The sequence below is a fragment of the Bufo bufo genome, chromosome 1, assembly GCF_905171765.1.
Source record: "Bufo bufo chromosome 1, aBufBuf1.1, whole genome shotgun sequence".
NCBI classification, from domain to species: domain Eukaryota; kingdom Metazoa; phylum Chordata; class Amphibia; order Anura; family Bufonidae; genus Bufo; species Bufo bufo.
Genome location: NC_053389.1, coordinates 686696271 through 686984628, shown reverse-complemented (window position 1 = coordinate 686984628; position 288358 = coordinate 686696271). Strand labels below are relative to the sequence as shown.

The following is a 288358-nucleotide window of genomic DNA, read 5'->3' as shown; positions in this document are numbered from 1 at the left end:
ATCAAGAACACTCTCCAGGAGGTAGGTGTATGTGTGTATGCTGGTGAGCCTCAAAAACAGGAAGGCCAGATTAGAGTTTGCCAAACAACATCTAAAAAAGCCTTCACAGTTCTGGAACAACATCCTTTGGACAGATGAGACCAAGATCAACTTGTACCAGAGTGATGGGAAGAGAAGAGTATGGAGCAGAAAAGGAACTGCTCATGATCCTAAGCATACCACCTCATCAGTGAAGCATGGTGGTGGTAGTGTCATGGCGTGGGCATGTATGGCTGCCAATGGAACTGGTTCTCTTGTATTTATTGATGATGTGACTGCTGAAAAAAGCAGCAGGATAAATTCAGATGGACAATGACCCAAGTGCAGATGGACAATGACCCAAAGCATACTGCAAAAGCAACCAAAGATATTTTTAAGTGAAAGAAATGGAATGTTATGCAATGGCCTAGTCAATCACCTGACCTGAATCCGATTGAGCATGCATTTGACTTGCTGAAGACAAAACTGAAGGGAAAATGCCCCAAGAACAAGCAGGAACTAAAGACAGTTGCAGTAGAGGCCTGGCAGAGCATCACCAGGGATGAAACCCAGTGTCTGGTGATGTCTATGCGTTCCAGACTTCAGGCTGTAATTGACTGCAAAGAATTTGCAACCAAGTGTTAAAAAGTGAAAGTTTGATTTATGATTATTATTGTGTCCCATTACTTTTGGTTCCTTAACAAGTGGGAGGCACATATGCAATCTGTTGTAATTCCTACACCGTTCACCTGATTTGGATGTAAATACCCTCAAATTAAAGCTGACAGTCTGCAGTTAAAGCACATCTTATTCGTTTCATTTCAAATTCATTGTGGTGGTGTATAGAGCCAAAAATGTTAGAATTGTGTCGATATATATATATATATATAACAAAGAAAGTCCGCAGCACTCCTTGAAGTAAAAAATGTGCAGTTTATTCACACATGTCAGAAAATTGACAACGTTTCGGTTCTCTCACAGAACCTTTCTCAAGTCAGGTGAACATAAAGTGCATACGTGCATGTTTAAATACATTTTCACATTGTGACCAATTGATTCATTAACCAATACCACAACAGTGCACTCCCCTCATAGGATAAGCTACAATCCACATAATTGGCTCCACATGTTACCATAGGTCCCAATAGACCTAGGTATGTTTGCTGATACATTCAATAGTGATTATTCATTGTTATGATAAGTGTATAAAAGTGCAAATAATAAAGTGCAAAGTGCGCAGAAAAACTTAACTTAACTATTATAATACCTTGCTGGGGTTTTTTGGACAGAGATATAAGGAGAAAGCGTCTTTGCTTCTGTAGAGGCACGCCACTCTTCCGTGTCACTTTCTTCTCAATGCGCATGTGTCAGTCCTTCCCCCCTTGTGACGCAGTACATATCCATCCTGCGTCACCAATAGGCGGAGACCCAGCATAGTGTCGCTCGATCGACCGTGTCAGCACCCAACACGCACGTCATACATGCGCCAGTGCGCTACACCAGTCGTCCGCGCCACATCACCAGTCTACTCGGCCATTTTACATTCGGGCAATCATTAGGGCAATACCTTGCGACTCTGTTTCTCCCTATAATCCCTGTTGCAAAACCCCGTCAACCAGCTCAGGTAAAAATCTGTAATACAATTCAAACAATACATATATGTAAACACATCACATTTTAACGTGGACACATCCCTGCAACTTTCATTGGATCCACCTCATACAGAATGCTAAAATACATCAGAACACAGTCATTACGGACGGATATTAGCTGACCATTCCTCCTGTCACCCTGAATTCGACATTTAACCCTTTAGGTTTCAGAGTATCCAGCCGGAAAATCCATCTAAGCTCAGTTTTCTTTAAAATATTGAGTCGATCCCCTCCTCTATCTAATGGTTTAACATGATCTAAGATCATAAATCTCAGGTCATTTTCTTTGTTTTTTTTCCACAAAATGTTTTGACACAGGCAAATCCCTTCAATAGTGATTATTCATTGTTATGATAAGTGTATAAAAGTACAAATAATAAAGTGCAAAGTGCGCTGAAAAACTTAACTTAACTATTATAATACCTTGCTGAAGCACCACAATACATATATCACCCATGACGAATCACAAGTGAGATCATGCCTTATATTAAAGATCTCACCCATGTCTGGATGTGCGAACACCGGTCCTTTATCCATCAGTTTACAGTTCACACATCCCAGGCAGGAATTCGATTTTTTCGAATATTAATGTTTTCCTGGATAAAATTTTGAGGGAGTATGCTATGAGTGCTAAATCATATGTTAGGGACACCGGAGATTTCATCACCAAGATTAAAGGGATGCGGGTTCCAAAGGGGGCGATCCTGGCATCTTTTGACATTGTGTCATTGTACACCTCTATTAACCATGGAAAGGGCTTGTCGGCTGTAGCGGAGATGCTGCAACATTCAAATTACTCTGCTCCAGTACGTCAGTTTGTATTAACATTGATGGAGCTATCCTTGAGGAACAATTACTTTGTGTTCCAGGGACAGTTCTATTTGCAGGCGATGGGCGCGGCAATGGGCTCCAACGCCGGGCCCACTTATGCAAATATATTTGTGCGGTCATTTGAGGAACGTCTTGTCTATGTATCTCAGAGCAGAGTAATCTGAATGTGAGAACCGAAACGTTGTCAATTTTCTGACGTGTGAATAAACTGCACATTTTTTACTTCAAGGAGTGCTGCGGACTTTCTTTGTTGTTTACCCGTCCTGTATCGAGGGACCACCGCGGGCACCGTACAACTATTTACTGCATGTGAAGGAGTGCTGCCTGACCTTTTCTATGGATATATATATATATGTATATATATATATATATATATATATATATATATATATATATATATATATATATATATATATATATATATATATATAATCGATAATTAGTTAATTGAATGAATAAATAAATAAGCGGTTTAATAAATTAATGAATAAATAGATAAATAAACTCATCGATTGGTAAAAAAATATATATATATTTGCCAAATAAATACATAAAGAAATTCATCAATAGAGAAATATATAAATAAAGTCATCAATAAATAAATACATAAATAAATTCATCAATAATTACATAAATACATTCACCAATGCAGAAATATATAAATAAAGTCATCAATAAATAAATACCGGTAAATAAATTCATCAATAAATATATAAATAAATAAATTCATCCAGAAATATACTTATACAGAAGTTAAAAAATAACGATGTTTTGGAGGGAGAGCCAAGGAGAGGGATTGACATAGGACCCTTCAGCGCCCTGAACCGACAGCGGGGGCCAAGAAGTCACTGCCCATCCAGGACTCATTCATTTTTATAAATGTCAGTCTATCCATGGAGTCGGTGGACAGACGGGTCCGCTTGTCTGTGACCACCCCACCTGCCTCGCTGAATGTCCGCTCAAACAGTACGCTGGAAAGGGGGCAAGACATAACTTCCATCGCATAGTGAGCAAGCTCACAGCAGGTGTCCAGCCTTGCAACCCAGTACTCCATGGGGTCTTCGGTGCTCATGCTGTCAGAAGCACCGACGAACTCCATGTAGTCTGCCACCATGCGGGCCAGCCACTGATAGAACAACCTCATCTCACCCATAAGATTTCCTACTCGGCTGGAGCTGCTAGGGTCAGCCACCTGATGGGTGAGATGAGTGGGAAGAACTGGAGCGTGATGTAGAGGGTTTGCCTGCTCCAGCCGGAGGAGCAGACAGACCCGCAGGTTTTGCATACGGGCAGCCCTCCGGCTGGCTGGGATGAACTGCTCCAGTTTCCCCTTGCAGCGAGGGTCTAAAAGGGTGGCCAACCAAAAATCTTCCCTCTCCTTAATTTTCCTGATTCGGGTTCCCTCCGGAGGCAGTGCAGCATGTGGGCAGCCATGGGGAAGAGAATAGCCCGCTGTGACTCTTCTTGGCTGCCCGGGACCATGATATCTTGGTCCTCCTCCTGCTGCTGCTCCCTGTAGGAGTCACCCCACCCCCGGACTAACGATGCCCCCAGAACAGGCTCTCCCTTCTGACCAGGCCCAGACTTCTGGATGTCAACAAATCCTCAACAAATTCTGCCTCCTCCTCCTCGTCCTGGTGTTGGTGGAGCAGTGTTGCCTCTTCTTGCTCCACAAAGGCACTCTCCCCAGCATCGAGCATGCATTCTAGTGTCCTGTGCAGCATGAACACTATGGGGAACACGTCATTGAGGCTGGCATGCTTCCCACTTACCATCTTGTTTGCCTGCTCGAATGGGGCCAACAGGTGGCAGACCTGGTGTATCTGCCCCCACTCCGCATTGATGATGTAGGGGAGTGGGTGTGATGGCCCGGAAGTACCTTGGTCCAGCAGATACACTCTCACCACCCATCGCTGCTCCCACAACCTGTCTAGCATGTGGAGGGTGGAGTTCCAGCGCGTCACACTGTCCACAATCAGCCTGTGAGGTGGCAGGCTGTTGTACTGCTGCATTTTGGACAGGGATGCGGTGGCGGTTGGGGAGTATCGGAAGTGGCAGGCAATCCTCCGTACCCTTTGCACAATGTCGCGCAACCTTAGGTATCTGTGTAGGAACTTCTGTACCACAAGGTTGAGGACATGTGCCATGCATGGCACATGTGTTAGACTGCCAGCATGGAGGGCGAGGAGGAGGTTACTGCCGTTGACACAAACAATCATACCTGCCTGGAGTCTTCGGGGTGTCAGCCACTTTTGGAAATGAGCCTGGAGGGTGGCCAGAACATAAGGTCCAGTGTGTCTCTGTTCCCCTAAGCTCACAAGCTGGAGCACGGCCTGGCAGCGGATGTGCCCCACACTTGTGCAGCTATGGTAATGCTTGCTAGGGGGCTCAGCAGCGATGGGGACAGTGGCATGAGGGAGAGCAGCAGTTCCACAAACTGAGATGCCGCCACATCTGATGATCCCTCCCTAGCGCCTCAGAGGGACACCCAATGGGCTGTGAAGCTGATGTATCGTCCCTGCCCATGTCTGCTGGTCCAGGCATCCATTGTCAGATACACCCTGTCACTGACAGCATGATCCAGCGACAGGGATACATTCTGCACAATGTGTTGGTGTAGGGCAGGTACGCCGGTCCTAGCAAAGAAATGGCGGCTGGGGATATGCCGTCTGGGTTGGGCCTGCTCCAACATCTGCCGGAATGGATCGCAGTCCACAATATTGAAGGGCAGCAGATGTTGGGTGATAACCCATGCCAGGAGCCCATTGAGTGATCCACCCGTCGGTCCCTGGGGGCGTAGGCCGCCGTATGGTTAAATGCCTGAGCGACTGACGGCTGGCGCCGGACGGCAGTGGAGGCGATAGAGGAGGGTGCAGAGGAGGCAGAGGTATGGCTGCCGATACCAATACCTCTAGGAGAGGGAGTGGGGGAGTGGGAATTCATTGTTGGAAAGGGGTGGGGTGGCTGCAGGACAGTGGCAGGAGCTGCTGTCCCCTGCGCACTGCTGCTGGCGCTGCTGCGACCACCCTGCATCTGGGCCCACTCCCACCAGTGGTTGACTCTCAGGTGTTGGGTAAGGGCAGTGGTACCAAACCGAGCAATAGACCTCCCTCTCCTCACCCTGGCATGGCACAGCTGACAGATGTCAATTGTCTGATTGTCTTCTGCCAGGGTAAAGTAAGCCCAAACAGGCAACTTACACACCGACCTCCTGTCAGATGGGGTGGTGCTGGTTTGTGCCTGTTCGGGCTTGGTGCGCACAGGTGGAGACGGCACCTGCTACTGCTGCTGCTGCCGCCTCCTCCTGCTACCATTACCAGTGGAGCCCTGCCACTGGGCTCCCTGGTTACCTGGCACACCGTTTGCCTTGGGTGCCTACCTTCCTCTTCAGTTCTGCTGTCACCTGACAAGTGAGGTGGCACCGATTCTAGGTCACCCTCGTCTTCATCCCCTGTAATGTCAGACCCAAGGTCGACCAGTGGTTGACTGAGGGGAACAGGAGACGTGGAGCTCCTGACCTGGCTCTGCTGTCCCCTCGCTGACGCCTGGGTCTGACTAGGTGCGGGGGTTCCGTGGCTGAAACCACTCACCCCAGTTGGAAGGGATGTCACTGGGGTACTGACGGGCGGTACCCCTCCTCCTCCGCCACCCCAAAAGGTCCTGAGCACCCATACCAAGCTCTAGCTCACTCTACTGGATTACCTCCCCCAAGATGTCCCTCTCGCTGTCACTGTCAAACAGCATCAGGGATAGGTCTTGTGCGCTAGGGGCTGGTCCTGCAGGAGGCGCAGAGCTGCTGCTGCTCATAGCTGGGGCAGAGGACTCCGTGCCACTGGCTTGTGTCACGAATGACACAACTGCCTCGGTGTCCTGAGATGAAATGTGGTGGCTTCCACGCCCAAAAAAATCAACAATGAGGTGGACGCCCCTGCCACCTACGCTCACCCCTCCGTGGGTAGAGGAGCAGCCCACATCCACTTATGATTTGCCCACAATGTTTTTAAAAAAAATATAGAAAGAAAATAATGAGGGAGTTTGGGCTGTAGACAATGGGGCAAAAATGAAATAAAATAGACATGAAACCCTTAGACAATGACACAAAAACAGACAGGAAAAGCCTTTTTTTCACAGACAAAAGACGCTGACAATAATCCCTCCCTAGCATACGAAACCCTAAAACAGTAACACTAAAACACAGCCCAAGACTTTTTTTTTGTTTTTTTTTCTCTTTTTTTTACAGACAAAAGACGCTGACAATAATCCCTCCCTAGCACACGAGACCCTAATACATTAACACTAAAACACAGCCAAATACTTTTTTTGGGTTTTTTGTTTTTTTCACAGACAAAAGATGCTGACAATAGTCCCTCCCTAGCACACGAAACCCTAAAACAGTAACACTAAAACACAACACAGCCAAATACTTTTTTCTTTATTTTTTGTTTTTTCACAGACAAAAGACGCTGACAATAATCCTAGCATATGAAACCCTAAAACCCAGCAAAAGACTTTTTTTTTTTTTTCACAGACTAAACAGACAGCAAAAGGCTACACTATCTCTATCTAACCTACACTACACCCTGCACTGGAACCTATCAGCTACACTATTTACTAACTAACCTACACTATCTCCCACTAACTATCTGGATTATATATTTGAGCTAACTAACTAATGTACCTAACACCCTGCACTGGAACCTATCAGCTACACTATTCACTAACTAACCTACACTATCTACCACTAACTATCTGGATTATATATATGAGGTATCAAAAGTAATATGACACATTAATTCAGCAAAGCACAGAAATCACACTCATCTCTCTCATAACTGCATGAAACAGCACAAAATGGCTGCTGGGCACGTTCTTATATAGTAAGGGGTAGGCAACTTTCCTATTGGTTGCTAGGGATGTTGCTGAGCTCTGACAAAGATATTGCAGCCTTCTCATTGGCCCACAAGCTAGAAGCAGGGAGGGATCATGTGTACTGTTTAAAAAATAAAATGAATATTCGAGATTACGAATATATAGTGCTATATTCTAAATATTCACGAATTCTCAAAGTGCCGATATTCGCGATTAAAATTCGCGTTTTTAATATTCGCGCCCAACACTACTCACTGCGACTACTGCTGCCACGTCCCCTTACTCTTCTGCGATCTCTGCCTATGCCAGAAACATTTATGACTCTGCCACTCCTCTGTGCATGACCTGTCACTTCTTTGTCTGACATACTTTTAGCTGAACTAAATAAATTAAAAGCAAATTAACCCCTTAAGGACACAGCCTTATTTTACCTTAAGGACCAGGCCATTTTTTGCAAACCTGACCAGTGTCACTTTAAGTGGTGATCACTTTAAAACGCTTTGACTTATCTAGGCTATTCTGAGATAGTTTTTTGTCACATATTGTACTTCATGACACTGGTAAAATGAAGTCAAAATTTTATTTTATTTTTGCATAAAAAAAACCTAATTTACCAAATATTTACCAAATATTTGGAAAACAATTTAAATTTCAAAGTTTCAGTTTCTCTACTTCTGTAATACATAGTAATACCCCCAAAAATTGTGATGACTTTACATTCCCGATATGTCTACTTCATGTTTGAATTATTTTGGGAATGATATTTTATTTTTTGGGGATGTTACATGGCTTAGAAGTTTAGAAGCAAATCTTGAAATTTTTCAGAAATTTACAAAAACCCTATTTTTAGGGACCACTACAGCTCTGAAGTCACATTGCGAGGCTTACATAATAGAAACCACCCAAAAATGACCCAATTCTATAAACGACACCCCTCAAGGTATTCAAAACTGATTTTACAAACTTCGTTAACCCTTTAGGTGTTGCACAAGAGTTATTGGCAAATGGGGATTTTTTTGCCTAATTTTACATTTTAACCCATTTTTTCCATTAACAAAGCAAGGGTTAACAGCCAAACAAGACTGTATCTTTATTGCCCTGACTCTGCCGTTTACAGAAACACCCCATATGTGGCCGTAAACTACTGTACGGCCACACAGCGGGGCGTAGAGTGAAAGGTGCGCCGTTTGGATTTTGGAAGGCAGATTTTGCTGGACTGGTTTAGTTACACCATATCCCATTTGAAGTCACCCTGATGCACCCCTAGAGTAGAAACTCCATAAAAGTGACCCCATCTAAGAAACTACACCCCTCAAGGTATTCAAAACTGATTTTACAAACTTTGTTAACCCTTTAGATGTTGCACAAGATTTAATGGAAAATAGAGATACAATTTAAAAATTTCACTTTTTTGGCAGATTTTCCATTTTAATATTTTTTTTCCAGTTACAAAGCAAGGGTTAACAGCCAAACCAAACTCATTATTTATGGGTCTGATTCTGTAGTTTACAGAAACACCCCATATGTGGTCGTAAACTGCTGTACGGGCACACGGCAGGGGGCAGAAGGAAAGGAATGCCATACGGTTTTTGGAAGGCAGATTTTGCTGGACTGTTTTTTTTTACACCATGTCCCATTTTAAGCCCCCCTGATGCACTCCTAGAGTAGAAACTCCAAAAAAGTGACCCCATTTTAGAAACTACGGGATAGGTTGCCGTTTTGTTGGTACTAGTTTAGGGTACATATGATTTTTGGTTGCTCTATATTATACTTTTTGTGCGGCAAGGTAACAAGAAATAACTTTTTTGGCACTGTTTTTTTTTTTGTTATTTACAACATTCATCTGACAGGTTAGATCATGTGGTAATTTTATAGAGCAGGTTGTCACGGACACGGCGATACCTAATATGTATACAATTTTTTTTATTTATGTAAGTTTTACACAATGATTTCATTTTTAAAACAAAAAAAAGTTTTAGTGTCTCCATAGTCATATTACACTTTTTGTGACGTAAGATGACAAAAAATGGCTTTTTTTACACCGTTTTTATTTTTATTTTTTTACGGTGGTCCCCTGAGGGGTTAGGTCATGTGATATTTTTATAGAGCCGGTCGATACGGACGCGGCGATACCTAATATGTATACCTTTTTTTTTATTTATGTAAGTTTTACACAATGATTTCATAAAAGCATATTTTAGTGTTTCCATAGTCTAAGAGCCACAGTTTTTTCAGTTTTTGGGAGATTATCTTAAGTAGGGTCTCATTTTTTGCGGGATGAGATGACGGTTTGATTTTTACAATTTTGGCGTGCATGCGACTTTTTTGATCACTTTTATTACCTTTTTTGGAATGTAAGGTGGGCAAAATTTCAATTTCATCATATTTTTTTATTTTTTTTTATGGCGTTCACCGTTCGGGTAAAGTAATATGACCGTTTTATAGATCAGGTCGTTACGGACACGGCAATACCAAACATGTGTAGGGAATTTTATTTTTTTCATTTTTAATCAGTGATAAATGTGTTTTTTACTTTTTTTTCACTTTTTTTTACTTTTATTTTTTACCCAGACCCACTTGGTTCTTGAAGATCCAGTGGGTCTGATGTCTGTATAATACAGTACAGTACACCATATAGTGTTTTGTACTGTATTTTACTTACACTTTGTCTGAACAGATCTATGCCTTTAGCACAGATCTGTTCAGCACCATGGACAGCAGGATGGCTGAGAAGGCGTCCTATTGCCATGGGAACCTTCCCCATCTGCTCGGTTGTAGCCACAACTGCGCAGACGGGGAAGGATAAGGAGGGGGGCTGTCTGGGGGCTCTCTCCCTCTCCCATCGGGGTCTGCAAAGGCACAGCAGCCCCCCGATAGGAGAGGGAGGGAGCTTCCTGAGCTGTTAACCTTTTCCATACAGCGGTCCGTACGGACCGCGGTATGGAAAGGGTTAAACGGCTGACATCGCATCACAGATGTCAGCCGTTTATACCAGGGTGTCAGCAATGTGCTGACACCCTGGTATACCCACTAGCCACCAACGATTATTCAAGGGGAGGCGGGCGGGGGATCGCGATCCCGCCTGCCGCACCGCCTGCCTCCCGCACCGACCACACCACCCGCAACCCCCCCTGCACCTCCCACCGGGATAAAATCATTCAGGGGGGCAGGGGGGGGCAAAACATATATATTTTAGGAATACTAAAGTTTCTGATCCACGCGGTCAGGGACCGCGGGGATCAGAAACTGCTGAAAGTGCAACAAACCGCAGGTCTGAATTGACCTGCGGTTTGTTGCCATCGCCGACATGGGGTGGTCATGGGACCCCCCTCGCATTTAGCCGAGGTGCCTGCTCAATGATTTGAGCAGGCACCTTGTTCCAATCACAGCCGGCCGGGCGGAAGTGATCGGAACAACCCATGACGTACCGGTACGTCATGTGTCCTTAAGAACTCGGGAAACATGCCGTACCGATACATCATGTGTCCTCAAGGGGTTAAAACACCCCTAAAAGCGACGAAAATATTTTTCTTTCTGTACTGAAATAGGCCACTAAACGCTTTCAACAAATATAACTGCCAAAGTGAACTGAGAATATATTTTGTTTTTGTACTTAAATAGACCACTAAACGCTTTTACCAGAAATAACTTCACCAGTGAAGTCTGTATATATTTTTCTTTCTGTACTGAATTAGGCCAATAAATGCTTTTACCACAAATAACTGCACCAGTGTAGTGCGTATATATTTTTCTTTCTGTACTGAAATAGGCCACTAAACGCTTTTGCCACAAATAATTGTACCAGTGAAGTATGTATATATTTTTCTTTCTGTACTAAAATAGGTCACTAAATGCTTTCAACACATATAACTGCAGAAGTGAACTGAGAATATATTTTTCTTTTTGTACGAAATAGGCCACTAAACGCTTTTATCAGAAATAACTGCACCAGTGAAGTGCGTATATATTTTTCTTTCTATACAGAAATTGGCCACTAAATGCTTTCAAAACATATAACTGCAGAAGTAAACTGAGAATATATTTTTCTTTCTGTACTTACATAGGCCACTAAATGCTTTCAACACAAATAACTGCAGAAGGGAACTGAGAATATATTTTTCTTTTTATACTGAAATAGGCCACTAAACGATTTTACCACAAGTAACTGTACCAGCGAAATGCGTATATATTTTTCTTTCTGTTACTGAAATAGGTCACTAAACGCTTGCAACACATATAACTGCAGAAGTAAACTGAGAATATATTTTTCTTTCTGTACTGAAATAGGCCACTAAACGCTTTTACCAGAAATAACTGCACCAGTGAAGTCTGTTTATATCATTATATACATATATATATATATATACAGTACAGACCAAAAGTTTGGACACACCTTCTCATTCAAAGAGTTTTCTTTATTTTCATGACTATGAAAATTGTAGATTCACACTGAAGGCATCAAAACTATGAATTAACACATGTGGAATTATATACATAACAAACAAGTGTGAAACAACTGGAAATATGTCATATTCTAGGTTCTTCAAAGTAGCCACCTTTTGCTTTCATTACTGCTTTGCACACTCTTGGCATTCTCTTGATGAGCTTCAAGAGGTAGTCCCCTGAAATGGTTTTCACTTCACAGGTGTGCCCTGTCAGGTTTAATAAGTGGGATTTCTTGCCTTATAAATGGGGTTGGGACCATCAGTTGCGTTGAGGAGAAGTCAGGTGGATACACAGCTGATAGTCCTACTGAGTAGACTGTTAGAATTTGTATTATGGCAAGAAAAAAGCAGCTAAGTAAAGAAAAACGAGTGGCCATCATTACTTTAAGAAATGAAGATCAGTCAGTCAGCCGAAAAATTGGGAAAACTTTGAAAGTAAGGGCTATTTGACCATGAAGGAGAGTGATGGGGTGCTGCGCCAGATGACATGGCCTCCACAGTCACCGGACCTGAACCCAGTCGAGATGGTTTGGGGTAAGCTGGACTGCAGAGTTAAGGCAAAAGGGCCAACAAGTGCTAAGCATCTCTGGGAACTCCTTCAAGACTGTTGGAAGACCATTTCAGGGGACTACCTCTTGAAGCTCATCAAGAGAATGCCAAGAGTGTGCAAAGCAGTAATCAAAGCAAAAGGTGTCTACTTTGAAGAACCTAGAATATGACATATTTTCAGTTGTTTCACACTTGTTTGTTATGTATATAATTCCACATGGGTTAATTCATAGTTTTGATGCCTTCATAGTCATGAAAATAAAGAAAACTCTTTGAATGAGAAGTTGTGTCCAAACTTTTGGTCTGTACTGTATATATATACACAGTATAAATTCCCCCAGATCTTTTCCTCTTTTCTCTGTAGAGATATGTTTTACAATGAAGGTTTATTTATCTATCTATCTAGTCATCCTGTATGTGTGTATATACAGTATACAGTCAGGTCCATAAATATTGGGACATCGACACAATTTTAAGATTTTTGGCTCTATACATCACCACAATGGATTTGAAATAAAAAGGAATGTGCTTCAACTGCCAGCTTTAATTTGAGGGTATTTACATCCAAATCAGGTGAATGGTGTAGGAATTACAACGGTTTGCATATGTGCCTCCCACTTGTTAAGGGACCAAAAGTAATGGGACAAAATAATAATCATACATCAAACGTTCACTTTTTAATTCTTGGTTGAAAATCCTTTGCATTCAATTACAGCCTGAAGTCTGGAATGCATAGACATCACCAGACGCTGGGTTCCATCCCTGGTGATGCTCTGCCATGACTCTACTGAAACTGTCTTCAGTTCCTGCATGTTCTTGGGGCATTTTCCCTTCAGTTTTGTCTTCAGCAAGTCAAATGCATGCTCAATCGGATTCAGGTCAGGTGATTGACTTGGCCATTGCATAACATTCCACTTCTTTCCCTTAAAAAACTCTTTAGTTGCTTTTGCAGTATGCTTTGGGTCATTGTCCATCTGTACTGTGAAGCACCGTCCAATGAGTTCTGAAGCATTTGGCTGAATATGAGCAGATAATATTGCCCAAAACACTTCAGAATTCATCCTGCTGCTTTTGTCAGCAGTCATATCATCAATAAATACAAGATAACCAGTTCCATTGGCAGCCATACATGCCCACGCCATGACACTACCACCACCATGCTTCACTGATGAGGTGGTAAGCTTAGGTTCATCATGAGCAGTTTCTTTCCTTCTCCATACTCTTCTCTTCCCATCACTCTGGTACAAGTTGATCTTGGTCTCATCTGTCCATAGGATGTTGTTCCAGAACTGTGAAAGCTTTTTTAGATGTCGTTTGGTAAACTCTAATCTGGCCTTCCTGTTTTTGAGGCTCACCAATGTTTTACATCTTGTGGTGAACCCTCTGTATTCACTCTGGTGAAGTCTTCTCTTGATTGTTGACTTTGACACACATACAGTACAGACCAAAAGTTTGGACACACCTTCTCATTCAAAGAGTTTTCTTTATTTTCATGACTATGAAAATTGTAGATTCACACTATGGCATCAAAACTATGAATTAACACATGTGGAATTATATACATAACAAACAAGTGTGAAACAACTGAAAATATGTCATATTCTAGGTTCTTCAAAGTAGCCACCTTTTGCTTTGATTACTGCTTTGCACACTCTTGGCATTCTCTTGATGAGCTTCAAGAGGTAGTCCCCTGAAATGGTTTTCACTTCACAGGTGTGCCCTGTCAGGTTTAATAAGTGGGATTTCTTGCCTTATAAATGGGGTTGGGACCATCAGTTGCGTTGAGGAGAAGTCAGGTGGATACACAGCTGATAGTCCTACTGAATAGACTGTTAGAATTTGTATTATGGCAAGAAAAAAGCAGCTAAGTAAAGAAAAACGAGTGGCCATTCTTACTTTAAGAAATGAAGGTCAGTCAGTCAGCCGAAAAATTGGGAAAACTTTGAAAGTAAGGGCTATTTGACCATGAAGGAGAGTGATGGGGTGCTGCGCCAGATGACCTGGCCTCCACAGTCACCGGACCTGAACCCAATTGAGATGGTTTGGGGTGAGCTGGACCGCAGAGTGAAGGCAAAAGGGCCAACAAGTGCTAAGCATCTCTGGGAACTCCTTCAAGACTGTTGGAAGACCATTTCAGGGGACTACCTCTTGAAGCTCATCAAGAGAATGCCAAGAGTGTGAAAGCAGTAGTCAAAGCAAAAGGTGGCTACTTTGAAAAACCTAGAATATGACATATTTTCAGTTGTTTCACACTTGTTTGTTATGTATATAATTCCACATGTGTTAATTCATAGTTATGATGCCTTCATAGTCATGAAAATAAAGAAAACTCTTTGAATGAGAAGGTGTGTCCAAACTTTTGGTCTGTACTGTACACCTACCTCCTGGAGAGTGTTCTTGATCTGGCCAACTGTTGTGAAGGGGAAGAATTCTTCGGTCATCCACCACAGTTGTTTTCCGTAGTCTTCCGGGTCTTTTGGTGTTGCTGAGCTCACCGATGCGTTCCTTCTTTTTAAGAATGTTCCAAACAGTTGTTTTGGCCAATCCTAATGTTTTTGCTATCTCTCTGATGGGTTTGTTTTGTTTTTTCAGCATAATGATGGCTTGCTTTGTATCTCATCATGAGAGTTGACAGCAACAGATTCCAAATGCAAATAGCACACTTGAATTGAACTCTGGACCTTTTATCTGCTCATTGTAATTGGGATAATGACGGAATAACACACATCTGGCCATGGAATAGCTGAGAAGCCAATTGTCCCATTACTTCTGGTCCCTTAACAAGTAGGAGGCACATATGCAAACTGTTGTAATTCCTACACCGTTCACCTGATTTGGATGTAAATACCCTCTAATTAAAGCTGACAGACTGCAGTTAAAGCAAATCTTGTTTGTTTCATTTCAAATCCATTGTGGTGGTGTATAGAGCCAAAAATCTTAGAATTGTGTTGATGTCCCAATATTTATGGACCTGACTGTATATCCCTGGACCATATTTTTCCTTTTTTCTCTATAGAGATATGCTTTATGATAAAGGTTAAGCCTTGGCAGTTTATATGAATACAGTGGTCTTGTCTACAGATTAATCTGGTGAGCAGATAATGTACAACATGCTGCATTGGACAATATGCCATTGTATGATATTCTAAAATGTCACTGCATGCTAATAATGCCACACAAAGTATCTAGCTAGGTAAGCTTGCCCTTGCAAGGCCGAGTGAAACACAATTATTATGCTATTAAATGAGCTCTGGAACCCGCACTGCCGTGAAAGGAAGGAGAGAACACTGCACTGATTCACACTCAGTAAGAGTGTGTCGCTGCTTGGTCTACAGAGGGTTAATTGCCAAGCCCCTCAATAATACTTCAGGTCAGGAAAAGGTAAGTGATTAGACCCGCGCTGATGGTGCAGTATTAAGTGATGAAGCCTATATATATATGTAATTCGCTATTTAAGAGCCGGTTATAGTTATTGTTAACTTAATGCAGTAGCCAAACAGGTTTGGAGCGCTCGTACCATGGAGATATACTACTTGCCTGTCTCTGTTGCGGGCGGTATTCCTCCTGGATAAGGATGTTGGCGCTGTTTGGCTTAGGAGTGCTTGAGTCTTCAGCTTCCACTACCAGCGCGCGTGGTCCCAGCCGGTGACACTTGCGCGTGAGGGAAGCCGCGATAGAAATCCAATAGAAAAAAAGTCTTCTGTGTGATGTCACTCTGGATACAGATGCCTGCTTGGACCAAAACACCAAGCAGGCATCCGTATCCAGGCTCTTAAATAGGGAATTACATATATACAGTACAGACCAAAAGTTTGGACACACCTTCTCATTCAAATAGTTTTCTTTATTTTCATGACTATGAAGGCATCAAAACTATGAATTAACCCATGTGGAATTATATACATAACAAACAAGTGTGAAACAACTGAAAATATGTCATGTTCTAGGTTCTTCAAAGTAGCCACCTTTTGCTTTGATTACTGCTTTGCACACTATTGGCATTCTTTTGATGAGCTTCAAGAGGTAGTCCCCTGAAATGATCTTCCAACAGTCTTGAAGGAGTTCCCAGAGATGCTTAGCACTTGTTGGCCCTTTTGCCTTCACTCTGCGGTCCAGCTCACCCCAAACCATCTCGATTGGGTTCAGGTCCGGTGACTGTGGAGGCCAGGTCATCTGGCGCAGCACCCCATCACTCTCCTTCATGGTCAAATAGCCCTTACTTTCAAAGTTTATCAATTTTTCAGCTGACTGACTGACCTTCATTTCTTAAAGTAATGATGGCCACTCGTTTTTCTTTACTTAGCTGCTTTTTTCTTGCCATAATACAAATTCTAACAGTCTATTCAGTAGGACTATAAGCTGTGTATCCACCTGACTTCTCCTCAACGCAACTGATGGTCCCAACCCCATTTATAAGGCAAGAAATCCCACTTATTAAACCTGACAGGGCACACCTGTGAAGTGAAAACCATTTCAGGGGACTACCTCTTGAAGCTCATCAAGAGAATGCCAAGAGTGTGCATAGCAGTAATCAAAGCAAAAGGTGGCTACTTTGAAGAACCTAGAATATGACATATTTTCAGTTGTTTCACACTTGTTTATTATGTATATAATTCCACATGTGTTCATTCATAGTTTTGATTCCTTCAGTGTGAATCTACAATTTTCATAGTCATGAAAATAAAGAAAATTCTTTAAATAAGAAGGTGTGTCCAAACTTTTGGTCTGTACTGTATATACATATATATATATATATATATATATATATATATATATATATATATATACACTCACCTAAAGAATTATTAGGAACACCATACTAATACGGTGTTGGACCCCCTTTTGCCTTCAGAACTGCCTTAATTCTATGTGGCATTGATTCAACAAGGTGCTGATAGCATTCTTTAGAAATGTTGGCCCATATTGATAGGATAGCATCTTGCAGTTGATGGAGATTTGAGGGATACACATCCAGGGCACGAAGCTCCCATTCCACCACATCCCAAAGATGCTCTATTGGGTTGAGATCTGGTGACTGTGGGGGCCATTTTAGTACAGTGAACTCATTGTCATGTTCAAGAAACCAATTTGAAATGATTCGATCTTTGTGACATGGTGCATTATCCTGCTGGAAGTAGCCATCAGAGGATGGATACATGTTCTCATTCTGTTTACGCCAAATTCGGACGCTACCATTTGAATGTCTCAACAGAAATCGAGATTCATCAGACCAGGCAACATTTTTCCAGTCTTCAACAGTCCAATTTTGGTGAGCTCGTGCAAATTGTAGCCTCTTTTTCCTATTTGTAGTGGAGATGAGTGGTACCCGGTGGGGTCTTCTGCTGTTGTAGCCCATCCGCCTCAAGGTTGTGCGTGTTGTGGCTTCACAAATGCTTTGCTGCATACCTCGGTTGTAGTGAGTGGTTATTTCAGTCAACGTTGCTCTTCTATCAGCTTGAAGCAGTCGACCCATTCTTCTCTGACCTCTAGCATCGACAAGGCATTTTTGCCCACGGGACTGCCGCATACTGGATGTTTTTCTCTTTTCACACCATTCTTTGTAAACCCTAGAAATGGTTGTGTGTGAAAATCCCAGTAACTGAGCAGATTGTGAAATACTCAGACTAGCCCGTCTGGCACCAACAACCATGCCACGCTCAAAATTGCTTAAATCACCTTTCTTTCCCATTCTGACATTCAGTTTGGAGTTCAGGAGATTGTCTTGACCAGGACCACACCCCTAAATGCATTGAAGCAACTGCCATGTGATTGGTTGACTAGATAATTGCATTAATGAGAAATAGAACAGGTGTTCCTAATAATTCTTTAGGTGAGTGTATAGGCTTCATCACTTAATACTGCACCATCAGCGCGGGTCTAATCACTTACCTTTTTTCTGACCACAATTATTATGCATTGGTATTAGGTCCTTTAACCCTTTGAAATAACTGATGGAAGGTTGAAAAAGTCATAAAAATTTACAAATAGTGTAAGTGTACTATTGTGCTGCAGCTTTAAGGCATCTTATAGGTGGCACTTGCACGACATACACAATCATTCTAAAATGCTATGTATATTTTCGACATGCGATAACAATGATGAAACATGTCACAATCCGCTGGAGTCCAATTCTGATTCAACTGGGTTTTACTGATTGTATAGTACGATAATGTGACATCTAATGATTCACTTGAAGATCAAGCGCTGTCATTTCAGCAGCCTCTAGTGGCAGGAAGCCAAAAGTGCATCTTGATTGTTTTGTAGGAGATCAACTGTGAACACAATTAGCATACAAATAATTCTTTGAAAATAGTAAATTGAATTAGGACAATGGGAATCTAATTTATTGTAGTTAAGACTTTGAATTGGATTAGAGAATTGCAAGAAAACAAAATATAAAATTCTACAATAGTGAACAATGCTTTATTTTTATGTAAATTGGTAAATTATGTAAAGGTTATTTGCAGTTCTGCAAAATGGAGAACATTCACTCTTGACAATACTGAATGTGCAATGAAAAAACACTTATCTGCTGCATGTAATGAATGGACAATGAGAATGAGCTCATCAAATTACAAGGAATTTCATTATCCAATTTCATGAACACAGGTTCATAAAGTAGATTGGTCCTCTGTACAAGGGCGAGGAGAGGACTTTAACATGGCATGATTTAAACTGATAATATAGCTACAGTACAGACCAAAAGTTTGGACACACCTTCTCATTCAAAGAGTTTTCTTTATTTTCATGACTATGAAGGCATCAAAACTATGAATTAACACATGTGGAATTATATACATAACAAACAAGTGTGAAACAACTGAAAATATGTCATATTCTAGGTTCTTCAAAGTAGCCACCTTTTGCTTTGATTACTGCTTTGCACACTCTTGGCATTCTCTTGATGAGCTTCAAGAGGTAGTCCCATGAAATGGTCTTACAACAGTCATGAAGGAGTTCCCAGAGATGCTTAGCACTTGTTGGCCCTTTTGCCTTCACTCTGCGGTCCAGCTCACCCCAAACCATCTCGATTGGTCCGGTGACTGTGGAGACCAGGTCATCTGGCGCAGCACCCCATCACTCTCCTTCATGGTCAAATAGCCCTTACTTTCAAAGTTTTCCCAATTTTTCGGCTGACTGACTGACCTTCATTTCTTAAAGTAATGATGGCCACTCGTTTTTTCTTTACTTAGCTGCTTTTTTTCTTGCCATAATACAAATTCTAACAGTCTATTCAGTAGGACTATCAGCTGTGTATCCACCTGACTTCTCCTCAATGCAACCGATGGTCCCAACCTCATTTATAAGGCAAGAAATCCCACTTATTAAACCTGACAGGGCACACCTGTGAAGTGAAAACCATTTCAGGGGACTACCTCTTGAAGCTCATCAAGAGAATGCCAAGAGTGTGCAAAGCAGTAATCAAAGCAAAAGGTGGCTACTTTGAAGAACCTAGAATATGACATATTTTCAGTTGTTTCACACTTGTTTGTTATGCATATAATGCCACATGTGTTAATTCATAGTTTTGATGCCTTCATAGTCATGAAAATAAAGAAAACTCTTTGAATGAGGTGTGTCCAAACTTTTGGTCTGTACTGTATGTGGGACACAAGTGCATAACACTGATGGTACCTAGGTTTCGTTTTTTAGTGTCTCCAAAGCACCAAAAACAAATTGCCCAGGAGCGGCGAGTGTGCTGCAATCTCCCAGTCTTACTCCTCCCCTCTGTATCGTCCGGCCAGCCCTGTATCCTTGTGTCGTTATTCTCCTCTCCATTTGTAATACAGCGCCTGCCCGCTTCACCTACCCGGGGTATATGCAGTGCGCATGTGCTGGTTACTTAACTGTGCATGCACACTGCATATCACTATGCCTCTGCCCACAGTGGGCAATGTACTGCGCAAGACCGGGCCCGGCAGTGAAGCGGGCAGGCGCTGGATTACAAATGGAGATGAGAATGATGACACAGGATACAGGGCTGGCCTGACGATACAGAGCGGAGGAGTCAGGCGCAAGTAAGGTGGGGAGCACTGGGAGATTGCAGCACACTCGCCGCCCCTGAGCACTTGCTATAGCTAATTTGCATATCTTTAAAACTTTGTTTTTGGTACTTTGGAGACTCTGAAAAACAAAACCCAGGTACCATCAGTGTTATGTATTTCCAAAGAGCTATATTATCAGTTTAAATCTTATCATGTAGTTGGCAGACTCCCTTTAATGCATTCCTCACATAGAAAGAAAAGAGAGAAAACAAGTAGAACTTACATATGTCCCATTCACACTTACAGGTTAAGGGCTCGTGCACACGGCCGTAGTCATTTTCGCGCAAATTGTGTAAGCACGGACACTGGCCGTGTGCATTCTGCATTTTGCAGAACAGAATATCTGGCCCATAATATGTCTATCCCATAATAACTGTCCTATCCTTGTGTGTAATATGAACAAGAATAGGACATGTTCTATTTTTTTTTTTGCGGGGTCGCAGACAGCAAATGGTGTGCTATATGAAAAAATTACACAAATATATATATGTTACTGCAGCTCATCAACCATTGAAATGAATGGTAGCTGAGCTGCAGTAACCCGACACGGCACTACACTTTGAAGAGCTAGTCCCAGCGCCGGAAGCTTCAGGGAACAGTTGATTGTTGGGGGGGAGGTGTGTCTGACGCTCATTAATGGCCTATCCTCAGAATAGGTCATCAGTATCAGGAGCTTGGAAAACATCTTTAACGTTCCTGACAATTGGCTGAAAGATTGGTCCATGTTAAAGAATCCTTACCCTACTGCATCATACTGTTTTAAATTAACATGCAGGCCAAGGTGTCCCTCAATAAATGTCCACATCAGAAAATAGTGTACAGACAAATACAAAATGTATAATTTAAAATTTCAGACTAGAATGCTCATTATTGCCTCTCATATCCTTTATGTGATGCCTCTGTTGCATGAAAGGCCTCCACTGTAGGATATACAGTCAGGTCCATAAATATTGGGACATCGACACAATTCTAACATTTTTGGCTCTATACACCACCACAATGGATTTGAAATGAAACGAACAAGATGTGCTTTAACTGCAGACTGTCAGCTTTAATTTGAGGGTATTTACATCCAAATCAGGTGAACGGTGCAGGAATTACAACAGTTCGCATATGTGCCTCCCACTTGTTAAGGGACCAAAAGTAATGGGACAACTGGCTTCTCAGCTGTTCCATGGCCAGGTGTGTGTTTTTCTCTCATTAGCCCAATTACAATGAACAGATAAAAGGTCTAGAGTTAATTTCAAGTGTGCTATTTGCATTTGGAATCTGTTGCTGTCAACTTTTAAGATGAGATCCAAAGAGCTGTCACTATCAGTGAAGCAAGACATCATTAGGCTGAAAAAAACAAAACAAACCCATCAGAGAGATAGCAAAAACATTAGGCGTGGCCAAAACAACTGTTTGGAACATTCTTAAAAAGAAGGAACGCACTGGTGAGCTCAGCAACACCAAAAGACCCGGAGGACCACGGAAAACAACTGTGGTGGATGACCGAAGAATTATTACCCTGGTGAAGAAAACACCCTTCACAACAGTTGGCCACATCAAGAACACTCTCCAGGAGGTAGGTGTATGTGTGTCAAAGTCAACAATCAAGAGAAGACTTCACCAGAGTGAATACAGCAGGTTCACCACAAGATGTAAACCATTGGTGAGCCTCAAAAACAGGAAGGCCAGATTAGAGTTTGCCAAATGACATCTAAAAAATCCTTCACATTTCTGGAACAACATCCTATGGACAGATGAGGCCAAGATCAACTTGTACCAGAGTGATGGGAAGAGAAGAGTATGGAGAAGGAAAGAAACTGCTCATGATCCTAAGAATAACACCTCATCAGTGAAGCATGGTGGTGGTAGTGTCATGGCATGGGCATGTATGGCTGCCAATGGAACTGGTTCTCTTGTATTTATTGATGATGTGACTGCTGACAAAAGCAGCAAGATGAATTCTGAAGTGTTTCGGGCAATATTATCTGCTCATATTCAGCCAAATTCTTCAGAACTCATTGGACGGCGCTTAACAGTGCAGATGGACAATAACCCAAAGCATACTGCAAAAGCAACCAAAGAGTTTTTAAGGGAAAGAAGTGGAATGTTATGCAATGGCCAAGTCAATCACCTGACCTGAATCCGATTGAGCATGCATTTGACTTGCTGAAGACAAAACTGAAGGGAAAATGCCCCAAGAACAACGAGGAACTGAAGACAGTTGCAGTAGAGGCCTGGCAGAGCATCACCAGAGATGAAACCCAGCGTCTGGTGATGTCTATGCGTTGCAGACTTCAGGCTGTAATTGACTGCAAAGGATTTGCAACCAAGTATTAAAAAGTTTGATTTATGATTATTATTCTGTCCCATTACTTTTGGTCCCTTAACAAGTGTGAGGCACATATGCAAACTGTTGTAATTCCTACACCGTTCACCTGATTTGGGTGTAAATACCCTCAAATTGAAGCTGACAGTCTGCAGTTAAAGCACATCTTGTTCGTTTCATTTCAAATCCATTGTGGTGGTGTATAGAGCTAAAAATGTTAGAATTGTGTTGATGTCCCAATATTTATGGACCTGACTGTAAGTGGTAGCATTAATGTTCCACTCAGCCAAAAACTCCTCCCAAAAACCCCTCCCAGTTAATCTCACAAATATTATGCAGTATGCAGCAAACAGCAACAATGTCAGGCATGATAGAAATGTCCACATCATTGCGCTTCACAAGGCACCTCCAACGTCCCTTAATAAGTTCAGATGTATTTTCAACCACGATATGAGCAGAGCTTAACTTAAAGGGAGTCTTTCACCTAAAATGACCATTATACACCACAAACATCATGATATCCATTACATTCCTCATATTATAATCTTATCTTACATATTGCTGTCCATGTCTAATTTCTCTTAAAAACACTTTTATTCCATATGCTAATTAGCTTCTGAAGGTGCCCAGGGGCGGCATTTATGCGGCCGATGCCCAGGCCCCACAGCGCTGTTCAAATCAAACCCCTCCCCTTTCACCCCTCTGGCCCGCCCTAGGTTCTTCAGATTACATCCTCCCGTCATTGACAAATCCGGCGCCTGCGCCATTCAACATAATCCTCGCGCCTGCGCACTCCATTACCCACTATGGGCAGAGGCAGCAGAGCGTTTAATGCGCATGCGCCGGCCCGTACATCCCCATCTTGCGGCAGTTTACTTCCGCCGGCTAGAATCTATTTCCCTGATTCTGCAGTTTACAGTAACACCCCATATGTATTAGTCGATAGTGTTGGGCGAGCATGCTCGGCAGAACACTTTTTTACTCGAGCATCGCTCAAGACTCCTCCCCGCACGTTTGTTGGCTGCAACGGATCCGCAAGAAGTATGGATGACATCCGTGTGCATTCCGTTTTTGCTGAACGGAACTGGCCCCTGATAGAACAGTATTAGGCCCCATTCACACGTCTGTAATGTGTTTAGCGGACCAACGGATCTGCGGATCCACAAAACGCGGACACGGCAATGTGCTTTGCGGACCGCACATCGCCGTCACTAATAGAATATGCCTATTCTTGTCCACAATTGCGGATAAGAATAGGACATGTTCTATTTTTTTGGGGAACGGAAATGCGGACCCGGAAGAAATCCATAGAAATGAATGGGTCCGCAATTCCGTTCCGCAAAATGCGGAATGAAATTGGGGACGTGTGAATGGGGCCTTAGGGTCCATTCACACGTCCGCAAAATGGGTCCGCATCCGTTCCTCAATTTTGCGGAATGGGTGCAGACCCATTCATTTTCAATGGGGCCGGAATGTGCTGTCCGCCTTCCACATTTGCGGATCCGCATCCACATTTGCGGATCCGCACTTGCGCATTCGTGCTTCCGTTTCCGCAAAAAAAATAGAACTATTCTTGTCCGCAATTGGCACAATTAAGCATTTTCTATTATAGTGCCAGAGATGTACGGTCCACAAATTGCGGAATGCACATTGCCGGTGTCAGTGTTTTGCGTATCCGCAATTTGCAGATCCGCAAAACACTTACGGACGTGTGAATGGACCATTATCCTTGTCCGTTATGCGGACAATAATAGGACATGTTCTATCTTTGAACGGAATGGAAAAACGGAAATACGGAAAAGGAAGGCATACGGAGTACCTTCCATTTTTTTGTGGATCCATTGAAATGAATGGTTCCGTATGAAGGGACAGATAGTGTAGGGACAGGAATTTTTTTTTTTTTTTTTAAGCAGGGTTTACTGGTGAAAGGTGTTAGAGACCCAAAAGTCCTTTAAAGGACTATTGTTTTATCTGGCTGCCATATATATTATTAGCTCAACCTGCTCTAAATTTCATGCAATTGTTTGGCCGCTACTGACATTGACACAACCTCTACTACATCTGTTGTGTTACATTTGCGCTGTGAAATTCAGCACAATTGTTTGGCAGCTGGTGACAGCGACATTACCTGCGCTACATCTCCTGTATAATGTTTGCACATCCTAAATATCTGTGACATTCAGTTTAATTTATTTGCTAATACATTTACAAAACCTGCACTACTGTACGTGTGACATACATGCAAGCATATATATCATTTAATATGCTCAAGGCGAGCAGTAAGGGACAGGAAAGTGGCCGTGCTGCTGATGGTGCATGCAGAGGCCGTGGCCCTGGGCGCGGTGAAACTGTGCCTGCTGCCAGAGCACAAGAAACACACTCATCCACGATACTTAGCTTCATGTTCCAGTTTGCAGGGCAGCGCAGGCCACCACTCTCGAAGTCACACCAGTGCGACTAGGTGGTCGGTTGGATTGCTGCAGATAATGCTTCCAGTCAGTTAAGCACCACCCTGTCCTCCCCAAAGTCCAGTCTCAGTAGCCAAGAGTCTGGTCAACAGAATCCTCACCATGATCCTCCTTCCTCAAATCATGGAGAGTCTTGGCAAACAAGTGATCCCACACTCGGATATTCAGAGGAGCTCTTTTCATCGCCATTCCTTGATTTGGGCCTCTTGCCAAGCACACGTAAAGAGGGACATGAGGAGATAGTGTGCACTGATGCCCAAACTCTTGAGCATCCACAGTCACATGTAGATGACGGTGGGGAACGGCAATTAGTGTTTCATGAGGTGGATGATGATGATGAGACACAGTTGCCAATAAGTCAACGACAATTAGTGTCTCAAGAGGTTGATGATGAGGATGAGACACAGTTGTCAATAAGTGAGGTTGTTGTTAGGTCAACAAGTCAGGAGGATGACCAGAGTGAGCAAGTGGAAGAGGAGGTGGTGGACGATGAAATCACTGACCCAACCTGGGAAGGGGGCAAGCCGAGTGAGCACAGCAGTACAGAGGGGGAGCGATCCGCAGCACCGCAACAGGCTGGAAGAGGCAGTGGGGTGGCAAAAGGGAAAAGGCGGGCCACTCCAAACAGGCCCACAACTGTTCCCCGGAGCACTCCCTTGCGACAATCTCCCTTGCCAAGGGGTAGGTGTTCCGCAGTCTGGCGCTTTTTTGATGAAAGTGTGGACGATTAAAGAATTGTTATTTGCAACCTGTGCCGTACCAAAATGAGCAGGGGCGTGAACACTAGCAACCTCACCACCACCAGCATGATCCGCCACATGGCATCAAAGCACCCTAATAGGTGGGCCGAACGCCTGGGTCCACAATCAGTGTCTGCGGGTCACACCACTGCCTCCTCTTCCCCTATGTTACGTGCTGGCCAATCCCCTGTTCAAGACGCAGACCAGGAAGCCTCCTGCCCTGCATCTGGACCTTCGCAAGCACCATCAGCTAGCACATCCACTTCTGTGTCCCAGCACAGCGTACAGATGTCCATACCCCAGGCCTTTGAACGAAAGCCAAATACCCAGCCAGCCACCCACAGGCCATAGCACTAAATGCGCATCTTTCCAAATTGCTGGCCCTGGAAATGTTGCCATTTAGGCTTGTGGACACTGAGGCTTTTCACAGCCTGTTGGAAGCGGCGGTCCCTTGTTACTCAGTCCCCAGCTGCCACTATTTTTCCCAGTATGCTTTACCCGCCTTACACCAGCATGTGTCCAGTAAAATCACCCGTGCCCTGACCAACGCAGTTATTGGGAAGGTCCACTTAACGACTGACACGTGGACAAGTGCTTTTGTCCAGGGATGCTACATTTCCCTGACGGGACACTGGGTGAACGTTGTGGAGGCCGGGAGCGAGTCGTACCCTGGGATGGCACAGGTGCTACCGTTGCCAAGGATTGCGGGCCCTACTTCCATCAGGATTTCCGCAGCCACCTACATTAGTGGCTGCAACCCCGCCTTCTCCTCCTCCACTTCCATCTCTGAATTCTCATCTTTCAGCACGAGTCAGCCATTATGCAGTAGCTGGAAGCAGTGTAGCACAGCAGTGGGGAAGGCCGGGCTGAAACTAATTTGCTTAGGTGACAAACCACACTCCGCCGCAGAGCTGTGGAAGGGTATAAGGGACCAGACTGAGCTGTGGCTCTCGCCACCCAACCTAGAACCAGGCATGGTCGTGTCTAATAATGGCCGTAACTTGGTGGCGGCTTTGGAGCTCGGCAAGCTCACACACATACCATGCTTAGCTCACGTGTTCAACTTAGTGGTTCAGCAGTTTCTCAAAACCTACCCCAATTTGCCTGAGCTACCGGTGAAGGTGCGCCGCGTGTGTGCCCATTTCCAAAAGTCATATACAGCTGCCACTGGTCTGGCAACGCTGCAGCAGCGCTTGCAATTGCCAGCTCACCGACTGTTGTGCGACGTGAACACACGCTGGAACTCCACGTTCCACATGTTGGCCAAGCTTTGTGAGCAGCAGAGGGCAGTAGTGAAATACCAACTGCAACATTGTCGTCACCTTTCCAGTCAGCTTCCGCTCTTCACAAACGACGAGTGGGCATGGATGTTGTGGTTTTGCGCAACTTTGAGGAATCAACAAGGATGGTGAGCGGCGATGCCGCTATTATCAGCGTAACTATCCCACTTTTGTGTCTACTGAAACGCTCACTGCTCACAATGAAGGTGGACGCTTTGCATGTGGAAGAGGTGGAAATGGGGGAAGACAGTACACAGGGTGATAGCCAGACCACCCTCCGTTCGTTTTCTTAGCACGAATTGGATGATGATGAGGAGGAGCAGGAGACAGTTGCCTCCGCTACAGAGGATAGTACCCATAGCAGATTTATTCCATCTGTTCAGCGTGGATGGGCCGAAGAGGAGGAAGAGGATGAGGAGATTCATCCTCCTGATGAGGACAGCGAAGTCTTGTCTGTTGGGACTGGCACACATGCCTTTGCGTAATACGCATTTTGGCCAACACCGATTACTGGTTGATTACCCTTTCCGCTACAAAGAGAACTTCTCATCTCTCATTCCTGTGGTGGAGAGGACTAGCAAAGTGGTGCAATAATAGAAGGTCCTTGTGGAAAAATTTCTCCCAAAATTTCCAGCTGACAACGCTGGCGGCAGAGTACGTAGTTCCTTGGGCAACCGAGGAGGGGAGACGAGGGGAACACACAGCAGTTCCAACAGAGGCAGGGCAACACTCTCCAAGGCCCGAGACAGTTTCATGACACCCCGCCAGCACCCTCACCCTGATGTGCAGCCTACTGTCACAAGGAGGGAAAAGTTTTGGAAGATGGTGAAGGAGTACGTAGCAGACCGTGTCAGCGTCCTCAGTGATCCCTCTCTGCCTTACAACTATTGGGTGTCCAAGCTGGACACATGGCATGAACTGGCGCTCTACGCCTTGTAGGTGCTGGCCTGCCCTGCAGCCAGCGTTTTGTCAGAGCAGGTATTTAGTGCTGCTGGGGGCATAATAACTGATAAGCGCATCCGCCTGCCAACTAAAAATGCTGACAGGTTGACTCTTATCAAAATGAACAAGGACTGGATTTCACCTGACTTCTCTACTCCACCAGAGGAAAGCGGCTGAACATAAAGGCACTTTAAATGTGGCTTTTATGGTGTATTGAATACACTGTATTCCCATGCACCCCTTCCACCACAAAAGGGTATATGGTTCAATTTTCCTTTCCTTGTCCTCCTCCATCATATCAACATGTTATTAGGCTGCCCTCGCCCACAATGTTTTAGATCGTTAGATCAGCAGCAGGCCCTCGCCCAAAATGTTTTAGAGGGTCAGCTCAGCAGCAGACCCTCACCCCTAATTTTTCAGATGATCAGCTCAGCAGCAGACCCTCACCCCTAATTTTTTAGATGGTCAGATCAGCAGCAGGCTCTAACCCCTAATGTTTTAAAGGGTCAGCTCAGCAGCGGACCCTCACCCCTAATGTTTTAGAGGGTCACCAGTAGGCCCTTGCTCCTAATGTTTTTGAGGGTCACCAGCAGGCCATCCATCATAATATTTCAAGGGTGTGTATGATGCCCTCCTTTATGTGTAATAAAGGGTGTATTGAAGTACCGGTTCCTTGTAATTGTTGGTAGCCCTTTCACTTAGTGCATAGGCTTTATGAGTGCAGGAGACCCACTACCTGAACAATTGTACCACAATGTGAATGAGGCCCTCCTTTATTTTATATACAGGTTGTATCGGAGTGCTTCTTCCCTGTAATTTTTGGCAGCACTTGCACTTTATATACAAGTGTCGTATTTTTCGCCCTATAAGACGCACTTTAACCCCCCCCCCCCCAAAAAAAGTGGGGGGGAAATAGCAGTGCGTCTTATGGGGCGAATGCTGCGACCGTCCGGTGAATATGCTGAGAGGGAGGCGGGGATGTGGGCCGGCATCTGTTTCTGTAATGGCAGCGGGGCCCGGTGCAGTCACTGTATTCTACTACACCGGGCCCCGCTCTCTGTAGTATACGGTAATCATATCTAACTTGTGGCTATTGTTTAAGGATTCCAATCATCTTAAATCTAGCACTGTAATACTTACAACTAACTTCTTGGCAGTCAGGAGGCCGGGCGGGCGCTCATAGCATAGCTCACACGCCTGCGCCGCCCACTTTATAAATGAAGCAGGCGGCGCAGTGAGCATAGTGAGCTACGCTATGAGCGCCCGCCTGCCCGGCCTCCTGACTGCCAAGAAGTTAGTTGTAAATATTACAGCGCTAGATTTAAGATGATTGTAATACTTTAAACATACAGTGACTGCACTGGGCCCCGCTCCCATTACAGAAACAGATGCCGGCCCCTATTCACTACACAGATGCCCCCATAACAGTGCCATCCACAGATGCCCACACAATGATCCCCCATAACAGTGCCATCCACATTTGCCCCCATAACAGTGCCATTCACAGATGCCCCCATAACAGTGCCATCCACAGATCCCCCATAATAGTGTCATCCACAGACCACCATTACGGTAGTTCAAAACCCACCAAAAGCACACCTTTTGGTTTAAAATATTTTTTCGCTTATTTTCCTCCTCAAAAACCCAGGTGCGTCTTATGGGCAGGTGCGTCTTATAGGGGGCGAAAAATACGGTGAATATACAGGAAAAAATGTTTCCTAACAATTTTCCTCTAAAATATTGTCAGTCTTTAAAAGTGGCGTACTACTCGGACAACATCCCTCCCACCAGCGACCTGGGAGTCCAAGATGCATCCAGACATCCTCCCCATGCTGTTCCTGAACCATTTCAGTGGTGTTTCCATCAATTTCTGACCTTTTCCTATCAATCAGACACTCTCCCCTCTTCAGAGCAGGGGTGCCAGGTTTAATGCTCGGGTTCTCCCATTGACTTCCATTGTGCTTGGGTGGTCTGTAGAGCACCCGAGCATCCCAAAGTGTTCTACTTGAGCACCTAAACACTTTGTTGCTCGATCAACACTAGTTGTCGACTGTTTTATGGGCGCACAGCAGCGCTTAGAACAGATGGAGCACAATATGGCTTTTGGAGGGTAGATTTCACTGGAATAATTTTCAGGCGCTGTGTCGCATTTAAAGGTACCCTGAGATACCCCACAATATGACTACTTTTTTTGGTTATTTGTTTCAGTTTTACATAACAAAGCATTTTTTTTTTTTTATTATTCTTTAGTGTCTCCACATTCTGAAAGCCATAGTTTTATTTATTTTTTGGGCGACTTTCTTGTGTAGGGGCTCATTTTTTTCGGGATGAGATGACTGTTTGGCATTATTTTGGGGTGCGTATGACTTTTTGATCGCTTGCTATTACACTTTTTGTGTAAGGTGCTGGTAGTGGGAGACTCAATTATTAGGGGAACAGATAGGGAAATCTGTCACAAAGACCGTGATCGCCGAACAGTGTGCTGTCTTCCTGGCGCTAGAGTTCGACATATCGCGGATCGGGTTGACAGATTACTGGGAGGGGCTGGAGAAGATCCAGCGGTCATGGTCCATATCGGAACCAATGACAAAGTTAGGGGTAGGTGGAGAGTCCTTAAAAATGATTTCAGGGATTTAGGTCAAAAGCTTAGGGCAAGGACCTCAAAGGTAGTATTTTCCGAAATACTACCTGTACCACGGGCCACACAAGAAAGGCAGCGGGAGATTAGGGAGATTAACAAGTGGCTCAAGAACTGGTGTAGGATGGAGGGGTTTGGGTTCCTGGAGAACTGGGCCGACTTCTCTGTCGGCTACAGGCTCTATCGTAGGGACGGGCTGCACCTCAATGGGGAAGGGGCATCTGCGTTGGGGAAGAAGATGGCTAGAAGGTTGGAGGAGTGTTTAAACTAGGGACTGGGGGGGAGGGTAATTACACTATAGAAGGGGAAGATAGTGCAGATAGAGACCGGGGGCAAGGTAGTGGGACTGGGGGAGGAATGGAAGGAGGGACTAGAACAGTTCAGAAGGAAAGGTGTAGGGTAAAAAATATACATAAACCTCTCAAATGTATGTATACTAATGCCAGAAGCCTGACTAATAAAACTGGTGAACTGGAATTAGTGATGTGTGAGGAGGACTATGACATAGTGGGAATAACTGAGACATGGCTGGATAATAGCTATGACTGGGCAGTTAATGTACAAGGTTACAGTCTGTTTAGAAAGGATCGTCAAAACCGGAGAGGTGGAGGGGTCTGCCTTTATGTAAAGTCTTGTCTAAAGCCCACACTCCGTGAAGATATAAGTGAGGGACATGAACATGTGGAGTCACTGTGGGTAGAGATAGATGGAGCTAAAAACAACAATAAATTACTAATAGGAGTCTACTATAAACCACCTAATATACCAGAGTCCACAGAAAATGTACTATTAAACGAGATAGACAAGGCGGCAAATCATAATGAGGTGGTTATTATTATGGGGGACTTCAACTACCCAGATATAGACTGGGAAACTGAAACTTGTATATCTCATAAAGGAAACAGATTCTTGGCAATAACCAAAGACAATTATCTCTCCCAACTGGTTCAGGACCCGACTAGAGGGACGGCCATACTGGACTTAATATTAACCAATAGACCTGACAGAACAACAGACGTGCAGGTTGGGGGACACCTGGGAAATAGTGACCATAAAGTAATAACCTTCCAATTATCATTCAAAAGAGCGTTTCTACAGGGAGGAACAAAAATACCAAACTTCAAAAAAGCTAAATTTAGCCAACTAAGAGAGGCCATAGGCCTAACTAACTGGGACAAAGTCCTCAAAAATAAAAATACATCCAAAAAATGGGATATCTTTAAAAACATCCTAAAATCTCATTGTGAGAGGTACATACCGTATGGGAATAAAAGGTTAAGGAACAAAAAGAAACCAATGTGGATAAACAGAACTGTAAAGAAAGCAATAAATGACAAAAAGAAAGCATATAAAACACTAAAACAGGAGGGTAGCACGGAAGCACTGAAAAACTATAAGGAAAAAAACAGAACATGTAAAAAACAAATAAAAGCGGCCAAACTAGAGACCGAGAGATTAATTGCCAAAGAGAGTAAAACTAACCCTAAAATGTTCTTCAATTATATAAATGTTAAAAAGTATAAATCTGAAGGTGTCGGCCCTTTAAAGAGTAATGAGGGGGGAGTCGCAGAGAGCGACGATGAGAAAGCAAAGCTGTTAAATATTTTTTTCTCCAATGTATTCACTGAGGAAAATAAACTGTCAGATGAAATGCTGAATGTTGAAATAAATTCGCCATTAAAAGTGTCCTGTCTGACCCAGGAAGAAGTACAACAGCGACTTAAAAAGATCAAAATAGACAAATTGCCAGGACCGGATGGCATACACCCCCGTATCCTAAGGGAATTAAGTAATGTCATAGCCAGACCCTTATTTCTGATATTTGCGGACTCTGTACTGACAGGGAATGTCCCACAGGATTGGCGCATGGCAAATGTGGTGCCAATATTCAAAAAGGGTCCAAAAACAGAGCCTGGAAACTATAGGCCGGTAAGTTTAACATCTGTTGTGGGTAAACTGTTTGAAGGTTTTCTGAGAGATGCTATCTTAGAGCATCTTAACGGAAATAAGCAAATAACGCCATATCAGCATGGCTTCGTGAGGGATCGGTCATGTCAAACTAATTTAATCAGTTTCTATGAGGAGGTAAGTTCTAGACTTGACAGAGGCGAATCAATGGATGTCGTGTATCTGGACTTCTCCAAAGCATTTGACACTGTACCGCATAAAAGGTTAGTATATAAAATGAGAATGCTCGGACTCGGAGAAAACGTCTGTAAGTGGGTAAGTAACTGGCTCAATGATAGAAAACAGAGGGTGGTTATTAACGGTACATACTCAGATTGGGTCACTGTCACTAGTGGAGTACCTCAGGGGTCAGTATTGGGCCCTATTCTCTTCAATATATTTATTAATGATCTTGTAGAAGGCTTGCATAGTAAAGTATCAATTTTCGCAGATGACACTAAACTGTGTAAAGTAATTAACACTGAAGAGGACAGTATACTACTACAGAGGGATCTGGATAGATTGGAGGCTTGGGCAGAGAAGTGGCAGATGAGGTTTAACACTGACAAATGTAAAGTTATGCACATGGGAAGGAATAATGCAAGTCACCCATACATACTAAATGGTAAAACACTCGGTAACACTGACATGGAAAAGGATCTAGGAATTTTAATAAACAGCAAACTAAGCTGCAAAAAACAGTGTCAGGCAGCTGCTGCCAAGGCCAATAAGATAATGGGTTGCATCAAAAGGGGCATAGATGCCCGTGATGAGAACATATTCCTACTACTTTACAAATCACTGGTCAGACCACACATGGAGTACTGTGTACAGTTCTGGGCTCCTGTGAACAAGGCAGACATAGCAGAGCTGGAGAGGGTCCAGAGGAGGGCAACTAAAGTAATAACTGGAATGGGGCAACTACAGTACCCTGAAAGATTATCAAAATTAGGGTTATTCACGTTAGAAAAAAGACGACTGAGGGGAGATCTAATTACTATGTATAAATATATCAGGGGGCAGTACAGAGATCTATCCCATCATCTATTTATCCCCAGGACTGTGACTGTGACGAGGGGACATCCTCTGCGTTTGGAGGAAAGAAGGTTTGTACACAAACATAGAAAAGGGTTCTTTACGGTAAGAGCAGTGAGACTATGGAACTCTCTGCCTGAGGAGGTGGTGATGGTGAGTACAATAAAGGAATTCAAGAGGGGCCTGGATGTATTTCTGGAGTGTAATAATATTACAGGCTATAGCTACTAGAGAGGGGTCGTTGATCCAGGGAGTTATTCTGATTGCCTGATTGGAGTCGGGAAGGAATTTTTTGTTCCCCTAAAGTGAGGAAAATTGGCTTCTACCTCACAGGTTTTTTTTGCCTTCCTCTGGATCAACTTGCAGGATGACAGGCCGAACTGGATGGACAAATGTCTTTTTTTGGCCTTATGTACTATGTTACTATGTTACTATGTAAGGTGACAAAAAATGCCCTTTTTTACACTTTTTTTTTTTTTTGGTATTCCCCTGAGGGGTTAGGTCATGTGATATTTTTATAGAGCAGGTTATTATGGATGCGGCGATACCTAATATGTATATTTTTTTTTATTTATGTAAGTTTTACACAATGATTTCATTTTTGAAACAAAAAAAGTCATGTTTTAGTGTCTCCATAGTCTGAGAGCCATAGTTTTTTCAGTTTTTAGGCGATTATCTTGGGTAGGGTATGATTTTTGCGGGGTGAGATATTGGTTTGATTGGCACTATTTTGGGGTGCGTATAACTTTTTGATCGCTTGCTATTACACTTTTTGTGATGTAAGGTGACAAAAAATGCCTTTTTTTACACCTTTATTTTTTTTTTACGGTATTCATCTGAGGGGTTAGGTCATGTGATATTTTTATAGAGCAGGTTATTATTGATGCGGCGATACCTAATATGTATACTTTTTTTATTTACTTAAGTCTTATACAATACCAGCATTTTTTAAACAAAAAAAAATGATGTTTTAGTGTCTCCATATTCTGAGACATAGTTTTTTTTATTTTTTGGGCGATTGGCTTAGGTAGGGGCTCATTTTTTGAGGGATGAGGTGACGGTTAGATTGGTACTATTTTGGGGGGCAAACACCTTTTTGATCACTTGGTGTTGCACTTTTTGTGATGTAAGGTGACAAAAATGGCTTTTTTTTACACTGTTTTTATTTTAATTTTTTTATGGTATTTATCGGACAGGGTGGATCATGTGATATATTTATAGAGCAGCTCATTACGGATGCGGTGATACCTAATATGTGTGTTTTTTCAGTTTTTTATTATAAAAAAAGAGGAAAGGGGTGTGTTTTTTTTTTCTTTTTTTACTTTATAAATTTTATTACTTTATTCATTTTATTAAAAACATTTTTTTCTTTACTTTATTTCTGTTGTTCACTTTTGGGGGTCTGATATCCTCTACAATGCATTACAATACATTTGTATTGTAATGCATTGCCTGTTTGTGTACTACAGTGAGTAGTACACAAACAGGTTGCCTAGGAGACCCAGCCTGAGGCCTGATCTCCTCGGCTCCCATAGAAGGCAGTTCCTGATGCCGTGCAAGGCATTAGGAAGCCTCTGCACGGCATCGGGCTGCCTTCTGAAACGAGTTCCCGCCACAGCAGCGCGGGGACTCGATGGGCTCCCTCAAACACAAACCCCTTCTATGCCGCGGTAGTGGCATACCCTGTTTCCCCGAAAATAAGACAGTGTCTTATATTAATTTTTTCTCCCAAAGATGCGCTAGGTCTTATTTTCAGGGGATGTCTTATTTTTCCATGACACAGGGGGATCAGAGGGGAGAATCAAAATGACACAGGAGAATCTGGGGGAAGATTACAATTTTAGTACCCTTTCTTATCCTCCTGTGTCATTTTGATTCCCCCCTCTGATCCCCCTGTGTCATTTTAAGTGATCCCCCTCCCCTGTGCCAGCGGACAGTGGATTATTTAGTCTCTCCCCCCTCCCACCTTCACCAGACATCCCCCACCACTTTATCAGACATTCCCCCCCCCCCCCCATACCTCAGTCACCCCTGTATGTCCGTGCCGGCCAGATTCCACACAATGTGCCCGATTCCTGCCCTGCGCAACTCACTCACATTTAGACAGTGAGTCAGCCAGACTCCGTCAGTGCAGACCGAGCAGCAGGCGGCAGCTTGTCCTGGCAGTGGCGCGGGCTCTCTGATTTAAAGAGACCTCGCACCGCCTGAACAGCTCTGGCTGTGCTGCGGCCAATCAGTGAGCTGCGCGGCGGCGCCCGCCGCTACGATCGGGAGGAGTCAGATGCCTTGCAGTAACTTCTGGGACCTTATATTCCGGGGGGCCTTATTATCGGGGAGGCCTTATTTTCGGGGGGATGCCTTATATTTCAGCAAGAGGCAAAACTAGAGGTAGGTCTTATTTTTGGGGGATGTCTTATTTTCGGGGAAAGACGGTAGAAGGGGGTTAATCTGCAGCGATCGCCGATACGGGGGTCACAGGACCCCCCTCGGCATTGACCCAGGGTGCCTGCTGATTGATTTCAGCAGGCACCCAGTTCCGATCACCGCCCTGTGTCCGTAAGAGGTTAAAAAAATTAAAATAATATTCGAATTAGCGAATATATAGCACTATATTCGAAATATTCACGAATTAGCGAAGTGCTGATATTCGAGATATCAGTGTCACATTGATATATGGTATCCCGCCGTATCCCATTCTTGTAACAGACCCTACATCTCTTTTGGGCTGAAATGTTGCCCTGGGATAATTCTGCTGGCATGACTAGATGACGCTCTCCCACTGCTTTCCTGGCACTGCTCTCCAAATATTAAATTTTTAATGATTTGTTCTTGAAAATCAAGATATATTCCATGGTTCCCTGCTTTTTGGAACATGACAAAAGAATTATACAGGGCTACTTGCATGGTGGTCTGCAAGTTTCTTATACCAAATGCGGGATTTCCTGACTGCTCGATAGGGCTGCAGCATTTGGTCTGCAAAGTCCACCCCACCCATATATTTATTGTAATCCTGTATGCAGACAGGCTTACAGACGGTGGTATTTGTGCCGTGCAGAGGAACAGGGCTGTTACTGTCTGGATGTATAGATGTCATTATGAGGACATCTTTTTTTGTCTCGATATTTTACAAGTAAGATGTCCCCATTGCAAAGGCCCTTTATTTCCCCAGACTTCAATTTCTGGTTGACTAAAGGCTTGGGCAGGCCTCTTTCATTGCGGCGTATGGTGTCACATGCCACTGTCTTTCCAAATGAAAGGCACCTGAAAAGGGATACGCTGGTGTAATAATTGTCGACGTACAAGTAGTACCCCTTTTCTAAAAGAGGGCGCAAAAGATCCCACACTATTTTACCTACCACATTGAGGGAAGGGGGGCATTCAGGAGGGCAAAACTGGGTATCTTTTCTTCATATACTCTAAATTTCTAGGTGTAGCCAGATCCGCTCTTACAGAGCTTATAAATTTTTAGTCCAAATCATGCCCTCTCCCTTGGCAAATATTGGTGAAATTGAAGCCTGCCTTTAAAAAGGACAAGTGACTCTTTCACGGCAATATTTTTTTCTGGGGTGCAGGCATCTTTACATTTTTCATTTAAATAATTTAGAAGGGGCCTAATTTTATAAAGCCTGTCATGGCTGGGGTCATCACGTGGGGGGCACTGTGTGTTGTCAGCGAAATGAAGAAATCGCAGAATTGTCTCAAATCGCTGTCTTGTCATTACTTCCCTGTACATGGGGGTATCGTACAACTCATCAGATGACCAATAAGATCTCAGAGTGGGTTTTCTATGAGACCGATATTTAGAAGGAGGCCCAAAAATTTTTAAATGTCCGCCTCAACAACAGGGCACCATACGCCATTATTGGCGTAATATGAGGTGGAGTGACTAGCGATGAATTGAGCAGTTTATAAATTGGTCTTCTCAACCATCAAATTTAGCACATTCTTCTAATAGGAAGATTTAAAAAATGTTCACCCCCCTAACATAGTAACATAGTAACATAGTACATAAGGCCGAAAAAAGACATTTGTCCATCCAGTTCGGCCTGTTATCCTGCAAGTTGATCCAGAGGAAGGCAAAAAAAAACTGTGAGGTAGAAGCCAATTTTCCTCACTTTAGGGGAATAAAAAATTCCTTCCCGACTCCAATCAGGCAATCAGAATATCTCCCTGGATCAACGACCCCTCTCTAGTAGCTATAGCCTGTAATATTATTACACTACAGAAATACATCCAGGCCCCTCTTGAATTCCTTTATTGTACTCACCATCACCACCTCCTCGGGCAGAGAGTTCCATAGTCTCACTGCTCTTACCGTAAAGAATCCTCTTCTATGTTTGTGTACAAACCTTCTTTCCTCCAAACGCAGAGGATATCCCCTCGTCACAGTCCTGGGGATAAATAGATGATGGGATAGATCTCTGTACTGACCCCTAATATATTTATACATAGTAATTAGATCTCCCCTCAGTCGTCTTTTTTCTAATAACCCTAATTTTGATAATCTTTCAGGGTACTGTAGTTGCCCCATTCCAGTTATTACTTTAGTTGCCCTTCTCTGGACCCTCTCCAGCTCTGCTATGTCTGCCTTGTTCACTGGAGCCCAGAACTGTACACAGTATTCCATGTGTGGTCTGACTAATGATTTGTAAAGTAGTAGGAATATGTTCTCATCACGGGCATCTATGCCCCTTTTGATGCAACCCATTATCTTATTGGCCTTGTCAGCAGCTGCCTGACACTGTTTTTTGCAGCTTAGTTTGCTGTTTATTAAAATTCCTAGATCCTTTTCCATGTCAGTGTTACCGAGTGTTTTACCATTTAGTATGTACGGGTGACTTGCATTATTCCTTCCCATGTGCATAACTTTACATTTGTCAGTATTAAACCTCATCTGCCACTTATCTGCCCAAGCCTCCAATCTATCCAGATCCCTCTGTAGCAGTATACTGTCCTCTTCAGTGTTAATTACTTTACACAGTTTAGTGTCATCTGCGAAAATTGATATTTTACTATGCAAGCCTTCTACAAGATCATTAATAAATATATTGAAGAGAATAGGGCCCAATACTGACCCCTGAGGTACCCCACTAGTGACAGTGACCCAATCTGAGTGTGTACCGTTAATAACCACCATCTGTTTTCTATCATTGAGCCAGTTACTTACCCACTTACAGACGTTTTCTCCGAGTCCGAGCATTCTCATTTTATATACTAACCTTTTATGCGGTACAGTGTCAAATGCTTTGGAGAAGTCCAGATACACGACATCCATTGATTCGCCGCTGTCAAGTCTAAAACTTACCTCCTCATAGAAACTGATTAAATTAGTTTGACATGACCGATCCCTCACGAAGCCATGCTGATATGGCGTTATTTGCTTATTTCCGTTAAGATGCTCTAAGATAGCATCTCTCAGAAAACCTTCAAACAGTTTACCCACAACAGATGTTAAACTTACCGGCCTATAGTTTCCAGGCTCTGTTTTTGGACCCTTTTTGAATATTGGCACCACATTTGCCATGAGCCAATCCTGTGGGACATTCCCTGTCAGTAGACCCTAAACCTCATAACATCATAACGGATGCCTGTGACAGAATTAAATTCTGGAACAGACGGAGTATATGACTCTGTGGGCATCCATTCGGGGTCAATGGCGCTAGTGCCAGGCAAAGAGTCTCGTCTGCGACTTTGTTATGGCTCGTCATCACTAGTGTTAGGGGACGATGACGAAATTTGAAACTGTCTCGCTTGCACTTTCTGTATCAGAACAGATAAATGCGTATGCCTCCTCTGCCGTATACATATGCTCAGCCATTTTATATGATGCAAACTACAACTTTTTTTATATATACTGTATATACTGTATATTTAAAAAAATAATAATTTCAAACCGCTAATCTTAACACTAGTCCAAACAATTTATATATATATATTTTCTGTATATATATGTTTTGAGATTTAAAAAATTCTTTTCAAACCTCTTACCCTAACACTACTCCGAACTATATCTAACTGCCCGTACTCATGCTAACTAACTACGGCTAATTACCAGTAATTTTATATATATTATTTTTGTATATTTTTCTTTTTTTTCAAATGCCTAAACTATTTCGAGCTAACTGCCAGTACTCTGGCGAACTAACTAAAACTATCTATTTGTGGCACAAAGAAGGAGGGAAAGGAAAATTGCAGCGGCACTACGCAAATACACCTCTGTATATGTAAGTCCGTGTCAAACCTAGGAACGGCAGCCGTCTGTAAAGACCATATAGGAGGTGGTGCTCAGCGTGGCAAAGTGGTATAACGATGAACAATAGAGAGAGACGCGGCACTCACCGATATTCTTTTGCTGGTTGCTTTTTATTGCAGATAAGACAGCATGCTGCGCAGGCAGGGGGGCGGGATGGCCACAGTGTGCGTCGGCGGCGACGGCCGCAAAGATAGCGCTTCTTCTGGCCGGCGACGCACACTGTGGCCATCCCGCCCCCCTGCCTGCGCAGCATGCTGTCTTATCTGCAATAAAAAGCAACCAGCAAAAGAATATCGGTGAGTGCCGCGTCTCTCTCTATTGTTCATCGTAAAACTATCTATTTACCAGTTATTTTTTTATATATATATTTTTTTATTATATACATTTTCTTATATAGAATTTATTCCTTCTTTTTTTTTTTGACAAACGCCTAACTCTAACACTAACCTCAACTATTCCAAGCTACCTACTGACCTACAGTTGCAAGAAAAAGTATGTGAACCCTTTGGAATTATATGGATTTCTGCACAAATTGGTCATAAAATGTGATCTGATCTTCATCTAAGTCACAACAATAGACAATCACAGTCTGCTTAAACTAATAACACACAAAGAATTAAATGTTACCATGTTTTTATTGAACACACCATGTAAACATTCACAGTGCAGGTGGAAAAAGTATGTGAACCCTTGGATTTAATAACTGGTTGAACCTCCTTTGGCAGCAATAACTTCAACCAAACGTTTCCTGTAGTAGCAGATCAGACGTGCACAACGGTCAGGAGTAATTCTTGACCATTCCTCTTTACAGAACTGTTTCAGTTTAGCAATATTCTTGGGATGTCTGGTGTGAATCGCTATCTTGAGGTCATGCCACAGGATCTCAATCGAGTTGAGGTCAGGACTCTGACTGGGCCACTCCAGAAGGCGTATTTTCTTCTGTTTAAGCCATTCTGTTGTTGATTTACTTCTATGCTTTGGGTCATTGTCTTGTTGCAACACCCATCTTCTGTTGAGCTTCAGCTGTTGGACAGATGGCCTCAAGTTCTCCTGCAAAATGTCTTGATAAGCTTGGGAATTCATTTTTCCTTCGATGATAGCAATCCGTTGAGGCGCTGACGCAGCAAAGCAGCCCCAAACCATGATGCCCCCACCACCATACTTCACAGTTGGGATGAAGTTTTGATGTTGGTGTGCTGTGCCTAGACTGATAAATAGCAAGGCTTTTGGAGATACTTTTATAACCCTTTCCAGCTTTATGCAAGTCAACAATTCTTAATCGTAGGTCTTCTGAGAGCTCTTTTGTGCGAGGCATCATTCACATCAGGCAATGCTTCTTGTGAAAAGCAAACCCAACTGGTTGGAAATTTCTATAGGGCAGGGCAGCTGTAATCAACACCTCCAATCTCATCTCATTGATTGGACTCCAGTTCGCTGACACCTCACTCCAATTAGCTCTTGGAGATGTCATTAGTCTAGGGGTTCACATACTTTTTCCACCTGCACTGTGAATGTCTACATGGTGTGTTCAAAAAAACATGGTAACATTTAATTCTTTGTGTGTTATTAGGTTAAGCAGACTGTGATTGTCTATTGTTGTGACTTAGATGAAGATCAGATCACATTTTTTGACCAATTTGTGCAGAAATCCATATCATTCCAAAGGGTTCACATACTTTTTCTTGCAACTGTATATATATATATATATACACAGTGGATATAAAAAGTCTACACACCCCTGTTAAAATGTCAGGTTTCTGTGCTGTAAAAATGAGACAAAGATAAATCATTTCAGAACTTTCAGAACTTTTTCCACCTTTAATGTGACCTATAAACTGTACCACTCAATTGAAAAACAAACTAAAATCTTTTAGGTGGAGGGAAGAAAACAAAATAAACTAAAATAATGTGGTTGCATAAGTGTGCACTGAACTGTATATACTACACTATTTTATAAAAAATAAAAAAAAACACTGAATTTCTATGGGGAGGAAGGGTGGTTGGAGGATGGGGTGTCAGGAGAACAGTGTGCTTGGGTCACTGTGGGGTGTTTATTCACTTGGGGGCACTCTGACAGGAGACCAAGGCAGCGCAGCTCCGATCTCCTGAAGTGTAACTGTCACAATGAGGAGATCGGAGCTGCGCTGTGTGATTTTTCCTTGCCAGCTAGCAGGACTCGCTGCGATTGGTCACTCAGATCTTAGTGACCAATCACAGTGATCAGGAAACAGGGGCCACTGTGATTGGTCCCCTGATGGGTGCCCGGACAGCTCTGCTGTCTGTGACACCCGTCAAGATGCAGGTGTCGCTGAAAGCATACTTGCGGTGACACTTTCATTTCATGACGTACTGTGCACGTCATGATGCGGTAACTAACACCACATCATGACGTACATAGTACGTCATTCGTCACTAAGGCGTTAAACTTTCTGCTAGATCCACATCTGACATTTGCTTCAAAACTTGAAGGGAAATCTTCACCAAAACATACTCTAAAAACACGATGTGATCCTTCCCTTATGGTAGATCCAAACCTCATGTGGAAACAAGTAAACTTCTTTTCCTTCTGCCGTCTGGAAGATTGGAAAGTTAGAAAGCACTCTTGAATCATGTGTGTGACCAGGCCACCCCACATAAATATCTGTGAAGATAAAAAACAAAAAATACTTGAGCAAAATATAGCACTTTCTTTCTCCTGTTAATATTTAACTATTCTAAGCGCAATGCCTCATAAGATCGTGAGATCAATATCCCAGGTTCTGTTGACTATGTCAACATTCATTCTAAGCTGAATGTGCCTGCACTCCTCATATTACAGATTACCAGTTTGGGAGACTGGCTGGGAATCCCTGGTTCCATTCACTATATCAACAACCAGTATGGGTATGGTTGTTTCCTCATGCAAGATCAGTAAATAGTCTTGTTTAAAATGACTGTTATAAGCAACAGGGATTCATACCAAAAATGGCGTTTTTGTTTCCTCATGTGAGACCATTAAACTGCCTTATTTAAGTTATGTCTGTGTATGACTTGCTTACAAGCAATAGCAATTCATGTGAAAAATTGTGGTCCTCAACCCCTTGAAGTATGATGGAATACCATCTCTTCCAATTGTGATAAGAAGTTGGATCATCCCTCGGAGCAATAATGGGAATGTGGTGACCGTCTGTGGCCCCTGCAAACATATGATAACCTTGCTCTGCAAATCCATCTAAGGTCTTCTAAAGTTGTTCCCCTTTTGGCTGGCAAATGAAATGCTTGAGTTGGTTGTTCTTTAGAGGCAAATGAAACTCTGCGTACTGGCTTATTGTTCTATACTCAATCAGTGTGTCATACCACCAAGAGACAATGGCCAGTCTCTGAGATGGTTCTATAAGTTTTCTCCATCATGTTGTCTTTCATGTTAAAGTGGGTTTCACCAGACATAACACATACTCAAACATACCCTGGAACATGATATCTCCACTGCATATCGGCAAAGTTCCCAAGCACATTGGCCCAGTATAAATCCCCGCTCAGTTTCCATGCTTCCATAAGGCCTTCTCACACTGCTGCTGGGCCAAGATCCAAAATGCTGCAGCTTTTTTTCCTCGAGTGTCATCTTCTTGCTTTTACCGTAGCTTGATTGTATTCTTTCCTGCTTATCTGTATAGTTCTTTCCACTTCTGTAGTTGCTATTGCACATACATTCCAGTACATGTAATATGAATACTGACAAAAGAAACTGCCATCATTAAATATGAGTTTGGTAGCCCCATTTGCCATCCTCCATATGCAGTAAACACGGCACGGCTTCACATGCAGCCACTCAAAATTCCATAGACCGCAATAGTTTTTTTATTCCGGTCTACAGGACAAGCGACCAGAAGATCACATATTCAAGTCCCCTAAGAGGACTAAAAATTACAGTCAAAAGGTAGAATAAAAGGTGTTTAAAAATAATAAAAATTCTAATCACCTCCCTTCCCAATTTTTCATAAACAAATAAATAAACAATAAAAAAGTAAACATAACAGGTATCACCATGTCAAAACTTTTAAAATGTAAAAATACTTTCCCTGTGAGGAGTGCACAAAAAATGTAATAAAAATATCAAAAATTCACATGTACACCAAAATAGTACCATTAAAAACTACAGTTGCCCCACAAAAAACAATCCCCTATATAGCTCTGTAGACAGAAATATAAAAAAAAAGTTATGACTGTCAGAATATGGCAATGTGAAGAAAAACATTTTTAAAGGTTTCTAGTTTTAAAAGCGTATTAAAACATAATAAAAGCTATATGAATTTGGTATTGTTGTAATCATACTGACCTGCAGAATAAGATTGTCATGAATTTTTTTTTGAGCATAGTGAACGTCATAAAGATAAAACCCAAAAAACCTTGGCAGAATTGCAATTTTTTTCAAATTTCACCACACAAAGATTATTTTCCTGTTTGCCAATACAAGCTATATCAAAATAAACATTGCCATTAAATGCCAAATTTGCAATGGCAGGGCTGTCGTTTCACAGCAGACACCCTGGGCTAATGTCTACGATTGGTGATAACACTGATTGCAGACATTCAACTTCTCATCTGAGGCGACTTGCTACTGGGGCCCAAACAGCTTCCCTGCACTAAGATTGGGGAAGCCATTTGTGGCCTACAACAGCCTATGTCTCTCTAAAAAAACATGTTATTATAGCTTTAGTCCTTATGTAGGCCTGCAGGTGGCAGGGCTCCATAGGAACATAGTGAATTTGCCATTCATTGCAATGATAATCCATTGCAATGTGAGGCAGAAGCAATATAAAGATCACATATTTATGTCCCCTTGGGAGTGGGCTTTAAAAAAAAAATTTTTAATGATTAAAAGTTCTACACACTTTAAAATGTTATCAATAAAAGCTACAGATCACGCAGCAAAAAAATATAAAAAAGTTAGGGGGTGATGCAAAGAAAAAAAGTTTTTCCAAAGTTTTAATATTTTTTTAGAAGTTTAACACAAGAAAAACTATATAAATATGGTATTTCTGTAACCTTTCCGACACAGAAAATAAAAGCAAAAGGTCAGTTTTACTACATAGAAACATAGAAACATAGAATGTGTCGGCAGATAAGAACCATTTGGCCCATCTAGTCTGCCCAATATACTGAATACTATGGATAGCCCCTGGCCCTATCTTATATGGAAATACTGGCCCTATCTACATAGGAAATACTATAAAAACGAAACCCATGAAACTATGGCACAATTGCAGGAGTATTTTTTCCAATTTCACCACATTTGCCATTTTCTCCAGCTTCATATTACATCGTATGCAATATTAAATGCTGACATTAGAAGGTGCAATTTGTCCCACAAAAAACAAGCCTTCATACGCTTATCTGAATAAAAAGTTTATGGCTTAGGGAATACAGGGAGTAAAGAACGAAGACACAAAAACGGAAAAACTCCTTGTCCTCTAAGAGTTAACTTGCAAGATTGTACAGCATTGTATAAATACATCCTAATGTTATACTTTATGCTAATGTAGGTTCATAGCATATAACCCACTTTATTTTTTATTTGTCTTACCACAGCTCAGCATTACCCTGTTTTATAGGAAGTAACATCAAGACCAGGACTTGACATCAACCAGCACTGTAATTGCAGGTGTGATCTTTTTACATTAGTTTGATAGTAGTAGACAAACTTTTTGAGATTTTTCTTTCATTTGCATTTTTCTGTCAAATTGTGTTTTTCCTGTCAGTGCTCAATTTTTAATGACTTCATGAAAGAGAGAATATATTTCTTCCTGCGCAGTTTTTTGTCCTGGAAAGTGCTTAAAAGGAATCTGTCAGTAGAGATGGCCTTGCGGTTTGCGATTCAACGAAAATGTGAAAATTGTGCCGAACTTTGACCCATGACACATCCATCAGGTGGGACAGAACAGCCAATTGAGACGTTTCAGCACATGGACACACCCCTCACCCTATAAATAAACCTGATTTGGAAGCCATTTTACATTCTGTTTTTTGACAGTCTAGGGAGAGGTTGCTGTGTGGAGCAGGGACAGACTGTTAGGGACACCAAACGCTAGCTAATAGGTCCACAAAAGTCCTTTTAAGGACTGGTATAGGTGTGTTATCGATAGGTGTGATACACTAAGGGGTGTGATATACTTATAATGTACTTTCCAACATAGAAAGTATATTATAGTGCATTTGTATTGTGCAGCATTTGTGTGCGGTTCTGCTGCGATACCACAGGTATAGGGGGACAAGCGTCATTGGAACAACTATTTGCAACAGGTGTGATATACCTGTTGCCCCCAAAAATACTGATTGAGGGATGCGATATACCTGCTTCCACTAAATATTGATTCAGGGGTTCTATATACCTGTTTCCACAAAATACTGATTGAGGGGTGCGATATACCTGCTTCTACAAAATATTGATTATGGGGTTCTATATACCTGCTTCCACAAAATACTGATTATGGGGTGCGATATACCTGCTTCCACAAAATACTGATTAAGGGGTTTGATATACCTGCTTCCACAAAATACAGATTGAGGGGTGCGAAATACCTGCTTCCACCAAATATTGATTCAGGTGTTCTAAATACCTGTTTCCACAAAATACTGATTGAGGGGTGGGATATACCTGCTTCTACAAAATACTGATTAAAGTGTTCTATATACCTGCTTCCACAAAATACTGATTAAGGGTGCGATATACCTGCTTCCACAAAATATTGATTGAGGCCTGCGATACACCGGCTTCCACAAAATAATGAATGAGGGATGTGATATACCTGCTTCTACAAAATACTGATTAAGGGGTTCTATATACCTGCTTCCACAAAATACTGATTGAGGGATGCAATGTACCTGCTTCCACAAAATACAGATTAAGGGGTTTGATATACCTGATTCCACCAAATAATGATTCAGGTGTTCTATATACCTGTTTCCACAAAATACTGATTGAGGGGTGCTATATACCTGCTTCCACAAAATACTGATTGAGGGGTTTGATATACCTGTTTCCACAAAATAGTGATTGAGGGGTGCGATCTACCTTCTTCCACAAAATACTGATTGAGGGGTGCGATATACCTGATTCCACAAAATACTGATTGAGGGGTTTGATATACCTGTTTCCACAAAATGCTGATTGAGGGGTGCGATATACCTGCTTCAACAAAATAGTGATGAAGGGGTGCAATATACCTGCTTCCACAAAATACTGATTAAGGAGTTTGATATACCTGCTACTACAAAATACAGATTGAAGGGTGCGATATACCTGCTTCCACCAAATATTGATTCAGGTGTTCTATATACCTGTTTCCACAAAATACTGATTGAGGGGTGCGATATACCTGCTTCCACAAAATACTGATTGAGGGGTTTGATATACCTGTTTCCCCAAAATACTGATTGAGGTGTGCGATGGCTCGGCTATTTCTGTATTGCCCATAGAAGTGAATAGGAGTGGTGTCCAGTCATGCGCAGTGATCTCCCATTCACTTCTATAGGGAGAGTGCTTGGTGGTGGCCGGACCGGAGGGTCCTCCAGCCACAACTTTGCGGGGCTCCATTTAGGACCCGCACCTATAAGACAATGGGGTCATATCCTACAGATATGCCCCCATTGTCTGAGATGAGACAACCTCTTTAACAGTGCCACAAGGGGACTATAATAGGTGATCTTTTGATTGCTTCTAAAATACATTACACTGTTCCTAGTGCAATGTTTTTTATTGCTAGTGCTTAACTTATATTCATCAGCAGGCTGCGCCAAAGAGGCACAGCCTTCTGGGACATACTAGAGGCAGGCCTGGGGCCTTCACTAGTCCCAGACCTTCGTGCATACAGATTAGCATGCTGTAATCTCATTCTTCAGGGGTGCCAAAGAGAGACAGCTGGTTTGGATCATTAGAACATTAGAGCCAAGCCACCACACTCCGCTGCATGGGAGATCCCTGCAGCAATTAGACTGGGCTGCCATAAAAAGGTGGCGGCCCAGCCTAAGGCCCCTTTGTGACTGTTGTTAAAAGGGGTATTGGTGGTCACTTAGGGGTTAAAGTAATACATTATGCTGTAGAAGAGAAGCTTTCTTATAACTGGCAAATCTCAGCATATGCTGGTTGCTCATGTTATCCACCACTCTCCAGCACAATAGTCTATTATTTTCATTCCTTGAGATTTCCAGGAAGATACTTTTAATGAAGTTACTTTAACAGAAATATCACACTAAGATGTTTTTTTCTTCCATGGCTGGTATATGGAGAATTTATTACCATTATTTTTGTAACTAAACCCTGTTAGTGTCATGCCACATGTTTTCTGCTGCGCATTCCCATTACAATTCAGGTTTTGTTTACAAACATTGCTAAATATGATGCAGAGTTCATTATGTTCCATGATTATGGCCAAATCATACATAAGTCACAGTACTCCCTGGTGACTTCTAAAATGCATATCATTTGCAGTAATTAGTGCATAAAAACATATGATACTGAATACTTTCTATTGCACAAATTTTCAAAGAAACCACAGCTTTCTCAACCAGTATAAATCTCTTAATCTCTATGTATATCACAAAATATTTAGAAGCAAGCCAACTTGCATTGAAAAATGGTCTTCTAGGGGGGTCGTCTTCTCAAAGAACTAAAAATCTGTGACAGGAACTCTGGTCTCAGTTTGAGGAGAGTTTTAATTGTATAATGTATTTTAATGTGGATTACTACTGTAAGGCGTTTTGCAAGGGTGCTGGTTCTAAATCTGACCATGGACAACATCTGCATGGAGTTTGTATGTTCTCCCTGTTAGTGATGGACGAACATCGGCTGGGACGATTCTCAAACACGATCGCGTGAACGTGATCAAATGTTCGTGAACCGCAAGTTGTGGCGGGCCCCATACACTTTAATGGCAGGCAAACCTGAAAAACCTTCAGGTCATATTTGCAGCCACCAAATACTTACAAGAAGTGCACAAATATTACAACAACATGGACAGTTACATACTAGAGGGGGATCAATGACAAAAATTCACACAAAAAATATGTATTTTAATCATGAAACCATTTTTATGCATCTTAAGGGGAAATTCTCAGAAATGTGCTCTGCTGGAGCCTAGAAATTTTTTATTTTAGGCCAAGGGAGTACAGGCCCTAAAAATAAGGCATTCACCAGACATGAAAGAAATTGTGATTATGTGGCTCGCGGTACACTATCTGGTCACTGAATAACAATTTTACTGTAGCCCACTGGAGTACAGGCCCCAAACATTAGGCATTCACCGTACAGAAAAGATCAAGTGATTATGTGGCTGGAGGTATATTAGACGGTCATTGTATATCAATTTTACAGGAGGCCAGTGGAGTACAAGCCCCTAACATTAGGCAGTCACTTGACAGAAAACATCAAGTGATTATGTGGCTGGAGGTATAGTAGATAGTCATTGGATATCAATTTTACCACAGGCCAGTGGAGTACAGTCCCCGAACATTAGGCATTCGCCGGATAAAAAAGATCAAGTAATTATGTGTCTGGAGGTATATTAGATGGTCAATGGATATCAATTTTAATGCAGGCCAGTGGCGTACAGGCCCCAAACATTAGGCATTCACCGGACAGAAAACATCAAGTGATTATGTGGCTGGAGGTATATTAGATGGTAATTGGATAACAATTTTACTGCAAACCAGTGGAGTACAGGCCCCAAACATTAGGGATTCACCGTACAGAAAAGCACAAGTGATTATGTGGCTGGAGGAACATTAGGTGGTCACCGTATAATAATTTTACTGTTGGTCATTTAGATTACAGGCCCAAAAAATTATGCATTCATCGTACAGAAAAGATCAAGTAATTATGTGGCTGGAGGTATATTAGACGGTCAATGGATATCAAGTTTAATGCAGGCCAATGGAGTACAGGCCCCAAACATTAGGAATTCACCGGACAGAAAACATCAAGTGATTATGTGGCTGGAGGTACATTAGACGGTCAGTGGATAACAATTTTACTGCAGGCCAGTGGAGTGCAGGCCCCAAAAATTATGCATTCACCGTACAGTAAAGATCAAGTGATTATGTGGCTGGGGGTATATTAGACGGTCATTGGATATCAATTTTACTGCAGTCCAGTGGAGTATAGGCACCAAACATTAGGCATTCACCGTACAGAAAAGATCAAGCAATTATGTGGCTGGAGAAATATTAGACAGTCAATGGATATCAATTTTAATGCAGGCCAGTGGAGTACAGGCCCCAAAAATTATGCATTCACCGTACAGTAAAGAACAAGTGATTATGTGGCTGCAGGTATATTAGAGGGTCATTGGATAACAATTTTACTGCAGGGAAGTGGAGTACAGGCCCCAAACATTAGGCATTCACCGGACAGAAAACATCAAGTGATTATGTGGCTGGAGGTATATTAGGCGGTCAGTGGATAACAATTTTACTGCAGGCCAGTGGAGTACAGGCCCCAAACATTAGACATTCACCGTACAGAAAAGAACAAGTGATTATGTGGCTGGAGGTATATTAGGCGGTCAGAGGATAACAATTTTACTGAAGGCCAGTGGAGATCACATTTTATGATATTTTTTGGGGTAAGAGAAGCAATGAAAAAATGGCAAATCGGCCATTTTAACCCTTTTTTCTGTTACGCCATTCGCCGTATTAGATTTTTTATTTTTTATTTTAATAGTATAGGCATTTTCGGTCACGGTGATACTGATGATGTTTATATTTATTGTTATTAAGGTATTTATTTTTTAATTATACGGAAAGGGGTGATTTAAACTTTTATATATTTTTTATTTTTGATATTTTTTTTTTTTAGCGATCATTATGTGCCTCATATATGAGCTTATTACATTTTTTTTTTTATTTAAAATTTTGGTTTATCAGGAATTTATTATTAGCTTATTTTGCTCACTTTTGCACATTTCTTATCCTGGCCTGCCATCTGGTGGCCAAAATAAGAATTGCAGTTTGAATACTGTTAGCCTACTCAGTAAGGCTTACAGTATTCAGTGCAACTACCTATGCCTGGATTGGATACACAGGGCATAGGTAGGAAGCGCTTCCGGGTTTTTGCACATTTAGGTGCCGTGATCTCACTTGATCACGGCATCTAAAGCATTTAATTGCCACGATCTGCATTATTGCCGGTCACGGTAATTAGCCACAGGTCTCTGCTGTATGAAACAGCAGAGATCTGCCAGCCATGACGGCCACTGCATGTGCGACCGGGCGTCATGTTTGCACATCGCACCAGAACCGTACATGTATGGCACTGGTAACCTAAGGGTTAATAAATGTGCCCCTAAAAGGCGTTGGCCACCCTAGGTATCAAAAATCCAAAGTGCCCCAGACAATAGCCAAAACGATTAAGTATTTATACCATGTGAAATGTACTGGCTATATATCATTTTTCTAACGTGTTCACCATGGCACACATCCCTGGAGGAGCTCCTCAGACAGGTCATGTGGGCGGAGCAGCTGTAAAGTGAAAGTAAAAATCCCAGCATGCATTGCAGCAAGTATCTTCAGAGGAGCAGTCACATGACATCCCCGCAAACATGTGTTCCCATGGAGACAAGAGCCAACATTATCAATAACTAAGTCATCAGTGAATAACTGCAGACATAGTAATAGGAAGAACGCCCCAGTCCCAGCAGTAAAAAGAAGTCACTACCCATCCCACACAGGAATGTGATGCTAATGTATCACACATACAGTACAGACCAAAAGTTTGGACACACCTTCTTATTCAAAGAGTTTTCTTTATTTTCATGACTATGAAGGCATCAAAACTATGAATTAACACATGTGGAATTATATACATAACAAACAAGTGTGAAACAACTGAAAATATGTCATATTCTAGGTTCTTCAAAGTAGCCACCTTTTGCTTTGATTACTGCTTTGCACACTCTTGGCATTCTCTTGATGAGCTTCAAGAGGTAGTCCCCTGAAATGGTCTTCCAACAGTCTTGAAAGAGTTCCCAGAGATGCTTAGCACTTGTTGGCCCTTTTGCCTTCACTCTGCGGTCCAGCTCACCCCAAACCATCTCGATTGGGTTCAGGTCCGGTGACTGTGGAGGCCAGGTCATCTGGCGCAGCACCCCATCACTCTCCTTCATGGTCAAATAGCCCTTACTTTCAACGTTTTCCCAATTTTTCGGCTGACTGACTGACCTTCATTTCTTAAAGTAATGATGGCCACTAGTTTTTCTTTACTTAGCTGCTTTTTTCTTGCCATAATACAAATTCTAACAGTCTATTCAGTAGGACTATCAGCTGTGTATCCACCTGACTTCTCCTCAACGCCACTGATGGTCCCAACCCCATTTATAAGGCAAGAAATCCCACTTATTAAACCTTAGATAATGGCCAAGGAGAGAAAAAGGCGCTCATAGGGTAAATAAGTTAAGAGCCGAGCCTCCAGAACAACAGGAAGAGTGGTACTGCTCACCTGCTGTTGGTGCACCTATTGTTTGGTGCAACTGGACTGGAGGTGGATACGACTGATTATGTCTCACTGGTGGATGCTGCCGATTCCGTCCGCGATTCCCTTTGGCGGGGGCCAAGCCGCCGTCTGGGTTGATGAGTAGGATATATTTCCACTGGACCGGGGGTCGAGTGGAGGGGTGGACCGTAGGCGCAAAAGACGCAACCAGAGAATTTTTAGAAACCAATGTTTTTTTTATTGTTAAAGTGACAACGCGTTTCGGGGTTCTGCGGACCCCTTTTTCAAGTCGGTGGGTGGATACCGCAGGTGGAGAGAGCGCTGCTTCTAGCTCCTGGCACGTGTGGCGTCTGGAGGCTGAAAGTCGCCACACGTGCCAGGAGCTAGAAGCAGCGCTCTCTCAACCAGCGGTATCCACCCACCGACTTGAAAAAGGGGTCCGCAGAACCCCGAAACGCGTTGTCACTTTAACAATAAAAAAACCATTGGTTTCTAAAAATTCTCTGGTTGCGTCTTTTGCGCCTACGGTCCACCCCTCCACTCGACCCCCGGTCCAGTGGAAATATATCCTACTTATTAAACCTGACAGGGCACACCTGTGAAGTGAAAACCATTTCAGGGGACTACCTCTTGAAGCTCATTAAGAGAATGCCAAGAGTGTGCAAAGCAGTAATCAAAGCAAAAGGTGGCAACTTTGAAGAACCTAGAATATGACATATTTTCAGTTGTTTCACACTTGTTTGTTATGTATATAATTCCACATGTGTTAATTCATAGTTTTGATGCCTTCAGTGTGATTCTACAATTTTCATAGTCATGAAAATAAAGAAAACTCTTTGAATGAGAAGGTGTGTCCAAACTTTTGGTCTGTACTGTATGTTGCTGGGGGAGTTACTCTGTTCATAAACTTGCTGTGGGGCCTAGTAATTTCTAGTTGTGTTACTGGATGTAAGCCATAAACAGAATGAATAGAGGGGGAGATTTATCATTTGCCTTGTTTCTGAAATGTGGCGTTAAAAAGTTGCAAACTGCAAAATTCCCCATATTTGGCTTACTTTGGCAGTTGATAGTCTCACCCACTTTAATAACTGTACGCCATATAACTCAATATGGACATTTGCTGTCCCACAAGTGACTCTGATTACGTCATTGCATCATCCTGAATATGGTCAAATTGTAACTTCAAAATTGCTTACTGCAGATTTGCTTGTTGTAATTTTACATGTTAACTTATGTCTCTTTATGTCTGGATTATGAAAATTCAATAAAAATATATTTGACAAAAAAAAGTTGCAAACTATGTGTTTGAGACTTTTTAACTGTATTTTTAAAAAAAGGGGGCGTGACAATGGCTGGGAGGGGGCGTGGCCAGTTGCCCCAACAAATTGATGTTCATTTTCACCAGTTTTCTGACTCAAATGAAGCCAGAAATCTATGGCAGCTCTGAGGTCCATGGACTGCCCGAGGAGGAGGGGGTCTGTTGAGGGGGGCGGGGCAGGGCCGTCTTTACCGCGGAGCAAAAGGGGCAGGTGCCCCGGGCCCAGTTGCTCCTGGGGGGCCCAAGCAGCATTTTACTTGGAATTTACTTGGGCCCCCTATATTTTGTTGCCGCCGCCGCCTGCTGGCCATGTAACAGCACGGAGTCACGGTCCGGACTATAGAAATAGAGTGAGGAGGGGGCGGGGCCCGCTGCCGCTCTGCGCTCCGCTCTGCTGCCTGGCCTGCCTGTCTCTTTAACAGAGCAGACCAGTGGCTGCTGGAGCGTGACGCAGCTGCCGCACAGGCAGAGAGAAGAAGGAGGCGGAGCGAGCCCGAGCCCCAGCCAGCAGCCACAACAGACACAGCCTGAGCCAGCCAAGCAACTAACAGAACTTACAGGTATTTGCTAGTACAAAGTACAATTTTGTACAAAGATAACAACTGGATGGATCCCATCTGCCACTGGCCCATGATGGACTGGGAGAAATGTGCCATGGGGGGGCTCATATAGGACAGAGGGACAGTGGGTGCTTTCCTGCTACTACATCAACCCCCCCCCAGGGATTTTGGGGGCCATTAAGGGTTGGACTTTAACTCCTTGCTGCTGATGTTGAGTGTGCCAGTGTGTGTCCGTCCCTGTGTGTGTGACTGTCCGTCCCTGTGTGTGTGTGTCTGTCCGTCCCTGTGTGTGTGTGTCTGTCCGTCCCTGTGTGTGTATGTCCGTCCCTGTGTGTGTGTGTGTGTCCGTCCCTGTGTGTGTGTGACTGTCCGTCCTTGTGTGTGTGTGTGTCCGTCCCTGTGTGTGTGTGTCCGTCCCTGTGTGTGTGTGTCTGTCCGTCCCTGTGTGTGTGTGTCTGTCCGTCCCTGTGTGTGTCTGTCCGTCCCTGTGTGTGTATGTCCGTCCCTGTGTGTGTGTATGTCCGTCCCTGTGTGTGTGTATGTCCGTCCCTGTGTGTGTGTGTGTGTCCGTCCCTGTGTGTGTGTGTGTCTGTCTGTCCCTGTGTGTGTGTGTCCGTCCCTGTGTGTGTCCGTCCCTGTGTGTGTGTGTCCGTCCCTGTGTGTCTGTCCCTTTGTGTGTGTGTGTGTCCGTCCCTGTGTGTGTGTGTCTCTCCCTGTGTGTATCACCATGCCCACAGTGTTCCTTGTGTGTCCGTCCCTTTGTGTGTGTGTGTCCGTCCCTGTGTGTGTGTGTCCGTCCCTGTGTGTGTGTGTCTGTCCGTCCCTGTGTGTGTGTGTCTGTCCGTCCCTGTGTGTGTATGTCCGTCCCTGTGTGTGTGTGTGTGTGTGTCCGTCCCTGTGTGTGTGTGTGACTGTCCGTCCTTGTGTGTGTGTCCGTCCCTGTGTGTGTGTGTGTCCGTCCCTGTGTGTGTGTGTCTGTCCGTCCCTGTGTGTGTGTGTCTGTCCGTCCCTGTGTGTGTATGTCCGTCCCTGTGTGTGTGTGTGTCCGTCCCTGTGTGTGTGTGTCCGTCCCTGTGTGTGTCCGTCCCTGTGTGTGTGTGTCCATCCCTGTGTGTCTGTCCCTTTGTGTGTGTGTGTGTCCGTCCCTGTGTGTGTGTGTCTCTCCCTGTGTGTATCACCATGCCCACAGTGTTCCTATGTCTTGACGCAGCTGCTTCAGAACGTTCTGTGCGGGGCAAGAAGAAGAAGATGGAAGAGGAGGCAGCGCCAGCATGGAGTCCGTGCGATAGACACAGGGAGGCACACTAAGGACGAAGGTAACACTTCCACATGATCTACACTAGTGTTATCTGTGGTTTTGCATAGGACTGCAGGTAACACTACCACAGGGCTAGCTTGCACAGGGCGCCTGAACACCTAAGGCCGGCCCTGGCTGCGCACCCCAGCGCCAAGCCCCCCCCCCCCATCCGGCGCTTTCCCTCAAGCAGATAGCGGCGGAGCAGGTGCCTCATCCCTTGTACATATAGATATATATACTGTATGGAGACCAACACCGCCGCCCCGCTCCTTTCCTGGGGCTCCGCCCTCTAAACAATTTGTGTGTGTTAGCCACATGTCTGATGTCTCACCCTGCAGCTTTATAATCTCCTGTGTCATACAATAGAACAAACTAATCTGTAGCGTCATATAGAGGGATGACATCACTGATATAATATGCCTCTTATATGTGGAGAGCGGTGATGTCACAGATGTAATATATCACCTATATGTGGACAGCGGTGATGTCACTGATGTAATATATTACTTATAAGTGATATATTACATCAGTGACATCACCACTCTCCACACATAAGTAATATATTACGTCAGTGACATCACCGCTCTCCACATATACCGGTAAGTAATATATTACATCAGTGACATCACCGCTCTCCACATATATGTGGAGAGCGGTGATGTCGCTGATGTAATATATCGCCTATATGTGGACAGCGGTGATGTCACTGATGTAATATATCACTTATATGTGGAGAGCGGCGATGTCACTGATTTAAATATTACATTATATGTGGAGAGCGATGATGTCACTGATGTAATATAACATTATATGTGGAGAGCGGTGATGTCACTGATGTAATATAACATTATATGTGGACAGCGGTGATGTCACTGATGTAATATATCATTATATGTGGAGAGTGTTCATGTCACTGATGCAATACAGCGCTCCAGATGGCGACCAAAATGGTCGCCAATGCGCCTTAAAATTTGCAGATGGCGACAAGACTTGTCATAGGCTACAGGCCTGAGGTCTATTTGGTAGTGAAATCCCAGCGCAGGCAGGCGTGATGATGTCATCACGCCCGCCTGTGCCAGGACGCGGTGAGGTGTGCGCGTCTGCGTTGCACCATCCCTCGCCATACCAGCAGCTAGTGAGCGCCAGTGAAAGGACACAGGTAAGTATAAGATTTTTGCTTTTTTTTAGGGTGTGGGAAGGCGGGATCCAGGGGGCCCAAGTAAATTCTTGCCCAGGGTCCAATCAATATTAAAGACGGCCCGGGGGGGGGGGGGGCAGACCTTTGTTGCACAAGAACTGTGATGAATACATTTGTACAAATCGATCTGCTCACATAGCGAGGAGCCTCCTGTCTATCATCACACAACTTGCTCCCAGCTGACAGCCTAGAAATCATCTATGAATATATGACCCTTCACCTGGGGAAAAAGAGGAATGAGTGTAGTCAGACATCTCTGTATACAGTGTACAGGGGGGTCACACATCTGTATATACAATGTACCAGGGGTTACACATCTGTATATACAATGTACCGGGGGTCATACATCTGTATATACAATGTATCGGGGCTTACACATCTGTATATACAATATAAAGGAGTCTCACATCTCTGTATATAAGGGGTCACACATCAGTATATACAGTCTACAGGGGGTCACACATCTGTATATACAATTTACAGGGGGTCACACATCTGTATATATAGTATAAAGGGGTCTCACATCTCTGTATACAGGGGGTCACACATCTGTATATACAATTTACAGGGGGTCACACATCTGTATATACAGTACAAAGGGGTCTCACATCTCTGTATACAGGGGGTCACACATCTGTATATACAATGTTTTGGGGGTCACCTCACTGTATACAGTGTACAGAGGGTCACAGATCTCTATATGCAGTGGTGGGGGTCACAAATCAGTATATACAGTGTACAGGGGGTCACACATCAGTATACACAGTATACAGGGGGTCACATATCTGTATATACAGTATAAAGGGGGTCTCACATCTCTGTATACAGGGGGTCACACATCACTGTATACAGTGTACACGGGGGTCACGGATCTCTATATGCAGTGGTGGGGATCATACATCAGTATATACAGTGTACAGGGGGTCACACATCAGTATATACAGTATACAGGGGGTCACACATCTGTATATACAGTATAAAGGGGGACTCACATCTCTGTATACAGGGGGTCACACCTCACTGTATACAGTGTACAGAGGGTCACAGATCTCTATATGCAGTGGTGGGGGTCACACATCAGTATATACAGTGTACAGGGGGTCACACATCTGTATATACAATATACAGTAGTGGGGATCACACATCAGTATATATAGTGTACAGGGGGTCACACATCTCTATATACAATGGTGGGTGGGTCACACATCTCAATATACAATATACAGTGGTGGGGGTCACACATCAGTATATACAGTGTACAGGGGTCACACATCTCTATATACAATGTACCGGGGGTTACAAATCTGTATATACAATGTACCGGGGGTCACACATCTGTATATACAGTGCTGACGGGGTCACACATTACCAGTGTACAAAGGTACCTTATAAGCAGTATATAGTTGTATGTGTCCTACCTATACACTGTATATAGAGATATCTGACACCCCCTGTACACTGTGTATAATGATAATAATGAGATCCTCCAGTGCAGGGGGTCACACATCTCTATATACAGTGTACAATGGTTGTGGTGGTGGGGGTCACATATCACTGCATACAGTCTAGAGAGGGTCACACATCTCTATATACAGTATACAGTGGTGGGGGTCACATATCACTGTATGGGGGGGTCACATATCACTATATACAGTGTGCAGGAAGGAGAGGGCACACATTTACAGATAAGACCAGTGACTGCTGCTGATATCACTGACCTCAGCCATATTGACAGCTCAGAAGAGGTTAAACTGTTGGTCTGGCTGTAATAAACATGTGTGTAATAAGATCACAGTGCAGAGGGGCCATAAACAGGACAGACACTGGGACTGCTCACAGTCTGTGGTCCACAGCACCTTCCTGGCTCTGCTACATCCTCACATACAGCAGGATCCGTCCTCTCAGTATAGGAGATACAGAGGGAGCGGAGTCTACAGACAGTCAGCTTCCATCAGCCATTACAGCTTCTCCTCAGTCTCCCTTTCTCCTGCAAAAGTTTCTTTATCTCTGCTTGAATCTTCCTGCTAAGCCCCTGCCAGCCCTGCACAGCCAGGAGTGCCAGTCACAGAAGGAAAGCACCTCTGATACAAGCAGGGTGCTTCTAGGACCTAGACAGCAGCACAGGCTTCAGGCATGGACGAGGTAGCTCCTCCATGGCAAATGCAGGGATGGACGAGACAGACAGCTGTGAGAGCAGGACAGGACAGGAGGGGGCGTGGTGAGAGCAGGGCAAGAGGGTGAGTGGTGAGAGCAGGACAGGAGGGGGCGTGGTGAGAGCAGGACAGGAGGGGGAGTGGTGAGAGCAGGACAGGAGGGGGCGTGGTGAGAGCAGGACAGGAGGGGGAGTGGTGAGAGCAGGACAGGAGGGGGCGTGGTGAGAGCAGGACAGGAGGGGGAGTGGTGAGAGCAGGACAGGAGGGGGAGTGGTGAGAGCAGGACAGTAGGGGGCGCGGTGAGAGCAGGACAGGAGGGGGAGTGGTGAGAGCAGGACAGGAGGGGGTGTGGTGAGAGCAGGACAGGAGGGGGAGTGGTGAGAGCAGGACAGAAGGGGGTGTGGTGAGAGCAGGACAGGAGGGGGCGTGGTGAGAGCAGGACAGGAGGGGGCGTGGTGAGAGCAGGACAGGAGGGGGCGTGGTGAGAGCAGGACAGGAGGGGGCGTGGTGAGAGCAGGACAGGAAGGGGAGTGGTGAGAGCAGGACAGGAGAGGGTGTGGTCGGAGCAGGACAGGAGGGGGCGTGGTGAGAGCAGGACAAGAGGGGGCGTGGTGAGAGCAGGACAGGAGGGGGAGTGGTGAGAGCAGGACAGGAGAGGGTGTGGTGGGAGCAGGACAGGAGGGGGCGTGCTGAGAACAGGACAGGAGGGGGCGTGGTGAGAGCAGGACAGGAGGGGGAGTGGTGAGAGCAGGACAGGAGGGGGAGTGGTGAGAGCAGGACAGGAGAGGGTGTGGTGGGAGCAGGACAGGAGGGGGCGTGGTGAGAGCAGGACAGGAGGGGCGTGGTGAGAACAGGACAGGAGGGGGAGTGGTGAGAGCAGGACAGGAAGGGGAGTGGTGAGAGAAGGACAGGAAGGGGAGTGGTGAGAGCAGGACAGGAGGGGGAGTGGTGAGAGCAGGACAGGAGGGGGAGTGGTGAGAGCAAGACAGGAAGGGGAGTGGTGAGAGCAGGACAGGAGGGGGTGTGGTGAGAGCAGGACAGGAAGGGGAGTGGTGAGAGCAGGACAGGAGGGGGTGTGGTGAGAGCAGGACAGGAGGGGGTGTGGTGAGAGCAGGACAGGAGGGGGTGTGGTGAGAGCAGGACAGGAGGGGGAGTGGTGAGAGCAGGACAGAAGGGGGAGTGGCTTCCAATAGCAGGGAAACCAGGCAGATCTGCTTAACAAGATATATTAGTAAGTGTAATATCTCCCTACTTTCTTTATAGTTTTAATAAGTGCTAACACAGTGGCAAACCCCTTTAATTATTTTGCATAAACCTCTTTATATGAGAACTGTGTTTGCCCCGGCACCTGCAAATGATCTGGCCCAGGTCAGTAAGTAGTAAATCAATGGGCTATAGAAACAATGTATAAGAAAAAAACAAAAACTAAATATAGGATGTGCAATATCCATTTTACACAGACCCACAAAATAATTAAAACCAATTCTAATGATGTAAGAGGACAAGCAGCATGCACAATAGTGAAGTTTTCTCTGAAAGTAAATTAATATAGAAATAGAACACAAATTTCTATATTTGTAACATTTGAATGTTTTTCTTTATTAGATTAATATAACAGAGTCTTTCATTTAGATTATAACTGGGCCATATTGAAACGATTTCCTAATTTCCTAATAAGGTTTAACAGTGCTGCCCTTTTAACAAATATTTGCAATGTTTGAGTCACATTACTGAAGGTATTTTGGTACTTAACTTCTAGGTTACTCATAATTCCACAAGAGAGTTTTTTTTCTTTTGATAAAGACTTCTAAACTTCCTTCCACTGAAAACTTTATGGTAGATTTACTTATCTTGTCTGAGATGAAGACAGACAGTCCATTCACACGTCCGTATGTGTTTTGTGGATCCGCAAAACACGGACACCGGCAATGTGCGTTCCGCATTTTGCGGACCGCACATCGCCGGCACTCTCATAGAAAATGCCTTTTCTTGTCCACAATTGCGGATAAGAATAGGACATGTTCTATTTTTTTGTGAAACGGAAGTGCGGATCCGCCGCAAATGCGGACGCGGACAGCACATTCTGGCCTCATTGAAAATGAATGTGTCTGCACCTGTTCCGCAAAATTGCGGAACGGATGCGGACCCATTTTGCAGACGTGTGAATGTATCCTAAGGCCTCTTTCACACGGGCGAGATTTCCGCGCGGGTGCAATGCGTGAGGTGAACGCATTGCACCCGCACTGAATCCGGACCCATTCATTTCTATAGGGCTGTGTACATGAGCGGTGATTTTCATGCATCACTTGTGCGTTGAGTGAAAATCGAGGCATGCTCTATATTGTGCATTTTTTCACGCAACACAGGCCCTATAGAAGTGAATGGGACTGCGTGAAAATCGCAAGCATCCGCAAGCAAGTGCAGATACAGTGCGATTTTCACGCATGGTTGCTAGGAGACGATCGGGATGGGGACCCGATCATTATTATTTTCCCTTATAACATGGTTATAAGGGAAAATAATAACATTCTTAATACAGAATGCTTAGGAAATTAGGGATGGAGAGGTTAAAAAAATACATTTTCTTCTGTCTTCTTCTTTGATACCCAGGAGGAAAAGGACATGTGGTGACGTCACTGCGCTTATCACATGGTCCGTCACATGATCCATCACCATGGTCATGGATCAAGTGATGGACCATGTGATGAGTGCAGTGACGTCACCACAGGTCCTTTTCCTCCTGGGCATTAAAGAAGAAGACAGAAGAGAAGTCGGGCTGCGTGAACAAGTGGATGAGGTGAGTTAAATTATTTTTATTTTTTTTAACCCCTCCATCCCTATTTTACTAAGCATTCTGTATTAAGAATGCTATTATTTTCCCTTATAACCATGTTATAAGGGAAAATAATAAAATCTACACAACACCTAACCTAAACCTGAACTTCATTGAAGAAGTCCGGGTTCGGGTTTGGGTATCAAACATGCCGATTTTTCTCACGCGTGTGCAGAACGCATTAAAACGCTTTGCACTCGCGCTGAAAAATCACACATTTTCCTGCAACGCACCCACTTCTTATCCGGCCCTCACAAGCGACTCCTGTGTGAAAGAGGCCTTAAGATCCCCCAAATTTATTACAGTGGCTCACTGTATGATACATTTAGTGAACAGCTAAATACTTCCTTGTTTAACTTTGTTCCAACCATGAGTAAGAACAAAAGAAAATTATCTTCTGGGGTGCTGGACACTAAAACTGTAATTTATTGCACATGAATGACTAAAAACAAGTAAAAGAGTAAAAAGGACAAGCAGTGAGTGATACATTTCTGAGGAGGTCCGCCTCCTTCCTCAGGCCTAGAAATTCTGACATCATTGTCAATTTATAGGAATGCCCCGGAGGTGAAAGGTAAGTGCAAAGGTCATAGTATGAACCATATTCAATGTTGAAAAATTTATAATGAATTGTAATAAAATAAAAATAAATGATAAGATTCATATAAGATACGATATATAAAGACACTAATATACCGTATATACTCGAGTATAAGCCGACCCGAATATAAGCCGAGGCCCCTAATTTTACCCCAAAAAAATGGGAAAAATTATTGACTCGAGTATAAGACTAGGGTGGGAAATGCAGCTATAATGCAGAGTGTATGTGTATATAATGCACACACTCTACATTATATACACACATCTGCAAGAGGGTGACTCAGATTGATGGGAGTCTGACTCTGACTCCCTGTATTTAATGCAGAGTGTGTGCATTATATACACACACACTCTGCATTAAATACAGGGAGTCAGACTCCCATCAACTGGGCATTTTTTTTTTTTTTTTTTTTTATATTTATCAGGTTGTTTATTTTATTTTTTTTGTTGTAGGGGGGGGATGTCCAGGGGGAGAAGGGGCTGTCCAGGGGGAGGGGAGGCTGTCCAGGGGCCGGTACTTACTGCCGGTGTAAATCTCGCGGTCTGCTCCGCGTGTCTCGCGAGATTTACACTGGGAGCTTAACAGAGGTGCCGCGCGGACGTGCTGGGAGCTGACCGGAGCAGCTGTAAAGGTAAGTAACAGCTTCTCCGGCCCCCAACATGTCATGGTCTGTATTATGGCAATGTAAGTTGCCATAATACAGACCTAGACTCAAGTATAAGACGAGGGGGCTTTTTGAGCACAAAAATATGTGCCAAAAAACTCGTCTTATACTCGAGTATATACGGTAAGTGTCATTATAGCGTAATTGCAACTCCAAGAAAAATAGGTGTGAATATTGCCAAGAAAAACACAAGACTACAATAAATAAATAAATCTAACCAATTATCACATGTATATATGAATGTAAACAAATAATAATAATGATGATAATATTCAGCATACATTACTGCATTGTAAAGTAACAAATTCTGGTATTTATCAACATCAATGTGTAAAAAAATAAAACAACACACCACTCACATGGGGACGCAAACTCATGTTCTCCTGGGCATGCACACCCTCTCCAACCTCAGGACTAGACTTGCGGTTAGCGGAAAAAGAGGAGAGAGGAATAGGCCAAAGAGAAGGAGGCAGAGATTAAAGTATATTGTGAACAGATAAGGTAAATGCTGGTGCAGTGTGAATAGCAGCATTGCAGCCATGAATAGAATATATGATCACAGGATTGGACAGTTTACTCATGAGAGGTTGCGATTCAGAAAATGTGCAAAAAGCGGCGTTCACCTTATTATTAGAATGAACTGTAGTATAATCTGTAGTAGAAGATGGTAATGTCAAGTCTATCAGCGTACAAGAGTAATAATTGAAAACACCAGAGTCAGACGGTTTGGAGATGCCCCTGGCTGTGGAAGGACCCTTCTGTCCTGTTTGGGGGGCCTGGTTTGATCCTTGCTATGAAGCCCTTACTTCTCTATGTACGCCACTGTGTGGGAGACAAACCTGGAATGGCCCTTCAGTTCCCTTATGGGGTAATATGCTTTTCTTAGGGGAAATAGAGGATCTCCTCAGTTTTTTCCACATTGAAAAGGGGCAGACTGGCCATAGACATTACAGGGGAATTTCTCACTGGGCCACCTGAGACCTCCTCATTGCTGCCAGCTGGATAAAACATGATCTCATTCTCTCATTAGTAATTAATGCCAGGAGCATCAGGTACTTATGCATTTGGTCACAGGTCCCTTCCTGAATTCAGCTGTATCGCCATCCTCAAGATCTTGATACAGTGGAATACAGTGGAGGTGACAGTATTTAATGCTGCACTGTGATATTTAGTACTGTTGGAGCTGTGTTTTGTGCTGCACTACATTATTGTTGGTCCCAACTACTTGTGTTGCCCCGCCTTTTGCCAATTTGGACCAACCAAGAGTCTCTTTTAGTTTTTTCCCATGACCACTTTAAGTTCCCAGTCCACCCCTGACACTCATTATGGTTCATAATATCCCATTCACACTTTTCACTTCTGGGGCATTGCTATAAATTGGCAATGATATCACTATTCATTGGCCTGAGGTAGGAAGGTGACTGCCTCCGAAACACACCGCCCTCTTCTTGTCAATTTTTATTTTAATTGTTTTTGATCATTTATGTGCAATAACATACAATTTTAGTGTCCAGCACCCCAGAAGACCAATTTTTTTTTTTTTTGGTTTTCACTCACCTATGTTGAGTTCCAACACCCTTGGTTGGGAGCAGCATTCACTCAATTTGACTGTATGCACTTCTCTTAATTGTGCCTGAAGTAGCACAAGTAGTTCTGGTACATAAAATGATATTGCCAGCCATCAGTGTTATTAAAAGTGCTTCACTTTACCTGCTAAGCCAAGTCCCCTCAATAATGCATTATTCTTTTTGCCTCATTTGCTTCATAAATATGTCTAAAACGAGATGCAACATTTTCTATATACAAGATTTTCGTGCACAATAATACAGAATTTAGGCAGAGCCACAATACTAAATGTAGGCCATTGTTTTTATTTCTTATTAATCTGAAAGCAATTTTTTTGTATTTTCAAATATACAGTACACCATTGGTTCAAAAATATATATGACTGCAGCTAAGGGATCGGTATATCCCCTGAAATAAATGTACTGTATAGAAAACTTTTGATCTTGGCTCAAAAACATACAGTAAGGAAAGTAAGAAATAAAAGTAGATTGTATATATATATATATATATATATATATATATATATATATATACAGTACAGACCAAAAGTTTGGACACACCTTCTCATTCAAAGAGTTTTCTTTATTTTCATGACTATGAAGGCATCAAAACTATGAATTAACACATGTGGAATTATATACATAACAAACAAGTGTGAAACAACTGAAAATATGTCATATTCTAGGTTCTTCAAAGTAGCCACCTTTTGCTTTGATTACTGCTTTGCACACTCTTGGCATTCTCTTGATGAACTTCAAGAGGTAGTCCCCTGAAATGGTCTTCCAACAGTCTTGAAGGAGTTCCCAGAGATGCTTAGCACTTGTTGGCCCTTTTGCCTTCACTCTGCGGTCCAGCTAACCCCAAACCATCTCGATTGGGTTCAGGTCCGGTGACTGTGGAGGCCAGGTCATCTGGCGCAGCACCCCATCACTCTCCTTCATGGTCAAATAGCCCTTACTTTCAAAGTTTTCCCAATTTTTCGGCTGACTGACTGACCTTTATTTCTTAAAGTAATGATGGCCACTTGTTTTTCTTTCCTTAGCTGCTTTTTTCTTGCCATAATACAAATTCTAACAGTCTATTCAGTAGGACTATCAGCTGTGTATCCACCTGACTTCTCCTCAACGCAACTGATGGTCCCAACCCCATTTATAATGCAAGAAATCCCACTTATTAAACCTGACAGGGCACACCTGTGAAGTGAAAACCATTTCAGGGGACTACCTCTTGAAGCTCATCAAGAGAATGCCAAGAGTGTGCAAAGCAGTAATCAAAGCAAAAGGTGGCTACTTTGAAGAACCTAGAATATTACATATTTTCAGTTGTTTCACACTTGTTTGTTATGTATATAATTCCACATGTGTTAATTCATAGTTTTGATGCCTTCAGTGTGAAACAACAATTTTCATAGTCATGAAAATAAAGAAAACTCTTTGAATGAGAAGGTGTGTCCAAACTTTTTGTCTGTACTGTATATATATATATATATATATATATATATATATATAATTTTAATTCAAACAAATCTACATTATATTATAGCAATGAACAAAAAAGTATCAAAAAGTCCAAAATAAAAGAGATCAACTGTAATACATATTATGCTTCTCAAAGTTTACAGAAAAACAAGAAATTAAATGGTATTGTAGCCCATAAAAACGTGTTTGAATATGTTGTTTCACTTGTTCATGTATTAAAAAACAATTTAGTTATCAAGTTTTCTCACATTTTCCTCAGAAGTGTGTAGTTGCTCTCTGCTCTTCCTATTGCATAAACAGCTTATTAACTCAAATTGTTGGTGCAAATGACGAATGCTCTATTGGCATTGGAGGATCAATGCCAAAACGCAGTTGAAACACATGCTGCTCCACAACTGTTTATTCAGTGTTGCTGAACTACAGAATACAAAATTCTTTGTGTTGTGGGGTTGCCAAGGGCGTACCGACAATTGCCGAAGGCGGTGCCAAATAGAGTGGGGGCAGCAGCAGGGTGATGGGCAATGAGGGCTTCCATTTTGGAAGCGCTCATCTCTATATATTCAACTGTATCGCCATCCTCAGTTGAATGCTGTGGCAGGGCTCTGGAGCTATGTCACCCTGCCCTGCTGTTCCCTCCAGGCCTGGTGCGGTATATAGCTCAGAAGTACTTAATTCGTTCAGTGGACCGACAAAAATCCCTGTAGGGGTCCTAATAACTTTATTGTAACATATCTAAAATCTAAAGACCTACAGGGATAGGTTAAAACTATCAGGAATGAGAGGGGGGTGACTGTTCCTCACTTGCAATTGGTGCCACCTCACATTTTATGGACCATTTGGTTATTTTATGGGCGCAGAACCTGTCACAGAACTGAGGATAGCTAGGCTACATTAAGGATCAGGTGTAGTTTACATGTGTGGATCAGGTGTAGTTTACATGTTTCGCCACGAGGCAGTTTCATCAGGAGTATGGAGCACTCCTGATGAAGCCGCATGTGACCCATGTATGGAGCACTCCTGATGAAGCCGCATCGCGGCGAAACATGTCGGGTGGAGGAGTGTTAGGCGCAGCTTTTTAGGCAGGAATGAAGGTTGAATGTGACCCATGTATGTGTGTGACCACCATTGTTTGTACAGGGGCAGATATCTTAGGCCTGTGATACACAATACAGAGATATAGCTTTTAGGGACAGGAATCAAGTTTTGTGTGTTGGTACTGAGCCATAGTACCTATACAACAGAACTGATTAGTACCCTTGGTCTGAATGCTAATTGATCAAATGTGAGTTGCACGAATCAAACAATTCCATTACCATTGGCAATAATTGCTACGAGTTTCTGGAAGACTGTAAGATAACATTCAATGGTAGCAACCTAGATTGCACCTAATTGTTTATTAATGAACTCTCAGTCTCGCACAGCAGTACCACACATGTAAACTACACCTGATCCTTAATGTAGCCTGGCTATCCTCAGTTCTGTGATAGGCTCTGCGCCCATAAAATAACCAAATGGTCCATATTGCAAGTGAGGAACTGTCACCCCCCTATCATTTCTGATAGTTTTAACCTATCCCTGTAGGTCTTTAGATTTTAGATATGTTACAATAAAGTTATTTAGTTTAGGACCCCTACAGGGATTTTTGTGGGTCCACTGACCGAATTGAGTACTTGTGAAATTATCCTAAGGACCTAAAATTGGGCATTTTTTGTTTTTCGTATATCGCTCAGGACACAGTCCAGAAGAGTCCTGTGTCCTGCACCAGATCCTGAAAGCCGCATGGAGGTAAGTATTTGGGTTTATTTTTATTTGGCAGCCTGCTGTTGGGTCACTGTGGGGGGAGGGCGCATTATTATATCTGGAGGGAGCAGTATGGGGACATTGGTCCTTCTGGGGCACTAGTTATGAGCATTTTAGTACTGCCACACATAGGCGGCCATTTAGTAGTACTGGAACACATTATAGGGGACACTATAGGGACATTTGCCCTACTGGGGGCAATAAAATGGGATATATTTTGTACTGGCACACATTATAATGATGGGTACTATGGGGACATTAGTTCTTCTGGGGGCACTATGAAGGGGTATTTTTGTACTGTACACAGAAGGTGGCATTTTTTTGCACTGGCACACTTTATAGGGGGGCACTATGGGGACATTGAGAACCAACAAGAATATGTGGATTTAACGTATAATTATTAGTATAATCACACAAAGTTCATTTTTTTTATGCACTTATATAGCACGACTGTATTCCACAGTGCTTTACAGACATTAGCATCAAGCTGTCCCCAATGGGGCTCATAATCTAGGTTCCCTATCAGTATTAGTGTTGAGCGCAAATATTCGAATAGCAAATTTTTATCGCCACTTCAAGAATTTGCGAATATATAGAATATAGTGCTATTTATTCGTTATATTGAATGTTCTGCATTTTTTTCCATCTGAACACATGACTCCTCTCTGCTTCTTGCTTGTTGGCCAATGAGAAGGAAGCAATGTCCAGTTCACAACAATACTTAGTGCACTAATCAGTAATCTGTAGTCAGACCTGCTAAAATATTCTAATCACTGCCGATTAGCGCATTCGCAAATATATTGGAGCACTTGACTCTATCTGCATATAAAGCTATTGTAATGTTCTGCCGTGCCAACTATTTTCTCCAGTCTCAGGAGAAACTCATGAAACGTCTAGCAGCTTGAAAAATGTAGACAAAGTGACCCACGCCTTTGTTTCATGTTACGAATTCGCATTACGAGATTTTTACATTGCAGATTTTTTGCATTCAATAAAATAATCTCGAATTCTCGAATTCGCAAATATACGACGAATATTCTACAAAATATTTGTGAAATGTAGCGAATTCAAATATAGCCCTTGCCGCTCATCACTAATCAGTATGTATTTGGAGTGTGGGAGGAAACCAGGGTACCCACAGGAAACCCACGCAAACACCGGGAGAACATACAAGCTCCATGCAGATGTTGTCAAACCCAGGACCTCAGCGCTGCAAGGCACCAATGCTAACCACTGAGCCACCGTGCTGCCCATATGATTAATATATATAATTATATTAGCAAATAGAATGTAAACATGATTGGCACAACACAATTAAGTTAAAAACATTAAAAGGTGGTGGTCTGACCCCTTGAAGAATCAGACCGCGGAACGCACGTCAGGGAGTGTATTGGTGGTATATTAATTATGAACTGTGTGTGATTATACTAATTATTATACATTAAATCCATATATTCTTGTTGATTCTCTGTGTTGTCACGTATATAGGGGTTAATTATTATTATATGGGGAAGTGTTTTGGGGTATTTCACTATGGGGACATTGGTTCTACTAGGGGCAGTAAAAGGGGCATTTTTTTACTGGCACACGGAAAGGACATTTTTTGTACTGGCACATGTTATAAGGCAGTATTTTTTGTACTGGCACACATTGAAAGGGACTTTTTTGTACTGGCACACTTTATAAGGGGGTATTTTTGTACTGAAACATTATAAGGGGATGTTTTTTTACTGGCACACATTATAAGGGGCCATTTTTTGTTTTGGCACACATTATAAGGGGTATTTTTTGTACTGGAACACAGGAGCATTGCTAGGGTCTCAAAAGATCTGGGGCCCAAGCCCCAATGAATATGGCCCAGTTCTCTAAGTCAACCACCCTCCCCCCACACACCGCATTTTGCTATACTTGCTATACAGCAGCACATACCTGACAGATCCAGAGCCTCCCAGGTGACGTCTCCTCCGATGTACATCTTCTCTGTCATCATCTTCTCCATTTAGTCCGTATAACTTCTCTCAGCCGCCTCGTCTCTGCTGAGTGTAACACACAGACATCTTAGCTTCCTCACATTTTTATCATCATCCCTTAACCTGGAGTCCTCACAGTGTTATCCTGCTGCTCGCTGTGCCCCCCAATACCCTCAAATACTATCCTGAAGAAAAATTAGTACAGCCATAGTAATAGTGCTCCTCATAGTCCCACCAATAGTAATTCCCTTCTAGAATGCCCCCTGCAGTGTCCCCAACAGTTATAGTGCTCCCCAAGAATGCCCCCATTAGTAGAAAAGCCCTCCAGTATTAATAATGCCCTCACAGACCCCTCAGTAGTAAAAAGGCACCCATAGTGCTCTTAGTAGAAATAAGGCCCCTTATTGTCCCCCCAGTGGTAATAACACTCTCTACATACCCCTCAATAGTAATAAGACCCCCCCATAGTGATCTTAGCAGAATTAAGGTAGATCTATAAGTCACTCCTATAGAGCCCCCAGTATTAATAAGAACGCCTATAGTGTCCCCTGGATTTATAATACCCCTTCAGTGCCCCCAGTATTTATACTGCCCCTACTGTTATAATGCTCATCCTGAAGTGCCCCTCAGTCCCATGTAAATAACATAATTTCCTCCCTTAGACTCCTGTAACATTCTGTCCCATGTATATAATATCACTCCCTCCCACAGAGGCCATCAACATACAGTCCCATGTAAATAACATCACTCCCTCCTACAGTCACGATCAACATACAGTCCCCTGTAAATAATATGACCCCCCCATCCACCTCCAACACACAGTCCTATGTAAATAACATTACTCCCTTCAGCCCTAACATACAGTCCCAGTTGAATAACCACAACTCCCAGCGTTGCTCTGCCTCTCTCTTCACTTACCTCTCCTCATGTAGCAGACCTCACCACAGCTTCTTCTCCCAGGACTTCTCCTCTTCACTGCCATCCTCTCCTGCACACGTCATATGATGGGGGTTGATGGTTCATTGGTGCATAGATATCATAATTTCATCTTTTAAAACACAGTTTATTATGTTGGATACAGTATATCAATTCCATTCATATAAAACCAGTAGTACCATCATTAACCTGGAGGAATCGGATCACTTTCAGAGATTTTTATATTTGTGATGCTTTTTTTTACATAAAGGTGGTTTTATGCCATTGACAGTAGGCAGGTTAATAGCCTTTGATTTTGCCAAGTATACCACCCTCTAATACAGTAGTACTAATACAAGAATGTATATAATGTACTAATCATTAGAGATGAGCGGCAGGGGCTATTTTCGAATTTGCGATATTTCACGAATATTTGGGTGAATATTCATCATATATTGGCGAATTCGCTAATTCGAGATTATTTTCTTGATCGCGAAAAATCGGCAATGTAATATTTGCGTAATGCGTGCGAAATACAGGTGTGGGTCACCTTTGCTACATTTTCCAAGCTGCTAGAAGTTTTCTGAGACTGGAGAAAATGGTTTGCACAGCAGAACATTACAATAGCTTTATATGCTGATAGAGAGCTCCAATATATTCGTGATTGCGCAAATTGGCAATTAATGATGCACATATTTTGGCGCAATACGTGCAACTTCACATTTTAGCAGGTCTGACTACATATCACTGATTAGTGCACTAAGTATTGTTGTGACATCACAGCATTATGTCTGTAGCATGTATGTATGGACAGCAGAACCTATCACACTACCTAACACCCTGCACTGGAACCTATCAGCTACCCTATATCAGGATATAACCTACACTGACTATCTCCCAGTAACTATGTGTATCATATATATATAAGCTATCTAACTATCTATCTACTGTAGTGTGGAAAGCACAGAGCACAACAATGTCACTGCTCTCTCTCTCTCAGAACTTTAAAAAACTGTAGAAAATGGCTGCTGGGGAGGTTCTTATGTAGTAAGGGGTAGGCAACTTTCCTATTGGTTGCTAGGGATGTTACCAAGCTCAGAGAAAGACATTGCAGCCTTCTCATTGGCCCACAAGCAAGAAGGGAGGTTACTGATGAAAAAAAAAATCTTGAATATTTGAAATTACGAATATATAGCACTATATTCTAAATATTCGCGAATTCTCAAAGTGCCGATATTCGCGATTCGAATATTCGTGATCAACACTACTAATCATAGTTTGAAGAATATTTTTATTGCTTTTATATAAAGCATTCTGCATTGTGATTTTAACCATGATCGGTCATATGCAAAAATACTGTCTACTATTGTTGATCAATTGAAGTAATTAATTGGTTTGATAGATTTTTTCATGTACCTGTTTGATTTCAATTGAAAACTGTATGCACTGTATTACTACATCATACGTTGGAAACAGCCTAGACTAATTTCAAGTCTTGTTTTTAGTGTATGTGAGATAATAAATGGGAATGGTTGGTGATATTAACTTCCTGTTTGTGGCACATTAGTATATGTGAGGGGGGAAACTTTTCAAGATGGGTGGTGACCATGGCGGCCATTTTGAAGTCGGTCACTTTGAATCCAACTTTTGTTTTTTCAATAGGAAGAGGGTCATGTGACACATCAAACTTATTGGGAATTTCACAAGAAAAACAATGCAACCCTCTTCTCCCACTCTTCACACACTGATAGCAACACCGCAGGAGAAATGCTAGCACAGGCTTCCAGTATCCGTAGTTTCAGGTGCTGCACATCTCGTATCATCTGAAGGCAATCGTCTATGCTGTGAAGATACGAGATGTGCAGCACCTGCGGTGTTGCTATCAGTGTGTGAAGAGTGGGAGAAGAGGGTTGCATTGACAATCCAACACAATGGGCAGCACATTGAACACATTTTATAAGTGGTCAGAAACTTGTAAATAACTCATGAAAGAATAAAGTTACGTTAAAGTTACGTTAAAACCAAGCACATCATTGTTTTTCTTGTGAAATTCCCAATAAGTTTGATGTGTCACATGACCTCTTCCTATTGAAAAAACAAAAGTTGGATTCAAAATGGCCGACTTCAAAATGGCCACCATGGTCACCACCCATCTTGAAAAGTTTCCCCCCTCACATATACTAATGTGCCACAAACAGGAAGTTAATATCACCAACCATTCCCATTTTATTAAGGTGTATCCATATAAATGGCCCACCCTGTACAGTATTTCACGGGCATACTATACATTATCCATAGGCCTTTACTGTGCAGACATATAGCAAAAGTGACCTTTATGTGTGCATACAACTGCTATTAGTTGCATTTTCTTTTTTGTTGTTTGCAGAACCTGTACCACTGTGGCACACTAGTGCCTGTGACTCCAGGAATAAAGGCAAACTGTATTGTGACATCAACCCAGACTAAGAACAAGGACAAACAATATCATCACAATTAGAGATGAGCGAAGTTCTTGAAAATTTGATTGCGCCACTCCATTGTACCCCTCAGATGTCGAGTTTATCGCTGATTGCGGCATCTCATATTAATATTAAGATCTATAAATAAATAAATGCATAAAATCCTACTCACCTCATCCATTTGATCACAAAGAGCCTGCTGCCACCATCTAAAAGATGATGACGGCTGGCATGGTGATGTCATACTTTACCATGCACAAGATTTCAATCAAGATAGAAGGCCCTTCACGCTCAAACAGATGAGGTGAGTATAGTCTTTTTTTTTTACTCAATTTCAGGGACAATCGATTCATTACAACGAAGCACAAGGGAAGTCGGATTACAGCGAATCGAATTTTCCCTGAAATTTGGTTCAAAGTCCACTTCGGGCACTTCGATTCGCTCAACACTAATCACAATAGTACATATAGTACTCCACAGGAAACATCAAAGCAAAACGAGTGTGGGAGGTTCTGGGCATCTTGTTTGGTCAGTACGTCTGCTATCATTTGAACCTATGCATTATGTCCAGTATATTTACTTAGTGCTACACTGTTATTTTGTGACTGAGGACATGGTTAGATTCATGGTATGCTTGCTATTGTCCACTGTTAGACATTGTAGACTTTTTAATCTAAAGGGTGGTCCAGACTTACTAGTCATAGGTGTGCATCTACTTTTATCTATTTATTTATTTATTGTTTGCTTAGTTTAGATTGACTATATAATAAAGATGTGATTTGATATTATTATGATTACTTTGTGTATTGTGTCGGTATTATTTTGTTGATATATTATACTTTAAAATAAAAAATACAGGCTTTTGTTACCTCATCACAATAGAATCCTGTCTAGAAACAAATATGACACTACTGTGACATAATCACATAATATACAGCATAGGAATAAAAACAAACACCGTAAGGACATCACTACAACAGAACACAGTCTATCAATGAAGACACAGGATAGTTACATCATCACAATGTAAAACAGCACAGAAATAGGGAGAAATTCTACTCGACAGACCATTGTGATATCATCACTATAGATCACAATTAGAGTTGAGCGAACACCTGGATGTTCGGGTTCGAGAAGTTCGGCCGAACTTCCCGGAATTGTTCGGGTTCGGGATCCGAACCCGACCCAAATTCGTCCCGAACCCGAACCCCATTGAAGTCAATGGGGACCCGAACTTTTTGGCACTAAAAAGGCAGTAAAACAGCCCAGGAAAGAGCTAGAGGGCTGCAAAAGGCAGCAACATGTAGGTAAATCCCCTGCAAACAAATGTGGATAGGGAAATGAATTAAAATAAAAATAAAATTAAAAAAAATTAACCAATATCAATTGGACAGAGGTCCCATAGCAGAGAATCGGGCTTCACGTCAGCAGAGAATCAGTCTCTTCATGCCATAGCAGAGAATCTGGCTTCATGTCAGCAGAGAATCAGTCTCTTCATGCCATAGCAGAGAATCTGGCTTCATGTCAGCAGAGAATCAGTCTTCATGTCATAGCAGAGAATCAGGCTTCACGTCACCCACCACTGGAACAGGCCACTGTAACATATTTAGGCCCCGGCACCCAGACAGAGGAGAGAGGTCCCGTAACAGAGAATCTGGCTTCATGTCAGCACAGAATCAGTCTTCATGTCATAGCAGAGAATCAGGGTTCACGTCACCCACCACTGGAAGAGGCCACTGTCACACATTTAGGCCCAGGCACCCAGGCAGAGGAGAGAGGTCCCGTAACAGAGATTCAGGCTTCATGTCAGCAGAGAATCAGTCTTCATGTCATAGCAGAGAATCAGGCTTCACGTCACCCACCACTGGAACAGGCCACTGTCACATATTTAGGCCCCAGCACCCAGACAGAGGAGAGAGGTCCCGTAACAGAGATTCAGGCTTCATGTCAGCAGAGAATCAGTCTTCATGTCATAGCAGAGAATCAGGCTTCACGTCACCCACCACTGGAACAGGCCACTGTCACATATTTAGGCCCAGGCACCCAGGCAGAGGAGAGAGGTCCCGTAACAGAGATTCAGGCTTCATGTCAGCAGAGAATCAGGCTTCACGTCACCCACCACTGGAACAGGCCACTGTCACATATTTAGGTCCAGGCACCCAGGCAGAGGAGAGAGGTCCCATAACAGAGATTCAGGCTTCATGTCAGCAGAGAATCAGTCTTCATGTCATAGCAGAGAATCAGGCTTCACGTCACCCACCACTGGAACAGGCCACTGTCACATATTTAGGCCCAGGCACCCAGGCAGAGGAGAGAGGTTCCATAACAGAGATTCAGGCTTCATGTCAGCAGAGAATAAGTCTTCATGTCATAGCAGAGAATCAGGCTTCACGTCACCCACCAGTGGAACAGGCCACTGTCACATATTTAGGCCCCGGCACCCAGACAGAGGAGAGAGGTCCCATAACAGAGATTCAGGCTTCATGTCAGCAGAGAATCAGTCTTCATGTCATAGCAGAGAATCAGGCTTCACGTCACCCACCACTGGAACAGGCCACTGTCACATATTTAGGCCCAGGCACCCAGGCAGAGGAGAGAGGTCCCGTAACAGAGATTCAGGCTTCATGTCAGCACAGAATCAGTCTTCATGTCATAGCAGAGAATCAGGCTTCACGTCACCCACCACTGGAAGAGGCCACTTTCACACATTTAGGCCCAGGCACCCAGGCAGAGGAGAGAGGTCCCGTAACAGAGATTCAGGCTTCATGTCAGCAGAGAATCAGTCTTCATGTCATAGCAGAGAATCAGGCTTCACGTCACCCACCACTGGAACAGGCCACTGTCCCATATTTAGGCCCAGGCACCCAGGCAGAGGAGAGAGGTCCCGTAACAGAGATTCAGGCTTCATGTCAGCAAAGAATCAGTCTTCATGTCATAGAAGAGAATCAGGCTTCACGTCACCCACCACTGGAACAGGCCACTGTCACATATTTAGGCCCCGGCACCCAGACAGAGGAGAGAGGTCCCGTAACAGAGAATCTGGCTTCATGTCAGCACAGAATCAGTCTTCATGTCATAGCAGAGAATCAGGCTTCACGTCACCCACCACTGGAAGAGGCCACTGTCACACATTTAGGCCCAGGCACCCAGGCAGAGGAGAGAGGTCCCGTAACAGAGATTCAGGCTTCATTTCAGCAGAGAATCAGTCTTCATGTCATAGCAGAGAATCAGGCTTCACGTCACCCACCACTGGAACAGGCCACTGTCACATATTTAGGCCCAGGCACCCAGGCAGAGGAGAGAGGTCGCGTAACAGAGAATCTGGCTTCATGTCAGCACAGAATCAGTCTTCATGTCATAGCAGAGAATCAGGCTTCACGTCACCCACCACTGGAACAGGCCACTGTCACACATTTAGGCCCCGGCACCCAGACAGAGGAGAGGTTCATTCAACTTTGGGTTGCCCCGCAATATAATGGTAAAATGAAAATAAAAATAGGATTGAATGAGGAAGTGCCCTGGAGTACAATAATATATTGTTAAGGGGAGGTAATTAATGTCTAATCTGCACAAGGGATGGACAGGTCCTGTGGGATCCATGCCTGGTTCATTTTTATGAACGTCAGCTTGTCCACATTGGCTGTAGACAGGCGGCTGCGTTTGTCCGTAATGACGCCTCCTGCCGTGCTGAATACACGTTCAGACAAAACGCTGGCCGCCGGGCAGGCCAGCGCCTCCAAGGCATAAAAGGCTAGCTCTGGCCACGTGGACAATTTGGAGACCCAGAAGTTGAATGGGGCCGAACCATCAGTCAGTACGTGGAGGGGTGTGCACAGGTACTGTTCCACCATGTTAGTGAAATGTTGCCTCCTGCTAACACGTTCCGTATTAGGTGGTGGTGCAGTTAGCGGTGGCGTGGTGACAAAACTTTTCCAAATCTCTGCTATGCTAACCCTGCCCTCAGAGGAGCTGGCCGTGACACAGCTGCGTTGGCGACCTCTTGCTCCTCCTCTGCCTTCGCCTTGGGCTTCCACTGGTTCCCCTGTGACATTTGGGAATGCTCTCAGTAGCGCGTCTACCAACGTGCGCTTGTACTCGCACATCTTCCTATTACGCTCCAGTGTAGGAAGTAAGGTGGGCACATTGTCTTTGTACCGGGGATCCAGCAGGGTGGCAACCCAGTAGTCCGCACACGTTAAAATGTGGGCAACTCTGCTGTCGTTGCGCAGGCACTGCAGCATGTAGTCGCTCATGTGTGCCAGGCTGCCCAGAGGTAAGGACAAGCTGTCCTCTGTGGGAGGGCGTATCGTCATCGTCCTGTGTTTCCCCCCAGCCACGCACCAGTGATGGGCCCGAGCTGCTTTGGGTGCCACCCCGCTGTGAACATGCTTCATCCTCATCCTCCTCCACCTCCTCCTCATCCTCGTCCTCCTCGTCCTCCAGTAGTGGGCCCTGTCTGGTCACATTTGTACCTGGCCTCTGGTGTTGCAAAAAACCTCCCTCTGAGTCACTTCGAAGAGACTGGCCTGAAAGTGCTAAAAATGACCCCTCTTCCTCCTCTTCCTCCTGGGCCACCTCCTCTTCCATCATCGCCCTAAGTGTTTTCTCAAGGAGACATAGAAGTGGTATTGTAACGCTGATAACGGCGTCATCGCCACTGGCCATGTTGGTGGAGTACTCGAAACAGCGCAACAGGGCACACAGGTCTCGCATGGAGGCCCAGTCATTGGTGGTGAAGTGGTGCTGTTCCGCAGTGCGACTGACCCGTGCGTGCTGCAGCTGAAACTCCACTATGGCCTGCTGCTGCTCGCACAGTCTGTCCAGCATGTGCAAGGTGGAGTTTCACCTGGTGGGCACATCGCATATGAGGCGGTGAGCGGGAAGGCCGAAGTTACGCTGTAGCGCAGAAAGGCGTGCAGCAGCAGGGTGTGAACGCCGGAAGCGCGAACAGACGGCCCGCACTTTATGCAGCAGCTCTGACATGTCGGGGTAGTTGCGAATGTACTTCTGCACCACCAAATTCAGCACATGCGCCAGGCAAGGGATGTGCGTCAAACCGGCTAGTCCCAGAGCTGCAACGAGATTTCGCCCATTATCGCACACCACCAGGCCGGGCTTGACGCTCACCGGCAGCAACCACTCGTCGGTCTGTTGTTCTATACCCCGCCACAACTCCTGTGCGGTGTGGGGCCTGTCCCCCAAACATATGAGTTTCAGAACGGCCTGCTGACGTTTACCCCGGGCTGTGCTGAAGTTGGTGGTGAAGGTGTGTGGCTGACTGGATGAGCAGGTGGAAGAAGAGGAGGAGGAAGCTGAGTATGAGGAGGAGGAGACAGGAGGCAAAGAATGTTGCCCTGCGATCCTTGGCGGCGGAAGGACGTGCGCCAAACAGCTCTCCGCCTAGGGCCCAGCCGCCACTACATTTACCCAGTGTGCAGTTAGGGAGATATAGCATCCCTGGCCGTGCTTACTGGTCCACGTATCTGTGGTTAGGTGGACCTTGCCACAGATGGCGTTGCGCAGTGCACACTTGATTTTATCGGACACTTGGTTGTTCAGGGAAGGCGTGGCGGCTGGTAACAACATACTGTGGGACAGCAAGCGACATGAGCTGTTTGAAGCTGTCTGTGTCCACCAGCCTAAATGACAGCATTTCATAGGCCAGTAGTTTAGAAATGCTGGCATTCAGGGCCAGGGATCGAGGGTGGCTAGGTGGGAATTTACGCTTTCTCTCAAATGTTTGTGAGATGGAGAGCTGAACGCTGCCGTGTGACATGGTTGAGATGCTTGGTGACGCAGGTGGTGGTGTTGGTGGTACATCCCATGTTTGCTGGGCGGCAGGTGCCAACGTTCCTCCAGAGGCGGAGGAAGAGGCCGAGGCGGCGGCAGCAGCAGAAGAGGCCGAGGCGGCAGCAGCAGAAGAGGTAGCAGGGGGAGCCTGAGTGACTTCTTTGTTTTTAAGGTGTTTACTCCACTGCAGTTCATGCTTTGCATGCAGGTGCCTGGTCATGCAGGTTGTGCTAAGGTTCAGAACGTTAATGCCTCGCTTCAGGCTCTGATGGCACAGCGTGCAAACCACTCGGGTCTTGTCGTCAGCACATTGTTTAAAGAAGTGCCATGCCAGGGAACTCCTTGAAGCTGCCTTTGGTGTGCTCGGTCCCAGATGGCGGCGGTCAGTAGCAGGCGGAGTCTCTTGGCGGCGGGTGTTCTGATTTTGCCCACTGCTCCCTCTTTTGCTACGCTGTTGGCTCGGTCTCACCACTGCCTCTTCCTCCGAACTGTGAAAGTCAGTGGCACGACCTTCATTCTATGTGGGGTCTAGGACCTCATCGTCCCCTGCATCGTCTTCCACCCAGTCTTGATCCCTGACCTCCTGTTCAGTCTGCACACTGCAGAAAGACGCAGCAGTTGGCACCTGTGTTTCGTCATCATCAGAGACGTGCTGAGGTGGTATTCCCATGTCCTCATCATCAGGAAACATAAGTGGTTGTGCGTTAGTGCATTCTATCTCTTCTACCCCTGGGGAAGGGCTAGGTGGATGCCCTTGGGAAACCCTGGCAGCAGAGTCTTCAAACAGCATAAGAGACTGCTGCATAACTTGAGGCTCAGACAGTTTCCCTGATATGCATGGGGGTGATGTGACAGACTTATGGGCTTGGTTTTCATGCGCCATCTGTGCGCTTTCTGCAGAAGACTGGGTGGGAGATAATGTGAACGTGCTGGATGCACTGTTGGCCACCCAATTGACTAATGCCTGTACCTGCTCAGGCCTTACCATCCTTAGAACGGCATTGGGCCCCACCAAATATCGCTGTAAATTCTGCTGGCTACTGGGACCTGAGGTAGTTGGTTCACTAGGACGTGTGGCTGTGGCAGAACGGCCACGTCCTCTCCCAGCACCAGAGGGTCCACTAACACCACCACGACCATGTCCACGTCCGCGTCCCTTATTAGATGTTTTCCTCATTGTTCCCGTTCACCACAATTTTGAAAATGGCAAATTTGGGAATAGTTTTTCAACCCCGAACAAAAACTGTGCTTTTACGGTCACTACAAATAATTTGACCAGCTAAAACAGTACAGATTTGGTTGAATAGAAATGTGAGGCCTATTTTTTTTGCGCTGTGTGACAGATATACCTTTAATCACAGAATTAGACTTGTATCTGCACGGTAGCGTGTGTGTTAAGTTTTTCTGAATGACACTATCAGCACCTTGAATCTAAGATATCCTTTTTGGGATAGATTTAAAGTAGGCCTGATATAGCAGAAACTACTTATTTTGAGAATGGCAAATTTGGGAATAGTTTTTCAACCCAGAACAAAAACTGTGCTTTTACGGTCACTACAAATAATTTGACCAGCTAAAACAGTACAGATTTGGTTGAATAGAAATGTGAGGCCTATTTTTTTTGCACTGTGTGACAGATATACCTTTAATCACAGAATTAGACTTGTATCTGCACGGTAGGGTGTGTGTTAAGTTTTTCTGAATGACACTATCAGCACCTTGAATCTAAGATATCCTTTTTGGGATAGATTTAAAGTAGGCCTGATATAGCAGAAACTACTTATTTTGAGAATGGCAAATTTGGGAATAGTTTTTCAACCCCGAACAAAAACTGTGCTTTTACGGTCACTACAAATAATTTGACCAGCTAAAACAGTACAGATTTGGTTGAATAGAAATGTGAGGCCTATTTTTTTTGCGCTGTGTGACAGATATACCTTTAATCACAGAATTAGACTTGTATCTGCACGGTAGCGTGTGTGTTAAGTTTTTCTGAATGACACTATCAGCACATTGAATCTAAGATATCCTTTTTGGGATAGATTTAAAATAGGCCTGATATAGCAGAAACTACTAATTTTGAGAATGGCAAATTTGGGAATAGTTTTTCAACCCAGAACAAAAACTGTGCTTTTACGGTCACTACAAATAACTTGACCAGCTAAAACAGTACTGATTTGGAGGAATAGAAATGTCAGGTCTATTTTTTAGGCGCTGGGTGACAGGCTCAACTTGCCCCTGATGTAGTATATGGCCAAAAAATAACCACACTATTGATGGTTAAATGCACTTGGGTGACACAGGCTCAGCCTGCACCTGATGTAGTATATGGCCAAAAATTAACCACACTGTTGATGGTTAAATGCACTTGGGTGACACAGGCTCAGCCTGCACCTGATGTAGTATATGGCCAAAAAATAACCACACTGTTGATGGTTAAATGCACTTGGGTGACACAGGCTCAGCCTGCACCTGATGTAGTATATGGCCAAAAAATAACCACACTGTTGATGGTTAAATGCACTTCGGTGACACAGGCTCAGCCTGAAGCTGATGTAGGATATAGCAAAAAATAACCAGACTGTTGATGGTTAAATGCACTTCGGTGACACAGGCTCAGCCTGCAGCTGATGTAGGATATAGCAAAAAATAACCACACTATTGATGGTTAAAAGCACTTGGTGGTAGCTTGTGCTGGCCCACCACAAGCCACAAAATGGCCGCCAATCACCCCAGAAAAAAAAAGTGATATAAAAACGCTCTGGGCAGCCTAAAAAAAGTGAGCAATTCGATATTAGCACTTCAATGATCCATAGCTGGAGATCGATCACTGAATTAAGTCTTTTGGAGGAGTTAATCTGCCTAATCTCGCCCTAACGTCGCAGCAGCAACCTCTCCCTATGCTTGAATCTCTATACTATAAAGTAGGCCTGATATAGCAGAAACTACTTATTTTGAGAATGGCAAATTTGGGAATAGTTTTTCAACCCAGAACAAAAACTGTGCTTTTACGGTCACTACAAATAATTTGACCAGCTAAAACAGTACAGATTTGGTTGAATAGAAATGTGAGGCCTATTTTTTTTGCGCTGTGTGACAGATATACCTTTAATCACAGAATTAGACTTGTATCTGCACGGTAGCGTGTGTGTTAAGTTTTTCAGAATGACACTATCAGCACCTTGAATCTAAGATATCCTTTTTGGGATAGATTTAAAGTAGGCCTGATATAGCAGAAACTACTTATTTTGAGAATGGCAAATTTGGGAATAGTTTTTCAACCCAGAACAAAAACTGTGCATTTACGGTCACTAAATATAACTTGACCAGCTAAAACTGTACTGATTTGGAGGAATAGAAATGTCAGGCCTATTTTTTACGCACTGTGTGACAGATATACCTTTAATCACAGAATTAGACTTGTATCTGCACGGTAGCGTGTGTGTTAAGTTTTTCAGAATGACACTATCAGCACCTTGAATCTAAGATATCCTTTTTGGGATAGATTTAAAATAGGCCTGATATAGCAGAAACTACTAATTTTGAGAATGGCAAATTTGGGAATAGTTTTTCAACCCAGAACAAAAACTGTGCTTTTACGGTCACTACAAATAACTTGACCAGCTAAAACAGTACTGATTTGGAGGAATATAAATGTCAGGTCTATTTTTTAGGCGCTGGGTGACACAGGCTCAGCCTCCACCTGATGTAGTATATGGCCAAAAATTAACCACACTGTTGATGGTTAAATGCACTTGGGTGACACAGGCTCAGCCTGCACCTGATGTAGTATATGGCCAAAAAATAACCACACTGTTGATGGTTAAATGCACTTCGGTGACACAGGCTCAGCCTGCAGCTGATGTAGGATATAGAAAAAAATATCCACACTATTGATGGTTAAAAGCACTTGGTGGTAGCTTGTGCTGGCGCACCACAAGCCACAAAATGGCCGCCGATCACCCCAGAAAAAAGTGATATAAAAACGCTCTGGGCAGCCTAAAAAAAGTGAGCAATTCGATATTAGCACTTCAATGATCCACAGCTGGAGATCGATCACTGAATTAAGTATTTTGGAGGAGTTAATCTGCCTAATCGCGCCCTAACGTCGCAGCAGCAACCTCTCCCTATGCTTGAATCAGCAGAGTGACGTGCAGCGCTACGTGACCCAAGCTTATATAGAGGCTGGGTCACATGCTGCACTGGCCAATCACAGCCATGCCAATAGTAGGCAAGGCTGTGATGGCCTCTTGGGGCAAGTAGTATGACGCTTGTTGATTGGCTGCTTTGCAGCCTTTCAAAAAGCGCCAAGAAAGCGCCGAACACCGAACCCAAACCCGGACTTTTACGAAAATGTTCGGGTTCGGGTCCGTGTCACTATACAGTTCGGATTCGCTCATCCCTAATGACAATCAATAAATGATGACATGGGACATTTAACCAGCATCATACAGAACCCAGCTGAAAAAGAAAAGCAAACACTATTGTGCAAGTATTACAGTAGAATACAGTGCAGAAATAAAAACAGGGTAATTATTTAATTTGTGCCACTTTTGCGGCATAGAAATATAACAAATGATGTCATATGCCATACCTGGAATTCAATTTGCTCTTTTTCTCTCCTCACTACTTTTTAAAAGTAGTGAAAGTATGTGAGGCTTAGTGGGATTGGGTGAAGCCAACATGTTTCAGACAACGCGGCTTTCCAATCGCGTGATATTGATGATTTATCCTCAAAATAGTTAATCAATATTTGATCTGTGGGGGGTTTGAAAAGAGATAGAATTAAAAATGCTCCATCCACTGTGTAGTGGTCCCAATCACAATTACTTCCTCTAGGGAATGGTCAGACTAGCCCAACCACAAAATCTCAGGAGGTCACAATTACCCACCATAAACCTCTCTCTTAAAAACTCTGGTGTCCTCCTTCCTCCTGAGTTTTCCAATGTGATCTCGAATTCTACAGAGGAATTTCCTGTTGGCTTTATCTGATGTAGTCCAATGGGCAGGGACATGTGGCTAAGTAGTTGACACTGAATGATTTATAACCTATTACAGGCCAACGATTTGAGGTTAAACCAAGTGTCAGTAATATGTGTATAATGGCTTTGTACTAGGTGACCTTTTAACCCCTTCAAGTCACAGCCAGTTTTCACCTTCCCAACTGAGCTTAGTTTTCAAATTTGACAAAGGGTTGAGAGAGGGAGCCCCCTCCCTCTGTAAACCCCTTGTATGCTGTGGTTAGCATTAACTGTGGCACCTAAGAGGTTAATCAGCTGGCATTAGAGTTTTCATCCATGCCACTGGATACAGCAGGAGTCTGGCTCACAGTAAGGGTCCATTCACACGTCTGTTGTTTCTTTCCTGATCTGTTCCGTTTTTTGCGGAACAGATCTGGACCAGTTCTGTACCCATTCATTTTCAATGGGTCCTGAAAAAAATCGGACAGCTCAATGTCTGATTTTTTTTCAGGACCCATTGAAAATGAATGGGTACAGAACTGGTCCAGATCTGTTCCGCAAAAAACGGAACAGATCAGGAAAGAAACAACAGACGTGTGAATGGACCCTTAACAGCCAGGCCCCTGTCACTGATCAGACAAGCACAGCTCCTGCGACTGACCAATCAGCACGCCAGCGCTGTCCTGCTGTGTCATACATTGGTAAGGGGTTAAATCCCCGCCTTTACAAAAGGTGATAAGGGGATGTGCAGTTAACAGGTTTTCCAATTCCCTGTCAAGTTTCAATAGACCCCAATTTATTTCATAACAACTCTAATTCTGACTTGTTATGAAATATATCTATGATCTGTAGATCAGAGCATAAACTCTTGGATACTTCCTTCTTTTGGGGTATTAATAGTGAGGTACTGCTCCTACAAATCTCTTTAAGCATGCCCAAGGGTACTCCTGTCTAAAAAAAACTTCCCTTAGATCATATACTTGGCCAATCTCGTAGTTACTAAGGCAAGATGGGACTAAGTGCCACAGAGCGGCAAGGAAACATCAGAGTGGGTCGGTGCTATGCTGTTTGGGTAAATCCCATTGAAATGCATGGGAACTAAGGAAACAGTGTAGCGCAACAAGCTATGCTGTTTCTGAGTTAGACAAACAGCCTAGCTTTCTATTCTATGCTGTTTCCGTAGCTCCCATGCATTGCAATGAGAGCTACTGAAAGTGCTGATCCACTCCGCTGTTTACTGATGACCTGGTGATTGACGATTAGTCCCATCTCACCTAAGTAACAGCGAGATGGGACAGCCCCTTTAAGCCTCGAATGTTATCCCACCTGAGGAGGTTAATTATCAACAGTTTTGTGACAAACTGAGTTTTAGAAATACAAATAACAAAAAGGGTAACTATGTCTCATGTATCTCACATATAACATTTAAGCCCACTCAAATATTGTTTACGGCAACAGCAAGTTGTAGAAATGACTCCTCATCCTCTGCCAAAGTATAAGGATATAGAGGAGATATCTCAAAACTAGTGCAAAAACGGGTTCATTTACCCATAGCAAGCAATCCGTTTTCACATTTCATTCTTCGGAGGTCATTTGGCAAAATGAAAGATTGATTCTGATTGGTTACTAGAAGCAATAAATCACCTTTCCTTTGCACCAGTTTGATAAATCTCCCCCATAATCTACAGGTATAAAGCATAGTAGCACCTTGTCAGTAAATCTATCTGGTGCATCACTGAAGACTAGGAGTAAATTAGAATATTTAGGATTACAGGAGCTCCCCATTGCGATGTCTCTGAGCTGGTAGTCCTTCTTAAAAAGGAAGTAGGTCCTACTCAATAAAAATGATTTTAGTCTTAATACAAACCAATTATGTTCATGCCGTTGGCTATCCATCGAGCTGAGTTAATTATGGACCACTTTTAAACCAGCTGAATGTGAAATTGATCAATATGGTACTTTGACTTCAACTAGCAATGTACAATGTTAGTGATAGCACAAACTCCTGAAAAATGTTATCAATATAGATGCCAACTATTACAATAGCGGTTTGTGACTGCCACTTTCATATGCTGGAGAGGGATGGGAACCTTTCACTCACCCTGTGTTGGCCGAAGTACCAACACTGTGGCAATTTCTCCAGGTGCAGGTTTCCTGTGTGTGCATTAGAGATAGTATTCACTGAATCTAACCTCGACCTGCAGCACTGCAAAGAATAATTCCCACTTTGCTCTGTGTGCAGCTGCTTGGCTAATGAGCTAATCGACACATATGATGGGTCGATGATGTCCCAGGTTTTAGGATGCGGCCTTAACAGTTTTGTGTATCACGGTGCTCCTACCCGGATACCATCTCTCCGTGGCAATAAAGGGGGGAGTTAATAGTTGGTGGAGTAAGAGTCCAGACTTGGTAAAAGTTCAACAGTTTTACTTGAACAAACTTGCATCCAGAAAATATTTGGTCTTTCCCTTGGCTCCAGCAGGTTTTGAGGTAAACTGGCAGGAAAATTTGATATTTTGCTTGATCTTTCTCTGTCTTTGGTCTGGTAGCTGGACTTTATGACAGTTCTCTTACCTTTCAGCAAGGTGCTTTTGGCCGTTGATCCCCTCGTGATACTCCGTCTCTTAAACTTTAGGGAGTCATGGTGCTCTATGAGCTGCTTCCCTTGGGAGACTTCTGCTGCAGGAGGGGGGGGGGGGGGTTCCTTTCACTGCACCATTATTTCACTCATCTGCTTCCAACTATAGACTCAACTAACTATAGCTTCCTGCAACTCTTCCTTTGGTAGGAAGCAGGACTAGCTCATTTATGCCTAACAGGGGGAGAATGGAATGGAATGGTAAGTTCCATTCTATCTAAAGATCTGTCTCTGCCAGATACACTGCCACCTGCTGGTGAACCAGGCACAGTACAGGAACATAACAGTTTCATAACAATACTATTAAGGCACAATATCAAAGGACCTGAAATCAAACGCACAGATGACATTATTTGTTAGCCATTAGAGACAGTAACAGGGTGTAGGAATGGTAGTTCTTACTATGGGGTACTATGGTTGTTCCACCCCTTGCCTCAGCAATAGGTTCCTTTAACTTGCTAGGCCCTGTATGTGTGTTATAGTCCTTTGTCTGCCTGTGTACTGACTTCTGCCTGATTCCCAGATTCTGACCTTGTGTCACCTGCACTGACCTTTGATCGGATTCACACAAACTTTGTTTGCCCTCACCTCAGCCTGTTATTGACTACGAGTTTGCCTGTTTCCTCGTTGCCCCGCAGGGAGCCGCCAGGATAACTCACTTAGGTGTAACCCATAGCCAAATCCATTGTATGGCAAATTGATTCCACAACCATTGTCTGTAACACCAAAATTTTGGGTCATGCTATCTAACCTGGAAACAATATTCTATAGGTTAGAAAAGAGATGCTTTTGCTTACCAATTCGTTTTCAAGATGATGTCTGGTTCAATATTCTTTCAATACTCCTTTCAGCTTTCTGATGTTACCATTTAACAGTCTAAAGACCCTCATACACATTAGAGTAATGGAGGCTGAATCTGCCGCTTTTGGTCGGGCCAACCCAATATTCTAGCCAGCATGCTTTGCTCCCAACTGTACTGTGGTAGATGATGAGCAGATCAGAGGAGAGAAGGATTGGGCATGCTGAATTTTAACACCTGATCTATTTGTTCTCCCAGGTGATAAGCCAATGCTAGATGTGTCTAGCAGCAGATTTATTCACTCTTCCCATTTCAAAACACATTGAGAACATGGTTGGCCATGTATATGGTGGGGTCAGGAGAGATAGCCGTTGCAGCTATTGAAGTTGTGTGGTTACCTTTAAGTACATGCCACAGTAATCAGAGGAATTCAGATAAACAGTGTTGCCACCCTTTAATCTGAAGGTTTTAGCCATTGGGTAAATGAATGTTTTTTAACTCTCCAGTTATCCCATGTAAGAACACATCAACACAGGTTCACACAAGTTCATTGGCAGGTGGCAGTGTATCTGGCAGAGACAGATCTTCATATAGAATGGAACTTACCATTCCATTCTCCCCTCTTTTGGACAGAAATGGGTTAGGCCTGCTTCCTACCAGGAAATGGTAGTTCATAGACTGAGTACTACGAGGGGGTCAACAGCCAAATGCACACTACTTAAGGTACCAGAACTGCTAGAAAATCCAAAAACCAAACCGAAGCCAGAGATTAGCACAGCAGAGAAAGATAAACCAAGTTTATCTGCCAGTTTACCCTTAGCTTGCTGGAACCAAGAGAAAGATCAAGTATCATCAGAATCTTAGGCCTTTAAAACATGATTAGACAAGTTAATACTTTGGGAACAGCCACCAATGAATGGAGGCATTAGGAGGAGAAAGAGGGGGCATGTGTGAATTGGTACATTTATCTTTACTCCTCTTATTAATGTTGTTAGGGACATAGTATTGGTCATTCTATGTAAAAAAAAAATTGCCTCTGAGGAAGAGATCCTATAACCTCCTCTCTATAACCTCCTTGTTTACCACCCCTCTGTATCCTTACTGCAGACTGCTAGCAATTCATTCATAACTTCTAGTAGAAATAATAAAAGAATGGCACAACATAGAGCCATCAGACTAGATGCTCCAGAATTGTTATTACATGGGGAATGCATGAAGCTATTAAAACAGACATGTCAGGAGTGGTGAAAGGTCCTCTTTAAACAGTAACTAAACTTTTAAGCAATTTAATTTAAAAAAAATTGAAAATGTCCTAAAAAATGTTTCTAATAGACTTTATTAATGAATTTTGCTTTTTTACTAAAGAAATAGGCAGCTGAACTTGGCCTTTCCTAAGCGCTTTAGAATCACTACATTTGCACACCACTGACATGTCAGCGCTGTACAAATTCCACTGTACTGGTGGAATGGGGCCAGAGTTAGCGCTATGTGGATTGCTGCTCCTGACTGTGCCCCTTAGTTTTAGCTAAATTCTAGCACAGCACTTACAGATGTGCTATGCCAGGTTTTAGCTGAGTGGAGCGAGCTCCTGCCTGAGCCCACTTCACTCCGGCGAAAGCTCTCCTGTAAAGATATGCTATTCAGTGCTTTCAAAGGAGAGACCTCAGGCAGGAGCCTGCACCGCTCAGCTAAATGCTGGCTTAGCACATATGTAATAACTGTGCTAGGATTTAGCCAAGATCAGGGGGCTGTCACGGCTGTATGTGAGCAACAAGAGTATACACAGTAAAAAGAGCTACTGACCGGACCCAAACTAGGGAGGATAAAGGGTGACCCCTGTCAGACCCTCAAAGCTCTCCCTATGCTGCTAAAGCACATGCCCGGATCCAAATGGCGGAACGAGGCATGCCCGCGTACCTAAGACTGATGACCACTGTAACCCCTACAATAGTGGAAGGGGCACGGCCACCGGTGCCCTGCTCAGTATATGGAGGGAACCGTGGCCACCTCAGATCCAGTCAGAAAATAACCAGGTACACAACAATGTCTGCACACTTAGCTGAAGGAGCTGCAGCCGCAGAGAAGACGGATCCAAGGACAGCTGGCAATATCCGGAGTGCTTGCTGCAGCAGAACACAGGTCCAGTGAACTGATAGCTACAAGTGAAGATACTCAAGCAAGAGCTACAACAGAAATGAGAAATATAATCCACGCCCTACAATAGGAGGAGGGGTGATTTAAAGGCAGGGAAATCAAACGCAGGAGGAACAGCTGGGAGGAAGGAAACAGAAAGTAAAGACTTCATCACAGGGGCGGAGAAACAGAGCTGTGAGAACGTCTCAAAGCTCTGGTAGTGACAGGGGCACAGTCAGGAGCAGCAATGCTCGCTGCAGCCTAATTCAACCAATACAGTGGAACACGTACACTTCTGACATGTCACAGGTTTACAAATGTACTGATTCTAAAGCACTTAGGAGAGCTGAAGTTCAGATGCCTATTTCTTTATTAAAAAGGCAAAATCCATTAATAAAGTATATTAGAAAAAATTTTTTAGGACATTTCCAAAATTTTTTAATAAAGTTGTTTAAAAGTTTAGTTATTCTTTAAATGGCTGTTGCAGCCAGCCAGTACCGCAGGGGCAACACGTGAGGTGCACGGTGGACCGATGAGGGGACAAATAATAACACACAGTTCATCAGTTTACTCACGGTTAGCAGAAAGCCTCCCTGGGCTGGCAGCACAGTGTTGAGGTGGACAGCACGAAATCCTCTGGGGCACGCTCTGTGGTAGGGAAGCATCAGCCAAGAAGGTGGTTGAGGTGCCCTTGTTGTTAGGGTGCTTGTTGTGGCTGAGTCCCTTGATGGTATTTGTCGTGACGCCAGTACCGTTAATGGTGGTTCCATCAATAGTAGTAATAATGAGGTAGACAGTGGTAAGATACAACTTTTACTGATGTTGGTTCCAGTTGCAGTAGGTACATCAGAGTCTTTATTAAGCTCCTGGATCTACGTGGGCTGTCCTGGCCGACATACTGCGGTAGCATAAGGTCCACGTGTACCCTCTGCAGGGGTGAACTCAACCACTTCATTGACATATAGGCTATGTAGCCAAGCAGGCAGCTCTTTCCTCTTCACAGACCGGCGATTGACATAGTAAACATGATTGGTCTCCATATCGCGGATGAATCCAAATCCCCATTGTTTGCAAAAGTCCAGCACTCAGCCCAGTTTCCGTACTGGTACCGGGAAATCCTTTACCGGTGCCTCCAGTAATTTACGGTTAGACCCTCATTATACTTCTTGCAAGCGTGGGTGCGCGGGAGTCGAGCGGACTTAATCTCCGTGGACAACTTAGCCCAAAGTGCTGTCTGTTCCGTGGTGGGCCACGCTATGGCGGGGGCATCAGCAACCAGACCAGACCTTTTCGGCAAATTTTGTAAGCTGGTGTCGCGGCATTGCGACTGCATGCTGACCTGCACTACCATCCGCAGATTCAGGGTTGCGGTCCTCACTCAGTTCCCTCCAGTGGCGGTCCCACAAGTCCTGTACACGAACCTGCAGTTCTGGAGTTATATGTGTAGGGGTCCAAGTCGGAGCGGCGAGAGGGTCCCGTCCGGATTCAATCTCTGGTGCAGAGCTCTCTTGTTTTTCTGCCATGCTGCTTTGGCAATACACTCCTCTTTCCATACAGCAATCAGCGCCTCTCTTTTGAACGTGCACACGCACATCACGCTCTTCCTGAGTATTAGGCTCGCCTCCCAGGTCTGTCTGAGTGACAGGAGCGGCGCAACCATTATCCACCGTACTAGGGGCGGTCTCAGTGAATCGGGTGTCCGGAACAACAACGGTCAGTACCCCAATTGGGTTGGATGGTGTGGGGGCACACAACAATGGAGCAGTCTTTTGTGCATTAATATATTCACAGGTGGCTATGTCTTTGTCACAACATCCAATAGGTGGGCACATCGGTAGTCCACACATGGTTCCACCCATTCCGCTCTGCGGCAGGACTTTTCATAGGGCAGAGGAGGCGGCGAGGCGTTTGCACACAGGGTTCAGCCTCTCAGAAACAACACAGTAAAGGTAGGATGGGCTTGACCAGACAATTTTGCATAAATGGGCGGCACTACGTTTTCTCGCTCTTCAGGGGGTGTCGCTAACTTATCCACAGTGATGGCGCAGTATTTTTTTCAAACTGCTGCGGCCATCTTAAATGCATATAAACAGTCTATTCAATGACAGCAAGCCGTTTTAATGACACACAAATGTCAGTTTTTCTCACTTTTAACACTGCGATTTTTATGCTGGGGACTAGTATAGCACTTCAATGCAATTTCCAATAAGTTTAAACAGTTCTGTAGCCCAATACAGTGCACAATAAGCAAAAGTCTCTCAAACAAGTAAAGGGGCTTATTCACATACGACAGTCTCTCAAATATGGCGCAAGGGTTAATATCCTGTTCGTGACGCCAATAAAAGATATGCAGCCAGCCAGTACCGCAGGGGCAACACGTGAGGTGCACGGTGGACCGATGAGGGGACAAATAATTACACACAGTTCATCAGTTTACTCACGGTTAGCAGAAAGCCTCCCTGGGCTGGCAGCACAGTGTTGAGGTGGACAGCAGAAATCCTCCGGGGCACGCTCTGTGGTAGGGAAGCAACAGCCAAGATGTTGCGGCTGAGTCCCTTGATGGTTTTTGTCGTGACGCCAGTACCGTTAATGGTGGTACAACCAATAGTGGTAATAATGAGGTAGACAGTGGTAAGATACAACTCACAACTTTTACTGATGTTGGTTCCAGTTGCAGTAGGTACATCAAACAAAGTGCAGTCTTTTGTTAGTAGTAGAGTTAATCTGTGAATCCACTGTTTATAGGCTTTCTTGGGTCCTGATTCAGGCTGTGGTTATGGAGTACCTTACTTCAGTTGGTATGCTCATTCCTATACCTCATCTTTTCCCTCCAAGCTGAACATTGGGACAGGTAGCTAATCTGTTTCCCAGAATTATGGTGTGGCTGCCAGAAGCTAAAAGTCCTCCACCATGCGCAAAGGTGTCTGTGGCCCTAAATAACGGCTATTATCACCGATGAATCTTTCTGATGCTTGGGTCTGTTCCAGGGAGGCAAACTCTCTCCTACTGGTCAGGGATACAAGTATATAGTCCGGCCACAGAAGGAAAACGCTCTTCTGCGCCTCACACCTTGGTACTACCAAGTCTTCACTCTGTATAATCTCCCCCACTACTCTATCTCACTAGGCCTGACCTAGGTATTTATATCACCTGAGTGCTATCCCCATCTAGTGGTGGGATGTATAAATTACACCAGACCAGCCTATGAACAGGGATACAACAGGTGTTGAAGTACAAAATAACATGCAGTATGATAATGCAATTTTAAGCTATTTTGCAGTTCCCACGTGTCCTGAGTGGGACGGCTGCACTGTGACCAAACTATACACTGCTATTTACACGCTAAAATATGCTTATTTGTGCACTTATAAATGGTAGAATAATTGCAATAGGCTTTTGGAAACAAAAAGGTGCTATTGTGCAGCATATACAGTAAAAAAAATATGCTGCTGATGATGCTGTGAAATATGCCTATTGCACACTTATGAAGTTTTGCAACAAGTTTTTGGCTGTCTCCTGCATACAACAAATAGTGCACTTTTTAAGCATTGCAGTAGCCTGTACATATGTGATTTGTGAACAGCTCCTGCAGCCCTGACTGTAAGGGTCCATTCACACGTCCGTATGTGTTTTGCGGATCCGCAAAACACGGACACCGCCAATGTGCGCTCCGCATTTTGCGGACCGCACATCGCCGGCACGCTCATAGAAAATGCCTTTTCTTGTCCGCAATTGCGGACAAGAATAGGACATGTTCTATTATTTTGCGGAACGGAAGTGTGGATCCGGAAGTGCGGATCCGCAAATGCGTATGCGGACAGCACATTCCGGTCCCATTGAAAATCAATGGGTCTGCACCTGTTCCGCAAAATTGCGGAACGGATGCGGACCCATTTTTCGGACGTGTGAATGGACCCTAAGACACACAGTACACTAACTGCTCCTATGCTGTCCCTAATGATAAATTCTGACTTTCTACCTAGTAATGCTCTCGATCTAACTACCGTAAATATATCTTATTTACAATCACTATACTATTCCTGCAGGACCCTTTGATGGCTATCTTGTGTCTGCAACTGGAATCATGTTCTGTCACATCAGTTGCTAAGCTCACAATGATGTCTGTGCTTCATAATAGGCCAGCCAATATCCTCCCTCCTGATTGTCAGGCTGTCTGCACCCGGCGCACGGTCCAGAGTCATGTCATCCTCCATATTCATCTTCTCTGCCCTGTTTCCACTGCTAGTGTAGTGAATTTCAAAAATAAAGTGACGGGCACTGTTTTGCGTGATTCATCCAAAACAAAATTGCCATAACTTCGGATAAGTTTGGAAGAAGAATTTTTGTGAAATTTGTGGCAAATCGTTTAGAATCATTTTGCTCATCATTAATGGGGATATTCTCCAATCTCTAGGGGAGAACATCTCTATATATTTGGAGTCTGATAGAAAATGCCACACTTTTGTTCCTAACCTGATTTATGAAGAATCTGGTAGGAAAACAAAAGAAAAGCTTAGAGAGGCTTCATGTAGTGTATCTCTATAGGAACTATAATATTGCTGTATGCATCAGCCCTAAACATGTTTATAAAAACGTAATGAATCTTCGTAAAATAAATAACATATTGCTTGTTCTGATTTAATGTTTCCTTTCATTCCCTGGCTAAATAATATTTTACCTTCTCAACTTTAACTTTAAAAGGGGGAAAAAGTCACATGAAATAATGGTAGAAAGCCTGAAAAAGGTAAAATTAGCTATTTAAAGCTCATCAAATATAGGGAGTTTTTCTACATTAGGTAAGATTTCCATTTCAACACAGTTGAGGAAACTTTTTCAATCTATGTCATGGAAATATTTCTTATTACAAAGGGCTATTTTTTCAACTATAAAGACATCGCTTTATTTCCATGAATGCATACAGTGAAAGGTTAATGCATTTGTTTTGCTAGTAAGTTAGTTTTAGAGTTCCCGTAACAACTCTGCTTAACATTACGAGTGATACATAAGAGCCCTAAACAAGCGTTCCATCTCCCTCAGTAAATGGTGTCAGAAAGGTAAATACAGAAAAACCAATGTAGTATCATGGCAGGATCCAAGGCTAACAGAGAACTGTTTATCTTGTAATTGACTCAAAAACTGGAATTCTGGGAGAAAAGAACACATGAGTACACCGCACACATTAATTTTCCGACCTTGCTCAAAATGTTTTATATATCTTGTTTGTTGTAAGTTAGGAAAAAATAAGGTATTGTGAGTCTTAAAGCATTTTCTTATGTTACGATTAAAGGGATTGTCCCACCATACCATACTTTTTTTCAAACTCTCCCATCTATTCAGATATCGAAAATGCATAGTAACTGGATAGGTCAAGTATCTGATCGATGGGATAGGTCGGGGAGGCTCAACCCGCGGCCCTCCAGCTGTTGAAAAACTACAACTACCAGCATGCCTGGACAGTCTACAGCTATCAGCCTACAACAGGGCATGGTGGGAGTTGTAGTTTCACAACAGCTGGAGGGCAGCAGGTTGAGCATCCCTGGGATAGGTTATCAGATTCTGATCCATGGGGGTCCCTGCCAATCAGCTTTTGAGACGGCACCGACGCTCATAGCAGCATCACAGCCTTCTCTCAGCTCACATTGTATAGCGGCAGTGCTTGGTATCGCTGCTCAGCCCCATTCACTTCAATGGGGCTGAGCTGTGCCTGAGCCATGAGACCAATGAATGTAACATCAGTCGCTACTGTGAGCACCTGTATCTTCTCAAACAGCTGATCAGTGGGGGCCCCAGGTGTCAGATGCCCACCGTTCAGATACTGATGACTTATCCAAATCCTAAAGATGGCGTAAGCTAAGAGGGTATGACTAGACCTGCGCCAGTTTTAAATAAGGTGCAGGGATAGATACTTTCCCCTAATATTTTTACGCCAGAATTATAGCGCAATTTTGGAGCAAAATGGTGTATCTTGGATCTCGCACTATTTCCAATAAAGCTCCACCTCCTTTTTCAAAGCCCCACTCCTTGTCAAGCATGTCGGAAGAAACTGCAGAGACTCTAGATGCACCAATTTGCAAAAATATGGATAATTTTTAACCAGATGTTTGGCGCACATACATTAGTAAATCTGGGCCACGGTGTCCAATCAGCTGTAATTAGCTGCATTGTTTTTACTTCATAAATAGCCCTTTAGGTCCTAGGCTGCTGCCTGTTTTGCCTACTCTTAACTGAAGGTCATTTATGTTATTTTTTCTACCAGGTGCGTCACAGTTATTTGCTCATAAAAGACAAGTAACTTTAAGTTGTACACTGTGATTATGTTTATAACATTTTTATGAGGGGAGTAGCACAAATGTTGCATGAAACTGTGGACACATCATGAAACAGTTACATGTAAGTCATGCCATCACTGAAGACTTCATGTAGCCTGTAGAGTGTTCTATACGTCGTGTCTGTCGCTTATATTATATTTGTATTCTGCTATAATCTCAACTTAAAATCTAGTCACCCTGGACAGCAATTTAGGGGGAAAAAAAGTTCTCATATTGTACCTAAAAAGGGTGTATTGACACGATAGTAGGCAGTCCGAGCCCGTGTTGCGGACTGTAAACAGCGGGACTGCAATATATACGGGCACAGCCATGTGAAATCCCTGAATCGGTCTGCAATCCTCAAGATACAGCACAGTGCAGAGTGGAAGCACGGATCGGAAGCTCACGGAAGCCCTCAGAAGCGGTTTCGTGGGATTTTTGGTGCATGCCTCCACACCGCAAAAGATAGGACATGTCCTATATTTTGCTATATATTGAGGATCATGGACCCATTCAAGTCAATGGGTCTGCAACTCTGCACCCCAATAAGAGATTCACACCACCAATGCCCGTGGATTATGGACTGCACAGGCAGCTTACGTTTGTGTGACTGTACCCTGAAAATGTATACAAACCCAATTCCACAGTAGCAATAGCCATCTTCATTTTTACCAACTGACTTTGGCAGCTTTCTATGCCAATAAATTGAGCAGAATGATAAGAGCTCAGGTACCACCTAAATCTACATAAGCTGCAGTGGAAGCTGTCACCCACAGTATTGTGGGGTCGTCCGCTTTTTACTATTGATGACTTATCCTCAGGATAGGTCATCAATATAAGATCGGCGGGGGACCGACACCCCCAATGACCAGCTGTTTGAAGAGAAAGCAGCAGTCGTACAAGCGCTGCCTTCTCTGTTCTGTTTACCTGCTCGCAGCAGTAATTGCAGTGGTGATCACGTGTAACTACAAGTATGGCGCCCCCATTCACTTCTATGGAACGGCTCTGTCTGTTCAAGTGAATACTATGGAGCCGTCCCATGGAAGTGAATGGGGATGTCATACTTGTAATTACACCTGATCACCACTGTAATTGCTGTGACGAACAGGTAATCAGAGCAGAGAAGGCAGCGCTCGTATGAACGCTGCCTTCTCTTTAAACAGCTGATCGGTGGGAGGCCGGGAGTCGGAACCCCACGGATCTGATATTGATAACCTATCCTAAGGATAGCTCATCAATAGTAAAAACCCTTTCAAAGAATGTTCTGTGGAGAATATTATGTAAAAACCCTATGATTAGAGATGAGTGGTTCGATTCTAAATTAATAAACTCATGTTACGAATTTTCCCAAAACTTCAGTTTTCAATGAATCTGAATTATTGGGATCTGTCCTGCACAAATCAATGAAAATGGTGTCGGTAAGATTACATTTCAGAATACAGGGAAGATGAGAAGAATAAGATGACGAAGGAGGATCACATTAACCCTTTCCAGTGATCTTGTCCAGAATGCCTTGCAGTCAGCCTCAGCCAATCATGAAGGACTATAGCTGTGATGTCAATGGACATGTCATAGGCACTATATAAGATCCTAGCCAGGCTCTGCCATGTTTTTCTGAGCTTGTACATTGGAGGGATAGCATGTCTGTTACATAGAGGAAAGAGACCTTAAATCACAGAATACAGCTAGTATAGGATCACAGTGAAGATAAGGCAATAGCTAGATATATTTATAATAACCGTATTTTTATAAAGCGAATACTAAAGCTTTTTATAAAGTGAATATTATTGGGCACTTCCATTATGCAGGAGGCGTGGGGAGCGGGGAGTGTAGGGAAGCTAGTGCTTCTTAATTTATTACTAGTGTATATCAGCTCAATCTTCATCACATAACTCCCATTCATAAACAGTCAAGCTGATGTTATTTAAAGTTGCAGGCAGCATTTAAAGCTATACAACTCAATGTATTTATTACTGCACTGATCAGTGAGTGTGAACCCACTGTGCCAACTAACCAGTTTGACGTAGGGCTAACCCTAAGGGCGATATTCTGGCACTTCCCCGGTTAGCAAACAGACCACTACCTCCTGGTATAGTCCTAGTGCAGTTACCAATTGACCCATTGGGGTCAGGGACACTGCTGCAAGCACCAGAGGTTCTAGACATAGAAAATGCAGTCACTTATTCTGATTATGTGGTCTTTGGCAGAACTTAACTGTAGAAAACTTGGTTGACTGACACAGGGAAACTGCAGAAGTAGTTAGAACAGTCTCTAATATTGGGACAGAACTAGAGACACTAGGAGAGCTGGCAAGCAGAGTGCTGGTGAATGCCGGAAGAAGGCAGGCATGAACCAAGACTGTAACACAGGCAGAGCATACAGACTAGGAGAATTTACAAACAGTTGGCACTACATTGTCCTTGTTCCAATCACTGCAACATTTTGGGACTCTATGGAACCTCATCAGGATCTCAGTATGATAAGTACGGGATCTGGCCTGTTTCCAGTCAAAGCGCTGCTTCATGTGAATCACCTCAAACTTCATCACATACATAATTTACATTCACAACATATCTTTTACAATGCTAATCCTGCTGCTGAACGAGTGGCACCTGAGGTATTGGTGTACATCACACTTACTAACTGTACGGTATATTCTACAGTAGTAAACTCTGCCAATTGTCCTTTCAAAAAATATATATTTTAAAGTTTATTAAAAATTAATTTGCTCACAGATTAATTTGCCTGTATATCTGTCTGATTCATCATGTTCTACATTGTACTGCTGCTGCCGGGAACCCTAGCCTGCACAGTATAACAAATATTAACCCCTTCCCGACTGCCATACGACTATATACGTGCTAGCTGCACATACCCCGTGCAGATAGCATGTGTATAGACATCATGGCAGCTCTTTAATCCAAGCGCTGCAAAGCGCTTGGATTAAAACTTCTGCCCCATGACTGCCGCTGTCACGGACAGCATACAGTGCAGTAATGCTGGCAAGGGACCAATCAGAGTGCTCCCTTGCCAGCAATCATCCGATTGGTTAGTCTGTGCAGACTAACCAATTGGATCGTGGCAGTGTTAAAATGCCTGTTCCAGGCTCTGATCTGATCAGAGCCTAAAATCAGGTAATCTGTCCTGGTGCCCCCCGATCTGTGCCCCCCCTGTGCCCTGTGCACCTCCAACCCCCCCGTGAGCCCTGCCTCCACCATCTGTCCCCGTCTGCCCCTGATGCAGTTCCCCCTCCTCATCCATCCATGCAACGTGCCCCCTCAATGCTGGCCGTACCCCCCCTTTCCAGCGCTGCCCCCATTTATGCTCCCAGCCCCCGATGCGGTCCACCTGCTGTACTTGATGGCGGCAGCTCCATTCCTGAGCCGCCACCATCAGCAGCGAGTGTCAGCTGTATGCTGACACTCTGCTGTAACCTCTTAGATGCTGTGGCAGTGGCATCCATGGGGTTAATAGAGGGAGGAGGCTCCATCTCTCAACCATCGGGGCTGCCGCGCTGTGATGGCAGCGCCCGATGGTTGCCATGGCCACCAGACGCTTTGCAAAGGCGTCCGATGTTGCCATCTACAGGACATCTGATAGAATTATACTTTGCAATGCAAGAGCATTGCAAAGTATAGTACAGCCATCAGCCCCACTGGATCTTCAAGATCCAAGTGAGACTTGATAAAAAAAATATGAAAATAATAAAAGTTAAAATAAATAAATAAAAATGTAAATGAAAAAAATAAATTGCCCTTTCCTATAAAAAATGAAAAAAAAATAAAAAACACATATTAGGTATAACCGCATCCGTAACGACCGTCTCTATAAATATATCACATGATCGACCCCGTCCGATAAACACCATAAAAAAAAAAAACTGTGTCAAAAAAAGCTATTTTTGTCACCTTACATCACAAAAAGTGCAACACCGAGCAATCAAAAAGGCATATGCCCGCCAATCAAACCGTCACCTCACCCTGCAAAAAATAAGACCCTACATTGGAAAATCTCTAAAAAAATTAGAAAAACTGGAGACACTAAAACATCATTTTTTTATTTCAAATATGCTATTATTGTGTACATATTAGGAATCTCCGCATCTGTAACAACATGCTTGATAAAAATATCACATGACCTAACTCCTCAGGTGAACACCGTAAAAAAAAGAAATGTTAAATTTTAAAAACAGTGCCAAAAAATCTATTTTTGTCACCTTACATCACAAAAAGTGCAACACCAAGCGATCAAAAAGGCATATGCCCGCCAATCAAACCGTCACCTCACCCTGCAAAAAATGATATCCTATTTAAGACAATCGCCCAAAAAATAAAAAAGCTATGGCTCTCAGACTATGGAGACACTAAAACATCATTTTTTTGGTTTAAAAAATGCTATTGTGTAAAACCTAAATAAATAAGAAAAAGTATACATATGAGCTATTGCCACGTCCGTAACGGTCTGCTCTATAAAACTGTCACATGACCTAACCACTCAGATGAACGCTTTAGAAATAAATTAATAAAAACTGTTCCAAAACAGCCAATTTTTTTGTCACCTTGCCCCATAAAGTGAAATAATGAATGATCAAAAAATCCTATGTACCCAAAAATGGTACCAATAAAAAACTCAACTCTTTCTGCAAAAAACGAGCCCCTGCACAAGATGATCGGCAGAAAACAAAAATTATATGGTGTTCAGAAAATGGACACACAAAAACATAATTTATTTTTCAAAAATGCTTTATTACAGTATGTAAAACTGAAACAAACAAAGAAAGTAGACATATTTGATATCATTGCGTCCGTAACAACCTGCTCTATAAAAATAGCAGATGATCTACCCTGTCAGATGAATCTTGTAAATAATTAAAAATAACAAAATGGTGCCTTGCCTCACAAAAAAAGTAATATAGAGCAATTAAAAATCATATGTACCCCAAAATAGTACCAATAAAACTGGCACCTTATCCCCTAGTTTCCAAAATAGGGTTAATTTTTGGGAGTTTCTACTGTAGGGGTGCATCAGGGGGGCTTAAAATGGGACATGGCATCTAAAAACCAGTCCAGCAAAATCTGCCTTCCAAAAACAATGTGACGCTCCTTTTCTTCTGCCCCCTGCCGTGCGCCCTTACATCAGTTTGCGACCACATGTGGGGTGTTTCTGTAAACCACAGAATCAGGGTAATAAATATTGAGTTTTGTTTGGCTGTTAACCCTCAATGTGTTAAAGAAAAAAAATTAATAAAATGGAAAATCTGCCCAAAAAGTGAAATTTTAAATTTTTATCTCCATTTTCCTTTAATTCTTGTGGAACACCTAAAGGGTTAACAAAGTTAGTAAAAATCAGTTTTGAGTAACTTGAGGGGTGTAGTTGCTACAATGGGGTCTTTTATTGGGGTGTATCCACTATGTAAGCCCCACAAAGTGACTTCAGACCTAAACTGGTACTTAAAAAGTGGGTTTTGGAAATTTTCTTAAAAATTTTAAGAATTGCTTCTAAACTTCTAAGCCTTCTAATGTCCTAAAAAAATAAAATGACATTTCCAAAATGATGCCAACATAAAGTAGGCTTATAGGGAATGTTAATTAATAAATATTTTATGAGGTATCACTTTCTGTTTTAAAAGCAGAGAAATTGAAATTGAGAAAATTGCAAATTTTTCAGAATTTTTGGAAAATTTGGGATTTTTTCATAAATAAAGGTGAAATATATTGACTAAGATTTATGACTATCATGAAGTACAATGTGTCACGAGAAAACAATCTCAGAATGGTTTGGATAAATAAAAGTTTTCCAAAGTTATTACCACATAAAGTGACGCATTTTAAATTTGCAAATTTTGACCTGGATACTGGGGCATCAATGACCCTTGGTCATGAAAGGGTTGAACTGCTTCCAAAAAAGGTATATTTGTTTTGACTCTTCTTCACTTTCCAGGACAATATTTATTTTCTTAAAAATAACACAATACTGTGCACCTGCCTTTCCCAAATTAGCATATACTTTTTCTGTTTTTCACATCAAAGTAAGGGCTCATTCAGACAAACGTTTTTTGCGTTCCGCATACGATCCTTATACGGAACCATTCATTTCAATGGTTCCGGGAAAAAAACGCAACGTACTCCGTATGCATTTCGTTTCCGTATTTCCATTTTTCCGTTCCGTTCAAAGATAGAACATGTCCTATTATTGCCCGCATAATGGACAAGGATAGTACTGTTCTTTCAGGGGCCAGATGTTCCGTTCCACAAAAAACGGAATGCACACGGACGTCATCCATATTTTTATGCGGATCCGTTTTTTGCGGACCACAAAATACTGTGCATTCACCGTACAGAAAAGATCAAGTGATTATATGGCTGGAGGTATATTAGATGGTCGATGGATATCAATTTTACTGCAGGCCAGTGGACTACAGGCCCCAAAATGTATTCATTCACCGTACAGAAAAGGACAATTGATAATGTGGCTGAAGGTACATTAGGCGGTCACCGTATAACAATTTTACTGTTGGCCAGTTAGATTAGAGGCCCCAAAACTTATGCATTCACTGTACAGAAAAGATCAAGTGATTATATGGCTGGAGGTATATTAGACGGTCGATGGATATCAATTTTACTGCAGGCCAGTGGACTACAGGCCCCAAAAATTATTAATTCACCGGACAGAAAACATCAAGTGATTATGTGGCTGGAGGTATATTAAATGGTCATTGGATATCAATTTTACTGCAGGCCAGTGTAGTACAGGCCCCAAACATTAGGCATTAACCGGACAGAAAACATTAAGTGATTATGTGGCAGGAGGTATATTAGACGGTCATTGGATATCAATTTTACTGCAGGCCAGTGTACTACAGGCCCCAAAAATTATTCATTCACCAGACAGAAAACATCAAGTGATTATGTAGCTGGAGGTACATTAGGCGGTCACCGTATAACAATTTTACTGTTGGCCAGTTAGATTACAGGCCCCAAAACGTATGCATTCACCGTACAGAAAAGATCAAGTGATTTTATGGCTGGAGGTATATTAGACAGTCAACGTATATTAATTTTACTGCAGGCCAGTGGACTACAGGCCCCAAAACGTATGCATTCACCGTACAGAAAAGATCAAGTGATTATGTGGCTGGAGTTATATTAGACAGTCAACGTATATTAATTTTACTGCAGGCCAGTGGACTACAAGCCCCAAAAATTATTCATTCACCGGACAGAAAACATCAAGCTGTTATGTGGGTGGAGGTATATTAGACGGTCACTGGATAACAATTTTAATGCAGGCCAGTGTAGTACAGGCCCCAAAAATTATTCATTCAACGTACAGAAAAGAACAAGTGTTTTTGTGGCTGGAAGTACAGTCAGGTCCATAAATATTGGGACATCGACACAATTCTAACATTTTTGGCTCTATTCACCACCACAATGGATTTGAAATGAAACAAACAAGATGTGCTTTAACTGCAGACTGTCAGCTTTAATTTGAGGGTATTTACATCCAAATCAGGTAAACGGTGTAGGAATTACAACAGTTTGCATATGTACCTGCCACTTGTTAAGGAATCAAAAGTAATGGGACAGAATAATAATCATAAATCAAACTTTTACTTTTTAATACTTGGTTGCAAATCCTTTGCAGTCAATTACAGCCTGAAGTCTGGAACGCATAGACATCACCAGATGCTGGGTTTCATCCCTGGTGATGCTCTGCCAGGCCTCTACTGCCACTGTCTTCAGTTCCTGCTTGTTCTTGGGGCATTTTCCCTTCAGTTTTGTCTTCAGCAAGTGAAATGCATGCTCAATCGGATTCAGGTCGGGTGATTGACTTGGCCATTGCATAACATTCCACTTTTTTCCCTTAAAAAAACTCTTTGGTTGCTTTTGCAGTATGCTTTGGTTCATTGTCCATCTGCACTGTAAAGCACCGTCCAATGAATTCTGAAGCATTTGGCTGAATATGAGCAGATAATATTGCCCGAAACACTTCAGAATTCATCCTGCTGCTTTTGTCAGCAGTCACATCAATAAATACAAGAGAACCAGTTCCATTGGCAGCCATACATGCCCACGCCATGACACTACCACCACCATGCTTCACTGATGAGGTGGTATGCTTAGGATCATGAGCAGTTTCTTTCCTTCTCCATACTCTTCTCTTCCCATCACTCTGGTACAAGTTGATCTTGGTCTCATCTGTCCATAGGATGTTGTTCCAGAACTGTGAAGGCTTTTTTAGATGTCATTTGGCAAACTCTAATCTGGCCTTCCTGTTTTTGAGGCTCACCAATGGTTTACATCTTGTGGTGAACCCTCTGTATTCACTCTGGCGAAATCTTCTCTTGATTGTTGACTTTGACACACATACACCTACCTCCTGGAGAGTGTTCTTGATCTGGCCAACTGTTGTGAAAGGTGTTTTCTTCACCACTGAAAGAATTCTTCGGTCATCCACCACAGTTGTTTTCCGTGGTCTTCCGGGTCTTTTGGTGTTGCTGAGCTCACCGGTGCGTTCCTTCTTTTTAAGAATGTTCCAAACAGTTGTTTTGGCCACGCCTAATGTTTTTGCTATCTCTCTGATGGGTTTGTTTTGTTTTTTCAAATGATGGCTTGCTTCACTGATAGTGACAGCTCTTTGGATCTCATCTTGATAGTTGACAGCAACAGATTCCAAATGCAAATAGCACACTTGAAATGAACTCTGGACCTTTTATCTGCTCATTGTAATTGGGATAATGAGGGAATAACACACACACCTGGCCATGGAACAGCTGAGAAGCCAATTGTCCCATTACTTTTGGTTCCTTAACAAGTAGGAGGCACATATGCAAACTGTTGTAATTCCTACACTGTTCACCTGATTTGGATGTAAATACCCTCAAATTAAAGCTGACAGTCTGCAGTTAAAGGGATTCTGTCACCTCGTATAACGCAAATTCAGATTTTAAACCAGTCATGCTCCACAGCTTACCTTGAATCGGCTGTGCTGTTTTTTATTGTAATCCGTCCAGCAGTTTTGCAGAAAAACTACTTTTATAAAACCCTGAAGGTGCCCAGAGGAGCGTTATGTTCCCCTTTGTGTGCCCAGTAACGCCCCTCTTACAGTGCCCAAAACGCCTTCCTCCAGAATCCCTAACCGCCCACAGCGTCTCATCCCTCTCCTCCCCCTCCCTGACGACCGAGCGAAGTCTCGCGCAGACACAGTTCCCACTGAGGGCTGCGCCAGTGCGATTTGCTGGAGACTGAGGGCAGGAGCTTCATCGTCGTCACTGGGCATGCGCCGAGCCCAGTGACGTCCGATGCTCGCGTGAGACTTCGCTTGGCTGTCAGGGAGGAGGAGGAGAGGGATGAGACGCTGTGGGCGGTTAGGGATTCTGGAGGAAGGCGTTTTTTGGGCACTGTAAGAGGGGCGTTACTGGGCACACAAAGGGGAACATAACGCTCCTCTGGGCACCTTCAGGGTTTTATAAAAGTCGTTTTTCTGCAAAACTGCTGGACGGATTACAATAAAAAACAGCACAGCCGATTCAAGGTAAGCTGTGGAGCATGACTGGTTTAAAATCTGAATTTGTGTTATACGAGGTGACAGAATCCCTTTAAAGCACTTCTTGTTTGTTTCATTTCAAATCCATTGTGGTGGTGTATAGAGCCAAAAATTTTGAATTGTGTCGATGTCCCAATATTTATGGACCTGACTGTATATTAGATGGTCATTGTATATCAATTTTATTGCAGGCCAGTACAAATACATGTCAAATAAATGTCAAATACATATGTTTAAAAGAACTAAAAATATAAAATTGGATTAAAAACATAGATAACGAAATCCCCCTTTTGAAAAAAAAACAAATTATAATAGTTGAAATTCTATAACACGTGGTCGTCACAGGTGGTAAATTCCACCGTGGCCCCAAACATTAGGCATTCACTGGACAGAAAAGGCCTTTTATGCCGCTGTATTTACATAAGACAAAGACCATTCTTTGTTCTGGTTGTAGCGGATATGTGTGGGCTGGCATGAGTAAATTCAATTAAACGTGGTCTTCACAGGTGTTGAATTCCTCCGAGATCCATGCCTCATTTATTTTTAGAAATGTGAGGTAGTCCACACTGTCGTGAGCTAGGCAAGTGTGATTATTGGTCACGATCCCCCCTGCTGTGCTGAACGTCCTATCGGACAGGACACTGGACTAGTGGCGAGCCAAGAGTTCCATGGCAAATTGTGCCAGCTCTGGCCACAGGTCAGGCCTGCACACCCAGTAGTCAAGGGGTTCCTTGCTTCTCAGAGCGTCCACATCAGCCGTTAACCCAATGTAGTCGGACACCTGTCGGTCTAGGAGTTCCCTGAGGCTGGATCTGAAGGGCGGCTGTCGATGGGTTGGCTGCATCCCGAAGTGACCAACACATCTTCAAACCGCCCTCTCCTTGTATGCACTGTAGGATTGCTACCCGCTACAGTTTCTCTGTGGGTGGAAATTCCTCTGCCAGCGCCTGCAACAGCAGAATGCAGCGTCTCTCGAATTAAGGCCTGGAAATGCTGCATTCTGACAGCCCTCTGTGATGTTGGTAACATGTCCCCCATTTTGTGTTTGTACCGGGGGTCTAATTACGTTGCCACCCATTACTGGTCCTTGCCCTTTATGCTTTTTATACGGGGGTCCCTCTTCAACCACTGGAGCATGAAGGCCCCCATTTGCACTAAATTGGATGCAGTGGAGCGCACTGGCTCCTGCTCATCGCCCAGGAGAATGTCGTTCTCAGTCTCCTCCCCCCAGCCACGGACAACACCAGGGATCCTAAATTTTTTTAAAGCCTGCTCTTCTTGCTCCTCCTCCTCCTTACAGGCACCATCCTCCTCTGACTCCTCTTCAGACTCCTGCTGACTTGTCTCAGATGGAGTAGCTCCCACTGGGAATTCATTCTTCATTGCGACTTCCTCATCTTCCTGCTCCTCGATGGCTTGATCAATGACAAAGACGCAATGCACGCTCCAGAAATAAATCGTAAGGTACGATGTCACTGATGGCGCCCTGGCTGCCACTGACCAGTTTGGTGATCTCATCAAATGGCCGCAGAAGTCTGCATGTGTCACGCCATAGCAGCCACTGGCACGATGGATAAAAAAACAAGCTCCCAGAACCTGTCCTGCAGCAGAGTTCGTACAGGTAGTCTTTAACGGCACATTTCTGCTGGAGCAGCCTATCAAGCATATAAAAGGTGGAGTTCCAGCGTATTGGACAGTCACAAATCAGACGTCTGACGGGCAAGTGGTGTCACCGCTAAACATCAGCAAGGCGAGCCATGGCCATGTAAGATCTTCTAAAATGGCCAGAGATTTTCCTGGCCTGCAAGACGTCCTGGACCCGGGGTGTTTGGCAAAGAATCGCTGCACGACTAAGTTCAGGACATGTGCCATGCAGGACGTGTGTCATTTTGCCCTGTTTCAGAGCGCTCAGCAGATTGGCACCGTTGTCGCACACCACTTTACCAATTGTCAAATTGAGTGGTGTTAGCCACTGATGGGCTGTGTCCGCAGAACTGAAAGGAGTGCAGGACCAGTGTGGATCTTGGCTTCCAGGCACAACATCCGCAGCACAGCATGGCAATGTCTCACCTGGCACGTGGTCTCTCTATCTAGCTGCAGTATCACAGCAGAACCGCACACAACTGCTGCACAATACAAATGCACTATAATATACTTTTTATGTTAGAAAGTATGTTATAAGTATATCACACCCCTCTGTATGTCACACCTATTGATAGCACACCTATACTAGTCCTTAAAAGGACTTTTGTGGCCCTATTAGCTAGTGTTTGGTGTCACTAACAGTCTGTCCCTGCTCCACACAGCAACCTCTCCCTACACTGGCAAAAGACTGAATGTTTAATGGCTGCCAGATCAGGTTTATTTATAGGCTAGGGTGTGTGTCCAAGTGCTGAAATGTCCCACTTGGCTGTCCTGTCCCACCTGATGGATGTGTCATGTGTCAAAGTTCAGCGCTATGCAAAAAAATATGGCACGTGCGAATATCGCCATATGTTTGCATGTTCGGAGAAACGACCGCCAGGTGAACCGCAAGACCATCTCTAACCATAATACAATTGCATACATCCCTCATGAACGGATCCGGTTTTATTATGTCTTCTATAGCCATGATGGATCCGTCATGAACACTTTTGAAAGTCAATGGGGGCGGATCCGTTTTCTATTGTGTCAGAGAAAACAGATCCGTCCCCATTGACTTACATTGTGTGCCAGGACGGATCCGTCTTGCTAGGCACCACAACTCGGACAGAAAAAGCATTTTCCTGTCCGCGATTGGAATGCAACCAAACGGAACGTTCAGTTCAGTTTTGTCCCCATTGACAATATATGGGGACAAAACTGAAGCGTTTTCCTCCGCTATTGAGATCCTGTGATGGATCTTAATAGCGGAATTGAAAACGCCAATGTGAAAGTAGCCGGGGGGGGGGGGGACTGCTACTTTTTATAATTCCTTCTTCCTCACGGTCTCCTGCAAAAAAGCTCTGCATAGGTTAACTTGGGAGAGACTTTTTATAAGCAATTATCTTTAGAGACTTGGCAGGTTCTCTCATGGATCAAATAAAAATCTCTCATGGTGTGAGTCATTGGGAGACAGCTTTTCTTATGTTGGTATTATGCAATTATACACCTATGCTATTTGCTAAAAATTGATAATTATTACCCCGAGTCCTGTTGAGGGGATGCAGCAATCAAGGAACTTATTTCCACATGCGGTGGCTGTGCCCACAGGTTCTGGATCTCAATATTTGCTTTTATGAATACAGGAGGTCATTTATCAAACTGGTGTAAAGAAGAGCTGGCTTAGTTGCCCATAGCAACCAATCAGATTCATCCTTTCATTTTCCGAAGGAGCTCTGAAACATGAAATGTGGAATCTGATTGGTTGCTATGGGCAACTAAGCCAGTTCTACTTTACACCAGTTTGATAAATGACGCTCACAGTGTCAAATTTCTTGATTTCACCTTCATTAGCACTGTGCTTTCAGGATGCAAATCATTTTCCATTTAGCTTAGAGGTTGTATTGAGTCATATTATCCTTGCTGTTCGCATAGTCATTGTCAAAAGATGGAAAGCCCTGATCCTTCTGACTTTAAAATAAGTCATACACTCCATGCTACTTAGAATACCGTATTTTTCGCCCTATAAGACGCACCGGCCCATAAAACGCACCTAGGTTTTTGGGGAGGAAAATAAGAAAAAATTATTTTTTTTACCAAAAGTGTGCTTTTGGTTGGTTTGGAACTAATGGTGGTCTGTGGATGGCACTATTACTGGGGATCTGTGGATGGCACTTTTTTGGGGGGATCTGTGAAGGACACTGTTATGGGGGATCTGGGGGTGGCACTGTTATGGGGGATCTGTGGATGACGCACTGTTATGGGGGATCTGTGGATGATGCACTGTTATGGGGGGGGGATCTGTGGATGACACACTGTTATGGGGGATATGTGGATGACACACTGTTATGGGGGGATCTGTGGATGACGCACTGTTATGGGGGATCTGTGACGGACACTGTTACAGGGGGGATCTGTGGCTGGCACTGTTACAGGGGGGATCTGTGGCTGGCACTGTTACAGGGGGGATCTGTGGCTGGCACTGTTATCTGTGGCTGGCACTGTTACAGGGGGATCTGTGGATGGCACTGTTACAGGGGGATCTGTGGATGGCACTGTTACAGGGGAGATCTGTGGGTGGCACTGTTACAGGGGGGATCTGTGGGTGGCACTGTTATGGGGGATCTGTGGGTGGCACTGTTATGGGGGATCTGTCGGTGGCACTGTTATTTATGTGCCATCCACAGACCCCCCACCCCATAACAGTGCCATCCACAGACCCCCCCAGCCCATAACAGTGCCATCCACAGACCCTCCCACCCCTTAACAGTGCCATCCACATATGTTCCCCATAAAACTGTCATCCACAGATCCCCCCGCAGCTCCAGTGCTGCAGTATACAAATATAAAATGTCTCATTCAATAAAAAGTGATTACACATGCCCCCTCACTCCTAATATTACCGTACATCCTAACAGCTTCTGTACAACCCAGGCAGGTAGGCCGGGCGGCCGGCGCGTCACTCACTGACGTCACTTGCCTGCGCCGCCTGCTTCATTCATAAAGTAGGCAGCGCAGGCACGTGACATCAGGGAGTTACGCTGCCGCCCGCCCGACCTGCCTGCATTCTACAGAAGCTGTTAGGATGTACGGTAATATTAGGAGTGGGGGGGGGATGTGTAATCACTTTTAATTGAATAATACATTTTATATTTGTATAGTGCAGCACTGGAGCAGCGGGGCCGGACTACAGTGACTGCACCGTCCCCTCCGCAATTGCTGACCCCAGCTCCTCCTCCCAGTCCCTCCCCGCTCTCGCATATATCGCAGCCAGCAATGTGAAAATGTCAGCATTTGCCCCATAAGACGCAGGGGCATTTTTCACCCATTTTGGGGGGGTGGGGTGGAAAGTGCGTCTTATGGGGCGAAAAATACGGTACCTCTACTCAGTTAGATTTCCTGGAAGGTCATCCTCCACTGCTTATCCACCATGAACACTTTTTCAAGCCGTTGGAAAACCATCACTGCTTCGACTGGGATACCCTGGTTCTGGTTATGCTGATACTCGTCCCTCGTCCTTGGAGGGTTCGGTTATATTTGTGATAGATATTTGAAAAATGTCTTTTACTTTTCTTCCTTTTTTGTTGGAACCAAGGCTCTCGTTTTGGGTCTTTATATTATTTGTATATATAGGATACCGTTAATCACTTTCATCATATATGAAAACCTTTGTTTTGAAAATTTAGATAAAACATAAATAAAAAAATAACAGCATACTTGATGCTGCTCCACCAAAAAAGGGATCATTTTTGGACTGCTTTTAAAACCAAGCCATCACTAGAAAGGAGCGTATGTATAAACATCGGCAGGCATCTGCGCCCCCCCCCCCCCCAAAAAAAAATGCTACAGGCATCTATCCACAAAAAAGAATATTTTGGGACCTTTTATCAAATAAAAAAAAACATAAAAGTATGACAGTGCAGTGTGTTTTAAACAGGCTGTTTGTTACCATTGGCAAACATGCATTTACATAACCATATCTGTCAAATGGGTTGGATGCAGTCCTGGGACACCCCAGACGACTTCTCAGGGCAATGGGGAAACTTTCAATTTGGGCTGAATTTATTCAGACTGAATCGAGCATGCAGATTTGATAGATTCGAATTTTAGGAACTTCTTATTTACTTCTCCAGCAAATGCAAATTGAACCATGAATAATGCAACCTGAATAACATTTCTGACTTCTGATGCAATGACTCACATTTACCATTGTGAGTTTGTCTTGTCATAAAATGTACCAAAATTTGGTGCATCAACTTTTAAAGGTATTTACGAATCAAAAGGATAACAAGATAAATATACTCTACTGAGCTCATCAAGTTGGCATGGTCATATGAGAAAGTTTGGTATAAAATTCTGTTCCAAAGTAAGCCAACCAACAGATTGTTTAAAGGGGTTGTCCCACGAAAAATATTTTCCAGTTTTCAAACCAACATTTGCATCTAAATACTTTTCTATTTGCATGTAATTAAACATTTCAACATAGCCACTGAGTTATTCAATAGAATTTATCTGTAAAGCGCCACCTGCTGTTTGTTTTTTTTCTTATTTCTTTGACCTGCTCACTGAGATGGCCGCACATGCTCAGTTTCATCCTTCTACTGCGTCCTGAGCTGTGATAGGGAGAGCTGAGACACGCCCCCTGAGCTGAAGCAGAAAAGACACTCCCTTGAACTGTCAGCTTGATATAAATCTAGCAGAGCAATGAATGGGGAGATCTCTGGATCCATGTGAGGTACAGGGCTGGTTCTAGCTTTGTTAGAAAGAGGTTATCATGTACTAAATGATGTCTGATTTTTATTTTTTACATTACTCATAGGATAACCCCAAATTTCTCATGCGGCATCAGCCACTTGGCTAAGGCCTCTTTCACACTTGCGTTGTCTGGATCCGGCGTGTACTCCACTTGCCGGAATTACACTCCGGATCCGGAAAAACGCAAGTGTACTGAAAGCATTTGAAGACGGAACCGTCTTCAAAATGCTTTTAGTGTTACTATGGCACCCAGGACGCTATTAAAGTCTTGGTTGCCATAGTAGGAGTGGGGAGCGGTATACTTAAAGTCCGTGCGGCTCCCGGGGCGCTCCAGAATGACGTCAGAGCGCCCCATGCGCATGGATGACGTGTCCATGCGATCACGTGATCCATGCACTTGGGGCGCCCTGACGTCACTCTGGAGCGCCCCGGGAGCCGCACGGACGGTAAGTATGCTGCTCCCCGCTACACTTTACCATGGCTGCCAGGACTTTAGCGTCCCGGCAGCCATGGTAACCATTCAGAAAAAGCTAAATGTCGGCTCCGGCAATGTGACGAAACGACGTTTAGCTTAAGGCCGGATCCGGATCAATGCCTTTCAATGGGCATTAATTCCGGATCCGGCCTTGCGGCAAGTGTTCCGGATTTTGGCCGGAGCAAAAAGCGCAGCATGCTGCGGTATTTTCTCCGGCCAAAAAACGTTCCGTTCCGGAACTGAAGACATCCTGATGCATCCTGAACGGATTTCACTCCATTCAGAATGCATGGGGATAATCCTGATCAGGATTCTTCCGGCATAGAGCCCCGACGACGGAACTCTATGCCGGAAGAAAAGAACGCAGGTGTGAAAGAGCCCTAAATTCCGTGCATACAGTGTCTACATTTTAGACAGGATTATTAAATATTCTTATACATCCCCAGCAGCACATAAATACTGTTCTGGATCACATATATACTCAAAAGAAATATAATTATGGCACATTGGTAGGTACTGCTTTTTTGCTTTCTTTTAAGGTACAAGTACTGCTCATTTGCAATCCTTGGGTGATACACAAGGGGTGCCTAAATATTCTGTTCGTCTATTTGTTCTTAGCATTTTTATTATTTGAATTCTATCACTCATTCCCTGTCCATGGTGCTGACACAAATAATTACACATGCATAACTAATCCCTGTCTCCATAGCTATAGTAAAGATTGACATGCTTGATCCCATAAACTTAACACCTCATCACTTTCAGCACCTGCTACTGCATTTTCAGTTTCTCTTTTAATTAAAAATTATATACTGTGTTTCAACTTGACTGTCCATATTGTGCAAATGAGTTGATGTCAGATAATGTTTGTGCAGAAGACCTTCTTGCAGTAGAGACTCAAACACATCTAGTTACTGCTTCTGAGATTCCCTTAGTAAGAATAATTCCTACTTTGAAAAGCAGACTTGCTGTAGATGCCAGTTACTTCAGAACCTGAATCCTCCTCTAGCCCCATTAGTAAAACATATGAATGTCAGATCAAAACAAATGTCCCTAATTACTATGTTTCCCCAAATAAAAGAGTATACTGCTCAGTACATCCTACTGGTAGAACACAGAGGTTCTTGTTCATAGGTATATATTACTTCAAAGAAGCAGCCAATTCTAAGCCTCAACTATTCCCCCATGTACAAAGCAGTGAATGTTGATTATACAATTAAGCTTATTATATGGCTACAGTACAGTTCATTCACAGGATGTAACATACTAACATAGCAACACAGTTGGTACAGCTGAAAAAAGACATACGTCCATCCGCTTTAGTCTATTGTTCTGCACCGTTGAATCAAAGCTGTAAGATTTAGGATTGTGAGTGAATTGTAAAGTTTTAATTAGGCTTGAGCAAATCGAGCTTCAGATCATAGATCCGAAGTTGATTAGTTAGCAGACTTTGCTGTTAATGCTGTTTCTGTACAACATTAGGGTACATTCACACGACCGTAAGTTTTTTGCAGTCCACAACTTGCGGATACGCAAAACACGTATACCGTCCGCATGCGTTTCACATTTTGTGGACCGCACTTGATCGGCGCTATATAGAAAATGCCTATTCTTGTCCACGATTGCGGACAAGAATAGGACATGCTTTATATGCTTTTCGGGGCCGCGGAACGGAACAACGGATGCAGACAGCACATTGTGTGCCGTCCGAATCTTGCTGCACCATTAAAATGAATGGGTCAGTACCCATTCCGCAAAATTGCCGATCCATTTATATGGCCGTATGAATGCACGCTTAAAATGTATTGGCTCCATGTAGCCAAACTTCGTCTCGGCTGAAGTTGCGCGAGACTTCAGTGAATGACTTCGGTATTCCTATCTTAGTATTAGCATTTTAAAATAGGAATCCAAAGTCGTCTTCTGTACTGGCTGGTACCTCGGAACCAAAGCCCACTTCAGAGCAACGGGCAGGGAGCAAAAGAGTATGGTTTTTCCCACAGATACAACAGGCTGGGGTTGAACACAATGTGTTTGTAATATATAATGATAGATAGATAGATAGATAGATAGATAGATAGATAGATAGATAGATAGATAGATAGATAGAAATTGTCAGAAGATACAGTGGCTTGTTTTGCAGTTGAACAAGCCTGAAAAAAATTCTCTCTTTTATACGGGAGTAGCAGTACAGTTCAGATGTCCATCTCGGTCCCCAACGGCTACAGGGCGGCCAGCAAGATGTGAAAGCTGTTTTTCTTCCACCATATCTTGTTGTATCAGCATGAGCATCTGCTCTGAGACAAACATCTAGTGGATGACATTGTTCATGCCGCAGTTGTCCCTACTGTGAAGGGCCTTAGTATGTGAAACACGTCTTAGATGAGCTGCCACTGCCTGACCTCAAGACAACATATTCTCCCTGCTGAGGTGGTCTGGTGCATGACATGACCATTCTTTGCTGCATAAGCATGACTGAAATATAAGGACAGTCTCTTGGATATGGCCGGCACCCTCTGCAAACCATGGTACTTTTTCAAAAAGCATTGCACCACTAAATGTATCAGGTGTGCCACGCAGGTAGAATGCTTTATTTGCCCGAAATGCAGCACAGCCACAATGTCCCTACCATTGTAGACCAAATTGCACAGTGAGAGATGGCAGGGAGACAGCAAGATGTTTGCTGCTTCATACACTTTAGCAACTAATCGGCTATGTGACTGGACAATGTTCATCACCTCTAAAACAGCATGGCAATACTTCACTTTACACATATTATAGAAGGGAGGGGGATTGAGAGCAGCACTCCACCCTGCTACTGTTGGGGATGGGAGGATGTCCATGGAGGAAGAGGTGGAGTAGATGGATAAGCACCTGGTGTAGGAACCAGACTGACACAAACATTATGGTGTCAATACTATCTGTTATGGTGTTTCCTTACTGCTGCCTTGAAAAACTTTGCCCCGGTGGACCATGAAAGACAGCTCGTAACAGCTGTTCCATGTGTCCACGGTGGTGTGCACTTTGCTGGATCGCAACAATTGCAAGGAACAGACCGAGTCCCCTTCATCAGTTTGCTAAAGAAAGCAAAATCCACTAAGTAGTACAGCAGTGACTGCACCACCAGCAACTTGCCCAGGCTGGAGTTAAGCTTGCATACCATTGGATTGCTGGCCTCGCAGTTTTTTCCTGGCTGCACATTCCCTTATGTGTGGCTGACAATGTTGCTGAGTAGGAGAAGTCTGAGTGGGAGAAGCATTAACTGATGATGATAAGGACACATGTTCAGCATGTGGATGTGGCCTGGTTGCTGCCAAAGGAGACCTGGAGAAGGAGGATACTCTTTTTGCACTGGCTGGCGACCACGTCTATTTTCCAATGGAATATGGTGATGCCGCTGCCTGTGCTGCAGTAGAGCTGTGGTGCCTACATTTGTGTTTGTATGCCCACGGATTTTAATCCTGCAGATCTTGCACATGGCCATGCTTTTTTCTCTACTGTGAAAAAAAAACTGCCAGACAGGAGATGCCTAACAGCATCTTAGGCTTAGCTTATGTCTAGCATATTTTGAGTAGTGTTGAGCGCGAATATTCGAATTTCGAATTTTTTTCTCGAATATCGCAATTTCGAGATTTCGCGAATATTTAGAATATAGTTCCAAATATTCGCGAAATCGAATATTCGTATTTTTTTTCGAGAAAAAATAAAATTAAAAAATCGTACGATTAATTTAATCGTACGATTTTTTTTTTCCTGTATAAGGCAACGTTCCTATGACTATGGCTAGGCTAATAATCGTATGATTAAATTAATCGTACGATTTTTTTTTTTTTTCCTGTATAAGGCAAAGTTCCTATTACTATGGCTAGGCTAATATGTGTATTTTACGAAATTTCTTAATATTGCTCTAACTTCGTCTTTTAGAATATTCGTAATATTCTAAAAGACGGAGTTAGAGCAATATTACGAATATTCTAAAAGACGAAGTTAGAGCAATATTAAGAAATTTCGTAAAATACACATATTAGCCTACCAATAGTCATAGGAACGTTGCCTTATACAGGAAAAAAAAATTAAAAAATCGTATGATTAATTAATCGTACGATTATTTTTATTTTTTTCCTGTATAAGGCAAAGTTCCTATGACTATGGCTAGGCTAATAATCGTATGATTAAATTAATCGTACGATTTTTTATTTTTTTTTCCTGTATAAGGCAAAGTTCCTATGACTATGGCTAGGCTAATATGTGTATTTTACGAAATTTCTTAATATTGCTCTAACTTCGTCTTTTAGAATATTCGTAATATTCTAAAAGACGGAGTTAGAGCAATATTACGAATATTCTAAAAGACGAAGTTAGAGCAATATTAAGAAATTTCGTAAAAAGCACATATTAGCCTAGCCATAGTCATAGGAACTATCACCTATACAGCTCAACTGAGAGCACAACGGTGTTACAATAATTATATAAAAAAGTATAAAAACAAAGTAAGCTCCAAACCAATAAGGGACTAGTATCCCCCCATACACAATAAAGCAGTATCAACTTGGTGGGGCGCATATAGCAGTACTAGCATCCAGAGCATAAATACACAAACACTCCAAACATATGAGGGAGTGCAAGCCTGGGTGCCGCCCACACCAAGCAGAGACTGCAAGGAAAGAGGGGGGGGGGGGAAACACAGTAAAGTGCAAGTGCAATGAATACCTACTGACCCTGGTCTGAAACAGCCGCCCGACGATCAATTCGCAAAATGCTTCCTTGTAACGGTCACGTCCACACACACACAGGGGGAAGGGTAGTGACCACTGCGCTCCACCCTCACCCCTGGCCCTGCCTACTTGCCTCACGAGTCCTGATGACAGGGGACAACTGGACGGCAGTCCCTAACTTAGGATATGTGCAGGGAAGACAGACAAGACAAAATACGGAACATGAACGGACCGGGTCAGAACCAAGAGAGCTACGCAGTACAACGGATTAAGCAAAGAATGGTCAGGAGAAGCCGGGGTCAAATACCAGGAGAGTAGCGAAGTACGAGAGGAGTCCTAAGAGAGTAGTCAGGTGGGAGCCGAGGTCACAATACCAGGATGTATGCGCAGTACAGGAGGAGCAGGCAGAGGATCGTCAGGGAACAGGATCAGGTAAATATTCAGTAGTCCAACAAATAGCCAGGAACCTAGAAATTAACAGGCAACCTGTAGCCAGCAGGCTGCCTGTATTTATAGTGGGGAGTGAGGGTCATGTGACGTGGCCAGCGTCACATGACCGACAGACCAACCAGTCGAGCACCGAGTGATCAGCTCGGCGCTCAAGACAGACTAGGAGCAGGGAGCCACCCAGCTAGTAAAGCCGGCCTGGGAATGAGGTCAAACACAGAACCTCATTCCAAAAGCTAAGCAACAGTTCTGCGGGCAATGGGGGACCGAGTGCACCTTCGGAACCCCGTGACAGTACCCCCCCCTTTTACGAGGGGCCACCGGACCCAAGACTTCAGGCGATGGCTTTTCAGGGTGTTCTAAATGAAATTTACGAACCAGTCTAGGAGCATGAACCTCCCTGGCAGGTACCCAAGATCTCTCTTCAGGTCCATACCCCTTCCAGTGAATAAGATACTGCAAGGAGTTACGCACCTTCCTGACATCCACTATTTTAGACACGACATACTCGACAGCATCATTAACAAGAACCGGCGGAGGCGAGGCTTTTGATGGTACTACCGGTTCAAAATATTTTTTAAGTAGAGATTTATGGAACACATTATGAATGTGGAATGACTCGGGCAGCTCCAACCTAAATGATACCGGGTTAATCACCTCCGTGATCTTATATGGACCAATAAAACGAGGAGCAAATTTTCTAGAAGCTACCTTGAGAGATAGATTCTTGGAGGACAACCATACTTTATCACCAACCTGAAAGTTCACCCCCCTTGAACGTCTCCTATCGGCCTTGAGTTTTTGAGAACTTTGAGCCTTTTCTAGGTTCGATTGAACCCGGGCCCAAACTGTGCACAGTTCGGAGGAGAGTTTATCAGCTTCAGGGTTAGAGGAGGAGACGGACGACCCAGAATGAAAACGGGGATGAAACCATGGTTACAAAAGAAAGGGGAGACCCCAGCAGAAGAATTGACACGGTTATTCAGAGCAAATTCAGCCAACGGAAGGAATTTGACCCATAATTGCTGGTCATCAGCAACATACAACCTCAGGAATTGTTCCACAGACTGATTAAGGCGTTCAGTCTGCCCATTACTCTCAGGATGGTAGGCGGAAGAAAAAGACAACGAAATTTTACATCTTTGACAGAAGGCCCTCCAGAATTTGGACACAAACTGCACACCCCTGTCCGAAATCAATATTTCCGGGATGGCCATGTAAACGAACAATCTCTCTCACAAAAATAGACGCCAGGGTTTTAGCATTTGGAAGTTTAGACAGGGGAATGAAATTAACCATCTTGCTAAACCTATCGACCACTACCCAAACCACAGTCTTACCCTCCGCCAGCGGTAGGTCAGTTATAAAGTCCATCGAGATATGGGACCAGGGTCTACTGGGAAGGGGTAGGGGTCGTAGGTTACCAGCAGGGCGAGTCCTAGGTGTCTTAGACCTGGCACAAACCTCACAGGCTGACACGTAGGACTTGACATCCCTGGTCAGAGTGGGCCACCAATAAGATCTAGAAACCAGATCCTTAGTGCCCTCAATACCCGGATGTCCACAAAAGGCAGAATCGTGACACTCACCCAACAGCTGGAGACGAAATTGTACGGGAACATACAACTTATCTGTTGGGGTGGATGCCGTGCCAGATGTTGTTCAGCCTAAGCGAGCCGAGATATCCTGGGTTAGAGCCGCTAAGAAGATGTTTTGCTGGTAGGATGGATTCAGGCGGCGTCTCAGTGGGTTGAAAAGCATGGAAGCTCCGAGATAATGCGTCTGCCTTCACATTTTTACTTCCCCGGCCTGAACGTAATGGAGAAATCAAAACGGGTAAAAAACAGAGCCCATCGGGCTTGTCGGGGATTCAACCTCTTAGCGGACTCGAGAAACATTAGGTTTTTATGGTCAGTGACAACAGTTACTCGATGCCTTGGCCCCCTCCAAAAAATGTCTCCACTCCTCAAATGCCCATTTAATGGCCAACAGCTCCTATTCCCTATGTCGTGAGTTTTCTCTCCGTGGGAGAGAATTTCCTAGAGAAGAAGGCACACGTCATCAGGTTAGTGAGTCTAGCAGGACCTTGTGAAAGGACTGCTCCTGCGCCGTCCTCGGACGCATCCACCTCCACAATAAAGGGTCTCTCCTGATCAGGCTGGATCAGAATGGGAGCGCTACTAAATGCCTTTTTTAATGTTTCAAATGAAGAAATGGCCTTACCCATTCCTTAATTGCTAAAACCTTACCAGGATCCATCTTAAAGGCGTGAGGAGTCAAAACATGCCCTAGAAACAGTATCTCCTGTACACCAAAGACACATTCTCTTGCTTAGCGGATAGCTGGTTCTCCCTCAACACCTCTAATACTTGTTTGACATGGGACACATGAGATTCGAAATCAGGAGAGAATATCAAAATGTCGTCAAGATAGACAATAATAAATTTACCTAAGAACTCCCTAAGAATATCGTTCATTAAGTTTTGGAACACAGCTGGGGCATTGCTGAGTCCAAAAGGCATCACCTGATATCAAAAGTGTCCTATCGGAGTATGGAACGCTGTCTTCCATTCGTCTCCCTCCTTGATTCGGATTAGATTGTATGCCCCTTTCAGGTCAATCTTGGAAAACCAGGTTGCCCCCAGAACCTGGGTTAAATAAATCCGGGATCAATGGGAGAGAGTATCTATTTGGACAGTGATTTTATTTAATCTCCGGTAATCAATACAAGGCCTAAGACCACCATCCTTCTTTTTAACAAAGAAAAAACCCTGCTCCCATAGGAGAGACTGAAGGTCTAATATGCCCTTTAGCAAGGCTCTCCTTAATATAATCTTCCATAGCATGGCGTTCGGGCCCTGAAAGATTATAAATTCGACCTTTAGGAAATTCGGCACCCTCAATTAGCTCTATGGCGCAATCATAAGGTCTATGGGGGGATAGAACCTCTGGAGTAAGGGACGAGAACACATCAGAATATTCCTTAATAACAGAGGGTAATGTATTAGACCTTACTGAAACCCCAGCCTGGACCACGGACAAGCATGAGTCACACTTAGGTCCCCATTTCACCAACTCTCCTTTGGACCAATCAATTGTGGGGTTATGTAAACAGAGCCAAGGCAACCCTAGTACCACCTCAACCGGTAGGTTCTCCAGGACTAGAAGAGAACATCTCTCAGAGTGGCACACACCCACGGACAGAGAAATTTCAGAGGTACATGACCTCACCGTACCACCAATCAGGGGGAGTAGCATCAATAGCCATGACATGGATAGGTGTAGGTAAAGCAAACATTGGAATACCCAATTTACAAGCAAACTCAAAGTCAATAAAGCTGGCCGCAGAACCGGAGTCAATAAAGGCCTTACCCGGCCACTTATTAACCCCCAGAGAAATTGTTATGGGTACCAAAAGCTTACCTTTAGAAAAATCAGGGTGTACCTGGTCTTTAGGTTGTCTTGCCTTAGAAGACTTGTCAGAGAGGTCCCTCTTAGGACACTTGTTGATCCAATGGCCAGGATCTCCACAGTAGAAGCACTCTCCGCGTCTGCGACGAAGATTACCTCCGGGTCATGCCAACCTGCATGGGTTCCTCGTGGAGACCTCAGTGTTGTCCCTGGAAAAGGCCTCTGGCTGGACCACCATCTAGAACAGAACTGTCGTTCTTGTCGTCTCTCTCTAACTTCGTCTGTCAAGTCGGACAACTAGGGTCTCATCTCCTCTAAGGTCTCAGGAATTTGGTAATTGACCAATAGATCTTTTAAATTATCAGATAGACCAGACCTAAACTGACTCTTCAGGGCTGGTTCATTCCATCCTGAGGGGACACACCACCGTCTGAATTGGGGTGCAATACTCCTCCGCAGGAGATGGCCTGAACCAGTGCCCTAAGAGCTGTCTCGGCTACCAGAGCCCTGTCTGGTTCGTCATAGAGGGTACCCAGGGCCTGAAAAAAACCCCTCCACAGAAGTTAGACAACTGCCCCAGGAGGGTACGAAAATGCCCAGTCCTGGGGATCACCCTGTAGTAGAGAAATGATAATCCCCACGCGTTGGCTCTCGGGACCGGAGGACACGGGGCGCAAACGGAAGTAGAGTTTGCAATTCTCCTTAAAGGAGAGAAACCTCTTTAGGTCTCCAGAAAAGGGTTCTGGGAGCTTGATCTGGGGTTCAAAATATGGACTGGAGGACAGAGGAGTGGAAGAACCTTGCCCTAACTCACAAGAACGGAGTTTCTCTCCTAGCTCCTGCACCCTCTGTGTCAAGTTAGAGACATGGTCAGTCAGGGTAGTAAGAGGATTCATGATACAGTGGTTATTGGGCCTGTTAATCTGTAACGGTCACGTCCACACACACACAGGGGGAAGGGTAGTGACCACTGCGCTCCACCCTCACCCCTGGCCCTGCCTACTTGCCTCACGAGTCCTGATGACAGGGGACAACTGGACGGCAGTCCCTAACTTAGGATATGTGCAGGGAAGACAGACAAGACAAAATAACGGAACATGAACGGACCGGGGTCAGAACCAAGAGAGCTACGCAGTACAACGGATTAAGCAAAGAATGGTCAGGAGAAGCCGGGGTCAAATACCAGGTAGAGTAGCGAAGTACAAGAGGAGTCCTAAGAGAGTAGTCAGGTGGGAGCCGAGGTCACAATACCAGGATGTATGCGCAGTACAGGAGGAGCAGGCAGAGGATCGTCAGGGAACAGGATCAGGTAAATATTCAGTAGTCCAACAAATAGCCAGGAACCTAGAAATTAACAGGCAACCTGTAGCCAGCAGGCTGCCTGTATTTATAGTGGGGAGTGAGGGTCATGTGACGTGGCCAGCGTCACATGACCGACAGACCAACCAGTCCGAGCACCGAGTGATCAGCTCGCGCTCAGGCAGACTAGGAGCAGGGAGCCACCCAGCTAGTAAAGCCGGCCTGGGAATGAGGTCAAACACAGAACCTCATTCCAAAAGCTAAGCAACAGTTCTGCGGGCAATGGGGGACCGAGTGCACCTTCGGAACCCCGTGACATTCCTCTTGGCCCCAAGAGGAAGCATTTTGCGAAACGATCGTCGGGCGGCTGTTTCAGACCAGGGTCAGTAGGTATTCATTGCACTTGCACTTTACTGTGTTTTTCTCCCCCCCCCCCCCTCTTTCCTTGCATTCTCTGCTTGGTGTGGGCGGCACCCAGGCTTGCACTCCCTCATATGTTTGGAGTGTTTGTGTATGTATGCTCTGGATGCTAGTACTGCTATATGCGCCCCACCAAGTTGATACTGCTTTATTGTGTATGGGGGGATACTAGTCCCTCATTGGTTTGGAGCTTACTCTGTTTTTATACTTTTTTATATAATTATTGTAACACCGTTGTGCTCTCAGAATGTGCTGTTTTTGTATATGTTTTAATTGATATACCATCTAATGTTTTGGATATCCAATAAAGAATAATTAAAGAGGACCTTTCATCAGTATAATTTTAATAAACTAATAACCCTACCTAATAGTGCGGCTTCCACTGATGTTCCCCCTTTTTTTTTTTTTTAATCGGCCACCGAATGTTGAAATAATAGCCCCGTTTGTTCTGCTGCAGCGCCTGTCACTCAAGCGCTTTTTTGTATGGGGCGTTGCTAAACTTTTTGCTTTGCTATGGGCCTTGGCTGAGAGCGCAGCCAATCAGAGCGCTCCTCTCTCAGCCAGGCAGATCAGATAGAAAGATCAGCGAAAGATCAGATAGACCGGCCGAGGGACGCGACGGGTGTGGAAGCAGCGGTACGAGCGGCAGGGTAAGTATCATAATCATCCCCTAGACATCGCTGCACTTTAGCTCCTTCTGCCTGGCTGAGAGAGGAGCGCTCTGATTGGCTGCGCTCTCAGCCAAGGCCCATAGCAAAGAAAAAAGTTTAGCAACGCCCCATACAAAAAAGCGCTTGAGTGACAGGCGCTGCAGCAGAACAAACGGGGCTATTATTTCACATTCGTGGCCGATTTGAAAAAAAAAAAAAAAAGGGGGAACATCAGTGGAAGCCGCACTATTAGGTAGGGTTATTAGTTTATTAAAATTATACTGATGAAAGGTCCTCTTTAATTAGAATTACTCTCTGTGTGGATGCTCTTTGAGCTGTATAGGTGATAATACGAATAACTCCATGCGAGATATTTATGATATAGTTGTTTTTTGGTGCTTTATAGTCATAGGAACGTTGCCTTATACAGGAAAAAAATTAAAATAAAATAATCGTACGATTAAAAAAATCGTACGATTAATTTAATCGCATATTATTCGCGAAAAATAAAATAATTCCGAATATTCGATTTCGACGAAAATAATACGAATATTCATTCGAATATTCGCGAAATATCGCGAAATCGAATATGGCACCTCCCGCTCATCACTAATTTTGAGTCTGCTGCCACAGTAACAGCAGTATGATCAGTTCCCAAGCTGACCATAATAGAAGGAGATCTGGTCCTGACAGTTTTTTAGCAGGTTCTGGCCATATATTGCCACTGCTTTTTATTTTTTTTATTGCTGCCACCGCAGCCACCACTCTCCTCCTCTCATGTCTCCTCTTCCTCAGCACCCTGATCCGGTTCCCAGGTCCTGTCCAACACACAATCATCATCATAGTCCTCACCCTATCTGCTACTGTGACTGTAATATTGCAGTGTCCCACTGCTGAGCCAGTGCTCCACTGCTAATTCAAAATGTGTATTATGCATTTTCTGTAAGTAACTTGCACAAAGAGTTATGCATTGCGAGGTTATGCAGTTACACCCTTCACATATGGTGATACGTTCATAGCCTGAGGCCTTGAAGAGAGCAAATGCAGAGAACAGTGAGATAGAAGTAACAATTTAATTGTGGGCTCCTTGGCCTCCCCCCAATTCCCTGCTCTGTATTTTTCAAGTGCCACTGTCACTACCACTGCCCCTACTGCCACCACCGTGGCTACAAGTGCCACTACCAGCACCACCAACACATCTATATTTTGGATCCCCCACCTCCCCCGGTTCTTACGATTGTCATCTACAGGGAGATTCTCTTGAGTATCTTTCATAGTGCATGGGATTTTGTTGTCTCTTCTTAGGATAAAAGAAAGTGATCCACTAGGAAAGGCTTCTTTGGGGTTGCAAGGAGGAGTTGCAAGAGGAGTGCTGTGACCCCTGGCTCCAAAGCACTTTGTCAGACTCAGAATTGACGTCCACATCACTGATAGGACGAATGAGCCATCTAGTCCACAATCTCATCCTGTTTGTCCTCAATAATAATGTGACGCCAATGGAAAGTCAGTTAGAAATGTGGCCTACTATTATTACTACTACTTGCTGTATGGCTGGTGCTGCTACTGCTTTCTGCACTACTAACCACATTCTGAATCTTGGATGACAAGGCATGGGTCTTTTATTATGAGGCTCATAAATGAAAAGACATAGGTTTGGTACGCAGATTATGAACTAACAAAACTGCAAGTGATGTTTTTGTAATTTAAAGACAGAAGTGCAATTAAATCCCCCTTCCTTCTACAAATGCATTGAACACTGGTATTGACAATTTACAATGGTATTGCAGTTTTTCAGTAAAATGCTTTTGCTGCGTGCTATCTTGAAGTAATTCAAGATAACTAACATGGTTATACTAATGCACATGTTAGATCAATACCACCTATCAAAAAGAAAAAAAGACCTATCTGGGTCACATAAAGATTACAAAAAACCTACAAACAAACTATGTGTATGCCCTGGTCATAGAATTACACACGACCATTTAATTAACAAAAGCCTTTATTTAAATCACTTAATAAAGTACACAATGTTAAATAAATGGTTGTGTGTAATTCTATGACCAGTGCATACACATAATGCACATGTTATACAACACATTCAATAACACAAGTACAGTAATGCAGAATAATGTAGTAAATGTAGTAAAATGCTTTTGCGATGACTGAACAGTATCTTGAAGTAATACAACATATGCACTAACATGGGTATAGTAATGCAGCTTTTGCAGTAAAACGCGTTAACTAACATGGGTGTAGTAAGGCAGTTTTTGTAGTAAAATGTTTTTACTATCACGGGTACAGTTAATGCAGTTTTTGCAGTAAAATATATTCACTAACATGGGTATAGTAGTGCAGTTTTTGCAGTAAAATGCTTTTGCTGTTACTGGTATCTTGAAGTAATATAACACGTTCACTAACATGGGTATAGTAATGCAGTTTTTACAGTAAAATACATTCATTAACATGCGTTCAATAACAAGTTTTTGCAGTAAAATGATTTTGCTGTTACTGGCATCTTGAAGTAATATAACACGTTCACTAACATGGGTATAGTAATGCAGTTTTTACAGTAAAATACATTCACTAACATGCGTTCAATAACAAGTTGTTGCAGTAAAATGCTTTTGCTGTTACTGGCATCTTGAAGTAATATAACACGTTCACTAACATGGGTATAGTAATGCAGTTTTTACAGTAAAATACATTCACTAACATGCGTTCAATAACAAGTTTTTGCAGTAAAATTATTTTGCCGTAACTGAACTGTATCTTGAAGTGATACAACATGTTCACTAACCCGGATACAGTAATGCCGTTTTTGCAGTAAAACACATTCACTAACACAGGTGTAGTAATGCAGTTTTTGCAGTAAAATGCTTTTGCTATAACTGAATGTTATCTTGAAGTACAATACAACACAATTAGGCCTCATGCACACGGCCATTGTTTTGGTCCGCATCCGAGCCGCAGTTTTTGCGGCTCGGCTGCGGACCCAATCACTTCAATGGGGCCGCAAAAGATGCGGACAGCACTCCGTGTGCTGTCCGCATCCGTTGCTCCGTTCCCTAGCACCGCAAAAAAAATAGAACATGTCCTATTCTTGTCCGTTTTGCGGACAAGAATAGGCATTTCTACAATGGGCCGCCCGTTCCATTCCGCAAATTGCGGAAGTCACACGGGCGTTTTCCATTTTTTTGTGGATCCGCGGTTTGCGGGCCGCAAAAAACAGCACGGTCGTGTGCATGAGGCCTTACTAACACGGGTACATTTATGCACTTCAGTACACTAAAAATGACCAATTACAAATGGTAAATTGAGGTTTATAGAAAAAAAGGGACAATTGCTCAGGATTTTCAGAAGAATATATGCTAATGGGGTACTGTCAATAAGCCTATAAACTTTAGATACTTGAGGTTTTTAGATTTACAAAAACAAAGTTGTCTGGCTGTCCATAGACAGATAAAATGAGTTTATTGCAGGATAGAACTTGTCAGCAAGCTGTATGACCGATGAAACAACACACAAGTCAGAGTGCCCAGTCCCTCGCTATCTATGCTGAGCTTTTCCTGATAAAACCCCAAAATCTATAGAATTATATATCTCTATTGCCTCCCTGTTTTTTTCAACTAGTGTCCAGTGGCACTATTATTTATTCATATAGTGCCGTTCCCTCTGCACTGTGATTGACAGGACCATACGGGTTGACGTTTCCTGGCCCTCTCCATCGAAATGCATAGAGAGCAGCAGTTGCAGAGAGAGCAGAGACTCTAGGAGTAACACCAACGCCAGTTGCTCCTAGAGGCTTTTTTGAATATATTAAAACTTAATTTTTTCCAATAATGCGGTCACATATGAACATGGGACCAACACAGATGACTTCAGCTGCCAAGTGCACATGTAACAAGTTAGCCAGTTTCATAGGTATTAATCTGCTGACAGATGGTCTTTAAGGTTTAGTGTATTTTTTATTGATTTCAATGGTTTTTCAGTGCTTTTATATTGAAGACTTATTTTTAGGATAGATCATTAGAGGGGTTTTCCGAGACTTTTATATTGATGACATATCCTCTGGATCTGATTGGTGGGTGTCCTACACCCCAGGGGTGCTGGACCCCCACAGATCAGCTGTTTAAGAAAGCACCGGCACTCACAGCAACACCACAACCTTCTCTCAGCTTTCCCTAGGCCAGTGACAACACGTTCATCGTTCACCTGGCCTAGGAGCAGCTCAGCCCCATTGAAGTGAATGGTGCTGAGCTGCCATACAAGCACAGCTGCTATTCAATATAAGGCGAACTGAGAGAAGGCTGCGGCATTATTGTGAACGCCAGTGCCTTCTCAAACAGCGAGGATAGGTCATCAGTTAGAAAATCTCGGAAATCCCCTTTTAATATCAGATCGGCAGGGGTCTGACTCCCGGCACCCCCACTTTCCAGCTGATTGCTGAGCATACAGCAGACCAGAACCAGGCACACCTTCGTACACTATATAATGGCCATACCTGGTTACTGCAGCCCTCTGTCATTTACTTGTATGGGAGGAAGCTGTACAACTTCTGCAAGCACATGGGGATGCCAAGATCTAGCCCCCCACAATCTGGTATTGATGACCTATATTACCTTTTGTAGTGCTGTATCAATCAGAGCATTCTAGAACATAACGTTCCACAAAAGGTAGATTGCTGTATTTTAGTTAAACAGATATAGCAAAGAGGTACCAAAATAGAGTTTGTGAATTGTGATTTGTGATAAAATAGTACAGGGCTAAACATAATCTTAGTAAACGATCATAACCTAGAGAGTCATCAGTATGCACTGTCCTGGGCTTGATGAACAATTTCAACACTGCTACATATGTATGCATAAGAAGTATATAGTTCAGCTTCCTTAACTGAAGGCTGCGTTCACTTATGGTTTGAGCCCTTTTATATATAACTATATCCTTCCCAAAGATGGGACACCCCAGGGGGCAGGAGCTTGTCCCACTGGTCTAAAACACTCCTACTCCTTTTTGAAAGCCCTTTGCTTCCAATCTGCAGTCCCTGGACTTCTGCCTACCTTTGCAGGAGGGTCCAGCAGACTTGGTAACCAGCAGGCAATTCCAGGAGTTATCTGGGGGAGAAAAAAAAGTTGACAGGAGGAGTCTAGAAGTCAGTGACTGCTAAACTTGGTCTGATTGGGAAAAAAAATTCTTTCCTTCACACTCACCTACAATACAGTCCAGCCTTGCTGCTTCTCCTGCTGCTGCCTCAGCTGCCTGCAAAGGACCTGACTTAGTACATACTATAAGGGGGATTTCACATTCTAAAGGTGGAAGGCTGGGAAACATCTGGAGGCTGCAGAAGAAGACATCCAAAACTATTCTCCAACAAAAAAAACTCAACAAAACTAAGTTTTCTGCCAGGTGTATGGGACATAGGTATTCAAGTACTGCACTGAACTTCTAAGGTAACACCAGCCTTTATTTTGTATGAACTCCATGGTATAATGAGAATATGTGTATAATATGTGTGTATGTATGTAAATATCTATCTATCTTTCTATTTATCTATTATCTATCTATCTATCTCATATCTATCTATCATCTCATATCTATCTATCTATCTATCTATCTATCTATCCCATATCTATCTATCTATCTATCTCATATCTATCTATCTATATATCTATCTATCTCTCTGTCAATCTATCTATCTATCCTCATTGATATAAATGAATGACATTACAGATGTAATTAACAGAAGTGAGAATGTCATTTGGCACAAGATTGACCATGAGGAATAAAATCACAAATGACCTTGTGCCCATAATCACAAATCCATAGATTTCCCATAGAGAAACATTGCAGATCACTACGATTTACAGGTGACCGCGTTTTATTGCGACGCCCTTACTTTACAAGTGACTTTGCATAGGACTTCAGGTAAACTGACAGCATTATGTTGAATGAAATATGTATTGAAATACCCGAATTATACAGTGCAAAAGTGTTAAATGACACATGTGGCTCTGCTACATCGATACATCATAACTGAATTTACAGATGGAGCCTCACTGTGTAATGTATGCTGTGCTCCCCCTTCTGTATGGTACGATGTGCCTGGTGTACTCGGTACACATCCCTCTGCTGGCTCCTTCATTAATGACAACCTTTCTACTAGAATATCCTTTGGTTCGTCTTTTGTAGCCTCAGGTTTTGAGGTTCACCGTATATCTGCTTAATATATTCACATAGATATTAATATTAGAAATGCATAAAGCAGTGTATTCCATAATGATACATCCAGGAAGACCAATTCTAAAGGTTATTCTAAGTGACTCTGACGTTTACCTTGGATGTAATAGTCTGTCACAAAGTAATAAATGCAGATGTAGCAGAGCTGAAGCTATCATTGGGCACTTTGGAGCTGATGAGATAATAGAGTAGGTTGCTTGCAGTCCTATGTGTTATCACCGCTAATTCATGATGATAGGTGACCAGTAACAAACACAATACCACTACTACTGCTGACAATTTTGGCTCAGCTATGTCTTTATGGTACTTTTACATATGTAAAATACATTAGGAAGGGTTGATATTCTTGAAGAATATACAATAGATGTAAAATATACATAATATATATCCAAATATCCTGTGCATGGACTACAAGCCATTATCTGAGAGAGACACGTCAGGACACTTCACTTTACTAGGGGTTTATGGAGGAAAGGCAAATACTTGAGGATTGGCTTGTCTGAACATAAATCTCCATTCAAGGTGGAGGGAGGAGAGGGTATGTACAGGAAAGCTGGTAACATACTTATGACTGGCCTGCCTGTCAGACTTTCCATTTTCTTCCTTTAAACCGCTATATTAAGGTTTCCTGTATTACCAGCCTTCCAGCTGAGGCTGAATAAGTTCAGCAGGGACTATTCAAAGTGGGCATTTCATATGGAAAATCAGGGAGTAGGGTTATTTTAAGATGATATGGAAATAGAAGAGGAAAAAGAAAATAAGTATTGAGGAGTTAGTCATCAGGTTAGTGAAGGAACCCAGGTGAGGGCTGTGTATGGAGGGGCATATGGCACTGCGGCCAAGGAAGACACACTATCATGGTGCATTTATTCCGTTATTACAGCTTCTACCATGACCAGGAAGCCATAGGAGATAGTGTTCAATATTGGATAGATAGATAGATAGATAGATAGATAGATAGATAGATAGACAGATAGATAGACAGACAGACAGACAGACAGACAGATAGATAGATAGATAGATAGATAGATATGCGATAGATATTAGATAGATAGATATGAGATAATAGATAGATAGATAGATAGATAGATAGATAGATAGGAGATAGATAGATAGATAATAGATAGATATGAGATAATAGATAGATAGATAGATAGATAGATAGATAGATAGATATGCTATAGATCAATAGATAGATAGATTTAGGATAGATAGATAGATAGATAGATAGATAGATAGATAGATATGTCATAGATAGAAGATTATATATATATATATATATATATATATATATATGCGATAGATATAAGATAGATAGATATGAGATAGATAGATAGATAGATAGATAGATAGATAGATATGAGATAGATAGATATTAGATAGATAGATATGAGATAATAGATAGATAGATAGATAGATAGATAGATATGAGATAGATAGATAGATATAGGATAGATAGATATGAGATAGATAGATATAGGTAGGATAGATATGAGATAGATAGATATGAGATAGATAGATATAGGATAGATAGATATGAGATAGATGATAGATATAAAAGTATGTTACCATCCAGTAAGACTTTATCTTCAATTGCTTCCAGTTCTATTAATTCTGGTCTGCTGCTTTACAGTGCTCATGTGCTCCCCCTACAGGACACTGAAAGGCACACGCTGCAGTGCATACTGAGTCTTGTAAAAAATTGCAGGGTGTGAGAAATATTATTGTCCTGTCCCTAAAATATCACACACTTTTTCACCATGTATAAAAACGCAACCTGAGATTGTTTCTAATGATGATCTGAGACAAGGATGATAGATGACTGAAAGTGACAAGTTAAAGGGGTTGTGTCACGAAACATATCTACATTTTTCAAACCAGCACCTGGATCTGAATACTTTTGCAACGGCTCGTAATTAAAAATTGTGTATAGCCACTGAGTTATTCAATAAAATGTATCTGGACAGCGCCACCTGCTGTTTGTTCTTTTCCTTATTTCTTGTCCGCCTCACTGAGTTGGTCGAACGTTCTCAGTTTAAATCTTCAACTGCCACCAGCCATATGTTCTGTTAGAAGCTGTGGCAGTAACAGGGAGAGAGCTGCAGCAGAAAGGACACACCCACTGAGCTGCCAGGCTGACAATAGCGGAGCAATTGGAGCAGTGAATGTGCAGATCTCTGGACCCATGTGAGGTGCAGGGCTGGGTCTAGCTTTGTTAGAAAGATATCGTCATGCGCTATATGATGTCTGATTTCATTTCCGTACATCAATCACGGCATAACCCCTTTAAGTTGTCAGCAAGTTGTGGTCAAAGGGGCACAGTGTACTACTGTGCAAAATAACCATGCAATGCTCACCTGTCTACATGGACCTATGAAATATAAACGTGCTGTTCGTATTTAAATTTCATCCTGTCAATGACAACTGCGCCGTAAGGATCAATGATATTTAAGATTCAACCCGTAGCTCCGAAACGCGTGTCATATTTATTAAGCAATTTCTTGATCTCCCCTCCAGACGCTGCAGTTGCAGGATTGTGGTGGACCATGTCCTTCTGCAGATATACAGACAGAAAGATGGACCTGTCATTCTAGGTCAAGGTGTGACAAGTACGGGATCGCAACGCAAAAAACGTACCATACAAAGCAGGCAGTAAAAGCTATTACTTTCTACACTGTGACTATTTTCTAGCTGCCGCTCTATGTACGCATTGAGCTCATACTGATCACTACTACTCTCATTCTCTATACCCAGCATTAAACAAGCTTCATTTAAACCTTGCGCTTCCCACTTTTTGTTTCTATTACGTTTTCCTATGTTCAGATTTTTTTTTTGTTACCACAAGATGACGCCAGGCTCACTCCCTAGTTCTCCTCCCCCGTCCTCCTCCCTAAGAAACAAACCAGCCTCTGTGCCTCCAGTGTCCAGCTTCTCACCAGTAACAAAAGCCGTGTTCATCTAGCCTCTAGGACCACATAGAGTGCCAGCACTCTACTGAGGGCCCATAGAAGCCAAGAAAAGTAAAGCTTGTTCAGAAAGGGGGGAAAGAGAGACAAGGACAGAGAAAATCATAGGCAGAAATGTGACCGTTATAAGGGGGAGGGAACGGGTTCATTGGAGCAACGGAAACCTTACAAGTTTACTTTTGAGTAATCACTGACTGCTTGTGAGACAGAACAGCCTGTCTGTGTACCGGGCCAGTGTATGACTCCTTCTCAGTCGCTCTCAATGGGCTTACAGTACTAACCAAAGACGTTTTTTTCCATCCTATGAATGCATTTACTTGATGATGAATCCATGTCACATACACCTCAATTTAAATGCTACTGGTTCAGTTATTTCATTTCGTTTTCTGCATATCTCCTTATAAGACGGGGTTATCCTCCAGTCACCTACTATCAAGGCCCCTTAAGGCACCAAAGTACATGTATCTCAAAAAATGTCATTCACTTTTACATAATTACATAGTTAAAGGGGTATTCCCATCTCAGGCAATGGGGGCATATCGCTAGGATATGCCCCCATTGTCTGATAGGTGTGAGTCCCACCTCTGGGACCAACACCTACAACGAGAACGGAGCCGGGAGAGCTGTGGCTGGAGGACCCCGAGAAATCCGTCTACCGCCAAGCACTGATCCCCTCTGTGCCCATAGAAGTGAATGGGAGCGCACCGCGCATATGCGGCCCCTGCTCCCATTCATTTCTATGGGGCAGATGGAAATAGCCGAGCCAGCGCTCGGCTATTCGGCGGCCCCATAAAAATTCATGGAGGGAGGCTGCGCATGCGCAGTGTGCCCTCCGTTCATTTCCCCCCTCCGTTCTGATTGTAGGTTCGGGTTCCAGAGGTGGGACCCGCACCTATCAGACAATGGGGACATATCCTAGCGATATGCCCCCATTGTCTGAGAGGGCAAAGCACTTTTAATACAGTAGAAAAAAGACATAAGGACATCAAGTTCAACCAAGGGAGAGGTGGGGACGTGAACTACAGAAGGAAGTGAGGTCCAGATTTCTACACATTTTCATAAGCATTAATTAAATTAATCTAAAACCTTTTTAAAACGGTCCACTGTTCCTGCTGTGACCACGTCCTGAGGAAATCTATTCCACAGATTCACAGTTCTAACAGTAAAGAAGCTTTGACGCTTCTAGAGACTGAACTTTTTCTTCTCCAGTCGGAGGCAGTGCCCCCTTGTCTTTTGAGGGCATTTTTACATGGAACAGTTTTTCACCATATTTTTTGTATGGCCCATTTATATGTTTGTATAGGTTAATCATGTCCCCCCTTAGACGTCTCTTCTCAAGACTAAATAAATTGAAGTCTTAATCTTTCTTCATAACTTAGACCCTCCATGCCCCTTATCAGTTTAGTCGCTCTCCTCTGTACTTTTTCCAACTGTAGTGCGTCCTTTCTATGGACTGGTGACCAGAACTCAACTGCATATTCCAGATGAGGCCGCACCAACGCTTTGTACAGTGGTAATATTACATCCCTGCCCCGCAAGTCCACGCCTTGTTTAATGCATGACAATATCCTGGTGGCCTTAGAAGCAGCTGATTAACATTGTATGCTGTAATCTAATCTAACATCTAATGTGCAGGATAGTCAATAATACATGAATCTAGGCTGCGTCACTTTGAATAAGCTTACCAATGTTTCATAAACCTTAAAGGCAAACTGGGCTGAGGTCTTGGGTAGTAGCAATACTTGGTCAGCTGAATCACGTTCTTTGTATATTGAGTAACTGTACGGCAGAAGTTCAATACAAACTGCAAAAAAATTGCCACCAAAAAAAAAAAATGCCTCTAGACTGACACATGTAGAGTAGACCAGGGGTCAGCAACCTAAATGATCTATAGGAGTTCTGAGGAAAGCTGAGCTAGTGTGCATCCTGGAGTTTCACAACGTACTGTAGAAACATAGAAGAGTAATGACAGAAGAAGACCCCCTGGAGCCTCTACTCTGCCCTAGTGTTTCCTTTTCATTTTCCAAGGCTTATCTTTCCATGAGTATTAAAGCCATAGTGGCCCAGCAAATAACAAAAAAACACTCTGTTGGTGCATGGGGTCTATGGATACATTTGGTGTGTGCGCTGTGAACTTTCCTCATGCATGCCCCAAATGTCTTAAAAATGAAATGTAAGCAAGGCCTTCTAAAGAATGGGGTGGGTCTAAGATATCCAAATGCTCCGAAATTAACTAAAAGAAGGCATCATGTTTGGCTCAAAATCATGGTATATGTGCAAGCCAACCATCTAACATACTGTACCTAGTGAATATTTCCTTCCTCCCTAGTTTCCCTCCTTTCCTTCTTTACATTCTTGCTTCCCTCTCCTGCTCAAGAGAAAGATGATCAAAGTCTACTGGTCGTATATAACCTACATTTTTAGGTAATTCTGCTCCTCCTTATGGTGAACTAAGATTCGTTTTTGTACTGAATGTTCGGAGTAGGCCTGTACAGTGTCTATGAAAATAAGGCTACTTTCACACCTGCGTTGTTGTTTTCCGATATTGAAAACCCGCCAATCTCAATATCGGAAAAAAATGTTGTCTTTCGTTCCGTCAGCATTCTGCTTTGTGACCAGACACAAAACTGCTGCAAGCTGCGGTTTTGTGTCCAGTCATAAAAATTTAAAAAACGGATTCGTCACTAAACGGATTAGTCAGTGGTGACTAATCTTTTTTTTTTTAGGAGCCTAAAGGATGGATCTATCATCCATTAACTTTCAATGTATTTAGTGACGGATTTGTTTTTTTCCGTTTTGATTTCACACAACCGCATTCTAATGGAAAGGATGTGTCCTGATGTGCAAAATCAAAATGGATCCATTTAATTCCGGAATTAACAGCACAAGTGTGAAAGTAGCCTAAGATATAAAGATAATGCAACTATGGAGCTGCCTACTCAATGTGTATGTTTAAGGGGGGAAAATATGTCCCACGAAGACTACAACTGGTCTATTTTTTTTATAATACGATGATGTTGGATGTCTTGCAAGGACTGGATGATGAGTTAGATCCCAAACAACCATCCTGTAGATTTTTACTGGCCTTTGTTCAACTTTCTTTTCTAAAATTAGGTATTAACTGAAATCGGAAGCTACAGCTGGTAATATTAGTAGCGGGATATATCTCCTGAGCATGGAGCAGTTTTGAAGGATAACTATATAGGATCTTTATATTTCATCCACAAGTTTGCGTGTTGCATACGTTATATCCAATGGCATTATACATGTTAAACAACTGTGCTAAATAATAGATTGGACAAGAGGTCTTCTCAACTATTATTTCCACTTTTTACAGACAGTACTTTCCCCTAATTTCAGTAAGCCTATGACTCCAGCAGTGATGTTCTGATCAACCTCTACAGTATGTCACGCCTGCTTGTCGTTCTTCATCTACATGAAGGCTTATAACGGCAATAGACCCAATATAATTGGAAACAGACTGCAAAATCTAACAGGGACCAATGCATAACGGTCACCAGTGGGGCCCTCCTCAGTTATCTCCTGCTATTAAGGCCTATTGCACACGACCGTAGTCCTGTGCCCGTGCTGCGGATCACATATGCGGATCCGCAATACACGGGCGCCGTTCCGTGGGCATTCCGCGTCACGGATGCAGACCCATTCACTTCATTGGGTCTGCAAATCCAGAGATGCGGAATGGTGCCGAATGGAAGCACGGAACGGAACCCTACGGAAGCACTACAGAGTGCTTCCATGGGGTTTCGTCCCGTACTTCCATTCAGCAAAAAGATAGAACATGTTCGATCTTTTTGCGGGACGGGAGGATCGCGGACCAATTAAAGTGAATGGGTCCGTGATCCGCTGCGGCTGCCCCACAGTCGGTGTTCGTGCCACAGGGCACACACATTCGTGTGCAGGAGGCTTAACACTGTTATAGACCTTCCAGAGCCACCAGCTGGGTATATAAAGACCTGATGCCACCAACATCAAGACATGATGGATCACAGGGTTCTGGCGCTAGCAAAGGTCAGAACGTTCAGTCTGTGGCAGTGCGGTGGTGGAGTTAAAATGGCCGAACACCACGCTTGTCTTCTGTGTTTTTTGTGTAACCTCATGGCCTGGTGTGGTGGTACATGCTGTATAATATATATATATATATTGTATGTGGTGTGGTGTAGTGGACTGGAGTATGGTCAGAGAAGGGAGTCAAATCCACACTGTCACTGACCTGACCTCACTCAGACCTGCTGTTTGCTGTTATCATCTTTGATATTGTGAAGAAAAAGAGATGGGAGGGGCACTCTCTACATATGGGATCACATGAAGAGTTAAAATGACCCAATTGGAGGGAAATACATTTTATTAAGAAATACTATAGACTCTAAAATACAATTCCATAAATGGCATAAAATGGAATAAAATAAAATAAACTTATCCTAAAAATATATTCACTAGAGAGGAAAACGTCCAGTATATCTATCTACTCCTTTGGATCGGATGTTTCAATACAGTTCCACAATAGAGTTCCACAGTACAATTCAGTCTTTTTGGTACCAAATGGATTGATAAAGTGCAATAGTGCAATTGTGCAATGTGCAATCCAGGCAGATTCAGGTGAACAGTCCGGCCATAGTTAATAATTGCCGGGATATACTGCTCAATTCCACAGCCAACTGGATACTATTACAATTGCACCAACCTGGCGGCCGCACAGTATGCTGGTTGTACGGACCTGAAAGGTAAGTGGAGCGTCTCTTCCCTCGCCGGTCTGTTAATAGCGCTGGTAATGATAGGGGTCCTGGTGTCCGGATTATACTGTAGTCGTTCACGAACAGGCCTGTCGTTTTATGTTAGATATCATAATCTTTAGGTGTACATCAGTAGAATTGACTCACTAGCTGGGATCAAACGCGTTTCGGGGACAACCCCCTTCTTCAGTGGATATCAGTAGTGAGCATTAGTTCCGGTTTTTTATAGGCTGTTGCCTGTCAATCAACCATATTGATGGTTCACATCCAAAGTCCGGACTGGAACCCTTGGCAATATATTTTCCTCTATTAAATCACTTCTCATTCAATCTCCTTAAAGGATATTGCATATAATACTGTATAGACATCATACTAAAATACTTAATAAATAGTTAAAAAATCCTTAAAAATATATTATTTTAAAAACATATATATACGTAGACCATTATAATGACATTGGTGGTGATTCATCATAAAGAGGATTTTTTTACCCCATAGACATTAGAGCAACATTAGTGGCAATTCATTATAGAAGATAATCCTTCATGGAGGAAAAAATATATTTTATTCACAGATGTTTGGGCTGTTTATTAGAAGGAGCCTATATCAAAAAGGCTTTATATCCAAAATAAGGCGAGGGTGTGTTTGTAAATGGGCAAGGGAGGGCACTTGATTGTCGAGTGGGATGGCATCCAATGTGAAGGGGATGAATATCTTTGATATTGCCATACTCACAGCCTGCGTGACACAGGTTTCCACTGCCCACTTGCCAGCGTCTTGGTACCATCCAGGGGCAGACTGGGTACTTAAAGTGGCCCTGCCTAAAAAGAATAAAAGTGGTCCCATGTTGTAGGGGGGCAATACAAGTAGGCAGGGCAGCAATACCATAACTCAAAATACCGTCTCAGCAGAACCATATACCACAGTGCAGCACGATATATTGCCCTAAACGCTGTCCCTCTGTGGTGGCCATCAATTGCTGCCATTTTCTGTCCTCTTCCTCCTCTCTTATTAAGATATGGAGCAGGGGGCTTAGGAGGTGAGATGCGGGCCACGGCAGTTGAATTCAGGAGGGCATGTGCAGTTGCTGGCCAGGTACATGAGTACCTGATTCTCACAATGTTAATTATCACTGAGAATTCATTATGTCTTGGGCTAGAGGCAGAGCAGAGGGCATGGGCAGCCCCCTGGGCATTGGCCCGCGGGGAAATTTTTCCTGCAAGATCTATAGCCAATCCGTCCCTAGTACCATCTGAGGAGGAAGGGTATGGCCAGGGGAAAAACCCACATGGTACTTGGCTGAAAGCTGCAGCAGCGAATCTTGCTCAGTGTCCTTTGGCTTTTTGAGTGGACTTGCCACCGATTGCCACCGATTGCCACCGATTGCACTCCTTGATGGAAATTCAAAGCATGACAATGTCAAGTTATCTGCAGATTTGATTGAGTAAATGTTCTGCAGTGTGAAGGAGATTTCTTTTTTAAATCTCATCTATCTTCCTGCTAACGCAAATGCTTTGGATTTGACTTGTGGTGTAGATTTTAAATCCATGGCATTTTATTTTATGATACAGATGTCTACCAGTGCAATGCCTCGCTTACTTGTGAATTAGATCTGCCTACTGAAAAGGTCTCACTTATCATTGCAAGTTTGGATTGGCCCCCGTACCAGCAATGTTACCTAATTGTATTGACCCTACTTCCTGCCACTTTGGAACCACCGACAACATAGGGCCACTTTTATTTTATTTTATTAATTTTTTTCCAAGGGCCACTGTAAGTCCTCCAGCTGTACTTGGTTTCCATGGTCGCACATTACAAACGAATCCTTTGTAGTCTGTAAGTAAGCAAAATGAGAGGAAAGATGAAGTGTGCAAATGATTGCAGGATGGTAATGCAGGATCATAAAGAACACAGTTCTGCAGATACCAAACGGTATGAGGTTTTTTAATCAAATCTTTACAAATTTGCTTCTCTTTTAGGCTACTTTCACACTCGCGTTTGGTGCGGATCCGTCATGGATCTGCACAAACGGATCAGTTCAGATAATACAACCGTCTGCATCCGTTCAGAACGGATCCGTTTGTATTATCTTTAACATAGCCAAGACGGGTCCGTCAATGAAAGTCAATGGAGGACGGATCCGTTTTCTATTGTGCCAGATTGTGTCATAGAAAACGGAACCGTACCCATTGACTTACATTGCGTGTCAGAACGGCTCAATTTCGTCAGACGGACACCAAAACGTTGCAAGCGGAATGGAGACGGAACGGAGGCAAACTGATGCATTCTGAGCGGATCCTTTTCCATTCAAAATGCATTGGGGATAAAACTGATTCGTTTCGGACCGCTTGTGAGAGCCCTGAACGGATCTCACAAACGGAAAGCCAAAAGGCCAGTGTGAAAGTAGACTGAATTGTGGATTCATTGGATCAAGAAACAAAACTGGTTGCAATGGGGAGCAAACCTTTTAAAGGGATTTTCCTTTAGCCCCATAAAGGGAATAGGTCACCACGTACCTGCATATCAATCCAATTGAATTGCTAGATGTGCACTGATCTGCTGAGTAAAATACCCTTCCTCCGTTCCCAGTTGGTTCTCATATAAAATTTTGGTTTTTCAATGTAACCATTGCACCTTGTTGCACCAAAGGCTAGGGTCAATATTGCAGCCTATTTCTCCCCCCAGCTTTGGGTGGCGGGGCCAGGCAGTGGTGATGTCATCTCGTCTGACCCTGTACTCTTGCAACTGCAGTTTTGCCTCGGGATCGGCACACAAGCAATCCCAGAGGCGAACCTGCAGATGCAAGAGTACAGCTCCAGGCAAGATGACATCACATCACCACTGCCTGGCCCCGCCACTCATGCAGCAATAAGTAGCTTGGTTTTTGGTGCAATGAGGTGCAACAGTGATGCTCTCATTGAACCAAGCAGTTCATTTTTCCAGAATGCAGGCGCCAATTGGTATCAGAGAAAGAATGTTTTACTCTGGAGACCAGCACATATTTAACAATTTTCGTTTTGCTGGACAATTTGTATTTTTTAATGACTCCATTTAATTCACTACATCTTCTATTGAAATTTGAGGGGAAAAAATTCTTTGTTGGGTGAAATAAAAAAAAAACGCATTTCACCTATGGTCTTTTGGGGTTTTGTTTTTATGAAGTTCACTATACGCTAAAAATGATATGACAAGCTTATTCTGTGGGTTAGCCCTGCTTCACACTGGCGTTACTCGTTCCAGGGGAACAGCCTGCCAGATCCATATCGACAGTGTACATCCGTGAGCTGCCGGAATGCAGAGGTTTTTGTCCGGCCACCTCTCTGCATATTTGCCGTGCTGCGGCCGGATCTATGCCAATCCTCATTATAGTAAATGGGGCCAGGCGGACTTCGGGCAGCTCACGGATGTACACTGTAGTTACGGATCCAGCAGGATGGTGAGCGATGCACTTTTTTTTTTTCGTTTGGACATTTTTGTATGTGGTGATACGTATTATATGTATTTTTTTTATTGTAGATGTAAAATTGGGAAAGAGGATTGATTTTCATTTTTTATGTTTTTGACTTTTTTAAATAAGTTTTTATTTTTTTACTGTGATTTTCAGTCCCCTTAGGGGACTTGAATTTGTGATCTTTCTGAATGCTTGCACCATAGACTGACTGCAATAAAATACTATTGCAGTTTATGGAATTTTTACAGGCTGCCAGACACGTCATGCCACAGCTACAGGCAGATCACTATGACAGGCCTGGGAGCAGTGACAAAGCCTTAGGCTGTCATAGCAACCGATTAGAGCCCCACTATTTTGTCACAGGGGCTCCAATCAGAGGGAAAGGGGAGCACCCTTTCTCTGTCTAACCACTCAGATGCCGAGGTTGCTATTGACCATGGCATCTGAGAGGTTAAATGACCAGGATCAGAGTTATCACTGATCAGGATCATTGCAGCCAGGTGCCAGATGCATTACACACCTTTAACGTCTAGCTGACAGCATTGATCACCAATTGATAAATTGGTCTGACCAATGGAATCTCTCCATCATGAGAATGCGGGTCCCTGAGTTCACTGTATGAATGGAGCAGTGCATTCAGTTTCATGGGTCTGCCAAGTGCATCCCTCAGCTATGTCCATCAGTACCATAGAAGTGGTCATGCATGCACATCATCACTCCATTCACACAGGAGACTCTGGGACCCATGTTTTTATGATCTGTCGAAGCCCCAGCAGTGAATGATTAAACGGAATTGAGAATAAGTGTACGACCACACAGCACGGTCTTGATCCAGTCGGGTTGCGCCCATGCTGCGGTCAAGAACCGCACAGCCAATTAGCGTGCAGCTGCCATTCAAGTAATGAAGACCCCACTGTATAGTCGGCCTTCATTGTTAAAGGCTGCGCTGTATCGAAGTTGCCGTACAGCCATTAACAATGAAGACCGACTATACAGTGCGGTCTTCGTTAGTTAGTTGGAAGGCAGCCGCGGACTAATTTGCCCGGGTGGTTCTTGACCTGACCGGATCACGACCGTGCTGTGTGATCCTACCATAATATTTTACATTATGAAAATTTAATTTAATCTGCAGGCGAAATGTTGTAGAACAGGAGGAGCTGAGCAGATTGATATATAGTTTTATAGGTAAAGATGCACTAAAACTAATTATTTATTTATCTAAATTCATGCTCATTCTGAGCTTTAAAGTCCAGGAGGCGGTTCTTTCAGTGATTGACAGCCTTCCCTCTATGACTGTGTATACAGAGAGAGCTGTCAATCACTGATAGGACCTTCCCTCTATGACTGTGTATACAGAGATAGTTGTCAATCACAGATAGGACCGCCTCCTGGACTTCAAAGCCCAGAATGAGTGGAAATTTAGATGAATAAATAATACGTTTTAATGCATCTTTTCCTATAAAACTATATATCAATCTGCTCAGCTCCTCCTGCTCTATAACATGATGCCTGCAGATTGTACTGTATTTTGATGGTGACAAGTTCCCTTTGAGCATTTTTATTAATATTTATTTTCTTCAAGATATGTTTGCTTCAGCTGTGTATAGACCATACGTGCATTTCCACTAGCTAGCTTCGTTAGATACAAAGAAATGAATTCCTTCCTATCTCAGAGTAAATACATAGGATAAAAAGCACAAGTATGATTTGACTCCTGAATATTCCAATCGAGAATACTGCGAGTTCTGTATGTCTTACTTTGGCAGCATGTCTGTACTAAAATGGGTTCATTTATAGTGAAGGATCTGTATTTACGCTTAGTCTCAAATTAATGCAGGAAAGGAAGTGTTGGAATGCCAGTATTGCAATGGAAAGACCAAGTCTGAATGAATAAAGAAAGCCTGTGAAACAGGGAAAACTGACCAGCTTTACCAAAGGAAATGCCTTCAGATTAAACCTTCATTTCCCCATCTTCAGTCCCTATGTCACGTTCAAAACAAATATACAGAGGCCATCTTTATGAGTTCTGCTCTGGGACAGAAACACACAGAAATATGGACCTACTCAGTAACTATATCAGTACCACAGACAGAAATTATGGGGCACATTTATTGAGACGGGTGTTTTAGACACCGGTCTTAATAAGCCCCTGCGCTGGTGGTGGATCACTGGAGTTATGAAGAGGAGCAGGCCTCTACATATCTTCGGGGCATCCACCGCCGCCTCTAAATCTACACCAGCTTTCTTGCTGTCTTACATTTAGACCATTTTCTACGCCTAAACCAGGCGTGGAAAATGCTGAATGAGACTGGCCTTTTTTTAGACCTGGCATGAGTGGGGAAGAAGTTGCAGATTCTGCCACAACATGGCGCACGACAGAATCTGCGCCAGATATACGCCACAAAAGTGGCGTATATCTGTTCGTAATTGACTCCCTACATTATGTTTTTGTTGGGATGCAAAGGGTACAACCACACGGCTCAGTCGCGTGGCGCTCTGCATTCCAGTACCGTGTGGCTGTATGGGACGCAGCGGGTTCTAATTAAACTAATGAGACTGTACTTTTTAGTCGGTCTGTATTGTTAATGGCCATGCGGCACCTTCAATATCGGGCGGCCATTACCAATACAGACTGACAATGTGGTCTCATTAGTCTAATTAGAGCCCAATGTCATCTGTATGGCCACATCACAAGCGCCACACGACCTTGCCATGTGGTCATGCCCAAAGTTTCAAAGAACCTTTGATTTTTGGCTCAAACATTAATGAACTATGATTTTGGAGCCTCAGCATGTTTCAGTAGCCTTTAAGGCAGTTTTTGATGAGTTTATGCCACTGTTCACTCTAAGCCGTGCACACGAGAAAAGATAGAGTTACAAACTCCAAATCCTGAAAACAGGTAGAACTGTTGGACCCCATTCACACAGAGGATTTTGACAAAATTTTCTGCATATAAACAGTAGAGATTTCTGCCGCAGTTTCTCAGTGTGAATGCTGCAGACCCATTTGTGGTTTAGCCCCCTTGAATGGAGCTAAACCGCTAGTAGACATTCACCTCGGGATCCAGTGATGTTCATTTGGACAAGACACCAAGACAGATCATGTCCTTTCTTGGCGTAATCAAGGCTACAAACCCTGGCCAAATAAACTGCAGTGCAGCCTCCCACTGGAAACAATGGAAGATAACCTGCAACAGTTTTTTGGTACGCGATCTACACCAAATTCCGACTGTGTGAATGGGGCCTTATTGAACTTGTTGATCCTCATCAGAGTGTTCCTTTTTAGAGCGCACAGATTAGAGGACACACTGGTTTTACAGTGTTTTTTACTGGAAGTGGAGGAGTTTCCATTAGCAGTAGTAGATTGCCAAAGGTAAAAGCTTTTCTGGTGACCGGTGGATGAAGATAGCTTTATTTCATGTGATATAAAAAAAAAACGGGTTTGACAGAGAATACACAAAATCAAACACCTCCCAAATGTTTTCCTGTTGTGTTTTATAAAGTAAGAGGTGTATGAGGATGTCTCTGGGTTAAGTTTGCATGTCCTTGTGGTACGTGTGGTCGTAGCGGAGTATGTATAGTTAAATATAGTTACACTTGGTCAAGTATAATTCTATGTAATAACTTGGTCGTATCAGAGGAATGATTCTGTTGCTTTTGCGCCTTGTAAATAAGTCCATTTATCCAAAATAAGATGACATTTCTTGAAGTTTTCCTCTCGTATCCACCTTTTTGGAAAAGGACTTCATCCTGTTTATTTTGTTCGACCACTACACAGTTGTGGGACTCTCTGTGTCTTTCTAAAGTCTAGCTATAAATCCCCTTTCAGATGAGCAATGTTAAAGGGGTTGTCCTATGAAAAATATTCTACGGTTTTCAAACCAGCACCTGGATCTGAATACTTTTGTAATTGCATGTAATTAAAAATTTAGCAATAGCCACTGAGTTATTCAATGAAATGTATCTGTATAGCGCCACCTGCTGTTAGTTTTTTTTCTTATTTCTTTGACCTGCTCACTGAGATGGCCGCACATGCTCAGTTTAATCTGTCATCTGCCTCCTGAGCTGTGATAGGGAGAGCTGAGACACGCCCCCTGAGCTGTGATAGGGAGCGCTGAGACACGCCCCCTGAGCTGTGATAGGGAGCGCTGAGACACGCCCCCTGAGCTGCAGCAGAAAAGACACTCCCCTTGGGCTGTCAGCATGATATAAATCTGGCAGGACAATGAATGGGGAGATCTCTGGATATACATGAGATACATGGTTGATTCAAGCTTTGTCATGTCCTATATGATATCTGATTTAAATTTTTTACATTAGTCAAGGGATAACCCCTTTAAACATACATGTTCGGCATGGTAAACACAGATAAGTTTTTAAATGGACCGTTCACAGATGGTGCCCGTGTGTTGTCCGTTTTTATCACTTACTCATTCACTTGGGTGGATGAGCCTTGCACAAAAATTGGACCTGGATGGTGAGTGTTCTAAAACTGCACTTGTGTGCATGTGAATTGGTCCATTGACTATAATGGGTCAGGGACCTGCACCTGGACAGCACCCATATGTGAGCATCATCTGTCTGAAGGATGTTTAAAGGATGACATGAGATATCCAGAGTAAAGGGGTTGTCTCACTGCAGCTAATTCCTTTTATCCTGCAGACAAAGTTAATACAAGGCACTTACTAATGTGTTGTTATTAACCATATTGCCTCCTTTGCTGGCTTCATTCAGGTTTCCATCACAATATACACTGCTCATATGACCACCCCTACACTGCAGATTTCAGGCGGCTGGGATGGGATATACTGCGCATGCGCTCCTATGCACTCTGCCGGGCAACTGAGAGGCTGGTGCTTTTTCCTATAATGTGCAAGCACGACCACCACTGCTGGATTGCAGGGTGGTTGTAACCATGGAAACAAGCAGCATACAATGTGATGGAAAAATTAATCAAACCAGCAAAAGAGGCAATATGGATAATAAAAATACATTAGTAAGTGGCTTGTATTAACTTTTTCTACAGTGATGTGGCAGTGATTTTCGTTTCCAAGGAGAGAATAAAGAGTAACAGCTCTTTGTAAAAACATTTAATAATTCATAACTCAATATATCATGGGTAAATAAAGACTTTTTATCTTTTGGATGCATTGGAGTTCCGCTTCTCCCCTTTTTTGGCAGTTATTGATTAATTTCACCCTGAGGCCTCATGCACAGGAACTTTTTTCTTCTTCTGTTTACGGGCCGTTTTTTTGCGCTCCGTATACGGAACCATTCATTTCAATGGTTCCGCGAAAAAAAAGGAATGTGCTCCGCATGCATTCCGTTTTCGTATTTCCGTATTTCCATTCTGTTGAAAGAAAGAACATGTCCTATTATTGGCCGCAAATCACGTTCCGTGGCTCCATTCAAGTCAATGGATCCGCAAAAAAAATGGAACGCATACGGAAATTTTATGCCCAGGCCAATTTTTTCTATGTAATTACTGTATACTGTATATGGCATACGGAAAAACAGAACAGAAAAGGAAACACAACGGAAACAAAAAACGGAACAACGGTTCTGTGAAAAATGGACCGTAAAATACTGAAAAAGCCATACGGTCGTGTGCAATAAGCCTAAGAGTTTGGAGTTTACTTTAACAAGAGTTGAGCACGCATTAGGAGAACATGCTCCTGGATTTCACAGTGGTACCCTATGATTGTGTCATTCACAGTGCTAAGACCAGTGGCATAACTAGAAATGACTGGGCCCCAAAGCAAATTTTTGAATGCACCCACCCCGGAAACTTCTTTGCAACCCCTTCCTTCCGTTTCATACATTATCAGTATGAGTTTAGTGTTCCAACTCCAAAGTAAAATGTTTTGTAATGACTTGTAGGCACCTTTTTCAGACTACAAGACCTGTTTGCAGTTTGGTGATGACTTCATATAAGAAGTGCTCCTTTGAGAGTCTCTATTAGCTCGACTTCAATGGAACAGTAAGCATACATGTATCCAGACAAATTTTAGTCAACATCAACATATTGGGGGGAATTTATCAAAACTGGCTTAGTTGCCCACAGCTTTGAAAAGTAAAAGGTGGATTCTGATTGGTTGCTTAGACGACTAAGCCAGTTTTCCTTTGCACTAGTGCTGATAAATCACCCCCATTGTTTCCTGTTTAATGACAGCTGATCCTTAAAGGGGTTATTCAGGTCTTTAAAATTGATGACTTATCCTTAGACCTCTTGCACACGAACGTGTGCGCCCAAGGGCTGTGCTGCGGGACGCAAATTGCGGGCCGCAATGCACGAACACCAGCCGTGGGGCAGCGGATGCGCCCGTTCCACAAAAAGATAGGACATGTTCTATCTTTTTGCGGAACGGAAGTACGGGACGAAATCCTACAGATGCACTCCGTAGTGCTTCCGTAGGGTTCAGTTCCGTGCTTCCGTTATGCGCCATTCCGCATCTCCGGATTTGCGGACCCATTCAAGTGAATGGGTCCGCATCCATGATGCGGAATGCCCACGTAACGGCGCCCGTGTATTGCAGATCCGCAAATGCAGACCGCAATACGGCCACGGAGCGCACACGTTTGTGTGAAAGAGGCCTTAGGATAAGCCATTAATATTATAGCAGTGGATGTCCGAGACTCAGCACCCCATCAATCAGCTGTGCAAAAGGGACATGGCACCCCCCATCATCATCATCAATATTACCCCAGAACCACTGTGTATAACAATGCAGAAGATTCTTTGGACCTGCAGAAAGATAGTTGACAATAATTACTGTAATGGAAAGATATGGATTTTTTTATACCATTTTTGGTCATAAGTGACTCCATGATTGGTCTGCTGCATATTCTGCATTATAGGTTGTCTATTTAAGAAAATACCCAAACAGTACTGTTGCCCTCATGATAAATAGCTGCTGTATATACCACCACTTCTCCAAGCCATTCCGAGATGAAGGCCTTCTTGCTAGAGATGAGCGAATTATGGAAAAGTTCGATTCAGCTGCCTCGCCAAATTTTACAAAAAAATTCACTTGAAGCACAATTTTTTGTAAGTAGCGGGTGCAATGACAGCACCCGTCATTGTACCCCTCAGATGCTGCGTTCATACATGATCGCGGCATCTGAGTGTACAAACAGTGTCAAATTAAATCAAACTTACCCCCTCCATTTGCTAGCGACAAGTCGGCCTCCGCCATTTTGCGTGAAGATCTAACACAAAGCACGAGGAAATTCAGCTTCGAGGTGAATCGTATTTATCTTAAAATTTGGATTGAATTCCACTTCGTGGGATTCGATCCGCTCATCTCTACTTCTTGCTAAGGCTACTTTCACACTAGCGTTTTAGTTTTCCGGTATTGAGTTCCATCTTAGGGGCTCAATGCCAGAAACAAATGCTTCAGCTTTGTCCCCATTTATTGTCAATGGGGACAAAACTGAACAGAATCGAATGCTCCAAAATGCATTCCGTTCCGTTTAGTTGTGTTCCCGTACCGGGAAGCAAACCGAAACATGCTGTAGTTTGCTTTCCGTTCTGGGATGCGGAGCAAGACGGATCCGGTATGACCCTCAATGCAAGTCAATGGGGACGGATCGATTTTCTCTGCCACAATAGAAAACAGATCCGTCCTCCATTGACTTTCTATGGAGTTAATGACGGATCCGTCTTGGGTATGTTGAAGATAATACAACCGGATGCCGATGGTTGTATTATCAGTAACGGAAGCGTTTTTGCTGAACCCTGCCGGATCCAGTAAAAAGGCTTGTGTGAAAGTAGCCTAAAATGGAGATTTACTTGCCAGTGAGATGCAGTCTTATAGAACGGCTCATTACTAATTCAGTACATCAAATATGACTAGATCATGTCCATAGATTTACTACAGATGAAATGTAAAGCAGATTTTGTTCTCCATTCGTTTTTTTTTTCGTTTCAGCCAATTCTAAAGCATTCGCCACTGATGTGTATAATTTTATATTTTTTGATGTGACGCTCATGTACCTTACAAGTGCATGCTGTAACAAGAAAAACATTTTCCTAATTTCATCCAAAAGGAGCATGTACCGCTAAAGAGCCATTAGCTTTGACGGAGATTGGTGTTGTTTGTTCAGTTCAGTTTGCAATATGTACATTAGTAAAGTCAGACTAAACTAGGGGAAAGTGTCCCGCAGAGTTATTTTCTGCCACCAGATAGTAACATAACATATATTCTATTTCTAATCTGCTTTTATTTTCTGATTGTTATGGGGGCAGCCATCTCACCTAACAGCATTTGGAGATATTGTTACAGATATTTTACATTTTACAGCAGCCACCATGGGCATGCTGTGGGACTTGTGCAGAGATCATTGTACAAGGAAGGAGTTGGTAAGCTATGCCCATCACCTACTGTGAATGGTGGTGTTACACTGCAGGTGTGAACCCACTGTGTCACTTGAACAGATTTAGCTTGGGATTACTCCCAAGGACATTATCTAAGTGGTATTCTAACTTTAACCTTTATACAGGGATCTGGACTTCACTGCAGGGGAACTACCAGGCTGCTACCTCTCAAAGTGGTCTCTGTTCGAGAGATTGCTGATCCGCAAGGGTCAAGAGACACCGATGCGCAACACTGAGGGATCAGGTGAACCGTAGTCAGGGACATGCCAAGGTCAGGGCAGGCAGAGTATGTGCAATCTAAAAAAACTGTCCAGGTCAGGCTATGAAGGGTCAAATCTGGAAAAAAAGCAGAAGTCATTACACGGGCAGACAAACATTGAATAGCACACTTTGCAGGAAACAATTGTACTAGAATCTATTACTCAGGCACTTTTCCAAAGAATAAGGAGGCTTAAATACTCCACGGTAGCCAGCCATTGGATGTCCTATGGACAGAGAAAGGCCCAGCTGACAAGAAGCAGGATGCAGCCTGCATGTTGGGGGACAAATCTACTCTATCAGCCAGGCCCTCTGGAAAGGAGGAGGAGGAAGAGAGGCTGGCAAGTCTGTGCCATAGAACAAGACGACGCTGGAGCGAATATACTGAGCAGTGACAGACACATGCTGCCTCTGTAATAGGTTGATCCAGAGTTACATATATAGGTATTAACTGTCATTGCAATCCTACCTGTGTTGATAATGAGATGAATCTTTACAGACTAAGTGGTGCCTAATATTATACTTAGTGGCTGATGCGAAACTGCAGGAATTTTGGATTTTTTGAAATACAGATTGTGACATGGAAAATAAAAAATTATCACCAAAAATATGTGCAACCTAAAAACTTCATATATTCAATAAGTCATTTTCTGAGGACATGTTGCCTTTAACCCCTTAGGACTCAGCCCTATTTCACCTTAAGGACTTGGCCATTTTTTGCAAATCTGAACAGTGTCACTTTAAGTGCTGATAACTTTAAAACGCTTTGACTTATCCAGGCCATTCTGAGATTGTTTTTTCGTCACATATTGTACTTAATGACACTGTTAAAATGAAGTAAAAAAAAAATCATTTTTATTTATATAAAAATACCAAATTTCCCCAAATTTTTTAAAAAATAGCAAATTTCCAAGTTTCTTTACTTCTATAATACATAGTAATACCTACAAAAATAGTTATTACTTTACATTCCCCATATGTCTACTTCATGTTTGGATCAATTTGGGAATGATATTTTATTTTTGGGGGATGTTACAAGGCTTAGAAGTTTAGAAGCAAATCTTGAAATTTTTCAGAAATTTTCAAAACCCACTTTTTAGGGACCAGTTCAGGTCTGAAGTCACTTTGTGAGGCTTACATAATAGAAACCACCCAAAAATGACCCCATTCTAGAAACTACACCCCTCAAGGTATTCAAAACTGATTTTACAAATGTTGTTAACCCTTTAGGTGTTCCACAAGAGTTAATGGCAAATGGTGATAAAATTTCAGAATATAGATTTTTTGGCAAAATTTTCCATTTTAATCAAAATGCTATATTAATTGCCCCGATTCTGTAGTTTGCAGAAACACCCCATATGTGTCCGTAAACTACTGTACGGGCACACAATAGGGCGTAGAGGGAAAGGTGCCCCGTATGGTTTTTGGAAGGCAGATTTTGCTGGACTGTTTTTTTTTACACCATGTCCCATTTGAAGCCCCCCTGATGCACCCCTAGAGTAGAAACTCCATAAAAGTGACCCCATCTAAGAAACTACACCCCTCAAGGTATTCAAAACTGATTTTACAAACTTTGTTAACCCTTTAGGTGTTGCACAACATTTAATGGAAAATAGAGATACAATTTCAAAATTTAACTTTTTTGACAGATTTTCCATTTTAATATTTTTTTTCCAGTTACAAAGCAAGGGTTAACAGCCAAATAAAACTCATTATTTATGCCCCTGATTCTGTAGTTTACAGAAAAACCCCATATGTGGTCGTAAACTGCTGTACGGGCACACTGCAGGGCCCAGAAGGAAAGGAATGCCATACGGTTTTTGGAAGGCAGATTTTGCTGGACTGGTTTTTTTTACACCATGTCCCATTTGAAGCCCCCCTGATGCACCCCTAGAGTAGAAACTCCAAAAAAGTGACCCCATTTTAGAAACTACGGGATAGGGTGGCAGTTTTGTTGGTATTAGTTTAGGGTACATATGATTTTTGGTTGCTCTATATTACACTTTTTGTGAGTCAAGGTAACAAGAAATAGCTTTTTTGGCACTGTTTTTTTTTGTTATTTACAACATTCATCTGACAGGTTAGATCATGTGGTATTTTTATAGAGCAGGTTGTCACGAACGCGGCGATACCTAATATGTATACAATTTTTTTATTTATGTAAGTTTTACACAATGAATTCATTTTTGAAACAAAAAAATCATGTTTTAGTGTCTCCATAGTCTGAGAGCCATATTTTTTGTGGGATGAGATGTCGGTTTGATTGGCACTATTTTGGGGTGCATATGACTTTTTGATCGCTTGCTATTACACTTTTTGTGACGTAAGATGACCAAAAATTGCTTTTTTTACACCGTTTTTATTTTTATTTTTTTACGGTGGTCACCTGAGGGGTTAGGTCATGTGATATTTTTATAGAGCCGGTCGATGCGGACGCGACGATACCTAATATGTATACTTTTTTTTTATTTATGTAAGTTTTACACAATGATTTTATTTTTGAAACAAAAAAAATCATGTTTTAGTGTTTCCATAGTCTAAGAGCCATAGTTTTTTCAGTTTTTGGGCGATTATCTTGGGTAGGGTATGATTTTTGCGGGATGAGATGACGGTTTGATTGGTACTATTTTGGCGTACATGCAACTTTTTTGATCACTTTTATTACCTTTTTTGGGAAGTAAGGTGCGCAAAATTTCAATTTTCTCAAAGTTTTAATTTTTTCATTTTTATGGCGTTCACCGTGCGGGGAAAGTAACATGACCGATTTATAGATCATGTCGTTACGGACACGGCAATACTTAATAAGTGTAGTGTATTTTATTATTTTTATTTTTATTCAGTGATAAATGTGTTTTTTTTTATCTTTACCTTTTTCACTTTTTTTTGGCATTTAGTGTTTTGTACTGTATTTTACTTACACTTTGTCTGAACAGATCTATGCCTTTAGCACAGATCTGTTCAGCACCATGGACAGCAGGATGCCTGAGAAGGCGTCCTGTTGCCATGGGAACCTTCCCCGTCTGCCACAACTGAGCAGACGGGGAAGGGTAAGGAGGGGGTTCCCTCCCTCTGTGACCCCATCCTGTCTGGGGGTCACAAAGGCACAGCAGCCCCCCGATGGGAAAGGGAGGGAGCTCCCTGACTGTTAACCTTTTCCATACAGCGGTCCGTACGGACCGCGGTATGGAAAGGGTTAAACAGCTGACATCACAGCACAGATGTCAGCCGTTTATACCAGAGTGTCAGCAATGTGCTGACACTCTGGTATACCCACAGGACACCAATGAATATTCAAGAGGAGCAGGCGCATGCGCAGTAGGTATCGCGATGCCCTGCCAGGAGCGGGCATCGCATTGCGCATGCGCCTGCTACGATTTGGACCGCACAGCCGCAGTGGAAAAGGACAGGGGAGGGGAGTAAACGGGCGGGCAGAGGCGCACGGAGGGCGGGGTTATGAGCCGTTTAGGAGGTGCTGCCTGGGGCTCCGAGGATTGAGAGACCGCCCTGGGCACTTGAGAGGGCTCATTAACATAACCTTATAAGTTCATTTTCGGCTAAAAGAAAAGTCCGTTTTCTACAACAAAGGTACTGTTTTTAAGTTCTGGGTGGATCATATAACCCTATTTGATCGGTCTAATATGCCCAAATGTGGTGACAGACTCCCTTTAAGGACTTGGGAAACATGCCGTACCGGTACCTCATGCGTCCCTAAGGGGTTAATAAGCCTTAGCTAAACCTTAATAGTTTGTCCCCTTATTAACTGTTAAATTTCTCTTTAGATCCTGCAAAACATTAAATTTTTTTAGTTGTAAGGATTTTGAGAAAATGCTCCTATGTTTACATATTGCTGATAAATACTTGTTATGGAGCCTCTTGTCATTTTCTAATTGCTGAGAAATTTCACCTAATGTATTGCAAAACAGAAGAAGGTGCTTCTAGTTCTCTGATTCTTATTGGCTGACCTGCATATTAGGAATTACTTAGCTTCCTGTGTACAAGAAGATTGGGGTACCAGGACTGAGCTACTGAGCCTGTGACCACCAGCACACAGCACATTAGGTGGATATTCTGAACTTCAGGCGGTACCATAACAGGTATGGAATATATATATATATATAGAAATGGAAGTTCAAGGCAGCACTCCTCAGTATTAGATGTTAGGGTGCCAGCAGTGGAAACACCTTACCAAGGTGTATAATGTAGATGAAGAAAGACACCGCGGCACATCCGTTTAGTGAAAAAAGTGAGACCCTTTATTCACCCATGCAATATATATATATATATATAAAATCACAAATCTCTGTAGTGATCCAAATGAAATTTCAGTGTGCTACTAAGTTGGGAAATCACCATATATAGTTGTTTACTGTGTATGTATCAGTTTTGTACAGATGCAGCAGAGTTAACAGTCGCAGTCATACTGCACTACCTAGATGTGATAACTCACCAAGTGTGTGTGTTAACTCTGCTGCATTTGCATTTGCATAGATTTGCATAAGAGGAATGGATGGAGCAGAGTCAACAGTCACAATGCTAACACGTTAACTAGATGTGATAGTTCACCAAGTGTGACTGTTAACTCTGCTACATCCATACACGTGTATAAATTATGTTTTAGAATTCTAGGACTATGCACTAGGTTGATAAGCCTGAAATGTCGATCACCTCCATGGTGTTCCCATGTACATTGTTTAACCCCTTGGCAACATCCACCATACATGTACAACACCACAAATAGGATTTCCACAAGTCTGTTACTTAAAGGGGTTGTCTCATGACAGACAATGGGGGCATATCGCTAGGATATGCCCCCATTGTTTTATAGGTGCGGGTCCCAGCGGTATCGAGAATGGAGCCCCGAAAGTGAAGGAGGGCGCACTGCACATGAGCAGCCGCCCTCCATTCATTTTCTATGGGGCCGGCTAAAATAGGCTATTTCCGTCGAGCCCATAGAAGTGAATGGGAGCGGTGGCCGGTCATGCGCGATGCGCTCCCATTCACTTCTATGGGGAGCCGGCTTGGTGGTGGCTGGACCGGAGTCCTCCAGCCACCACCTTGCGGGGCTCCATTCTCGATATAGGTGCGGGTCCCAGCGGTGGGACCCGCACCTATAAGACAAAGGGAGTATATCCTAGCGATATGCCCCCATTGTCTATGATGAAACAACTCCTTTAAAGAAGCACTACAGAATTTATTTATTTTTGTCTGCCTGCATAGTGCAGGATAAGCCATTATTAAAGAATAACATAGAGGATGTTGTGTATGCATTGTACAGTATATACATGTTTTATTTGATGTGCAATTTGTGAGTTGTGGGTTTCCACAGGGGGTATTTTGTACTACACTGTGGTATTTGATTCTGTGGGATGGTATTCTGTGCTGAACTATGGTATTACTAGTATTGGCCCCATCTACTTGTTTTTGGACCCACCTACAACATTGGGGCCACTTTAAGGTTTTTTTCCAGGGCCACTTTAAGTTCCCAGTCCACCCTTGATGTTATACTGTAGCTCACATAGAAAGACTGTTGGGAGACTCATCACTGCTGTCTACACGTGCTGGTGGTCAGACTTGAGATCTGATCTCATGACCAGGTTTCCATAATAATAAGGTTCAAAATGTATGGATGCAACTGAGCTGGGGTGTAACAAATTACACTGCTAGAATACTGGTGGCGAGTTAGAAATACATCTAAAATCTAAATCTACAATTAAAACTGGAGTGCTGTGTTTTAAACTATTAAACTTTTCTGTGCAGGCTTGTGACTTCTCATAGAGAGGTACAATACTTAAAGGGGCTACCTCACTTCAGCAAATTGTGATGTAGATAAAGTTAATATAAGGCACTTACTAATGTACTTTGATTGTTCTGACTCCCAGCAGTCCACCTGATCAGTTGTTTGAAGAGGCCATGGTGCTAGGCCAGTGACGTCACATTTATCAGTCACATGGCCTAGGCAATACCGAGCGCTTTCGCTATCCAATGGATGGTATGCTGTGAGGAGGCACTGGAGCGCCATGGTCTCTTCCAACAGTTGGTCAATGAGGGAGTCGGGAGTTGGACCCCCACCAATCACATACTGATGACCTGTTCTGAGGATAGGTCATCAATATTGAACACTTGGTCTACCCTTTTAATAACAGCATATTTGACACACTGTCTGGGTCAACACATGATGGATTATTAGAATTTGTGTATCCAAATAAGCATTTCGGGAAATTAGTCTGTGGCTGAGGCCACATGGCAGGGAGAGATACACTGTGCTGAGGGAAAAGGAGCAGGCCACAGGCATAAAACAGTTTGTAAGTAGTGATGAGCGGCAAGGGCTATATTCGAATTCGCAATATTTCACAAATATTTGGGCGAATATTTGTCATATATTCGTGAATTCGAGATAATTTTTGGGATTGCAAAATTCGGCCATGCAATATTCGCGTAATGCACGCAAAATACAGGTGTGGGTCACTTTTGCTACATTTTCCAAGCTGCTAGAAGTTTCCTGAGACTGGAGAAAATGGTTGGCACGACAGAACATTAAAATAGCTTTATATGCAGTTATAGTGCTCCAATATATTTGTGATTGCGCTAATCAGCACTAATGATGCGAATATTTTGGCGCAATATGTGAAACTTCACATTTTAGCAGGTCTGCATGTACAGTACAGACCAAAAGTTTGGACACACCTTTGATTCAAAGAGTTTTCTTTATTTTCATGACTATGAAAATTGTAGATTCACACTGAAGGCATCAAAACTATGAATTAACACATGTGGAATTATATACATAACAAACAAGTGTGAAACAACTGAAAATATGTCATATTCTAGGTTCTTCAAAGTAGCCACCTTTTGCTTTGATTACTGCTTTGCACACTCTTGGCATTCTCTTGATGAGCTTGAAAATAAAGAAAACTCTTTGAATGAGAAGGTGTGTCCAAACTTTTGGTCTGTACTGTATGTATGGACAACAGAACCTATCACACTACCTAACACCCTGCACTGCAACAGCTACACTATATCAGGATATAACCTACACTGACTATCTCCCAGTAACTATCTGTATTATATATATAAACTATCTAACTATCTATCTAATGTAATGAGTGGAAAGCACAGAGCACAGCAATGACACTGCTCTCTCTCTCTCTCTCTCTCTCTCTCTCTCTCTGGCTGCTGGGGAGGTTCTTATATAGTAAGGGGTAGGCAACTTTCCTATTGGTTGCTAGGGATGTTGCTAAGCTCAGACAAAGACATTGCACCCTCCTCATTGGCCCACAAGCAAGAAGGGAGGTCACTGATGAAAAAAAAATTTGAATATTCGAAATTACGAATATATATCACTATATTCTATATATTCGTGAATTCTCGAAGTGCCAATATTCGCGATTAATATTTGCAATTCGAATATTCGCACCCAACACTATTTGTAAGGAAGGGTCTGACAAAGGAGGGACATGAGAAGAGTCTGTAAAGAATGCTGCATTTGCAGAGAGTTATGCTCGCGATCAAACGGTTGCAGCAGTCTTCAACTGTGAGACGTGTCTGAGGAGATGAGAAGCTTCTAGTATGGAAGAACAGCAACTGGGAGGACAGTGGGCTGTAATGCCAAAGACAGACTCATATACTGTCTGTTCATATCAATGTAGAAATCTGTTTGCTGGTGTTTTGGTGCTGCTGTCCTATAGATATCCTATGTGTCTGTCATGTACTGTATTTGTGGTGTGTTCAGCTCTGTGATGCCTTGCCCTTCTCTATCTAATCACGTAGTACACCTAATTAGTTGTGGTCCAATGCTTTGTCCTGTCTGCTAAGAGGGCTTGCCAGCATCAATGTGGGCTCTGTGAGAGCTCAGTGCTTATGTAGGTAGGGAGCTAACACTGTCCAAGAGATCTGATCTGTGTGAAGACAAAACCGTGTGACACACCTGAGTATAATTATTGAATGATAAAGACTGCTATAAAGGCTGGATTCACATCTGCAGAGGAGGTTCCATTTCAGATTAGTTACAAAAGCAGAACACAATATTGATGCATGCATGCCAGAAACACATGCCCCATTATATCCATCTGCAATGTTGGTGTTCATCACATCCCTGATCAACTGCTTCCATTTTACTTTTTCTTCTTTCTTCTCTTACATCAGAACAAAAGGTCAGATGTGAACCTAGCCAAAGTTATGTTCTTCAATTGTCATATAGCACTACCTAGAGTGAACTGCAACAGCTGTGCATACTGTGCCTTATCAGAGAGACTGTAACCATCAAGAGTCATTGTGCCCCAATTGTGTGAAAAAGAAAAATAATATCTTCTGTTCATCTGTTACAGTCTATGACCCTCTTACATGTAGCCATGAGAGTAGAGATTAGATACGGTAGCTAGAACACTTGTATAAAGCAGACATTAGAGACTTAGGCCTCATGTGGTACCATCCGTGTGCCATCTGTATTTTTTGTGGAACCTTTGACTTCAATGAATCCTTGGTCCGCATTGAATAGGACATGTTCTATCTTTTCACTGCATGGACATACAGATGCGGAAAGCACACAGATCATCCGTGTGCTTTCCACATCAGTATACCCGTTCCGCAAAAAGATAGAATATGTCTGCAAAATGAAATTGAAGTCAATAGGTCCTCAAAAAAATGCAGATAGCACACGGACTGCATTCGTATTTTGCCGATCTGCAATTTAGATAAGTGTCTTCAGAAGCTTGCTGTCACTTCAAATTGTATTATACAGTATTTCAATCTGTAGTCTGAGAATGTAATGGCATGCTGGAATTTGTAGTTCTGAAACAGCTGGATCATGGTGGGTTGAGAGACTACAGCTTTAATGTGTATTTCAGATCAGAAAGATAAAGTATTTGTTGAAGATCTGGTTTTCCTTCTGATCTGGGGAACTGAATCTGATTGGAAGCAGAGGCGCGTGTTCATATCCTACTTTCTGCGTAGCTGTGGTTCAACTCCCATGTGTCATGGCTTCTTCTGAACCATAATGTGAAATGTTATACTAAATGTTGACTGTCTAAATGGAAGCATAATTCTTCCCCATACATCCTTCCTGCCTTCCTGCTTGTCACTTCTCAGATTATGACCTCTGTATGGTAGTTCCTTGCATGCAATATAATATTTCTGTTGTGCTTCCATAAATTTAACCGCTACTACAAGGGTCATTTGCCTTTTAAATTTATACTAGCGCTGGAACTACAATTCAAAAGAAAAAAGTGGAATCTATAAAGTAATGTTTGAGGGATATGTGTTTTTGTGAATACAAACCAGAAATCTAATAAATAGCTACAAAGTATCATCAGCTGGGTTATATTCACACAACTGTGCTGGCAAAACAGCTGTTACTGTGAGTTTATGCGCTAGACCCAAATAGACATATTTGTTGCCCACATCGACGCAACTTTTTGGAAAAGTGTCTGTTGGGTCACCAACCCCCTGTTACATGCTCTATTAATAAATGTTTTTTAATACATATATGTCTCAGCGCACAATCTATTGAAACACCTTTTAACCTTCTTATACAACCAAACACCAACATTCCACCTATTGAAACACTTCTCTACAGTTCCAGGTGATAGAGTGCCTGTTCCACTATACTTATACTCAAATTTTTTTACGGATGCCTTTCTGAAAAACAGCCACTGAAAATGGCCCCCTTTTAATTGTGTGGTGGCTGTTGGCTGTGGATATGGAAAAAATAGGACATGTCCTAATTTTTGCTGCCTATTATTCACAGTCTGTTTAAAAAATTGACATGTGAATACACCGACGGTTAGTGCTCATAAAATGGACACGTGAATAAACTCATAGACTGTCAGTGCTCAGAAAATGGACATGTGAATGCACCCATAGACTACCAGTGTAAAAAATGAACATGTGCATGCACTCATAGACTGTCAGTGCTCAGAAAATGGACATGTGAATGCACTCATAGACTGTCAGTGCTCAGAAAATGGACATATGAATACACCCATAGACAGTCAGTGCTCAGAAAATGGATATGTTAATACACCCATAGACTGCCAGTTTAAAAAATGAACATGTGAATGCACCCATAGACTGTCAGTGTAAGAAAATGGACATGTGAATGCACTGATAGATTGTCAGTGTAAGAAAATGGACATGTGAATGCATCCACAGACTGTCAGTGTCAGAAAATGGACATGTGAATGCACCAATAGACTGTCAGTGCTCAGAAAATGGCCTTATGATGGCTGTGGGTATTCGCTCTGGTAGTTAGGATTAGCGGGTGCAGCTCAGAGGCAAAGTACAAGTTTTTGGTTCAAAACATCAGTGTTTATTCACACATGAAACCAAAACAAAACCGCAAGTTGCTTGGTGATCGTTCACACACATGAAAAGTTCAAATACAAAACAGTCACCTTTTCTTCTGGGTGTTACTTCACACCCTGTTGGAAGTTATGCCTTGTCAAGTCGGCAGGCAGGCGTTAGGTGTCCTGTTCGCCCTCACAGGGGTCTGAGCCCTCCAGCCCGGCTCAAGCCACAGATCCCAACACAGCCCTCAGATCACAGCACACAGACCTCCTGAGCTCCACTGTCAGACAAAGGTAATCCTCTACACCTGGCAGTGCTGGCTGGTTTTTATGCCTGGCAAAACCCGGCCTGGAACATGGGGAGTAGTCACCCACCCAGCACTTTGACTATTTCCAGTAAGAGCCGTCCTAGATCAGCTATTATAGCTATACTAAGAATCAAGGTGTCAAACAGCAACTGCTTACATGGCCATTAAAAAAACGCCATCTGTGGCAGGCGCAGCACTATGAAGTGCCTTTTGCGCTGTGGCATTAGAAGAATTTTGATATCTCTGACTTTTAGTCTAACCAGACTGTCTATTACTCTGTAATTCCTCTAGCGCCATTCTATGGAAACAGTAGGTTTAAAGAGCACACCAAATGCTTGAAATAACTTCTTTATTAACTTTAACTATTCTTCATATAACACTGCCGCCTCCGCAGCAGATAGTCCATGTACAAAACACGTGTTGAATAAAGTATCACAAAATGGCGGTATGCATAAGATGGTGGTTCAACTGTTCAATCTTATCATTCAACATAAAATGTTGGATATATTTCTCTCTTGAGTATCTGTACTCTCACTTTAAGTCTTTTAAGCACTTTATGATCTCTCTGAGAGGTATATCTGAGGTCTAACTAATAGTTCACTTGCTGAATTTGGTCGCAATTTGCAGTATGCAGTTAGCAGTAACTATTTGCAGATTGGTTGAGTATGATCTGGTATGGTTGTATGCAATTTGGATTGCAATATGGAATTTGAATTTGGATTGTGAACTTTGTAGTTTGCAATTGGTGGAACTGTAAGTAAACACACATATAACTGGTTCAGTATACAGTTCTAATCTCTATATTAACAGTAAGAACATTATATAACTGTTTTAATAACCTATGTTGGCCTCTCTGCTTCCATAAAACATAGCTCTTAGTGGAGTGTGTGTCTGTTCAGCTTCTCTCCTCTGGTGCAATGATTCTTGCAGCTCCTGCTAAGGGAATTTCCCACACAGGCTGTGTGTGTGGCTGGCTATGATTGGTCAAAACTCTTGCTGTGTGTGAGGTTGGCTGTGATTGGTCAAGACTCCAGCCCAGCAACAATATTTTAACTCTATTCTTTCTGTTGTTTCTGCTGTGTCATTGAGCTTACCTTACATTATATAATGAATTTTAAAGGCATATTATCTTTTTCTGCTTCTGTGAACACAAAATATAACTGTTATATGACATCCAAACATGAGGTCACAGTAAATAACTCTGCTTTTGTTTTTAACACATAAACATAGGAACTGTATTAAGGTTATTAGCAGGTCTAGCTGTATAAACATATAAGCTGTATTAGCAATCTAGGACAGGTCTTAGTGGCTAGCTACACCATCATACAACCATTTTTCAATGTCGTGAATGAGGCTTTACAAAGGTAGGGTCTAATGAGCTGGAATTAAATATTATTCCCACAATATGTAATCTAGGTGTTTTGTTACGTTACTTCCAAGTGGATGGAAAGAAACAAGGGTAGGACACTTCATCAAGTAAATCAAGTACATTATCTACTAATGCAAAAATACAAGAAGGTATCGCCAAATATCTTCATGCCAGAATGTTCTGTCCATGTGGGTTTATTGTTTCACCACATGTACAGAGACAAATGACAAAGTATATTATGTACCATATATTAAAGCAGATCTACAGTCATTTGTCCAAAAATTTCTTGAGGCCATCTGCCCCAGTGTACACTAATCTATATATATTATATTTTTATACTGTAATCATTTGGCAATTTCTACCTCTTAGTTGGAGAAGCTGAGGAGATTGATATATAGTTTTAGAGGAAAAGATTCAATTAAACTTGTAATTTTATACATTTTAATAATCTCTTCTCTTTCTGAGATCAACATGGGCCATTTAGCAATTATTAGTGATTGACAGGATTCTGTGTGTGTGTGTGTGTGTGTGCGTGGGTGTGTGTATAGAGATGGCTGTCAGTCACTGGTAACATGGCCCCATGTAGAACTGAACTCTATAAAGGAGATTTAAATGTGTAAATTACAAGTTAACTATATCTGCTCAGCTCCTTCTGCTCTATAACATGTTGCCTGCAGATTGTATTTTGTGGTGATAGGTTCTCTTTAAAGAAAACTTTGTGTGTACTTTACTCAAGCCATGTTCCAGACGTGTAGATCTACGCTTGTGACTTGGGACAGTCTTGAGAGCTACAGGACAGTATGTGGCACCAAATTGTGACAGCACCATGGGAATTATGGTATGAAAGTTATAAATGTTTTCTTCAAGTGGACGAAAAGCCCTGTTCTTAGCGTAATTCCACATAAGTTTTTTGAAAAAATATATTTTGGTGGCATTTTTCATTGTACTTCTACATGCATTTTTGCCTTAATATGAAGTGACCATGTGGGGAATTTATCATCCCCCCCATGGCAGTTTTCTGGTGTAAAAAAGCCACAAACACTCATACCCCTTGAACTTTTTCAAATTTTTTCACATTACACCCACAAACATAAATGTATTTTATTGGAATTTTATGCGATAGACCAACATATGTAGCAAGTATGTGTAAAGTAAAAAGAAAATGATACATGGCTTTCAAAAATTTTTATTAATAAAAATCTGGAATGTGTGGCGTGCATTTGTATTCAGCCCCCCTAGTCAATACTTTGTGGGACCATCTTTCACTGCAATTACAGATACAAGTCTTTTGAAGTATGTATCTACCAGCTTTGCATAACTAGAGGCTGAAATTTTTGCCCATTCTTCTTTGCAAAATAGCAGAAGCTCATTCAGATTGGATGGAGAGCATCTGTGAACAACAATTTTCAAGTCTTGCCACAGATTCTCAAGGGGGTTTAAGTCTTGGCTTTGACTGGCCCATTCTAACACATGAATATGCTTTGATCTAAACCATTCCATTGTAGCTCTAGCTGAATGTTTAGGGTCGTTGACCTGCTTGAAGGTGAACCTCTGCCCTAGTCTCAAGTCTTTTGCAGTCTCTACCAGGACTTCCTCCAGGATTGCCCTGTATTCAGCTCCATCCATCTTCCCATCAACTCTGACCAGCTTTCCTGTCCCTGCTGAAGAAAAGCATCCCCACAGCATGATGCTGCCACCACCATGTTTCACAGTGAGGATTGTGTGTTCAGTATGATGTGCATTTTTCGTTTTCCGCCACACATGGCATTTTGCATTTAGGCCACAAAGTTTAACTTTGGTCTCACCTGACCAGAGCATCTTCTTCCACATGTTTTCTGTGTCCCCTACATGACTTGTGGCAAACTTCAAATGGGACTTCTTATGGCTTGCATTCAAAAATGGCTTTCTTCTTGCCACTCTTCTTTGCTGCTTCTCTAATTAGTGTTTTCCTTGCCTAGGCTGTCAGTTTAAGGTGGATGGCCATGTCTTGGTAGGTTTGCAGTTGTGCCAAACTCCTTCCATTTTCAGATGATGGATTGAACAGTGCTCTGTGAGATGTTTAAAGCTTAGGATATTTTTTTTATAACCTAACCCTGCTTTAAACTTCTCTACAACTTTATCCCGGACCTTTCTGGTGTATTCCTTGGTTTTCATGACGCTAATGTTCTCTAACAAACCTCTGAGGCCTTCACAGAAAAGCTGTACTTTATACTATGAATAAATTACACACAGATGGACTTTATTTAGTAATTAGGTGACTCTGAAGGCAATTGGATTTTATTTAGGGGTATCAGAGTATGAAGGGGGGGGGGGCTAAATACAACTGCACACCACACTTTCCAGATTTTCATTTATTAAAAATTTTGAAAACCATGTAACATTTTCTTTTCACTTCACATAAAATCCCAATAAAATACATTTAAGTTTGTGAGTAACGTGAAAAAATGTGCAAAAGTTCAAGGGGTATGAATACTTTTTCAAGGCATTGTAATTAGAGATGTGCGAATTTCTCAAAAGTTTGATTCTGCTGGTTCGCCGAATTAAAAAAAAAATTTGGTTCGATACGAATTTATTTGTGGCGAATCGCGTTAAAAGCGGCTATTTCCTGGCTGCAGAGAGCCTTTAAAGTAGTGTAGAACACTGTGCCTTGCAGTAAAAAGCATAGGGAGTCTGCTGTGGTAGTGAAACAATACTGTGAGTCAGTATGACATGCAGATGACAGGCGTCGCTTTTAGAATCACTGCACACTTCACTTATTTGGGCAGTTATGGGGCCAAAACTGACCAAATAACTCAAGCGTAAACTCAGCCTTACAGGTTGATGTTAGCATAAAAAAGAAGCGCACTCCTTTTACACCGTCGTCAGCTGATTCCACATATATGTCTACAGAACCTGTTCTATTAAACGCTTATACAAGTAGAGCCCCCCCACCGACAGAGTGGAGAGGGTGTCAGCAGTAATTATTTTGTGTTGACGTCACTGATTATTTTGCTCTTTCTCTGATCCGTCAGAACAATAACCCCCAAAAAACTGATCATGTCTGTTGAGCATCCACCTTCACTTGGTCAGCATTTGGTCAGTAATCCATCAGTATTTCTAAAGCAAAAAAAAACAGGATTAAATCCAAAACAGAGATGACACGTGAATGGAATATTTACATGTCTTCTGTGTTTTGTACCCACTCCTGCTTTTGGCTACCAAATCATAAGCCAATTCTGATACAAAATAGGGACCATGTCCTGTCATCCTTACAGCTGTTACATAGACAGGATCTGTTGTGCGTCTCATTTTTCCCGACAGATCAGAAGAAGGGTTAAATAAATGATGATGTCAGCCAGGCCGAAAGGCAAAATAGTGGCCCAGTCATGAAGTGGGGAGGGTGGGAACAGCATGAGAAGTCCACAGAGTGGTCCTATGACATAGTGGTGAGGTGGAAGCAGCATGAGGAGACATAGAATCATAGAAACATAGAATGTGTCGGCGATAAGAACCATTTGGCCCATCTAGTCTGCCAAATATACTGAATACTATGAATAGCCCCTGGCCCTATCTTATATGAAGGATGGCCTTATGCCTATCCCATGCATGCTTAAACTCATTCACTGTATTTGCAGCTACCACTTCTGCAGGAAGGCTATTCCATGCATCCACTACTCTCTCAGTAAAGTAATACTTCCTGATACTACTTTTAAACCTTTGCCCCTCTAAATTAAAACTATGTCATCTTGTAGCAGTTTTTCTTCTTTTAAATATTCTCTCCTCTTTTACGTTGTTGATTCCCTTTATGTATTTAAAAGTTTCTATCATATCCCCTCTGTCTCGTCTTTCTTCCAAGCTATACATGTTAAGGTCCTTTAATCTTTCCTGGTAAGTTTTATCCTGCAATCCATGTACTAGTTTAGTAGCTCTTCTCTGAACTCTCTCCAAAGTATCAATATCCTTCTGGAGATATGGTCTCCAGTACTGAGCACAATACTCCAAATGAGCTCTCACTAGTGCTCTGTAGAGCGGCATGAGCACCTCCCTCTTTCTACTGGTAATTCCTCTCCCTATACACCCAAGCATTCTGCTAGCATTTCCTGCTGCTCTATGACATTGTCTGCCTACCTTTAAGTCTTCTGAAATAATGACCCCTAAATCCCTTTCCTCAGAAACTGAGGTTAGGACTGTATCACTGATTTTATATTCTGCTCTTGGGTTTTTACGCCCCAGGTGCATTATCTCGCACTTATCAGCATTAAATTTTAGTTGCCAGATTTTTGACCATTCCTCTAGTTTTCCTAAATCCTTTTCCATTTGGTGTATTCCCCCAGGAACATCAACCCTGTTACAAATCTTTGTGTCATCAGCAAAAAGACACACCTTACCATCGAGGTCTTCTGCAATTGATAAAGATATTAAACAATATGTGTCCCAGAACAGATCACTGAGGTACCCCACTGGTAACAAGACCATGGTCTGAATATACTCCATTGACTACAACCCTCTGTTGTCTGTCCCTCAGCCACTGCCTAATCCATTCAACAGTATGGGAGTCCAAGCACAAAGACTGCTATTTATTGATAGGCCTTCTATGTGGGACAGTATCAAAAGCTTTACTAAAGTCTAGATAAGCTATGTCTACTGCACCTCCGCCATCTATTATTTTAGTCACCCAATCAAAAAAATCTATAAGATTAGTTTGACATGATCTCCCTGAAGTAAACCCATACAGTTTTTCATCTTTTAATCCATGGGATTTTAGATGTTCCACAATCCTCTCCTTAAGAGTGACCCAATGAAAGAGTCTGGAGGTGGCAGCAGCTTAAGGAGGAGGCCATAGAGTGTCACAATTACAGTGTGGAGGTGGCAGCTACATCAGGAGGAGGCCACAGAGCTGCACAATGACAGTGTGGAGATGGCAGCAGCAGCATCAGGAGGCCACAAAGTGGCACAATGACAGATGGTGGAGGTGGCAGCAGCATCAGGAGGAGGTCACAGGATGGCACAATGACAGTGTGGAAGTGGCAGCAGCATCAGGAGGCCACAGAGTGGCACAATGACAGAGTGTGGAGGTGGCAGCAGCAGCAGCATCAGGAGGAGGTTACAGGTTGGCACAATGACAGTGTGGAGGTGGCAGCAGCAGCATGAGGAGACTACAGAGTGGCACAATGACAGAGTGCAGAGGTGGCGGCAGCAGCAGCATCAGGAGGAGGTCACAGGTTGGCACAATGACAGTGTGGAGGTGGCAGCAGTATCAGGAGGAGGCCACAGGGTAATACAATGACAGAGTATTGAAGTGGCAGAAGCATCATTAGGAGGCCACAGAGTGACACAATGACAGAGTGTGGAGGTGGAGGCAGCAGCATCAGGAGGAGGCCACAGGGTGGCACAATGACAGTGTGGAGGTGGCAGTAGGAGCATCAGGAGGCCACAGAGTGGCAAGGTAACATAGTGTTGAGGTAGCACCAGCATCAGGAGACCACAGAGTGGCAAGCGACATAGTGTGGAGGTGGCAGCAGCATCAGGAGACCACAGAGTGGCAAGGTGACATAGTGTGGAGGTGGCAGCAGCATCAGGAGACCACAGAGTGACCCGGTGACAGAGTAGGGAGGTGGGTGGCAATACCAGTACCAGCTGAAGATGGTGGGTGAAAGAAGGAGCACTTGGCATCAGATGTGTGGCATCAGGCGGGTGGCAGCATCAGAATAGTAGCTGAGGCAGGTAGCTAGAAGAAACCAGTCTCTTTTGTCAAAGTGTTGGTGTGGCACCATGGATGATCTAGTCTGAAGCATCAGGCATTGGTGGGTGGAAATCCTGACTGATCCACACCTGATTCATCTTGACAAAGGTCAGTCTATCCACATTTTGTGTAGACAGGCGAGTTCTTCTTGGGGTAACTATGGCCCCCGCCGCACTAAACACCCGCTCTGATGCCACACTACTGGCGAGCAGGACAGCTTTTCCAGGGCAAACTCTGCCAATTGTGGCCACAAATCCAGTTTGGCTGTCAAGTAGTCCAGCGGATCTTCAATGTGGGGTGGCAGGGTGCTGTCCAAGTATGCCACCGCCTGCTGGTTCAGGTCCTGCTCCAGGTCTAGCTGCTGCTGCTATTGTTGAGTAGTTTCTTCACTAGGCGGGTGAAGAAAGCTGCTCATCAGTGACTCTAGACTCAAGTTGCTGCTGATGGAGCTGGAAATTGCTCCTACCCCCCTTCACCCTGCCACAGCAGCCATGGCATAGGAACGTGAGCACAGAGGGCCCCCGGGTCATACCTGCGAGAGGATGGACGATGGTGCAGATAGGCAGCAGCCAACTGAGCATGCATCGGGCCATTTGTGCAAGTAATTTGGAGGGACTCACTGCCTCCATCTCCACTGCATACTGCTCCTCCTCTCCTGTCACCTGTGTATAAAAAACACTCATTTCGCTATCCATTGCTTGTGCTTCAATGTCCTCCTCCTCCTCCAGTTCAGCCCCCACAGGGCTCATGTGGCCATGAAATCTAGGCACAACGTCTCCAGTCCCCTGACTAGCCAGATTTACCAGCATCTGTTCCAGGACATGACATCATTCATCCCGTAGTCCTGGCGACTAAAAAATAACGTGGCCTACTCAAAGGGACTGAGCAAATGGCAGGTGTCACACATGAGCTGCCACTGGTTGAAATCGAAGTTACACAGGGGAGTACACCTGTCTGCTTCAAGATATCGTTTATGGCCTTTCTCTGTTCGTATAGTCGGTCCAACATATGGAGGGTGGAATTCCAATGGGTGGGAACGTCGCATATCAGCCTATGTTGGGGGATGCCGTTCTGCCGCTGCAGCTCAAGGAGGGTGTGCTTTGTGGTGTACGAGTGGCTGAAGTGCATGCAAAGTTTCCTGGCCATTTTTAGGATGTCTTGCAGATGGGTGGAAGACTTCAGGAACCGCTTGACAACCGGATTGAACACGTGTGCCATGCAGGGCGCATGGCTCAGCCCTCTTTAACGCAGCGCCGATTCTTCCCCTTATTGTTCACCATGGTTCCGATTTTGAGTTGTCGTAGAGAAAGCCAGAATTTGATTTCTTCATGAAGGACACGTAGCAGTCCCTCTCCTGTGTAACTCTGTTCGCCAAGGCAAACGAGGTGTAGAACAGCGTGACACTGACTGCCGTGCCCTGCACATGTGTTATGCTGTAGGGGCACTGTGAATTGTCCCTGCAGTGGAGGCTGAGGACACTGTGGAGGATGATGAGGCAGAGGTGGACATTGTCGCAGGACCAACGGCGTGAGAACGTGGAGGCGGACATGCCATCACCTGGCCAAGTTGCTGGTGTGGCTGTGCAGGAACCACATTCACCCAGTGGGCCATAAAGGACATGTATTGTCCCTGACCATAGTTACAGCTCCACACATCGGCGCTGCTATGCACTTTGGCAGACACCGACAGGCTCAAGAACTGGCCCACCTTCTGTTCTACATACCTGTGCAGGGCTGGTACTGCCTTTTTGGCAAATATATGACGGCTTGGGACTCTCCACCTCGGCTCGGCACAAGCCATCAATTCTCTGGAAAGGGAGGGACAGCAGCATCAGCAACTTGGCCAGGAGCACATTCAGCTTCTGCGCCATTGGATGAGTGCACGCATACTGTTCTCTCTTGGCAATCGCTTTGGTGAATGGTTGCTGACGGAATGACTGACGAGGAGTAGGAGGAGGAGCAAGAACATCAGGACCAGCAGATGATGGGAAGGACAGACAGCTCACTTCGGCTGAGGTGGTGGAGCCTTGATTGCATGAAATCGGGTGCGTGCCACTGCGTGATGCAGTGGTTGCTGTGGCAGGCTGGACCACCACATTGGAGCCACGGTTCTCCCAGGCCACTTTATAGTGAGGCTGCATATGTTGACTCAGGGCCGTAGTGCCAACATTGGCACACTGGCCACGCTTCACCTTCTGCCCACAGATTCTACAAATTGCCATGTGCGGCTTAACAAAAAACTGTCTTCTCTACACCACCGAGTAGGTGATTTTACCCCCAACACTCCGCACTGACTAACTGCTACTGCAGCTGCTTCCATGAACCCCTGCACCACTACTTTCTTGGCAGGTAGGCTCCTGTGAAGGGGGTGGTCTACCCCGGGCATGTTTGGCTCCCGACCTCCCACTGCTGCCACCCTGCTGACTCCCGGCCACGCTAGCGACTTGCTGGCTCCGCCGCTGCCTCACGGGCAAGCAGCCACCCTCTTCTCCCAATGATGATGGAGCCCCTAATTCACCCGGCTCCCAAGTGCGATCAGCTGCATCATCATCATCGAGTACTGTCTGCATGTCACTAATGTCCTCCTCAACTAGGGTGGCCACTTGCAGAACCCCAAAAAGGAGGACATAACACGATGAAAAGGAGGACATTGTACCAGGGACAGTGGCGCGCAATAGTTCAATATTACAGCATGCACAATACTACATTATACAGATACTATTATGAATTGAATACAAACATTCTACCAGCAGGCTCCATATCACTGTATACACGAAGATGTATAACTTATACCAGCTGTACATATATTATTATATACAGGAGATACCCAGGTTATACTAGCATGGTCCATATCTCTATATACACGAAGATGGATGACTTATACCAGCTGTACATATATTATTATATACAGGAGATACTCAGGTTATACCAGCATGGTCCATATCAATATATACACGAAGATGTATAGCTTATACCAGCTGTACATATATTATTATATACAGGAGATACCCAGGTTATACCAGCATGGTCCATATCACTATATACAAGAAGCTGTAAAACTTATACCAGCTGTACATATATAATTATATATAGGAGATCCCCAGGTTATACCACCATGGTCCATATCAGTATATACACGAAGATGTATAACTTATACCAGTTGTACATATATTATTATATACAGGAGATACCTTGTTTATACCAGGATGCTCCATATCACTATATACAAGAAGATGTATAACTTATACCAGCAGTACATATATAATTATATACAAAAGATACCCAGGTTATTCCAGCATGCTCCATATCACTGTATACATGAAGATGTATAACTTATACGAGCTGTAAATATATAATGATATATACAGGAGATAACCAGGTTATACCAGCTGTACATATATAAATATAGTATACAGGAAATACCTATGTTATACCAGCATGCTCCATATTACCATATACAAGAAGATGTATAACTTATACCGGCTGTACATATATAATTATATACAGGAGATGACCAGGTTAAACCAGCATGCTCCATATCACTATGTTCAAGAATATGTTATACGGTATAACATCTTCTTGCATATATAGTAGTGATATGGACCATGCTGGTATAACCTGGGTATCTTCTGTATATAATTGTATATGTACAGCTAGTATAAGTTATACATCTTCTGGTACCAGAAAAGGACAGATGTATAACTTATACCAGCTCATAAACATAATCATATACAGAAGATACCAAAGCCAGATTGTAACTAGTAGTAATACCTCGGCCTAATTCCTAGTGGACTGTCTGTGTGGGTTGGCTGCTGTGCTGGCTCAGGCTGAATCGACTTGCTGAAAGCAGCCTGAACGCTGGAGGCAGGCTGGGCTCAGCAGGGGCTGGCGGATGGCTGAGTCGAGGGAGGCTGGCTGAGCTGAGTGCCTGAGAATGCTGCTGCCTGGACCTGGCTGGCTGGCGAGGGTGGTTTCAACAGTCAGGTAAGTGTCTGAGAGTGACTGTGTGTACACTGTACTGTAGTCTGTACAGACTCTGTAGATAGAGACTGGGCAAGTATGGCAGTGGTGGCACCCGCGGTCTCTCCACGTCCCACGCTCTTCTGTTCCCTCCTGTAAAAAACAGAATTGGCCAATGCTGCGGGCAGCAGCTGCAGCGCTGATGACGTTGTGATGTCACAATACAGCACACTGTGATCTGGACGTGCAGCCTCCTGTCGGGATACTTAAAGTGACCATGTCTGTGCCGGAGGCCACCAGCTGTCAGCTTAACCACAAAAAAGGAGTACTTCTGGCCATCCGTCCTGGCCTTGCGCAGGACAGAGGACCATAAGTCTAAAAACCGGACTGTCCGGCCTAAAACCGGACGTCTGGCCACCCTATCCTCAATGGTCTCTGGGTCCGGAGCCTGACCGCTCGCAACAGCACTTCCCACCCCAGTCTCCTCATCACTACTTGCCCGCCTAGCGGCAGATGTCTCCTCCAGATCTTGGCTGGGCAGTAGCTGCTGACTGTCCTCTAGTAGGTCGTCCTCGCTGTATAGTGGAGCTGAGCCCACAGCATATAATACTTGTCTGGCTGATGGAACAGAAAAGGACAGAGGCAGGTTGAGGACAGGTGAGGGCACAGGGCCTGCTCCCGGACCAAGCTAATTAAGGGTTGTGTCTGACGAACCCACCGACTCTTGGCTGGGGGTGTCTGATGTCATTTGGGACGAAGTGGATGACCGGGTCAACCATTCAAGAACTTCTGGGTTGCTGGTAAATACACGACGACTAGATGACATCGGGAGCTCAGGCCTCTCTCTGCGACTCCTGCTGCCACGCCCCCTTACTCTGCTGCGACCTGTGCCTGCGCCAGAAACATTTAGGCCTCTGCCACTCCACTGTGCAGGGCCTGTCACTTCTCTGTCTGACATATTGTTAGATCAAATAAATAAATTAAAAGGAAAATAAAAACACCCCAAAAAAGTCTGGAAGGGGCAGGGGCCCAGCATATTTATCTTCTTTTAAGCCAGTTTTCAGGCATAAAAGAAGACTGAAATCTACACAGGTAGGGGAACTGTAGTTACGGATCTCTGCCCAAGAATGATATAGACATGGAGAGAAGAGAGATTCTTCCATTGCTTTGACTAGGTGGCCAAACACTGTAATTTATATCCTTAAAATGGCTACCAGTGTCATATTGTTCTAGCAAAGGGAAGAGAAAACAGATCTTATTACTATAAACCTTATATTTTGACCTCTTTACTTCAGCCTTAGTTTGTCTTCTTTTAGGAACATCTGTATGTGTGGGGGGGATTTATCAAACTGGTGTAAAGTAAAACTGGCTTAGTTGCCCATAGCAACCGATCAGATTCCACCTCTCATTTTCCAAAGGAGCTGTAATAAATGAAAGGTGGAATTTGATTGGTTGCTATGGGCAGCTAAGCAAGTTTTACTTTACACCAATTTGATAAATCTCCTCCTATGTGTATTTAGACCTACTGTAAGGATTGATTCATTCTGTAGAAAAAAATTATTTTACAAATATTTTACCTCATAAAAAAACATAAAATTAGCACTTCACTGCCATTCATGGATACATAGGTGAAACTCCAAAAATTAGAATATTGTGCAAAAGTTCATTTATTTCAGTAATACAACTTAAAAGGAGTTGCATTAATATTTTAAATTAAAATATTGTGAAAAGGTATAATATTCTAGGCTCAAAGTGTCACACTCTAGTCAGCTAATTAACCACCTCAGCCCCCAGTGCTTAAACACCCTGAAAGACCAGGCCACTTTTTACACTTCTGACCTACACTACTTTCACCATTTATTGCTCGGTCATGCAACTTACCACCCAAATGAATTTTACCTCCTTTTCTTCTCACTAATAGAGCTTTCATTTGGTGGTATTTCATTGCTGCTGACATTTTTACTTTTTTTGTTATTAATCGAAATTTAACGATTTTTTTGCAAAAAAATGACATTTTTCACTTTCAGTTGTAAAATTTTGCAAAAAAAAACAAGATCCATATATAAATTTTGCTCTAAATTTATTGTTCTACATGTCTTTGATAAAAAAAAAATGTTTGGGTAAAAAAAAATGGTTTGGGTAAAAGTTATAGCGTTTACAAACTATGGTACAAAAAATGCTGGGTGAGAGAAATATCTTGGTCAAATGCCAACTTTGTATAAAAAAATGGGAAAAGTTGTCTTTTGCCAAGATATTTCTCCCACCCAGCATGGGTATATGTAAAATGACACCCCAAAATACATTCCCCAACTTCTACTGAATACGGAGATACCAGATGTGTGACACTTTTTTGCAGCCTAGGTGGGCAAAGGGGCCCATATTCCAAAGAGCACCTTTCGGATTTCACTCGTCATTTTTTACAGAATTTGATTTCAAACTCCTTACCACACATTTGGGCCCCTAGAATGCCAGGGCAGTATAACTACCCCACAAGTGACCCCATTTTGGAAAGAAGAGACCCCAAGGTATTCACTGATGGGCATGGCGAGTTCATGGAAGTTTTTATTTTTTGTCACAAGTTAGTGGAATATGAGACTTTGTATGAAAAAAAAAAAAAAAAAAAAATCATCATTTTCCACTAACTTGTGACAAAAAATAAAAAATTCTAGGAACTCGCCATGCCCCTCACGGAATACCTTGGGGTGTCTTCTTTCCAAAATGGGGTCACTTGTGGGGTAGTTATACTGCCCTGGCATTCTAGGGGCCCAAATGTGTGGTAAGGAGTTTGAAATCAAATTCTGTAAAAAATGACGAGTGAAATCCGAAAGGGGCTCTTTGGAATATGGGCCCCTTTGCCCACTTAGGCTGCAAAAAAGTGTCACACATCTGGTATCTCCGTATTCAGTAGAAGTTGGGGAATGTGTTTTGGGGTGTCTTTTTACATATACCCATGCTGGGTGAGATAAATATCTTGGTCAAATGCCAACTTTGTATAAAAAAATGGGAAAAGTTGTCTTTTGCCAAGATATTTCTCTCACCCAGCATGGGTATATGTAAAATGACACCCCAAAACACATTCCCCAACTTCTACTGAGTACGGCGATACCAGATGTGTGACACTTTTTTGCAGCCTAGGTGGGCAAAGGGGCCCATATTCCAAAGAGCACCTTTCGGATTTCACTCGTCATTTTTTACAGAATTTGATTTCAAACTCCTTACCACACATTTGGGCCCCTAGAATGCCAGGGCAGTATAACTACCCCACAAGTGACCCCATTTTGGAAAGAAGACACCCCAAGGTATTCCGTGAGGGGTATGGCGAGTTCCTAGAATTTTTTATTTTTTGTCACAAGTTAGTGGAAAATGATGATTTTTTTTTTTTTTTTTTTTTTCATACAAAGTCTCATATTCCACTAACTTGTGACAAAAAATAAAAACTTCCATGAACTCGCCATGCCCATCAGCGAATACCTTGGGGTCTCTTCTTTCCAAAATGGGGTCACTTGTGGGGTAGTTATACTGCCCTGGCATTCTAGGGGCCCAAATGTGTGGTAAGGAGTTTGAAATCAAATTCTGTAAAAAATGACGAGTGAAATCCGAAAGGTGCTCTTTGGAATATGGGCCCCTTTGCCCACCTAGGCTGCAAAAAAGTGTCACACATCTGGTATCTCCGTATTCAGTAGAAGTTGGGGAATGTGTTTTGGGGTGTCATTTTACATATACCCATGCTGGGTGAGAGAAATATCTTGGCAAAAGACAACTTTTCCCATTTTTTTATACAAAGTTGGCATTTGACCAAGATATTTATCTCACCCAGCATGGGTATATGTAAAAAGACACCCCAAAACACATTCCCCAACTTCTACTGAATACGGAGATACCAGATGTGTGACACTTTTTTGCAGCCTAGGTGGGCAAAGGGGCCCATATTCCAAAGAGCACCTTTCGGATTTCACTCGTCATTTTTTACAGAATTTGATTTCAAACTCCTTACCACACATTTGGGCCCCTAGAATGCCAGGGCAGTATAACTACCCCACAAGTGACCCCATTTTGGAAAGAAGAGACCCCAAGGTATTCGCTGATGGGCATAGTGAGTTCATGGAAGTTTTTATTTTTTGTCACAAGTTAGTGGAATATGAGACTTTGTATGTAAAAAAAAAAAAAAAAAAAAATCATCATTTTCCACTAACTTGTGACAAAAAATAAAAAATTCTAGGAACTCGCCATGCCCCTCACGGAATACCTTGGGGTGTCTTCTTTCCAAAATAGGGTCACTTGTGGGGTAGTTATACTGCCCTGGCATTTTCCAGGGGCCCTAATGTGTGGTAAGTAGGTAAATGACCTGTGAAATCCGAAAGGTGCTCTTTGGAATGTGGGCCCCTTTGCCCACCTAGGCTGCAAAAAAGTGTCACACATCTGGTATCGCCGTACTCGGGAGAAGTTGGGGAATGTGTTTTGTGGTGTCATTTTACATATACCCATGCTGGGTGAGAGAAATATCTTGGCAAAAGACAACTTTTCCCATTTTTTTATACAAAGTTGGCATTTGACCAAGATATTTATCTCACCCAGCATGGGTATATGTAAAATGACACCCCAAAACACATTCACCAACTTCTACTGAATACGGAGATACCACATGTGTGACACTTTTTTGCAGCCTAGGTGGGCAAAGGGGCCCAAATTCCTTTTAGGAGGGCATTTTTAGACCTTTGGATACCAGACTTCTTCACACGCTTTGGGGCCCCTAAAATGCCAGGGCAGTATAAATACCCCACATGTGACCCCATTTTGGAAATAAGACACCCCAAGGTATTCAATGAGGGGCATGGCGAGTTCATTGAAAAAAAAAATTTTTGGCACAAGTTAGCGGAAATTGATTTTTTTGATTTTGTTCTCACAAAGTCTCCCTTTCCGCTAACTTGGGACAAAAATTTCAATCTTTCATGGACTCAATATGCCCCTCAGCGAATACCTTGGGGTGTCTTCTTTCCAAAATGGTGTTATTTGTGGGGTGTTTGTACTGCCCTGGCATTTGAGGGTCTCCGCAATCATTACATGTATGCCCAGCATTAGGAGTTTCTGCTATTCTCCTTATATTGAGCATACAGGTAATGAGATTTTTTTTTTCCGTTCAGCCGCTGGGCTGAAAGAAAAAAATGAACGGCACAGATTTCTTCATTCGCATCGATCAATGTGGATGAAAAAATCTCTGCCAAAAAAAGAAAAAGGAGGGGAAAGGCGTCTGCCAGGACATAGGAGCTCCGCCCAACATCCATGCCCACTTAGCTCGTATGCCCTGGCAAACCCGATTTCTCCATTCACATCAATCGATGTGGATGAATAAATCATTGCCGGGATTTTTTTTTTTATATATACAAAGTGTTTGCCAAAGTATATGAACACCGCCACCTCCTCAGCTCATATGCCTCGGCAAACGTATCTTTTACTGCAGAGGAGAAATCTCGTCTTGCAGCGCCGCATACACCGACTTGCGTGTAATCTGACAGCAGCGCAATGCTTCTGTCCGAATGCACATCAGTGCTGCAGCTAGTCGATCGGTTGGTCCACCTGAAAGGTAAAAAAAACAAAACAAAAAAGAAAAAACCAGGCCACAAAGCAATAACTTTATTAACTTTAGAACAGAACATATTAACTTTTATTAACGTTTTTAACTTTTTTACTTACCGGTAATTTTTTTTTTGTTTAGTTTTTTTTACCTCTCCTTCCCCATGGGACAATGTGCAAAGCGAAAATCGCCCAAAGATGTGGCGAAGTACGTTATGCACTTTATCCCAGGTGAAAGGAGAGGTTTGCAGCAGCTGTGAGTGAATGGGCCCTAATAGCCCTGTGTGCCTGTCCTGGTGAGATGTGATCCCTATGCTAGGTGTACCTGTGTGTGGTACTTCCGGAAACACTCTCCATAGCATAGGGCAGGGTGGTCAGCACAGTCAGGACAGAAATAGCGGGTGTCACGCCTTATTCCACTCCTGCTACAGACACGACATCTTTTTCGGGGTGACGGTTGGGTTGAGGTACCAGGAACGACACTGGGGAAATGTCGCTCGTGTAGACGGCTAACTACACTGGTGGATGGGGCCACGGAACCTTCTGGATACAGGAGGTTCTCGATGATCTCTTCCTGGAATTTGAGGAAGGATCGTGTTCTCCCAGCCTTACTGTAGAGAACAAAACTATTGTACAGCGCCAATTGAATCAAATATACAGACACCTTCTTATACCAGCGTCTGGTTCTGCGGGAAACTAAATACGGAGACAACATCTGGTCATTGAAGTCCACCCCTCCCATGAGCGCATTATAGTCGTGGACACAGAGGGGCTTTTCAATGACACGGGTTGCTCGCTCAATTTGGATTGTCGTGTCTGCGTGAATGGAGGAGAGCATGTAAACGTCACGCTTGTCTCTCCATTTCACCGCGAGCAGTTCTTCGTTACACAAGGCAGCCCTCTGCCCCCTTGCAAGACGGGTGGTTACAAGCCGTTGGGGGAAGCCCACGCGACTAGTTCGCGCGGTGCCACAGGCGCAAATCCGTTCTAGAAACAAATGCCTAAAGAGGGCCACACTTGTGTAGAAATTGTCCACATAAAGATGGTACCCCTTGCCAAATAAGGGTGACACCAAGTCCCAGACTGTCTTCCCACTGCTCCCCAGGTAGTCAGGGCAACCGACCAGCTCCAGGGTCTGATCTTTTCCCTCATAGATCCGAAATTTGTGGGTATAGCCTGTGGCCCTTTCACAGAGCTTATACAATTTGACCCCATACCGGGCACGCTTGCTTGGGATGTATTGTTTGAAGCCAAGGCGCCCGGTAAAATGTATTAGGGACTCGTCTACGCAGATGTTTTGCTCAGGGGTATACAAATCTGCAAATTTCAGGTTGAAATGGTCTATGAGGGGCCGAATTTTGTGGAGCCGGTCAAAAGCAGGGTGGCCTCTGGGACGGGAGGTGGTGTTGTCGCTAAAATGCAGAAAACGGAGGATGGTCTCAAATCGTGTCCTGGACATAGCAGCAGAGAACATGGGCATGTGATGAATTGGGTGCGTTGACCAATATGACCGCAATTCATGCTTTTTTGTCAGGCCCATGTTGAGGAGAAGGCCCAGAAAAATTTTAAGTTCAGAAACTTGGACTGGTTTCCACCGGAAAGGCTGGGCATAATAGCTTCCCGGGTTTGCGGTTATAAATTGTGTGGCATACCGGTTTGTCTCTGCCACAACTAAGTCCAAGAGCTCCGCAGTCAAGAACAGCTCAAAAAATCCCAGGGCCGAACCGATTTGAGCCGTCTCAACCCGAACTCCAGACTGGGCGGTGAAAGGGGGAACTACTGGTGCGGCTGAAGTTGGTGACTGCCAATCAGGATTTGCCAGCACCTCAGGGACTCTAGGGGCTTTACGGGCCTGTCTGTGCGGTGGCTGCGACGGGGTAACTATTGCACGTGCCACCGTACCAGCTTCAACTGCCCTTCTGGTGCTCGCTACTTCACCATGTTGTACGGCAGTGCTGGTACTAGGTCCAGGAAGGGCTGCGCTGCTGGTGTATGCCTCACCACGTGATCCGGCAGCAACAGCCCCACTCTGCTGCTCTTGAAGCGGATCCTGCGTAACCTGTGGTCTAGCGACACGGGGCCTGGTACGCCTGGTGCTATCAGGGACCTCCACCTCCTCGTCCGAACTTTGGGTCAGAGAGCCACTGCTTTCTACAGGTTCATATTCTGACCCGCTAGATTCGTCAGATGAGGGTTCCCATTCCTCATCCGACTGGGTCAGAATCCTGTAGGCCTCTTCAGAAGAATACCCCCTGTTTGACATTTTGGACTACTAAATTTAGGGGTATTCCCTGAGACTACCCAAGAAAAAAAGCAAACCTGTCTTACAAAGGGGAGGCTAGCGAAGTACCGGAGGCTGCTGCGGTTGATAAAAAATATCAAAACTGATTTTTTTATCGCCGCAGTGCGTGTAAAAAGAATGTGCAGTGATCAAAAAATATATATTTTTTGTCACTGCGGTGGGGCGGGCGTGGGTGAACGCACGTGTGGGCGACCGATCAGGCCTGATCGGGCAAACACTGCGTTTTGGGTGGAGGGCGAGCTAAGGTGACACTAATACTATTATAGATCTGACCGTGATCAGTTTTGATCACTTACAGATACTATAAAAGTACAAATGCTGATTAGCGATACGCTAAACAGCGAATAAAAGTGACTGCGGTGCGGTGGGCTGGTCGCTAACTGACGCTAACTACCTAACCAAGGGGCCTAAACTATCCCTAAAACCTAACAGTCAATACCAGTGAAAAAAAAAAAGTGACAGTTTACACTGATCACTTTTTTTCCTTTCACTAGTGATTGACAGGGGCGATCAAAGGGGTGATCAAAGGGTTAATTGGGGTGCAGGTGGGTGATCTGGGGCTAAGGTGTAGTGTTGGTGCTACTCACAGTTCAGTCTGCTCCTGTGCTGGATCCAACCGACGAAAAGGACCAGCACAGGAGCAGACAAGCCATATAACAGATCATATTTACTAATATGATCTGTTATATGACTTTGGATTGGATTTTTTGAAAATCGCCAGCCTGCCAGCCAATGATCGTTGCTGGCAGGCTGGTGACGAAATACTTCTTTTAATTTTGCCGGCCCGCGATGCGCATGCGCGGGCCGGCTTGGAGCGAAATCTCGCGTCTCGCGAGATGACGCGTATATGCGTGACTCTGCGCAGCGCTGCCACCTCCGGAACGCGATCCTGCGTTAGGCGGTCCGGAGGTGGTTAATCCATACCCCCTGAGCAAAGGGGACCTGAGATTGTGACTTTGGAGTTTTCATAAGCTGTAAGCCATAATCATCCAAATTATAACAAATAAAGGCTTGAAATATCTCGCTTTGTATGTAATGAGTCTATCTCATATGTTAGTTTCACCTTTTAAGTTGTATTACTGAAATAAATGAACTTTGCACAATATTCAAATTTTTCGAGTTTCACCTGTATCTGCAAATAAGCACTTTGGGGCAAATTTATCATAACTGATTAAAAGAAAACTGTCTTTGTTGCCCATAGCAACCAATCACAGCGCAGCTTTACCAGAGCAGTTTAAGTAATGAAAGGTGAGCGCTGATTTGTTGCTATGGGCAACAAAGACAGTTTTGGTTGTAGACAGTTTTGGACTTCAGTAATATGAGACAGGCACAGTTGTGTTTTTGTAAGAATTATTTTCAGTTACTCCAAAATCTTTTAGGTCGTGATTAAAAAGACAGAATATATATATATATATATATATATATATATATTTACAAGCACCCTGGAAGAATACTACGAGTACAAATATGTTCTATTATTGAGAGACGCTCTGCTAAAAATAAACAGAAAAGTGCAATTGCGAGAGCTTAGTGGTAATCATTGATTTACCCTACATCGCCTTGTCTCGTCCTGAGTGAATTTCAAAAGGCGGCATTGTTTGAGGCAGCCAGCTAAACTTATTCTGGCACACAGGATGCCAAGATCAAATGTACACAGTGCTTCTCTTTGAGAGGCTTGCTTTGGAACACACAGAGCACAATTTTCTTTGCTCTACAGCTGCAAAAATATGAAATTCATTTTCTCTACACATTTTTCACTTAGAAAAGTTTTTACTTGATCTTTGATTAAATAAATCGGTTTTACAGGCTTTCTAGGTTTTTAGGGGTCAGAAAATAGACATACAGTATATTGTACTTTTTAGTATGACGTCATTTAGGTCTAGAACATTTAAAAAGATCTGGTGTGACCATAGTGAACCACCAATATCGCCCTGCCTTCTTATGTGACACTCATAGGGCTCAAGGAAACGGAGGTCTAAGGGGTTGTTTTTGGCGTTCTGACACCTGAAGGCTGATGTTCTACAGTTATTGTCTGTGTAGGGCTAAGGAGACAATTCTTTTTAATTTTTTTTATCCTATGGAACCATTATTTTCATTTAACAGGGACCTTCAACTTAAAAACCTCATGCACATGACTGTATGTATTTTGTGGTCTATAAAATGTGGATCTACAAAATATGGATGATGCTCGTGTTGCCTCCACTTTTTTAGCGGACCCCTTGGCTTTGGTCCATGGTCCACATTTTGTGGCCAAGTATAGATGTTTTATATTTTTTCAGAATGGACATACAGCTGCGGAAAGCACACACAAATGTAATAATCTTGGTCACAAAATGCGATTCACAAACCCATTGGGTCTGCGCAAAATGGACATCACACAGACGTCACCCGTATTTTATGGATACACATTTTGCAGACTGTAAAATATTGTTTACATTAGACCTAAATCAGAATTTCTGACATTTTAAGTAGAATAGAACTTTAAAATATGTCTGCCAATAACACTGGAGATTTTGGTGACTGAATTCATATTCAAATGGTATATCAATTCATTATGGATGTTCACAAATACTTGAAAACGTTATGCTAAAATTAGAGATGAGCGAAGTATTGGAAAATTTGATTCGGCTGCTTCGCGGAATAAAAAAAAAAAAATTCACTTTAGTGGCTGCAATGACAGGGAGCTGCGATTGTGCTGCCCCCATCATTGTACCCCTCAGATGCTGCGTTCATACATGATTGCTTACCCTCATCCATTTGACCGAGAAGAGTCAGCCACTGCCATTTTGATAGAAGATCTAGTGTGAAATCTTGCGCAGCCCGTGATGACATCATACGTCAGCTGGCGTGGTGATGTCATACGTCATTGTGCACGGGATTTCGTTTGAGATCTTCAATCAAGAAAGTGGCGTCCGGCTCTTCACGCTCAAATGGATAAGGTAAGTATGATTTTTTCATTTTATACCGGATTATTGCTATCAGATACCATGAACATGTACACCATTTCAGGTAAAATTGATTTGTTATCTGAAGGAAATTCGGCTTTGCAGCGAAAACAAATTTTCCCTGAAATTCTGATTGAATTTGTGGAGTTCGATTCGCTCAACACTAGCTAAACTATACAGTATTGCAGTATTGGAAATTGTCTAAATCAAGACAGACATCCAGAAAATTTCAATTTTTGGGCGAATTGGATGAGGACCCATTCATTTTAATGGGTCCGCAAAAAATGCAGACAGCACACCATGTTCTGTCCGCATCCGTATGTCCGTTCCATAGTCCCACAAAAAATATAGAGCATGTCCTATTCTTTTCCATTTTGCAGACAAGGATAGGCATTGTTGTCTGTAAAGCGCTGCGGAATATAGTAGCGCTATATAAAATGCATAAAATAAATACAATTGTTACAATGGATCCGCAGAAAAAAAAACGGATGCCATATGGATGCAAAAAGGATGTCATGCATACTTTTGGCAGATCAGTGTTTTGCGGACCGCAATACACATACGGTTGTGTGAATGTAGTCTTAGGGTTCTTTTGGACAAGCAACAAATCGCCCATGTTCCGGCCAGTAAACATATATAACATTCTATGCCAGTTTGTTGGCATACAAAAGTCACTAATTTTGTAACAAGTGTGACAACTTTTTAGCTATTTCCAACATCTTCACCACTTTTCCTTAAAGTGGGTGGGGTGTGGGCAGGAGGAGGTAGCCAACTAGTGGAAACTCTGCGGCCTGACTCATTTACCAACATATAAAGACTAAACTGTAGTGTTTATTATGCAAGTTTTCAAAAGCTACTAAAAACACTGTGTGAAGGAAGCCCATGGCCTCATGCGTGCCATTGTATTATGTATAATTCATCCTCGTACAGATGCATAATACAGAATCAATACAAATGTATGGACCCATCCTGTAGCGCTGTGTGCCTCCAATTTTGTATGAAGTTTTTTCACACTGAATCTACATGAAAACAAGGCTGTGGGAATGTCTCGTTAAAAGTGGTATCAATGAGGTGCTCTCTCTTAGAAGTAATATAGTGCCCATCTGGTGCCGACATCTTGGCAAAACAGAACCTAGGTGTGTGCGTGAAGTGAGGAATTTGAAATCCCCCCAATGACTTCTTCTACTTTTGAAAGCTGTCATTTGCTAATGGAAGAAAAATATTTAACTTTAAATGTTTTTTTTTCTTTTTACATTTGCTGATATACTGACACCATAAGTCTAGGATTCCGCATGGATCAGGTTTTTAATGCAGCATTTGAAGCCAATGCCAGAAGAGGACTTAAAATAAAAATGTCTTTCCTTTCCTCCGTTTATGACCCATTCCTAGCTTTGGCTTCAAAAACTGAATTAAAAAACCTGAATGTGGTAACGCAGTCTAAAACTTCCATCAGAAAGGGGTATTTTTTTAAAACTCAATGTACTAACATTCCGTGCCAGTTTCTTGGCATACAAAAGTCAAAAATTTTGTCACAAGTGCCGTTTTGTGACAAAACATGCAACTTTTTAGCTATTTCCAACACTCTCGCCACTTTTACTAAAAGTGGGTGGGGTGTGGGCAGGAGGAGGTAGCCAACTAGTGGAAACTCTGCGGCCTGACTCATTTACCAACATGTGTGCCTGAGCAGTGGTGCATATTACTCCATCTCCTCCAGCTCCTAGTTGGGGTAGATTTCTGTTCTGGCATAGGAAAAGCAGAAGATGAGACATATTTATGAAGAGGGATGTGCCTCTTAATAAATTGGTTGGATCTTCTGTTCTTACTAAGACTAGTTTGAGAGACACTAGACATTAGTCTCCTACAGAGATAAATAATCCATTGTCAGTTTGGAAGATCTGAAATGTAATCCTCATTATAATACTAGGTGTAGAATTAAGACAAAAGTGTGGCAGTTCTATTGTTCTCTTGATAGACTTAGATAAAGATGTCCACAGAGGAAAATTGCATTAATTACTGAAAGATGTGATATGCTAATTGAGTCACTACATGGCGGTTCTCTCTGGCCACAGTGAATGGTCTGAATGAGAGTCAAATGATGCTGTTTGCCGTTCTACAAGTCCAAACAAAGAGGAAATTAATGAACCAGGATAGGGAGTAGAATACATAGACTGACTTAAAAAATATTATATCCAGAAACCCTTCACCATCTTTTTAATGACATTGACTTTTCAAATATAAGCTGTCAACATGTGATTAAAAGAAATGATAGAAAGTCCCTCTGAAGGGGTTGTTCACATTTATGATGCTTTTTACAGACCGGACCCACAGTGGTGATCATACTTGATTCTGGCCTCCAGATCTCCTTGCGTCAACATCCAGTTCAATTAGTGGCTGCAGAGGTGATGTGTCATCCATGCTGCACGTGACCCAGTGACATGCCGCATGCGTGACTCATCACCGCTGCAACCAATCATTGGCTGCAGCAGTCATGTGCCTGTGTTAAACCAGATGTTGGTGCTCGGAGACCCAGGATCTGCAGAGCTGGAGGGACAAAGGCGGCAATTGAACCCATTGGCAGGGATCTGGTAAGTATGTTCACCACATGGGTCCAGCCTGTAAAAAGCATCATAAAAGTGAACAGAACAGATTCAACTTGTAATTTAATTAAGCTATGGCTGTGATCATATACATAACAATATACAGAATGTGCTGAAAGTGTGTTTGAAGTTTTTGAATTACAGTTGACTAGCGTAGAACAGAGACAGTCAGCTTACAAGACAGTAGGTTTAACCGTTCTCTTACCGCTACCATTTAAATAAGGTATCCCACAAATATCATCAACTATCTACAGGATAGGTGATAAATAGTGGGGTATGACCGCTGAAAGCCTTGTAATCCTAAGAATGAGGATTTCCTCTCTGAATGGTGAGGTAATACGCATGTCAGACCACTGCTCCATTAATTTCCATATTCACACGGATATGCAAGTGTATACAAGACAGTGATTGGCTGCAGCAGTTTCGTATACGAGTAGTGATGAGCGGCAGGGGCAATATTCGAATTCGCGATATTTCGCGAATATTTGGGCGAATATTCGCCATATATTTGAGAATTCACGAATTCATGATCTCCAGGCATTATTTTCTTGATTGCGAAAATTCTCATAAAATTCGCATGAACTGGTATTTTAAAAAAAATTGAATATTCGCGATTACGAATATATTTAGCGATATTCTAAATATTCGCGAATTCTCGAAGTGCCGATATTTGCGATTAAAATTCGCAATTTGAATATTCGTGATCAACACTATATACGAGCACACCACTGCTGCAGTAAGTAAACAGTCAGCGGCAGGAGGACTGGACCAGCACAGCAGAGAATGGCGCTGAAGGAAGGGGTGAGTATAACATGATTTTTTATTTTAGGCAATTGGAGAGCTTCTCCGAGATTTTTAATTATATTGCGTAGCCCCTATAATCAAAAGATTTTTTTCTTTTTAATTTGCAAGCTTTTAGTAAGATAACAATTGTGCATAATAAAGAATATTTTGTCTCAATCTACATTATAATATACAAAGAAATTATTATTAACATTTTTATGCCTATTTACCTGCTTTTATAATCCATTTTATATTCTCTGGTAACACACAAGGTGACGACCCCATGAAGTAGTCGTCTGTTCTAAGATTGTGCTGTTGCTCAGCAATCGCTCTGTAACAAAATATGGGAATTTACCGGGAAGGGAGGGAGGAGAATAACTTTTCAACCATACCTTTATAGTATAAATAAGTTAATAAAGCAGATATAAACAGTAAGTAGATACAACACACAATACAATACCTAGACTTAGAAATACTCCTACATTCACATGTTTTAAAAATGTCATCCATAAAACCCTAATGAAATATCGACAAGGTGATTTAGGATTTGTGCTGTTATTGTTGGCTGCCTATGCTGAGAATTGGGGACTGTAAAATTAGGGTACTTTCACACTAGCGTTTTTGTTTTCCGGTATTGAGTTCTGTCCTAGGGGCTGATCAGTTTTATCCTAATACATTCTGAATGGAGAGCAATCCGTTCAGGATGCATCAGTTCAGTCCCTCTTACGTTTTTTGACGCATGCTGCAGTTTTCTCGCCCGGCCAAAAATACTGATCACTTGCCGGAATGCCGGCATTAAGTGTTCCAGCAAAACGGACTTGGCTTTCCGGTCTGCGCATGCACAGACCTTTAAAAATGCAAAAAAAAATTATACCGGATCCGTTTTTCCGGATGACACCGGAGAGACGGATCCGGTTTTTCAATCCGTTTGTCAGACGGATCCGCATCCGGATCCGTCTGACTAATGCCATTAGTTTGCATCCGGATTGGCGGATCCGGCAGGCAGTTCTGGTGACAGAACCGCCTGCCGGAATCCTCTGCCGCAAGTGTGAAATTCCCCTTAAATGTATTGGTTTATTCGATTCCCCAGTTTAATTTCCAGATCTTTCATTTTCATTTCTCTTCCTTTCAAACTGTTCTGTGATGTGCTCAATGTAATGCATCATCAATTGCTGATGCTGGTTTTCACGAAGATGTTAAAGGAATCCGTTTTAGAACTGTTAAGGCAGGAGGATTTATTGCATGTTTTTAAATCATGGATACGTTTACCAAGAGTTGAGGTTATTAGCCATACATATCAATGTCATTTCATTTCATCAATTCATTGCTGATTGGTTGCTATGGGTTACTGCATATCTCATTGTTCATGTCTTCTGGGATGATAATAAAACTGCATGCTGCATGTGTCTTGACTACTGTTTGTTGTTGAACTTTTGTACTGGATTTATTCATTTACAATTCTAAGAGTCTGATTTTCATCATGGGCATCTTACTCTTGAAAGAATCCAGCTGTTTTCTTCATTATTTGCATTAGATAAAGATTTTAAATGCTTTTAGCATATTCCAGTTCCATGTTATAATGCAGAAATAGAAAAAGCACATTTTAGGGCATATTTCCAGCTATTTAATCAAAGTTTCTTGCAGACACATGCTAGAGAGCCCTTCTTCTATTGCCCGCAGTGTATTTTAAATGACTGTTGAAAGTATGATTTAGAGCTTCATACAGTCCCCAGTTCCTGTGCAGAACTATGTATTTCCAATTTAACAGACTACAAACCAGCCTTGGGATCCTACTGTCATCCTCCCTTCTGTCTCTCACTAAGGGCTCATGCACACAATAGTATTTTCTTTCCGTGTCATTCATTTTTTTTTGCAGACCTTATGCTGAACAGTTCATTACAACTGACTCCATGTACATTCCGGTTCCGTATGTCTGTCCGCAAAAAAATAGAACATGTCCTAATATTGTCTGACAAGGATAGGACTGTTCTATTAGGGACCAGCAGTTCCGTTCCGCAAAATACGGAATGCACACGGACGTCATCCGTTTTTTTACTAATCCGTGTTTTGCGGATTGCAAAATACATATGGTCGTGTGCATGAGCCCTAACTTACATCTATATATTGTTAACATAAAGAAATAAACACACAGGGGGGCATTTATCATTTGAGATTGTTTTCAAGTCACTTTTAAGTCTGGTTTTGCGTTGTGTGGTTGCACCAAATTCATGAAATGGTGCACAGTTTTCATGTATTTGGTGCAACTGCATTGTGCTGTATGACTTAAAAAAACACCAGCGGGCTTCCTGGTGCAGGTGGCTAATTTCTGGTGACTTTTTTGAGACATTTCCAATTGTCGCAGATAGTAAATGTGCCATAATCTAGGTCTCATCTCACTTTTCAGCCTTAGGGCTCATGCACACAAACAGGCCGGGCCCTTGCTGTGGACTGTAAATCGTGGTCCGCAATGCACGGGCACCAACTGTAGGGCCACCGTAGGCGGAGGCAGGACCCATTCACTTGAATGGGGTCCGTAATCCGCATCCGACCATCCGCATCGCAAAAAAGTAGTGCATGCACGAACAGAAACGCCATTGTTTGCCTCTTTTCATTTATTTTTTATATGACTTAATCTTTGTTCTTTTACTTTGACAGGAAAACTATGACCACTTTATTATTAGTGTTCGTGTGTTTGCGTGTCATCGCTGCAGCAATATCAGAGGAGCTTTCAGGTGAGTATTTCAAAATCCATATTAACATTGATTTAGTCTGCCCGTACACATTCAGGCGTTGATCAGGTTTTCTGATGTAGTTTTGAAGTTAAAATCAGATGCGGATTCCCAAACGAGAAATAGAATCTGCCTGTTATATTTTCTCTCTCTTAAAGGCGTTCTCCAGGCTTCAAATATTGATTGGTTATCCTCAGGCTAGGTCAGCAGTAGATTGAGTGGCACTGGCTTCCGCAGTGTCAGGAATTATACAGTGTAAGCAGCTGGAGACAGACAGCTCCATAGATTGGGTAGCAGTTGTGCCGGAGTATTGCAGTTCAGCTGAATAGGAGCTGAGCGGAAGTATGCCAATGCCCAGAGACTACACAGTGTATAGAGCCTTCTGCTTCCTGAGGATAGGTCTTCAATATGTGTAGCATGGAACACCCCATAAACTCCTTGTCTTACTTCAGTAACTGGCATTTATCATGTAGAGAAAGTTAATACAAGGCACTTACTAATGTATTGTGATTGTCCATATTGCTTCCTTTGTTGGCTGGATTCATTTTTCTATCACATTACACACTGCTCGTTTCTATGGTAACGACCACCCTGCAATGCATCAGTGGTGGTTGTGCTTGCACACTATAGGGAATACTTCCGGCCTATTCGGTGGCCGGGACTGTGGCAGCGCACATAAGCTAGTGCTTTTTCTTATAGTGTGCAAGCACGACCACCAGTGATAGATTGCAGGGTGGTCGTAACCATGGAAACGAGCAGTGTGTAATGTGATGGAAAAATTAATCCAGCCAGCAGAGGAAGCAATATGGAAAATAGCAATACATTAGTAAGTGCCTTGTATTAACTTTCTCTACATGATAAATGCCATTTGCTGAAGTGAGACAACCCCTTTAAGGCCAAAGCCTAATTTGGCCTAAAGGACACAGCCCCATTTTTCATATTTGACATGTGTCACCTTACGTGAACAACTTTGGAATGCGTTTTTTTTTCGTGGCAACTTAGTACTTTATGTTAGTGATGAATCTTGGTAAACATATTTTGTTATTATTTATAATAAATAATAATAATAATTATGAAAATTTAATAAAATTTGCAATTTTCCAAATTTAAATTTCTCTGCTTTTAGTCATAGCTCAAATAGAAGCTAATAATTATTATTTACCATATGTCCACTTTATGTTGACATCATTGTTCAATCATACTTTTATTTTTTTGGAGCGGTAAAAAGAAAGAAAATTTCCAAATCCTATTGTTTTAGGGACCAATTCCATTCTGAAGTGGTTTTGAGAGGCCTATAAATTAAACATCGCATAAATTACTCAATTACTCAACTGCACCCCTGAAATTATTCAAAATGGCACTTAGAAGGTTTGCTAAGCCTTTACGTGTTCAAAAGAACGAATGTAAAGTGGAGGTGAAATTTAAAATATTTTTTGGGAAGATTTTAAATTTTAATCTAGTTTTTGAACAAAGCAAGTGATAAAACAGAACTAAAAGTTTATTACCCTGATTCTGTAGTTTTTAGAAATACCCTAGATGTGGCTCTGAAGTGCTACTTGACTTAAATACCGACCTCAAAGTTGAAGGAGTTTTTCAAGTACTATTTCAGGGTGCAGAGGCCTAAAGTTGCTGAAACATAAAAAATACTGTAATATGGAAACAATACAATATCAAGGAATTAATATATGGGTGCACAGATATTTTTTTATAGATTTAGAATTGGAGCATGAAAATAAAAAATTGCACACTAGTTTGTAGCTTTAGCTAAAACATTTTTACAAGAGTTAACAGGAGAAAAAGCCCCCAAAAATTGTTACGCAAATTTTCCTGAGTTCAGAAATACCCCATATGTAGTCCTAACCTGCTGTTTGGGGACACAGCAGGCCTCAGAAAGGGAGGACCAGAATTTTTTTGGAATGGGTTTGGAAGCCAGGTCGAACTTGCAACACCTCTCTGGTACCAGTACAATGGAACTCCCAAAAAATAACCCAATTTTTGTAAGGAAAAAGCAATCTGAATATGGAAATACCCCAAATGTGGTCATAAACTACTGTTTGGGGACTTGGCAGCACTCAAAAGGGAAGGAACAGCATCTGGATTTTGCAACAAGGAATTTACTAAAATGTTTTTTAAGTTCCATAACTAAATTTTTTGTTGTTGATAGCTGTTTGAGGGCTCATTTTTGCAGGACAAGCTATAGTTTTTGTTAGTACCATTTTAGGGTACATTTGCCTTTTTGGTCACTATTTATTTATTTTTTGTGAGGTGATGTGGACAAAAATTGCAAATCTGTCAGTGTTTTTTTTTTATAGGGTTTACCATAACTGTATTATTTCTTTAGTTTTTTCATGTTTTACTACTTTTGCATCTTTTTTTTTCTTTGATTATCAAATAAGAATTACCTGCAATAACCCTTCTTAGAATGTTTGTGTGGCTATTTGCATTGCATAGACAAATTACTACACAGCCTTTCAAGTCATTGAGCCTGGCTCAGTAAGGCTTATTGCACACGGACGTTTTTTTTTCACGTTTACTGGACGTTTTTTGCGTTCATTCATTTCAATGGGTCCGCAAAAAAACGGAATGTACTCCGTATGCATTCCGTTTCCGTATTTCCGTTTTTCCGTTCCGTTTTAACATAGAACATGTCCTATTATTGCCCGCAAATCACAGTCCGTGGCTCCATTCAAGTCAATGGGTCCGCAAAAAAACGGAACACATACGGAAATGCATCCGTATGTCTTCCGTTTCCGTTCCGTTTTTTGCTGAACCATCTATTGAAAATGTTATGCCCAGCCCAATTTTATCTATGTAATTACTGTATACTGTATATGCCATACGGAAAAACGGAACGGAAAAACGAAACAGAAACGGAAACACAACGGAAACAAAAAACGGAACAACGGATCCGTGAAAAACGGATCGCAAAAAACTGAAAAAGCCATACGGTCGTGTGCAATAGGCCTAAGATTGCATCCTGTATGGGAACAGAAACAAATAGGCAAAACGCAGAATTATCCTGTCATGCAACTCAGTGGCTGCACAATCATGTGTTCTTTCGGTCTTAAAAATCAAATTTCTGTCTTTTCTAACTTTAGATAATTTTCTATATCTTATAAAAAAAAAAGAAAAGTAGCATCTTAGAAACTTGCATGGTCATGCAAAATAAAAACTAAATATACTAAAAACAAAATATTATCAACCGTTACAATATATATATTATATATTTTATATGATTTTTACTTTCTCTAAATTCATTTACAGACCATACTCACTCATTGAGTGTAAGTATACCGGCAGAAGCTCCTCTGACCTTTCAACTAGGACAGTCAATTACCATCCCCTGCTACTTCATCAATGCTTTGGAACACGTGACCGTGGCCCCCTCAACAGCTCCATTGACACCAAGAATCAAATGGAGCAGGCACAACAAAGGACGAGAGACGGTTCTACTGGTAGCCATTGATGGTCAAATTCGTGTGAATGAAGCCTACAAAGGACGTATTTCAATGCCAAATTATCCTCTCATCCCTACTGATGTCAGTTTGGAAATTGTAAATCTATTGTCTAGTGATTCAGGAATCTACCGTTGTGAGGTCATGCATGGAATTGAGGATAGTCAAGACACAGTACAAGTCAATGTGAAAGGTACAATATTTTGAGTCTTACTTGAATTCATAACATAAAGTTTCACTAGTTAGATAAGAATTATAATGTAGCCTAGTAAATAGGCTAATAATATCCATAATTGGTAGCCACATAGTGGATTGCAATATACTGTATTTTTTTTAAATAATTGTTATTGAATTTTAGATTCTAAAGAAAAAAAAACAATAACAATCAAAACAATACAAAGTTACATTATATTATAGAAACAAGAATACAGTAAAATATAGTTTTTTAAATAATGTTCAACCTCTTAAGCAGCAGCACCCCCCAAGCATCTTGAACAGTGGGGTCCAAGATTAATGTTAAATCCAAAACTCATTAGCTATTAGGTACAATATAATGTTTTCTGTATATAAGCCAAATCTTATTTCAGCACCAATGTTCAGGTCTTCAGAGTCTTGCATTGTAAGTGCTGCATCTCCACAGAGGTCATGCAAGGTGGAGTGAATCTCATTTTTCATTCTGAATTGTAAGCAAGTTATATCTAATATATTATGATTTACAGATTAATGTGAAGGATACTAAATCCTGGTTCATAACTTAGTTATTTGAAAACAGAACTTGATTTGTTCTAATTTATAAGAAAACATTTTGCTAAGTTATAGTAAAAAGTTTTATCTCATCCAATCTTTCATCCAGAAAAAAATCTGTTATTGCTAGAAATACAATCACTCAAATATTATTTTACTCTCACCAAGCATTTTATAGTTTGTAATTTTATTCTAACAATATTTAACAATATTTATAAGCCGTTTTTATTTTTAGCTTTTTCTATATGCAAAATAATTATCAACTGCCATAGTCATGTTTGGCTACTTCAAAGGATTATCCCATATTAATGTAAAAAAAATGGCAATCAAAGATAGTGCATGAGAATATATCTCTTCCTAACCAAGCCTGAACCAGCCCTGTCACATGGATCCAGGAATCTCCCCATTCTTTGCTCTAATTTCCCTGCTAGATTTATTTCAAGCTTTTAGCTCAGGGTGTATGTACTTTCTGGCTTGTGGCAATTGAAGGATTAAACTGAGCATGTGCGCCCACCTCAGCAAGGTGGACAAAGAAATAAGAAAAATATCAAACAACATGTGCTATACAGATAGATTTCATTGAATAACTCAGTGGCTATACAATTCTTTTACTACATGCAATTACTAACATATTGACATCCAGGGTTTGAAAAATTCATAATATTTTGTAGGACAACCCCTTTAACATTATAAATTTCCAGTTGAAATACATAAGTGATTTTAGCTTGTGAGTAAAAATCTTGTTTTACTTTAATGATTGTCCTGTACACCATGATCTGGAAAGTGAAAAAACTGTATGTCAGATGTTGACTAATAGAATAGCCACACCAACAGAATCTTTGTAATTAAAAATAAAATCATCATATTTTTTTACTTTTTATCCAGGGATCGTTTTCCACTATAGAGCCATCTCCACCAGATACACCTTGGACTTTGAAAATGCCAAAAAAGCCTGTATTCAGAACAGTGCCACTATTGCTACACCAGAGCAACTCCAATCTGCATATGATGATGGATACCACCAGTGTGATGCCGGTTGGCTTTCTGACCAGACTGTACGGTACGTTCTTAGAACTGAAACTCATTCATAACATATTTACTTATACAATTATCCAGGGTCATTCTTATTCTTGTATTATTCTTCGTGGATCACTGTGTACATAGGGACTTGTATGCTGGCATTTATTATTTAAAGGATATTTTCATCAGAAATGTATTCATAGAAATGTATATTTTTATTTTTAGAATTTGTGGTTGTTTTTCTTTTTCATTTTGACAATACAATGTCAATGAAAATTAAATACAAAATAGTATCCTTCTGAAGTACATGATAATACCTTTTTTTTTCTTTTTTTTTCTTTATTTATAGAAACAGAGAAACATAGAATGTGTCGGCAGATAAGAACCATTTGGCCCATCTAGTCTGCCCAATATACTGAATACTATGAATAGCCCCTGGCCCTATCTTATATGAAGGATGGCCTTATGCCTATCCCATGCATGCTTAAACTCCTTCACTGTATTTGCAGCTACCACTATGCTATTCCATGCATCCACTACTCTCTCAGTAAAGTAATACTTCCTGATATTACTTTTAAACCTTTACCCCTCTAATTTAAAACTATGTCCTCTTGTAGCAGTTTTTCTTCTTTTAAATATTCTCTCCTCTTTTACCTTGTTGATTCCCTTTATGTATTTAAAAGTTTCTATCATATCCCCTCTGTCTCGTCTTTCTTCCAAGCTATACATGTTAAGGTCCTTTAATCTTTCCTGGTAAGTTTTATCCTGCAATCCATGTACTAGTTTAGTAGCTCTTCTCTGAACTTTCTCCAAAGTATCAATATCCTTCTGGAGATATGGTCTCCAGTACTGCGCACAATACTCCAAATGAGGTCTCACTAGTGCTCTGTAGAGCGGCATGAGCACCTCCCTCTTTCTACAGGTAATTCCTCTCCCTATACACCCAAGCATTCTGCTAGCATTTCCTGCTGCTCTATGACATTGTCTGCCTACCTTTAAGTCTTCTGAAATAATGACCCCTAAATCTCTTTTCTTCAGATACTGAGGTTAGGACTGTATCACTGATTTTATATTCTGCTCTTGGGTTTTTACGCCCCAGGTGCATTATCTTGCACTTATCAACATTAAATTTTAGTTGCCAGATTTTTGACCATTCCTCTAGTTTGAAAAGACGAGAACATGCAATGCGACAATTCACTGCAATATAAAATACAAAATTGCATAAAAATTACAAGTGCTTACACTATAAGTGAGAGATACTTGGCAAATCGTTTTGTACAAAATAATCTGAGCCCGTCTGCCGAACGTCAAGGCAATCTCTATTAGACGGGTTCCTACGCTAAATTCTACCTGTTAGGCGCCATGACGGCTACCATACACTTCAGGGAGTGTAGGTTACACAGTTTTCCTAAATCATTTTCCATTTGGTGTATCCCTCCAGGAACATCAACCCTATTACAAATCTTTGTGTCATCAGCAAAAAGATACACCTTACCATCGAGGCCTTCTGCAATTTTGCTGATAAAGATATTAAACAATATGGGTCCCAGAACAGATCCCTGAGGTACCCCACTGGTAACAAGACCATGGTCTGAATATACTCCATTGACTACAACCCTCTGTTGTCTGTCCCTCAGCCACTGCCTAATCCATTCAACAATATGGGAGTCCACGCACAAAGACTGCAATTTATTGATAAGCCTTCTATGTGGGACAGTATCAAAAGCATTACTAAAGTCTAGATAAGCGATATCTACTGCACCTCCGCCATCTATTATTTTAGTCACCCAATCAAAAAAATCAATAAGATTAGTTTGACATGATCTCCCTGAAGTAAACCCATGCTGTTTTTTATCTTTCAATCCATGGGATTTTAGATGTTCCACAATCCTCTCCTTAAGTATGGTTTCCATTAATTTCCCCACTTTTGATGTTGCCCGATTCCTCCCTACTACCTTTCTTGTGAATGGGCGCAACATTTGCTAATTTCCAATCTTCTGGGACGACTCCTGTTGCCAGTGATTGGTTAAATAAATCTGTTAATGGTTTTGCTAGTTCACCGCTGTGTTTTTTTAATGGCTTTGGGTGTATCCCATCAGGCCCCTGTGACTTATTTGTATTAATTTTAGACAGCTGACTCAGAACCTCTTCCTCTGTAAAGACACATGCATCTCTTCCTCTGTAAAGACACTATTTAATTTAGTAACACAAGAGTACAAAAAAAGAACTTGACAGTGCCGAGTCTGAATGAATCAATACAAGTGCTGCCAGAGATAATACCTTATAAATAACATCGTACAGATAAAAATAGGAATCCAATACATAATCAATAATCATATTAAAACATTGACAAATCTTCCTATTTTCTTCCGTATTCTATTAAACTCATTCTTCCACTGTCGGTCCAAACTTATCGCCCCAATCCCCCCCCCCTAAGTGGTTGTCTCGGTGGTCATTGCCATTGGTCACCCCAATCCCTCCCCCCCAACCCACCCGGCCCACTCACCCAGCGGCAAAAAGAATCATACAGAGCCTGCAACGTACTCCACCATTCCCGAATACTGGGTGCTGTTTTTGCTCCCCATTCTCTTGCGATAATGACTTTTGCCTTTCTAATAAAGCTAGAACCAGCCATGTATCTCACATCGGTCCATTCATTGCTGCAATTGTTCATCTAGATTTCAGGTTGGCAGTTCAGGGGGCGTGCCTTGTGTCAGTGGGTTTGTCCTTCCTCTGAGGGTGTGTCTTTTCTGCTGCAGCTCTCTGCCACAGCTTCTAACAGTAGATACAGCTGGTGGCAGTTGAAGGATGGAACTGAGCATGTGCATCCACTTCAGCAATGTTAGTGAAGTGGACAGAGAAATTTGACAAAGAACAGACAGCAGGTGGTGCTATACCGTTACATTTTATTGAATAACTCAGTGGCTATACAAAATTTTTCATTCCATACAATTATAAAAGTTTTAAGATCCAGATGCTGGTTTGAAAAATGTATATTTATTTGGACAACCCCTTTTAAGTAAGTTGTACAGGAATTAATAGCCTATTTAAAATAACCTATTAACCTATTAACCTTTGCATTTTTGCTGTATCAGGAGATGTAACTACGTCAGTCTCTATATAGCTTACAAAAGAATACTAAACTTTTCCATCCTGGTAGAGTCCAGCAAAAAAAAATCTATGTAAACTCTCATACTTTTTTTTAATGAACCTTATGGTGATGAACTCTATGACACTGTATAGCGTCCATCAAAGCCATCTATTTAACATATAGGTCATGTGGGGAAAAATTTGATGTGAAAACAGCCCTACTTAGGCTAATTGCTTGTGCTGGTTATTCACCTTCCTAGAATAACGGTATAAATAATGGTATATGTATGGCTATGCCAATCTTGTGAAGTGTCTCAATTAAAATGGCCTATCAATTTCTTTATTCCTGTAGTATGCAAGGATGGATGCCTCCAGCATTTGTTGATTTACTGTATTGATGTCTATTCTTTTAGCACCAATTGTACCTTTTTTTGAGTTAGCAAATATTGAATTCACAGTATTGGTACATCTCCCACACATGTTATCTGGCACTGCCAAATAGATTGTGAATATTTGTGCCTATATCTGTTTAAATATTCTTCTTTTATTTACTGTTATTTGCCCTCAGAAAAAAGAAAAGTTTCAATGAATTTGTTAATGGGTGGAGAAAACAGTAACTGTCATTCTGCTATTTAAAGCTTATATTATCTTTATTCTTGTCATGTCTATTCCACCCACCCAGATTGATATATCATTGCAATTATACCAGGACATCTATGTGACGCCTCTAAGATCATGTCAGTGTACAATGGAGGGTACCCTGGTGTTCAGTAATGTGTACCATGTTGTGGTATATAGGCAAACTATCTTATCCCAAACCAGTAGACCATAGTGCGATACAACATATACAAAGTTAGGAAGTTCCAATATTAAACCGTATGTAAATTATTGTTTGACAATGAGAAGCACATTTACATCATGCTGTGTATCTCTTACAGTTACCCAATCCATAGTCCACGTGAACCATGCTATGGTGATAAAGAAACCTTTCCAGGAGTTAGGACATATGGTGTTCGAGATACTGATGAAACCTATGATGTATATTGCTATGCTGAAGACATGCAAGGTATTCTGAAACAAACTACCTCTCTAGCTATAAGTATCTGACACATTGATAACCATGATAACTTTCTCGCTTCCTTAGGTGAAGTCTTCTATGCAACATCTGCTGAAAAGTTTACTTTTGATGAAGCAGAAAAGCAATGCCAAGACCTAGGAGCCAGGCTTGCCACTACGGGAGAACTCAATCTGGCTTGGCAAACTGGCATGGATGTGTGCAGTGCAGGTTGGCTGGCCGATCGCAGTGTTAGGTATCCAATTGCCTTTCCACGTCCCAACTGTGGCGGAAACTTAGTTGGAGTCAGAACAGTTTATCTCCATCCTAACCAGACTGGATATCCAGATCCACTTTCTCGTTATGATGCTATCTGCTACAAAGGTCAGTCGTTACTATTCTCAATAGTTGATTATAATTACATCTAACACATAATGATTTTAAAAGTAGTCCTAGTACAGTATTTACAATCTTTATGTTGGATCTGTTTGGTCTGTAGCCTTACGTTCTTTATATACAACATAATGAAGATATTCAATAGCAGATCCTTCTCCCACTCCAGCGTACATACATCTAGTTTATGTAGGGAGGAATTTGTGTTTCAGTATACAGATCGTGTACGTATTTAAATCTACACTAAATACGTTATGGTTGTATTGAAGATGTTTGATTAGCATAAGAATATTTAAAGCAGATGACATGAGACTTATCAATGAAGTCTTCTGAAGATAAGGACAACTCCTATATTTCATATAGTCTATTTGATGGTCATCAGACACGGAGATCCAAACAAGACCTTCATTTTTACCTAGTCTTGTGCTGGCTAACCTCCGACACTCCAGCTGTGGTAAAACTACGACTCCCAAGTTGTACACTTGCTTGGCTGTTCTCAGAACTCCATAAAAATGAATGGAGCATGCTGGGAGTTGTAGTTTCACCACAGCTGGAGTGCCGGAGGTTAGCCATCACTGGCTTAGTCTTATGTAGAGAATTTCTGTTAGGGTAGCTTCAGGCTCCTTTTTAAACACTGTGGTTTCATATGCCAGTCTTAATAAAATGTGTTCTATAGTAAGATGCACCAAATTTATTAAGAGGGGCATGCTATGAGTTGGCATAGATTTCGGTTATAGTGTATGCCAGTTTGTCTGTTTAGGTGTAATTAGGAACATAATTTGTCAACATCTGATTTTATTCATTTGAAAAGTGACCTTATTTGTTTCTTAAACTATTTTTCTCCTGGAACAGATGATGCTGACAACATTACCATTCAAACTGTGACACAGCCTGGCCTGACCCTCATCTTCCACCGGAATGTTACTGAAGAGGAAGCTCGTGGCATTACTCCTTTAGAAGGACTAGACTTCACCCTCACACCTTCTGAAGATGGCTTTACAGCAACTCCCGAATTCCCTGGAACACCTATTAGTCAAGACCTTCTGCCAACAGGAGAAAACATCACAGAAGATGGACTTCAGCTATGGTTGGAAAATATCACAGCTGTTCCTTCCATTGAAGTCACTGGCACAGCAGAAGAGGAAATCTTACCAGTTACTGCAGCTATTGATGTCGCTGAGCCAGGAAAACCAATATCTGACACTGGTAAGAACTGAGCAACTGATATAAGTGTACCCATATCATATTAGGGAAATATTAAAGGAAACATGTCATGTACATTGTGTCTGAGCTGCAGGCAGCATGTTATAGAGCAGGAGGAGCTGATCAGATTGATATATTGTTTTGTAGGAAAATATTCAGTGTAACTTGTATTTTAATTTAAATTACTGCTCCTTCTGGGTTTTGAAGTCCAGGAGGTGGTTCTATCAGTTATTAACAGCTATGTCTGTATACACAGTCACAGAGGGAAGGCTGTGAATCACTTATAGGACGGTCTCCTGGACTTCAAAGCCCAGAATGAGCAAGGATATACAACTTATACAGTATTTTTTCCCATAATACTATGTATCAATCTGCTTAGCTTCTTCTGCTATATAACATACTGCCTGCAGCTCAGACACCATGTTCATGGTGACAGGTTCCCTTCAAGTCTCATTATAATTTGAGATATTTAATGAAAATTTTGCAAAGTCAAGACAAGCATCAAAGGGGTTGTCCAGGCATTTACTATTGATGACCTATCCTAAGAATAGGTCATCAATATCAGATTAGAGGGGGTCCCCCATCAACTAGCTGTATGAGGAAAAGGTGCTCACATGCCATCTCCCGTCTCTCTTCCTGTCTGCTGCTGCAGTCTATGTAAAATTTATACAGTCATTTATATGTACGCCCAAACAGCATTGAAAAAAAATATATATATTTTTCATAAAACAAGACCTCATACAACCACATTACTGAAAAAATAAAATAGCTGCTGAAGCAGAGAGATAAAATAAAAAAAAAACATTAAAAACTCAGCCAGTCATTAAGGCCCTTTGAGGCTTGGAGTAAAAAAATTACTTAAGTCTGTGTGTGTCTGATTAAAGCTTATACTGATAATCAATTATGTGTTTTTCCAATAAGGTGTTGTGTTCCATTACCGAGCTGGATCCAGTCGATATTCCCTCAACTTCACCCAGGCCAAGCAGGCTTGTCTGGACAATGATGCTGTTATTGCATCTGCTGCTCAGCTCCAGGCTGCCTATGAAGCTGGTTTCGATCAATGTGATGCTGGGTGGCTATCAGATCAGACTGTCAGGTATGATAACAAGTCATTAGATGTACAAGGATTGCAACGTGTTTAAATATGTTTTTATTTAGAAACAAGCCATTTTATAAATCTTTAGTTGAAGGTAGTAACTTGACTGAGATGTGTTTTATTATGTCACATTTCTAGCTCTTTGACATTTAGTCGTTTCCTGTACCTTAGGGAACATTTCTCTAGGTCACTTTTACACAGTCAGTATTTTATTAGTATATTGTATTTCATTAACTGTAAGCCAAAACTAGGAATTGATCCAACACACAGAAGAGACACAAATCTTTCTATTACACTTTTTCCCTGGTGCCCACCAAAGAAACTTGTTCTTGCGGCCCCAAGCTGATATCATTAATAATGTCTAATAGGTTTGAATCAAAGAAATAGACTCTAGTGGCAATTGATTGGCTACTAAGGAAGCTCCAAATGGGTTTTTTCCTCTTGGTCCTTTGGGGCCCACTATGGTATCAGAGCTTGGCCCCACCAGAGAATCCTCTGGAGGGCCAGTCCGACCCTGCTTTGGTTTACAAATAACCAATGTAAAACACTGACTATGTTAAAGTGGCCTAACTGGGTTATCAACCACAGAAGTAAAGTTTTATCCTTACCAAAGGAAATTAAGCTGATATTCTTATTGTTGTTTATACACAGGACTCCAGTGGCGCTCATTCATTGGGTAATATGATCGTTGGTGTGGTCGCCTAAATCATTGTTTGCCGGCAGTCGATTGTGTTATTGATTGTGTAGTCTAAAGAGCATCTGCTGCTGGCAAACAAGGATTCTGTATGAGGATAAGTGATGGCATTAGCGATCGCACCTCCCCATACCAAGTCTCCTTCACTGTCGAGCAGGTGATTGTTGGGAAGGAACGCTTTCTTCTGGACAATTATCTGCTTGAACAGTGTAAAGGGGCCTTTAGACACAAGAAGATCTCATCAGTGAAGTCTCCGATCTTGGATGTTCACTGATTTTGAGAATGAAAGGGCTACATACAATACCGCTTTGACACTGCTTAGATATTTCTGTTACTGGAAATCTGACTCACAGCCTTAGCAAAGCGCCATTCAAATCTGGGATAATTGGCACTGAAATAAGTATTTATGGTATTTATGGACAGTAGAACTTTGTTCAGCCATTACAGATACTATTAATGTTTGTATGTTTTGTGAGGTGACTAGGAGTGTCCAAAAAAGGGGGCATTATGACTGTGTGAACAAGACCAAAGCATTTCATGACCTAATAACTTTCATGTACAGCTAAAGCTTATGTAAAGTTAGCAGAATATCATTCATTACAACTTGATTATATAATCAGTAAAAACATGGTTTCATTTATTAATAGTAGTAACAATAATCATCTGCATTTATGATCACAGAAATGTATTAGCCCAAATTGCTGTCTACTTTGAACCTGGCACGTCAATAATGATTTTCTATCATTTTATATAGATGGGCAAAGATTAAAAAAATCTCTGGATCCATAGATATTATTAGCAGGATTAGTGCAGAGCTTTCATAGCTTCCAGAGCCAGGAAGAGGGATAAATCAAATAGGCAGTTGCCTAAAGTACAATTCAGGGAAAGGTACAATTTGTATACAAAAAAGCAAAACATGCTCTCACTTTCTAAATATGTATGTGTACAATCAATTGGATACTGTGTTCATTTAAGGCAAACATATATGTTCCAAGGTGAATTAAGGCTGACAGATGTTGGCTGAATGATTGCCTGTGTAATAGTTACCATGCTGGGCTTCGAAGGTTGAGAGAGGGGCTCATTCTATAAACCCCAGCTTTTTTAAGACATGTCTCAACACCAGTAATGAGGGTTGGATTTAATTATAACCATAAGAGCCTGTTTTCTGGGGGAAGGGAATCTACAGAATGAACATTTTAAAATTAAAAAAGGCTTGGGGATATTGATAGATTTAAAGGCTATGTACACCTTTGGGGAATTTTGTTTTGCTATTGCGCTGTACTCATTTTGAGCAAAAAAAATAATTTTTTCAGTTGGTCTTTATTAAAAATATTGAGCCCCTTTCTCTGTACAGTCTTGAGATTCTTTAGTAGCAGGCTCGATATTTTTGCTGTTTCCCATCAGGCAGCTCAGCTGATTGCTCGTTATCTCTGACCTCCTAAGCACTCATTATAGCTCAATTCTTTTCTTACTGATAAGAATGTGAAGAAAATCACAGAAATAAGATAATAATGCACTAAGTAAAGTAGATGCAAGCATTATATATGGACAAAGTCCTCACTCTGATATGATAAAATCTGAGACACTTAGCCAATATATTTTGATCAAAACACATCTGTGCCCGCCTACCAAGCGCCAAGGTGGTCTCAGGTCAGGCGGGTCCTACACTAAACCTACCTAAACCACTGGGCTTCTATGTTTAGGGGCGCAGACCCTGCACATATGGTGTGCTGCTCCTAGCCACCTCCCTGTGCGTCAAGCAACTGATGGGAGGAGGAGCAAGCACACCTATATGCACCACCTAATCAAGGCGCTCTATTGGATAGGAAGGGTAAAAGTGCAAAGGAATGCTACAAAAAATTTTTTGTCTGATAAGAATGTGGCTTAAATAAGTGTTTATAATCTTTTAGAAATTTAGACATAGGGTTTATTATGTGACTGGCACAAATTTAAAGTGAAAGAACGATTCAAACAGCTAGACAAACTGTTAACCTTTGTGACAGAACAGCTGAATATTTTTAATAAAGACCAACTAAAAAATGATTTTTGTAGCCCAAAATGAGTAAAAGCATATATAATTGCCTCCAATGGTGTACATAGACTTTAAGCTTGGGAATCAGTGGCAGGAAGCTGAGGCAAATAAAATCCTGGGAAGCATCAAAAGAGGCACCAGTGTTCATGACAACACCATGCACAACTCAGATCTATGCAAATCACTATGATATATTTTACACAGCATTTTATAAACTGGAGATAGCTGAACTACAGTGAGTGCAAAGGAGGATTATGGTTGGATTGCAATAAGAGGGTTTAGGGAAGATCTACTTACAATGAACAAATATATGAATGGACAGATTGTGATCTTTTTATACCTAGACCTCTAACCATGGCAAGATGGCATCCTTTATGTCTAGAGTAAAGAAGGTTTCACCATTATTATAAATAGAGATTCTTTACTGTAAGAACAGTAGGACTATGGAATTATGTGCTACACAATAATGTTATGTACTGGTTTAATGAAGTTTGCAATTTGGTTTTAAAAAGCTCAGATTTTTTGTAGATAGTCAGTACAAAAAAGGCTTTGCCATGGCCATCAAATAGTTAAAAAATACATGCTTACATTCACCAATTCCTCCATTGCTGCTATTCCATTGATGTCGTGGTCCCTGCTGCACATCACTTCCTGCTGATTTCCCCACACAACATGAAAAAGTTGGGAATGGTGCTCAGATCACTGCCTGAGGCCAGGCATCTCTGTAGCTAATGATTGGCTGAGCAGCATTCACAGCCATTTCCTGCTGTGTCGGAACGTCAACAGGAAGTAGAAGCCATAGCTTTATTCATACTGTAGTACTCTTGGGAGGACTGGGAACTTAAAGTGGCCCTGGAAAAAAAAATATAAGTGGCCCCAAATTATAGGTGAGTCCAAACTGACAGAAGGTTAGTGGGCAACACAAATAGCCAGGGTCAACACAAGTCAAAAGTAGGCTGGGACAACAGAAGTAGGTGGGCCTAGCAATGTCGTAGTAAAGCACAAAATACCGCCCCAGCAAAACCAAATACCTCAAAGCAGCATAAAATAATGAACCATCCCAATACTGAGGACGATGATACAGTTGAATTCAGAAGGGCACCTGCGGCTGCTGTCCAGGTGCATAAGTACCTAATGTTCCTAGCATTTATTAATGCTGAGAGCACCAGATTGTTATGTATCTGGCCAGTGGCTGTGAGGAGGGCTCAAGCGGCTTCCTAGTCATCAGCCCACCGGGAAACTTCCTTATAGGGTCTATGTCCAGTCCACCCCTGGTACTAACCTGTAGCACAATTTGCTGGGTGAACTCAGATACCAGACAAGTTGTGTCTATAGACTTCTGAAATGTGCATCTGGCACTGCCTGTAACACTAATGAAGTTTTAGAGTACCTTGTTTGGTAGTAATATACAATATATTAGATATTTTAAGATTGTTGTGGAGCACCCTTGCTTCATTGATTGCATGTAAAACTAAACAGCAAATACAAAAAAAAAGTTTAAAACAGTAGAAGCAATTTGCACTTAGCTATATTCATGCTACCAATTGAAAAGAATTGGTAAAATGTAGCAACTATGTAAAAATATTTAAAATATATATCTTTGGGCAGATACCCCATTGTGAATCCTCGTGAGAACTGCCATGGAGATAAGAATGGATTCCCAGGGGTGAGGAATTACGGAGTTATGGATGCATCAGAAGATTATGATGTATACTGTTATACTGACAAGCTACGAGGTATGTGATCAAATAGTAACAGAATACGAGGAGCTTTATGTGTTCTGCTTATGCCAATCTACTGCTGAGATAACTACTACCTTGGCTCTTATGATCATTTACCCATATTAATCTTAGCTATATTGCCATTATTATGGATTATGCTTAATAAAAGTAGGTGTATGCTTTTATACATAAATGTGCATTCTTGCTATGTGATAAACCATACATCCAGTATAAGCTTTCATTATTGCAGCTACTCTTATAACAAATATATGACTTGGACAAGCCATGCATGCAGATTTTAGATGAATATTAAATCAGTTTGGTCAGAGGAGTAATCTAGTTGCCTTGATTTATCCTTCTGCTTGTGGTGTTGCAATCAAAGGTTACCATACAATTCTGCTTTTGAAAAAAAAAATTTTGATTATCAAACTTTCTGGATTAAGGGATAGTGAATTAAAGGATTTTACTGTGAGAAGACAAAGACTAGCTTGCAGATTGCTTAACTACAAGAAACTTTCAGTCGAATATTTTTGGAACAAATTCAGTAGCACAAAATAGAAGGTTAACTTCATGAATCTTACAGAAGCTAGACAGTAAAAGAAGATAAAAAAAAGGAGATTGAGATTCCTGTGGTTAATACTAGAGATGAGCAAAGTTTTTGAAAAATTTGATTCGGCTGCTTCACCGAACCTCGACAAGAAATTCGATTTGTTACAAATTAGTTTATCACAAATCACTTTCCATAGAATGGAGAGGTCGCAATGACAGGGAGTGGTGATCGCGCAGCCCCCGTCATTTAATCACTCATAAGTCGTGTTCAATGCATCTGTGACTCATATTCAGCTGCTCAGGGGTTAAAAAAAAAATGATACTCACATCCACTTAATTGTGGAGAGGCCGTCCACTCCCATCTTGATTGAAGAACACCTAGTTAAGGACCTGTGGTGAGCATGATGACGTCAGCAAGTGATCACACTGGGTGAGCGTGATGGATTGCAGGGTGGTCTGTAACCATAAAAACGAGCAGTGTATAATGTAATAGAAAAATGAATTCAGCCAGCAAAGGATGCAATATGGATAAAAACAATATATTAGAAAGTGGCTTGTATTAACTTTCTCTACCTGATAAATGCCACTTGCTGAAGTGAGACGACCCCTTTAAGGGCTGTCAATACATCACAGACATAGGTCTAATGTTAGTTAGAGATCTAGTTGAAGCAGTAAAAGGTGTACTTTCTTGAGCAAGTAAAAAGAACTACACTGCTAATGAGCATTTTCTGAGCTACTATTACTTGTATGATAACATTGCATGGATTACTTTTTAATATGTTTCAAATCAACATCCTAAAAATCTAGTGATTCTATCAAAGCGTCCCCAATTCAGGAACCCTTCTAGGAGCATGAAAGAGCTGTGCTGAATGGCCACACTCATGTAATGCTCCTGATCAGTGGGACCTAGAGTCAGGCCAATGGAAATCAGTATGCAATAAGGGGATGTCCTCAATAAGGGGATGTCTTCATGAGACATTCCTTAAGATCTGTGCTGTAGTCAAAATCATTGTGAAATAGGCATATAAAGAATTTTACACTTATATGAATGCATTAAAGAAGACCTGTCATTTCTTATGACTTATCTGTTTTAGTAACTAATTTCATTCTCCATGCTATAGTAATTCTGGCACATTTCTTGTTATGATTCTATGTTGCACCTTTCCTTTATCATTCCTCTTAGAAGTTTATGAAAGAATTGACAGCGGTCTTCAATAAAGGTCCAACTGGGTGTTACCAGTTAGAGGGGTGTCCCTGCACAGTCTGCCACTGGCACTACTGATTGGACAGAGTCAGACTGTGCAGAGACACCTCCTCCAACTGGTAATACTTAGATAGACCTGTATTGAAGACTTCTGGCAATTCTTCTTTTGTCCAGGGAGAAATCATTAGGAGAAGTAAAATCGCCACTGTCCTATTAGTATATACAAAACCTGTCCTAATCACAAAAGAAGGACAAGTTACTTCACAACACTGAGGTAGAGTTGTCTCATCCTCCTCTGTGCTCTGCTTGTCAGGGATTATGATCCTGAATACAGCTGATAAGACCTTTATCTGAATTCACGAGAAGGGGATATGGAAGGTGCAAACTGACTCCACCCACTCCTCTGTCCATGCCTACTTGCACTTACCCGTCCTAGGCAACGGAGCGCAACTGGGCAGTGATCACTAACCTGTGTAAGTGCGGAGAGACAAACAGACAAACAAGGAGAGGTCGAACAAGCAAGGTAAAAAACCAGGAGGTCAAGGCGGTACCAGGGAGCATGAAAGGACAAGTCAAAAGGTCAAGCTGAAGTCAAATACCAGGAGAAGCAAAAGTACAAAAGGATAAAGCAAGGGACATAGTCAAGTAGCCGAGATACAAATACACAGAAAATCGCCAACCGAATATTCACAAGGAATAGGACCATAATCACAGGCAACCTGTGGCCAGCAGGTTGCCTGTTAAATAGGGGAGCGAAGTAGTCATGTGACGTGGCCAGCAGCACATGACTCATCACCCTGCACAATGCTGAGCGCGGAGTGACCAGTTTGGCGCTCAGACTTTTCGTCAAACTTACGGGAGCAGGACCTCCTTAGCGTGGCCAGGTCCTCTCTGCCCCCCGTTGCCTTGGAGATGAAGACGCAGCGCACGTCCTCGCTCCGAAGTCATCGCAGGGCGCCAGCGGCCACCAAAGGGAAGGAGCGCGATGCCGGCGCCCTGTGACACTGAATTTCTGTGGGAATGGAGTTTATGAGAAGACAGAAAATACAGAGAGGACAGAGTATGGTAATGTGGGGCTGTGGTAATGGAGACTGCATACAAGTGCTGCTGCTCATTAGCCACATCTCTACCTAATCTCTGTACTTCATGTCTCCACATGAACTCCATTCCTACAGAGATTTAGCTGACGATCTTATTATCTGTATTCAAGATCATAATCCCTGACAAGCAGAGTAGAGATGAGGATAAGGCAGCTCAGTGTTATGAAGTAACTTGACCTCCTGTTTGATTAGGACAGGTTTTGTGTGTACTAATAGAACGGTAGTCATTTTATTTCTCCTAATGATTGCTTCCTAGACAAAAGGACCCATTATAACTAATGAAAGTTATTTGAGAATATACAGTCAGGTCCATAAATATTGGGACATCAACACAATTCAAAATTTTTTGGCTCTATACACCACCACAATGGATTTGAAATGAAACGAACAAGATGTGCTTTAACTGCAGACTGTCAGATTTAATTTGAGGGTATTTACATCCAAATCAGGTGAACGGTGTAGGAATTACAACAGTTTGCATATGTGCCTCCCACTTGCTAAGGGACCAAAAGTAATGGGACAATTGGCTTCTCAGCTGTTCCATGGCCAGGTGTGTGTTATTCCCTCATTATCCCAATTACAATGAGCAGATAAAAGGTCCAGAGTTCATTTCAAGTGTGCTATTTGCATTTGGAATCTGTTGCTGTCAACTCTCAAGATGAGATCCAAAGAGCTGTCACTATCAGTGAAGCAAGCCATCATTAGGCTGAAAAAAACAAAGCAAACTCATCATAGAGATAGCAAAAACATTAGGAGTTGCCAAAACAACTGTTTGGAACATTCCTAAAAAGAAGGAACGCACCGATGAGCTCAGCAACACCAAAAGAACCGGAAGACTACGGAAAACAACTGTGGTGGATTGACCGAAGAATTCTTTCCCTGGTGAAGAAAACACCCTTCACAACAGTTGGCCAGATCAAGAACACTCTCCAGGAGGTAGGTGTATGTGTGTCAAAGTCAACAATCAAGAGAAGACTTCACCAGAGTGAATACAGATGGTTCACCACAAGATGTAAACCATTGGTGAGCCTCAAAAACAGGAAGGCCAGATTAGAGTTTGCCAAACAACATCTAAAAAAGCCTTCACAGTTCTGGAACAACATCCCATGGACAGATGAGACCAAGATCAACTTGTACCAGAGTGATGGGAAGAGAAGAGTATGGAGAAGGAAAGGAACTGCTCATGATCCTAAGCATACCACCTCATCAGTGAAGCAAGGTGGTGGTAGTGTCATGGCGTGGGCATGCATGGCTGCCAATGGAACTGGTTCTCTTGTATTTATTGATGATGTGACTGCTGACAAAAGCAGCAGGATGAATTCTGAAGTGTTTTGGGCAATATTATCTGCTCATATTCAGCCAAATGCTTCAGAACTCATTGGACGGCGCTTCACAGTGCAGATGGACAATGACCCAAAGCATACTGCAAAAGCAACCAAAAAGTTTTTTTTTAAGGGTAAGAAGTGGAATGTTGTGCAATGGCCAAGTCAATCACCTGACCTGAATCCGATTGAGCATACATTTCACTTGCTGAAGACAAAACTGAAGTGAAAATGCCCCAAGAACAAGCAGGAACTAAAGACAGTTGCAGTAGAGGCCTGGCAGAGCATCACCAGGGATGAAACCCAGCATCTGGTGATGTCTATGCATTCCAGACTTCAGGCTGTAATTGACTGCAAAGGATTTGCAACCAAGTATTAAAAAGTGAAAGTTTGATTTATGATTATTATTCTGTCACATTACTTTTGGTCCCTTAACAAGTGGGAGGCACATATGCAAACTGTTGTAATTCCTACACCATTCACCTGATTTGGATGTAAATACCCTCAAATTAAAGCTGACAGTCTGCAATTAAAGCACATCTTGTTTGTTTCATTTAAAATCCATTGTGGTGGTGTATAGAGCCAAAAATGTTTGAATTGTGTTTATGTCCCAATATTTATGAACCTGACTGTATTTAAAATGAAGTAATACTTAATTCCTGGAGAGAACCCCTTTAAGAATAATTCAAGAATGACACAACACAGAGTCATAAGAATAGATGCTCCAGAACTGTTATTACATGGGGAATGCAAGTAGTTACTTCAACAAGGATGTCAGGAGGGTGACAGGTCTTCCTTATGTACAAATATTATTAATAATTTAATTATTTTAATATTTATTAATATATACATGATATAGGCTACAGTAAAGAAGAACACCATATACCATGCTAGTTTTGTATAATGATACAAATAGGCTTTTAGTTAAATCTACTATGTATTAGTAACTAAACACACCTCCTATTGTTGTAGTGCCATTAAACGGATTAACGCGAGGGAAGTGCTTCTTTCCGGTAACATCCATTATGTGTTTAATGGATAGTTACAGTGTAATAAAAGTTAAATAATTCATTTGTTTTTGGGCTTTTTAGGCTCTTATGTGTATTTGTACATAGTTAATTACAGTGTTGCCATTATTTTTGACTAAATACATTTTGCCTATTAGTATAAATTTGCATAAGGCAAATATTTTGTCAGGGGCTCACTGAGTACTGAAGATTATAGGTTCTCTAAATATAAAGAATGTGTGGGAGGATAATGATGGTGAATGTGTTATTTCCTGGCAAATTCTTGTTGCTAGTAAATATAATCTAACCAGTCCTGTGAAATTCACTCAAATATTAGGAGAAAGGGGATCTCTAGCTGATCATGTAGACTGCCAAAACAAGGTTTCTTATTAATAAAAGTTTGTTATTCTCTGCATCAATATGTGAACTGACTAATATACTTGTCCTTGTGTTATACTTGTCCTTTCTCAAGATTCAGATGTTGTTTTTGGACTGTATCTGTGAGTTGTGAACATCAATAAAACAACTCAACTAAACATCATGGTATACCCTAAAGCTAAACTGGGAAACAAGCTTGTATGATTTTAATAGACACTAACCAAACGGGATTAGAACGAGGTCCCCAAAACGAAGGGTGCACAGCGCAAGTGCGGCCACCCTCCATTCACTTCCATGGGAGTACAGAAAATAGGCCACATTAAGCTTGTGGGGTTAACAAAGAGGTCCACTATTTTTTACCTATCTGGAGTGCTGCCTCATCTTGTGTTTTTGCAACAGTATGCTTGGCTATTTTAAGAACTCCTATAGCAGTGAATGGAGACATGGCCACGCTTGTGCAGTGCACTCTTCATTCACTTCTATAGGAGTTCTCGAAAATATCAGAGCGCACTCTTTCGTCTCTTCCCTGAACTCCAATATAGAAGTGAATGGAGAGCATGCTGCACATGCATGGTGCGCTCTCCTTTTCTATGGGGGCCACATTCTGGAGATGGGTGCGGGTCCCACCACTATGTGACATTGGTGATATGTCCTAGCGATATTCCACCATTGTGTGAGATTGGCCAACCCCTTTAAGGGCTGTCCATCAAACCATTTTTTCTGGAACTTGACAAAAAATTCTAAATCAGGAGCACTGCTTATAATACTTTGAAACTTCTTGTTTAAGGGTATATTGGAATTGCAGGGTATGTATACCACATGATTCATGACATTGCGTATATATTGGGGCAGACATATTGGACTAATGTACGTGCCATCACAGTCACGGCAAAGAACAATAGTACAATCAGATAACCACTGTTGGATTCCAGGCTGGTGGGGAAAAATCCAAAATGTGGGTGAATTTAAACGTTGCTTCAATTAGCCAAAATAAAGTTTTGATTAAAAAGGTTCAGAAACCCCAATTAATTTGCAACAGTTGACCACCTTAGGGGTAACATAAACACCAAGCACAATAGCTTATTGAATGGTAGTTATCTAGTACATCAATTTGATGATCTAAATTCATAATTTTTAGTTTGCCTAAAATTTTTTAATTTTAAATGTCCAATTTTGTTTCATTTATAGGTGAAGTGTTTTTTGTAACCCAGCCAGATCAATTCACTTTGCAAGAAGCAGCTGAATTTTGTCAGAGCAAGAATGCCACACTAGCTTCCACCGGCCAACTTTATGCTGCCTGGAGATTGGGATTTGATAAGTGCAGAGCAGGGTGGCTGTCTGATGGTAGCGTTCGTTACCCTATCGTGACACCACGTAAAGTTTGTGGAGGTGGAAAAGCTGGAGTAAGAACGGTCTATGTGCATCCAAATCAGACAGGATTTCCCGATCCTGTATCAAAACACCATGCCTTTTGTTTCAGAGGTAAATATCTAATCTTAACATTTATTTTTTTAATTTAACTTTATTAATGTTAATTAAATAACAATGTACAAATTCATTTGAACTTTTCTATACGTAGTATGAGCCATATATATTGATAACGTATATAGAATTTTTTTCTTATTCTCACTTATCTCTGATTATGACACCTTCTGTGAAAAAAAGACCACTATCTCATTGTGAGCTCATCGGTGCGTTCCAAACTAGTAATTTCATCCAGATTGTTATGGACCTTAGATCTTTCATCTATATCAACTCCTACTACTAAAGTAGATAAAGTATCACCAGATTATATAGTGGATGAAATTGTCTCCTGACCACCTATATTGACAAACAATTTGTCAGGGTTCATATGAGGTTTTTGTGGTTTTGATGACACTGTGCTATACTTGCCATCAAAAGTGATGGAAAACTAGATGGTACCCCATCAGAGGGTCACAATGGAGACGTGAACAGAGCCCTATCAAAGCATCCCCTGTTTTTGCTATAGGTATGGCACAAAGACATTCAGATATATATGTGTACACAAATAAACATCCACACCAACATGTGTGCATATAATGAAACAGTACTGCCACACCTACAAAATATGGCCTCTAAAGGGGTGGTCTGATAAAAGAAAATGGCTAAAACACATGGGATATAAGGAAATTGTAAATGTATCATAGTGGTGGCTTTCATACAATTACAGGGATGGTACATTTATCAATTTACATTTTTCGTTGAAATGTTGATTTTTGCTGCCCATAATCCTTGTATTTATGACATGATTTTTATATGGTCTCCTAAAATAAATAAAATTGGTGTCTTTTTTGCATTATAGCCTCCATATTTGAAGAAGATGAAATTCTAATAGAAAAAGTGGTACCTATTTTGGAGGGGCTGCCTTCTGGGGAACCAACTCTGGAACCAGTGATTGCCACTGAGTTTGAAAACGAGACAGATTTCTGGCTGACAAATGTCACTGCTCTTCCCACTGTTGAAATACTAGAAACAGGTACAAATGATGTGTCATCTATCATCTCTAAAGACATATACATTAGTAATCATCAGAATGTGCTAACCTTCATACTTTTTGGTCTCCAAATAAACAGTTGTGATTTTTTATTGTTGACATGACAAAGGTGTACAGAGCATGGATTAATAATAAAATAAAAAACTTGTAATACAAAAGTTATATTGTATTGCACATGCTAACTGATTATTTTCTGTATACCTTTTTGTTAGTCACAAATATATTTAACTGTATTTTTTGTCTTTTTTTAAAGTGCATCCTTCAGCTATTCCCCCCTTGAGCGTTATTCCAGAAGTTGTAAGTGGAGATGCATCTGTTGAAATCAGCGGAGTTAGTGGCATCTCATCTGGTGAAGTATCTGGAGAAATCAGTGGAGATGTATCTGGAATTTCTGGAATTAGTGGAGAACCCTCTGGGATAGAAGCAAGTGGGTTGCCTTCTGGAGTTGAAATCAGTGGGGAGCCATCTGGAAGTGGACTGCTATCTGGTTTTGACCTTTCTGGAGAAACAAGTGTTAGTGGTCTTCCATCTGGAGACGTTTCTGGTGAATTACCATCAGGTGCATTTGAAGCTAGTGGTCTGCCTTCTGGTTTATCTTCTGGAGATGAAAGCATATCTGGATCAGCTTCAGGAATCCTAGACACTAGTGGACTGCCATCAGTAGATATAAGTGGAGACATTTCTGGTGTGGCATCTGGTATTGAACTAGTTAGTGGTTTACCTTCAGGGCTAGAGTTTTGGAGTGGAGATATTAGTGGACTGTCATCAAGCAGTGGAGATTTCAGTGGACTGCCATCAGGGTTTCCAACAATTATTCATGTGGATACAACTTGGATAGAAAGTGCAACAAAAACACCAGAAACAGAAGCAGAAGGCAAAGGTCTAACTGAATTCAGTGCATCAGGAGAGCTATCTGGGTTACCATCAAGTGATTTCAGTGGCATAGCTTCAGGTCTAGAAATCAGTGGTGATTTTTCTGGATTAGACATTAGTGGACAACCTTCTGGATTCTTTGATGTAAGTGGAGATGTCTCAGGTCTTGATGTTAGTGGATTTCCATCTGGATTCTCTGGAAGTAGTGGAGACCTTTCAGGCCTACCATATGCAAGTGGGGATTTTTCTGGTATTAGTGGTGAAGCATCGGGAATAATTGATATCAGTGGTGAAGTATCTGGAATAAGTGATATCAGCGGCGATATATCTGGATTATTAGATATTAGTGGGGATTTTTCTGGTATAAGTGGTGAAATCTCTGGAGCATTCGACATTAGTGGACATCCATCTGGAATACTTGATATCAGTGGTGTGAGTTCTGGTATTTTTGATGAAAGTGGTGAATCATCTGGAGTTACTCTTATAGATGGACGTTTAACGGAACTTTTCAGACCATTAGACAGGGAAGTGGAAGGACAGGGGTCAGTGGAAACTAGTGGTTTGTTTTCGGGTGATTTCTCGGGTGAAGTATCTGGAATTTCTGGCATTAGTGGTGAACCATCAGGCTATATAGAGAGCAGTGGTTTTGTATCTGGAGGCATTCCTAGTGGAGAGGTAGACATCAGTGGACTCTCAAGTGGTGTTGACTTTAGTGGAGACACATCTGGAATTGGATTTGTTAGTGGTTTTGCATCTGGTATTGAAGACCTAAGTGGACTTACATCAGGAATCCCTACAATATCTCATATAGATTTTACTTTAGTAGAAGCCCCAACAACAGGACCTTTTACAGAGGAGGCAGGTCAGGGACCATCAGGAATGTTTGAGATTAGTGGATTTCCTTCTGGAGAAGCATCTTCAGGGACATCTGGACTTCGTGATTTAAGTGGAGAGCCATCTGCCACACAAGAAAGTGGAGACATTTCCGGATTTACTTCAGGGCTTCCTGAAATCAAACTAATAACTGATGATTTAATTGAAGCTGCTACCAAACCGACAGTTTCACAAGAGTTAGGTGGTGTGACTGTTCCATACATTATCGAAAGCTCTGCTTCTGGGGATATTAGTGGTGAGGCACCACTTTCTGTTCCTGAAGTAAGTGGAGATCCATCTGGAATTCCATTGACAAGTGGTGAACCTGTTGATGGAAGTGTTGACACATCTGGTTATCAAACTGTTTCTTCACAAGATTTGTCTGGTGAAACATCAGTACCTGACATAATTATTAGCACATCAAAACCAGAATCTGAGTTAACAATTGTCTCAAAGGAACCTGAGGAAGCAAAAAAAGACACTGAACTATCTACGTCTGCATCAGGAGATATTATGGATGAGGTAGAACCTCTGACCCCAGCACCATTGATGGAAGCAACACCACAAGTTCTTCCTGATGTAAATTATGTTGAAGGTATTATAGTTCTCTGTTCTAGTATCTATGGTATAATCAGGGCCGCTGATAGAAATCATGGGGCCCCGTACAGCATACATGACGGGGCCCCCTTCAGCTCCACCCCCTTATCCCTCCTTCAGCCACACCCCTGGCCCCTCCCTTGGCCCCTCCCCAGACGCCGCCTTGAAACAACATGCAGATTTGTCTACAAGTGATATTTATGGCGCTGGGGGGTCGTCTGAATGGCGCTGTTATGGAGGGGATCTGTGAATGGCACTGTTATGGAGGGGATCTGTGAATGGCACTTTTATGGAGGGGATCTGTGGATGGCACTGTTATGGAGGGGATCTGTGGATGGCACTGTTATGGAGGGGATCTGTGGATGGCACTGTTATGGAGGGGATCTGTGGATGGCACTGTTATGGAGGGGATCTGTGGATGGCACTGTTATGGAGGGGATCTGTGGATGGCACTGTTATGGAGAGGATCTGTGGATGGCACTGTTATGGAGGGGATCTGTGGATGGCACTGTTATGGGGGGATCTGTGGATGGCACTGTTATAGAGGGGGATCTGTGGATGACACATACCGTATATAGCATCTTATGCTATGTGTCATCCACAGATACCCCTCCATAACAGTGCCATTCACAGATACCCTCCATAACAGTGCCATCCACAGATCCCCCCATAACAGTCATCCACAGATCCCCCCATAACAGTGTCATCCACAGATCCCCCCATAACAGTGTCATCCACAGATCCCCCCCATAACAGTGTCATCCACAGATCCCCCTCCATAATGGTGCCATCCACAGATCCCCCCCATAAGTGTCATCCACAGACCCCCCGGCCCCCCCCATAAGTGTCATCCACATGACAGACCCCCCCCCCCCCATAACAGTGCCATCCACGGATCCCCCGCCCTCCCTATAACAGTGCCGTCATGACGTCATCCATATAGATCCCCCCCCGCCACTCACAGTAGTATACATTAATAAATCAGTGCAGCCGTGCAGGCTGCAGACAGTAACTTTAATTTTAGCACAGGCACAGCGCTCATCTCTTTACTAAAATACTACCTTACATTCAGCTCCTGCCTCCTCCCTCCACCCTCCAGCCTCCAGTAACAAGTGCGGGCGGCAGCGCTCACTCACTGACGTCACGCGCCTGCGCCGCCTAGTGGGAGGAGCAGGCGTGTGACGTCAGTGAGTGAGCGCCGCCCCCACACTGCCTGCTGTTACTGGAGCCAGCCCACTGACAGCAAAAAAATTAAAATGGCTCGGGAGTCGGCAGCCCGGGCCCCCCTGCCAGCCGGGCCCGGTACAACTGGGCCAGCTGTACTGGCCTATCAGCGGCCCTGGGTATAATTCCCAATATTTTAACATTATTAATAAGTTATTCTAAGGTTAACATACATTGTATAACAGCAATCATTCAGCCTTAACCCAAACTTACACTGGTTTGCTGGAAATATGTATTATATACTTCATTCTGAATGTCATTGTTGAATTCTTAAGTAATTCTGTATGCTCTTATATGTAACTGAAGACATGTAGATATGGTAAAGCATTTTATGCCTCGGTAGGCGGTATATCATGGCTCTGTACCACTTGAAGGTTGAACAGAGTAGTAATCATGCACAATTGCACATTAAACTTAACATTAAACTGCTTTTTTTTTTTTTAAATAACCATTCTTATTATAATATATTAATCTTTGAGAGATGGTTTGTTAACTGATGCATTTCTGGTGACTGCAGGAATTATTGGGAAATGCACAGATATCCAGTGTGGAACTGGAACATGTGTAGAAAATACAGGGCGAGTACACTGTCTGTGTCCACCAGGATATGGAGGAGACAGCTGCGATATAGGTAATTGATATCATTTTCTTATTTTATGGACATCTGTAACATTTCTTTAGCTTATTTCATAGGGATAATTAAAGGCATGCATGGAAGGATATAATACACCTCAAAAGTACTCAGAGCCAGCTCCTGCTTGTACTTAAAATATCACAGCCATTCTAACCTTAAGTTCCTAAAAATATTACACATAAAAGTAAGAAATATACAAAGAAATCTGCTCCACATGACCCAGGACCCTTCCTCGTTCTCACTTTCCTGTGTCTGGCTATAGGACAACTGGCTGTAGCAAGGGCCTCCTTCTTCTGCTCTGTCTGCAGTAGTACAAGAAGAGTGTTTATGCCCACCCCTTGTATAAGCCCACTTCTCATTTGTTCCTCAGCCAAAAGTGGAACTGATTAGCAGATTAACCCTTCTGTGTGCTTCAAGATTTCCTCAGGACTGTTTGCTTCATGAACATGCAGAAAATTCTACTGACTGACAAACAAGGTGGGCCAGATTATCCCCTGTTTATTTCTAGGCTTAACATTCCTGTAGGGTACGGATACATGGCGCCATTGGTCGCCAGGATCGCAGGGGCATCGCAGTATAGCGGTCATCCAATATAAAATTAATGGGACCACAGAGTTGAATTTTTTTGCTATTTAGGGTTCTCAGTCGCAGCATATGTGAGACTTGTGTTGCAATCCCATTCATTTCTATGGAATCACCTCTACACTGCGATACCCCTTACCCCTACTCCCTGATGCAGAAGTCATAGCTGGTCTTCCACTGCTTTCAAATTCTGCATTTTAAAGACTAAAAGCCAAGGGTAAAACCAGCACCAAAAATTGACGAGCCGCAGATTGAAAATCTCTAGTGCAAGTAAATTTAAGCTGTATGTTTCTTTCCGAAGAACAGGGGTGAGATTTGTGAAAATCTCATCCACTATACTGGGATAGTAAATGGCGTGGATTTACAGTGGAGTTCCACTGTGGAGAATCTGTAGCATTTACTACTTATGCAGCCATACCCTAATATTCTTGCAATCCTGTGGCTAGACTTTTCTCAACTTCATTAGCTGTGTAAGTGGATTACTGAAGACTCCATTGCAGTGTGGGTTTGCAGCTGTAGGAAAACTGCATGAAAAGTTACCCACTATTCCTATTGCTACAGAAAAACGCTTCCTTTAAAAGTTTATAGGCAATATTATTAACATATAGAAATCACTTTTAAAACCCAATTTGGTCCATTTACATTTGATAGTTGTAAGGTCCTGGGCCAATATGCAAAGTTGTAACAGTTCTGCGAATGTCTTTGCTCAAATGATGTTGTTCAAAGCATTGAGGCCAGAACAATATTTATCTAGAAACTCTCTTAGGGTGCCATAACCACAGCTAAAGAGGGAGAATTTGCTTAAAGGGGTTGTCTAGAATTAGAAAAGCATACATGCCTTCTTCTAGAAACATTGACACACCTGTCCATGAAATGTGTTTGGTATTGTCATTCAGCATACTTCCGTTGAAATGAATGGGGTTCAGTTGCAAAACCACATACAATGTGTGGACAGGTGTGGCACAGTTTTTGGAAAAAAGAAGCCATGTTTTTCTAATCTTAGACTATCCATTAAAAATAGATCTCAGCAAGGGATATTTCATATTTTCACAAAGGAAAAAGTAGATAATATTCTTTGGTAATTTCTCCTTTCGATCATCTTTTATGGTCTTCAAGTTCATCCAAAGCATCAACTGAAGGCTAATACTGATTGAGTACAGTGCCTGTCACTACTAGGCACCTGAAAAATTACTAATTCTAATTCTTTTCGTGATAGCATGCACAATTGAACTATTGTAATTTAAATATGCAGTATGCAATTTGTGATTGCTTTTCAATGTAATCATGTGGCGAAATACTAGAAGTGATAAGGTCTCTGAAAATAACAGGCAATGTGTTACTTAAAATAAGTACAAAGCTACTGTGCTGTGATACCAGCTCTGTAGTATATTGTATTATGTTTAAATTAATGTATTAAATTGTGACTAACTATTTATACAACTTTGCATAAATTAACAGTGCAAGTGACCACAGGAAACTTTGTAATATGTCTTATTAGCAGTAAGAAATGTCTAGTTCTCATGTTATCAGCTGCTTACCTCCTCCCCCTTGCTAATTGCTTTGTCTTTGAAATATGCTTTGAATCCGTCTAGAGATGGAGCAGCTCACAGAGGGATCATATTTACACATGTCAATACCAGTGTATAGAGAGGGGAGGAGGAGTCAGCAGGAACTCAGAGATACACACACAGCCAAAGTCACTGCACAGACAGCTTCTGTCTCAGCTCAAGTTATTTTTTTTCTTAACCATATAGGTTAGTACATGTAAAGTCCTCCATAATCTTGGGGCTGCTTCTGAGTAAGTAAGAGAAGGTTAGTTTCTGTGTGCAGTGGATGGCAGCTGATCTCCATCCACCAGATCTCGGAGAACTGCAACAACACATTTACCATGCCCAAAGAAAAAACGCTCAAAATACCAGATACAATTGATATAGTGGTCAGAAATAGAGTTACATCTCATGTACACAGTGTACTACTGATTAATGCAAAGTTTGTTGAAAGATTAGTTACGCTTTAAAATTATATTATGCAATTTGAGGAAGTTTTACTTGAAGAACATGTTTGATACATACAGTGGCAATACACAGGACAAATGAGACTGAAGTCAATGAGCACTCTCCTAACAAAGAAGAAATTTGTGAGCCTAAAACTGAAATATATCTTACTTTTTAAAAAATGTTTTTTCCTACACCTGAACCAATTTTTCACACTCAAGAATTTCACATATCTGTGGTCTTGCAGAAATTTGAAATCGTCTTTGTTCCTTATAGTTTATGGCAGTATCACTACTTGCAAAAAAAATAAAAAATAGCATTAATTAGTGTTGAATGATCGAAGTATCCGAAGCGGACTTCAATCCAAATTTTGGGAAAAATTTGATTCGCCAAGAAGTGAATTTCTTTGTGCACTGTGGTAACGAATCAATTTTCCCAGAAATAGTGGCAAAAAATATATATATATACTCACCTCATCCATTTGAGCGTGAAGAATCCGCCGAGGCCATCTTGATTGAACATCCCACGCGAGATTCTGTCTTCAATGAAGATGACCACAGTGGCCTCTTCATGCTCAAATGGATGAGGTGAGTTTATTTATTTTTTATTTTTATGGATTAACCCCTGAAAGCCCTCAATATTATTCTCAGTTGCTGTGACCAGCGATGAACGCCACATCTGAGGGGTCAATGACTTGGGGTAGTGCAATCACAGTTCCCCATCATTGCACCTGCAACTTACAAAGAAAAAGTAATTTGTCACAAAGCAAATTTCTTTGTGAAATTCAGCGAAACAGCCGAATCAAATTTTTCAAAACTTCACTCATCTCCAGCAATAATCATGCAGTGATCTAAACAGCCGCTACCAGATATCACTGAAAAAGAAAAGTTCATTTATACAGATTAAATGGTTGTACCAAACAGGCAGGAGGTACATTTTAATATCAAGCTACTTTAGACCAAAGTCAAAGGTCCAATTCAATTGCCAGCTTTCCAAAAGTCTCATTGAAGCCTTAGCCATAAAGGACCCATTGAAATGAATGGGTCCACATCCTATCCGCAAAAAAACCCGGAACGGACACGGAAACAAACAACGTTCGTGTGCATGTAGCCTTACACACATTATATGCCAAAAAAAGGCACGCTCAGCTAGCTAAGGCTCACTGCTGTGGCCAGTAAAAGTATCTCTAGACATTTCAAGTGTATTGATCCAGGACCAGGCTTTGGAGAGCAGCAGGAATTGGAGCAGCATCAGAATACAGCAAGGAGGATCAATGAGGCGGAGTATGATTTCATCTCTAAATTTAACCCACAGTGAATTATATATAAAAATGACATACGACTTCACAATCCCTTTAATTTCTTTATTATTTCACAGTGGCTGTAAATCTACTATTACAGTGATGTTTCTTTATTTAAATGTATCTATCCCCTTTCTGCCTACTCTTTATTTTCTTAGAACAAATAAAGACAGCCTGGTAGTTAGTTGCAATATGGAAAGTTCCTGAAATAGACATCCAATGGAATAAAGTGCCTGAAATAGAAATCCAATAGAATTTGAGTTAATATTTGAAGTGTTTATTGCTATTTGACACTGCGGTGTGTTGTTCTCTGTATTTTGTCTTTCTCAGGAATCATATGCGAGAGCTCACAAGTGACCTGCTAGATTCAAAGAGGAAGCTTATAAAGTCCTAATCTCCTGCCTATTAAAACTCCCACCATCCCCTGCTGTATGCGTTGCTTTAGCTAAATGCCTAATTTTCCCTTTTACAGCGTGCTTTAAACTTAATTGTTGCTAATTAAAAAATAAAAAAGGAGAACAAGTTACTTGGTCATCAGCTGGTGGGCGTTCAGTGCTGGTTCAAATTGCTGCTGCTTGCTGACAAACACAGAGCATGCTGGCCCTGGAATGTTAACCCTTTTGCAATGGAGCGAGAAAGGCCATGGAAAGTCTACAATGCTGTCATGTTGTAGCTTGATCCAAAGGTTATATTAATTAAACATGAAGATGAGGCTCATCACTTATGCAAAATGGGTTCCATCCCTCAGACGGTTAGTTAGAACCTTATAAGTGTCCATTTAATGTTAACCATCAGGAAAATAATGGTATTTATGCTCATTTGATACTTTTTTTTTTTTGCAAAAAATGCCCATACACGCCCAATGTGCTATAAACAGTAGGCTTCTTGCAAATGCCAACACAACTGAAAGCAGTTCAGACTGTGTTTGTGCAATCTACATTACTTTGTGGTTAGTGATAAATGACCCTACGGAGTCCTTTCGTAAATATAACACCAAACACTATAATTTCTTTATTTTGCTCGTGAAGGAACGCATTTATTCACAGGAAGTTAGACACCCTGATAATGGCATAGACATTTCATGCCAGATTTTTTTCAAATCAGGTTTCTTTACATTATCAGACATCATTCAGCTACCATGCCGTTTACAGAGCAAGAATAACAATGTTTGATTTATAACATACGCAGGTGAAAATGTATGTAATGGCTTCAAATTTGTACAAAAAATGAACCATTAAAACGTAATTTTTTACTATAATTTATTTTATATCTTATACTATTAGAGACAGTTGGCATAAATCCATTAAATATCTTTAGACTTAAATTTTGGCTTCTATTCATAATGAAAGCCATAATGCTCAGTTGAATCCATCAAAGGCAACCAATCTTTCATTTTCATGAGGTCTACCAAATGATACCAGCTGGAAGCTGATCATTGCAATGGGAGCTGCCCTGTATTTCCTTTCATAAATCGCTAAAATAAGAGGACCCTAGTCACATAAGCTTATTGTACCAAAAACAATAAAAGACTATACTTTTAAACATGATTGAAAGCCACAACACTGGCCTAGACAACCGGCAAATTATGGATCCTGATGGCATTGGATGGACCAAATTCACTCATAATAATGAGGTCTGTCAGGGATCTGCTGACTTCGATTGCTATGTTGGCAAGAATAGTGCTGTAAAGCTGACAGAATTTCCGGACCTTCCAACGTAGATTTGAACAGACAATTACCTGCATGTTTGGACCACTAAGAACTATAGGACTCAGTATCACATCATATATACATATGGAGAAAATAATTTCTATTATATATTGAATAGAAACACAACCTTCAGAACAGAGGTATATGTTTGGTGGTTTGCAAAGTTGTCTACGGAGAAAGGCCCACATTTACAGTATGTATGTAGGCATATATTTTTGCCAACTAGAACCAGCTGCTGAATGGCAAAGCCCAAGTAACCATAGAAGTCCTCCTTTTTCATGAGAGTAGCAGACTAGGAGTCCTAACAGCGAAACCTTGATTTTTTACAGACATTGATGAGTGCCTCCCAAGCCCTTGTGTGAATGGAGCTACCTGCGTTGATGGCATCGACTCATTCAAATGCTTATGCCTTCCCAGCTACGGAGGGGACCTATGTCAGATCGGTACGACCTATGTGGCTTGAGCTAATTGTACTAACAACTGCATCCCACTCAGACAGAGCGTCCCTCCTTTGAAAGCAAATGGTTGTGTGTGTTTTTCAGTGGGCTCTTTGCTAATAAAAGCCTACATGTGAAAGAAAAGTGAATAACCTGTTTTTGTTTCTTTCAGTTTCTCTTCTCATCCTTTAATTATAATGTGATTTATTTCATATTACAGGACCTCATCAAGGCAGACTTTCATTTTTACTCTTCTTTTCTTGAAAGGTTAAGCATCTGCAGGTTCCTTTCCCAGGATGAACCACTATAGCTAAAATATTTCTCACCCAAAATTCTTGTTTTGGGTGTAGGTGACTAAATTAAAAAATTAACAAAATTTGCTACCCTAAAATTTTGAGGGTTCTCTTTGATAATGTCCCAGCATCCAGAAGACTGTAGATATGTGGTCTTGCTACCTTTTCATTTCTCATAATTCAAAATAATTTCATTTTCCCATAATTCAAAAAGTTGTTATTCTAATATCTGATATAAAAAGAAGCCTAATGTAAATGTTGTTCCCTTTTGTGGGACGCAATCTGTGGATCTGCAAAATGCGGATACCGGCCATGTGCATCCCACACCATTATAGAAATGCCTATTATAGAAATGCCTATTCTTGTCCACAAAACGGACACGGATAGAACATGTTCTATAATTTTCAGAATGACCTCACAGATCCAGACAGCACATGGATGACATCCGTGTGGTGTCTGCATTTTTTGCGTCTGTGTGCATTCCGCAAAAAATGTGGATTGGACACAGACTCAAAATACGGTCGCATGCATTAGGCCTTAAAAAGATACACAAAATAAGGTACATGTAAGCCTTCATTCACATGACTGTATGTATTTTGTGGTCTGCAAAACTTGAATCCTCAAAATACGATGATGTCCGTGTGACCAGGCTCAGACTGGCCCACAGGGGTACAGGTGAATCCCTCGGTGGACAAGGTGGGATCCTAGTCATCCACCCCCTGCACAAGTGGCATATAACTGCACTACATACATACTGTATATTCAATGAACAGCAAATCAACCAGCCTATGTTCATTTAAAAAACTTGATAGATTATTAAAGAAATTCCCCAGTTTATTATTATAGACCTGATCAGAGCTGAGATGACTTCTAGGTATAGAGGAAAGCTATCAGTGTCCTCTTCTCCCCAAGACCTACCTCCTCAAAGTTGCTGCAGGGACCCCCATATTCAATCACCTGGTAGCATCTTGCTGCTGTGTGAGCAGGTAATGTTTGAGTACAATGGGTCCATGGTCCACATTTGTGAACAAGCATAGGACATGTCTATTTTTTTCAGAATGGACATACGGATGCAGGAAGCACACGGAGAACATCTATGTGCTTTCCGCATCCATATGGCCATTCTGCAAAAGATATAATATGTCCGATTCTTGGCTGAAAATTTGGACCATGGACCCATTGAAGTCAATGTGTCCACAAAAAAGATGGATGCAACACAGACATCACATGAATATCCAGGCTCGGACTGGCTCACCGTGGAGCCGGGGAAATCCTCAGTGGGCCCCTGAACCAGCAAACAGTGGCGCAGCGGCAGGGCACAGGGAGATGAGAGTTTCTATTGTGGAAGTGCTCATCTCTATAGTCATCTGTATTGCCGTTCTTAGGACAGCGATACAGATAAATGCTGAGGGGCAGGGGATAGGCGTCTCCCTTCCCCGTTCCTCTGATAGGCTGCAGGCACTGGGCTGGCTGAGCCGTACAGTGCGGGACACAGGCCGGAAGAGGCCTGCATCGCATCGCTGCCAGCATGATGGAGGTAAGTATAGGTGTTTATTTTTCTTTATATGGCACAATACAGGAGAGGAGCGCTGTGGGGGGCACTTTTTACTGGCACATGATTGGGGGACATCTATGGGGGGCACTTCTTACTGGCACATGATTGGGGGAATCTTTGGGGGCACTTCTTACTGGAACGTTATTGGGGGGCATCTATGGGGGGACTTCTTACTGGCACATTATTGGGGGCACTTCTTACTGGCACTTTATTGGGGGGCATCTATGGGGGGACTTCTTACTGGCACATTATTGGTGGGCATATATGGGGCACTTCTTACTGGCACAATATTGGGGGCACTGTGGGGGCATCTATGGGGGCACTATTTACTGGCACATTATTGGAGGGCACTATGGGGGCACTTTTTACTGGCACATTATTGGTTGGAACTATGGGGGCACTTCTTACTGGCACATTATTGGGGGCACTGTGGGGGGCATTTCTTACTGGCACATTATTGGGGGGCATTATGGGGACATTTATTACTGGCACATTATTTGGGGGGCACTATGGGGGCACTTTTTACTGGCACATTATTGGGGGCACTCTGGGGGCATCTATGGGGCACTTCTTACTGGCACATTATTTGGGGCACTATGGGGGCATGTACTGAGACCACAAAGAAGGGGCATTTTATATGGGGAGCTCTGTATAGGGGTATTTTATACTGGGACACATTATGGTGGGTACTATGGGGAAGGGGGAGAGGAGTACTATGGGGTCATCTACGGGGGGCACTAAGAAGGAGTATTTTATACTTGAAAATTATGGGGGACACTGAGGGCATCTACTCGGGCACTATATATGGGGCATTTTATACTGGTACATTATGGGAAGCACTAGGAGGAAGGGGGAGAGGAGCCCTATGGGGGCATTTACTGGGGACACTATATAAGGGTATTTTATACTGGCACATTATGGGGGAACTATGGGGACATTAGCTCAACTGGGGGCCATTAAAAGGGGGTATTTTTTGCATCACATTATATGGGGGCATTTTTGTACTGTCACATTATAAGGGGAATTATTACCACTGGGGGGATTATGGTTGGCTTTATTACTACTGGGGGGTCTATGGGGAACATGATTACTAGTATGGGCACTATGGGAGCATTATTACTTCTGGGGCACAGTGGGGACATGTTGGGGGCACTGTAGGAGTACTATTACTACCATGTGTGCTCTAGCAGATAATTATTCCTATTGGTGGAACTTTTGGGAGCACCATTGTTGTGGGGGCACCTTGGCATAGTATCAGCTTACCACAATTATTTTTGGGGGACGTTATGTTTACTCTATTAGTGTCAGGGGCATTATTTGCCGGGCGCAGTTATTTTAGGGCACTGTGTGCCAATAATTATTGAAGTGGCATTATCAGGGGGGTGCTAGTATTATCAGGGGATTTATCTGTTTCTGCAGTATAATATTGGGGAGCACAGTGTCACAGTATTGGGGGTGGTAGGATGATTTGTCCAGAAGATGGAAAAGTAGTAAACTAAGATTTTTTTTTGTGCAGAGACGAGAAATGTCTGAAAAATTGTGGTATTGTCTGAAAGGAGAAGATGAGGAACGAGAAAATCTACATCAAAGGAAACGTCACTGGATGTAAGAGGTATGTGGCACTGTATTACCCTGTATGTTCTGTAGTGATGGGAGGATATATTTGGCCCACCCTGACCCTAGACTTCAGGTCACACTGCGTGTGATCTGAAATCTGGTGGCTCACACTCATCTACTACATTATCTGTACTCAGAGAGTTTTTACTGTGTTATCTGTGGTGTTACATAGGACTGCAAGTAATATCTACTACATTATCTGTAAAAAGGGGCGTGGGGCGGCGCAATACTTGGCTTGCTGGCAACCCACAGTACACCACTGCATATATGGTAGCTGTACGGTGGGCCCCCAGAATCAATTCCACTGGAGGGCCCAAGGCACCCCAGTCCGACATTGTGGACATCATAGACATTTTGCGAAACCGCATTTTGCGGACCGAAAAATACAGAGTCGCATGAATGCCCCCTGATATAGGGGATAAAAGTATTTTGGGATCTTACACAGAAGAAATATTAATATAAAATATGTTTTGTGTAATTTTCTATTTTCCTGGCAAATCAATTGAAAGCACATGCAACTCAATATAAAAAAAAATCAAGTTTACTTCTTTTTACATTCCAAGCAACTTGAAATGTTCAGTGAACTGTAGTAATTTATTATAGTGCTGCTATTGTGAAGACTATAGTAAGAGAATGCATTTTTCAAAATACTATAAAATGTCAAAAATGATTGCCTTTATTTAGCTCAGCAGTAAAAAGATGGTGGGGGAGATTTACTACTCCAAATGTGCCTGAATTCTGGCTTAATTTTCTTTTTTTAATATTTTTTTCACCACATTTGTTAAGTGTTTTAGAAATTTTTGACTTACCTCACAAGGGACTACCAACCTACTAATAAAGCATTTGGCCCGTTAGAAAGAGGGATTGGGGTTGTGTCACTTCAGCAAATATCATTTGTTATGTAGAGCGTTAATACAAGCCACCTACTAACTAATGTATTATTAATATCCATATTGCTTCCTTTGCTGGCTGGATTCATTTTTCCATCACATTTTACACTACTAGTTTCCATGTTCACGACCACCCTGCAATCCAGCAGCGGTGGCCAGGCCATACTTGCACACTATAAAAAAAGCACCAGTCTATGTGCGCTCTCACAGTCCCAGCCAGAGAGGCCAGCGCTTTTTCCTATAGTGTGCAAGCACGACCACCAGGGTAGTCTGTAACCATCAGCCAGCAAAGGAGGCAATATAAACAATCAGAATACATTAGTAAGTGACTTGTATTAACTTTCATTACATGATGACACTTTGTGAAGTGACACAACCCCTTTAAGTTGCAACAACGCGTGCCAGAAAAAAATGTGCCAAAATATTCAACACAAGGGAGGCAATTAATAGGTGGTATAAATTTAACCTAAACAGTCTAAACATATGGTGGCATCAGCTTCTTTGAAAAATCGGATTTTTTAGAATGTCTAGTCTAAGTTTGCACTGTCTAAAAATGAGACAGGATTAATGAGTCTGCCCTAGTGTGTCTTCTTCTAAGGTATCAGAGGACAATTTTTGAGTTCTAGGGCCAGTTTTTCACTTAACTAGTGATGAGCGACAGGGGTTATATTCGAATTTGCAATATTTCTCAGAATATTTTGTAGAATATTTGTCATATATTCGCGAATTTCGAGAATTCAAGATTATTTTATTGAATGCGCAAAGTCGGCAATGTAAAAATCGCGTAATGCAAATTCGTAACGCAAAATACAAGCGTGGGTCACTTTGGCTACATTTTTCAAGCTGGTATAAGTTTCCTGAGACTGGAGAAAATGGTTGGCACGACAGAACATTAGACTAGCTTTATATGCAGATAGAGTCAAGTGCTCCAATATATTCGCGATTGCGCTAATCGGCAGTGATTAGAATATTTTTTCGCACTACGTGCAAATTCACATTTTAGCAGGTCTGACTACAGATTGCTGATTGGTGCACTAAGTATTGTTGTGAACTTGACATTGCTTCCTTCTCATTGGCCCACAAGCAAGAAGCAGGGAGGGATCATGTGTTCAGATGGAAAAAAAATCTAATATTCGATATAACGAATATATAGCAATATATAGCATAATTTATGGTCTGTGGTAGCGGAATCCATAGCGAAATTCTTAGATAACCCGAACCTTGTACGCCGAACTTGAAACACAAGTTCGCTTATCCCTAGCCCTAACTAAGGGCAACATAAACTAGTGACAGGTCTCCTTACCAAAATGCTGGGTCACTTTCCTCAATAATGGCGTAATTTGGGGCAAAAAAATATTAACATTACAAATCAAAAGTGGTGATTTGTTTTACCTCATATATAAAAAGGCACACACCACTTTGCGACATTTTCTGTGCCAAATTGCGACTTTTGTCTCAGACTTGGGGCGTTTTTGTAATTGTTTTGTATTGTTGAATGTCAATTTACTGAGAAAACCCTGTTGTTAAGCTCATTTATATTAGAAAAAATAAATGCATCCTATTTTAATACTTACCTATCACTTGTTCCCACGATGAGTTGTGTTTCTTTTCATAAATGCGACTTTTTGACAAAAAGTCGTATCTTTATGCCATAAATGTGACTTTTTACACAAAGTACCACCACATAGGATGGCTTTATTGATCGCAAAAATTTGAGCCATTTCTGCCAATAAGAGGATGATAAATGAGGCCTAATATTCGCCAATTTGATAGCCCCGCCCACTTAAACCAGGAGCTATATAAAAAGAACATTCACTTTTTTAATTTGTGGAGATTAAAAGACCATATTTGCCCTTTTACATTTATATGATACACTGACAAATGATAACAAACTGAAAATATATTTTATACTACAGAATGAAAATGATCATTTCCATATCTAATTTAGACAATTGGTTGTTTAGATGTAGGAAGAAGCTAAATTAATAAATAATTTACATGTTTTCACCATAATAGATAACTATTACTGCAAACATTTATTACATAATTAATTGAAGCAAGATTTTAATAAGTTAGTTGTAATGAATTGGCAGCATGAAAATGTTACGTTGAGTCCTAATACTATGTCTGTGACTGAAGTGTTGACAAAGTACATCTATCTTAGGAACCCTGATGCTACTCAGTATCTTGTGGGCCATATTTGTTGCCCATTTGTTGAGGCAAATATATTAGTTACTCTAATCACAAATATTTATTGCAAAAATCAGCACTTCGAGAATTCACGAAGATGTAGAATATAATGCTATATATTCGTAATCGCGAATATTCTAGATTTTTTTTTAATCAGTAACCTCCCTTCTTGCTTGTGGGCCAATGAGAAGGCTACAATGTCTTTGTCTGAGCTTACCAACATCCCTAGCAACCAATAGGAAAGTTGCCTACCCCTTACTATATAAGAAACTCCGCAGCAGCCATTTTCTGTTGTTTTTTTGCAGTTTTTCGGCGGATCCACCACCAGATATTGGGGTTTTTAAGAACATGATTAGTAAATCTGACTCATTGTCATCATTTACATAATTTTATTTTCTCAGGGATCATAAAATATTTATTATTATAATTATTTCTAGCTTCATCTCTAAATCTTCCTGAGCATCATATGCTTAAATGGCATCTTGAAAGGTACCTGCAGTTGAAATCTTTTTCTCTCTTACTTCCGTAAGTCATTCATTTCTGTATGCCTGGGTGCGGTGGTCTGATTCTTTCTTTTTGATACTCAAGAACCTCAGGTAAAAGAAACTCATTAACGTCCTCTCTGTTTTCCCTGATGTCAGTGTCATTTTGGATTTTACAGGTTCTGATATCTCCTTGGAAATCCTGAAAGAAGACCTGAGGTGGCACGTAATTCAACCTATTGATGTTTTCTCCTCACTTTAATCTTTTCTCATATTTCTTAGATCTTGAGATGTGTGATGAAGGATGGACCAAATTCCAAGGACACTGCTATAAACACTTCTCAGAAAGGGAAACCTGGGTGGATGCAGAAAACCTTTGTCGTAGCCATCAGTCACATCTATCTAGCATCTTGACCCCTGAAGAACAAGAATTTGTGAATGGTCAGTAGCGTTTTGGTGACTTATGTCTTGCTAGTTGTGTGGCTGTATGAAATAGGCTCTTATATACATTTTGTTGTGTTAGGGAAGCCAATTGCAAATGAATTGACCCTATCCCAGTCTAGACACCAAAGCTGAAATCTGTGCTACAGAAAATAGGAAATTACACCTATGCTTTTAGTGACCAATGTAAAAACTGGAATACTTCTAAATTTTCATATACTGATAGCCACATAAAAAATTAAAAACAGAATCAAATATTTTTTTAAAAGTTTATAATTAATACTGAGTTTAACTATAATATGATTTCTTTGGTGTATCTCTGAGACAGAAACCTATCTCTGGCCTAAACTATGATTATTGAAAAGCATCCTACTAGCTAAAAAAAAAAAAAGTTTAAACTGGAGCATTTAAAATTACTGTTATTTGCCACTTTTTGTGTAAGTTAATTGCAGCTCCAAAGATGAATTTACATACAGTGCATCTGGAAAGTCTTCAGACCTTTAAATTTTTTTCACATTTTGTTATGTTTTTTGCCTTTTGCTAAAATTGAAAAAATCTAAGTTTTCCCCTATTATTCTACACTCAATACCTCATGACGCTCAGATTTGAGGACAAAAAGTTCAATCTTGGTTTCATCAGACCAGAGAATTACTCACAGTCTGAGAGTTCTTTAGGTGCTTTTTTTTGTAAACTTTCATTTGTCTTTTGCTGAGGAGAGACTTATTTTTGGACACTCTGCCATAAAGCTCAGATGGAATGCTGAAGTGATGGTTGACCTTCTGAAAGTTTTCTCTTATGTGCACACAGGATCATTGGAGCTCATCCAGAGTGACCATTGGGTTCTTGGTCACCTCTTGCCAATGTCCTTATACCCTGATTACTTAGTTTGGTGGGGTGACCAGCTTTAGGAAGAGTCCTGGTTGTTCCAGACTTCTTCCATTTAATAATTATGGAGGCCACTTTTTCTCCTAGGAACTTTCAGGACAGCAGGCAGAAATGTTTTGTACCCTGCACCAGATCTGTGCCACCACATAATCATGTATTTGAGGTCAGCTGTGCGACATGCGTTGTCAGCTGTGAGACCTTCAATAGACACAAGTGTATCTTTCCAAATCATGTCCAATCAACTAAATTTACCAAAGGTAACCTCAAGGTGTAGAAACATCTCCAAGATGCTCAAGAGAAATGTGAGTCCACCAGAGCAAAATTTCAAGTGTCATACCGTGTTTCCCCAAAAATAAGACATCCCCCGAAAATAAGACCTACTTCCAATTTTGCCTCTCGCTGCAATATAAGGCATCCCCCCGAAAATAAGACCCCTCCGATAATAAGGCCACCCCTGAACATAAGGCCTCCCCAATAATAAGGCCCCCGGAATATAAGGCCCCCGAAGCTACTGTAAGGCGTGTGACTCCTCTGGAACGTAGTTGCGGGTGCCGTCGTGCAGCTCACTGATTAGCCGCAGCGCAGCCAGAGTGCAGGCAGTGCGAGGCCGCTCTAAATCCAGGACAAGCTGCCGCCTGCTGCTCGCTCTGCCCTGACTGAGTCTGCCTGACTCACAATTAGACACTGAGTGAGTCGCACAGGGCAGGAGTTGGGCACATTGTGTGGAATCTGGTCGGCATGGACACACAGTGGTGACTGAAGTGGGGGGGGGGAAATGTCTGATAAAGTGGTGGGGGATGTCTGGTGAAAGTGGGAGGGGAGGAGAGACTAAATAATCCACTGTCCGCTGGCACAGGGGAGGGGGATCACTTAAAATGACACAGGGGGATCAGAGGGGGGAATCAAAATGACACATAAGGATCAGAAAGGGGTACTAAAATGGTAATCCCCTGTGCCATTTTGATTCCCCCTTCTGATCCCCCTGTGTCATGGAAAAATAAGACATCCCTGAAAATCTGAAGCGCATCTTTGGGAACAAAAATTAATATAAGACACTGTCTTATTTTCGGGGAAACAGGGTAGCAAAGGGTCCATCTCCATGCAAATTAAAAAATGTTCATGTTTCATTAATTTGCAAACATTTTTAAAATCCAGTTTTCTACTTTCTCATTATGGGTTATTGATAGAGGAAAACTTTATTTTTTTATTTTAGCACAAGTCCTCAATATACCAAAATGCACTGAAGGTCTATATGCATGTGTCTGAATTTAAGGTGTTAGAAATGTATAAGAAGCACTCTCTGAATAAATTAATATGAATGAATAAATCTTTGAAGTAAATGACCACCATTTTCATTTTAAATATAAATAGGTTTAATATTCAGTGTACATTACCGTAATTTTTTTTATATATATTATATATTTAACATTTGGAGGACCTCTCCCCTCTGCTATGAGTGTTGGCTGTAGCATTCAATCAGTAGACCAATACAGCCATCACTCATAGGAGAGGGGAGGGGCTGTACAAAACCCAGGCCAGTGTGGCAATTAAGTATTTTGTTTTTCTTTTTTAAAACCATTGCTGCAAAATATACAGTATTCATACCTCTGCATAAACCTCGCTATAATCTTTTCAGTCTAACCTGAATGTTTATTAATTGTATTTAATGAATAACAGGCAATGCACAAGACTATCAATGGATCGGACTCAATGATAAAACTCTCGAGAATGACTTCCGTTGGTCTGATGGCAGTCCTATGGTAAGTGTTATAAACTATGTGATCATAACTAAAGCGCCCTTTTGGTCCATGGGCTATGTCTGGTATTACAGCCGTGCTACATTTACTTTCCGAGAAAAATTAAAACCTCTTTATCTAATCTTATACAAATTCCTCATAAACTTCCTCCAAAAGAAAAAGAAATGTAGGTAAAGTGGAGAGCAAATGAAAAATGTGAATAATATTAATGCTGAAGTTAGTTCAAATGTTGTATTTTTGGTCTTACCATTATTAGTTCTCACCACTGCATTTCGCAATAATTTAGTTTAAGGAGTTGTCAGAGCTACAGATATTGATGGGTCATCATCAGGATAGGTCATTAATTGCAGATTGGTGGGGTTCCTTCATTCATCACCCCCACTGATCAGCTGTTTCGAGCAGCTGTGGCACCGGAAACTTTACTGTGTATAGAGCACAGCTCTGCACATGGTGTAGTGACCATGCCAGGCTGCTGCAGCTCAGTTCCTGTTCAACTGTTGTGAAGTGTGCCGGTGCCAGAAACTACACAGTGTATGGAGGCTTCTGCTTCGATCACATTCCACCAATCAGATATTGATCACCTATCCTGAGGATAGGTGATCAATATCTGTAACCCAGACAATCGCTTTAAGCATTTCTACTGTTTCTATAACTTGTAGTATCTAGTTTTAGTTTATTTTTTCAAAAACAGATAAAGTTTCATCCATACCCACATATTGATACATAACTTACATACCTACTAAGGGTACTTTCACACTTGCGGCAGGACGGATCCGACATGCTGTTCACCATGTCGGATCCGTCCTGCGGCTATTTCGCCGTGCCCCCGGGCCGCCGCTCCGTCCCCATTGACTATAATGGGGACGTTATCATTTACACTCATTGATAAAAAATAGCGCATCCAGATAAAAATATTGGATTGCTGCAAAACTCAGCATGCAGTTATGTCTCAGACAGATATGTAAATTATTACAGGTGTGGTCTGACTAGATAAAGGGTCTTGCCACAAGAAACCATAAAAGTTCTACTGGTCTTTTTCAGCAGGATGATGCTCACCCACAACAAATATTTCCCAGGGATGTCTCAGCCAGATTGCAAAGCTTCCTGCAGATCTGTACCTAACTGATAGATCCCATCCTTGTGACCAGTGGGATTCACAGCGTTAGGACCCCTATAGATCTAATAGTTCTTCTCTATCAGCTTCATAGAAGAAATCAATCACAGGCAGGGGGCATAGTGAGGGAGGAGTAACCATTTCATTTCATGAACACATTGGCCAGTACAGTTCAGCACTTGCAGCAACCCACAGGAGGAAGCGAGAATAGGCAAAGTTGTAGTAGCTATGATGATGGTACTCATAGTTCATGGTGGCAATCTTCACCCTGGCTCTCCCTGGGCAATGCACATTGAGTTGAGGGACCACCCTTTCTTCCCTTGTGGCACTCCCTGACTTTATGATGCTCCTGCCTGATGGTAGTTAGGGTGTCTTTTATGTTGTGACTGGCATGGTGCCAGGCAGGAGTCCAGATGCATGGCCAGAGGATGGATGATAGAGTCAATAATCAGGCCCATTGGTTGCAATATATAAAGTCTTTCTTTACTAAATCCATGATGGGAGTAGTAGTAGATATAGCAGCAAAAGGCAATGGGTATGGGTGACAACAATGATAGAAGTAATGGTCATTGAGTCTCACTCTAAACATTTTGCAATCTTCCCAAATTGACAGGCATGCAAAACCCTCAAAATCAGTACTGTATTTCCCAGGCTGAGGGGTGCAGAATTCTAATTCAGTGAAACGGGTGCCAGAGATAATGAACCCTTTCCACAGCATTAATGTATTTAATGCCATAAATGAGTGAATACCTTACTGTCATTATCTTGCACAACCATTGTGGTTCTGGAAGTTCTAATATAACTGGACTCTTATCCTCAGGGGTGCTCTCATGATAAAGTTGCTTTCTTGGCAGCTGTAGTCTCAAATTGAAAGGTTCTCTGGACTTGAGCCTAGTCTGCAGGAGCTTGCAGATGTAGGTCTTGTCTGTAGCTCTGCTCTGCTAAGACTCCACAACTAACTACCGGCAGTGGATGCGGCCTGTCACACTGGTAGCCTAAACAGGTTTGCCAGTGTTAACTATACATTGCTATTAGGTATACACAGTTTATAATGAAATGAGTGGTTTAACAATAAATTTCAATATTTAATTTAGCAAGAATAGCGATATTTAACCCTTTGCAGAAGTCCTGTGGGGCATTGCGCACTGCATTACAAAACTTTGTTTATATCACTCAGAACTTCCAGACGAAGGTTAGTGTTTCATAACCTAAATCTTATCATGGGTAACTCCACCTGGAGGGCTCCTTGCTGACAAGGGTAGGACTAAATAAAACAGCCTGGTTCCCTCAGACTACAGACTCAAGTTCATCCTGGAAGAAGTTTACAATTTTGTTTATTGGAATATGTTAAACAGATCAGAATCAGAGTGCTATTTGCAGATTACAGAGCTGGAGCTTTTAACACCTTCCCGACATGTGACGTACTATTACGTCACAGGGACTCAGTGACTTCCCGCATTTTGACGTAATAGTACGTCATGGTGATCGGGCGGGCACCGGAGCGGTGCTCGCCCGATCACTGCAGGGGTCCGGCAGTCCCTGATAGCCGGACCCCTGCTGTATCTGCTGGCATCGCTGTTTACAGCGATGCCGTCGGATTAACCCCTTCTATGCTGCGGTCAGCACTGACGGTGACATAGAAGGGGTTTGCTGCGGGTGAGGGAGCCCATCGAGTCCCTGCGCTGCTGTGACGGGGACCCGATGGGTGACAAGGCAGCCCAATGCTGTGCAAAGGCTGTCCAATGCCTTGCATGGCATCGGGACCTGTTTTCTACGGGTGCCGAGGAGATCCAGCCTCAGGCTGGGTCTGCTAGGCAACCTGTTAGTGTATTACTCTGTGTAATATGCTAACAGGCAATGCATTACAATATAGATGTATTGTAATGCATTAAAGAGGGGATCAGACCCCCAAAAGTTGAATTTCCAGAGTGGGACAGAAATAAAGTTTAAAAAAAAAGTTAAAAAAAGTGTTTTTAATAAAAAATAATAAAGTTTCAAGTAAAAAAAAAGAAAACAACGCCCCTTTCCCCAGATTTCATAATAAAAAAATAGGAAAAAAACATACATATTAAGTATCGCCGCGTCCATAATGACCGGCTCTTTAAATATATCACATAGTCCACCCCGTCCGATAAGCAACATAAAAAAAATAAAAATACAAACGGTGTAAAAAAAAAAGCCATTTTTGTCACCTTACATCACAAAGAGTGCAATACCATGCGATCAAAAAGGCGAATGTAGAACAAAATGGTACCTACAAAACCATCACCTCATCCCGCAAAAAATAAGACCCTAAATAAGAAAATCGCTCAAAAAAGAAAAAAACTATAGCTCTCAGAACATCGAGACACTGAAACATAATTTTTTTCTTTCAAATATGCTATTATTGTGTTAAAGTGGAATAAATAAATAAAAAGTATACATATTAGGTATCTCCGCATCCGTAACAGCCAGCTCTATAAAAGTTTCACATGACCTAACCCCTCAGGTGAACACTGTAAAAAAATAAAATAAAAGCTGCGTCAATAAAAGCCATTTTGGCACTTTACATAACAAAGTGCAACACTAAGCGATCAAAAAGGCGTATGTACCACAAAATGGTACCAATAAAACCGTCACCTCATTCCACAAATAATTAGACCCTACATAAGACAATCGGTAAAAAAAAAAAAGCTATGGCTCTCAGACTATGGAGACACTAAAACATCATTTGTTGGTTTCAAAAATGCTATTATTGTGTAAAACTTAAATAAATAAGAAAAAGTATACATATTAGGTATTTCCACATCCGTAACGATCTGCTCTATAAAAATTTTACATGACCTAACCCCTCAGGTAAACGCTGTGAAAAAAACAATGTTTTGGTCACCTTGCCCCATAAAGTGTAATAATGAATGATCAAAAAATCATATGTACCCAAAAATGGTACCAATAAAACTGGCACCTTATCCCCTAGTTTCCAAAATGGGGTAACTTTTTGGAGTTTCTACTGTAAGGGTGCATCAGGGGGGCTTCAAATGGGACATGGCATCTAAAAACCAGTCCAGCAAAATCTGCCTACCAAAAACCATATGGAGTTCCTTTTCTTCTGCACCCTGCCGTGTGCCCTTACATCAGTTTACAACCACATGTGGGTGTTTCTGTAAACTACAGAATCAGGGTAATAAATATTGCGTTTTAGCACTTGATGTGTTAAAGAAAAAAATTTATTAAAATGTAAAATGTGCTAAAAAAGTGAAATTTAGAAATTTTATCTCCATTTCCCTTTAATTCTTATGGAACACCTAAAGGGTTAACAAAGTTTGGAAAATCAGTTTTGAGTAACTTGAGGGGTGTAGTTTCTACAATGGGGTCATTTATGGAGGGTTTCTACTATGTAAGCTTAACAAAGTGACTTCAGACCTGAAATGGTCCTTAAAAAGTGGGTTTTGGAAATTTTCTTAAAAATTTTGTGAATTGCTTCTAAACTTCTAAGCCTTCTAACTTCATAAAAAAAGAAAATTACATTTTCAAAATGATGCCAACATAAAGTAGACATATGGGGAATGTTTATGTAATAAATATTTTATGAGGTATCCTTTTCTGTTTTAAAAGCAGAGAAATAGAAATTTAGAACATTGCGAATTTTTCAAAATTTGAGGTAAATTTGGGATTTTTTCATAAATAAAGGTGAAATATAGTGACTCAAATTTATGACTATTATGAAGTACAATGTGTCACGAGAAAACAATCTCAGAATGGCTTGGATACATAAAAGTGTTCCAAATCTATTACCACATAAAGTGACACATGACAGATTTGCAAAAAATGACTGACAGATTTGCAAAAAATGACCTGGGCAGAAGAGTGAAAACTGGCCCGGGGTAGAAGGGGTTAATCTGGGGAAATACTTTAGTGTGTCTAATATGGCCTTGTTGTGTTCAATAAACACCTGCCACAGCCTTTACATATTTTAGTCTAAACTAAGACAATTTGATTTCCCTCCTTCAAGCTTTCATGATGTTCCATGTTTTTTGCTACTAGCTATATGAAAATTGGAGACCAAACCAGCCAGATAACTTCTTTGCCACAGGAGAAGACTGTGTGGTGATGATCTGGCATGAGAGAGGCGAATGGAACGATGTGCCCTGCAATTACCACCTTCCATTTACATGCAAGAAGGGAACAGGTACTTAGTTATATCTGTACAAATAATATTTCAGTTTTTTTTTAATGCAACTTAAAACACATGTGGGGGAATTAAAAGATGTTGTACTTCGGTATCCCCTGCGTCGTCAGAGCATGCGCTTCATTTATCAAGGTGCATGCCTTGTCAGAATTAGGGACATCCTCTGGCAGTTGCACCCAAAGTCAGTCATCGTTTATGCCAGAAAACTGGTGTAAATGCTGATAAATGTGCCGGGATGATGGTCTGACCAACACTCTGCACCATTTTCAGAAAGTAGCAACGGCAATTTAGGTGCACTGGCATTTAAAATGTCACAAATTCAACTTTTTTACACCAGAAAACTGCCGTAAGGGGAATGATTAAAGCGTCTCTGTCACCAGGACCCTATTAAACCAGACATACTGGCTGATAGGGCTCATCATGCTGATTAAAACTATACCTTTCTTTTGTCTGTATGCTAAACAGCTGCAGAAAAATCTGCATTTTTATTCATATGCTAATGTAATGAAAGTTAGAGCACCAGGAGGCAGGGCTGAATCCTTTGAGCACTGCTTTGTAACACACCACCTGTGCTCTGCACACCCCCCCTCCCCTAGATTGAGAGGGCTAGACATGCTGAGGGCAGATCTGTGTCCAACGGCTTTGTGCTAGCAAGTCAATATCGTATACACTATGTACTATAGCTTCACCACACTGAGATCTGCTCAGAAAGCTAATCTACATATTAATTCTTTATTCACAAGCACAATATATGATTAGAAAGACACCAGTAATATGTGATAGCTTCTAAGAATAGAAAAATATGCACCTCTATGTAGTAATCCTGTAGCTTTGTGTTAAGTGCTTGGTTTTGCATGTTGAGATCCCATGTTTGAATCCTGAGAGAGACTTATTTTTCTTCCACATTTTACTTTAATAAAAGTCTATGGGAGATATTTATCAAACTGGTGTAAAGTAGAACTGGCTTAGTTGCCTATAGCAACCAATCAGATTTCACTTTTCATTTTTAAAAGGAGCTGTCCAAAATAAAAGGTGGAATCTGATTGATTGACATGGACAACTAAGCCAGTTCTACTTTATACTAGTTTGATAAATATCCCCCTATATCCTTATCATATTAAGAATGAAAAAGCTATTTAGTATTGCTGGTTTTTATAATCATATATTGTGCCTGTAAATAAACAGATCTCAGTGTGGTGAAGCTATAGTACATAGAGTGTATGATATATAGAAGCTAGGATACAGCTCTGCCCTCAGCCTGTCCAGCCCTGTCAATAAAGAGGAGGGGAGAATGTGCAAAGCACAGGGGGTGCTCTGCATATATTTGCATATGAATAAAAACACAGATTTGTCTGCAGCTGTTTAGCATACAGACAATAAAAAGGTATTGTTTTAGGGTCCATTCACACGTCCGTAAGTGTTCTGCGGATCCGTAAAACACGGATACTGGCAATGTGCATTCTGCAATTTGTGGACCGCACATCGCCGGCACTATAATAGAAAATGCCTAATGTTGTCTGCAATTGCGGACAAGAATAGGACATGTTCTATTTTTTTGCAAAAACGAAAGCACGGATGCGGAAGTGCGGATCCGCAAATGCGGATGCGGACAGCACATTCCGGCCCCATTGAAAATGAATGGGTCTGCACCCGTTCCGCAAGATTGCGGAACGGATGTGGACCCATTTTGCGGACGTGTGAATGGACCCTTAATCAGCATGATGAGCCCTACCAGCCAGCATGTCTGGTTTAATAGGGTTGATCCTTGTGACAGAGCCTCCGAAATTCTCTACAAGATATCTACAATACAGGATTGAATCAAGTATAGATTTATTTAGTTTAGGTTAAATATATTAGGGGTAATATAAACAAAACTGAATTATTCGTTTTTGGGATTTTATTATTTAAAGGGGTTGTGTCCTTCAGCAAGTGGCATTTATCATGTAGAGGAATTTAATACAAGGCACTTACTAATGTATTGTGATTGTCCATATTGCCTCCTTTGCTGGCTGGATTTATTTTTCCATCACATTATACACTGCTTATTTCCATGGTTATTACCACCCTGAAATCAATCAGCAGTGGCCGTGCTAGCACATTATAGAAAAAAAGCACCAGCCTATGTGCGCTTTCACGGTCGCGGCCACCAGAGAGGCCGACACTTTTTCCTATAATGTGCAAGCAGGGCTGCCACTAGTGGATTACAGGGTGGTCGTACAGTATTAGAATGTATTGGCTCCAATGAGCCAAAATTATTGCTTCGCAAAGTGTCGCGAGACTTCGCGCAATAACTTCATAAATTAATTTGTACTGTAAAAAAACATTTCCAGGTACCACTTGGAACCAAACCTGAGTTCGGGAAATGTTTTTTTACAGTACAAATTCATTTATGAAGTTATTACCCGAAGTTTTGTGAGATTTCACGAAGCAATAACTTTGGCTCATCGGAGCCAATACATTCTAATACTGTATGGCGCTCCTGCTCCGTACAGTATTGTAACAAAGTTTTTATGTGAATCGACTTTAGATGTTTCATCTGAAGTCGATTCGCTCATCCCTAGTCACAATCCTTTTTGCATTCACCTGTACCCTATATATCTATTGTAGTCCTGAGAACCAAAAAATTGGAAGTCAATTTAGTTCACCTAAAGGATGTTAAAATATTCGATGCAGAATTTGTTGCCAATAGGCTGCAGATTTTTCTCTCTGTATTGCAAAGGGAGAAAACTGCAGAGGAAATCCGCAGCAAAAATTTCAATGCAAAGGTCAAGTTATGCTAGAAATGTACAGACTTTTTCTCAGCAGGTGGATAACCTTAGCGCTATTCTGGTCAGTATTGTGCATCAGTATTTGTAAGCCAAACCTAGGAGTGCATTCAGAGCACAAAAAGAGGTGCAAATCTATCTATTTTAGTTTTCCTATGTTTAGGTTCCACTCCCGTTCTTGGCTTAAAAATGCTGATACAAAACACTACCATGGGAAAGAGGCCTAAGTGTGCTGGTAAGGCTATGTTCACATCACTTGTCCTGTACATGAAACTTATCCATAGCTTATTGTGGGCCCAAAATATCACAAAAGAGTGTCCTTTTGGCTTGCGTTTTTCTGGGATACTTATTACTGTTTAGAAAGGTCTAATTAATTGTACTTTTCAATACAAATGTGTCCCACAAAAAGGGAGCCTAAGGCGACTTTCACACAACCGCATCCATTTTGCAGTATGCAAATCACGGATCCGCAACATACGGATGCATCCTGAACTTTCGCTGGCCCGATTGTCAAAATGACTTTTCTTGTCCGCAAAATGGACAAATAGGACATGTTCTATAACTTGCTGCATGGCCCATGGATGAATTCCTTGTGTTGTCTGCATTTTTTGTAGCCCTATAAAAATTAATGGGTCTACGACTCCGCGTGCAATCCACAAAAAGATAAGACAGTAAGACACGGACTGAAAACACGGTCATGTAAATGTACCCTGATTCTGACAGCCAGCTCACTATTGCAAAGTAACAACTAAAATTTTGAGTTAGAATGTACCATTTCAACTAAAGTAGTGAAAATGGTGTCTCTACAAACTGCATTTAGGAGACCATAAAATGGTGAAACAGAAAATGTACAGCCACGTTTAATGGAGCAGCAGTAACTTCTTGTGGGTACTTTCCCATTATTTGCTTTCTTTTAGTGCCTCTTACAAAGAGAAATGCCTTGTGCCTCTTTCAAATGAAACATGTTTTGTTTAAGGAAAATCCTCTTTAATATTGTTGCTAAGCACCGAAAACTAAGAAAAACCCAGAAGGGTATATAAATATGCTGGCCGATACATCTAGGGAAGGATAATAGGGAGACATTGTATCATTATTTACAAGAAAATAAATGAAGGTAGCTATTATTTATAGCACAGTACCAGTTCCATGGCAGCCTGGGAACTGTTGACTTTACTATCCATGGTTGGCACAGTAAAGTGAGGAGGCAGCTGCCATGCTCATGAGCCTAGCAACCAAACTGAGGGGAAATGTGCCAAAGTAGAATCCACTGCTTGTTAACTCTTATAGAACCATTGTAATAATGTTTATTACAGATGTTTATATATGTCAGTTATTAATAGTTCATTACTAGTGTTGATCGAGCACTTTATGTAAGCGCAAAAAAATCACACTGAATGTCACAGATATTTAGGATTCGCAAACGTTATACAGGAGATGTAGCGCAGATAATGTCGCTGTCACCAGCGGCTAAGAAAAAATTACACTGAATATCACAGTAGATGTAGCGCAGGTAATGTCACAGGTTGCGCTAATAATATATATTGCAGCCAGATAAAACAATAGTCCTTAAAAGGACTTTTGAGTCTCTAACACCTTTCAACATTAAACCCTGCCTGAAAAAAAAATAATAATTCCTGTCCCTACTCTATCTGTCCCTTCTGCTGCAGCTCTCCCTGACTAAGACTGAGCCGAACCACATGCCATTGGGTGATATATAGCACCTGATGACGCGTCTCGGCCAGCCAATCACTGTAATGCCAGTAACCAACATCGTTATGGCATTACAGTGAGTGCCAGTACTGTAGCAGCCAACAAACGTGCGGAGAGGAGATTCGAGCATCGCGCTCGAGCACACGTGGTGTTCGGCCGAACATCGCAATGTGCCAAGCATTGCGATGCTCGAGTCAAAATGTTGTTCGGCCGAGCATGCTCTCCCAACACTATTCATTACTCACACGTGAAAAATGGCATAACCATTGCAATCTATGGAGGTATTCATTTTTCTTTAACGGCCCATATCTTCCATCCAAAAGTAGGACATGCCACATGGACACCACTGAAATCAGTGTGAACAGGTGCACTTATGTCTAACTGGCCGTTAAAAATGGCCTGGCTGAGAACACTTGCTCCTCCCAGGATCACATGATCACACTGGAAGTGGCAGGTCCTGCTGCCTCCAGTGCATAGCAAGTGCTCCCGGCCATGCCTCTGATGAGTTAAGTATTTTTAATTTTTTGTCATTATTGTGGGGTCGCTATGGGGGCTATTATAGATAATGGAGGCATTATGGGGACCATTTATAATACTGGGGGCATTATGGGGTCCTTTTAAAATAATGTGGCCACTGTGATAGCATTTATTATACAAGGGGACTATGATGGCATTTAATACACCGGGGGGCATGTCCGGAGGGGCATTATATATACTGAGGACACCATGGAGGGGCATAATGTATACTAAGAGCATTGCAGGAGTTGATATTTGAAAAAAAGGCCAATGAAATTCCTCCGTTTACAATGTCAGTTTTTAATGGATGTTAAAAATGGATAAAAGGCCAGACAGTGGATGCATACATGTTTATCCGGTTTAACAGACATTTTATGTCCCTGTCTTGTAAATGTGCCCTTAGAAGAAATTTCCCTGAGACTTTGATGTTTTATAGTTCAAATCATTATTTAAGTAAACAAGTAAATGTACTTATTTCAAGATAAACAGGGTGACAAAGGAAAGGCATTGTCTATAAGAGTCCTATTACATGTGTGGCTAGGCCACAATATCAGCACGCTGTTATGGTACTTTACACTTAAACGTACAGGTGCTGCCTGCAAAAAGCAATAACCGCATGCACTTACCACGCTGAGCCAAAAACATTTATTGCCCTTCCAATTCAAACTTGGGTTTAGCCATTCCATTCTACCTAGCACACCAGTGCTTTCCAATAGACATCCAGTACAGCTGTGTGACATCTACTGTAAGGGTGCTATTATACATACAGCTTAAAGCATGTGTACCGCACTGCAGCTACTGCTCATTACCTGGACTGACCACTGGAAACATAGATACTGGCCTGGCAGATCAGTTCTTCTTTCTCCTTCCTCCCTACCATATTTCTTTTTCTTACTGCAATATTAATCATATATTTTCATCCTTTTGTCCCACATTTAACATATACACATGACTTATACGTTAAACTGATGCCTCTAATAGATGCCGTGCAGTGGCATCCACCACTTTAGGGTTCCAGTTTAAAAACATCCATTTAAGGGTTCATTGACATGACCGTATTTATGTGTCCGCATTCGTTCCACAATTTTGCAGAACGGATGCAGACCCATTCATTTTAATGGGGCCGCAAAAGATACGGAAAGCAAATTGTGTGCTGTCCGCATTGATACTTCCGTTTCCCTGGCCCCCCAAACATTTTTTATATGTCTTATTCTTGTCCGCAAATGCGAACAAGGATAGGCATTTTTATCATAGGGCTGGCTTGGCTGTGTGTGTTTTACAAAATGTGAAACGCACACGGCTGGTATCTGTGTTTTCCAGATCCGCAATATGTGGACCGCAAAACAAATATGGTCATCTGAATGAGCCCTAACACACACATTTTTGCCGGACTTTCCAGGATTGAAAAGCATAGTATACTATGGTTTTGTATCCTTTTGTTCCTCATGTATATGTTAAATCGTGGGATGAAAAAACGTGATGTGGACAGGATATTTAGATGCATGGCAGGGGCAATTATCTCTTTGCCCCAGGTAAAAGCAAAGCCTATGATTCAGAGTGACCAGAATATATTTGTAATCTATTTCCTCTCCCCCCTCTCTAGTGGCTTGTAATGATCCTCCAGCGGTTGAGAATGCTCACACATTAGGAAGACAGAAGGAGCGATATGAAATCAGCTCACTAGTTCGATACCAGTGTAACCAAGGTCTTCTTCAGCGTCATGTTCCTATAATTCGGTGCCTACCAAGTGGGCAGTGGGAAGAGCCAAGAATACAGTGCATAGATCGTAAGTATTCTATATCTGTCATTCCACTTTTTGTTATTTTGGGGTGACTCGTGATATGATACACATCAGGGTACATGTATTTACACAGTTAATTGTTGCTGTGAATAACTACTACTGCAATTCTCCTTTTGACACGTGTCCTAATGATGCTGTGATTATTCAAGTTAATGGCAGGTTGTATATATACTGACTATTTTTCTATTGTGTGCCAATCCAAACTCAATCTATGCCTTATACTCATATAAACAAAGCTGACTAAAACACAATACCCTATATAATCATCATAGTATGAAATCAAATGATGCATGGTTGATTTATCTATACTATAGCTAAAGGTAAGTTACCCTTATTAATGTCAGTATAGAAAATGAGTTGATATCACGTAGACATTACTAGATCATTTTCTAGTATCCAATATCACCTTGAAATCCAGAACAGCCAGGCTAGAAATTCCAATCACAATTTTTAAAATTCTGTAATAAAATCCCCTACAACTTCTTAGATTGTCATCAACCCTGTATCTATATCATCACAATGGATTCTGTGCTAGGTACCAAAGCATTGTTTCACTTTTCCTGGGCACCCAAGGATACAACTGTATAGTAAAATAAGAGGCAGAGGTTTGGTATTAGATATTGCTTTTGGAATGAAGAGTGGAATAGGTGAATTTGGTTCCATGAGTGTGCCAGCATATTAATAGAGCATAGATGTAAGGAACTAGTGGCTCCTACAAGAAGGATCACAAATGATCTTCTGAAGTGCCAGTAGATCACATTGGTGAGGTCTTTTGCCATGTGGTTTCCCGAAGGAAAAAGCTCCACAGACAGCTAGGGTGGGATTAAAATTCCCTACATAAAAGGTTCCCTACCTGGGCAACATAACCCACTCCAAGACATCATTTTTATGCCTCCTTGGCAGTGCTGGTTTTATACAAACTGTGGCTCTTGGCAAAATTAAAAGTGTGGCCCAAAAAGCTGTAATATTTTACTAACAGCAGAGTCACGTTCAGTCAATTCAAAAAGAAGCATGCAGAGATCTGCAGATCCGATCTCTAGGATTTTCAGGGGCATTACTAGTGTCTTAAAAAACTCAAGATGTATGTCCCCCACCCACTCAAAAAAACATATACATGCTGTACATGTATTGTTATGTAAAAATACCACAATCAAACAATGTATGTCTGCATTCAACATTACTGCTCCACCTAGCTTTGCCCTGGTATAACTATCCAGACTCCGTATTCACTTATTTCTATAACTTTGGTATGTCCGCATTCAACATTACCACTTCACCCAGCTTTCCCCAGGTATAACTATCCAGACTCCATATTTATTCCTTTCTATAACCCATGTATGTGTCACGGGTAGAGTCACAGGAATCAAAATAGAGCGGAGGTGCACTCTCTGAGCTGCCACCCGGTCCCCTGTCCCTGCCTACTTGCACCACCCGCCCTAGGTGACGGAGCGCAACTGGGCAACAGTTCCTAATCTACTAAGTGCAAGCAGATAGAAAGAGACAGCAGGGAAGAGGACAGCCACTGATAAGTTACAATAAGCGGACAAGAGGTAGAACAAAAACGGAAGGCGAGGCGGGTCAACTAGCCGAGGTCAGTCCAGGAGGTCACGTCAGAACAAGGGAAGAGGCAAAGACAAATCTGTAAACAAGCCGAGGTCAAAATCCGAGAGGTAGCGTCAAGGAACAGGGAGCAGGCAGAAGAGGTGTCAAGAGGCGGATCGAGGTTCAATTCTAGAGGTAGCTAAATAACAATAAAGTACACAGCCTATAGAACGAAAATCACAGGCAACCTGTAGCCAGCAGGCCACCTGTATTTATAGTGGGGAGTGAGGGTCATGTGACGTGGCCAGCGTCACATGACCGACAGACAGACAAGTCGAGCACCGAGTGATCAGCCCGGCGCTCAAGGCAGACCTAGGAGCAGGGAGCCTCCCAGCTAGCAAATTTGCCCTGGGAACGAGGCCAAACACAGATCCTCGCTCCCGAAGCTAAGCAGCAGGTCTGCGGCTGATGGGAGACCGAGTGTGCCTTCGGCACCCCGTTACAGTATGTCTGCATACAGCATTACTTCTCCACCCAGATTTCCCCATGTATAACTATCTAGATTCCATATTTATTCCTTTCTATAACCCTGGTATGTCTGCATTCAGCATTACTATCCCACCCAGATTTCCCCATGTATAGCTACCCAGACTCCATACCATATTTACTCCTTTCGATCACCCAGGTATGTCTGCATACAGCATTACTGCTCCACCAAGATTTCCCCATGTATAACAATCTAGATTCCATATTTCTTTCTTTCTATAACCAGGGTTATGGGACAGTGAGAGTTGGTAGTAACGAGCGGGGAGCATTTTGCCTATGCAGGCCCTAATTTAACCTCAGCCCAGGGACAGCCCCTAATGGTGGGGTTTCCCTGTCCTCGTGCCTGTCCTATAAGACCCTGGTAACAGTTAGAAATAGTCCCATCTATATTGATAATATGCTTGATATAGTAATATGAACACATAATGGGACAGATTAGGCAGACTTAAAAATGGGTACCAGATACATCACATGTTCCTGACAGGTTGGTAGGAGAGGATCCAACATGTACAGTGCCCCAACATTTGCCAGGCTGCCTCAAAAAGGGTGCTTGATAAAGCAGTGAGGAATATTGCAAGGGGGGGATTTAAATAGGATGCTGGAGCGCGCTTCAAACTCCCAGCTCCCCCTATGGAGGGCATAATTTAACCTCAGCCCAGGGACAGCCCCTAATGGTGGAGTTTCCCTGTCCTCGTGCCTGTCCTATAAGACCCTGGAATGCACGAGGATACTACCAACTCACACTGTCCCATAACCCTGTCCCCCCTTTTTTATGAATTTATTGTCACTATTTTTGTCATCAATTGGATACTACATGTACAATATTTGTCAGGCCACTTTTTTCCCATGGGAACTATCGTTCCTATGTGGATTTAACAGGGTGATTTTAACTCAATCCTAATAAAATTAACGTTTTAAGGGTCCTTTTTTTGCAATTTATATCATTTGCAACCTGTCCCCTCTATACATTTGTTACCTGATCTCCCAGTACCTCCCCACACATAATCTCCAATCCTCACAAGATCTCCTTCTCTACTCTGCTTTTATCTGCCCTTTCAAAAATGTCTCCTCTGCATTACCCATACTATGGGACTGTCTACCACAACATATCAGACTATTATCTACAGGCAAAACTTTCAAAGGAAACCTGAAAACCCCCCTCTTCAGACAAGCCTAAAACCTACAGTAACCCTGCTATTACTGAAATATAATATAAGCACCAGTATTGCCAACATACAATGGCCATAAAGTGGTAGATACTAGTTTATTAAATGTTATTTAAATTTAAATTCAACAATTAAATGCAATTGGAGTCATTAACATTTCCTGTATTTTTGGCTCAGACCACCATGAAGACTTCTCCCAGTCATTATTTGACTCTGCAGAATTTGCAACACAGACATCTTTGGCTCTTAGTTTTTCCAACATCTGCCCTATGTTTTTCCAACCTACACAAATCCTATTGATACTTCCATTCCTTGTCACTGTTCCATTTGCCCTACTGTGATGTACACTCCCCACAAATACTGCCTTTCAAAAACATTTGTATTGTGTGGGGGCAGAAAGGCAGCTGTCATTGTTTTAATGCCTTCTCACCTTTGTAAGTACCTCCTCTTTGTTTATAGTGCCCCAAATGTATTTATAGCACCTCCTCACCTTTTAGAATGCTTCCTTTTTGTTTATAGCGCCCCTCACCTTATATAGAGCCCCTTTCTTTGTGTATAGTGCCCCCCTACCTAAAGTAGCCTGTGGCCTAGAGAATGGAAACGTCAGTAGTCTATAGATCCCTGCTCTGCCATAGGTCCTGAAGATGCTGGCACTGCTCTTGGCACTGGAGGTAGAGATCCTGGTCAACATCCCACTTCTCCCCAGTTCTTTAAACCAACTTGTTTGGGAGAAATATGAAGAACTGGATGGATATTACTTCTGGCAGTGGGTGCTCAAAACCTTTCAGCACTCGAGTGAGCACATAACCCACCACTTGGTTTACACAGGGAAAGCACTATATAAGTTTATTTATATTTATTATACTGGGTCTGATACTGCAGCTGTTTAGCCACTACTGAACTTAGATAGATAGATAGATAGATAGATAGATAGATAGATAGATAGATAGATAGATAGATAGATATGTGCTGGTACCCCTACCAATCGGGAGAATAGGAATCCCTGAGTGTCCTAAAGGAATGGAGCAATGGTCACATATGCATGTCCCTCTATGGGACTGCTGAAAAGAAGCTAAGTACAGTGACTAACTACAATCTCTGGCAGTCAGTAACATATATTTTCATGGTATTTGTCATTTAACAACAGTACAACAACATAGTAATTGCGACTATAATAAAGTATAATTCTGAAATAAAGCTGACTTACAAATCTTTTTTTTTTCTGTTTTCTTTTTCTCGGTGTTTTATTTCCTGCAGCTTCCACTTACAGACACAAGAGAACCCTTAGACGTCGATCGAAATCCACTAACAGAGTTGCACAGAACACGACCCATTAAAAGAAAAAGACAAAAAAAATTTATTGTAAAGAACATTTATATTAACAATGTCAATTTCTTTTTGTTTTGTCATATAAGGAGTTTATATTGAAGAAAATCCCAAGCTGTATATATAAAAAAAAAAAACACCAAAGCAAATTAGGTTTCAGAATTGTAACTTATGGTCAAAGAAGTGCCTTTGTCAGGGATCATGTTGTGCCTTTCTTAATGGAGGGTGGAAGAGTTGAGTGGAAATAGGACAAGGCTACGTGAAGCCATAAAGACTTTCTCCCCCCTGCCTTAACTAAATATAATGTGATAATAATGTAATATTTTATTATTTAAACTCCAGGCTGGCCGAATTTAATAAAAAAATATAAATATAGAAACAAATACATTGCACATTAAGGACCTTAAATTAAAAAATAAATTGTGAAAAATCGCTGAATGTATCTCAAATGTGAGAGGACAAAGGGGTGGGGTGGGTGAGAGATGGAGAAGACAGAATGTCCACGTATGTGCTTGAACTGTGTAATGGTATCTGAGCTACAAGCAGTAGGCACATTTCATATGTGTTACCATGAATAGTCCTCTCCCACTGTACTCAAAGGTTACCAAGGTCATGCTCAGAAAGCTTTTGCTGGAGTACATGTTATAGATCTGTATGGACCTACCATAGAGATAAGCTTGTTGTCAAGACAAGACCTTTCAGGGGAGGCTTCTGCTATAAAGGATTCATTCATGCATGGCCCAACGCTGCTCATCTAATAGATTCTTACTTCATATGTATAAGTATGCTCTGAAATTTTTGCACACACATTATATACTAACTCTGCACTTAAGTAACAATGCACTTAACTAGTCTTTACAGTTTATTTCTTTCCTTATGTATGGATGAGTCAATTGGACAAGCCTTTGTCTTGTCACCCATCCTTTATGTATATCTATTCATAGATGTCTTCTACAATGCAATGCTTCTTGTCTGTGCAACTGTTATGTTGGCAAATTATGATACTATTAGGATATAGCTTGGCATGCCCTGTAATGTGCAAATCTATTGGACCACTGGGACACCCTGTGGATTTGTGAAATGCTTGACAAAGGCGTGTCTGTGTCTCATAAATCATCCATAACCTTGAATGCAAGATATCATATCTATGATACACCTAGGCCAATGCCATGTTCTATCATGTGGCTGAATGAAATCTGCAGTGGGGCCTACTATAGCTCTATAATAGGGCGAGGACTATTACTAGAACGTGGACAGGTTTTCTGAAAAATGATAACACAATCCACCAGCACTCTACTTCCCCTGCATTGCCAGCTGTGCCTGTGTCTCTTTAATAGAACCTCATGACTCCCCGTAGTAGGACTGAAACAGTTTGCTTCTATTTCCCCACCTTTGCTCCGGGGACCGTGCAGTGCATGACGTTTCCGTGCACCTATTTATATTAAAAAATTATGTAATGTTATTAAAAAATACAATTGGAATACTAAGTTCTATTTTTTATTTAAATGGAGTTGCAATATTCTCCTAGAGTTCTGGAGGAGCCTCTATTTGTAATGTCAGGTACAACATTTTCTATATATATATTTTTTTTTGTAAAAAGCAAAGCAAATATTGTATAAAACGTGCATAGAGAGAAGACAGAGTAAAGAATGTGTAACATCAGAAAAAAAAATTGTGAAATGTGCAAAATAAAAAAGCAAAACCTGTTGTATTTTATTTTACTGGATTTGCCGTGATCTATTTGGGCCAAGGTATGAATATGCTGCCAGGCAAAGGTGTGTGAATACTGTGTGTATATTGAGTGACTTACAAACTTTGATACAAAGACTTAGTGTTCGGGCTGTGCCAAAGTGTTTTTATTCCGGTAATAGGCGATACTTGTCTATTTATGGTCGTCTGGAACCCACAGGAAAGGTAGTTATTTCCCCAAATATTTCAATTTGGATTCTGAACAGCTTGGTTAACCTTTTGAAGTCACATTCCATATGGACAAGTCCTATAATGAAGATGTTTACAAAATGCAGCAAAGCTAACTTAAAAATAAACTTTATCATTTCATTTTTGAACTTGGTAAAAGAAATGGTTTGGAAATGATTACCATTGAATTTTATCTGCCTCCTTGTGGCATATTTGCTTTGTGGAACACAAGTGCATTTGGACTCTCACTATAGTAAGACTTGGTGGGCATCTGCCACTGCTTTTAATTCAGTAATGTTTCATTGTTAACCCATAGTACTGCAGACAAATTGTTATGCTATACTTGTATGTGTCAAACATACTCTCATGACACTCCTCACAGACTTCATACACTGAAAGCCAATGGATTTATGATAGGACCATATAACCATTATTATTGCAAATGAGCATTATCCAAAGAAGTCTTTGCACTGTACTCTGTACCATGTAACACCTATGAAATAAAGCACTGAGCCAATAAAACATAATTTTCTATTTTCTTTTAGTTATGTTACTGATGGGAACAGTAACTGTGGCCTAGGTAACAAGCTTTTATATGTTGTCATAGTTGCCAAGGGAAAACTAGGCACATGCCCATGGAAACAGAGAAATATCACTTATGTTTATTTCAATTATTTTCCTCTATTAACATTACTTTTTGACCTCTTTTTAACCAATAGTAGATATCGGAGGCAAACATGATAGAATAAAGGAATGGTTATATATTTTTTATCCTCATACTCACTTGTTTTCCGATAGCGTGCATCGATGAACCAGCAGTAAAATGCCTTGTGAGGACTACTGTGCTCACACACATAATGGTGGAGACTAGGCTTGAACTAATAGAGTTTCGGATCGTAGATCCGAAGTCGATTCATTCAAAAACTTAGTTTGTAATGCTGTTTCCAAAATGTAGGGACTCCATGTAGCAAAACTATGCCTCGGCCGAAGTTGCGCAAGACTTCGGTGAATGACTTTGGTAATCCTATTTTAAAATATTTTTAAATACATAGATAGGAATACCGAAGTCATTCACTGAAGTCTTGAAGTGCTCATCCCCCCACCCTTGGGTAATGTCCCCCAAAGTGCACCTTCAGTATTATTTCCCCCAATGCCCCCACAGTGCTCTCCTTCCTATAAGTAATGTCCCCCAAGTAGTCATTGAAAAAAAAGGCCAAAAACTAATACTCACCTTTGTCCCTAAGCCGGCATTCATGATACAGGCTGCATCCTCTTCTGGTCTGTGCCTGAAATGGTGGAAAGCAGGAAGGCAAAGGTAAGCACATCGCTTCACTGTGTCCCGGCACACGCATGCGTCAGCTGTGATGATGTCTTCATGCATACCTGATGACTTATGTACTACATCATAGGTTTCAGGCCTAATTAGCCTGAGGCCTATGAGGGTGATCGGCAGTGAGGTGATTTTGGTCACCATCTGGAGCACTACTGCTAGGTACATTTGCGCACAGGTTTTGAACGAACTTGGCATGGAGGTTTTTACAAACATCTTGGAGAACTAACCAAAGATGTGTATATAGGCTTGCTCAAATCATTCTGTCTTTTCATGTAATCCCAGACAGGGCACTGGAGAGGAATATCATTGCTGCCAGGACTTCTTGTTCCTCTTTATGCTGAAGTTAGTTCTTAAAGGAGCTGTCTCACCTGAGGCATTGGTGGCATAGTGCCACGTCCCATTTCTGGAACCTGCACCTGTTTCTAGAACAGAGCTCCCAAAGAGAACAAGAGAGCACAGTGCAAACATGGCTGCCCTCCATTCATTTCAATGGCAGCGCTAAAAGAGAGTGCTGGCTTGACTATTTCAGGGAGTTCCATAGAACTTTATCAATTTACATTATCAATTCATTTATATGGGACTTCAAAGATAGCTGAGCTCTTCTCTTGGATATTTTCAGTACTTCCATCAAAATGAATGGAGGGTGGCCAGGCATGCGCTGTCGCTTTCCTTCACTTTGGGTGCTCTGTTCTAGAGATAGATATCCTGGCGATATGCAACCAATGTCTCCTTTAATGACACTGGCTGTATGTTTGGGGTTGTTGTCCTACTTCAGAATAAATTTGTAGCCAATTAGATACCTCCCTGATAGTATTACATGATGCATAAGTATCTGCTTGTATTTCTCAGCATTGAGGACATCATTAATACCAAACTTGCAAGGAACCTCCACCATGCTTTTCCATTGTACTGCTCTCTAGTCCTTTGGTAAACAAACTGACAAATATTTTGCATTTTTACTCAGTTCAGAACACCTGGATTTTTTGGCACCCGAGTTCCTATGTTTCTTTGCATAGTTGAGTCACTTGACCTTGGTCAAATCGAAGGTATGGCTTCCATAAAGACCACTTGTGGCCAGACTTCTCCGAACAATAGATGGGTATACCTGGGTCCCACTGGTTTCTGACTGTTCTGAGCTGATGGCACTGCTGGACATCTTCTAATATCAAAGGAAATTAAAGCATGTTGCGTCTTTCATCTGCTCTTATGTTTCTCTGTGCTGAGAAATATAAGCAGATACTTATCCACCATTCAATGCCATCAGGAAGATGACTGGTTGGCTCCATATTTATTTGGTGCAAGACAAAACTCCAAACAAATATAATCAAGAGCTATCGTCAGCATAAAGAAGTAGTCCTGGAAGTAATAATATGGCCCCCACAGAGTCCTGATTGCACATAAAGTCAGTCTGGGATTACATAAAGAAACAGAAGGATTTAAATATGCCTACTAGGGATGAGCGAATCGACTTCGGATGAAGCATCCAAAGTCGATTCGCATAATAATTTGTTCAAATACTGTACGGAGCAAGCACTCTGTACAGTATTAGAATGTATTGGCTCCTATGAGCCAGAAGTTAATACTTTGCAAAGTCTTGCGAGACTTCACATAATAATTCATAAATCAATCTCTACTGTAAAAAAACATTTCCCGAACTCGGGTTCGGCTCCAAGGTACCACTTCTGCTCATAGGAGCCAATACATTATAATACTGTACGGAGTACTCGCTCCGTACAGTATTCAAATGAAGTATTAAGCGAATCGACATTGGATGTTTTATTCGAAGTCGATGCGCTCATCCATAATGCCTTTATCCAGGATCCAATACATTATAATACTGTATGGAGTACTCGCTCCGTACAGTATTCAAATGAAGTATTAAGCGAATCGACATCGGATGTTTTATTCGAAGTCGATTCGCTCATCCATAATGCCTTTATCCACAGAAGAGTTTTTAGTTCTCCAAGATGTTTGGGACAACCTCCCTGCCAGCAGGGCCAGCCCCAGGTTCCTGTGGGCCCTTGGGCAATAAATCCCAGTGGGCCCCCTTGAGGCATAATGACCCCCATTGGCCCCTATACAGTATACTTACCACTAGTGCCCTTCACACAGTATAATGACCCCCCAATGCCCTCCCACATAGTATAATGACCCCCAGTGGCCCCACACACAGTATATTGACCCCACAGTGGACCTCTATTCAGAATAATGACCCCCAGTCCCCCGCAATTCAGAATAATGACTCCCAGTGGCCCCCACACTGGGGGTTATACTGTATGGAGGGGGCACTGGGGGTCATTATACTGTATGGTGGTCACTGGGGGTCATTATATTGAATGGGGTATCTGGAGGTCATTATACTGAATGGAGGGTCATTGGGGATCATTATACTAAATGGGGGGCACTGGGGGTCATTATACTGTGTAAGGGGCCCTCACAGTGTAATGAGCTCCCAGTGGCCCCCTCACATACCTATCATTGCTAGAGCGCAGGGGAGCCAGCAGTCCTGTCATTTACTAACCGCAGCTCATCTCCCGTACTCCTTCTCTCCTCCGGCCCGCTGCAGCAGTGAGACACACATCATAACATCACCGCTGGGCTGAGCCTGGAGGAGAGAAGGAGCTGTGCAGTGATGTAGCTAGAACTGACTGGGCCCCACAGCAAATTTTAGTACGTCCCTGCCCCCATCCCCCCCCCCCCCAAGTGGGTTGATATCACATTTTTTCCCATCGGTTTGATGTATACAAATGTGCAGCACTCCACGTTTTTGTATTCTGAAGAGTCCAGTAAAAAATGCATATGTTAACGTATATGTTTTTTTACAATGGAACTCCATGGGGAAACGGACGCTACTGTACGGCAACAGTCTGAGGCATCTGTTATTAATGTATACATTTTTGATATACATTAAACGTATGGCAAAAATGTGATGTGAACCAAGCCTTAGTGTCAGAATAAGCACCAGTACACATCAGAGCAGCGGGGCGGAGAGGGGAGGCCGCCATGTACTGACAGAGTGGTGCCTGGTCCTGGTGGTCAGGGGTGAGGACTGTGTCTCCCAAGGATCATTTATCTACTGGGAAATACAGGGCACAGTATAATACACTAGAATCTGTATACTATAAAGATATTAGCCCTACCCTGGAATAATGATACAATTAGGGGATCATTTATTAAATAGAAATACGTCTATATTAGGCGTATTTTTGACACAGATTGTGGTGCAAAGGTCCTTAGCACCGCAATCTGAAACTTTTCCCCACTCATGCCAGGTCTAAAAAAGGTGGCGTGGGCAGGGGAAGGGATACAGTTATGGGCATACAGTTATTGGATACCACCGCCATACAGTGACAGGATAACACCTCTGTACAGTGACCGGATAAAACCGCCATACAGTGACCGGATAAAAGGGTATAAAGGGGGCACAGTACAGGGAATGACTAGGGGCACTGTACAGGGTGTGGTAAGAGGGCACAATGCAAGGAATAAGGGGGCACCGTATGGGGTGAGGGGCACAGTACAGGGTGGGGGGCACAGTACAGGTTGGGGGGCACAGTCACATGACCCTGTGACATTAGAAGGTCCTTATGGTGAATGCAGTTCAGACGTCACCATCATGAGAGGCAGAGGAGTGAGACAGGGGCCCGGGGCCCTGGATGGACAGGAGGGGTGGATAAAGCAAGTAGGTGGAAGGGGCTCTGAGGGGATTCATACAAGAAGTAGGGGCAGGAGGTCTGTGCAGGGCAGCAATAGGAGATAGGAGAGTGGGACAGGAGCTCTGGATACATGCGGGAGGAAAGGAGACAGCAGGGGCTCCATGAGGATGAGATAGGACAGGATATGAAGGGGGGGCAGGTGTCATGGAGGCAAACTGCTTAATGAGGCAGTAAAACAACCAAATAGCATGAAGCTGCTGGTATAGAGCATCCAGCAGCAACTCGAAGAGTTCCCTGCCCACCCTTCTGTCCCACAGAGAAGAGACAGTCACAGTGCAGACTCACTGTGTTCACACTTCTGCTCCAGCCCTGCGGTCTCTCTCCTCAGGCAGCAGGTCTTGTGTAAAGGGGGCATGTCTGAAGCTCTGCAGCAGCCAGCCTCATGGGACTATCAGAGGGCCCACCAGAGGGGTACTGCATAAGTGAAATGACATCAGTGTCATTCATGGAAGTGCTCATAGCAGCTCAGTGGACCCCCCAAAGGAGCAGTGGGCCATGGAACTTGCCCGGGTATGCCGGGTGCTAATGCGGCCCTGCCTGTCAGGTTCCTTCAAAAACTGTAAGTGTAAGTGTACCTAGAAAAACAGATGCTGTTTTGAATGCAAAGGGTGGTCACACCAAATATAGATTTGATTTAGCTTTCTCTTTTGCTCATTCCTATTAAAAAAATTTAATTGAGAAATATAAACTAACACTTCTTTTTTCAAAACTAACACAATTTAAAAAAAATATTCTTACTTTGTAGTATTTTTTCTACACTTGTCTTAAATTTTTGGGGTATTCTAACAGAATAAAAAAAGTGTGATGGGCTGCAATTGCCTTAATAAAATAATGAGCTTACTAGCTGATTCCCTCAGGACTGCTGTTTTGATTGTGCTCGGGTCGCCAATGCACTCCACCTCCTGCTCATGTTTTGATACAGAAGGAAATGGCTATGAATGCTGCTCAGTTAATTACTGGAGCAGGATGTGGAATGCAGTAAGACATGGGCACCTTGGGACTGGCAACAACCATTTTTTTTTAAATAAAAGCATTTGCAGGCCATTGCAAATCCTTTTCTGCTGGAATACCTAGAGACAGCCTTGCGGTTCATCCGGCGGTCGTTTCGCGGCAAACTTTGCTTGTTTGCGATTCGCCGAACATGCGAACATATGGCAATGTCCGCCGGCGCCATATTATTTTACATTGTGAAGAACTTTGACCCATGACACATCCATCAGGTGGTACAGGACAGCCAATTGAAACGTTTCAGCACATGGACACCACCCCCACCCTATAACAGAACCCGATCTGGCAGCCATTTTACATTCTGTGTTTTACCAGTGTAGGGAGAGGTTGCTTTGTGGAGCAGGGACAGACTGTTAGGGAAACCAAACGCTAGCTAATTGGGCCAAAAAAGTCCTTTTAAGGACTGGTATAGGTGTGCTATCGATAGGTGTGATATACTGAGGGGTGTCATATACTTATAACATCATTTCTAACATAGAAAGTATATTATAGTGCATTTTTGATTGTGCAGCAGTTGTGTGCAGTTCTGCTGCGATACCGCAGCTATAGAGAGGGACAAACGCTATTGGAATAACTAATTGAAACTGGTGTGATATACCTGTTGCCCCCAAAAAAACTAATAGGGGTGCAATATACCTGCTTCCACAATATACTAATTAAAGGGTTTGATATGCCAGCTTCCACAAAATATTGATTGAGGGGTACGATATACCTGCTTCCGCAAAATACTGATTAAGGGGTTTGATATACCTGCTTACAAAAAATAATGATTGAGGGGTGCGATATATCTGCTCCCACTAAATATTGATTAAGGGGTTCTATATACCTGCTTCCGTAAAATACTGATTGAGGGGTGTGATATACCTGTTCCACAAAATTCTGATTAAGGGGTTTTTATATACCTGCTTCCACAAATACTGATTGAGGGTTGTGATATACCTGCTTCCATAAAATATTGATTAAGGGGTTCTATATACCTGTTTCCACAAAATACTGATTGCGGGGTGCATTATACCTGCTTCCACAAAATACTGATTAAGGGGTTTGAAATACCTGCTTCCACAAAATACAGATTGATGGGTGCGATATACCTGCTTCCACCAAATATTGATTAAGGGGTTCCATATACCTGTTTCTACAAAATACTGATTGAGGGGTGCGATATACCTGCTTCCACAAAATACTGATTAAGGGGTTTGATATACCTGCTTCCACAAAATTCTGATTGAGGGGTGCGATATACCTGCTTCCACAAAATACTGAATAAGGGGTTTGATATACCTGATTCCACCAAATACTGATTGAGGCCTGCGATACACCTGCTTCCACAAAATATTGATTAAGGGGATTGATATACCTGCTTCCATAAAATACTGACTGAGGGTTGCGATATACTTGCTTTCACCAAATACTGATTGAGGCGTCCCTGCAATACACCTGCTTCCACAAAATACTTATTGATGGGTGCGATATACCTGCTTCCGCAAAATACTGATTAAGGGGTTTGATATACCTGCTTCCACAAAATCCAGATTGAGGGTGCGATATACCTGCTTCCACCAAATACTGATTGGGGCCTGCGATACACCTGCTTCCACAAAATATTTATTAAGGGGTTTGATATACCTGCTTCCACAAAATACTGATTGATGGGTGCGATATACCTGCTTTCGCAAAATACTGATTAAGGGGCTCTATATACCTGCTTCCAAAAAATACTGATTGAGGGGTGCGATATACCTGCTTCCACCAAATACTGATTGAGGCCTGTGATACACCTGCTTCCACAAAATACTGTTTCAGGGGTGCGAGATACCTGCTTCCACAAAATACTGATTAAGGGGTTTGATATACCTGCTTCCACAAAATTCAGATTGAGGGGTGCGATATACCTGTTTCCACCAAATATTGATTAAGGGGTTTGATATACCTGCTTCCATAAAATATGGACTGAGGGGTGCGATATACCTGCTTCCACAAAATACTGAATAAGGGGTTTGAAAGATCTGCTTCCACAAAATACAGATTGAGGGTTGCTATATACCTGCTTCCACCAAATATTGATTAAGGGGTTCTATATACCTGCTTCCATAAAATGCTGATTAAGGGGATTGATATACCTGCTTCCACCAAATATTGATTGAGGCCTACGATACACCTGCTTCCACAAAATACTGATTAAGGGGATTGATATACCTGCTTCCACCAAATATTGATTGAGGCCTACGATACACCTGCTTCCACAAAATACTGATTAAGGAGTTTGATATACCAGCTTCCACCAAATACTGATTGAGGCCTGCGATACACCTGCTTCCACAAAATACTAATTGAGGGTTGCGATATACCTGCTTCCACCAAATATTGATTGAGACCTGCAATACATCTGCTTCCACAAAATACTGATTAAGGGGATTGATATATCTGCTTCCACCAAATATTGATTGAGACCAGCGATTCACCTGCTTCCACAAAATACTGATTAAGTGGTTTGATTTGCTAGCTTCCACCAATAACTGATTGAGGCCTGCGATATACCTGCTTCCACAAATGCTGCTCTTCTCTAGAGACCTTGGCACAGGGTCATTTTGAAAATGGCAGGCAGAGGAAGAGGCAGGCAGGGTGGTAGGGGTCGGGCAGGTGCACCAGGCCAGAGCCTAAGTGGGAAGTTGGAGAAGGTGCATGCGATTATGTCAAAGTGGCATACTCAGCCTTCCACTTCTGCACCCTCCTCATGCTCTGTATCGGCACCCTCCTCACTCTCTGCTGTGTGCACCCCCAAAGACACCACTACCACCATAGCCCCTCCACTCGAGTCAGAGGAATTATTTTCCCATCCATTCCCAGACCTTAACGATGCGCAGCCATTCTTGGCATCTGATGAAGAAGAGGAGGTAGCAATGGCCGCCACCCAGCGGTCTGAGGACAGTACCCAGATCAGCCCAAGGAGGGTGGTCTCCGCTGTTGCTGCCTACTCCGAGATCTCAAATGTTAATGGTGGTGAAGGTGACGATGATGACGTGTCAATGGATGTCATGTGGGTGCCTACAAGAGAGGAAGAGGAGGGTAGTTCAGAGGGAGAGATGGAGCAACAGATAGGGAGAAGGAGGATAAGCAGGCAGAACTCGCAGTGCACAGGAGGCAATAGCACACTGAAAATGTATCTGGAGCGAGCCATCCACTATGCACAGTAGTGATGAGCGGCAGGGGCAATATTCAAATTCGTAATATTTCGCGAATATTTGGGCGAATATTCGCCATATATTCGAGAATTCGCGAATTTATGATCTCCAGGCATAATTTTCTTGATTGCGAATATTCACATAAAAATTCGCATGAACTGGTATTTAAAAAAAAAATCTAATATTCGCGATTACGAATATATTTTGCGATATTCTAAATATTCGCGAATTCTCGAAGTGACGATATTCGCGATTAAAATTCGAAATTCGAATATTCGTGATTAACACTAATGCACAGTCACATCTTGTGCTCCCAGGACGCTGACACAGGCTCCACAGTGTGGGCTTTTTTTAACGTATCAGCTGCTGACAATAGTGTTGCCATCTGCAGCCTGTGCTGTCAACGCATAAGTTGCAGAAAGCCCAACACTCACCTAGGGACGACTGCCTTAAGAATGCACCTGGCCTCCCATCACCGAGCCCAGTGGGAGCAACAGCATCAGAACCCACAAAGCCACACTCCCAGCTCTCCACGTCCTGCCTCTTCTCCTTCTCCTCTCTCCTCCCATTTGTCCTCCACCTTCCACCGTGCTGTTGTCGTGTTCATCTGGCACAATACAGGCTTCCGTGGCCCAAATGTTCGAGCGTAAATAAAAGATGAGGCCGGATAACCCTCTTGCCCAACTACTGACCGCTGGCTTGTCGGAACTGCTAGCCCGCCAACTACTGCCATATAAAATGGTGGACTCGTAGGCCTTTAGAAAATTTGCAGACATTGGCACACTGCAATGGAAAGTCCAAGGAAGGAAATATTTCTCCCAGAAGGGCATCCCAGAGCTATATGGCCACATTCAGCATGAAGTGAATATGTCTCTGGCACACAGTGTAGGTGCCAAGATACATCTGACCACAGACACGTGATCTAGCAACCATGGGCAGGGAAGGTACATAACTTTTACTGCCCACTGGGTGAATCGTCTGACGGCCGTCAAGCATGTAACCCATGGCACCCATGTGGATTTGGTGTTAACGCCACGGATTGCATGCAGGCCTGCCTCTTCTTCTACTCCTCCTCGGCTGACTCCTCCTTTTCCACTGCTACCGCCTCTTCCGCTGCACCACCCAAGCTCCCCAGATCCTATTTGACGTGTCAGGTGAGACGTTGCCATGCTGTGCTGCGGCTGTTGTGCCTGGATGCCAAGAGCCACACCGGTTCTGCACTGTTTTCAGCTCTATGGTCATAGGCCAATCAGTGGCTAACACCGCCCAATTTGACAGTTGGTAAAGTGGTGTGCGTCAACGATGGCAATCTGCTGAGCGCACTGAAACATTGCAAAATAACACATGTGCCGTACATGGCACACGTCCTGAACTTAGTCGTGCAGCCATTTGTTGCCAAATACCACGGGGTCCAGGACGTCTTGCGGCAGGCCAGAAAAATGTCTGGCCGTTTTAGAAGGTCTTACACGGCCATGGCTCGCCTTGCTGATGTTCAGCGGCGACACCACCTGCCCATCAGACGACTGATTTTTGACAGCCCGACGTGCTATAACTCCACCTTGTATATGCTTGTTCCAGCAGCAACGTGCCGTTAACAACTACCTGTACGAACTCTACAGCAGGACAGGTTCTGGGGAGCTTGGTTTCTTTTCACTACGCTAGTGGCCGCTCATGCGTGATGCATGCAGACTTCTGATGAGATCACCAAACTGGTCAGTCGCAGCCAGGGCACCATCAGTGACATCATACCTTACACCTTCTTTCTGGAGCTTGCATTGTGTCGTGTCATTGATCAAGCCATCGAGGAGCAGGAGCTGGAAGATGAGGAAGTCGCAATGCTGAATGAATTCCCAGGGAGGCTACTCCATCTGAGACAAGTCAGCAGGAGTCTGAAGAGGAGTCAGAGGAGGATGGTGGCTGGGGGGCAGGAGGAGGAGCAAGAAAAGCAGGCTTTGAGGGGGACTTTAAACTTTTGGGGGATCCTTGGTGTTGTCCGTTGCTGGGGGGGGGAGACCGAGGACGACATTCTCCTGGGCGATGAGCAGGAGCCAGGGTGCTCCACCGCTTCCCATTTAGTGCAAATGGGGGCTTTCATGCTCCAGTGTTTAAAGAGAGACCCCCGTATAAAAAAACGTAAAGGGCAAGGACCAGTACTGGGTGGCAACGTACTTAGACCCCCGATACAAACACAAAATGGCGGACATGTTACCAGCATCAAAGAGGGCAGGCAGAATGCAGCATTTCCAGGCCTTGCTGAGAGAGATGCTTCATTCTGCTGTTGTGGGCGCTGGCAGAGGAATTTCCACCCACAGCAACATAGGTGCGGGTACCAATCTTACTGCACCTGCAAGAAGAGGGCCATTTGAAGATGTGTTGGTCACTTCGGATATGAGATTATTCTTGCAACCAACCCATCAACAGCCGCCCTCCGTATCCAGCCTCAGAGAACGCCTACACCGACAGGTGTCCGACTACATCAGTTTAACGGTCGATGTGGACGGTATGAGAAGCGAGGAACCTCTTGACTACTGGGTGTGCAGGATTGACCCGTGTCCTGAGCTAGCACAATTTGCCATGGAACTCTTGGCTTCCGCTTCGTCGAGTGTCCTGTCTGAAAGGACGTTCAGCATAGCAGGGTGGATCGTGTCAAATAATCACACTCGCCTAGCTCACGACAGTGTCAACTACCTCACATTTCTATAAATGAATGAGGCATGGATCTCGGAGGAATTCAACACCTGAGATGACCACGTGTAGTAGAATTTCCCACACATATCCTTCACCACCCAGAACAAAGAATGGTCGTTGTCTTATATACAGTATATACAGCGGCATAAAAGGCCTTTTATGTCACGTAAATGCCTAATTTTTGGGCCCTTTACTCCACAGGCCTACAGTAAAATTGTTATTCAGTGACCGCCTAATGTACCTCCAGCCACAAAATCACTTGTTCTTTTCTGTTAGGTGAATGCTTAATTTTTGGGGCCTGTACTGCACTGGCCTACAGTAAAATTGTTATTTAGTAACCGGCTAATGTACCTCCAGCCACATAATCATTTGTTCTTTTCTGTCAGGTGAATGCCAAATTTTTGGGGCCTGTACTCCACTGGCCTACAATAAAATTGTTATTCAGTGACTGCCTAATGTACTTCCAGCCACATAATCACTTGTTCTTTTCTGTCAGGTGAATGCCTAATATTTGGGGCCTGTACTGGCCTAGAGTAAAATTATTATCCAGTGACCATCTAATATACCTCCGGCCACATAATCACTTGTTATTTTCTGTCAGGTAAATGCCTAATTTTTGGGGCCTATACTCCACTGGCCTACAGTAAAATTGTTATTCAGTGACCGCCTAATGTACCTACAGCCACATAATCACTTGTTCTTTTCTGTCAGGTGAATGCCTAATTTTTGTTGCCTGTACTCCACTGGCCTACAGTAAAATTTCTATTCACTGACTTCCTAATGTACTTCCAGCCACATAATCACTTGTTCTTTTCTGTCAGGTAAATGCCTAATTTTTGGGGCCTGTACTGGCCTACAGTAAAATTGTTATTCAGTGACTGCCTAATGTACTTCCAGCCACATAATCACTTGTTCTTTTCTGTCAGGTGAATGCCTAATTTTTGGGACCTATACTCCACTGCCCTACAGTAAAATTGTTATTCAGTGACTGCCTAATGTACCTACAGCCACATAATCACTATTTTTTTTCTGTCAGGTGAATGCCTAATTTTTGGGGCCTGTACCGGCCTACAGTAAAATTGTTATCCAGTGACCGACTAATATACCTCCAGCCACATAATTACTTGTTCTTTTTTTTGTCAGGTGAATGCCTAATTTTTGGGGCCTGTACTGGCCTACAGTAAAATTGTTATCCAGTTACCGCCTAATGTACCTCCAGCCACATAATCACTTGTTCTTTTCTGTCAGGTGAATGCCTAATTTTTGGGGCCTCTACTGCACTGGCCTACAGTAAAATTGTTATTTAGTGACCACCTAATGTACCTCCAGCCACATAATCATTTGTTCTTTTCTGTCAGGTAAATGCCTATGTTTTGGGGCCTGTACTGCACTGGCCTACAGTAAAATTGTTATTTATTGACCGGCTAATGTACCTCCAGCCACATAATCATTTGTTCTTTTATGTCGGTTAAATGCCTAATTTTTGGGGCCTATACTCCACTGGCCTACAGTAAAATTGTTATTCAGTGACTGTCTAATGTACTTCCAGCCACATAATCACTTGTTCTTTTCTGTCAGGTGAATGCCTAATTTTTGTTGCCTGTACTCCACTGGCCTACAGTAAAATTGCTATTCAGTGACTTCCTAATGTACTTCCAGCCACATAATCACTTGTTCTTTTCTGTCAGGTGAATGCCTAATTTTTGGCGCCTGTACTGGCCTACAGTAAAATTGTTATTCAGTGACTGCCTAATGTACTTCCAGCCACATAATCACTTGTTCTTTTCTGTCAGGTGAATGCCTAATTTTTGTTGCCTGTACTCCACTGGCCTACAGTAAAATTGCTATTCAGTGACTTCCTAATGTACTTCCAGCCACATAATCACTTGTTCTTTTCTGTCAGGTGAATGCCTAATTTTTGGGGCCTGTACTGGCCTACAGTAAAATTGTTATTCAGTGACTGCCTAATGTACTTCCAGCCACATAATCACTTGTTCTTTTCTGTCAGGTGAATGCCTAATTTTTGGGACCTATACTCCACTGCCCTACAGTAAAATTGTTATTCAGTGACTGCCTAATGTACCTACAGCCACATAATCACTATTTTTTTTCTGTCAGGTGAATGCCTAATTTTTGGGGCCTGTACCGGCCTAAAGTAAAATTGTTATCCAGTGACCGACTAATATACCTCCAGCCACATAATTACTTGTTCTTTTTTTTGTCAGGTGAATGCCTAATTTTTGTAGCCTGTACTCCACTGGCCTACAGTAAAATTGTTATCCAGTTACCGCCTAATGTATCTCCAGCCACAAAATCACTTGTTCTTTTCTGTCAGGTGAATGCCTAATTTTTGGGGCCTCTACTGCACTGGCCTACAGTAAAATTGTTATTTAGTGACCACCTAATGTACCTCCAGCCACATAATCATTTGTTCTTTTCTGTCAGGTAAATGCGTATGTTTTGGGCCCTGTACTGCACTGGCCTACAGTAAAATTGTTATTTATTGACCGGCTAATGTACCTCCAGCCACATAATCATTTGTTCTTTTATGTCGGTAAATGCCTAATTTTTGGGGCCTATACTCCACTGGCCTACAGTAAAATTGTTATTCAGTGACTGTCTAATGTACTTCCAGCCACATAATCACTTGTTCTTTTCTGTCAGGTGAATGCCTAATTTTTGTTGCCTGTACTCCACTGGCCTACAGTAAAATTGCTATTCAGTGACTTCCTAATGTACTTCCAGCCACATAATCACTTGTTCTTTTCTGTCAGGTGAATGCCTAATTTTTGGCGCCTGTACTGGCCTACAGTAAAATTGTTATTCAGTGACTGCCTAATGTACTTCCAGCCACATAATCACTTGTTCTTTTCTGTCAGGTGAATGCCTAATTTTTGTTGCCTGTACTCCACTGGCCTACAGTAAAATTGCTATTCAGTGACTTCCTAATGTACTTCCAGCCACATAATCACTTGTTCTTTTCTGTCAGGTGAATGCCTAATTTTTGGGGCCTGTACTGGCCTACAGTAAAATTGTTATTCAGTGACTGCCTAATGTACTTCCAGCCACATAATCACTTGTTCTTTTCTGTCAGGTGAATGCCTAATTTTTGGGACCTATACTCCACTGCCCTACAGTAAAATTGTTATTCAGTGACTGCCTAATGTACCTACAGCCACATAATCACTATTTTTTTTTCTGTCTGGTGAATGCCTAATTTTTGGAGCCTGTACTGGCCTACAGTAAAATTGTTTTCCAGTGACCGCCTAATGTACCTCCAGCCACATAATCATTTGTTCTTTTCTGTCAGGTGAATGCCTAATTTTTGTTGCCTGTACTCCACTGGCCTACAGTAAAATTGTTATTCAGTGACTGCCTAATGTTCTTCCAGCCACATAATTACTTGTTCTTTTCTGTAAGGTGAATGCCAACTTTTGGGGGCTGTACTGGCCTACAGTAAAATTGTTATCCAGTGACCGCCTAATGTACCTACAGCCACATAATCACTTGTTCTTTTCTGTCAGGTGAATGCCTAATTTTTGGGGCCTGTACTGGCCTACAGTAAAATAGTTATCCAATGACCGTCTAATATACCTCCAGCCGGGGGGCGTGGCCTGTGAGCGCATGGAGTGAGACGCACCGTTCACTGCTCCTGCCGATATCCTGTACTAAACTGGTGGTAGCACGCTTCGGTTTCTTAGAAAAACCTTATCTGGTGTGAGGGAAGTGTCCGGTAGCTGCTGTGACGAAGTTTGAAGCCTGAACATGCCGAGGAAATCGAGCAAAGTCATGAAACATGACAGGCTGGAGGCGGGCAAATATGGCGCCGATGGAGGTGAGGAGACGGCGCTGCAGGAGGCTGTCAGCCAGAGTGTGGCTGCTAAACTTAGCAAATACACCCGTACAGAAAGTGGAGTGGGTGACTGGGCCTCTGATAAAGGGACTGAAACACTTACCTCTTCTGATCAAGAGGACGGTTCCATGGATGGCAACGGCTTGGATATAGCCGATCAGCTTGCACCAGTTCCTGCATTACCTGCTAAGGATTCTAGAGGCCCTCGGGCTGTGTCTACAGAGGAGCCCACTCTGAAGGACATAATGACGGCGGTGGCAAGCTGTAATAGCACCCTTAAAGTGCTTACAGTACAGGTTGGCAGTTTAAGATCGGATGTCTCCATAATAAGGCATGATTTGCATAAGATATCTGAACGAACCTCTGAACTGGAGAAGAGGGTGTCTTCATTAGAGGATGCAGTCCAGCCTTTGCAGATGGCGTCCAAGACGTCTTTGAGAGATATTGCTGCCTTGTATGCCAAGACAGACGATTTAGAAAACAGATCAAGAAGGAACAATCTAAGAATTGTAGGAGTGCCGGAGAAGACAGAGGGGGCTAATGCCACTGAATATGTGGAGAAATGGTTGTACCAATTATTTCATGAGAAAGGCCTATCTACCTTGTATGCGGTGGAGCGGGCGCACAGAGTGCCCACGCGGCCGCTTCCACCAGGCAGACCTCCTCGTCCTATTCTTGCGAAGATATTACATTTTAAGGATCGGGACACTATTTTGCGTCAATCTAGAGATAATGAAGAGATGGTCCTGAACGGGGTCAAGGTGTCTATTTTCCCGGATTACTCGAATGAAGTGCAGCGGCGGAGGAGTCGTTTTATGGATGTCAAGAAAAGGCTTAGAGGGTTACAGGTTCCGTATGCCATGTTGTTTCCTGCGAAATTACGTGTTGTGGCACTCGGATCCACCAGATTCTTTGAGGATCCGGAGGAGGCGGCACAGTGGCTGGACGTCCACGAAAGACAACTGAGAAATGGGGCCCCGGACACTTGAAGGAGACAGATGTGTTGCCTGGTTTAATCTCCATATATGTTTGCATTTTATTGTCACTTTAATGTTACACCAGTTAAGAAGTGTACTTTACAATGCTACCACATGTTAGATTTTGAAGTGGGAGTAGGCGGTTAGGGGAGAAAATGAAGTGTTTCCCTACTGTGGAGAGGATTCTCTGCTTAAGGGAGGGTTCTGACAGAATTAAGGATGACTGTGATTCACTTGAGGGCAAGTTGCTCAGTGAGCGTCCGGTTTTTGGGTTTAGGGGCGAAACAGTGGAGATAGCTGTCTCCATTTGTAGTATTCTGATAATGGGGGGGTGGGAGGGGGGGGAGGGTAGGGAAATAGTTAGGAGAGTAAGATAAGGAGTGAGAAATCTGAATGGAGGAGGTTTGAGTGGGGTGTGAGATGCAGATATGTCATTATGTTCTACCATGACACAGGTGATTAAAGTTTTGAGCTGGAATGTGAGGGGTATGGCTGATGCAAGAAAAAGACTGAGCATTTTTCACTATTTAGGGCGTTTTCAGCCTGCCGTCTTTTGCAGGAAACGCATCTGACTAGTGACACTGTACAATGGTTGAGCAAAAACTGGGTGGGTCAGGTGGTACATGCGACGCATTCCTCACATTCCAGGGGAGTAAGTGTCTTAGTGCACAAGAGTATCAGGTATGAACATGTGCAGCAGTGTGTAGATGATGAGGGCAGGTATGTCTGTATAGTATGTAAGATTGATGGGATTCAGATGGTGTTGGTGTCAGTTTATGTGCCACCGCCATTTGCTTCTCCTTTGGTGCGGGCCATTATGTCGTTTGTGGCGGACTTCCCTGGGTTGCCGTGGCTACTAGTGGGGGATTTTAACTGCACGCCGGATGATTGTTTGGATAGATGTCGGGTGGAGGGATCTGGTGGATCGCCTGGAAGTGCAGCTTTGAAGAATATTATGACTGAAACTGGTTTGGTGGATGTGTGGAGAGTGCGCAACCCTAGTAGGCGCGAATATTCGTGCAGATCTGCTACGCATCACTCATTGTCACGCATAGATCTGGCACTTGTTAATGACTCTATGCTGCCCCTGATCCGGGGAATTGTTTATCATCCTCGGTCGTTGTCTGACCACTCCTTGGTACAGATTGACGTGTGCTTGGGGGAGCTTAGACACGGACCGAGGTTGTGGAAATGCAACCCACATTGGCTGAATGTTTTGGGAGATTTATCTGAAATATCTCTGGCAGTTAGAGAATATTTTACAGTTAATGCAGGGACGGCCTCAATCCATGGTGTCTGGGATGCTATGAAAGCGTTCTTGAGGGGAGTATTAATAAAAGAAATCAGTAAACACAAATCCAAGTCTAGAGAAGCGGATGTTAAGGCACATTTACAAGTGGCTGAAGCTGAAAGGGTGTTTGGTAGGTTGCCCATGGTTAATAGTGAGGTGCTGGCGGTTGCTCAGGAGCAGTTAAGATGTCACTTAATTCAGGCCGCGGAGCGGAAGCGTAGTTTTTACCTCCAAAGATCTTTTGAGGAGGGTGAGAAGGTAGGTCATCTGCTGTCTGTAGTCTCCCAGGCTCAACGGGGTTCCTCCTGCATACAGGAACTGAGGGACGGAATCGGAAATAGTAGGCAAGATACAAAAGGAATACCGGATATATTGAAGGGTTTCTATGTGTCCTTGTATGAATCTACTGTCCCTAGTTCTGGGGACGCTCTGTCTGTCTTTTTAGAAGGGGCGCAGCTGCCGGTGTTGTCTGATGAAGATAGGGAGAGACTGGAAGAGCCGATTACACTTGAGGAACTGGAAGCAGCACTTGGTGGTATGGCGAATGGTAAGGCCCCTGGGGCCGACGGATTGCCTGTAGAGATATATAAGAAATTACAGGGGGTGCTTCTTCCTGAACTGCTTAAGGTACTGGAACACTCACTGGAGACGGGTTCGCTACCACACTCGATGCAGGAGGCTATAATTGTAGTCATTCCCAAACCTGGGAAAGATCCCAAATTTCCAGACTCATATAGGCCGATTTCGCTTTTAACAGCTGATGTAAAGCTCCTAGCTAAGGTGCTGGCGAACAGGTTGTCCAGGGTGATTCTGACTATTGTACATTCTGATCAGACGGGCTTTATGCCTGGGAAGTCGACTGCTCTAAACATTAGAAGGATATATGCTAGTTTGAATATCCCGGCAGACAATGGTGGAGACAGAGCTTTGCTTTCTTTGGATGCCGCTAAGGCATTCGATAGTGTAGAATGGTCCTATTTGTGGGGAGTTTTGAGAGCTATGGGTTTTGGAGCTCGGTTCATACAGTGGGTACAGGTATTATATTCAAGTCCCAGAGCCCGCATTAGAGCCAATGGGGGATTGTCAGACAATTTTAATTTGGCCAGAGGTACCAGGCAGGGATGCCCACTGTCGCCCTTATTGTTTGCATTGGCCATCGAGCCATTAGCAGCCCTAATACGCCTGTCACCTCATATTGTGGGGTTCAGATATGGTGAGGTTCAGAACAAGGTGGCTATGCATGCTGACGATACCTTGCTTTTCTTGGGCGATACTGGGTCATCCTTGGATGCTGCCATGTCACTTATAGATAGATTTGGAAATTTCTCTGGACTAAGGATTAATTGGCAAAAATCTGCTTTGATGCCGGTGGATGGACAGGACTTTTCAGTGGAGAGAGTGGATGATAGAATTCCCTGGGTGAACAAGTTCAAATATTTAGGGCTATACATGACGCCTAGATTGCTGGAATTTGAAGAACTAAATCTGACCCCCATGCTTGTTACTTTCAGACTCAAGGTGAGAACTTGGTGTAGACTATTTCTGTCAGTAGTGGGAAGAGTGAACCTTTTAAAAATGGTAGTAATGCCTCAGCTGCTGTATGTACTTAATAATGCTCCTGTTTGGATCCCGCTAGACAGGTTCAAGAAAATACATTCCATATTTAGAGATCTTATATGGAAGTATGGTCAAGCAAGGATCAAATTAGAGACGCTGCAATACCCTAAGACAGAAGGGGGTTTGGCAGTCCCTAATGCTTGGATTTATTTTCTGGCATCTCAGTGCCAGCACTTTAAGGGCTGGATGGATTTTCAGGTTCCAGATGTGACAGGCAAGATATTGCAGCATTGGTTGGGCAGTCGAGACCTTATGTGTATACTGGAGGGGGCGGGAATGCATGGAGGGAGAGAGAAAGTTTTACTTATTGAACTTATGAAGAAAGTATGGGCGAAGGTGAAGCAGCTCAGAGGTGTGGGAGGAGTTGGAGAGCTTTCCCCAATATGGAATAATAATCTATTGCCAGAATTCACGTCCTTGTCAGGATTTAGGAATTGGGAATCCCATGAGGTACTGAGGATAGGTCAACTAACCGAGGGTAATGTTTTTAAATCTTTCCAGGAAATACAAGAGTTTAAGGTCCCCAAGAGACGGTTTTATCAGTATTTGCAACTGAGGCATGCCTATGAGGCCACGGTAAGGAAAGGGTGTAATATAGCTAAAATGGGTGTGGTACAGAAACTTATTCTTCCCAAGGGGGGGAAGAGAGGATTGATATCACAGGTGTATGCACTATTGTTAGATAAGTTTCTAGATGGGTTTCCTCTGTCGCGGATGACGAAGTGGGAGGGCGATTTGGGTGCAGTTTCCAAAGGTCAGTGGGATGATATATTAGAGGCAGTTCCTAGAGTGTCTTTAAGCGAGCAGGCTAAATTGTCTCAGCTGTTTATTATTCACAGAGTATACAAAACACCAGTATTTTTACAAAAAATCGGGGTTAGGAATGATGATAGGTGTCCGAAGTGCATGGAGGAAGGAGCGGATTTGATACATATGTTATGGTCGTGTTCTGCGATAGGAAGGTATTAGGATGAGGTGCTGAACATGATCAATCGCAAATTAGAGCTGAGATTGCAAAAGGATCCTAAGGCGTGTGTGCTGGGATATGTGTCGGAGATAGGAGGAAGTGAATTGGTCAAGGTGGCGGTGGGAAGACTGTTATATGTGGCCAGGAAACTGGTGGCGCAGAGGTGGATCCAGGGGAGTCCGCCAACGATCGAGGAGTTTGAAAGGAGGGTGAATGATATGTTGATTATGGAAAAAAGTGTGTTTGTTAAGAGAGGTTGTCCTCAGAAGTTTGAGAAATTGTGGAATGATTGGATGTCTCATACTCATATTGTATTATAAATTATGACAGAAGTTTTCTTACTCCTTTTCATGGGGGGGGAGGGGGGGATGGGTTTGGGAAGGGGGGGGGGAAGAGTGTTAATTGGATATGCTTTGTGCCATAAAAAGTGTCTGGGGATATATCTTGTATTGATGTTGTATATTGTATACACTTTCAGGTACCCATGATTGTTTATTCCTTACTGCTGTAGTTGGCATTTTGTCTGATGATGCAATTTATTATTGTATTTTGTATTTTATTTTTGTATGTTCCATGGTAAAATGTATAAGTGTCTACAGAAAATGATTATATCATAAAATCAATAAAAACGATTTGATTCAAAAAAATATACCTCCAGCCACATAATCACTTGATTTTTTCTGTCAGGTTATTTGTGTAATGTTTGGGGCCTGTACTCCACTGGCCTACTGTAAAATTGTTATCCAGTGACCATCTAATATACCTCCAGCTACATAATCACTTGTTCTATTCTGTCAGTTGAATGTTAAATTTTTTTGGGCCTGTACTCCACTGGCCTACAGTAAAATTGTTATCCAGTGACCGCCTAATGTACCTCCAGTAGTGATGGACGAACATCGGCCGGGACGATCAAATTTTTACGTACCGCTCGTTTGCGGCAGGCCCCACTCACTTTAATGGCAGGCGAACTTGAAAAACCTTCAGGTCATATTTGCAGCCAGCAAACACTTACTAGAAGTACGCAAATAGTACAACAACAGGGACATTGATATACCAGAGGGGGATCATTGGCATAAATTCCCACTAAAAATATGTATTTTAAGCAGGGGCCATTTTTATGCGTCTTAAAGGGAAATTCTCAAAAATTTGCCCTGCTGGAGCCTAAATTTTTTTAAATTCCTATCGGTTTGATGTATACAAATATGCAGCACTCCACGTTTTTGTATCCTGCAGAGTCCATTAAAAAATGCATACGTTAATGTAAATTTATTTTGTACCATGGAACTGTATGGTGAACGGACGCCACTGTACGGCATCAGTCTGAGGCATCTGTTTTTGGTATGCATTAAATGTATGGCAAAAATAGGATGTAAACCCAGCCCTAGTGTCAGAATAAGCACCAGTACACAGCGGAGCAGCGTGGCGGAAAGGGAAGGCTGCCATGTACTGACAGAGCACTACCTGGTCCTGGTGGTCAGGGCTGAGGGCTGTGTTTCCCAAGGATCATTTTCTAATGGGAAATAAAGGGCACAGTATAATACACTAGAATGTATATAATATAAAGATATTAGCCCTACCCCGAATAATAATACAATTAGGTGGTCATTTATTATATAGAAATACGTCTATGTTAGGCATATTTCTGACACAGATTGTGGCGCAAAGGTCCTTAGCACCGCAATCTGCATATTTCTCCAGCTCATGCCAGGTCTAAAAAAGGATGGCATGGGCAGGGAAAGGGATACAGTTATGGCCATCCAGTTATTGTATACCACCGCTATACATTGACCGGATAACACCTCTGTACAGTGACCGGATAACACTGCCATACCGTGACCGGATAAAAGGGTATAAGAGGGCACAGTACAGGGAATGACTAGGAGCACTACACAGGGTGTGGTAAGAGGGCACAATGCAGGGTATAAGGGGGCACAGTACAGGGTAAGGGTCACAGTACGGTGTGGGGGGGCACAGTCACATGACCTTGTGACATTAGAAGGGTTCTTATGGTAAATGTGGTTCATACACCACCATAATAAAAGGCAGAAAAGTGAGACAAAGGTGTGATTATGTGGCTAGTGGCCCCAAAAATTTGCCAATAGGAATTCACCTGACTGCAAAGATCTTTGGATTCTGTGGCTGGAGGTGCATTAGGCAGTCACAGGATAAATATGTAACTGTTGGCCAGTACAGGCCCCAAAAATTTGGCATTCACTTGACATGAAAGGCCTTTTATGCAGCTGTATATGCATAAGGAAAGGACCATTTTTTGTTTTGAGTGGTGGCGGATATGTGTGGGCTGGCATGAGGAAATTCAATTACAAGTGGTCATCACAGGTGTTGAATTCCTCCGAGATCCATGCCTCATTTATTTTTAAAAATGTGAGGTAGTCCACACTGTTGTGAGCTAGGCGAGTGCGCTTATCGGTCACGATCCCCCCTGCTGCGCTGATCGTTCTTTCGGACAGGACACTCGACGAGGGGCAAGCCAAGAGTTCCATGGCAAATTGTGGCAGCAAGGGGTTCCTCGCTTTTCAGAGCGTCCATATCGGCTGTTAACCCGATGTAGTCGGACACCTGTCGGTCTAGGCGTTCTCTGAGGTTGGTTCCGGAGAGCGGCTGTCGATGGGTTGGCTGCAAGAATGATCTCATATCCGAAGTTACCAACACATCTTCAAACTGCCCTCTTTTTGCAGGCATGGTAGAATTGCTACCCGCACCTGTTTCGCTGTGGGTGGAAATTCCTCTGCCAGTGCCCGCAACAGCAGAATGCAGCATCTCTCTCAGCAAGGCCTGGAAATGCTGTATTCTGCCAGCCCTCTATGATGCTGGTAACATGTCTGCCATTTTGTGTTTGTACCAAAGGTCTAAGTACGTTGCCACCCAGTATAGGCCTTGGACTTTATGCCTTTTATATGGGGGTCCCTCTTCAAACACTGGAGCATGGCCGCCATTTGCACTAAATTGGAAGCGGTGGAGCGCCCTGGCTCCTTCATATCGCCAAGGAGAATATCATCCTCAGTCTCCTCCCCCCAGGTACGGACAACACCAGGGATCCCCAAAAAGTTTAAAGCCTGCTCTTCCTGCTCATCCTTCCCCCAGCCACCACCCTCCTCTGACTCATCTTCAGACTCCTGCTGACTTTTCTCAGATGGTGTCGCCCCCCTGGGAATTCATTTAGTATTGCGACTTCCTCATCTTCCAGCTCCTCCTCATCAATAGTTTGATCAATGACACGATGCAATGCACGCTCCAGAAAGAAGGCGTAAGATACGATGTCACTGATGGCGCCCTGGCTGCGACTGACCAGTTTGGTGATCTCATCAAATGGCCGCAGAAGTCTGCATGCGTCGCGCATTAGCAGCCACTGGCGCGGTAAAAAGAAACCAAGCTCCCTAGAACCTGTCCTGCTGCAGAGTTTGTACAGGTAGTCGATAACTGCACACTTTTGCTGGAGCAGCCTATCAAGCATATATAGAACCGCGTCTGGTTGTAACAAATCAGACGTCTGACGGGCAAGTGGTGTCTCCGCTGAACGTCAGCAAGTCGAGCAATGGCAGTGTAAGATCTTCGAAAATGGCCAGAGATTTTCCTGGCCTGCCGCAAGACATCCTGGAACCCGGGGTATTTGGCAACAAATCGCTGCACGACTAAGTTTAGGACGTGTACCATGTACGGCACGTGTGTCATTTTATCCTGTTTCAGCGCGCTCAGCAGATTAGCACCATTGTCGCACAACACTTTATTAACTGTCAAATTGAGCGGGGTTAGCCACTGATCAGCCTGTGACCGCAGAGCTGAAAGCAGTGCAGGACCGCTGTGGCTCTTGGCTTCCAGGCACAACAGCCGCAGCACAGCATGGCAACATCTCACCTGGCACGTCAAATAGGTTCTGGGGAGCTTTGGGGATGCAGCAGAAGAGGCGGTAGCAGTGGAAAATAAGGAGTTAGCCGAGGAGGAGATGGAGGATGGAGTAGGAGGAGGAGAAGAAGAGGCCGCCCTGCATGCAATCCGTGGCGGTAACACCAAATCCATACGGGTGCCACAGGTTACATGCTTGATGGCCGTCAGAAGGTTCACCCAGTGGGCAGTAAAGATTATGTACCTTCCCTGCCCGTGTTTGCTAGACCACGTGTCTGTGGTCAGATGTATCTTAGCACAACACTGTGTCCCAGAGATATATTAACTTGCCGCTGAACGTGGCCATATAGTTCAGGGATGCCCTTCTGGGAGAAATATTTCCTTCCGGGGACGTTCCATTGCAGTGTGCCAATGGCCACAAATTTTCAAAATGCCTCCGAGTCCACCAATTTATATGGCAGTAGTTGGCGGGCTAGCAGTTCCAACAAGCCAGCGGTCAGCCGTTGGGCAAGAGGATTATCCGGCGTCATTTTTTTTTTACGCTCAAACATTTGGGCCATGGAAGCTTGCCTTGTGCCAGATGAACGTGACGACGGCACGGTGGAAGGTAGAGTAGAGGCAGGACGTGGAGCGCCGGGAGTGTGGCTGTGTGGGTTCTGACGCCGTTGCTCCCACTGGGATCAGTGATGGGAGGCCAGGTGCCTTCTTAAGGTGGTCGTCCCTTGGTCAGTGTTGGGCCTACCGCGACTTATGCATTGACAGCACAGGCTGCAAATAGAAATACTATTGTCAGCAGCTGACACATTAAAAAAAGCCCACACTGCGGAGCCATGTGCCGGCGTCCTGGGAGCGCAAGATGTGACTGTGCATGGTGGATGGCTCGCTCCAGATAAATTTGCAGTCTGCTTTTTGCCTTCTGTGCACTGTAAGTTCTGCCTGCTTCTCCTCCTTCTCCTCCCTATCTGCTTCTCCGTCTCTCCCTCTGAACTCCCCTCCTCCTCCTCTCACGTGCCGTCCATTAACACGTCATCATCGCCATCTTCACCACCACTGACATTAGAGCTGATCTGGGTACTGCCTTCAGACTGCTGGGTGGCAGCCGTTGCTACCTCCTCTTCCTAATCCGATGCCAAGAACTGCTGCGCATTGGTATGGTCTGGGAACGGATGGGAAAATAATTGCTCTGACTCGAGTGGAGGGGCTATGGTGGTGGTGGTGTCTTTGGGGGTGCACACAACAGAGAGTGAGGAGGGTGCAGATACAGAGGTTGAGGAGGGTGCAGAAGCGGAAGGCTGAGTGAGCCACTCACCCAACCTTTAAAAGGCCAAATCTGTGCAAAGATGTGGATTCATTGTCATTTTCTGTCAGGTAGTCACACGTTGTGATGACAAAGGCAAAAAAACTCTCCCTTTTTGAACGTGGTCGGGTTGTTGAACTGCATAAGCAGGGTCTCTCACAGCGCGCCATCGCTGCTGATGTGGGACGCAGTAAGACAGTCATTTGGAATTTCTTAAATGATCCTGAGGGTTATGGAACAAAAAAGTCAAGTGGAAGACCCAAAAAAATGTCATCAGCACTGAGCCGGAGGATCCAATTTGGCTGTCCGTCAAGACACTGGACGATCCTCGACCCAAATTAAGGCCCTTACTGGTGCTGACTGCAGCCCCATAACCATCACACGGCATCTGAGACTGAAGGGCTTCAAAAACAAAAAACTTCTTCAAAGACCTCGTCTCCTTGAACGCCACAGAACTGCTCGTTTGGACTTTGCAAGAGAGCACCAAACATGGGACATTCGAAGGTGGAAGAATGTTTTATTCTCTGATGAGAATTTTTTTTACCTTGATGGTCCTGATGGTTTCCAAGCAGATCCCACCTGAGATGTTTTCTACGCGCCACAGTGGAGGGGGCGCCATAATGGTCTGGGGTCCTTTTTCCTTCAGTGGAACAATGGAGCTTCAGGAAGTGCAGGGGCGTCAAACGGCCGCTGGCTGTGTCCAGATGTTGCAGAGAGCATTCCTCATGACTGAGGGCCCTCGTCTGTGTGGTAAAGACTGGGTTTTTCAACAGTACAATGCTACAGTACACAATGCCCGCAGGACAAGGGACTTCTTCCAGGATAATAACATCACTATTTTGGCCCATCCTGCGTGTTCCCCTGATCTAAATCCAATTGAGAACCTTTGGGGATAGATGGCAAGGGAAGTTTACAAAAATGGACAACAACAGTTCCAGACAGTAGATGGCCTTCGTGCGCCCGTCTTCACCACTTGGAGAAATGTTCCCACTCACATCATGGAAACGCTTGAATCAAGCATGCCGAAACGAATTTTGGAAGTGATAAACAATAACAGCGGAGCTACTCATTACTGAGTTCATGTTTGGAAGTTGGATTTCTGTTTTGGGGGGGGTTAGTTTTTTTTGGAGGTGTGGTCCTAAACTTTTAATCAGCTGAAAAACAGCCTGTTTCAGTTTAATCATTGTTTTCATTAAATTGAATGCTCAAAAAATGTTTTGTCTCACTCCCATTTCTTCTTGTTGCATGTTGAAGCTCTACTTGGAACCTTGTTAAGATCCAGCCATGCTAAATATGATTTTTTTGCCATTTTTCAAGTGGTCTTAAACTTTTGATCAGGACTGTATGTGGAAAACCTTTAATCACTATTTTGTGGAAGCTGATAGATCGCAGCATCAATCAGTATTTTTTGGAAGCATACAAATGCACTATAATATACTTTCTATGTTAGAAAGTATATTATAAGTACATCACATCCATCTGTGTATCACACCTATCAATAGCATAACGTTACCAGTACTTAAATGGACTTTTGTAGCCCTATTAGCTAGCGTTTTGTGTCCCTTAGTTCCTAACAACCCATCCCTGCTCCAAAATGCAACCTCTTTCTACACTGGCAAAACAAATAATGTAAAATGGCTGCCAGATCGGGTTCTGTTATAGGGTTGGGGGGGTGTCCATGTGCTGAAACGTCTCAATTAGCTGTCCTGTCCAACCTGATGAATGTGTCATGGGTCAAACTTCGGCGCAATTCAAAAGAATATGGCGCACGCGGACATCACCATATGTTCGCATGTTCGGCGGATCACGAACGCGCAAAGTTCGGCGCAAACCGACTGCCGGGCAAACCGCAAGGCCATCACTAACTTCCAGCAACATAATCACTTGTTATTTTCTGTCAGGTAAATGCCTAATTTTTGTGGCCTGTACTCCTGTGGCCTAAAATAAAAATTCTCTAGGCTCCAGCAGGGCACATTTTTGAGAGTTTCCCTTTAAGACACATAAAAATGGCCCCTGATTAAAATACATATTTTTTGTGGGAATTTTTGCCATTGATCCCCCTCTGGTATGTCACTGTCCATGTTGTGGGACTATTTGTGCACTTCTAGTAAGTATTTGGTAGCGGCAAATATGACCTAAAGGTTTTTCAGGTTCGCCTGCCATTAAAGTCAATGGGGTCCGCTGCAAACTCTTTAGGGTTCAGCCCAAAGCCTTGGATTTTCCTGTTCTTTCAAATGTACTTTTGGATGGGGACAACTTCTCTAATACAACTGTGAACTTTACAGAAAGCGTACTAATAGGATATGGTATATGAATATTAAAGCAGGAAAACTTCAGTAGTTAGTAGTCAAGCAATAACAACTCAGCATAAAATAAAATGGCCTTTACATTTTTTGCTGGGTACTACAATGCCATTTATAACTTTCTTCCAGTAGGTTTCTCTTAAAGGGGGTATCTATCTTTATTATGCGTGAATTTTTTAAATGCAGTAAGAATTGTCTCTTAACAATGCAAAAGATGGTATAACCATATGGTCCACTCAAATCCACCAGGCTCAAAGCAATATACAAATAGAGGTAAATACAATAAAACTTAAAGGTTATGTACACCTTCTGGGACAATTTATTTATGATTGCCTTTTACTCATTTTGAGCTAAACATCTTTTTTTTAATTGGACTTTATAAAAAAAAAAATATTGAGCCATTCTATCACAAAAAGTTAGTCTATTTACAGATGCCTAATTAGGCAGAAAACCTATCTTGACCCAGGTGTTAAAACTTCACTTTTATTAGAATAGTTCTAAAAAGGTATATATATTTATATTATAGATGGATGCAACATGCACCCTTTATTGAACTGAAACTAGGAATGAAAAATTAAAAATACAATGCACCTCGACTCTGTTAGTGGTGATACTGCACTAGATTAGAGGGAGAGAAATGTGCACTATCTCTCAATAATTGTCCTTAATAGACAAAGTGCTGCTGTGGCACACTGCCGTCACACCGTCCGCGTTGATGCTACACACTAAAATGGTGTTTTGACAGCCTACTGAAGTGGTATGAGAGCAGAACACAAACCACTATGAATGTGTCACAATAGTCGTGTGATTGGTTCACAAGCTAAATTGACTGAACCGCACCAGGGATTCAGTGTCCAACAACATGTGCCACAGTGCACTGAAAACTTGAACTACACCAAACACCATCGACACCATGACCGTTGGGTGTTGGTAACAATGAGGAGGTGCAGAGCAGTTAAAATCTAAGACTGCCCCCCGACATGTTTCGCCAGAATTCTGGCTTTTTCAGGGGCAAATGGGCAGCAACGAATGGCCCCAAACAACTACAGGTTTAAATAGTGTAGTGGTACTAATTTGCACAAGGACCTGCCAAAAAAACACCCACTGCACATGTCTCGACCGGCCAATCCGGGCCAAGGACACTCCCCCACAGGAATCCCATTGGGGCGCCGTCGATCACGCCCACCAGACACGTCACGAGGGACGTGCTGCTTCAGAAGGCCAATCCAGGCCAAGGACACTCCCCCACATAAATCCCATTGGGGCGCCGTCGATCACGCCTACCAGACACATCACGAGGGACGTGCTGCATCAGAAGGCCGCTGTGCAAACACTTAGACTGTGCTCGTGCCAGCAAAAAGCCTATATGTCCGTCGCCCATTGAAATCGTAAGCAGAAAGAGATGGGGCTGCGCATGCTCCCTAGATACACCCACTGATTATGGGGGACTGCGCATGCGCTGCGCTACTAATGCGTGCGCCCAGACTCGGACATAGGGGGAGAACTAAAGGGAAGAATAACCTGCGCAGGTAAATAGTGCGCCCAGACTTAGAGCTAGAAAAGTGAAGTAAATACCAGCCATAGTGCTGTAAATACATTATTACACGAAAAGGTGCCATGTTAAAAAAGGTTATTGCTCATGCACTAACTGATGTACAGTAAAGCACTGTTATAAATAGATATATAATATAAGATTACTCATCAGCTCAAATTATCCCTTTAGTATAATAACTTCAGGGTAATTGAGAGCCTGACGGTATAGGGACTATTAGTTATAAGACAATAACAGGCACATTTTTGGGTGGTAATGGGTTGGCCAGCCACAATGATATTGTAATACATCATCACGGCAATATTCGAGTGAGCAGGAAATGATGATGGATCAAGTGGCATGTATTCTGATAGTTGTAAATAAATTATAAATTATAGTACAATCAGTAGTTGGGGACCAACGAACATTCCTTGGCTGGATGTTAAAAAATAATATAGAAATGACAGACGACACATCAAAACAAGACAAAACTGAACAAAACAAAAACAGCAAACTGCAACCTCTCCTAATCATCCGAGAAATGCGGTAAAGGCAAATCCTTCATTGAGCCCTTTCGGACTCAGGCTGTCCAATCGGTATATCTACCTAGTCTCTTCCTGCAAAAGAATGGCCTCAAGGTCTCCTCTCCTAGCACCCAGGGTTTTCTTGCATATTCCCCAAAATGCGCAGTCCCCCATAATCAGTGGGTGTATCTAGGGAGCATGCGCAGCCCCATCTCTTTCTGCTTACGATTTCAATGGGCGACGGACATATGCGCTTTTTTGCTGGCACGAGCACAGTCTAAGTGTTCGCGCAGCGGCCTTCTGATGTAGCACGTCCCTCGTGATGTGTCTGGTGGGCGTGATCGACCGCGCCCCAATGGGATTCATGTGGGGGAGTGTCCTTGGCCTGGATTGGCCTTCTGATGCAGCACGTCCCTCGTGACGTGTCTGGTGGGTGTGATTGACGGCGCCCCAATGGGATTCCTGTGGGGAGTGTCCTTGGCCCGGATTGGCCGGTCGAGACATGTGCAGTGGGTGTTTTTTTGGCAGGTCCTTGTGCAAATTAGTACCACTACACTATTTAAACCTGTAGTTGTTTGGGGCCATTCGTTGGTGCCCATTTGCCCCTGAAGAAGCCAGAATTCTGGCGAAACATGTCGAGGGGCAGTCTTAGATTTTAACTGCTCTGCACCTCCTCATTGTTACCAACACCCAACGGTCATGGTGCCGATGGTGTTTGGTGTAGTTCAAGTTTTCAGTGCACTGTGGCACATGTTGCTGGACACTGAATCCCTGGTGCGGTTCAGTCAATTTAGCTTGTGAACCAATCACACGACTATTGTGACACATTCATAGTGGTTTGTGTTCTGCTCTCATACCACTTCAGTAGGCTGTCAAAACACCATTTTAGTGTGTAGCATCAACGCGGACGGTGTGACGGCAGTGTGCCACAGCAGCACTTTGTCTATTAAGGACAATTATTGAGAGATAGTGCACATTTCTCTCCCTCTAATCTAGTGCAGTATCACCACTAACAGAGTCGAGGTGCATTGTATTTTTAATTTTTCATTCCTAGGTTGTTTCAGTTCAATAAAGGGTGCATGTTGCATCCATCTATAATATAAATATATATACCTTTTTAGAACTATTCTAATAAAAGTGAAGTTTTAACACCTGGGTCAAGATAGGTTTTCTGCCTAATTAGGCATCTGTATATAGACTAGTAAAATAACCTTACCCAGGTTGGTCTCTATTATATCTAAAAATCACAAAAAGTTAACTGCTTTTCTAGCTGTGTGAATCCTACTTTCACTTTCACTTTGTGACAGTCATCTAATAACTCTTATCTCTAAATTACTAATGTAGTGTCTGTAGCTGGGATGCCTCTGTAATCCAGTCTAATGCAATTACATGGCAATGCTACAGTTCTGATGTTTATCTCCTGCTTCCATGTCATCCCATAATCCCTTATACCCCTCTGCCTTTCCTTGTTCAACAGGATGTCACATGTGCATACATCCTATCTCCACTGCTCCCCTCCCTCTATGTCTGTAGTAATGCTGGGCAGCAGATTGTACAATGTTTAGTGAGTACCAAAACATGAAAGCTATCTCTCAGTAGCTTTATGCCCTGACTTGTGTTGAGCGAGCATGTTCGGCCAAACTGCTGTTCGGCTCGAGCATCGCTATGCTCTGCGCATCGGTGTGCTCGGCCGAATACTGCGGGTGCTCGAGTACAATTTAATGAAATGAAAGTCAATGGGGGACCCGAGCATCAAACCAGGCACTCCCTGCTCTGAAGAAGAGAGGGTGTCTGGTTCACAAAAAAAAGGTTAGAAATTGATGGAAACCCCATCAAAATGGTTTGCAACCAGCATTATGAGGATGGCTGGATGCGTCTTGGACTCCTATTATCTACGACATACAATAGACAACCACACAAAGGCTATATGCCAAAAGCCAGGTATATGCAAGCCATCAATCTATCCATGAGACAGATAACAGGCTTAGTCAGCATACCTTACAATGGCAGCCTTGTGCACTATGAGACATTCCAAACCAGCTCTCATCTGACTGAGAGCCAGTAAGCCTCAAAGTTACTTCAGATCTGTTGGATGGCTTGGGTGGACCTGCACACCTAGATCGATATCATTAGACTGACAAAAAGTTTTCTAATTGTCCTAACATAATATTCAACAACCTTTCTATCCAGTTTTGTCATGTAAAAACTCATTTTCATAAACATGGGCATATGGTAAAGACATGCAAATGAGCATAATCTACCTTGTTTTTCAGTTGAAAAACCATTTGCATGGAAAATTCGCGATCTACACTACTTATGAACAGTGCCATCTATTGGTTTCATAGTCTTATGACAAGACTAATAGTCTTGTCATAAGACTATGAAACCAATAAATGGCGCTGTTAATGACTCATGAACAGCGCCATCTATTGGTTTTTATAGTCTTATGACAAGACTATTAGTCTTGTCATAAGATTATGAAACCAATAGATGGCGCTGTTGATCTTGTTGGGGCACTAGTAAGTGGGGCACACTGCTCAACAGAGTCTACACACCGTGTAGCACTCAGTTTATAATAGCCTGCGCTAACACTGAGGTGTATATTGGATTGCTGCTATCATTCACACATCTTCTAGCACTTTATCTGTGGTAATATAAGCTTGATAGGGTGTATCTGAGGACTGTTGCCCTGCTTGTAATGACTCATGAACAGCGCCATCTATTGGTTTCATAGTCTTATGATAAGACTTTAGTGTAGGTGGTAGTGTAGATCGCGAATTTTCCATGCAAATGGTTTATCAGTTAAAAAAAGCCAGATTCTGCTTATTTGCATGTCTTTCCCATATGTCCATGTTTATGCAAATAAGTTTTTTCCTGACAAAACTGTATAGAAAGGTTACTGATTATTATGTTAGGACAATCAGAAAACTTTTTGTCACCCTAATGATATTGATCTAGGTGCGCAGGTCCACCCAAGCCATCCAACAGATCTGAAGTAACTTTGAGGCTTACTGGCTCTCAGTCAGATGAGAACTGGTTTGGAATGTCTCATAGTGCACAAGGCTGCCATTGTAAGGTATGCTGACTAAGCCTGTCATCTGTCTCATGGATAGATTGATGGCTTGCACATACCTGGCTTTTGGCACATAGCCTTTGTGTGGTTGTCTATTGTATGTCGTAGATAATAGGAGTCCAAGACGCATCCAGCTATCCTCTTAATGCTGTTTCCAAACCATTTTGATGGGGTTTCCATCAATTTCTAACCTTTTTTGTGAACCAGACACCCTCTTCTCTTCCGAGAAGGGGGTGCCTGGGGTTCTCCCATTGACTTCTATTGTGCTCGGGTGCTCGGTAGAGCACACAAGCATACCGATGTGTTCGGCCAGATCACCCGAGCACACGAGCACTTTGGTGCTCGATCAACAGTAGTTCTGACTAAAGACAGTAAGTAATTATAGCACTACCTCATATCTTTTAATGGAAGAGCATTCGGGCAGCTCTAAATAGAGGCCTGTGAAGGGGGAAAAAAAGAACTGTACTGTAGTTCTTTATATAATAGTCCCAACCACAGACAGCCCTGGTAGCATGAAAATAAAGGTGCAGCACAGAAATAGGCAACACAATGAAAATGATCATGAGTTACTTCTGATTTATGGTGTCATCACCTGGTGAGTATTTAGACATATATAGGTACTCTTCCATATTTTAACAAGCTCAGAAAATCTCTTTAAGTTTATCTGATTGCTTTTTTGTGACACCAAAAGCATAAAAATGTCCTTTTGCTATGGGGTACCCTCTGTTCTCTGAATTTCACTCCTCATTGCTAGTGTTGAGCGCGAATATTCGAATTGCGAATTTTTTTCTCGAATATCGCAATTTCGAGATTTCGCGAATATTTAGAATATCGTTCTATATATTCGCGAAATCGAATATTCGTTTTTTTTCTTTTTTTTTTTTATTATATTTTTTTCTTTCCCACTTCCCTAAAGTTGTTCTTACCTGTCCTTTGGATTCCTGGCTTCCTGGCTGCTCCAGTCAGTGGCGTTTTCAACTTACTGCTATATTCCATATTAGCTAAATTACAATCTGATCTATATGTGTATTTTACGAAATTTCGCAATAGTCGCAATTGCGATGCGAGTAATATAACACGAAATATTCGCATGAAGATTTCAACTTAGCACTGCTATACTCCATATTCTAGCCTAATATGGAATATAGCTGTGCTAAGTTAGCACTGCTATATTCCATATTAGGCTAGAATATGGAGTATAGCAGTGCTAAGTTGAAATCTTCATGCGAATATTTCGTGTTATATTAGTCGCATCGCAATTTCGACTTTTTCAAATGTGCTTAATATTGCTCTAACTTCGTCTTTTAGAAATTTCGTAATATTGCTCTAACTTCGTCTCTTAGAATATTACGAATATTCTAAAAGACGAAGTTAGAGCAATATTACGAAATTTCGTAAAATACACATATAGATTGTAATTTAGCTAATATAGTGCTATAATCCCTTTTTTTTCCTGTAATTTTTTTTTGCCTCTTCTGAACTTAAGTTTTGTAAAATATGTACACTATTAAAAATTATTACTTTAGCAGTATATTAGCTTAAATACAATCTATGTGTATTTTACGAAATTTCGTAATATTGCTCTAACTTCGTCTTTTAGAATATTACGAATATTCTAAAAGACGAAGTTAGAGCAATATTAAGAACATTTGCAAAAGTCGAAATTGCGATGCGAGTAATATAACACGAAATAGTCGCATGAAGAAGATTTCAACTTAGCACAGCTATATTCCATATTCTAGCCTAATATGGAATATAGCAGTGCTAACTTAGCACAGCTATATTCCATATTAGGCTAGAATATGGAATATAGCAGTGCTAAGTAATCTTCATGCGACTATTTCGTGTTATATTACTCGCATCGCAATTTCGACTTTTGCAAATGTTCTTAATATTGCTCTAACTTCGTCTTTTAGAATATTCGTAATATTCTAAGAGACGAAGTTAGAGCAATATTACGAAATTTCGTAAAATACACATATTAGCCTAGCCATAGTCATTAGCATAGGAACGTTGCCTTATACTATCAAGATAAATTTTCGCAATATGCGAAAAAATAATTTCGCGATAATTGGAATAATTGCGAATATTCGATTTCGACGAATATAACACGAATATTCTCGCGAATATTCGCGAAATATCGCGAAATCGAATATGGCACCTCCCGCTCATCACTACTCATTGCCCCTTACTCCAAAACCGTATATACAAAACGAATATAGGAAAAATATTATTACGTGAGGTTTTCTGGATATTTAGATTAGTCACCAGTTTACCGTCAGGACTCAATCCGAAAAGGGAATTGATGTATCTGTATCAATAGCCTCTCACATGGATGTAAAATTCCCTATATTCGTTTCCACTTTGGAAAGAGAATAAAAAAAATAAAAAAAATATGAATTAATTTATTTATTTATTTTTTGCTTGGATGAGGTGCATTGTCAGCATGGGCTATCTGTGTCTTAAGATCTACACACACATGATTTGAAAACCAAGTCATTTATAGTCTGAGCACCTACCAAGATTAGGGTATTAATTGATCTCCGCCTAGATTTGGAACTAGGAGACTGTTCACACATTGCGGCTTTCCTGGAGGTGCTATTTTTTTTATTGTATTCAAGATGCGCCTATGTATTTTTACATTGTGTTTTTAATTTCACTTGTGTGCAGAGTAGCTTTGTGTATATGAGCAAGCTAGTTAGCATAAAATGGTATTAAATATATGCACTGTATTTGAGATGTTAAATATCATGTTGGTGGTGAAAAGTAGATTTCGAGGTGTGCAACCCGGGGTTAATTGTTCCTCTGTCCACATACACCTGTTTTTTCCCCCCCTCCCCTTCCTTTTTTCTTTGCTTTCCATTGGTGGACGAAGACTATTTTCCACTTGGTGTTGCACACGTCAGAAGGTTATGATTAAGAACATTGCGTTTGAAACATGTTAACCTGCAGTGGAGAGTGGTGAAGTCTTACCTATGTACTTTTAACCTGAATTGAAATAAAGATGACGCAGATTTTTTCGGATGCTGGAGACTCCAGAATTTGTTCAACTATCCAAAGGACGAGTCTGGTCCACTCCGTGCACCGAATATGTATGGTGAGCTGGAACTTTTTTACTTATGAGCATTACAATTATTACCATAATATCTTACTATTAATATCTTTGCCTAGCCTGAATGGAAGAAGATGGAGCCTGGACAGGTTTTTTTTTTTATCCTCCCTAATATTTAGACAGTGTAAACTTAAAGAGGACCTTTCACTTGTAAAAATAATGTGAACTAAGTATGCTGACATATAGAGCGGCGCCCAGGGATCTCACTGCACTTACTATTATCCCCGGGCGCCGCTCCGTTCTCCCGTTATGCCCTCCGGTACCTTTGCTCTGTAAGTTATAGTAGGCGGTGTCTTCCCTTGTCCTGTGGGCGTCTCCTTCTCCTAGGCTGCAGCGCTGGCCAATCGCAGCGCACAGCTCACAGCCTGGGAGGTTTTTTTCTCCTAGGCTTTGAGCTGTGCGCTGCGATTGGCCAGCGCTGCAGCCTAGGAGAAGGAGACGCCCACAGGACAAGGGAAGACACCGCCTACTATAACTTACAGAGCAAAGGTACCGGAGGGCATAACGGGAGAACGGAGCGGCGCCCGGGGATAATAGTAAGTGCAGTGAGATCCCCGGGCGCCGCTCTATATGTCAGCATACTTAGTTCACATTGTTTTTACAAGTGAAAGGTCCTCTTTAAGACTAGAGAGTCTAAAGATGTGTCACATTTATCAGAGTGGCTGATGTCTGTGCTAT

At 42.4% G+C, this 288358-nt stretch overlaps 1 protein-coding gene across 2 annotated transcripts; it reads left to right on the top strand.

Moving 5' to 3' along the window:
• Positions 1–128461: 128461 nt before the first annotated feature.
• ACAN (aggrecan) lies at positions 128462–251754 on the top strand. 2 transcript variants are annotated; one of them, XM_040414167.1, is made up of 19 exons: positions 128462–128712; positions 187793–187869; positions 191131–191514; positions 192951–193125; positions 197114–197241; positions 197320–197613; positions 198475–198828; positions 199747–199921; positions 204256–204383; positions 211117–211410; positions 212252–212425; positions 212697–214784; positions 216528–216641; positions 222559–222672; positions 229976–230134; positions 232697–232779; positions 237914–238058; positions 244653–244835; positions 249362–251754. In XM_040414167.1, exons 2-19 carry the CDS (start codon positions 187800–187802, stop codon positions 249439–249441), a joined length of 5142 nt encoding a protein of 1713 aa, XP_040270101.1. In that variant the 5' UTR covers positions 128462–128712; positions 187793–187799; the 3' UTR covers positions 249442–251754. The 2 variants fall into 2 exon arrangements, with proteins under 2 accessions (XP_040270101.1, XP_040270102.1); XM_040414168.1 differs by lacking the exon at positions 222559–222672.
• The last annotated feature ends 36604 nt before the right edge of the window (positions 251755–288358 follow it).

What these genes read in the sequence shown, in the direction of transcription:
- ACAN (XM_040414167.1), top strand. Translation starts at nt 187,800, where the DNA reads ATGACCACTTTATTATTAGTGTTCGTGTGTTTGCGTGTCATCGCTGCA. An exon ending in AGGAGACAGCTGCGATATAG is followed by an intron (nt 216,642 to 222,558) that starts GTAATTGATATC and finishes GATTTTTTACAG; the next exon opens with ACATTGATGAGTGCCTCCCA. An exon ending in AGAACAAGAATTTGTGAATG is followed by an intron (nt 230,135 to 232,696) that starts GTCAGTAGCGTT and finishes AATGAATAACAG; the next exon opens with GCAATGCACAAGACTATCAA.